This window comes from Acomys minous, assembly GCF_964271855.1.
Source record: "Acomys minous genome assembly, chromosome: 20".
Lineage (NCBI taxonomy): Eukaryota > Metazoa > Chordata > Mammalia > Rodentia > Muridae > Acomys > Acomys minous.
In genome coordinates this window covers 25,245,194-25,520,580 of record NC_140502.1, presented here as the reverse complement: position 1 = coordinate 25,520,580, position 275,387 = coordinate 25,245,194, and the positions used below count along the sequence as shown (strand labels likewise).

Genomic DNA, 275,387 nt, shown 5'->3' with positions numbered 1-275,387 from the left:
AAGTGGGACAAGGTCGCTTAAAATGCTGTGATAAAGTAAATACGTACACTGCATCACCTACAGCGGGACCCGGAGAGGTGGCTCAGGCGTTAAGAGCACGTGTGACCTCTGAAGAAGACGCGCGTGTGCAACTCCCAGGACTCAACAGGGAGAAGAAGCTCACAACCACCAGCCGCGGGGTCTGGCGCCCTCTCCTGGTCTCTCCGTGCACTGCACGCAGGCGGGGCAGACGCACAAGCAGGCCAAGGACTCACACACAAGAAATAAAAATAGGGGCTGGAGAGATGGCTCAGAGGTTAAGAGCACTGGCTGCTCTTCCAGAGGTCCTGAGTTCAATTCCCAGCAACCACATGGTGGCTCACAACCATCTATAGTGAGATCTGGCGCCCTCTTCTGGCCTGTGGGTGTACATGCAGGCAGAGCACTGTATACATAATAATAAATAAGTATTTTTTTAAAAAGAAATAAAAATAAATAACCCTTAAAATAATAATAATAATAATAATAATAATAATAATAATAATAATAATAATAATAATAATAATAATAATAATAATAATAATAATAATATAATAAAGCAGCCGGGCGTGGTGGTGCACGCCTTTAATCCCAGCACTCGGGAGGCAGAGGCAGGCGGATCGCTGTGAGTTCGAGGCAAGCCTGGTCTACAAAGTGGGTCCAGGACAGCCAGGGCTACACAGAGAAACCCTGTCTCGAAAAACCAAAAAAACAAAAAACAAAAAACAAAACCAACCAACCAAACAAACAACCCAACAACCATTGCTTTAAAGGGTATTATCAAGAAAAAGAAAAGGCAGCCTACTCCTACAAGCATGGGTGAGGCTCTAATAGAGGCTCCCCGCGTCCCCTTCCCTCCCCGCCAAGTGGCGATTGCTGAATCCCAGAGCCTTATTCATAAAAAGCAAGCGCTCTGCCACCCAAACTACACCCCCAACTCCCGCTAAGGGTTTAAGTACATGGAAAAACTCCAGCCTTGAACTCACAGAGATCCACCTGCCTGCCTCTGCGTCCCTGAGCGCTGAGATTATTGGCTTTTTTTTTTTTTTTGGTTTTTCAAGACAGGGTCTCTCTGTGTAGCCCTGGCTGTCTTGGACTCGCTTTGTAGACCAGGCTGGCCTCGAACTCACATCGATCTGCCTGCCGCTGCCTCCCGAGTGCTGGGATTAAAGGCGTGCGCCACCACGCCCGGGGAGATTATTGGCTTTTAGAGACAGGGTTTCTTTGTGTTCCTGGACTTGCTTTGTAGGCCAGGCTGGCCTCGAACTCATAGATCCTCCTGCCTCTGCGTGCGCCTTCGGAGAGATTATTATTATTATTATTATTATTATTATTATTATTATTATTATTATTATTATTATTATTATATTTTATTTGTCATATTATGTATACAATGTTTTGTCTGCAGGCCACAAGAGGGCATCTGATCACATCACAGATGGTTGTGAGCCACCATGTGGTTGCTGGGGAATTGAACTCAGGACCTATTGGAAGAGCGGGCAGCGCTCTTAACCACTGAGCCGTCTCTCCAGCCCCCGTCTTTTTTTTTTTTTTTTTTTTTTTTTGGTTTTTTGAGACAGAGTTTCTCTGTGTATCCCTGGCTGTCCTGGACTCGCTTTGTACAGGCTGGCCTCGAACTCACAGCGATCCACCTGCCTCTGCCTCCCGAGTGCTGGGATTAAAGGCGTGCGCCACCACGCCCGGCCCAGCCCCCATCTTTAAACGTCACTGAACCTCAGGGTCTCTTACCCTCCATGAGCTCCGCACCACGTGATCACGCCCGCGTGACTCCTCCCCCTCCTCCCTCCCGCTGCCGAGAGTTCGCGACCCCGGAGCACCGCGCCCACCGCACAGGCCGGAACCAAACAGACTCACCCGGCGCTTAAGGACCCGACTCCGTAACCGTGAGACTCTCGGAGCGACGGCCATTTCTCTCCCCCCTCCCGCTCCCCGCCCCATTTGGCTGTCTCGGGCCGTGAAGGCCTCTGGGAAATGTAGTCCGGAGCAAGAAAGCAGCGGACCCGTTCGGATTCTCCTCAGGGGCAAGCTGCTCTCCCAGGCTGTGAGTGCCCAGGCCGCTGCCACGCCGCCGCCCCGGCCTAAGCGGATTCCACCCCGCGCGTGGCGGGAGCGCCGCGCCCGGTCACGAGCCGTGGGCGCTTTCCCTCCCTGCTCGCTCGCGGAAGCCCTGAGCCGCCGGGCGGGCCGCCGCGGGGCCTTCTGGGAAATGCTACCCTGCAGCTAAGGCGTCCAGGTTCGTGGCTCCCCGGGCCGGGCCGCGCGGTGTGAGCGCCCGTGGGGCGGCGTGGCGGGTGTGGGGTGGCCGGGCCCCGCGGGGAGCCCCGGAAGCCGGGCTGGGTGGGAGCCGGGCCCTGGGGACCCGGCGCGGGTGTGGATGGGGGGCGCGCGAGGCCGGCTGTGTCGGCGTGATGTGGTTGTGATTTGCTTGTCACATCCTCCGTGCGCCTTTGCGGACCCCGGTGCTCGGGGCGTGACCGAGATGAATGAGAAACTGTGTGTGTGTGTGTGTGTGTGTGTGTGTGCGCGCGCGCGCGCGCGTCTATGTGTGTGTGTCGTGTGTGTCGTGTGTGTGTGTGTGTGGGGTGTGTGTGTGTGTGTATATGTGTGTGTGGTGTGTGTGTGTGTGTGCGTGTATATGTGTGTGTGTCGTGTGTGTGTGTGTATGTGTGTGGTGTGTGTGTGTGCGTGTATGTTTGTGTGTGTGTGTCGTGTGTGTGTGCGTGTATGTGTGTGTGTGTGTGTGTGCGCGTGTATGTGTGTGTGTGTCGTGTGTGTGTGTGCGCGTGTATGTGTGTGTGTCGTGTGTGTGTATGTGTATGTGTGTGTGTGGTGTGTATGTGTGTGTCTGTGTGTGTATGTGTATGTGTGTGTGTGTGGTGTGTATGTGTGTGTGTGTGTGTGTGTGTGTGTGTGTAGACCGCGTGGGAGCGAGGGCTGCACTGAGCCGTTTACAATGATGGGAAACATAAGTATCAGGAACACACAGCCCCCCCACCCCCAGTGCTCGGCTGTTCGTCTCCGTGTGTTGACAGGCTGCCCTGTGTCGCTCGCCTTGCTGCTCCTACCCCATTCCCCAAATAGCAAGATACAGAGGAGACTAAAACTGATTCAGTTCTACAAGCCCTGCAGCTCCTGTCATGTCTACCCCTGTACACGCTTTGTGACTGTGACCAGGTGTGTTTATGTGCTCACATAAAGACCGCCAAGGCTTCTAAGAACAACCATGTTACACACACAGTTCTGTAACTTATGGGTCTTAGCCGTGTGTCGTAGGGGAATTTTTAATTTGGGACATAGTTGCTCTGGCAAGAGATCACAATCCAAAAAGACCTGCTAGGTCCGTGTGACCTGGCTGGACTACAAACACGCCTTAAGTCCAGGAGACAGAGGCAAACAGATCTGAGTTCGAGGCCAGCCTGGTATACAATGAGTATCAGGGTCCAGGCGTGGTGGGGCATGTCTTTAATCCCAAACAATGGAGGTAAAACTAGTTTGTAGAGGGAAACACCCAGGTTAGAAAGTGATGTCTAATTGAGTGGCAGAAAGAGAAGGTGGCAAATCAGAGTGGATTTGACAGAATAGGATATTGCCCAGCTCTCAGGAGAAACGAAAGGGTAGCTACTTAAGGAGCAACTCGGAGAGGAGAGGGGGAGAGGAGGCAGTTTTACACAGAGAGGAGGGAGACTAAGACTGCCTGTCCCCACTCCTGTATCTGTTTGTCTATCTGCCTTGACTGAGGAAGAATAAGTGTGCCTGTGTGAGGGTATGTGCACGTGTGCGTGTGTGCGTGTGCGCGCGTGCCTAGGGGGGCCAGAAAAGGCCATTGGATCCCTTGTCTAGGAGGTGGAGTGACAGGCATTTGTCACCCCAACACACGTGCTCCTGTCCACACACCCGCTCTGTCCCGTGCCGTCTTTTTGGTGACCCCTGGGCTATTAGCTCCTCAGCAGAGTGAAGGTGTTTGTGCTTCCTGAGGGACCCGAGAGTGACCGTAAGTTGTAGATGCAGATTCTGAAGCGCGAAGGCCAGCCTGTCTTAGTGACGTCCTTTCTTTTCGCCAGCTCAGCCTGCTCAGGACGCCTCATCCTAAAAAGAAGAGGAAATGACTGACTCGGAGGTAAATATTAAATACTGTCTCGCTCTCTACTACTTCTGTGTGCATTTGAAGGGCCCTGCGGAGCCTGTGGCGTGCGTTTAGAAGGTCTGTGTACATAAAACATTTTTTTCCTTCAGAGAAAGTAGTGTTAGAAGATTAAAACTAAGGGAGAGTTCAAATGCGCCTCTGCTAAGTCCGTTCAGAGAGATTAAGCTGGGCCTCATGTTTCATTTTCATTTTAAAGATTTATTTATTATGTATACAGTGCTCTGCCTGCATGTACACCCGCAGGCCAGAAGAGGGCGCCAGATCTCACTATAGATGGCTGTGAGCCACCATGTGGTTGCTGGGAATTGAACTCAGGACCTCTGGAAGAGCAGCCAGTGCTCTTAACCTCTGAGCCACCTCTCCAGCCCTCGTTTTCTTTTCTTTTTTTTTTTTAGGTAAAGTAAACAGGGCACAAGTTGATTACACCACTTTCATTATGTATAAAGCTAAATACTAATTCCCTTGCAGAAACAAGCCTTTCCTTGGCACTTGGGTCAGTGAGAACAGTAATCCATGGCTCTACAGTTGCTAAAACTGCAATTGTGCCTGGAGACGCAACACTGTCCGAGTAGCCGAGAATCTCAAAAAACCCAGTGCACATAGTGTAGCACCGCACAGCGCTGAGGGAGCATGTCTAAATATGGTCCCCTGCTGCGTGTGGTGCAGCGCAGCGCTGAGGGAGCGTGTCTAAACAGTCTGGTACCGTGTGTGGAGGAGCGCTGCCCAGCAGTAAGGGACTGTATTCCAGCTCCTGGTGGAAGGAACCCTATCAACACAGGTGAGGAGGCTGAGGTGACAGCACACACCCACCAACTCTGTTCCTGCCACATTCAAACTCGCGAAAGTGTTAGCGTTCAGAGCAGTGACGGCAGGATATGGCTGTGGTATAAGTGCTTGCGAGGTGCAGAGATAAGCAGGTCAGTGTCATCCTTGGCTACATCGCAAGTTCAAAGCCAGCCTGGGGACCACGGGGCCCGGCTCAGCCACAGCCACGTCAGAATGGTGGCTACGCCAGGGAGGGTGGGGGTTGCCTGAGTCCCTGGGAAGAAGACGTCATTATTTGACTGTATTTGGTGGGCGAGCACGTGAAAATGTCGCTTATAAAGACTTTCAGCTACTGGCTTACTGAAAGCAGCCCCACTCTGGCGTCTTCATCACAGTGAGGTGAATATTGAAGGTCTCTTTTTCTCCGACCATGTTTTCGTATCTGCCAGCTTTTTACACCTGTAATGTTGGCCGCAGCCGCCCCGAGGTGGTTTTCAAAGCGAGCGCACTGTGTAGCCAGCACAGGGTTGGCCCGTGAGGCGGCTCAGAGGGCGAGGGCTCTGCAGCGGGTGTGAGGCCGTGAGTGCGCCGGGCCCCGTGTGGAAGGCGCAGAGGACGGGGTCAGACGGTCCTGTGACCTCCCTGCGGCGACACTGACTCAACATTGTGTTTATCAGGTTCATTCACCTCGTTCAGCTGTCGAGTGAATTAGCTTTTATCTATACACATTGTTGACCAGCACTTAATTGGTCTTATTTTAGGGGATTATAAACATGAGAAATAGGAAATTTCTTACAAAGCCAGGCTGTGCATTGTTATGCAAAAACAGTTTCCTAAAGTGATTGTCTAAGATGACACTGTGTCTAAGAGCACCCTGCATCCCATAACCTTCTTGAGTGTTTTTTGTTGTTGTTTTGTTTTGTTTTTTGAGTGTTGTTATCGGTTTGTCTTTTAATCGTGATTGAACCCAGGGCCCCATGGATGAGCACTCTACCACTTGGTTAGGAGCCCCCTTATGGTTTTTTTTTTTTTTTGACACAGGGTTTCTCTGTGTAGCCTTGGCTGTCTTGGTCTCCAGCTAGGAGATCCGCCCGCCTCTGCCTCCCCGCGTGCTGGGATGACAGGTGTGCGTCACCATCCGTGCAACTGATACACTTTTCATTTCCAGTATTTCGGTTTGGTTTTTCTTCAGTATTTCTGTCCTCTTACTGAATTCCTCTTTCGTGTCTCATCTCCGTTCTTACTGTATTCAGTTGTTTGTGTTCTCTTGGGATTTTCTCTTTTCAGGAGTTTTTTATTCTTTTTTTTTTTTTTTAAGATTTATTTATTTGCATTTGTACAGTAAGTAATCTGTCCACATGTACACCCGCAGGCCAGAAGAGGGCGCCAGATCTCACTATAGATGGCTGTGAGCCACCATGTGGTTGCTGGGAATTGAACTCAGGACCTCTGGAAGAACAGACAGTGCTCTTAACCTCTGAGCCACCTCTCCAGCCCGAGTTTTTTATTCTTTAAGTTCTTTGGACTTATTTTTCTCAGCAGTTATTTTTCAGGTGATTCCGTCCACTTCACTTTCTCTGGATTCCACTCCTAGAGGGTAATAATTTTTAGAGGATTTAGGTTGCCTTGGTTTTTCATGCCGTGTATTGTGTTGGGACTTGCACTTGTGGAACTGCATGGTTGGCTGAGTTTGTTTAAAGCTGTCCTTGTTTCAGAGTGGGTGCTTATGTGTTAGCAGCGTCTCTTCCTGGTCTTCACTGTGAGGGGATACTAGGCTGTAACCGTGTGTGTGTGTGTGTGTGTGTCTGTGTGTGTGTGTGTCTGTGTGTGTGTGTGTGTGTGTCTGTGTGTGTGTGTGTGCATGTGTGTGTGTGTGTCGTGTGTATGTGTGTGTGTGTGTGTGTGTCGTGTGTATGTGTGTGTGTGTGTGTCGTGTGTATGTGTGTGTGTGTGTGTCTGTGTGTGTATGTGTGTGTGTGTGTGTGTGTGTGTCGTGTGTATGTGTGTGTGTGTGTGTGTCGTGTGTATGTGTGTGTGTGTGTGTCGTGTGTATGTGTGTGTGTGTGTGTCGTGTGTATGTGTGTGTGTGTGTGTCTGTGTGTGTATGTGTGTGTGTGTGTGTGTGTGTTTAGAGTCTGGACAGGCAGACTCTGGATGGTTTGGGACAGCAGCATGCCCTGCACGGTGGCTACCAATGTGATTTGAAGCTCCCTGCACAAGCTGAACATAGGCTGCCCCTCCCAGCGAGCTGTGCTCCCTGGGTACCAGGCAGGCCTTGCTCATCGGGTGTAACGTAATACAAAAGTCCACTGCGTATGCGTGCCACTGGGACATAAAATGACAGTGTTGCCAATACGATGTTGGTGTTGCTTAGAAAACAGGCAGTGCTTTTTATAACCCTTCTTCCGAATTTTCTCTGAACAAGATTGGTTGCGTTTTCCCTACATGGTTAAGATGGAGAACTGCGGGTTGAGTGTCAGTGTGTCGTTCCAGGGAACAGTGACATTCAAAGACGTGGCCATCGACTTCACCCCGGAGGAATGGAGGCAGCTGGGCCCTCTTCAGCGGGACCTCTATCGGAACGTGATGCTGGAAAACTACAACAACCTCATCACCGTGGGTAAGACGGCCGCGGCGCTCTTAAACGGGGCACAGAGCTCTGAGCTCCGCCTCGAGGTGAGGGAGTTAGTGTCCGTGCTGCAGCTTCCCAAACAGACTCTGTGGTGGTGTTTGAGGGTGCGGCATTCCCCGAGGTCAGGGCCCGAGGCCCGCGCAGCTCCAGCTCAGGCTCCCGGGGCGTCTGCCCACATCAGTGCGCTCTCCCTCCGCAGGCTCCCCACTCACCAAGCCTGATGTGATTTTCAAGTTGGAGCAAGAGGAAGAGCTGTGTGTAGCGGAGAAAGACTTGTTAAAGGGACGCGGTCCAGGTCAGTGGGCGGAGACCAGCGGGGGGGGGGGGGGGGGGCGCGACCTCGAGGGAGCTGAGATGTTTCTGCAAGTTGCAGTCCTAAGGGGGGACTCATTGAAACTAAGGTGTCACTTCTTTATAAAAACATTTTTAATTGCATGTTTTATTTGTGGGGGGGTTGGGGGTGCATGTGTGCCTCAGTGCACATGTGGGGGGGGGGTGCATGTGTGCCTGGGCGCACATGTGGAAGTTAGAGGACAAATTGGCAAAAATGCTTTTACCTGCTGAGCCATTTCATTAGCCCAAGGTGTTGATCTTCATTTGTGTGTGTGTCTCTGTGTGTGTGGTTGTGTGTGTGTGTGTCTGTGTGTGTGTGTGCATGTATAGGCCAGAGGACAACCATATTCTGAGGTACTGGGAGTTAGGACTGTCATATCTTTTTGGCAGTACACAATAGAACACATAAGATTTTTATTTTTGGTTATTATTAGTGTTGTACCGAGCCAGGGTCTCATGTAGCCCTAGCAAGCCTTGAACTTGCTGTGCAGCTGAGACTGACCTGGGATTCCCAAACCTTCCGCCTCCACCCACCAAGGGATGAAATTACAGGCAGAGTCTATAGTGCTTACCCATTGCGTGTTCATTTTTACTGTTTGGATATTTCTTAACTAATTTTTCCTTATATTTTTATAAGTCTAATTTTCTTCTTTTATTACATTTCCTAAAGTTATATATGCGTGTGTGTTTATATATATGAAAGTCATTATAATTAATATTACTTTCTTTTGCATAAAACAAAGATAATTGAATTTCGTAACACCTATTCCTACTCATTATTTCCTTCCCTGGAATTTCCTTCTAAAAACTGAGGAGTTAAGAGATACATGTGGGCGGAGCACTGGCTCAGCAGTTGGGAGCACTGGCTGCTTTTGTGGAGGACCTGGGCCGGATCCCCAGCACCCACATGGCAGCTCACAACTGTCTTAACTCCAGCTCACGGGATCTGATGCCCTCTTCAGGCATCCGCAGGCACCGGGCAGGCACACGCTGCACTTAAATGCATGCGGACAAATACCCATATATGTAAAGTGAACATACTTTTGAGGTAAAATTAAAACAGGAGAGATGCATTTGAAATTTGTTTAATCATGGAACCTTTTTTTGTTTGTTTGTTTCAATTAGTATGTCAGTGTTGGAAAAGAAATCACTAGTAATATTTATTTGCTCTCTGCCTCAGGAGACGTCTGTGGAACTGAGGAGCGCCAGGATGCCCAGGACCGAGCGTTGAGGCGAGCTGTCAGGGGAGCGGTGACTGACGGGGCCAGGGACTGTCCTAAGGAATTTACAAATGCGTTTCCTCCAGACGCAGACTCCGTCCCTTCCCGGCCCGCTCTCTCTGAGCCCGGCGCTCCGGGAAAGTGTTCAGAGCGTAACTTTGATCATCAGAACACTGTGAATGCCCTCACGACACAGGAACATTCGGAATATGAGGACACTATGGAACCAGCTAACAACAGCTCGCCCCATTTTGTGGTGACCCCCTTCAAGTGCAACCACTGTGGGAAAGGCTTTAGTCAGACCCTGGACCTCATTAGACACCTGCGAGTCCACACTGGGGGGAAACTGTACGAGTGCCACCAGTGCGGGAAAGGCTTCAGCCTCAAGGAGAAGCTCATTAACCACCATAAGCTGCACAGCGGGGAGCTGTGCTACGAGTGTGCCGAGTGCGGGAAAACCTTCATTAAAATGTCCAACCTCATCCGGCATCAAAGAATCCACACCGGGGAGAAGCCGTTTGTCTGCCTGGAGTGCGGGAAGTCCTTCAGCCAGAAGTCAAACCTCACCGATCATGAGAAGACCCACACCGGGGAGAAGCCGTACGCGTGCGGCGAGTGTGCAAAGGCCTTCAGCCAGAAACAGAGCCTCGTGGCGCACCACAAAGTTCACACCGGCGAGAGGCCGTACGCGTGCAGCGAGTGTGGCAAAGCCTTCCCGCGCGTGGCGTCCCTCGCCCTGCACATGCGCAGCCACACGGGCGAGAAACCCTACAAGTGTGACGACTGCGGCAAAGCCTTCGCCCAGTTTTCCATGCTGATCATCCACGTGCGCGTGCACACGGGCGAGAAGCCGTACGTGTGCGGCGAGTGCGGCAAGGCCTTCGCCCAGAGCTCAGCCCTCACCGTGCACGTCAGGAGCCACACGGGCGAGAAGCCGTACGAGTGTAAGGAGTGTAGGAAGTCCTTCAGCCATAAGAAGAACTTCCTCACCCACCAGAAGATCCACACGCGAGAGAAACCTTTCGGGTGCAACGAGTGCGGCAAGGCCTTCATCCAGATGTCCAACCTAGTGCGGCACCAGCGCATCCACACCGGCGAGAAGCCCTACATGTGCAGGGAGTGCGGCAAGGCCTTCAGCCAGAAGTCCAACCTCCTGGCGCACGAGAAGATCCACTCCGGGGAGAAGCCGTTCGAGTGCGGCGAGTGCGGCAAGGCCTTCAGCCAGAAGCAGAACTTCATCACGCACCAGAAGGTCCACACGGGCGAGAAGCCGTACGACTGCAACGAGTGCGGCAAGGCCTTCTCGCAGATCGCCTCGCTCACGCTGCACCTGCGCAGCCACACGGGCGAGCGGCCCTACGAGTGCGACAAGTGCGGCAAGGCCTTCTCGCAGTGCTCGCTGCTCAACCTGCACATGCGCAGCCACACGGGCGAGAAGCCCTACGCGTGCACCGAGTGCGGCAAGGCCTTCTCGCAGAGGACGTCGCTCATCGTGCACATGCGGGGCCACACGGGCGAGAAGCCGTACGAGTGCAACAAGTGCGGCAAGGCCTTCTCGCAGAGCTCGTCGCTCACCATCCACATCCGCGGCCACACGGGCGAGCGGCCCTTCGACTGCAGCAAGTGCGGCAAGGCCTTCTCGCAGATCTCCTCCCTCACGCTGCACATGAGGAAGCACACGGGGGAGAAGCCCTACGGCTGCCTCGAGTGCGGCAAGGCCTTCAGCCAGAAGTCACACCTCGTCCGGCACCAGCGGATCCACACGCACTAGAAGAAGCCCGTGCGCACCGGCCGAGGGGCTGCCTTCCAGCCACGGGAGTGACGACAGCAGGGAAGCCGGGCAAGAGCCCGCGGGCTCGGTGGCCATGCCTCGCCGAGGTGCCAGTTGTAGGGGAAACTAAGAAAGCTTCCACAGCATCGGACCTATTCAGTATTCTCACTCAGCTCTGAGAGGAGGCAGCCGCTGTGTGTCAGCGCCCTTGGGCTCCTTGCTGATGTAATAATAAGAGGATTGGAAAAGCAGGAACAGTTTTATAGGCACCGTGTAAATGCAGGCCTATATGATAATGTGTCAATGAGGGCGTCTAAGATAACCAGGTAACATATCTATAAAGTTACAAACCTTGCTGATGGCTACAAAAGAACACCCAGAAAAGAAGTTTGAAAATTGGAAAATATAAGCCGGGTGTGGTGGCGCACGCCTTTAATCCCAGCACTCGGGAGGCAGAGGCAGGTGGATCGCTGTGAGTTCAAGGCCAGCCTGGTCTACAAAGCGAGTCCAGGACAGCCAAGGCTACACAGAGAGACCCTGTCTCGAAAAACAAAAAAGAAAAAAGAAAAAGAAAGAAAATTGGAAAATACAAGTACCCTTCCAGTTTCCTACCTTTGCCCACCACCACTCAAAGGCACACGTCAGTGGTAAAGAAGTTAGTTCCTGAACCCATTTCAGAGTAAAACAGGAGGCCAAGGACAACAAATAACAACAGACAAGCAGGGAGGGTGCACAGGACTCGATATCATTACGTTATTTAAGGTTTTTCTCATGTAAATTCTTTTGAGTGAATAAACAAACTATTGAAAATAAGTTGAGATTAATATAGGCATTTAAGAGTTGGCACTTTGTGTATGGGTGTCGCCGCTGAACTCGCTGGGGTGTGTCCAGCCTACTCTGTGTGTGTGAGAATCATGTGACTCAGCTATGTGGTACAAGACAAACAGAGGACCTGTCAGGCCGCCGAGACGGCCCGGTGGGTAGGGCGCTCGCTGCCAAGCCTGACACTTGTCTTTGCTCCCCAGAATCACATGGTGGAAAGAGAAAGCTGACACCCACAGTTGTCCTCCAAGGGCACACCATGCCATGCATGTCCACACACACATAAAAACAACCCACATAGGAAAAGCAAAATTCTGACACTACGATGGAATAAAGTAGGATCTGTTACTTGAGAGTCAGAGTATTAAATAAACAACAACCCACAGACATGAGGCAGTCTGTTTCCTTTGCTGTATCTGACTCCAAAGCACCCGTGTATGTGTGCAAAGAGGTTTCTCTCAATGTGTTCCCAGAACCGTCACTGGTTTTGCTTTAAATGGTATGTAACATTACCATCAACACAGAGATGGATTGATACGTTTATTTCTACGGTAGGACACTATACTGTATTTACAATGTATAAAACGCACATGTAGTTATATGAACAGATGACAGTATTTTGAGATGAAAGAAACAAAGTACACAAACATGGTATAAAATTTGTAACGTAATAAAACAATTCAAAGAACAGTATTGGAAATTGCTCCTGGTTCCATTCACGCAATGGTTGCCTTTGAGGTGTAGAAGGGTTTTATGGGAGTTGTTCCATTGACCTGTGATGCTTCTTTTTAATAAAAGAATGAAAGGAAATTACCACAGCGCCACCCAGTCTGTCGTCCACATCAGCCCTGAGACTCTAAAGGCTCTCGTCTTGAGTTGCCACTTTCACTAAAGAAAGTCATTGTCAGTGGTGGAAGCCTGGGCTTACAGAACCGATCTTAAAAATAGCACTTATGCGCCAGGCGTGGTGGCGCACGGCTTTAATTCCAGCACTTGGGAGGCAGAGGCAGGCGGATCGCTGTGAGTTCGAGGCCAGCCTGGTCTACAAAGCGAGTCCAGGACCGCCAAGGCTACACAGAGAAACCCTGTCTCAAAAAAAACTAAATTAAAAAAAAAAAAAAGTTTAGCCGGGCGTGGTGGCGCACGCCTTTAATCCCAGCACTCGGGAGGCAGAGGCAGGCGGATCGCTGTGAGTTCGAGGCCAACCTGGTCTACAAAGTGAGGCCAGGACAGTCAAGGCTACACAGAGAAACCCTGTCTCGAAAAAAAAACCAAAAAAAAAAAAAAATAGCACTTATGCTCTTTTATGTTTAATCCTCTTAAACAAGCCTAATTTAAAGATGTTTTGTTCACTCTGTTATGTTGTATCCGGGATGTTTCCTCAACGACTCATATGCTGAGAACTTGGTCCCCAAACAAGAGTGTTGAGAGGTGATTTGGCCGTGACCTCTTCAAAGGTTGGCTCATCCATGGATCCCTGGATGGTGCTGGAAGGTGCTGGAAGGCGGAGGCTGTAGGAGGTGGGTCACCCTGAGCACACGTTCAGAGGGAGAGCCACAGTTTCCTTATGCCACAGTACCTGCAATGTGAAGCAATGTGAAGGCCAGCCTCGGGGCGGGTCCTGCGGTGCTGTGGCATCAGCAATGAATCACTCAGCAGACTGCCCTGAGGGAGCAAACCTTACCTCTCTCCTGACAGAGGCCCAGGGGAGGGAGGGGAAAATAACCGGCTGTAATGTGAATAACAAAAAAATACTAACATGATTCGTAATTTGAAGACATAATTTGAAGAAATGCATCTCTCAATTTTAAAAATAAGAACATAACTAGTCCACGTAAATAGTCCACATAACCAGTCCAGCTGGTCAGTTATTGGGGGGCCGAGGGAGGTCGCAACCTGTGGTTAAAGATATGGGCAAGAGAGAGACGCAGGGCTCAAGCGAACAGTAGCTTGTCAAGAGCCGTTTATTGAGGGTGAGGGCAGGCTTTTTAAAACCTGCTTTAGGGAGGGCGGGGTAAGCGGGGAGGGTAAATGGAAAAGTACAAAATCTTCTGGGGTTGAGCCCCAGGAACATCTGCAGAGGGAGGGGTTTTCCTAGGTGGGACAAAGCAGGATGTCTCTGTGGTTATCTCAGGATCGGATCGCTCTCTTCTCAGGGCTAAGCCCGATGCCTTGCGTGCCTAATGAGTGGCCCAGCAGGATGTTTGCTGCAGATGCTGAATGGGTGGGGGTCGGCCACGGGCCGTTTGGTCCCTGGCAAGAACACAATAAATTGCTCTTAATAATTTTTTTATAAAAGCCTTAATTCTCTGGGGCCAGCAAAAATGGTGAAGGAAACACACATACACACACACACACACACACACACACACACACACACACACACGGTAGATGAAGCCAACCTCCAAGAATTGTATTCTTTCCCCCACAGCTTACATTACCCAGCAAAGTCTTTCAGGCAGTATAAAAATTACAGTGTGGTTACATCCAATTATGTGGGGGCTGGAGAGGTGGCTCAGTGGTTAAGAGCACTGACTGCTCTTCTGAAGGACCCGGGTTCCATTCCAGCACCCACATGGCAGCTCACAACTGTCTGTAGCCCCAAGGTCTGACACCCTCACACAGACATACATGCAGGCAAAACACCACTGTACCATAAAATAAAAATAATAAATAAAACAATAAAATAAAATGAGTATATGTAAAACAAAACAAAAACCCCAGCATGTTCCCCGGTACCCTTACCAGATTAAACATTTTACATATCACAAGTAAAAATACAAATTATTCCCAAGAACCCACACACATTCATGCCTAAGCAACTTGTTATATAGATCAACAAAGCCTAAGGAAGCAAGGTATTTTTCAGCCAGTTTCTCTTACCGGCAGGCTGCAATTTACAGTTATGAAGGAAGGATCAGCCATTTTATTATTTATCTTTAAAAGTTATCTTATACAAAAAAAATCTTGGCCTGGAGAGATGGCTCAGAGGTTAGGAGCGCTGACTGCTCTTCCAGAGGTCCTGAGTTCAATTCCCAGCAACCACATGGTGGCTCACAGCCATCTATAGTGAGATCTGGCGCCCTCTTCTGGCCTGCGGGTGTACATGCAGGCAGAACATTGTATACATAATAAATCTTTAAAAAAAAAAAATCTCAGAACCACAGTCCTCCATTTCTATGTTAAATCCTCCAAATACACACCTACTCACTAGCAAAGTTTTCTTACATCATATCAGGGTGCCGAGGGCAAAAAAATGGGTACAAGAAATTAACCATCACCTTGGTCGCCAGCTTTAGCCGGAGGCTCGTCAGCTAGCACTGGCCCGGCTGCCGCTGCCCCCGTTCTCTGACCTCGAAACATCCCATGCTCCACTACCAAATGTGCCTTTCTGAACTTTAAAATTGTTCAGAATTACTAACAGCAAAGCCGTGTAGGAGAGATAATCATGGTTTTGTGTTGATCCCAGGTGTGGGATGGGGACCAGACTTGTGGGAGAGCAGTTAATGTTTTTTCACTTAGGAGTCGAACCGCTTCGTGGGGGAGCTTGGATGTTGCCAGCTGAAAACATCCCAGTAGAGACTCTGAGAGGGTGTGTGTGTGTGTGTGTGTGTGTGTGTGTGTGTGTGTGTGTGTGTGTGTGTGTGTGTGTGTGTGTGTGTGTGTGTGTGTGTGTGTGTGTAAGAGACAGAGAGGCAGAGACAGAGATACCGCGTTGTCGAGAGAATATCTTGTGTAGTGTACGTATGCATCACCTGCCAATTAAAGAACCTATGACCTATGGGAAAGCGGTATACATCTGACAAGCACAGAGGATCCCGGGACAGCGCCAGGCGCAGAAGGTCGGCCCGGGGAGGTGTCAGGAGGACCGAGCCGAGGTTCCCCAGCCACGCGGCAGAGCAGATGAGCACAAAACGAGCCGGGAACACACCAAGCACCTGTGGGTGCCCACTTGCCCATTTCAGGGGCCCCTTCGGCACCCATGGCCCACGTCGCACGCAGCAAGAAAGCCAGGCAAAAAGCAGGGTGGCCGTAGCTCAGGGCAGAGTCAGCAGGTGGCACCGGTCTCCTGGGTGAGAGATGTCCCTCTCCAGCCGGTCACTCACACACCCGCCGCGGGGACACCGAAGCCGCAGGCGTCTCCAACAAAAATGACAACCCACGCCACAGACAAACCTCCGCGCACGCCAGGCCCCAGGCACAGCAGAGCTCACGGGGAGACGCTGGGGGGGGTGGGGGCGGCGTCAGCCCCCAAAGCCTGGCAAATGCGCACGGATACATAGTTAAGCCCAGGGGCCGCGCTCTCAAGGGACCTCGAACAGGTAAAAAGAAAAAAAAAAAATCACGACACAAACGGTCACACAGACTCCACTCACGCGCGCAAAGGGCGCAACCGGAACCACCAACCAAGTCACCCTTGCTGCCGTCACGGTCACCCGGACACGGGGTGGACGGTTCCACGGGGCCCTGGCGCCCTCCGCGCGCCCCGCGCAGGCTGCAGCACGCAGACGCTGCGCACCAAGGTGCCTCGCTATCCCTAAACAGGCGAACCAAGTTCTTCCCAAACCCAGAAGGACCGCCCTGCCCACTCCTCAAAAAAAGGTTCTCGCCCAGAGTGGTGGCGCACGCCTTTTAATCCCAGCACTCGGGAGGCAGAGGCAGGGGGATCGCTGTGAGTTCGAGGCCAGCCTGGTCTACAAAGCGAGTCCAGGACAGCCAAGGCTATACACAGAGTGCTTCTCCCCTTCCCCCCTCCCCAGAGTCCTCAGAATCCTCAGAATTAAACTAACTGCAGCTGGCAAAGGCAGCAAATAGACTGCTGCTGTGGACAATCCCCTATACCACACCTGGGATTACCCGCACCCCCCAAATAGGGCTGGAGAGATGGCTCAGTGGTTAAGAGCACTGCCTGCTCTTCTTCCAAAGGACCCGGGTTCAATTCCCAGCACCCACGTGGCAGCTCACAGCTGTCTGTAACTCCAAGACCTCACACTAACGCACATAAATTTAAAAATTAAATGAATAAAAAACATTTTTTAAAAAGTTTATATAACATAACGGAGAATGCAAAACTTCCTTAGCATTGGGCTTGTTGCAATATTCCTTTTTAAAAACTGGAGAGAGGGAGGGAAGGAGGGGGGGGGAGACCAGAGGAGGAGAGAGGAGAGGAGAGGAAGGCCGCCATGGGTTAGGTGGAGGAGGAGCACATGGCTCAGATGAAGAACATGAGCCAGCATATGGGGTTATGATGGGAGGGAGCTTGATTATTAGAAGCAGATGGCGTGGCATTGGGGCAGGTGTGGGAGGTAGTTTAGGGAATTAATATCTGCCCTGCACCTGGTTAACTAAGGCTATTTTAAAATATAACAAGTGTCTGTATCTTGATCGATCGCTAGCAGGTCTAGAAAATACTGTCGTAATGATCATTATAGGCCTGATAATAAGCATTATTAGACATACTGGTAATTTAACAAGTGGCTCTCGTTGTGGGGCAATTAATAGGTCCTACTGATAGTCGTTTTTTTTTTTTTTTTTTTTTTTTTTTGCCGAGACAGGGTTTCTCTGTGTAGCCTTGGCTGTCCTGGACTCGCTCTGTAGACCAGGCTGGCCTCAAACTCACAGCGATCCTCCTGCCTCTGCCTCCCGAGTGCTGGGATTAAAGGCGTGCGCCACCACCGCCTGGCCCTGCTTCTCTTTTTAAGACAGGGCCTCTCTATGTAGCCCTGGTTAGCCTAGAACTTTCTACGCAAACCCACGCTGACTTAGAACTCAAAGAGATTCATCTGCTAGTGCTTGGGATTCCAGGTGTGGGCCACCACGCCCGCCTGATATATATATGTGTGTGTGTGTGTGTGTGTGTGTGTGTGTGTGTGTGTGTGTATGTGTATGTATGTATGTATGTATGTATGTATGTATGTATGTATGTATATACACACATCATCTCCACTTTCCAAGGGCTAGGGGCGCAGGTGAGTACCGTCACCCCGTACTGGTGAGTTGGTGTCTAAATTAAAATCCAGGTCTTGTGTCTCTCAGGTCGATTAGGCCCTCACCAGACCGGATGAAGTCCAGTCGAGCGAAGAGCAAGACGGCGAAGGGAGTTCTGAGCCACGTGTCTGAACGAGAGCCTTAGGTAGCACACGCGCCCACTGAGGGGTCCCCCCGCCCCCCCAAACGCCGCCTCAGTGTCCCCCCCCCCCCCGTAAGCCGCGCTCTTAGGTTTTAAGTGAAGCGACTTCTCTTGTTCTTCTATTCAAGGCAAGAAAGCAAACAGACAAAGTCGCAACAATATACCGAATAATACCAACAGCCGCGAGCAGGTGCTTAGAACTCAGGGTTTAAGCGTAACGGAAGGGGATGGAGAGATGGCTCGGCAGGCAAGGACACCTGCTGCTCTTGCGGAGGACAGGGTTCGAATCCCAGCCCTCATGGCGGCTCACAGCTGCTTATAACCCCAGGACACCGGAGTTTGGACCGCCAGGCACCGGCTAAAACTTGACCCCTTTTCGTCTTTTCGTCCTAGAGCAGGCAGGCGCTGGCGTGATAGCAGGCGGCAGCTCAGCCAGTTTGTGGCTGGAATGTAGACCTGAGGCCGGTTTCTCGGGCTTCCCGGGCAGTGGACTACATTCCCCAGAAACCACCCCACCCGTGCATAATGACAGGTCCGAAGATGGCAAGATACAACCTTCGCTTAGCCTAGGAAGGGCAGTAATGTAGGTCTCAGCATCGGCCATCTCGGCGTGCCCTGAAATCCCTGAAGCTCGCGTCAACAGATGTTAACGTTGTGCGTGGGGCGGTCCGTGTTGACGGAAGTAATGGAGTTTAAAGCTAGGGCCTCTAAATTGATAGCTGTCTGTCTGGCCTTTTGTTAAAAAGACTACACAGAGCTCGGACTACATTTCCCAGAATGCACCGCGACCAAGCAACTTCCGGGGAAGCCGGTTTCCGGCCCCCGATTGGCTTCAGGCCTGAATCCCTAGGTCGGGTTCCGGATTCTGTGATGCATGGCGGTTGCCGGGTTTGAGTGCAGCAGTCAGGATGGCTGCGCACGCCGGGCTCAGGGCCGAAGGGCTTCCTCGCCGAGCGCGGAGTTCTGAGGAGGACGCGGTGGTGTTCCGGGCTGGCGGGGTCGGGGTTAGTGTGGGAGCCTGGGGGTGAGTGGGTGCGGCGGGGTGCACACACTTGGGGGTCCCCGCGTGGGTTGCCCTGGCCTGTGGACGCATTCTGTGGTCAGTCAGAATGCGCGCGTGTGTGTGCGTGCGTGTGTGTGCATGGTCGTGTGTGTGCGTGCGTGTGTGTGTGCATGGTCGTGTGTGTGTGTGCGTGTGCGTGTGTGTGCATGGTCGTGTGTGTGTGTGCGTGTGCGTGCGTGTGCATGGTCGTGCGTGTGCATGTGTGTGTGCGTGTGTGTGCATGATCCTGTGCGCGTGCATGATCCTGTGTGTTTGTGTGTGTGTGTGCATGATCCTGTGCATGTGTGTGCATGATCCTGTGTGTGTGCATGATCCTGTGTGTGTGTGTGCATGATCCTGTGTGTGTGTGTGCATGATCCTGTGTGTGTGAGTGTATGATCCTGTGTGTGTGTGTGCATGATCCTGTGTGTGTGCATGATCCTGTGTGTGTGTGTGTATGATCCTGTGTGTGTGTGTGCATGATCCTGTGCGTGTGCATGATCCTGTGCATGTGTGTGTATGATACTGTGTGTGTGCATGCAAGTGTGCATACATAAGATAGCAGCCGCCCTGGTACCACGAAAGAGTGAGCATCAGTGTTTAATAATAAGACGCCGATTCTTTCTGAAAGTGAGGGTGAGGCAGAGGGAAGTGGTGGGTGAAATGGCAGACAGCCGGGTGGGGTCAGCAGAGGCGCAGCTGTCCAGAGCGCACAGCACTTTTTCCTGAGGCTCTGAATATGGTTCTACAGCGGGGCGTGTGCGTCCTCCATTCACCCACCGCTTCTAACTTCCAGGCCCGGCACATGCATCATGTGCGGGATTACAAGTGTGTGGCCACTCCTGGGTGCTGTCTATATATCTTTAAAAATTGCGCCGTGCGGTGGTGGCGCACGCCTTTAATGCCAGCACTCGGGAGGCAGAGGCAGGTGGATCGCTGTGAGTTCGAGGCCAGCCTGGTCTACAAAGCAAGTCCAGGACAGCCAGGGCTACACAGAGAGACCCTGTCTTGAAAAACATAAATAAATAAATAAATAAATAAATAAATAAATAAAAATTGCTGAGCTGTGCATAGTCTTTAATTTAATTGCTGGGCCCTGCAAGTCTTTAATCCTGGCGATCTGGGGGCAAAGACAGGCGCTCTCTGCGCGCTTGAGGCTACTTAATAAGTTCCAGGCCAGCCAGGGCTATAAAACAAGACCCTGTTTCAAAAAGCCAAAGTAAGTTAATTAGCTAACTTAAAACATTGACGGATAGCTTGGCTAGATAATACAGTCATTGATTCATTGCTTTCCCCACAAATATGTTAAATCTCATAATGGAAAAATGCAGTAAAACTTGAATTTCCTTTCAATTATAGGACCTTTTTAGCACAGCCCTCCATGGTTAAAATTAAAAACAACAACAACAACAACAACAACTTTATTTTATGTGCACGTGCCTTTGCCTGTGGATATGTACGGGTACCAAGTGCCTAGTTCCCCCAAAGAGGTCAGAAGAAAACATTAGATCTCCAGGAACTGGAGTTATGGATGTTTATGTACCATCGAAACCGGGGTCTTGTCTTGCAAGTTCAACAAGTGCTCTTAAATCACCCCCACCCCTCAGTCAGCGGTCCGAGGTTAATGGGGACTGTGTGCCAGGTTCCTCAGATGCTGGGTGTGGGCGTGTCTCACTGGCTGCCTGGTGAGCTGCCTCAGGCTTGTTATAGCCTCGACACTGTCTTCAGCATCACAGCTCAGCCCTTCGCAGAGGCTCCAGAGGAAAAAGAGTCAGTCGGTGCTGTAGTTCATTAGGCGTGGGCAGTAGGCGGCCCTGCCCCCGACAGACAGGTGCTGCTCATTGCTTTCGAAGGCTTCCATTTCTAGCTCTGTAGAGTTTTTGGAGGCATTTAGAGTAAATCAGAACAACCTTGTCTCATATCCTGACCTGTGGAATGATTATCTGTCTGTCTGTTTGCTTGCTTGTCTGTTTGTTTGTTTTTAAAAGCTGGGATTTAAAAAAAAGATTTATCTATTAATTATTATGTACACAGTGCTCTGCCTGCATGTACACCTGCAGGCCAGAAGAGGGCGCCAGATCTCACTATAGATGGCTGTGAGCCACCATGTGGTTGCTGGGAATTGAACTCAGGACCTCTGGAAGAGCAGTCAGTGCTCTTAACCTCTGAGCCACCTCTCCAGCCCTTGTTTGTTCCTTTATTGAGACAGGGTTTCTCTGTGTAGACGGGACTGGGCTCAAACTCACAGAGATCCGCCTGCCTCTGCCTCCCGAGTGCCACCACGCCCGGCTCCGCGTGGCCTTTTTTTCTGTCCATTTCCGCGGTGGCCTCATGCTTCTCTTCCGTGTCCTGTTTCCTCAGGACTCGGCGTCATCAAGGTAGGAGTCAAGAACAGGACGACAACAGGGCTCTCTCGGGAGTGTTTGCACCATGGCCCACGTGAGTTTGCATCGTCTCAAAAGTAGCTAATTCCCCCCGTGGGACTTCTCTTGTTCTGCAGCCATGTACGCAGGTCACTCCCAGGCGGGCAGCGGCGTCGGGCGGTCCCTGCAGGGCTCGCTTTCCTCAGCTAACCGTCCGCAGCTCCCCCACGTGCAGTCCTGTGGTATAAACGTGAAAGCACCTAGTCGGGAGGAAAACATCTCTGTAGGAGGAGTCCCTTTTTTGTTTTTTTGAGACAGGGTCTCTCTGTGTAGCCTTGGCTGTCCTGGACTCACTTTGTAGACCAGGCTGGCCTCAAACTCACAGCGATCTGCTGCCTCTGCCTCCCGAGTGCTGGGATTAAAGGCGTGCGCCGCCACCACGTCAGGCCTAGACAGTGTCACTTTAAATAGACATGTTGAGAAGAGACCGGGCGCTTTTCACTTGCTCTCCGTACAGTCTGGAGCCTTCGGTCACTGAGGATGGGACTCAGTGCTGTTCCGGGCCTGTTTCAGTGTGCGCCTCTCTCTTGATGCATTTACAGGTTCTAGCGGGGACACTGAGCGCACAGAGCCCTGGGGTCGGCAAGCAGTCAGCCGACTGACCTCGCCTACCGGGACCAAAACGTTCTGCTCAGGGAAATTAGTGTTTATTTTGGGACTATATCTCTATAAAGAATTCCTTAAATTTAAACTGATGAAAAATTCAACTAAAAGTACCTTCCACTAAAAAAACAAACAACAAAGTGGAAGTGGTGGTGGCGCACGCCTTTAATCCCAGCACTCGGGAGGCAGAGGCAGGGGGATCACTGTGAGTTCGAGGCCAGCCTGGTCTACAAAGTGAGTCCAGGACAGCCAGAGCTACACAGAGAGACCCTGTCTTGAAAAAACCAACAAAACAGAAACCTAAAAATACTAAAAAGAACAAACAACAAAACCAACAGTCCATAAAATGACAACATTTTCTCGTGTTTTACGTATTATCAGGAGTTAGGGACTTCGGACAGGTGTCTTTTCTGGGCTGCCGTCCTCTTGTCCTGGTGTTCCTTATATGAAGCCAGTAAGGATGTTGTGACCAAGCAGCCGTTTGGTTTTATATTTTAGTTTGTAGTGTGTATGTAGGGGGGGGCAGTGGAGTGGAGGCTGGAAGGGCGTGTGGGAGGAAGGGCGTGTGGGAGGAAGGGCGTGTGGGAGGACGGGCGTGTGGGAGGACGGGCGTGTGGGAGGACGGGCGTGTGGGAGGACGGGCGTGTGGGAGGACGGGCGCTCGGGACGGGACAGGCGCTCGGGACGGGCGCTGGGAGCTGAGTTCAGGTCCCTCTAGAAGAGCAGCGAGCTCTCGACCCCTGGGCCGCCTCCCCAGTCCCCAGAGCACTCAGCTGCATTTGTCACGCGTAGTTCCGTGTCCCTTTCTCCCACACTGCAAACCGCCAGGATTTTGCTCGTCATGCATCGCGTTCGAGGCTCCGCCCTTCTTCCTTCCAGCGGAGACGTCTGTTTTCCGGGTACCGTTGACACCGGGTTTGTCCTCCGGCAGGTGATGACGTTCAGCGACGTGGCTGTGGACTTCTCTGAGGAGGAGTGGCGGTGCCTGACCCCGGAGCAGCGGAGTCTGTACCGAGACGTGATGCTGGAGAACTACAGCCACCTCGTCGCCGTCGGTGAGGCTCGATCCCCGCAAATCCATGGGTTCTCTACTGTCAATTAGTGACATTTAAACAAAACAAACAAACAAACAAAAACCGAATGTTAGCCACGTGGCGGCGCACGCCTTTAATCCCAGCACTCGGGAGGCAGAGGCAGGCAGATCGCTGTGAGTTCGAGGTCAGCTTGGTCTACAAAGTGAGTCCAGGACAGCCAGGGCTACACAGAGAAACCCTGTCTCGAAAAACCAAAAATAAAACAAACAAACAAACAAACAAACAAAAACCAGAAGCGAACATTGGGGAGATTCTTCTGGAAAATTGGCTTGTGGTTTTTGCAAAAACCATTGGGAATTCCCTCCTCCTCATCTTCACAAAATGCTGTATGTTTTTTCCCTTGCCCTCCTGTCATTGTCACTCGTCCTTTGTTACCAAGGCACCACATGAAACGTGTAGCGTTCCTCCCCGCGTGGTCACCTTCCGTAATTTGTCTTGCATGCAGGAATTTGCATTTATCAGCCAAGTACGTTCCCCGAGGCGGAGAAAGAGCAAGATGTGCCCGTGGATTGGGGCAGCGAGACAAGGTTTTGCGCAGGTAAATGAGGGCCCCCAGCTGTCAGCGGGTGGGCAGCACCCGGCATACACTGGTCAGGACAGCCGCTCCTCCTTGAATGGATGGCTTTTCACAGAGGCTCGGCTGCATCGCCTTCAGTCGGGAGTCACTCTCAGCTCTGTCAGCTTCCTTGTCCCCAGTGGGACTCAAAGCGCAGAGCCTCCCCACCCCCCAATGCCCCACCCCACCCCCACCCCTGCCCCTGTGCTCACGACATCATGAGTGGCGGGGGTCAAATGCTTCCGTCACTGGCTCTGACTTTCCCTTTTCCCTTTTAGGTTTCTATAAATGTTGCCATGATCCAAGACTTTGTAACACATTTTAGCTTGCTTTAGCTTTTCCTTCTTGCTGTGTGCTGCCACAGGCTGCCTTCGTGAATTGCCCAGCCTCTTTCTCCTTCCTGTGTGTTTCCTGAACACATTAGGGCATTCTTTAACCCACGCTCACTAGTGTTCTAATTTCACTCTGACTCACTAGTGCTGTGCGCCTTGTAGCCTTTTCTGTGATAGGAGCATAGGCAGAAGGTGTATAATGGGCCGGCTGGTGGCTAGAAGTCTGAATAAATCACTAAAAACCAGATAAACCGCCTGCAAAGGGCTTATGGCCAAATAAGGCCCTCCAGGAGCCAGCACAGCAGAGGCGAGCCCGGCAGCCGCCGCCCGGCGAGGAAGGCCTTTGCCAGTCGCTGAGCACGTCCCCGGCCAGGTGGAATATACTGTACCAGGACACACAGGACGGCTGAGCTTGCTTCTTCCTTACGGTCTTCTGAGGTAAAGGTGCTCCCGAGCGCCTTGAGAGCCATGATCAGAGACAAGAACCAGCTTCTCAAAGTTGTAGTACAACTTCCGTGTCTGCTGTGGTACGTGCATGCCCACAGACAGACAGACAGACACACACACACACACACACACACACAGACAGAGACATACAATGAGTGTCATATGTCCACTGGCATGTGTGTATTCAGTCTGCCTGTCACTCTCTTTCTCTACACATATAATTAATAAGGATGATGATGATGATAATAATAATAATGATTTAAAAAGAAATGTGTCTTTGACTGAGCCAGCGTGGGTATGATTTTTGTCTTCTATGTACAAAAAGCCACGTAGGAGCTAAAAAGATGGTTCAGTGGATAAAAGCACTGGCTGCTCTTAAAGCGGACCCAGGTTTGATTTCTAGTGTCCACATGGTGCCTCACAGCTGCCCGACTCCAGTCCTAGGGGGTCTCTGGCATTTCCGGTCTCCCTAGGTACAAGCACACACATAATATATAGACATAAGGGCAGGCAGACAGTCATATGCATAAAATAAATGCATAAATTCTTAAAAGCCACAAAGGAAGCAGCCAGTGTAGTCATTAATAGGGCAGTGGAAAGGAAGGAAGCGGAGCTTGTGAGCTTGTTACATTGTTGTTACATCCTTGTGGCTGTTACATCCTTGCGACTGTTACATCCTTGGGACTGTTACATCCTTGTGGCTGTTACATCCTTGTGGCTGTTACATCCTTGTGACGTTGTTGTTGTTGTTGTTGTTACTGGAGTATCCATTTGTGTTTCTCAGCCCCTGGGTTTGTAAAATCTTAGTCTCTTCTAAGCACCCTCCCTCTCTTTTTTTTAGCTCTCTGAAATTTCCGGGTTTTTGTTTTTGTCCTCCTCAATATTGTCCAGGTTTCAGGTTTTGTTGTTACTGTTTTATTTCATTTTTTAAAGACATTCCTTGTGCGATTTCCTTTAACATTTGCTTTTGAGGGCACTTGGTTTTCTTTGTGGATAATGGAGCAGTATATATATTTACATCCTTACCTTTCAGATATAGATTCCGTGTGGCAGCTGAAGAAAGTCCTGCCAAAAAATCGCATGTGTGCAAGTCAGCCGTCCCGGTGGGAGGCGATGGAAGCCGGCCCAGGCCACAGGCTTGACAGCTCATGTCCCGGAGCTGACTGGGAAAGCAAAAGTCAGGCTGGAACACAGAGTGCGACCCAAGAGGGACGCTGTAAGCAAACGACGCTCCCCTGTGGAAAGTCGCCCTTCCTCAGTCTGCTCACAGCTTTTAATCAGTGTCCAGGACTGACCACAGGAGAGAAAGCGAATGAACTCAAATCCGAAAAATCCCTCGGTTTTTCCCCAGACCCCACCCAACCTGAGTTCATCCACGCAGAAGATAAATTCGGGGAAGACGCGAAATGCGAGCAGACCTTTCCCCCGGGTTCGAAGCCGCCTCGGTCCCGCGCGGCTCCCGCCGGCAAGAAGACGTTTCGGTGTGACGAGTGCGGCAAGGCTTTCAGCTTCCGTTCCAGCCTGGCCGGCCACAGGAGGATCCACACCGGGGAAAAGCCCTTCCAGTGCAAGGAGTGCGGGAAAGCCTTCCGCTTCCACTCGCTCCTCAGCGTCCACCTTCGCGCGCACACCGGGGAGAAGTCGTACGCGTGTAAGGAGTGCGGCAAGTACTTTAACTACAGCTCGGACCTGACCCGGCACGTGCGCACGCACACCGGGGAGAAGCCGTACCCGTGCGCCGCGTGCGGCAAGGCCTTCAGCTGCGGCTCGGACCTGACGCGCCACGCGCGGATCCACACGGGCGAGAAGCCGTACGCGTGCGGCGAGTGCGGCAAGGCCTTCGTCCAGCAGTCGCACCTCATCAAGCACCAGCGGACGCACACGGGCGAGAAGCCCTACGCGTGCAAGGAGTGCGGCAAGGCCTTCGCGTGCGGCTCGCAGCTGAGCCAGCACAGCAAGGTGCACACGGGGGCCAGGCCGCCGCCCCGGTGCAAGGAGTGCAAGGGCTGCTTCAGCTCCGCCCTGGGCCACACGCGGCGGCAGCTGGCGCACCTCGGGGAGGCTCTCTTCGAGGACAAGGAGAACGGGGAGGCGCCCTTCCCGGACGCGGGGCTCCTCGCTCGGCACCAGGCCGCCCACGCCGCCGCCAGGAAGATGTACGCGTGCAAAGGGTGCGGCAGGGCGTTCAGCCTGCGCGCCATCGTCAGCGGCCTGCAGAAGCTGCACAGCGGGGACAAGCTGTGTAAGTGCGGGGACTGCGACAAGTCCTTCCGCTGCCCCTCGGACCTCGCCCGGCACCAGAAGATCCACACGGGCGAGAAGCCCTACGTGTGCAAGGAGTGCGGCAAGGGCTTCATCTGCAGGTCCGACCTCGGCCGGCACCAGCGCGTGCACAGCGGCGTGAAGCCCTACGTGTGCCCCGAGTGCGGCAAGGCCTTCACGCGCGGCGCCCACCTGACGCAGCATCAGAAAGTGCACGGGAAGAAGGCGCACGGCTTCAGCGAGGGGGACACGGCCCTCGGCTCTGGCTTAGAAGCCACCCCGCGATCCCCGGCGGACCCTGGTGACAAATGCTGGGCCAGCAAGGGCTACGGAGGGACCTTCCTTCCCGGCCCGGCCCTGACTGGGTTCCAGACCGCGGAGACAGCGTCGTGTGACCGTAAGGACGGCTGGCCTTCAGGCGACAGCGGGCGGAAGGCAGCGCCCACCCGGGAGAGACGCTTCCAGTGCGAGCAGTGCCCCAAGGCCTTTCGGTACAGCTCGGAGCTCACGCGCCACCAGCGCCTGCACACGGGCGAGAAGCCCTACAAGTGCCCGCAGTGCTGGAAGGCCTTCGCCTCCGCCTCCGACCTTGCTCGGCACCAGAGGATCCACACGGGCGAGAGGCCCTACGCGTGCGGCGAGTGCGGCAAGGGCTTCATCCAGCAGTCGCACCTCATCAAGCACCAGCGGATTCACAGCGCCGAGCAGCCCAGGGCCGCGGCGGGGGGCGCGGGCAAGCAGCCGCCTCCTCCTCCTTCTTCGCTCGGCAGCCAGATGCTGTTGGACATGCGAGAGTTGACGCTCGTCAACAACCTCATCAACCTGCGGAGCGTCGGGAAGATTCTGCTCATGGCGCAGCTCAGTCAGCGGCAGGGGGTTGGTTCTGACGAGAAGTCGAGTTGAGGCTGAGACCCTGGGAAAGGCTCTCTCCGCGCCTCGGCTCTTCCTCGGCGCCACCGTGTGTACATCCACGGGAAACGTAAGACTGCGATGGGGAAAGCCTTGGGCTGTAACTTGGACGCCTCTGTCCAAGTCAGTTGGTTCGTGGGGGCAAAACCTACAAGTCAGCCATATGGAGACTTTCCTGGGTTCATATCTTGCTCAAAGTGAGAAAAGTCATAAGAAACTATGAACACAGGAGCATGGGAGACCTTTCTCGATGGTTCAGAATTTAATAGGCACCTATGAAGTCACGCTCGCTGGGAAAGCTGAACTCAAGGAATGTGGGGACAGGGTGTGGTTCCATACTTAGTGGGGGGAAGTACTCAGAGGAGGCTAAGAGTGTGCAAACGCCTCTCAGATTCCCAGCTCCGCACCGTGTATTGGCGGGAACTGTGGCTCCCTCAGGGGTGTGGGAAATCTTTGCCTTACACTCGCCTCTTTTTTTTTTTTGGTTTTTCGAGACAGGGTTTCTCTGTGTAGCCCTGGCTGTCCTGGACTCGCTTTGTAGACCAGGCTGGCTTCGAACTCACAGCGATCCACCTGCCTCAGCCTCCCGAGCGCTGGGATTAAAGGCGTGCGCCACCACGCCCGGCTACACTCGCCTCTTATATGACAGGAAGTGATTTTGCTCCTGTGTAAACTTGAGTCAACAACTGGACATGTATGCTTTCGGTGAGGTGTGTAATGCACAGCCTGCGTGTGCTGCACAAGCGTTCTCGTTTCTCTGCTGCAAACCCAGCGGAAATCCATGAGGATAAATAGTTCGAGAAGCTATTTTTCCAAGAGCTTACTTTTTTTTTTTTTTTTTTTTTTTTTGGTTTTTTGAGACAGGGTCTCTCTGTGTAGCCTTGGCTGTCCTGGACTCGCTTTGTAGACCAGGCTGGCCTCGAACTCACAGCGATCCGCCTGCCTCTGCCTCCCGACTGCTGGGATTAAAGGCGTGTGCCACCACGCCCGGCTAAGAGCTTACTTTTTTCACTACTATATCCTGTAACACAAAGTCAAGAAAGGCTAATTTATTTCTAACTCATCGAGTTAATTTCCAAAACCCCTCAGATGTAATCCCAGAAGACCTTTTGGCAAAATAACGCCAATCATCCAAAGTGATGATGTGATTTATGTTCATTCAGGAAAACCGCTGCTGGTGGGTTGTTATTGATGTACTGTAAGGATGCCTCATAGGAGAGGTGGCATGCAGCTCTATTTTAGAGTATTTGCAGTGACATGTAGATGTGTAAAACATGAGACATGATTTTTATATGTGGATTACTTATTTTCTAGGCAAACCTAGAAGTGCTTGCTTTTTAAATACAACATAGAAAGTCCAAAAGAATTTTTTTTTAAAAAAAAAAAAATTCAGAATTACATTTTAAGTTCTATGAGGGCTGGAGATGTAGCTCAGTTGGTAAGAACGCTTGCCTGGCGTGCGTGCGTGCGTGCGTGCGTGCGTGCGTGCGTGCGTGCGTGCGTGCGTGCGTGCGTGCGTGCGTGCGTGCGTGCGTGCGTGCGTGCGTGCGTGCGTGCGTGCGTGCGTGCGTGCGTGCGTGCGTGCGTGCGTGCGTGCGTGCGTGCGTGCGTGCGTGCGTGCGTGCGTGCGTGCGTGCGTGCGTGCGTGCGTGCGTGCGTGCGTGCGTGCGTGCGTGCGTGCGTGCGTGCGTGCGTGCGTGCGTGCGTGCGTGCGTGCGTGCGTGCGTGCGTGCGTGCGTGCGTGCGTGCGTGCGTGCGTGCGTGCGTGCGTGCGTGCGTGCGTGCGGCCGGCCCTGAGTCTGATTCCCAGCACTGCACAGCCCGGCATCGGGGCCTAAGCTCTAATTCCAGGACTCAGAAGTTCGAGTTGAACTATGTAGCCTGAGTCTGTGTCTCAAAGGAAAAAGAAAAACATCGACTATGGTTACAGGAGATACATAATATATATTTATGTGTCTTTACCGTAGAAGGAAAGCAAGCCCCAGGAAAGGGTAAGCCTTATTTAGCATCACTCATATATTTGAAAGGTTTCCTTTATAAAGGTAAATAAAAGATCACAGAAGAGGTGAGCTAGCTACTTGCTGACGCTTTCCTGTGGGTGGATGGCAATTCTGAACGATGCAAATGTGCGTGTAGTTGAGCACTACGCGTGGCTCGGGAGCGGAGCTTGGTACCGTCAGGACCCCGTGTTAAGCAACCGTGAGTAAATGTGCATATAGGACATTTAAGTGCGTTTCATGTGCGTTTCTGAAACCGTCCTCATCTTTGGACTTTTCAACTTGGGGTAATTTTGTCGTGTATCTTGTCTGTAATAAAGCCCTTCACTGTAATAAAGCCGTGCTCAATCATACGGTCCTGATCCATTTTTTAAAGATAATTTATGCAAATGTTTGCTGTCACACTCCCTGGTGCACTGTGTAAACAAGTGCTGATTTCTGTGGGACAGAGCTGTGAACGGGGCGGGACTTTGGTATTGTAACGAGGCCTCGACTGCCTCCATCACCTTCCGTTTGGCTTTATAAAGAGCAAAGTAGAGAGGCTAGGTGGGACATCTGCCAGGAGCTCTGGGAAAGAACCAGACATGGGGGGAAGAAACAGGTGCTGGCACTGAGGGGACGTCACGCGTTGTGGTGCAGAACGTAGATTAGTATACCCGGGTTGACTTAATAGGAGCTCATTGGGAACAAGCCTAGGCTAAGGCCAAGCTTTCATACTAATTAAAAGTCTCTGTGTCGTTACCTGGGCGGCTGCTGGGTGGAGACAGTTCAGTGATAGATGTTTGTGTGTCTGTGCACGTCTCAAAAAACGACCAAGAGTGGAGTTTGTCTTCCAGTCTATATGTGCACACAAACACATACACCGTAAACACAATAAGGAAGCCCACTGAAGTAAGAGCTAAGAAACTGTACATTTAATTTAGAAAAGAACCAATTCCAGCCAGGCGGTGGCGGCGCATGACTGTAGTCCCAGCACACAGGAGGCAGAGGCAGGCGGATCACTATGAGCTTGAGGCCAGCCTGGGCTACAAAGGGAGTCCAGGGCTGCTAGGGCTACACAGAGAGACCCTGTCTTGGAGAGGGGATCCAATTCCAAGAAGGCATGGAATTAATAGTTTAAAGTATTCTTATGCATGCATGTAATATATCCTGACCATATTCAGCCCGTTCCTGTCTCTTACCCTGCTCCCAACAAGTCCAGTCTCAAAACAACAACAAAAAGGTCAGGGGTCTGAAAGAGGGCTATGTCATTGTTAGACTGTTTCCTGCAGATCCAGCAGCATTGAGTTCCCTGAGGGCAAGTTTGGTTTTTGCTGTCAGGATATCTAATTTCTTGTTTCTTCTTTGCATACGACTACTTAACAAACTTTGACCAACAACCAACCAACGACACCCGCCCTACCCCACCCCCCCAGAGCCCTAGCGTTTACATACTCTCTGAAAAGTTCCCAGGATTTCAAATATCACGCAGTCGCAGAAGCCATCCGCAGGTGGCCAAAGCACAACTGCGCCGGAGCACGAGGCAAATCACTGCTGCCAAGCACCCGTATCCCCATACCAGGGATTAAAATGAAAACATAGTATTTCTGTGTGGTTTTGTTTTTTGTGGGTTTTTTTGTTTTTGTTTTTCCGAGACAGGGTTTCTCTGTGTAGCCCTGGCTGTCCTGGACTCACTTTGTAGACCAGGCTGGCCTCGAACTCACAGCAATCCACCTGCCTCTGCCTCCCGAGCGCCACCATCACCCAGCTCTAGGTACAAGTTTTAAGAGAAAAACATGTCATCAATAATGCTGCTGTAACTCCCTCTCATACAACAGAGTTTGTCTGATTTTGTGATAATTGCTTTTATGGTTATGAAGTAATTTTTCTTCTTACAGAAGAACTTTGTTTTAGGAAATATAATAAAAAGGCTGAGAGAAAAAATAAAGTGTTGGCTGTTGGGAGTAAGAGCTTCTGCTCCATGCACCAAATATGTCCCTTGACTGTATGTATGTGTGTGTGAATCTGCTGTAGCACACTGGAGCCTGCTTTACCGCTTAGCTTCACCCCTGTGTGTGTGTGTGTGTGTGTGTGTGTGTGTGTGTGTGTGGTGTGAGTGTGTGTGCTTCTTTTATCCTTTCTCACTTCCTTCTCACCAGCCCCCACCAGGATCCATCACCCCGACCCCTAAGGAGTTAGAGGGAGTTCAGAGTTTCTTGTCAGTGACAGATAGTATTGGCCTTGAGTTCAGACGCCTGGAGCTAACAGCTTTTGGCTTCTTTTGCCAACTCTACCTCCAACCTCAGCTTAACCCTGTGTCAAAGCTGGCTTTTGAAGTGAAGTAGCTAACAACAATCTGAACGCCCAGTTACCAGGTTGATATGCACTTGTGGCTGCCGTGGGCACCAGGTACCCACATGCAGAGGCACACACGTAGTCCACATACATACACGCAGAGAAAACCATACACATTAAAGCTAACTGTGACAGAGGTAACGTTTAACCATATAAAATTTATTTAAACAAAAGCTTTAACATTCCAGGTAAATTTCAAACATATTATTACTTTCATTCCCTTAAATATCGGGCTTATCTACCCAGAACAAGGCAGTACAAAAAGTTGGAACCCGGGGCTGGAGAGGTGGCTCAGAGGTTAAGAGCACCATCTGCTCTTCCAAAGGTCCTGGGTTCAATTCCCAGCAACCACATGGTGGCTCACAACTGTCTGTAACTCCAAGATCTGACACCCTCCCACCAATGCACATAAATTTAAAAAATTAAATAAAAAAAAGTTGGAACCCAACCATTGGAGGTGCCTAGCAATGGGCCAGGGTGGGAGTTCCAGACATATTGCAGGCCTTGAACTCAGGGGTCCCCCTGCAGCTGCCTCCGGAGTGCTGGGATTAAAGGTGCCACCACTGCCCAGCCATATAAAAAATTTTTTTTCACATAAAAATTTCTATTCCTTTACAGTATAACTTAATTTACTTTGACATGATTTCCAATTATGTTTTAAAACGTTTTCCCATTTTCTTTGGACTTTTGAGGTTGTAGGGAAAAAATCCTTTTTAATTTTTTTCTAGAAAATAAGTTATCAGCAGTTAACACACATGTACTTATATTACCTTGGAGTGTACCCTCCAGACATATCTCCTATCCAGCGGGGTGGTGGCGCACGCCTTTCAGCCAAGGCTCCGGAGAAGGGACCTTGCCTCGAATGGCCCCCTCCAAGAAACCATGAGCTCCAGCTGCAGTCTTTCCCAAGTCCCTTAAACTCTGGGCTTCCTACTAATGTCAAAAGCCTAATGTTGGGTACAATCCAAGCCATAGATAAAGACTTGCTGTGTCCACCATACTGGTACCATTTCACACCAACACGGGTCTCCTGATGTGGCCATGGCTGTGATCTTCCGGGAGCCCGTCAGCACACTCACACCTTCTTAATGGCTCTCACCAGTGTGAACTCTCTTATGTTTAGTAAGGCCCGCTTTTTGACGAAAGGCTTTTCCACAGTCCTTACATGGAAAATCTTTTTCTCCAGTGTGAGTTTTCTTGTGCGAGGTAAGATGCGTCTGCTGGGTAAAGGCTTTTCCACACTCACTGCACGAATATGGCCGCTCCCCGGTGTGAACTCTGTGATGGCGAGCCAGGTTCGATCGCAGACTAAAAGATTTTCCACACTCCTTACAGGTGTAAGGTTTCTCGCCAGTGTGAAATCGTCTATGTACTCTAAGTTGTGAATAAAATGTAAAATGCTCCCCACATTCCTTGCACTTAAAAGGTTTCTCTCCAGTGTGAGCTTTCCTATGACGAATAAGGTTTGAGTGCCAAGTAAAAGCCTTGCCACAGTCTGCACATTCGTATAGCCCCTTGCCGGCTTGAAGGCGATAGTGGAGAGTCTGATGGCTAGCCAGGCTTGTGCTACGTTTGAACGCCTTTCCACAGACTCCACACACGTAAGCTTTTTCTCCAGTGTGAGTTTTCTCGTGCGAGGTAAGATGCGTGCGCTGGGTAAAGGCTTTTCCACACTCACTGCACGCATATGGCCGCTCCCCGGTGTGAACTCTGTGATGGCGAGCCAGGTTCGATCTCAGAGTAAAGGATTTTCCACACTCCTTACAGGTGTAAGGTTTCTCGCCAGTGTGAAATCGTCTATGTACACAAAGTTGTGAATAAAATGTAAAATGCTCCCCACATTCCTTGCACTTAAAGTGTTTCTCTCCAGTGTGAGCTTTCCTATGACGAATAAGGTTTGAGTGCCAACTAAAAGCCTTGCCACAGTCTGCGCATTCATACAGCTTCTTGCCGGCGTGACCGCAATGGTGCAGAGTCTGATGGCTAGCCAGGCTTGTGCTGCGTTTGAACGCCTTTCCACAGACTCCACACACGTAAGCTTTTCTTCCAACATGAGTTTTCTGATGTGAGGTAAGATGCGTGCGCTGGGTAAAGGCTTTTCCACACTCATTGCACGCATATGGCCGCTCCCCGGTGTGAACTCTGTGATGGCGAATCAAGTTCGATTTCAGAGCAAAGGCTTTTCCACACTCCTCACAGTGGTAGGATTTCCCACCGGTGTGAATTCGCCCAAGACCGGATGTTCTGGAATGCACGCCAAATGGCTCTCCAGATTTCTTCCCTAGATGGGTTTTCTTACTCAGGTGAGCTCGAGGGAAGTGAGTGGGAGCCGACTCAGGAGGAGAGGCCTCCCCGCATTCCCTGTCTCCGTGGGATGTGTTACCAGGGCGAGCGAGCTGAGGCAGGGTGAGGTCTGGTCCAGCGCTAAGGGCTTCTTCACACTTCAATACAGTCACTTTCTCTCCTGTGTTAGCTTTCTGGGGATTACAAACCACACCTTGGTTCACAGCGGGCATTTTTTCAGAGGTGAGTTTCACTTGCTTCAAGTATTGTTGGTTTTGATGTGTTTGAAACTGATTTTCGAATCCCCGATCAACTCCAAAACATAAATCTTTAAGACTGTGTTGTCTAAAGCGGTCCTTATCCGTGCTAGTTTTTCCCAATGACTTCTTGTTCTTAGAAGTGAAATCTATGTTTGAAAGCAAAATACATACTGTTTATCCAAAAACAGATAAAGCATCCAATATCAATAAGTAAATCTTAGAGTATAATGTAAAAGAGATCAATAATGGCAAAATTATAGCTGGGTGGTGGTTGCGCACACCTGTAATCCCAGCACGCGGGAGGCAGAGGTAGGCAGATCGCTGTGAGTTCGAGGCCAGCCTGGTCTACAAAGTGAGTCGAGGACTAGACAGCCAGGGCTACACAGAGAGACCCTGTCTCAGAAAAGAAAAGAAAAACAAACAAATGGGCAAAAGTAAGAATATGCGGCTCAATGATGCCGCTTTTTTTTTTTTCCAAGACTGGGTTTCTCTGTGTAGCCTTAGCTGTCCTAGACTCACTTTGTAGTCCAGGCTGGCCTGGAACTCACAGCAATCCACCTGCCTCTGCCTCCCAAGTGCTAGGATTAAAGGCGTGCACCACCACCGCCCAGCAGTGATGCTGCTTTTTAACCTGGAGCCCGTTACGCGCAAGTTCAGGCTCTGCTCCAGTCCCACGGGATGGCAAAGAGCTTCACGGTATGCAATAGGCTGAAGTTAAAAGAATTAGTCAAGGTTGGGGATTTAGCTCAGTGGTAGAGCACTTGCCTAGCAAGCACAAGGCCCTGGGTTCAGTCCTCAGCTCCGGGGGAAAAAAGACAAAAAAAATGTTTAAAAAAAAAAAAAGAATTAATCAAGTGAACAGAGAAAACAGAAGGAGAAGGAAGATCCTAAGAAATTAACAAGGGGGGCTAGGGAGTTGGCTCACTGGAGAAGAGCTCTGGCTGCTCTGACAGAGGACCTGGGTTTGAGGTCCAGCACCCACAAGGCAGCTCACGAACACTGGCAGCACTAGTTCCGAGGGAGTCTGCTGCCCTCTGTTGGCCTCCTCAGGCACTGCATCCATGTGGTACACATACATACATGTAGGCAAACATACACACAGACACGTTTTAAATAATTTTTAAAATTCATAAAGAAGTGTGTAAAATGGAGGGGGCTCACAATTTCCTAAGAGAATGAAGAAGCTTGTAAATGTCTGAGTGAAAATTATAGGGAGAAAAAAAAAGAAAATTATAGGGAGAAAGAGGAAGGGACCTGATGAAACAAGCCACAGGTAGTGACCAGCAGGCGCAGGAGGCAGCGTCACCTCTCTGTAATGTGAGGACACACAGAGCAGGTAAATGGGATGGTATCTCTGCGTGTCACAGCTCAGCTACAGGCCTCACTGACCAGGGAAGAGTTATTTCCATAGTACTATTGTCCACTAAGAAACTAGGCTATTGCGCCAGGTAATTTTATGTCCATTTGGCACAACCCAGCGTCGTCTGAGAGGAGGGAACCTCAGCTGAGAAGCAGCCTCGGGAGACAGGCCCTGGCGAACGTTTCGGCCGTGGGGGTTTGCGCAGCAGCAGCAGCAGCAGCCCTACCCAGGGCAGTGTCATCTCTGATGACTGTCCCGCTCCGCCTTAGCCGGCACTCACCTGGAGGAAGCCATCTGGTCTTATTCCTCAATGTCATCCATGGCTCTGGTCTTGTTTCCAAAAAGGAGTACAGACGTGGCTGATGAACGTAAAGTCCTGCCCAGAAGAGATTTTATATATATATAATATATATATATTTTTAATTTATTATTTTTTTTAAGGAACTGAGTTGTTTAAAGAACGTCCCATTTATCATCTGGCTGGTGCCTCCGCTACTGAGAGACCAACAGTAAGCGCGACAAGTGGAAGCCAACCCGTTCTGCTGAGGGGCGAGGAAGGTGGGGAAGGCGGGCGGCCACTGCTAACTACAAGGCACAAAAGGTCTTCAGAGAGACTCCTCTGCGCTTTAACAAAGCCCCTTCCTTTAGCACCGAGGGACACACAGTCCAGGGACAGCTGGGAGCCTCACCGACTGCCACCAGGTGGCTGTAACTCTCCAGCATCACGTCTAGGTACAGATTCCGCTGCTCCGGGGTCAGCCACTGCCACTCTTCCTCAGAGAAGTCCACAGCCACGTCTCTGAACGTCACCAGCCCCTAGAGGGACAAACACGGGAGGAGGATTTAAACAACCCGGCTCCGGCGGGAGAAAAGGGAGAGCACTGGGAAGCCGTGAGGGAGCACCGGGCGCTGCAGCCGGGACACCCGTGGGAAGGAACCTGTGCGACCCATCACAGCGGAGCGCCTGCGCACAAGCACCCAGCGCGCCAGCCCTGCAGGCTGGGGAGAGCTGAGCCCGAGGTCCAGGCCTGCTTGGTCCGCATGCTCACTTCAGGCCAGGCAAGGCTACACAGTGAGGTACCCGTCTCAGTAAAAGAAAATAAATTAGCGCGTGGCCCACATAAAATACACATAGAGCATCACGCTGACGCTGTGCAGAAGCTGAATCAGCTGGAATCAACAGTGATTTCCTTTTTTTTTTTTTTTTTTTTTTTTTTTTTTGAGTGGGCTACTGTTGGTTGGATTTTCCAGCAGTTTGTACCAGGGGCGCAGGCGGCGCTGCACATGGTCTCTCCTTCTGCTCCTTCAAATCCACCCCCAGCTCTGCAGCAGCCCCTTCTGCTCCCTGATCTCAGGGGACTAAGCAGATCTGGGTGGAACACCCCATTCTTCCCCCTCCTGTGGACCTTGCCAGCCCCCCTCCAGCCTGTCCCATCCCTAAGTGGCAGCTCGTGATACCCGAGAGACACATTTTACCCAGAATCCCAGTGGCCACACCTACCAGGACACCAGAAACAGGCAGATCTCTGTGAGTTGGAGGACAGCCTGGCCAACAGAGCAACTTCCAGGACAGTCAGGGATACATAGAGAAATGCTGTCTCAAAAAGCAAAACCAAAAAAAGAAAAGACATCTAACACAAACAGTGGAAAGAAAGAAATAAAAGGCCGGGCGTGGTAGTACACGCCTTTAATCCCAGCACTCGGTAGGCAGAGGCAGGAAGATCCCTGTGAGTTCGAGGCCAGCCTGGTCTACAAAGGGAGTCCAGGACAGCCAAGGCTACACAGAGAGACCCTGTCTTGAAAACAAACAAACAAACAAAAAGTGAGTCAAAGTATTTAAGACCTGAAGGTAGAAATAGAATCAATAAAGAAAACCCAACCAGGGAAATCTAAAAATTAACAATTTAGGAACTCAAACAGAAACCTCAGAGGCCACCTTCACCAACAGAATCTGAGAGAGGGGAGATAGGATCACAGGCACTGAAGACTGAAGAGGAGGGATGAACATTGAGCAAAGAAAATGTTAACTCTAAAATACCCTGGCACAAAATGTGAAGGAAACCTGGGCCAGCAGAAAAGTCCAACTCTAATAACAGGGACAAAGGAAGATGGTGGTGACTCAGGCCAAAGGCAAAGAAAATACTTTCAACATAGAAGAAAAGTTCCCTAATCTAAAGAAAGAGATGCTCATCAGGGCACATCAAAGGGATCATCCACCAGCCGGGCGGTGGTGGCGCACGCCTTTAATCCCAGCACTCGGGAGGCAGAGGCAGGCGGCTCTCAGTGAGCTGGAGCCCAGCCTGGTCTACAAACCCAAGTCTAGGACAGCCAAGGCTACACAGAGAGACCCTGTCTTGAAAACAAAAAGCAAAAAACCAAAATCCAAAAAACCACCTTTCTAATACTGCGTTCCAAGATTCCACCTTGTGTGCTCAGGTTTGGAAAGGAGACGCCAGGGCTCCCTTCACAGAAAGGAATTTCCCAGCCTTGGATGCTTTGTCAGAAGATTAGAGCAGAAAGGCAACAGGCCCAGCACCAGACTCTTTCCCACCCCTTTCCAGCCTTAACAGCCTCAGGTACGCGGTTTAGGAACAAGAGCACTCGGCAGGCAGGGGCAGGAGGATCGCTGTGAGTTCGAGGCCAGCCTGGTCTACAAATCGAGTCCAGAACAGCCAGGCTACACAGAGAAACCCTGTCCCCCCCCCAAAAAAAAAACAAACAAAAAACAAAACCAAAAAACCACATATTCATATGCTGTCTGGGAAGACAATTCCACCTACCTGGGCCATGACCGGTTCTCTTCTGGATTCTGTTACTGGCAACACAAGCACGGGTCTTGAGAAAGCTGAGCTACAGGAAAGGCATTGTGAGAGGTCAGGGCTTGTTTGAAGTTTGTCTTAGTAACTAATCTGGCCTTGAGGAGACACCATGATCAAGAAAGACCAAACACCTCTTAAAAGGAAGCCCTTACCTGGGCCTTGTGTGGCAGGACGCAGACGGGCCCAGGAAGGGAGAAGTAGCCGAGGCCTTTACAGTCTCTCGGTGTGACGCTGACTGTCCTAGACTCGGTTTATAAACCAGGCTGGCCTTGAACTCACCGAGACCCACCTGCCTCTGCCTCCCGAGTGCCTGGATTAAAGGTGTGCCCCACCACACCTGGCTTTTACATCCTAATCAGAAAGCAGCAGGCAGAGACAGACAGCCAGACAGACAGACATTGGGCGTGGCATGGGCTTCAGAAATCTCAAGGCCCACCCCCACTGACACACCTCTTCCAACAAGGCCACAGCTTCTAATCCTTCCCAAATTGTCCCACTAACTGGGGACAAAACATTTAAACACGTAAGGGTAAAAAACTTTGCTTCTCCTGGCTCTGTTGTTGTCTGGGAGACTCACTGCCTCCTGCTCACCTAGGCCTAGTCCTGGAAGCTTCTAGCCTCCGTACATCTCACCGAGGCCTAGAGTGTTTTCAGCCTCTGAGACTCACTGCTGAATAAGCTCGCCCTTTCTAGTTCTTTCCGAATTCTGACTCCCTGGCTCAACTCAGCTGTTCTGGCACAAGCTCCTCTCCCAGCTGACTGGCTCGCCTCTCACTGAATTGCTCTGCTTGCCCTCGAACTAACTTTGGCAATTGGTTCTCATCTGCTGGCTTCAACTGCCTCATGACCTGCACGCACTCAACTGCCACAAACCGCCGCACAAACTCAGCTCCACTGCGCTGACCCAGAGCGGCCATGTTGCTGGATCAAAATTCCTGTACGGAGGAGGAGGTGTGCTGGTCTCCAGGCCCCACCCCTTTCCCTTCCCACTCTCTCTCTCCGTGTGTTGGTGTGTCTGTCTGTGTGTCTTTCTGTGTCATGTCTGTGTCTGTCTGTCTATCTCTTTGTGGATCAGACGAAACTCACTTTCCCCCTGAAACATAAGCAAGCCCCCAGTTAAATGCTTCCTTTGATAGGTTGCATTGTCACAGTGCCTCCTCACAGCGATAGAAGAGTGATAAGGACAACTTTTTTTAAAAGATTTTTTTATTATTATGTACACAGTGCTCTGCCTGCATGTACACCTGCAGGCCAGAAGAGGGCCCCAGATCTCACTATAGATGGCTGTGAGCCACCATGTGGTTGCTGGGAATTAAACTCAGGACCTCTGGAAGAGCAGTCAGTGCTCTTAACCTCTGAGCCACCTCTCCAAGCCACATTAATGATATATATATTTTTTGTTGTTGTTGTTGTTGTTTTGTTTTTTGAGACAGGGTCTCTCTGTGTAGCCTTGGCTGTCCTGGACTTGCTTCGTAGACCAGGCTGGCCTCGAACTCACAGCAATCCTCCTGCCTCTGCCTCCCGAGTGCTGGAACTAAAGGCATGCGCCACCACGCCCGGCCATTAATGATATTTTTAATCTGTACTAACCTATATCTGCAAGTTACCTGTGAAAGCGAGTCATTACTCTAATCACTGCTTATCTTTGTTACTTTTCTAATGACTGTTTCTTAAAAAACTGCTAGAACAATTTATGAAAACTTTGTTTACATAGCAAGTGAAAAGGCTCATGTAAAATCCAGTCCTGAATCCTTAAAACTGAAACTAAAATTTAATTCAACAAAACAAAACAAAAGACAGGGATGGAAAGTTAGCTTAGGGCTAAGCGCACTGGCTGCTCTCCCAAAGCTCCCTGGTTCTCTGCCCAGCACCCACATGGCAGCTCCTCCAGGGTTCACTTCTGACTTTAGTGGGCCTTGCACTATTGTGCTACACAGACATACATTCAGGCAAAATACCCACATACCTAAGACAATCAAATAAAAATAAGATTGAAAAAATGAAAATAAACTTCAATGTGCAGTAAAGTTTGGAAAAAGTGTATATCTATAAAGAACTGAACTTGTGGCTGGAGAGATGGCTCAGAGGTTAAGAGCGTTGGCTGCTCTTCCAGAGGTCCTGAGTTCAGTTCCCAGCAACCACATGGTGGCTCACAGCCATCTATAACGAGATCCGGTGTGCTCTTTGACACACATGCAGGTCGAGTACTGTATATATAATAAATATATAATATAATTGTAAAGAAAAAATTGACTTTGTATTTAGGCTATGAAAATAGGAAAGGGCCTTTAGGACATGTGGCAACAAACAAAAACAAAACAACCAAGGTACTAGTGCTGGGTGTGGTGTCCCACACCTTTAATCCCAGCACTAAGGAGGCAGAGGCACAAGGATCTCTTTAAATTCAAGGCGAGCATGGTCTACAAAGCGAGTCCAGGACAGCCAAGGCTACACAGAGAAACCCTGTCCAGAAAACAAAAGCCAACCAACCAAACAAAAAACTAACTTACTAATAAAGAATTGCAACAAATTTTCAGATGAACGTTGGGCGTGGTGGCATAATCCCAGCACTCGGGAGGCAGAGGCAGGGGGATCGCTGTGAGTTCGGGGCCAGCCTGGTCTACAAAGTGAATCCAGGATAGCCAAGGCTAACACAGAGAGACCCTGTCTGGAAAAACCAAAAAAAAAAAAAAAAAAAAAAAAATCAGATGAACTCAAACCTAAGAGGAGTCCGGAGACACATTTGGTGGTGCGGCACTGAGCCCTGTGAGTCTCCTTCGCCCTCAGCCTGCTGGAGCTTGTCTCTGCTACTTTGTAGGTTCTTTTTCCCACCTTCCCTCCCCCCTTTGGTAAAAATAGCTTTATTCTCCTTCAAACATAAACCACCACTCTTGGGGAGAGGGAGGTGGCAGTGTGGCCCGTGGCTCACTTAAAATGGGGCCGAGATTTAAAAGGCTCACCCACTGCCTGCCTAGCTGAGGTTCCCACTTGAGTCGGCCCCTACCTGGGAAACAATGATCTTCAATTTGTGACATCACAGACCATAAAGGGTGTGCGGGCAAGGCAGAGATGGGGGAACAACCAGAGAACAGAAAAGTAACATCCCCAACACAGACCGGCTCCCTTTTCCAGAACAGCAGGGCTGTACCTGCGGGTGTGCGGCCCTGTCCCCAATCCCAGATGCTCAGAGCTGATGTGTCCTGCCAAATGTCCTCTGTGAGGTCCTCATTGTCGGGGGTCTAACCTCAAACTCAGCTCAGTAACCAAGTTTTAGGGTCCCCTCTAACAGGAGCCACCCCCATTGCTCATACTGCTAGGTCAGGATTTTGTCAAGACCCTGTCTTGAAAAACAAAACAAACAGACAGACAGACAGAGAAACCAACCCAGAGACACATAATCCTAAAAGGAATGCACCAAGCTTGCCAGCAATTATGATTGATAGTATTGTAGGCAATAATAAACCTTTTGTTTTCCATAGTTGTGGTTTTTGTTTTGTTACGACAGAGTCCGTTCTGTAGCTACCCTGGAACACACTCTGTAGGCCAGGCTGGCCTCAAACTCTCACAGAGATCCACCTAACTCTGCCTCCCAAACGCTGTGACTTGAAGGGGCCCACCACCACGCCTGACCTTCTTGTGTGTGTATGTGTTTTTTTGTTGTTTGTTTTTTGTTTTTTTAGGATTTACTTTTATGTGTGTGTGTATGCTTGCCTGGCATGCGTGTAGTTGTGAGACTGAAGGTCCTTGTGCCGCGCTCAGCGCTCACAGATCTCCTGGGAAACCAGGATGTTAGCCCAAAGGACCTCGCTGCTCTCTGCAGGAGGCTGTAGCAGATTCTTCCCTGTTAAGTTAGTACAGGCGCCTATTACCTAGAGCCCATCTTCTTGGGAGAGCTGGTGTAAAATTATTGTCTCTGTGTATAGCAGGAGAAATATTTGCCAATAATCTTGTCTCTAAATACGCTGACAAGAGAGGGCTTGGCTGGCGTCAGGCTTCCCACGGTTTTATCCACCCTTCTTGTTTTTTTTTTTTTTAAAAATATATTCTATTAATCTATTCCTATTACATCTCAATTGATAGCCCAGTTTTATCTACTTCCCAGGCTCACTTTAAGCAGCGCTGCCTGCCTCCACCTGCAGGAGGCCCCTCACAGGGGCGACTGTTTGTGCGTCTGGTGCCTGCTGAGGCCGGGGCCGGAGCTGCCCTGAGGGAGGCTGGACCCAGGTCCTCTGAAAGAGCAGCAGCAGCATCACCTCCACGACCGAAGCCAGACAGGCTTCTCGGAGGAACAGAGCCCATAGAATGAGTCTCCGTATAACGTACAGGGAGGGCAGTTCTCAGGGTGGCTCACGGGCCGTGTGGTCCAGCGAGCCCAACAATGGACGTCCACCCACGGAGAGAAAGCCCTGGACTCTGGAGAACCCCGCCCAGCCCTCCTGCCTGCCGCCTTCCCATGTTTCCATCAGGCCAGCCGCTTCAGGATGGCGAGACGCATGGCACACGGCCAGTGGACCCCACGATCGCGGGCCACGGTCACACTCCTCTGGCTGCCGAGTGGGTCCCCTTGGTCACTAGCAGGACCGTGAGGGACACCGTGACGAGGGACGAGGCGGTCCGTAGGCGCGGAGGGAATGTCTTGAGTGGATGGGGCAACTGTCAATAAAGCGCTGTGGAGCCAATCAGCTGGGCAGAACGACAGGAAGTGGAGGGCGGGACTTCGTGGCGAAGGGGGCGGGGCCAAGAGTGAAGGTTGAGAGAGAGAGAGAGAAGATGGTCTACAGTTGACAAGGATTGGGGAGGGAGATGGCCCCAAGGATCCTAGTGGCAAGTGCTTGCGATATATGTATGTTATGAGGTTTAGAGTGGTTTGTTCAGTTTACGAGTAAATTTGTGTCGGTTTAGGTTCTGCCCAGCTTTATGGTACATTTCGGTCTCTCTGTCACCGTTAATGGCTTTGCAGGCTGAACAATACAAATGACTAAGATGTAATTCTGCAGGAGGTGGTTTGGGGAGAGGCATCACACGCAGCCTTCTGGTTTGGAACATTCTGTGTTTGTTTTTCTTCTCTTAACCTACTTTCTTATCAAAACTCTTCAGACATGATTCTGTTGCTAGGAAACGCCCTAATGTGGGACTGCAGCCAGGGACCGACTGTTCAGGCCCGGAAGTTTACCACTGAGTTCCACTCCAGTTTTTTTTTTTTCCCTTTGGTTTTTTGAGACAGGGTCTCTCTGTGTAGCCTTGGCTGTTCCTGGACTCGCTTTGTAGCCCAGGTCGACTCCACTTCTTAATACAAACATGACTAAAGATTAATCATAGCTTATATTATGACTTACAAATACCGTGTTTAAGAAAGCTCCAGAAGCCGGGCGTGGTGGCCAACGCCTGTAATCCCAGCACTTGGGAGGCAGAGGCAGGAGGATTGCTGTGAGTTCGAGGCCAGCCTGGTCTACAAAGTGAGTCCAGGACAGCCAAGGCTACACAGAGAAACCCTTCTGGTGAGATTTGCATTGAACTCATCCACCTGGTCTGCAGCATCTCCAAACCCTGAGGACCGACAACAAAGCTCTTCAGATGTGCTGCTGCCCTGTTATAGGATTAGTGAAGGGCGTGTCCTTCTCAAAAAGGAGGACTGGGCTTTACATACCAGACTCACTCTAGCATTGCGGTTCCCTGAACCTTAAAATCCCTTGACCAACCCTAACTCAAGGGCTACTCAGGCGTCTCCCACTGACTTTCACAGATGCTTCAGCGAATCATTCCATTTTGGTTTGTTTTTTTGTTGGGTCCCAGCCTGTGGGAAAAATTGAATCAGGGTTCACCTGAAAGAGGGAGTGGGGAGTGAAAGTAGGATACAGAGACGCGAGAAATAACGAATCAAGTCAGGACATTTCTGATCAAGATTCACTTTATTGCTGACCAGCAGGAACATATATAGGGCAAGGTCAATAGGATCTATTCTTATCTCACTCTCCCTAGCCCCCGGGCAAGAATGCAATAGCCTAAATCACTCCCTGTAGAACTTCCTAGTTCTCTGAGTAGTTCCTTGTAAGAACTTCCTAGATCCTCTGGGTGGTTCCAAGTTGAGACTTCTCTACTTTCAAAGGTAAATAGTCCAAGGATAGCCTGGAACACAAGACCTCGTGGTGAGGTAAAGGGCAACAACTGGAAGGTCACAGCATGCAGCCTAAGCACAGGATTTCTGACATGGCAGAATTAGGCACGGGTCCCCACATTTTTTGACTGTGCAAGTTTCCATATTAAACCAAGAATCTTCGCTCCCAGGGCCCATAGCAATAAACTCAGCCTGATGATGCAGGTTTGCGTGCCTTCCACCATCATCCCGTACCCTTGCCATCCAGTCCCACACGCCCTCCAGCCCGCTGCTTGAATGAGCCAGCAAACTCACCAAATGGCTCTTAAAGCGATTCTCAAATTTTACGCTTTTTGCACTCTGGTTCATTCTTCGACTCTTCATCATCAGATTCCACTTGGGCAAACATGGTTTTGGGCTGAGTTTTTGAATACGCCGGCGAGACCCAATATGGGTCTTCTTCTGCTGCTTTAGCATGGCGCAAAATGGCTTCCCGGGGGTTACTGTCATCAGTCTTGTCCAAAGCAATGGTTTTCACAATGTAGGATGACAGGGTGCCCCCGTGGGTCCCAACTCGGCCACCACGACCAGGGCCTGCTACAGGAGGTTCTGGTTTGTGTGACTTCAGCGGGTCCAGTCTGTCCTTCTCCAGCTGCTTCCTGGTGCTTCGTTGGCGGGGCTCACGGAACATGGGCAAGGCATGAGGGGTGATGATATAGTCCCGAGTTAGCATCTCAGCTTGTTTCGCCTTCCTCTGGGTTTTAACCACGCATAATTTTGCTCCCCTCTGGCTCTTGCTGGGGTCGAAATACACTTTTGCCAATCCGTTTCCTGTTCCAACCACGATCTGGTTCAACTTGGGATGCCACAGGCACCGGACGACGCTGGCATCTGTGATTTCCATCTCACACACCCTTTGGAAAGTCCTTCGATCAAAGAAGACCAGTTTGCCATGGCCACATCCTCTTTGGACAGAGGTGCCGGTGACGACGAGTTTATCATCAGGGCTGAAACAGCAGTCGGTCATTGGGAACAAGGTGGGAAGGCCTGAGGCTGAAAATAACGGCTTATTAAATTGTCGGATGTCCCATAATTTCAATGTATCATCACCTCCACGAGAGGCAAGGACATTACCATCATAGGAAAAAGCCAGGCAAGAAGTGTCCGTGCCAGGGTCATGAGCCTGCTTAGAGTGGAACTTGGGCTGAGCTGTTTCAGTCCTGATGATAAACTCGTCGTCACGTGCACCTCTGTCCAAAGAGGATGTGGCCATGGCAAACTGGTCTTCTTTGAGCGAAGGACTTTGCAAAGGGCGTGTGAGATGGACATCACAGATGCCAGCGTCGTCCGTTGCCTGTGGCATCCCAAGTTGAACCAGATCGTGGTTGGAACTGGAAACGGATTGGCAAAAGTGTATTTCGACCCCTGCAAGACCCAGAGGGGAGCAAAATTATGTGTGGTTAAAACCCAGAGGAAGGCGAAACAAGCTGAGACGCTAACCCGGCACGACATCATCACCCCTCATGCCCTGCCCATGTTCCGTGAGCCCCGCCAACGAAGTACCAGGAAGCAGCTGGAGAAGGACAGACTGGACCCGCAGAAGTCACACAAACCAGAACCTCCTGTAGCAGGCCCAGGTCGTGGTGGCCGAGTTGGAACCCACGGGGGCACCCTGTCGTCCTACATTGTGAAAAACATTGCTTTGGACAAGACTGATGACAGTAACCCCCGGGAAGCCATTTTGCGCCATGCTAAAGCAGCAGAAGACGACCCATACTGGGTCTCGCCGGCGTATTCCAAAACTCAGCCCAAAACCATGTTTGCCCAAGTGGAATCTGATGACGAAGAGTCGAAGAATGAACCAGAGTGCAAAAAACGTAAAATTTGAGAATCTCTTGCATGGAGCAAGAGATAGAGTGCAGTGTTCAATGCTTATGAAATAAAAAACATACATTTTTACAAAGAGAAAAAACAGGTCAAGATGACATAAAACTAGCCAGCACAGTATCATTAACAGAGAATGACCATTTCAAAAACAAAGTATAGGATTAAACAAAAAGACAAACAAAAAAACAGAGAGAGGAGGGAGATTTTCATTGTCAAAATTAAAAAGATAGGTTTTTTTTTAAAAAAAGGTTTGAGTGCCAACTAAGTCTTGCCAGTCTGCAAATTCATACAGCTTCTTGCCGGCGTGAATGCGATGGTGCAGGGTCTGATGACTAGCCAGGCTTGTGCTGCGTTTGAACGCCTTTCCACAGACTCCACACACGTAAGCTTTTCTTCCAACATGAGTTTTCTGATGTGAGGTAAGATGCGTGCGCTGGGTGAAGGCTTTTCCACACTCACTGCACGCATATGGCCGCTCCCCGGTGTGAACTCTGTGATGGCGAATCATGTTCGATTTCAGAGTAAAGGCTTTTCCACACTCCTCACAGTGGTAGGATTTCCCACCGGTGTGAATTTGCCCAAGACCTGATGTTCTGGAATGCACGCCAAATGGCTCTCCAGATTTCTTCCCTAGATGGGTTTTCTTACTCAGGTGAGCTCGAGGGAAGTGAGTGGGAGCCGACTCAGGAGGAGAGGCCTCCCCGCATTCCCTGTCTCTGTGGGATGTGTTACCAGGGCGAGCGAGCTGAGGCAGGGTGAGGTCTGGTCCAGCGCTAAGGGCTTCTTCACACTTCAACACAGTCACTTTCTCTCCTGTGTTAGCTTTCTGCTGATTGCAAACCACACCTTGGTTCACAGCAGGCATTTTTTCAGAGGTGAGTTTCACTTGCTTGAAGTATTGTTGGTTTTGATGTGTTTGAAACTGATTTTCGAATCCCCGGTCAACTCCAAAACATAAATCTTCAGGACTGCTTTCTAAAGAGGTCCTTATCCGTGCTAGTTTTTCCCAATGACTTCTTGTTCTTAGAACTGAAATCTATGTTTGAAAGCAAAATACATACTGTTTATCCAAAAACAGATAAAGCATCCAATATCAATAAGTAAATCTTAGAGTATACCGTAAAAGAGATCAATAATGGCAAAATTACAGCTGGGCGGTGGTGGCGCACGCCTGTAATCCCAGTGCTCGGGAGGCAGAGGCAGGTGGATCGCTCTGAATTCGAGGCCAGCCTGGTCTACAAAGTGAGTCCAGCACAGCCAAGGCTACACAGAGAGACCCTGTCTCAGAAAAGAAAAGAAAAACAAAATGGGCAAAAGTATGAATATGTGGCTCAGTGATGCCGCATTTTTTTATTTTATTTTTTTGTTTTTTTTTTTGGTTTTCCAAGACTGGGTTTCTCTGTGTGGCCAGTCCTAGACTCACTTTGTAGTCCAGGCTGGCCTCGAACTCACAGTAATCCACCTGCCTCTGCCTCCCAAGTGCTAGGATGAAAGGTGTGCACCACCACCGCCCAGCAGTGATGCCACTTTTTAATGTGGAGCCCGTTACGGGCAAGTTCAGGCTCTGCTCCAGTCCCACGGCATGGCAAAGAGCTTCACGGTGTGCAATAGGCTGAAGTTAAAAGAATTAGTCAAGGTTGGGGATTTAGCTCAGTGGTAGAGCACTTGCCTAGCAAGCACAAGACCCTGGGTTCAGTCCTCAGCTCCGGGGGGGAAAAAAAAGACAAAAAAAATGTTAAAAAAAAAAAAAGGATTAATCAAGTGAACAGAGAAAACAGAAGGAAGATGCTAAGAAATTAACAAGGAGGGTAGGGAGTTGGCTCACTGGAGAAGAGCTCTGGCTGCTCTGACAGGGGACCTGGGTTTGGGGTCCAGCACCCACAAGGCAGCTCATGACCACTGGCAGCACCAGTTCTGAAGGAGTCTGCTGCCCTCTGTTGGCCCCCTCAGGCACTGCATCCATGTGGTACACATACACACATGTAGGCAAACATACACACATACACGTTATAAATAATTTTTAAAATTCATAAAGAAGTGTGTAAAATGGAGGGGGCTCACAATTTTTTAAGAGAATGAAGAAGCTTGTAAATGTCTGAGTAAAAATGTCTGTGTAAAATGGAGGGGGCTCACAATTTTTTAAGAGAATGAAGAAGCTTGTAAATGTCTGAGAAAAAAAAATTGTAGGGAGAAAGAGGAAGGGACCTGATGAAACCAGCCACAGGTAGTGACCAGCAGGCGCAGGAGGCAGCGTCACCTCTCTGTAATGTGAGGACACACAGAGCAGGTAAATGGGATGGTATCTCTGCGTGTCACAGCTCAGCCACAGGCCTCTGACCAGGGAAGAGTTATTTCCATAGTATTATTGTCCACTAAGAAACTAGGCTATTGCGCCGGGTAATTTTATGTCCATTTGGCACAAGCCAGCGTCTTCTGAGAGGAGGGAACCTCAGCTGAGAAGCAGCCTCGGGAGACAGGCCCTGGCGAACGTTTCGGCCGTGGGGGTTTGCACAGCAGCAGCAGCAGCAGCCCTACCCAGGGCAGTGTCATCTCTGATGACTGTCCCGCTCGGCCTTAGCAGGCACTCACCTGGAGGAAGCCGTCTGGTCTCATTCCTCAGTGTCATCCATGGATCTGGTCTTTTTTCCAAAAAGGAGTACAGACGTGGCTGATGAACGTAAAGTCCTGCCTAGAAGAGATTTTATTTTTTATTTTTTTATTTTTTTTCTCCTTTATTAATTTATTCTTGTTACATCTCAATGGTTATCCCATCCCTTGTATCCTCCCATTCTTCCCTCCCTCCCATTTTCCCCTTATTCCCCTCCCCTATGACTGTGACTGAGGGGGATTACCTCCCCCTGTATATGTTCATAGGGTATCAAGTCTCTTCTTGGTAAGAGATTATATATATATATATTTTTTTTTTTTTATTAATTTTTTTTTTTAAGGAACTGAGCCCAGAGGAAAGAACTCCCCGCTTATCATCTGGCTGGTGCCTCCGCTACTGAGAGACCAACAGTAAGCGCGACAAGTGAAAGCCAACCCGTACTGCTGAGGGGGGAGGAAGGTGGGGAAGGTGGGCGGCCACTGCTAACTACAAGGCACAAAGGGTCTTCAGAGAGACTCCTCTGCGCTTTAACAAAGCCCCTTCCTTTAGCACCGAGGGACACACAGTCCAGGGACAGCTGGGAGCCTCACCGACTGCCACCAGGTGGCTGTAACTCTCCAGCATCACGTCTAGGTACAGACTCCGCTGCTCCGGGGTCAGCCACTGCCACTCCTCCTCAGAGAAGTCCACAGCCACGTCTCTGAACGTCACCAGCCCCTAGAGGGACAAACACGGGAGGAGGATTTAAACAACCCGGCTCCGGCTGGAGAAAAGGGAGAGCACTGGGAAGCCGTGAGGGAGCACCGGGCGCTGCAGCCGGGACACCCGTGGGAAGGAACCTGTGCGACCCATCACAGCGGAGCGCCTGCGCACAAGCACCCAGCGCGCCAGCCCTGCAGGCTGGGGAGAGCTGAGCCCGAGGTCCAGGCCTGCTTGGTCCGCATGCTCAGTTCAGGCCAGGCAAGGCTACACAGTGGGGTACCCGTCTCAGTAAAAGAAAATAAATTAGTGCGTAGCCCGCGTAAAATACACACGGAGCATCACGCTGACGCTGTGCAGAAGCTGAATCAGCTGGAACCAACAGGGATTTCCTTTATTTTTTTTTTTTTGAGTGGGCTACTGCTGGTTGGATTTTCCAGCAGTTTGTACGAGGGTGGGGGTGGGGGGTGGGGGGGTTGGAAAATGTTAACTCTAAAATACCCTGGCACAAAACGTGAAGGAAACCTGGGACAGCAGAAAAGTCCAACTCTAATAACAGGGACAAAGGAAGATGGTGGTGACTCAGGCCAAAAGCAAAGAAAATAACTTCAACATAGAAGAAAAGTTCCCTAATCTAAAGAAAGAGATGCTTATCAGGGTACATCAAAGGGATCATCCACCAGCCAGGCAGTCGGGGCGCACGTGCCTTTAATCCCAGCAATCCGGAGGCGGAGGCAGGCGGCTCTCAGTGAGCTGGAGGCCAGCCTGGTCTACAAACCCAAGTCTAGGACAGCCAAGGCTACACAGAGAGACCCTGTCTTGAAAACAAAAAGCAAAAAACCTCCTTTCTTATACTGCGTTCCAAAATTACACCCTGTGAGCTCAGGTTTGGAAAGGAGACGCCAGAGCTCCCTTCACAGAAAGGAATTTCCCAGCCTTGGATGCTTTGTCAGAAGATTAGAACATAAATGCAACAGACCCAGCACCAGACTCTTTCCCACCCCTTTCCAGCCTTAACAGCCTCAGGTACGCGGCTTGGCAACAAGAGCACTCGGCAGGCAGGGGCAGGAGGATTGCTGTGAGTCTGAGGCCAGCCTGGTCTATAACAGCCAGGCTACACAGAGAAACCCTGTCCCAAAAAGCAAACAAACAAAAAACAAAACCAAAAAAACATATATTCATATGCTGTCTCGGAAGACAATTCCACCTACCTGGGCCATGACCGGTTCTCTTCTGGATTCTGTGACCGCAACACAAGCACGGGTCTTGAGAAAGCTGAGCTACAGGGAAGGCATTGTGAGAGGTCAGTGCTTGTTTGTAACTAATCTGGCCGTGAGGAGACACCATGATCAAGAAAGACCAAACACCTCTTAAAAGGAAGCACTTACCTGGGGCCTTGTGTGGCAGGACGCAGACGGGCCCAGGAAGGGAGCAGTAGCCGAGGCCTTTACAGTCTCTCGGTGTGACGCTGACTGTCCTAGACTCGGTTTATAAACCAGGCTGGCCTTGAACTCACCGAGACCCACCTGCCTCTGCCTCCCGAGTGCCTGGATTAAAGGTGTGCCCCACCACACCTGGCTTTTACATCCTAATCAGAAAGCAACAGGCAGAGACAGACTGACAGACAGACAGACACTGAGTGTGGCATGGGCTTCAGAAATCTCAAGGCCCACCCCCACTGACACACCTCTTCCAACAAGGCCACAGCTTCTAATCCTTCCCAAATTGTCCCACTAACTGGGGACAAAACATTTAAACACGTAAGGGTAAAAAACTTTGCTTCTCCTGGCTCTGTTGTTGTCTGGGAGACTCACTGCCTCCTGCTCACCTAGGCCTAGTCCTGGAAGCTTCTAGCCTCCGTACATCTCACCGAGGCCTAGAGTGTTTTCAGCCTCTGAGACTCACTGCTGAATAAGCTCGCCCTTTCTTGTTCTTTCCGAATTCTGACTCCCTGGCTCAAACTCAGCTGTTCTGGCACAAACTCCTCTCCCAGCTGACTGGCTCGCCTCTCACTGAATTGCTCTGCTTGCCCTCGAACTAACTTTGGCAATTGGTTCTCATCTGCTGGCTTCAACTGCCTCATGACCTGCACGCACTCAACTGCCACAAACCGCCGCACAAACTCAGCTCCACCGCGCTGACCCAGAGCGGCCATGTTGCTGGATCAAAATTCCTGGACAGAGGAGGAGGTGTGCTGGTCTCCAGGCCCCACCTCTTTCCCTTCCGACCCTCTGTGTTGGTGTGTCTGTCTGTGTGTCTTTCTGTGTCATGTCTGTGTCTGTCTGTCTGTCTATCACTTTGTGGATCAGACATAAACCCCCCAGTTAAATGCTTCCTTTGATAGGTTGCATTGTCACAGTGCCTCCTCACAGCGATAGAAGAGTGATGAGGACAACTTTTTTTATAGTTATTTATTATTATTTTTTAAAGATTTCTTTATTTATTATCTATATAATATCCTGCCTGCAGGCCAGAAGAGGGCACCAGATCTCACTATAGATGGTTGTGAGCCACCATGTGGTTGCTGGGAATCGAACTCAGGACCTCTGGAAGAACACACAGTGCTCTTTTTTTTTTTTTTCTTTGAGACAGGGTCTCTCTGTGTAGCCTTGGCTGTCCTGGACTCACTTTGTAGACCCGGCTGGCCTCGAACTCACAGCAATCCGCCTGGCAGGCAGCACTCCTAACCACTGAGCCATCTCTCCAGCCCTGATGAGGGCAACTTTAATTGACATACATGTTATTAGTTGTTTTTGCCAGGGCCCATCGATTCCCCATAACTCTCCTCAGCTGCTTCTCTCTTGCGTCCTCCCACCTCACTCAGTGCAGAGTCCCGCAGAAAGCAAGAATACTGTCCTTACTGCTCATCCTCCCTGTAGAACAACAGCAACAAAATTACTGAGCAAAATGATGTTTGTGTGCTTGCTGTAGACACTTATGTGTGTACGTTCTACTGAGAAATTTGCTGCACAGATGCACAGGCAAAAACCCTGACACAGATACAAAAATAAAATCTTAAACAAACAAACAAAACACAACCCAGCACTGGGGAGGCAGAGGCAGGTGGATCGCTTTGAGTTCGAGGCCAGCCTGGTCTACAAAGTGAGTCCAGGACAGCCAAGGCTACACAGAGAGACCCTGCGTCGAAAAACAAAAAAAAAAAAAAAAGAAAAGAAAAGAAAAGAAAAAAATTCATTTTATGTATACAGTGCTCTATCCACATACACCTGCAGACCACATTATAGATGGCTGTGGTTGCTGGTACCTGAACTCAGGACCTCTGGAAGAACAGCCAATGCTCTTAACCTCTGAGCCATCTCTCCAAGCCCCATTAATGATATTTTTAATCTGTATTAATCTATATCTGCAAGTTACCTGTGAAAGCGAGTCATTACTCTAATCACTGCTTATCTTAGTTACTTTTCTAATGACTGTTTCTTAAAAAACTGCTAGAACAATTCATGAAAACTTCGTTTACATAGCAAGTGAAAAGGCTCATGTAAAATCCAATCCTGAATCCTTTAAACTGAAACTAAAATTTAATTCAACAAAACACAGGGATGGAAAGTTAGCTTAGGGCTAAGCGCACCGGCTGCTCTCCCAAAGCTCCCTGGTTCTCTGCCCAGCACCCACATGGCAGCTCCTCCAGTGTTCACTTCTGACTTTAGTGGGCCTTGCACTATTGTGCTACACAGACATACATTCAGGCAAAATACCCACATACCTAAGACAATCAAATAAAAATAAGATTGAAAAAATGAAAATAAACTTCAATGTGCAGTAAAGTTTGGAAAAAGTGTATATCTATAAAGAACTGAACTTGAGGCTGGAGAGATGGCTCAGAGGTTAAGAGCGTTGGCTGCTCTTCCAGAGGTCCTGAGTTCAATTCCCAGCAACCACGTGGTGGCTCACAACCATCTATAACGAGATCCGGTGTGCTCTTTGACACACATGCAGGTCGAGTACTGTATATATAATAAATATATAATATAATTGTAAAGAAAAAATTGACTTTGTATTTAGGCTATGAAAATAGGAAAGGGCCTTTAGGACATGTGGCAACAAACAAAAACAAAACAACCAAGGTACTAGTGCTGGGTGTGGTGTCCCACACCTTTAATCCCAGCACTAAGGAGGCAGAGGCACAAGGATCTCTTTAAATTCAAGGCGAGCATGGTCTACAAAGCGAGTCCAGGACGGCCAAGGCTACACAGAGAAACCCTGTCCAGAAAACAAAAGCCAACCAACCAAACAAAAAACTAACTTACTAATAAAGAATTGCAACAAAATTTCAGATGAACGTTGGGCGTGGTGGCATAATCCCAGCACTCGGGAGGCAGAGGCAGGGGGATCGCTGTGAGTTCGGGGCCAGCCTGGTCTACAAAGTGAATCCAGGATAGCCAAGGCTAACACAGAGAGACCCTGTCTGGAAAAACCAAAAAAAAAAAAAAAAAAAAAAAAATCAGATGAACTCAAACCTAAGAGGAGTCCGGAGACACATTTGGTGGTGCGGCACTGAGCCCTGTGAGTCTCCTTCGCCCTCAGCCTGCTGGAGCTTGTCTCTGCTACTTTGTAGGTTCTTTTTCCCACCTTCCCTCCCCCCTTTGGTAAAAATAGCTTTATTCTCCTTCAAACATAAACCACCACTCTTGGGGAGAGGGAGGTGGCAGTGTGGCCCGTGGCTCACTTAAAATGGGGCCGAGATTTAAAAGGCTCACCCACTGCCTGCCTAGCTGAGGTTCCCACTTGAGTCGGCCCCTACCTGGGAAACAATGATCTTCAATTTGTGACATCACAGACCATAAAGGGTGTGCGGGCAAGGCAGAGATGGGGGAACAACCAGAGAACAGAAAAGTAACATCCCCAACACAGACCGGCTCCCTTTTCCAGAACAGCAGGGCTGTACCTGCGGGTGTGCGGCCCTGTCCCCAATCCCAGATGCTCAGAGCTGATGTGTCCTGCCAAATGTCCTCTGTGAGGTCCTCATTGTCGGGGGTCTAACCTCAAACTCAGCTCAGTAACCAAGTTTTAGGGTCCCCTCTAACAGGAGCCACCCCCATTGCTCATACTGCTAGGTCAGGATTTTGTCAAGACCCTGTCTTGAAAAACAAAACAAACAGACAGACAGACAGAGAAACCAACCCAGAGACACATAATCCTAAAAGGAATGCACCAAGCTTGCCAGCAATTATGATTGATAGTATTGTAGGCAATAATAAACCTTTTGTTTTCCATAGTTGTGGTTTTTGTTTTGTTACGACAGAGTCCGTTCTGTAGCTACCCTGGAACACACTCTGTAGGCCAGGCTGGCCTCAAACTCTCACAGAGATCCACCTAACTCTGCCTCCCAAACGCTGTGACTTGAAGGGGCCCACCACCACGCCTGACCTTCTTGTGTGTGTATGTGTTTTTTTGTTTTTTGTTTTTTGTTTTTTTAGGATTTACTTTTATGTGTGTGTGTATGTTTGCCTGGCATGGGTGTAGTTGTGAGACTGAAGGTCCTTGTGCCGCGCTCAGCGCTCACAGATCTCCTGGGAAACCAGGATGTTAGCCCAAAGGACCTCGCTGCTCTCTGCAGGAGGCTGTAGCAGATTCTTCCCTGTTAAGTTAGTACAGGCGCCTATTACCTAGAGCCCATCTTCTTGGGGGAGCTGGTGTAAAATTATTGTCTCTGTGTATAGCAGGAGAAATATTTGCCAATAATCTTGTCTCTAAATACGCTGACAAGAGAGGGCTTGGCTGGCGTCAGGCTTCCCACGGTTTTATCCACCTTTCTTGTTTGTTTTTTTTAAAAAATATATTCTATTAATCTATTCCTATTACATCTCAATTGATAGGCCAGTTTTATCTACTTCCCAGGCTCACTTTAAGCAGCGCTGCCTGCCTCCACCTGCAGGAGGCCCCTCACAGGGGCGACTCTTTGTGCGTCTGGTGCCTGCTGAGGCCGGGGCCGGAGCTGCCCTGAGGGAGGCTGGACCCAGGTCCTCTGAAAGCAGCAGCATCACCTCCACGACCGAAGCCATCTTTCCTGCCCTCTGTGCCAGACAGGCTTCTCGGAGGAACAGAGCCCATAGAATGAGTCTCCGTATAACGTACAGAGAGGGCAGTTCTCAGGGTGGCTCACGGGCCGTGTGGTCCAGCGAGCCCAACGATGGCCGTCCACCCACGGAAAGAAAGCCCTGGACTCCAGGACCGTCTGCTGTGTTCTGGAGAACCCCGCCCAGCCCTCCTGCTCCATCAGGCCAGCTGCTTCAGGATGGCGGGACACATGGCACACGGCCAGTGGACCCCACGATCACAGGCCACGGTCACACTCCTCTGGCTGCCGAGTGGGTCCCCTTGGTCACTAGCAGGACCGTGAGGGACACCGTGACGAGGGACAAGGCGGTCCGTAGGCGCGGAGGAATGTCTTGAGTGGATGGGGCAACTGTCAATAAAGCGCTGTGGAGCCAATCAGCTGGGCAGAACGACAGGAAGTGGAGGGCGGGACTTCGTGGCGAAGGGGGCGGGGCCAAGATTGAAGGTTGAGAGAGAGAGAGAAGATGGTCTACAGTTGACAAGGATTGGGGAGGGAGATGGCCCCAAGGATCCTAGTGGCAAGTGCTTGCGATATATGTATGTTATGAGGTTTAGAGTAGTTTGTTCAGTTTACGAGTAAATTTGTGTCGGTTTAGGTTCTGCCCAGCTTTATGGTACATTTCGGTCTCTCTGTCACCGTTAATGGCTTTGCAGGCTGAACAATACAAATGACTAAGATGTAATTCTGCAGGAGGTGGTTTGGGGAGAGGCATCACACGCAGCCTTTTTTTTAAAAAAAGATTTATTTATTATTATGTATACAATGCTCTTCCTACACGTACATCTGCAGGCCAGGGGTGGGCATAGATCACATTAGAGATGGTTGTGAGCACCATGTGGTTGCTGGGAATTGAACTCATGACCTCTGGAAGAGCAGTCAGTGCTCTTAACCGCTGAGCCATCTCTCCAGCCCACACGCAGCCTTCTTGTTTGGAACATTCTGTGTTTGTTTTTCTTCTCTTAACCTACTTTCTTATCAAAACTCTTCAGACATGACTCTGTTGCTAGGAAACGCCCTAATGTGGGACTGCAGCCAGGGACCCACGGTTCAGGCCCTGGACTTTACCACTGAGTTCCACTCCACTCCACTCCACTTTTTTTTTTTTTTTTTTTTTTTGGTTTTTTGAGACAGGGTCTCTCTGTGTAGCCTTGGCTGTTCCTGGACTCGCTTTGTAGCCCAGGTCGACTCCACTTCTTAATACAAACATGACTAAAGATTAATCATAGCTTATATTATGACTTACAAATAAAGTGTTTAAGAAAGCTCCAGAAGCCGGGCGAGGTGGCGCAGGCCTGTAATCCCAGCATTCAGGAGGCAGAGGCAGGTGAATCGCTGTGAGTTCGAGGCCAGCCTGGTCTACAAAGTGAGTCCAGGACAGCCAAGGCTACACAGAGAGACCCTGTCTCAAAAAACCAAAAAAAAAAAAAAAAAAAAAAAAAAGAAAAGAAAAAGAAAAAAGAAAGCTCCAGATAGTGACGAGACGAGCTAAGAAAAAAAAAAACTGTCTTGACACACAGATGTTTGACATAATGAGAGAACACTGGCCATTGAAAAAGAGGGCACATGCATACTGAAACCAAGCTAATGACTTAAGAATGATGACTCAAGATTGATGATAACAACTCTGCATCCTGTATTTTGAATTGTATGAAAAAAAAATGTAACCAAGCTCTCCATGGTCAATAGTGGTCGCCCTCAGGCTGAGCGGTATCATTTGTCACACAATGATGTGAGTCCAGGACAGCCAAGGCTACACATAGAAACCCTGTCTCAAAAAAACAAAAAACAAACGAACAAAAAAAAGGTAATTGAGCCTACAGAAGTCACCTTCTGGTGAGATTTGCATTGAATTCATCCACCTGGTCCAGAGCATCTCCAAACCCTGAGGACCAACAACAAAGCTCTTCAGATGTGCTGCTGCCCTGTTATAGGATTAGTGAAGGGCGTGTCCTTCTCAACAGGGAGGACTGGGCTTTACACAGCCGACTCACTCTAGCATTGCGGTTCCCTGAACCTTAAAATCCCTTGACCAACCCTAACTCAAGGGCTACTCAGGCGTCTCCCACTGACTTTCACAGATGCTTCAGCGAATCATTCCATTTTGGTTTGTTTTTTTGTCGGGTCCCAGCCTGTGGGAAAAATTGAATCAGGGTTCACCTGAAAAGAGGGAGTGGGGATTGAAAGTAGGATACCCAGACGCGAGAAATAACGAGTCAAGTCAGGACATTTCTGATCAAGATTCACTTTATTGCCGATCAGCATGAACACATATAGGGCAAGGTCAATAGGATCTGTTCTTATCTCACTCACCCTAGCCCCCGGGGCAAGAATGCAATAGGCTAAATTGCTCCCTGTAGAACTTCCTAGTTCTCTGAGTAGTTTCCTGAAAGAACTTCCTAGATCCTCTGGGTGGGTCCAAGTTGAGACTTCTCTACTTTCAAAGGTAAATAGTCCAAGGATAGCCTGGAACACAAGACCTCGTGGTGAGGTAAAGGTCAGCAACTCGAAGGTCACAGCATGCAGCCTAAGCACAGGATTTCTGACATGGCAGAATTAGGCACGGGTCCCCACATTTTTTGACTGTGCAAGTTTCCATATTAAACCAAGAATCTTCGCTGCCAGGGCCCATAGCAATAAACTCAGCCTGATGATGCAGGTTTGCGTGCCTTCCACCATCATCCCGTACCCTTGCCATCCAGTCCCACACGCCCTCCAGCCCTGCTTGAATGAGCCAGCAAACTCACCAAATGGCTCTTAAAGCGATTCTCAAATTTTACGCTTTTTGCACTCTGGTTCGTTCTTTGACTCTTCATCATCAGATTCCACTTGGGCAAACATGGTTTTGGGCTGAGTTTTTGAATACGCCGGCGAGACCCAATATGGGTCTTCTTCTGCTGCTTTAGCATGGCGCAAAATGGCTTCCCGGGGGTTACTGTCATCAGTCTTGTCCAAAGCAATGGTTTTCACAATGTAGGATGACAGGGTGCCCCCGTGGGTCCCAACTCGGCCACCACGACCAGGGCCTGCTACAGGAGGTTCTGGTTTGTGTGACTTCAGCGGGTCCAGTCTGTCCTTCTCCAGCTGCTTCCTGGTGCTTCGTTGGCGGGGCTCCCGGAACATGGGCAAGGCATGAGGGGTGATGATATAGTCCCGAGTTAGCATCTCAGCTTGTTTCGCCTTCCTCTGGGTTTTAACCACGCATAATTTTGCTCCCCTCTGGCTCTTGCTGGGGTCGAAATACACTTTTGCCAATCCGTTTCCTGTTCCAACCACGATCTGGTTCAACTTGGGATGCCACAGGCACCGGACGACGCTGGCATCTGTGATTTCCATCTCACACGCCCTTTGGAAAGTCCTTCGATCAAAGAAGACCAGTTTGCCATGGCCACATCCTCTTTGGACAGAGGTGCCGGTGACGACGAGTTTATCATCAGGGCTGAAACAGCAGTCGGTCATTGGGAACAAGGTGGGAAGGCCTGAGGCTGAAAATAACGGCTTATTAAATTGTCGGATGTCCCATAATTTCAATGTATCATCACCTCCACGAGAGGCAAGGACATTACCATCATAGGAAAAAGCCAGGCAAGAAGTGTCCGTGCCAGGGTCATGAGCCTGCTTAGAGTGGAACTTGGGCTGAGCTGTCCAGTTTCGGTCCCAGATCTGGATGCTTCCGTTCTGGCAGGCAGCTGCCACAAGGTTCCCGTCCCTACTGTAGGTGCAGGTGCTGGGAATGACCTTTTTACCCTGCATTGTCCGTGGTTTAAAAACACTTTTTTGCTGCTTTGGATTTTCAACGTCCCAGAGCCTCACAGTTGCATCATTCGAGCAAGTCATAAATTCGCCTTTTATTTTGGGGTGCCATGAGCCGGTATGAAGCGTCGCTGAGTGGCCCTTGGTCTTGGCCGCGTCCACAATGTACGGGTCGCCCTTAACACACTCCAGGACTTCGAAGCCATCTCTGTCCATCACCTTGGCCTGCGAGCTTCCAGAAACAACAAGGATCATGTCTCCCGTGTTACTGTACTGCAACGACTTAATCGCATGGCACTCACAAGGCTGAAGAGATCGAAATGCCTTGAAAGAAGCATCCATTCCAGCAAAATCCCAAAATTTAACACGGTAGTCATAGCCTCCCGTGGCCAAACGGGCTCCTGAGGGATCCAAGCCCAGAGCAGAGACCGCCTTGGTGCCGTGCTTCAGCGTCACCTCATGCGAACCGGGAATCCTTTGGACAGAGCTGTCTTCTTCTTCTTCATCCTCTACATCATCGTCATCATCATCTTCTTCGTCACACAGAGGCGCAGGGAAAAGGCCAAGGATATCTTCATCCACAGTATTAACTGGTCCTCCGGCCATTTTAGGGGGGAAAGGGGGGCCAATCAGCTCCTCACCATAGCTGTCTTCACCGTCCCTGCACTGCGGCCTCGGGAGATCTCTGACCGGACCCGAGCTTGGTGGCGTCGCTGTGGCGTCACTATCTTCAAGCTGTTTTCTTAACTCTTTCTCTCTGTCCATTTCTCCCTCTTTCTCTCTTGCTTCGAGTGTTTTCCGGCTCCTCTCCACGGCTGTCCTTCGAGTTTGCTCAAACGTGGCCTCCAAGTCAAAGGTGCGAGCTTTCTTCCCGAACCCGGTGAAGCCCATGGTGAGCGCCAGCTGCGGGTCGGGTCCCGCCGCGTCTGCGCCTGTCACTCCGCGGGGCCCCGAGAGCTCCATGGTGGCCCGAGCCTCCGCAGCCTCCGCAGGACAAGCAGGGAGACAGCGCGCGCCTCCCCGGCGAGCCCAGCGGCAAGTGTTGGCGTTCAGCTCTGAGGTGATACTTGAATTAAAATTTAGGGCGGGAACTGTTTTCTCACAGATAGCTTGCCACGTCCCTAATCTTCTAGTGTAAACAAGAAGAAATGATCTGGGCGTGGTGGCGCACGCCTTTAATCCCAGCACTCGGGAGGCAGAGGCAGGCGGATCGCTGTGAGTTCGAGGCCAGCCTGGTCCACAAAGCGAGTCCAGGACAGCCAAGGCCAACACAGACAAACCCAGTCTAAAAAACAAACAAATAACAAGTTGTGGTGAGAATTCTGGAATTTTAGTTTCTTTAAGCTGGGTGTGCGTGTGTGTGTGTTGAGAAACCTTGACTCAAAAAACAAAGAAACAAACAAACACCCAAACAAACATTACATGTTTTGGTTTTAATCCCGGTGTGGGCATCCGGGGCTGCTTAGCAGCAGCAGCTGACTAGGATTTGCCTTGTGCTCTAGCAGAGCTGTGTTTCTCCAGCTGTGGACAGTTTCTGGGATTGGATGATTTGGAATTTTTCAGAGGGTATTTGAACGCCAGAGCCCCCGTGTGTGGGTGGTGGCTGGTCATTCAGAGGGGTGGGTTGCAGTTTGTTAGTTGTGCTCAAAGAAGTAACAAAATGAAAAGTTAGATTTGGATGTCTCTGTCTCTCTTTCCCTTTCCCCTCTACTTTCTTTCTCTCCTATCTAGTGATGGAGGTTGAAGCCAGGAAGGTAAAAGGTGAGAAAAAAAAAAATCGAACCCACAAAGTAGAAAAGACTAGCTACAAGCAAAGAAGAAAGAAATTAGATTCAAAGCCGGTCGTGGTGGCGCACGCCTTTAATCCCAGCACTCGGGAGGCAGAGGCTGGTGGATCGCTGTGAGTTCCAGGCCAGCCTGGTCTACAAAGTGAGTCCAGGACAGCCAGGGCTACACAGAGAAACCCTGTCTCAAAAAACCAAAAAAAAAAAAAAAAAGAAAAAAAAAAAAGGAATTAGCTTCAGAGATCTCTCCCCTCCCTCCTCCTCCTCCTAGCTAGTGATAAGGGGTAAACTGAGGCAGAGAGAAGGAATAAAGAGTGGTAAAAATGGTGCCCCATTTTTCCCTCAGAACACCCCATTCCCAGGGAGGACCCTTTACAGGCCATGATAAAAAACAAAACAAAACCCTGACCTAGCAGCATGAGCAATGGGGGTGGCTCCTGTTAGAGGGGACCCTAAAACTTGGTTACTGAGCTGAGTTTGAGGTTAGATCCCCGACAACGAGGACCTCACAGAGGACATTTGGCAGGACACATCAGCTCTGAGCATCTGGGATTGGGGACAGGGCCGCACACCCGCAGGTACAGCCCTGCTGTTCTGGAAAAGGGAGCTGGTCTGTGTTGGGGATGTTACTTTTCTGTTTTCTGGTTGTGCCCCCATCTCTGCCTTGCCCCCACACCCTTTGTGGTCTGTGATGTCACAAATTGAAGATCATGGAAGCTTCCAGGACTAGGCCTAGGTGAGCAGGAGGCAGTGAGTCTCCCAGACAACAACAGAGCCAGGAGAAGCAAAGTTTTTTACCCTTACGTGTTTAAATGTTTTGTCCCCAGTTAGTGGGACAATTTGGGAAGGATTAGAAGCTGTGGCCTTGTTGGAAGAGGTGTGTCAGTGGGGGGTGAGCCTTGAGATTTCTGAAGCCCATGCCACGCCCAGTGTCTGTCTGTCTGTCTGTCTGTCTGTCTCTGCCTGCTGCTTTCTGATTAGGATGCAAAAGCCAGGTGTGGTGGGGCACACCTTTAATCCCGGCACTCGGGAGGCAGAGGCAGGTGGGTCTCGGTGAGTTCTAGGCCAGCCTGGTTTATAAACCGAGTCTAGGACCGTCAGCGCCACACCGAGAGACTGTAAAGGCCTCGGCTACTGCTCCCTTCCTGGGCCCGTCTGCGTCCTGCCACACAAGGCCCAGGTAAGTGCTTCCTTTTAAGAGGTGTTTGGTCTTTCTTGATCATGGTGTCTCCTCATGGCCAGATTAGTTACTAAGACAAACTTCAAACAAGCCCTGACCTCTCACAATGCCTTCCCTGTAGCTCAGCTTTCTCAAGACCCGTGCTTGTGTTGCCAGTAACAGAATCCAGAAGAGAACCGGTCATGGCCCAGGTAGGTGGAATTGTCTTCCGAGACAGCATATGAATATGTGGTTTTTTGGTTTTGTTTTTTGTTTGTTTTTTTTTGGGGGGGGGGGACAGGGTTTCTCTGTGTAGCCTGGCTGTTATAGACCAGGCTGGCCTCGAACTCACAGCGATCCTCCTGCCCCTGCCTGCCGAGTGCTCTTGTTCCTAAGCCAGGTACCTGAGGCTGTTAAGGCTGGAAAGGGGTGGGAAAGAGTCTGGTGCTGGGCCTGTTGCCTTTCTGCTCTAATCTTCTGACAAAGCATCCAGGCTGGGAAATTCCTTTCTGTGAAGGGAGCCCTGGCGTCTCCTTTCCAAACCTGAGCACACAAGGTGGAATCTTGGAACGCAGTATTAGAAAGGTGGTTTTTTGGGTTTTGGTTTTTTGCTTTTTGTTTTCAAGACAGGGTTTCTCTGTGTAGCCTTGGCTGTCCTGGACTCCCTTTGTAGACCAGGCTGGCCTCGAACTCACAGGGATCTTCCTGCCTCTGCCTACCGAGTGCTGGGATTAAAGGCGTGGGCCACCACGCCCGGCCTTTTATTTATTTCTTTCCACTGTTTGTGTTAGATGTCTTTTCTTTTTTTTTGGTTTTGCTTTTTGAGACAGCATTTCTCTATGTATCCCTGACTGTCCTGGAAGTTGCTCTGTTGGCCAGGCTGTCCTCCAACTCACAGAGATCTGCCTGTTTCTGGTGTCCTGGTAGGTGTGGCCACTGGGATTCTGGGTAAAATGTGTCTCTCAGGTACCAAGAGCTGCCACTTAGGGATGGGACAGGCTGGAGGGGGGCTGGCAAGGTCCACAGGAGGGGGAAGAATGGGGTGTTCCACCCAGATCTGCTTAGTCCCCTGATATCGGGGAGCAAAAGGGGCTGCTGCAGAGCTGGGGGTGGATTTGAAGGAGCAGAAGGAGAGACCATGTGCAGCGCCGCCTGCGCCCCTGGTACAAACTGCTGGAAAATCCAACCAACAGTAGCCCACTCAAAAAAAAAAAAAAAAAAAAAAAGGAAATCACTGTTGATTCCAGCTGATTCAGCTTCTGCACAGCGTCAGCGTGATGCTCTATGTGTATTTTACGTGGGCAACGCACTAATTTATTTTCTTTTACTGAGACGGGTACCCCACTGTGTAGCTTTGCCTGGCCTGAACTGAGCATGCGGACCAAGCAGGCCTGGACCTCGGGCTCAGCTCTCCCCAGCCTGCAGGGCTGGCGCGCTGGGTGCTTGTGCGCAGGCGCTCAGCTGTGATGGGTCGCACAGGTTCCTTCCCACGGGTGTCCGGGCTGCAGCGCCCGGTGCTCCCTCACGGCTTCCCAGTGCTCTCCCTTTTCTCCCGCCGGAGCCGGGTTGTTTAAATCCTCCTCCCGTGTTTGTCCCTCTAGGGGCTGGTGACGTTCAAAGACGTGGCTGTGGACTTCTCTGAGGAGGAGTGGCAGTGGCTGACCCCGGAGCAGCGGAATCTGTACCTAGACGTGATGCTGGAGAGTTACAGCCACCTGGTGGCAGTCGGTGAGGCTCCCAGCTGTCCCTGGACTGTGTGTCCCTCGGTGCTTAAAGGAAGGGGCTTTGTTAAAGCGCAGAGGAGTCTCTCTGAAGACCTTTTGTGCCTTGTAGTTAGCAGTGGCCGCCCACCTTCCCCACCTTCCTCCCCCCTCAGCAGAACGGGTTGGCTTCCACTTGTCGCGCTTACTGTTGGTCTCTCAGTAGCGGAGGCACCAGCCAGATGATAAATGGGACGTTCTTTAAACAACTCAGTTCCTTAAAAAATAAATAAATAAATAAATAAAAAATATATAAAATCTCCTACCAAGAAGAGACTTGATACCCTATGATCATATACAGGGGGAGGAAGTCCTCCTCAGGAACAGTCATAGGGGAGGGGAATAAGGGGAAAATGGGAGGGAGGGAAGAATGGGAGGATACAAAGGATGGGATAACCATTGAGATGTAACAAGAATAAATTAATAAAGGAGAAAAAAATATAAAAAAATAAAAAACAAAATCTCTTCTGGGCAGGACTTTACGTTCATCAGCCACGTCTGTACTCCTTTTTGGAAAAAAGACCAGAGCCATGGATGACACTGAGGAATAAGACCAGATGGCTTCCTCCAGGTGAGTGCCGGCTAAGGCGGAGCGGGACAGTCATCAGAGATGACACTGCCCTGGGTAGGGCTGCTGCTGCTGCTGCGCAAACCGCCATGGCCGAAATGTTTGCCAGGGCCTGTCTCCCGAGGCTGCTTCTCAGCTGAGGTTCCCTCCTCTCAGACGACGCTGGCTTGTGCCAAATGGACATAAAATTACCCGGCGCAATAGCCTAGTTTCTTTTTTTTTTTTTTTAAGATTTATTTATTTATTATGTGTACAGAGCTCTGCCTGTGTGTACATCTGCTGGGCAGAAGAGGGCGCCAAGTCACATTATAGATGTGGTTGCTGGGAATTGAACTCAGGACCTCCGGAAGAGCAATCAGTGCTCTTAACCTCTGAGCCGTCTCTCCAGCCCATAGCCTAGTTTCTTAGTGGACAATAGTACTATGGAAATAACTCTTCCCTGGTCAGTGAGGCCTGTGGCTGAGCTGTGACACGCAGAGATACCATCCCATATACCTGCTCTGTGTGTCCTCACATTACAGAGAGGTGACGCTGCCTCCTGTGCCTGCTGGTCACTACCTGTGGCTTGTTTCATCAGGTCCCTTCCTCTTTCTCCCTATAATTTTCTTTTTTTTTTTCTCCCTATAATTTTCACTCAGACATTTACAAGCTTCTTCATTCTCTTAGGAAATTGTGAGCCCCCTCCATTTTACACACTTCTTTATGAATTTTAAAAATTATTTAAAACGTGTCTGTGTGTATGTTTGCCTACATGTATGTATGTGTACCACATGGATGCAGTGCCTGAGGAGGCCAACAGAGGGCAGCAGACTCCCTCGGAACTGGTGCTGCCAGTGGTCCTGAGCTGCCTTGTGGGTGCTGGACCACAAACCCAGGTCCTCTGTCAGAGCACCCAGTGCTCCTCTCCAGTGAGCCAACTCCCTAGCCCCCCTTGTTAATTTCTTAGGATCTTCCTTCTTCTGTTTTCTCTGTTCACTTAATTAATTCTTTTTTGAACATTTTTTTGTCTTTTTTTTTCCCCCCAGAACTGAGGACTGAACCCAGGGCCTTGTGCTTGCTAGGCAAGTGCTCTACCACTGAGCTAAATCCCCAACCTTGACTAATTCTTTTAACTTCAGCCTATTGCACACCGTGAAGCTCTTTGCCATCCCGTGGGACTGGAGCAGAGCCTGAACTTGCGCGTAACGGGCTCCACGTTAAAAAGCGGCATCACTGCTGGGCGGTGGTGGTGCACGCCTTTAATCCTAGCACTTGGGAGGCAGAGGCAGGTGGATTGCTGTGAGTTCCAGGCCAGCCTGGACTACAAAGTGAGTCTAGGACAGCCAGGGCTACACAGAGAAACCCAGTCTTGAAAAACCAAAAAAAAAAAAAAAAAAAAAGGCGGCATCACTGAGCCACATATTCTTACTTTTGCCCATTTGTTTGTTTGTCTTTTCTTTTCTGAGACAGGGTCTCTCTGTGTAGCCCTGGCTGTCCAGGCCTGGACTCACTTTGTAGACCAGGCTGGCCTCGAACTCACAGCGATCTGCCTACCTCTGCCTCCCTTGCACTGGGATTACAGCTATAATTTTGCCATTATTGATCTCTTTTACATTATACTCTAAGATTTACTTATTGATATTGGATGCTTTATCTGTTTTTGGATAAACAGTATGTATTTTGCTTTCAAACATAGATTTCAGTTCTAAGAACAAGAAGTCATTGGGAAAAACTAGCACGTATAAGGACCGCTTTAGACAACACAGTCTTGAAGATTTATGTTTTGGAGTTGATCGGGGATTCGAAAATCAGTTTCAAACACATCAAAACCAACAATACTTAAAGCAAGTGAAACTCACCTCTGAAAAAATGCCCGCTGTGAACCAAGGTGTGGTTTGCAATCAGCAGAAAGCTAACACAGGAGAGAAAGTGACTGTATTGAAGTGTGAAGAAGCCCTTAGCGCTGGACCAGACCGCACCCTGCCTCAGCTCGCTCGCCCTGGTAACACATCCCACAGAGACAGGGAATGCGGGGAGGCCTCTCCTCCTGAGTCGGCTCCCACTCACTTCCCTCGAGCTCACCCGAGTAAGAAAACCCATCTAGGGAAGAAATCTGGAGAGCCATTTGGCGTGCATTCCAGAACATCCGGTCTTGGGCGAATTCACACTGGTGGGAAATCCTACCACTGTGAGGAGTGTGGAAAAGCCTTTGCTCTGAAATCGAACTTGATTCGCCATCACAGAGTTCACACCGGGGAGCGGCCATATGCGTGCAGTGAGTGTGGAAAAGCCTTTACCCAGCGCACGCATCTTACCTCACATCAGAAAACTCATGTTGGAAAAAAAGCTTACGTGTGTGGAGTGTGTGGAAAGGCGTTCAAACGCAGCACAAGCCTGGCTAGCCATCAGACTCTGCACCATCGCGGTCACGCCGGCAAGAAGCTGTAAGAATTTGCAGACTGGCAAGACTTAGTTGGCACTCAAACCTTTTTTTAAAAAAAAAAACCTATCTTTTTATTTTTGACAATGAAAATCTCTCTCCTCTCTGTTTTTTTGTTTGTCTTTTTGTTTAATCCTATACTTTGTTTTTGAAATGGTCATTCTCTGTTAATGATACTGTACTGGCTAGTTTTATGTCATCTTGACCTGTTTTTTTCTCTTTGTAAAAATGTGTATTTTTTATTTCATAAGCATTGAACACCGCACTCTATCTCCTGCTCCATGCAAGAGATTCTCAAATTTTACGTTTTTTGCACTCTGGTTCATTCTTCGACTCTTCAGCATCAGATTCCACTTGGGCAAACATGTTTTTGGGCTGAGTTTTGGAATACGCCGGCTCTCCGGGCCCCACTGACCCCCATTGTGGACACAGCCAACGCCAAGGGCCACTCAGCCACGCTTCATACCGGCTCATGGCACCCCAAAATAAAAGGCGAATTTATGACTTGCTCGAATGATGCGACTGTGAGGCTCTGGGAAGTTGAAAATCCAAAGCAGCAAAAAAGTGTTTTTAAACCACGGACAATGCAGGGTAAAAAGGTCATTCCCAGCACCTGCACCTACAGTAGGGACGGGAACCTTGTGGCAGCTGCCTGCCAGAACGGAAGCATCCAGATCTGGGACCGAAACTGGACAGCTCAGCCCAAGTTCCACTCTAAGCAGGCTCATGACCCTGGCACGGACACTTCTTGCCTGGCTTTTTCCTATGATGGTAATGTCCTTGCCTCTCGTGGAGGTGATGATACATTGAAATTATGGGACATCCGACAATTTAATAAGCCGTTATTTTCAGCCTCAGGCCTTCCCACCTTGTTCCCAATGACCGACTGCTGTTTCAGCCCTGATGATAAACTCGTCGTCACCGGCACCTCTGTCCAAAGGGGATGTGGCCATGGCAAACTGGTCTTCTTTGAGCAAAGGACTTTCCAAAGGGTGTGTGAGATGGAAATCACAGATGCCAGTGTCGTCTGGTGCCTGTGGCATCCCAAGTTGAACCAGATCGTGGTTGGAACTGGAAAGGGATTGGCAAAAGTGTATTTCGACCCCAGCAAGAGCCAGAGGGGAGCAAAATTATGTGTGGTTAAAACCCAGAGGAAGGCGAAACAAGCTGAGATGCTAACCTGGGACTACATCATCACCCCTCATGCCTTGCCCATGTTCGTGAGCCCCGCCAACGAAGTACCAGGAAGCAGCTGGAGAAGGACAGACTGGACCCGCTGAAGTCACACAAACCAGAGCCTCCTGTAGCAGGCCCAGGTCGTGGTGGCCGAGTTGGAACCCACGGGGGCACCCTGTCGTCCTACATTGTGAAAAACATTGCTTTGGACAAGACTGATGACAGTAACCCCCGGGAAGCCATTTTGCGCCATGCTAAAGCAGCAGAAGACGACCCATACTGGGTCTCGCCGGCGTATTCCAAAACTCAGCCCAAAACCATGTTTGCCCAAGTGGAATCTGATGACGAAGAGTCGAAGAATGAACCAGAGTGCAAAAAACGTAAAATTTGAGAATCGCTTTAAGAGCCATTTGCATGGAGCAAGAAAGTAATAAAGAATGTAAATAAAATCCTTAAATATTTGTTTTGGCTGTTGATTTTTTTTTTCTCTATCTGTATGAAATTTCCTTAGGCCGACAAACCAGTGACCTTAGACTGGTTGAAGCAGTGAAGGCATTGTTCCTTAGTTAGATTTGTAGAGATTTCACAGGTTTGAATTTTCTCATATCATATGTTTACAGTCCTTTGTCACATCTCAATTCGTAGAATTTATTTTTGGGGGGAGAAGCGATCCCAGAATATCCTGAAGACAAGCTGAGACGCTCAACGTTGTGGGCTGAGCAACTTCTAGATTCTTGGACTTTCCATCCTCAGCCACCCACTGTGGGATTTGCTGGGGGGGGGGGCATCCTGTAAGTCGTTCTAATAAGTCCCCTGATAAATAGATTCATTCCACAGCTGGGCGTGGTGGTGCAGGCCTGTAGTCCCAGCACTCGGAGACAACGGCAGTGCGATCTCTGAGTTCAAGGCCAGCCTGGTCTACAAAGTGAGTCCAGAACAGCCAAGACTACACAGAGAGACCCTGTCTGAAAATAAGTAAATAAATAAATAATAGAGGTGGTTTCATTCTAAAAGTTGTTAGTCTAGAGACCCCTGACTAATATGGATTTTTTTTCTTTTTAAGTATTTATAACAGGCTTGCCAGTATGCCAACACCTGCTACAGCGTGATCTGCTGCTTTGTGTTTGATTATTATTTTTCTCCCCAAGGGTCTGCTTGCTTGCTATCTTTTATAATGTCACTTACCCAAAAATTACATTCGTGTAACCTTGCCTCCAAATGATCCCCGATTGGCTGGATAAACGCCTACACCTGGGCAGGGCAAAGGTGAGGTAGGCGGAGCTACGGTTTGGAGGGTGGTCTGAGGTGAGGGACACAGGTCAGGGCAGGAGAGATCCTGTAACCTGGGTTGGCGATGCGTGGCAGGGCTCTATTGAAACAGAACTTTAAAGCCTCAGATTCTCAAAGCTGTATCTCACCTGAGGAAGTATCCTCTCCACCCTCGGCAGAAGATGTACTCTATCCCCCTGGCCCCCTCCCCCCACCCCTCAATCCCCACCCCAACATCACTTTTCCCACCTTTGACTGAGGAAATTAACCCTTCATTAACCTGCTAAACTTTCAAGGTCTTTCCCTAAACAGAAGTCAGGCAAGATAATACTGATGTCCCTCCGGCCCCACCAACTGTCGCCTCTAGACCAATAACCAGACATGAGGCAAAGCAGGCCGGAGGAAGGGGAGGTCGAAAGCCTAGTCCCCGAGGTCGTGTGCTGCACCGGGAAGGAGCCTGGTGAGTTTGCTGGCTCATTCAAGCAGGGGGCTGGAGGGCGTGTGGGACTGGATGGCAAGGGTACGGGATGATGGTGGAAGGCACGCAAACCTGCATCATCAGGCTGAGTTTATTGCTATGGGCCCTGGCAGCGAAGATTCTTGGTTTAATATGGAAACTTGCACAGTCAAAAAATGTGGGGACCCGTGCCTAATTCTGCCATGTCAGAAATCCTGTGCTTAGGCTGCATGCTGTGACCTTCGAGTCGCTGACCTTTACCTCACCACGAGGTCTTGTGTTCTAGGCCATCCTTAGAAGTAGAGATGTCTCCACTTGGACCCACCCAGAGGATCTAGGAAGTTCTTACAGGGAACTACTCAGAGAACTAGGAAGTTCTACAGGGAGCGATTTAGGCTATTGCATTCTTGCCCGGGGCTAGGGTGAGTGAGATAAGAACAGATCCTATTGACCTTGCCCTATATGTGTTCATGCTGATCGGCAATAAAGTGAATCTTGATCAGAAATGTCCTGACTTGATTCTTTATTTCTCGCGTCTGGGTATCCTACTTTCAATCCCCACTCCCTCTTTCAGGTGAACCCTGATTCAATTTTTCCCACAGGCTGGGACCCGACAAAAAAAACAAACCAAAATGGAATGATTCGCTGAAGCATCTGTGAAAGTCAGTGGGAGACGCCTGAGTAGCCCTTGAGTTAGGGTTGGTCAAGGGATTTTAAGTTTCAGGGAACCGCAATGCTAGAGTGAGTCGGCTGTGTAAAGCCCAGTCCTCCGTGTTGAGAAGGACACGCCCTTCACTAATCCTATAACAGGGCAGCAGCACATCTGAAGAGCTTTGTTGTTGGTCCTCAGGGTTTGGAGATGGTGCCGACCAGGTGGATGAGTTCAATGCAAATCTCACCAGAAGGTGACTTCTGTAGGCTCAATTACCTTAACAATCTTACTTTATTATGAACTTATTGAAGGAGCGTACCTCCCTTATAGCCCGCCTAGCCTAAATAAGAGGGAAAGTGTAAGACCCCCTCCCCTGTGCACCCGGCATAGCAAGCATAGCAGCAGTAACGTTATCTTGCAAGGCAAGACTAAAATAATGGGTTCCCGAGGTAAGATAAGGCCTGGAGCTCAGAGGAAAAAGATAAAAGCGTGCTTGTCCTTGTCAAACAAAATATTTATGGTCGGCCATCTGGCCCAGGGAGTGGACAAACTCCCCTGTTCCCATCCGATGGCCGGGCCATAACCTCGCTCCATGTCAAACAAGATATTTATGGATGGCCACCTGGCCCAGAGAACGGGTAAACTCCCCTGCTCCCAGAGCCCACCTAATGACCGGACTATAACCTCGCCTCATTTAAATTTACCAATCAGAGCCCTGTAACTATGCTTTTTCGCTTCTGTAACCGAGCTTCCCGCCAAACTCCCTATAAAGGACCCCCTAAAGACTCGCCCGGCGCGCCAGCCTCTTGGGAGACTGAAACGCCCGGGTACCCGTCCCCTTAATAATAAAGCCTCTTGCTTGTTGCAGCCGAAGCCTTGGTCTCGTTGGTTCTTGGTGGGGGTCTCCGCGTTAAGACCGCCGTGTCGGGGGTCTTACAAAAGGAGATTCAGGAAAACAGGAATGAAACCTGGGTGTCAGTTCCTAGGAACGATTCTCCTGGTGTAGCCAGCAGGATTTCAGCAGATGAGCAATCCCACCCTGTTGCTGCTGGAACCGGGAGCAACCAGAACCCGGAGACTCAGCCAAAGCCTTGAAGCCTTCCCTGGAGCAGTTCTCTCTAGCAGCATCTTGAAGTGGAGTGATGAACAGCCAAACAATACCAAGTCCCCACAAAAAGCCCAGCCTCGCCATGACGCCCCTAGTGGAGTCTGTGTGACAAAGATACCGCACAGCTGGAGGTGACTACCCCTGCCCAGGGAGAGCCTGGTTACATTTTTTTTTTCATACAATTCAAAATACAGGATGCAGAGTTTGTCATCAATCTTGAGTCATCATTCTTAAGTCATTAGCTTGGTATCAGTATGCATGTGCCCTCTTTTTCAAAGGCCAGTCTTCTCTCATTATGTCAAACATCTGTGTGCCAAGACAGTTTTTTTTTTTCCTTAGCTCTTCTCATCACTATCTGGAGCTTTCTTTTTTTCTTTTTTCTTTTTCTTTTTCTTGAGACAAGGTCTCTCTGTGTTAGCCTTGGCTGTCCTGGACTCACTTTGTAGACCAGGCTGGCCTCAAACTCACAGGGATCCACCTGCCTCTGCCTCCCGAGTGCTGGGATTACAGGACAGCCAAGGCTAACATAGAGAGACCCTGTCTCAAAATAAATAAATAAATAAATAAATAAATAAATAAATAAATAAAAAGGCCGAGAGTGGTGGCTCACGCCTTTAATCCCAGCACTCGGGAGGCAGAGGCAGACGGATTGCTGTGAGTTCAAGGCCAGCCTGGTCTACAAAACCCAAAAACCAAAAACAACAACAACAACAACAACAACAACAAGTGGAGTGGAACTCAGTGGTAAACTTCCGGGCCTGAACCGTAGGTCCCTGGCTGCAGTCCCACGTTAGGGTGTTTCCTAGCAACAGAGTCATGTCTGAAGAGTTTTGATAAGAAAGTAGGTTAAGAGAAGAAAAACAAACACAGAATGTTCCAAACAAGAAGGCTGCGTGTGATGCCTCTCCCCAAACCACCTCCTGCATAATTACATCTTACAGTCATTTGTATTGTTCAGCCTGCAAAGCCATTAACGGTGACAGAGAGACCGAAATGTACTATAAAGCTAGGCAGAACCTATACCGACACAAATTTACTTGTAAACTGAACAAACTACTCTAAACCTCATAACATACATATATCGCAAGCACTTGCCACTAGGATCCTTGGGGCCATTTCTCTTCCCCAATCCTTGTCAACCATGACCAAGGCAACATCGAAAAATTACAGGGTCTCTCTGTGTAGCCCTGGCTGTCCTGGAACTTACTCTATAGACCAGGCTGGCCTCAAACTAAGAGTTCCACCTGCCCCTGCCTCCTGTAAAAAACAAAAATCACTTTTAACTGGAGGGTGCTTTGTTTTTGTTTTTGTTTGTTTGGTTGTTTTATTTTTTTTTTCGAGACAGGGTCTCTCTGTGTAGCCCTGGCTGTCCTAGACTTGTTTTGTAGACCAGGCTGGCTCCAAACTCACAGAGATCCGCCTGCCTCTACCTCCCGAGTGCTGGGATCAAAGGCGTGTGAGCCACCACTGCTCGGCCGGAGGGAGGTGCTTTTGATTGGAGAGGGTGAGTCTGTGGTCATCATCTGCAGGGCATCCGGCAGGTAGGCACGGTGCTAGAACAGTACCAGGAAGCTCACATTTGACTCTGACAGTGGGCTTGGCTTGGGCTTTGGAAACCTAAAAGCCCGCTCACAAATGACACACCTCTTCCAATAAGGCCACACTTCCTAAACAGTCCACCAATTGGGACCCGACATCCAAACCTGCGCATCTGTGGTGGCCATGCTCTTTCAAACCACCTCATTGTTCTTCTAGATTTTTTTATGAATATATGTCTAGATAACGTATGTATATTTATGGCATATACATGGTTATATGGGATATAATTAGAGTACTTAAAGTATTTGCAATATGTATTTTAAAACTTTGCCTGGCACCATAAATGGTTCATTGACATTAGAAATCATAATTATCTTCTGAAGCTTCATTGTTATTACAAAAAAGGTTCAAAATAATTTTCCAGAAAAAAAAAAGAAACGAAGACTGTAATTTTTTCATTCTTTCCCATAGAAAAGTCGCCTTAAATAGAAAATGCCACATCTAAATTACTTTTCAGATAAATGGCTTACATTTTCCGGATCATCCAATTACAATTCAAGGAAGAAATAGCCTGACCATCATTATTATTATTTTTCCCCCCCACAGTGAACGTGATCGTGTAGTCATTTGCTGACGGAGCTCCAGGAGTCACTATGAAACACAGGCGGCAAGAAAGGCGTATTTACATGACAACAAATCCTCATGAGCAGCTAGTCCCTTATCCCTACGGCTGGAGCCTCTGTCGGGCAACCTCACAGAGGTATGAAACTGCGTTACCACGAGTATAAACCACTTCACAAGTATTTAAAGAGACCGGGAGTGGCGGAGCGCGGGGAGAAGCTTCTTTCGGTCCCAGCCTTCTTCTGGACGCTGGACTACATTTCCCAGAGTCGCTGGGTCCAGAACGCCCGCTTTGGTTCCGTTTTCTCGCGAGAGTTCCAGGTATTTCTGTTGCGAGAGGGCGGCTTAGGCAGAAAGAGCTCCTTAGGGCAGGCTGTCAGGTGTGTGGATCGCTGTGCGCCGCGTTGCGCTCCTGTGGAGGTGGGAGCGTTGGGAGCGCCCGTGGCCGTGGCCGTGGCTTTAGGTGGCCACGTCGTGTGTGTGTGTGTGATGGCTTCGCTTCTGCCACTGGAGACGTGTCCGTGGCTGCGATGGTGCACAGTGGGGGAAGGGTGCTGTGTAACAAGGGGTTTGGATGGTTGTGCCCCCCGGAGCCTGTTGGGGGGGCCTGGTGTCCTGTGCGTAACCGTGCAGGCATGGATGACAGTGTCGCCGGGACCCCCGTTGCCTGTGTCCGTGGCCCGTGGCTCTGTTGTGTTTTCCATCTGGGTGACTGTGTGTGTGTGTGTGTGTGTGTGTGTGTGGCTGTGTGTGTGAGAGACTGTGTGTTTGTGTGTGTGTTGCTGTGTGTGTGAGACACTGTGTGTGTATGTGTGTGGCTGTGTGTGTGTGTGGCTGTGTGTGAGAGAGAGCCTGTGTGTGTGTGTAAGTGTGGCTATGTGTGTGAGACACTGTGTGTGTGTGTGTGTGTGTGTGTGGCTGTGTGTGAGAGAGAGCCTGTGTGTGTGTGTGAGAGAGAGAGAGAGACTGTGTGTGTGTGTGTGTGTGTGTGTGAAAGAGAGAGAGACTGTGTGTGTGTGTGGCTGTGTGTGTGTGTGTGGCTGTGTGTGAGAGAGAGCCTGTGTGTGTGTGTGAGAGAGAGAGAGAGACTGTGTGTGTGTGTGTGTGTGTGTGTGTGTGTGAAAGAGAGAGAGACTGTGTGTGTGTGTGGCTGTGTGTGTGTGTGTGGCTGTGTGTGAGAGAGACTGTGTGTGTGTGTAGCTGTCTGTGCGTGTGTGTGTGTGCGGCTGCGTGTGTGTGTGTGGCTGTGTGTGTGTTGTGTGTGTGTGTGTGGCTGTGTGTGAGAGAGCCTGTGTGTGTATGTGTGTGTGTGTGTGTGTGGCTGTGTGTGAGAGAGAGCCTGTGTGTGTGTGTAAGTGTGGCTATGTGTGTGAGACACTGTGTGTGTGTGTGTGTGTGTGGCTGTGTGTGAGAGAGAGCCTGTGTGTGTGTGTGTGTGAGAGAGAGAGAGAGAGACTGTGTGTGTGTGTGTGTGTGTGTGTGAGAGAGAGAGAGAGACTGTGTGTGTGTGTGGCTGTGTGTGTGGCTGTGTGTGAGAGAGACTATGTGTGTGTGTGTAGCTGTCTGTGTGTGTGTGTGTGTGTGCGGCTGCGTGTGTGTGTGTGTGGCTGTGTGTGTGTTGTGTGTGTGTGTGTGTGTGAGTGACTGTGGGGTTATGTATGTTCAGTTCTCACAGCTGAAAGGAAAGTAGCAGTGCACCCTTGTAACACAGTGTCACTGACAGTACCTGTCCTAGACAAGATGTTCGCTTCTTGTACATGCTTGGATCTTGTTTAAGAGAAAAGTGCTCAGCCGGGCGGTAGTGGCGCATGCCTTTAACCCCAGCACTCGGGAGGCAGAGGCAGGAGGATCGCTGTGAGTTCGAGGCCAGCCTGGTCTACAAAGCGAGTCCAGGACAGCCAAGGCTACACAGAGAGACCCTGTCTCGAAAAACGAGAGAGAGAGAGAGAGAGAGAGAGAGAGAGAGAGAGAGAGAGAGAGAGAGAGAGGAGAGAGAGCGCTCAAACATTGTAGCTGTAACAGTGTAAACTGTGGCTCCACCTTTGTGGCTGTGGAAGTTTAATTGCTTGTGGCTTCATATGGCCATTAGCATATTTTGTACCTGTGACCTCACCCTAGTTTAGCCGGGTACGGTGGTAAAATCTTGTTTGGAATTCATTTTGGGGGGGCCGAATCTGCCCAAGGATCACGAATATCTTGTGGCTTTGCGTCTCTCCCCACGTCCTGCCCGGAACTGAAGGATTTAACCTCTGTTTTCACCACAGTGGCTGCTCGTCTGTTTGCCGGTGGCCAGGATAGATTCAGTTCCTCTGTTCCGTCCCCCACATTTCACCTGGGAAATACAGATTTGTTGTTGGTTTCCTGTGCGCCCTAATCTTACAGCCCCGGAAACTGGCGGGAGGGAAGGCAGATGGGACGGAGCCCCGTGAAGAAGCTATGGATCTGATTTAGATGAGACGCTAGCACGTCGAAGAGTGGGAAATAATTGGAGAGGAAATGCCGCAGAGCCGGGACGTACGGCGTGGCCTGCAGGGCCCTGACTCTAGTTGGCAGCTTCAAGTTGAGAAATAAATTGAAGTCTAAGGCAGCTTGGCTTTCTCCGTTTCCAATGCCAGTCTCCTGCCTCGGGTTGTTAGACGGATCGTAGGTTGGAGAAAGAGCGTGTTTGTAACTTAGACTGTATGGCAAGGACGACATAGCATCTCGTTTCACTTTCTTTATTCTCAGGGCACAGAAGAGGGAAAAAGAAAATGGCCGTTGTACACTCTGAAGGGAAGTTTGGCCTAAGTCGATATTTGTCTCCTCGACTGTTTTTATTGTGTCAGGACATAATCTTTGGAATTAGTCCTGGACTTAACTTTGTAGACCAGGCTGGCCTTGAACTCACATCAATCCGCCTGCCTCTGCCTCCTGAGTGCTGGGATTAAAGGCGTGCGCCACCACGCCCAGCTTGATTGGAATTTTAAAGTGAGAAAAGGTGTAACAAACCATTATATGCCTAGCTCAAAAGCTAGTAAACACCAATAATTTCATTTTTTTTCTGCCTTCACTTTATAACCCTTATTTACTTGCCTTTTGCTTTTATTTATTTATTTTTATTTTTATTTATTTATTTATTTTTGCCTTTTGCTTTTAATTCCTGAGATGTGGGTGGGTTTTTTGTTTGTTTGTTTTGTTTTCATTTTCAAGTATTTTAATAGATGGATGTTTCTTAATTCCTTGGTGACTTGAATTCTTTTAAATCTACTAAGACTTGTTTCCTGAGCTACAATTTGTTCCCTGTGCGATCGAAAAGACTGTGCTGCTGGGTGTGAGGTGAAACAAATGGCGAGTGGTCAGGTACAGTGGTCGTGTTGCTTAAATCTTCCAGACCTTTGCTGATTGTATTCGTTTATTTGTCTCTTTTTTATTCAAAGGTGATTCTGGTAAGCCACTTAGGGAAAGCGGCCCTCAGCACAGCAGGTTTAGGACACATGGAATGCTTTGCAGTCTTCACCCCACCAGCCATGCCTCAGGCACATCGGCATCCCCAGCCCAGGCTCCTCTCTCAGGAGGGCGCCTTTTTTTTTTAGGTGCTGGGATTAAAGGCGTGTGCCACCACGCCTGGCCCAGGAGGGCTCTTACTGCACGCTGTGCCCAGATGTCTCCACCAAAGGGTAAAAGCCTTGCAGCCATCCCATCCCTACTGTAAAGGGGAGTTCAGTGCGTTTGTGCCCCTGGCTGGCCCTGCATCCTCCTGTCCTCTGTGCTCAGTGCAGGAAACAGCAGGAAACTTTCCTTCACTGTGCCCTCTGAAGTGACATGGTTTCTCCATCAAAGCTCAGTTAGTCTCCCAGTGCTGTTCAGGGAGGATGTCCCCAGTGGGGAGCTGTCCACAGTGGGGAGCCGTCCACAGTGGGAGATTGTCCACAGTGGGAAGCTGTCCACAGTGGGGAGCTGTCCACAGTGGGGAGCCGTCCACAGTGGGGAGCTGTCCACAGTAGGAGATTGTCCATAGTGGGGAGTTGTCCCCAGTGGGGAGCTGTCCACAGTGGGGAGCCGTCCACAGTGGGGAGCTGTCCACAGTAGGAGATTGTCCATAGTGGGGAGTTGTCCCCAGTGGGGAGCTGTCCACAGTGGGGAGCTGTCCACAGTGGGGAGCTGTCCACAGTAGGAGATTGTCCATAGTGGGGAGTTGTGCCCAGTGGGGAGCTGTCCACAGTGGGGAGCTGTCCACAGTGGGGAGCTGTCCACAGTGGGGAGCTGTCCACAGTGGGGAGCCTTCCACAGTGGGAGATTGTCCACAGTGGGGAGTTGTCCCCAGTGGGGAGCTGTCCACAGTGGGGAGCTGTCCACAGTGGGGAGCCGTCCACAGTGGGGAGCTGTCCACAGTGGGGGGGTTGTCCCCAGTGGGAAGTTGTCCACAGTGGGTGGGGTATCCCCAATGGGGAGCTGTCCACAGTGGGAGGTTGTCCCCAGTGGGGGAGCTGTCCACAGTGGGGGGTTGGCACTTTTATCTGAATTTGCCCTTTGCTAATACTAAATCGTTAGATGGTTAAAAGTTTAGCTGTGGCTTCCTTGTTGGCTTTACTGCCTTAAACCTGGTGGCTCTGCCCCCTTCAGGTCCATCCAGCTGCTGACAATTAGGTGTAGGTTTTCTGTGTAGGTATTGGGCGTGTATCAGATATGTCAAATATTTGACATAATGTTATATAAATCCTTTATATCACTACTCTAGGGGTTTTTTGTTTTGTTTTGGTTGGTTGGTTGGCTTTTTATTATTTATTTTATTTTATTTTTGTCAACTGATGCTTTTAGTTACTGAATGAAAGATGTTACAATTCCCTTTTTTAAGATATTTAGGTGTGTGTGTGTGTGTGTGTGTGTGTGTGTGTGTGTGTGTGTGTACCATGGAGTGCTTGTGGACATCAGAGGACAGCTCTCAGGGCTCCGTTATTGCCTGCTCCTAGTTGGCTTCTGAGGATCCAAATCATGTTGGCTTGCGAGTCCCGTTAGCTGATGAGCCATCTGGCCTGGCCCCTTCCTCGGGTTTATTAGGCTCAGATTCAGTTAGTCTGCTTTACATTTGGACATCTTTTAATTTTGACAGCTATTTAACATGTTATTGTTTCCACCAAGGTTTGACAACCATTGATTTAAAAACAAAACAAAACAAAACAAAACAAACAGGCTGGGCGTGGTGGCACACGCCTTTAATCCCAGCACTCGGGAGGCAGAGGCAGGTGGATCGCTGTGAGTTCGAGGCCAGCCTGGGATACAAAGTGAGTCCAGGACAGCCAGGGCTACACAGAGAGACCCTGTCTTGGGGGAAAAAAATCAGAGGTAGAAATCACTTGGAAGAGATCCGCAGCAGATCGCATGCTCAGAAAGTGGCTCATTCACACCCAAGGGTTGGTGTCCATTTCTCTGGAGAACATCACCAAGAAGCACTAATTTTGAAAATTCTCTTAATCTCGCCCTTTTTCAGTCCCAGGCTAGTTGTCTTTATTCTCTGAGCTCAGGCAGCCATTTTATGTTCTAATTAGAGAAATCATGTAAGTAAGTTGTGAATACACACACACACACACACACACACACACACATATATATATATTCCTGCAAGAATCAACGTGTCTGATGACTAAGCTATTTTTTTTTTTAAATTTTGGATAGCAGTTTCAAAATCTTTAGTTGGTTTTTGACTGTGGAGGAGTATAGAGTAACAGAATGGGAAACGTATTATTTTCATAAAACCATATGGTAAATCTTGCTGTGAAAGGTAAGTATTGATATGGTGGGACATAGTAAGCAGTATTGGGAAAATGCTAATATGTACCTATTTCTTATATATATATATGTTAACTTCTTGGGGTTTTTCCTGGTATGCTCTATTTCTCTGAAATGATTTGCTGTTGTCTTTCAGGCTTGCCTTGTCTGAGTAATTATCTTCAAAATAGCACGCTACGGGATCAGAGTTGCCTCAGTGGGAGCGAGTGAGCGGACCGAAGGTGTGCACCCACGGCTGATTCGGGAAGTCAGGGACAGGTTAGCGGAGGGACACAAGGGGGTCAGCAGGATCCTGCGGGCGTGAGATGGTAGCGTGGGACGGGATGTCGGTCCGCAGCGCGCACCCCCACGGAGCTCGGCCCCGAGGCGCTGTTCTCCCGAGAAGCCGCACAGCTGTGCGCGGTGACGGGCGTCCCACCTGCCCCAGCCCGGAGCGTGCACACCGGGGAGCGGCCCCACGCGTGCACGGAGTGCGGGAAGGCTTTTGCCCAGAGCTCGCAGCTCGTTTTGCACCACAGGGTTCACAGCGGGAGAAGCCGTACGAGTGTGAGGCGTGCGGGAAGGCCTTCCTCCGCAGCTCGCAGCTCAGCCGGCACCACAGGGCGCACACGGGCGAGAGGCCCCGCGCGTGCAGGGAGTGCGGGAGGGGCTTCGCCCAGAGCGCCCAGCTCACGCTGCACCGCAGGCTGCACACCGGGCAGGACCTGTGCGCGTGCCCGCAGTGCGGGAGGGGCTTCGCTCAGCGCTCGCAGCTCCCGTAGCACCAGCGCATTCGCACCGGCGAGCGAGCGGCCGTACCGCTGTGACGAGTGTGGCAGGGCCCTCACCCGCGGGTCCCTCCTCACCCGGCACCAGCGGGTTCACACCGGCGAGAAGCTCTACGTGTGTAAAGAGTGCGGGAAGAGCTTTAGCCGCGGCTCAGAACTGACCCAGCACGAGAGAGTCCACACGGGCGAGAAGCCGTACGTGTGTAAGGAGTGCAGAACGGCTTTCGCTCAGAGCTCACACCTGTCTCAACACCGGAGACTTCACACCGGGGAGAAGCCCTATGCGTGCGGGCAGTGCGGAAGGCCTTTGCCCGCGGCTTGTACACCACCAGCGGACCCACACCGGCGAGAAGCCGTCCCAGTGCGGGGAGTGTGGCGAGGCCTTCACCCGGCCTCCCAGCGCACCCACCAGCGGACCCACACTGGAGAGAAGCCGTACGCGTGCACGGAGTGCGGGAAGGGCCTTTGGTCACGGCTCCCAACTCACTCTGCATCAGAGAGTCCACACGGGCGAGAAGCCGTGCGTGTGTAAGGAGTGCAGGAAGGCCTTCGCTCAGAGCTCACACCTCTCTCGGCACCAGCGAGTTCACTCTGGTGAGAAGCCACAGCAGTGTGAAGACTGTGCGGAGGCCTTTCCTCGCGGGTCGCAGCTGCTGCAGCACCGGGGAACCCAGCTCAGTGACAAGTCTTTTGACTGCAAGGAACGTGGAATAGGCTTTAGTCATCATTCGCAGATTTTCGTGTGAATTAATTTATTCTTTGCAATTAACATAGCTGTCCCCGGTCATACATTATAAGTAAAGAATTCTCACAGATGTGAATATGGGACTCATGAAGTTCAACATTTGGGAATTTATATGGGAGAACAGAAATGCTGAAAGAATCCACATAGCAAAACCTTTTGTTTACAACCATGTTACATTTTAGCAAATTAAAACATACAGTGATTCTGTTGTGATACAGAAAGCTCTTTAGTATAGGAAATGGCTCTGTCAGCATTGTCATGGTCCTATCAATTGGTTTTCTTTGTGATATTTGTATGAATAACCTTGCCTCAGATTAGTCGTTTATAAGAACTTTTTTTGCCATACAGTTCTTCAAATACCATGTTTCAACATGTACACGCACTTAGAACAATGCCTGGAACATAGCTTGTCGGCTCAGACTCCTTAACAATTCTACTTTGTTATGAATTTATTAAAGGCATGTGCCCCCCTTGCAACCTGACTACACTGAGGAGGAGGGAGAGGAGATTAAGGAGAACAAGAATGGCACCTTCTGGTGTCAGTTCCGAGGGGCGAACCCTCTGGCGTGACTCTTGGGGGTCTAGCAGATCCTCCATCTGACAGAAGAGGCCGCAAGTCCCTGGACCAAACCTGGAGGAATGTGCGGAGCTCGCTGCCGGCCACCAAATCCCCCCTCCCCCACGCCGTGGGCAGGAAGCTCTGCTTCTCAGCCCCGCCTCCCAGCTTCCTCCGCCCCCTAATCAGCTCCCCCATGCGCAGCCTGTGTTTTGTCTTGGGCTGACAGTTCCTCTCCCTGAGTCTAAGATCTTTCTCAGTTCGTAGAGACAAAGTCTCAGGGGGGTCAAGCCATCCAAGACTGCTTTCACCTTGGGCCCTGCCCAAGGCAAGGTTACATTCTCTTCACAGTAAAACAGAAAAGATCAGAGGTATGTGACATGACAAGGTAGGGCCAATACCCCACAATGCACATCGCCAGGCATGAGAGTTGACTCATAATGGGAAATGGGGAAAACTTTCTAGACAGAGCAACAGACAAAAACGTGAAATACACAAGGCAGGAGAGCTATGGAAGACAGAGCAAGGGAGGGGGTAGGGTTTGTTTTTTTCTAGACAGGGTCTCTCTCTGTAGCCTTGGCTGTCCTGGAACTCACTCTGTAGACCAGGCTGGCCTCGAACTCACAGTGACCGGCCTGCCTCTGCCTCCCGAGTGCTGGGATTACAGCTGTGCCCCGCCACCGCCCAGCTCAGTGGCTAGGAATTTAAGCATAGCAGGCTGGGAGCGACCATGTGACACCTGTGAGGCGTTCTTTGCAGAGACACCACAAAGAGAGCTGAAAACCAACTGATGTGTTCAGCACCACGGGAGGGACGGTCACATTGGACATGAAGGTGGACAAGGGACACAGTGAGCCGCGGAGTCTCAAGCTGTGGTCACACCCTCCGACAGCCCTCTAGCTGCCAAACTACTTCCGTTACAACGAATAACGGTAGCAAAGAGGCGGTTATGAAGCAGCAGCGTGGGGTCACCACGTGAGGGACTGTAGGAAAGGGCGTGAGGAGGGTCGAGAGCCGCTGCCAGGCTCACTGGTGCTTCTCCCCGCCACAAGCCGGGGACTCAGCCCAGTTCAGCATCTTGTTACTCAAGCGATGAGTGTACAGCAGAGTGATTTCAGAAGAGCTGTTCTGTGAGGCGCCGCCCCAGCTGAGGCAGCTGAGGGTCCCGCGTGCCGGCTGCTGACAGCATGGCTGCCCTCGCTGCCTGTGCACACACGGGCATCTCCCTAACGCCACCCTGAGAGATGTCCTTATGACTTAGGAAATCATTAAGGAAGGCAAGCGAGTGTAGAGCTATGGGACAGAAGCCTTAATTTGACCCAGAGGCTCTGAAATGTTTTACTTCAGGCCTTCCTGAGGGCAAAGGAAACGCGAAAGAAACGACTCTTGAGGTAACGTGTTGATCATCTGTGACACGCAGCAGCCACAGGTGTGTTGGGTTGAAGACGGCCACTGTCGTGTGCTGTATATTCCATCACCATCAGTCAGCTGGCAGTGGACGCACGCCACCAACAGGATTCCATCCACACCAGGTGGTAACATGGAGACTTAGTAATTTTACTAAAAGCTTCAGGCTGCGCAGGTGGGCAGGTACAGAACTATTCTAAGCTGACGGTGACGGTCTGTGTCCTCATGGGGCCTCCTCTCTCCCCTCCTCCCTTCCTCCCTGGTCCCCCACCTGAAACCTTCTCCCTGGTGTCGGAAGTCCCACCTTCACTTTCCTGCCCAGCTACTGCCTGTTCTGCTCTTTATGAACCAGTCACGGGTGACGGAGGGCACTTCCCACACAACACTGAGATTGGAGATGCTTCATAGAAATCACAACGCCAAAGTCCAAACGCAACCAGACTTCTGAGTACAGAACCCAGCGTTTGACTACACAGCGCACACAGCGAATCCTGCAACAAAGAGCTAACGATCCTCCTTGTGAAGAACTTGGTCACTATTCCACTGTAGTTTTTTCACGAGAAAGCCTCCATTGTGCCAGATGCTGCTGCTTCTCTGCGGCCCGTAGTCCCCGTCAGCGCCTTCTCTGAGGTCCTTTCCTGAGCTGTGATGCGTGACTCTCTCACTTGGCACTTTCATTTACAATAATATACAGGTCATTGTTTGGAAGAGACGGCGGTTACAATAAGACATGGCATCAGTAAGGTTGTTTTCCCTCACAGTGCTCAAGCATGAACACCCTGATGCACACAGAGCACTGACTTCTGCACGAAGCCTTTCCCACAGACGACGCACTTGTGAGGCTTCTCCCCGGTGTGAGTTGTTTGGTGTTTATTCAGATTGGAGCGGTCGGTGAAGGCCTTCCCGCACTCCGCACACGCGTACGGCTTCTCCCCGGTGTGGACTCGCTGGTGCACCTGGAGCTGGGACTTCTTGCTGAAGGCCTTCCCGCAGTGCCCGCACGCGAACGGCTTCTCCCCGGTGTGGACCCTGTGATGCGTTAGCAGCTCCGACTTCTGCCTGAAGGGCTTCCCGCACTCGGGACAGACGTAGGGCTTCTCGCCGCCGTGGGTCTTCCGGTGCTTACTGAGGTTGGACCTGCCGCTGAACGCCTTCCCACACTCAGCACACGCGTAGGGCTTCTCGCCGGTGTGGACCGGCTGGTGCACCAGGAGCTGCGACTTGGAGGTGAAGGCCTTCCCGCAGTGCCCGCACGCGTACGGCTTCTCCCCAGTGTGGATTCTTTGGTGGGTGATGAAGTTGGACTTCCGGATGAAGGCTCTCCCACACTCGGGGCACACGTAGGGCTTCTCGCCTGTGTGGATTTTCTGGTGCACGGCGAGGATGGACTTCTGGTTGAAGGCTTTCCCGCAGTCGTGGCACTTGTGCGGTCTCTCTCCCGTATGGATTTTCTGATGTATGTTGAGGTGGGATTTCTGGGTAAAGGCTTTCCCACAGGTGCTGCACGCGAACGGGCGCTCTCCGGTGTGAATCCTCTGGTGTGTGACCAGGTCCGACCTCTGAGTGAAGGCCTTTCCACACTTTGAACACACGTAGGACTTCTCTCCGGTGTGAGTTTTCTGATGCGTGCCGAGGTTAGACCTGCTGGCGAACGCCTTCCCACACTCGCTGCACGCGTAAGGCTTCTCGCCTGTGTGGACTCGCCTGTGTACGTGGAGCTGTGACTTGGACGTGAAGAGCTTTCCACAGTGAGCGCACTTATAAGGCTTTTCTCCAGTGTGAATTACCTGGTGTGCAACCAAGTGTGCCTTCTGGATGAACGCCAGCCCGCAGCTCACGCACACGTAGGACTTTTCTCCCGTGTGGATTCTTTGGTGCACGGTGAGGGCTGACTTCTGGCTGAAGGCTTTGCCGCAGCGACCGCACTGGTAGGGCTTCTCCCCGGTGTGGGTTCTCTGGTGGATGACTAGCTCTGAGCGGTAGGCAAAGGCCTTCCCGCACTCGGTGCAGACGGAGGACTTCTCTCTGATTTTAGCTGACTTCTGCGCAGTGAGGCTGGAACCGCAGCCGTGGCCGCCATCGGGGGGTGCGTGGGCCCGCGCTCTCGCGTGCGCGCGCTCGTGGGCCTGCAGCTGGGACTTGGAACTGAAGGCTTTCCCACAGGCGCCGCACGCGAACGGCTTCTCCCCGGTGTGGATTCTGCGGTGCGCCACCAGGTGCGTCTTCTGGATAAAAGCCTGGCCGCAGTCGATGCACACGTAGGCCCGCTCCCCCGTGTGGATTTTCTGGTGCATCCTGAGTGTGGACTTCTGCGTGAAGGCCTTGCCACAGTCACGACACGCGTGCTGCCGCTCCCCCGTGTGGATCTTCCGATGGATGCTGAGGTCTGAGTTGTAGGAGAAGCCTTTGCCACACTCGCTGCACTCATAGAGCTTCTCCCCGGTGTGGATCCGCTGGTGCCTGAACAGGGAAGACACCTGCAGAAAGGACTTGCCACAGTCGCTACATTTATAGGGCTTCTCTCGACTGTGGGCTCTGTGATGTGTGAGGAATTCCGGCTCCTGGGAAAATGCCCTCCCGCATTCAACACACACGTAGAGCTGTTCTCCTGTGTGAGAGCGCACATGTACTCTGAGCTGTGCCTTGTGGGTGAAAATCCTTCCTAATTCAGCACGCTCATATGGTTTCTGCCCAAGGTGGATTTTCTGATACTGACAAGGTACTTGTTCATAACTGAGGGCTTTTCCACATGGATTACGGTCCCATAGTCTCTCTCCTGTTAGGATATGCTCAGCGGCGGCATAGGATGCAATCTTACCGTAGACAGCAATCTTTTTCATTCTCTTCGGCACATTCTTTTCATCACGACTCTGCAAATCCAAATTATGTTTCAGACTATTCCCAAGTGAGCCACACGGACGGAGTCTCCTGGGAGAAAGAACACTGTATGTGTTCACACGAATTATTTTTTTAATGCCCTTATATCCATAATGGCTCTTTGTGTCCACGGTGCTCTTGATGAACACCACATCGCTCGCTGACCGAGTTTCTGCTTGCTGACAGGCCTTGTTCCCGTCGCCAGTCGGCTGCAATTCTTCTAGAATGAAATATGAGAAAGTATCATTTGTAAAACCACCCTCTTGCTCAGTGTGCAAGGATGCTTTTCCCAGACCTCCCTGCTGTAAAGCCAAGTTCCTTTCTGAAGGAGGAACAAGTGGTTTTAGTCCGCAGTACAGCTCGCAGGAGCTGGGCGGGCGGCACGGTACAAACGGCTCCCCCAGGAAGGACACGGGGAGGAGGTCAGGGCGGTGGCCTGATGAGGTTGGGATGGACGACACCCGGGCACACAGTACAGAGCTACAGGAACAGCCAGGAAGAGACACTACATACAGGCGGACGCGAACAGAGCAGGGAGCGAGGCACACGGCGAGCCCTGCCCCTCCTGTGACTACACAGCTCTGATTTATTTTAAACTTACAACATGTATGGTTCTCCATCATATACACCGGTGGCCGAGGGCGGGGAGGGAGAAGGCTGTGACCCAGGTGGAAGGCACTCAGTTACTTGAAAAGTCAAATGTCCCCAAGCAACACAAAACATGTGGAACCTGTCCCCAGAAGTCGTCGCAATGGCGTTTCTAAGGTGCCGAGCTCCTCAAGACACTGAGACTTTCTCTCTTGCTTTGCTCAGGACCCCTCGCCTGTCATGACAGAGGCCACCCTCCCTCACCTGTCATGACAGAGGCCACCCTCCCTCACCTGCACAGCGCTGACGCGGGCTCTGACCCTGCAGTGCCTAGGTTTCCTTCCCTTCCTCCAGCAGGAAACCCCTGTCTTGGGAATTCGATACCCTGTTCATGGATACTGATCAAGGGCGTTTCAGAGCCCACATGGTAAAGCCCTGTACCTCAAGCCCTATGAACAGAATAAATGTTCAGAGTGCACACAGGAGCTGAGGAGCCCTGCTACAGGGCTGGCGAGGCGCCAGGCAATTACAAGCACATCCACACTGGGTGCTCACAAGTGCCTGTCAATACAGACCCAGGCAATCTGATGCCCTCTTCTGGTGTCCACAAGTACTGCACCTTCATGGAGTGTGTGTGCACGCGTGTGCACAAACAAAAAATAAAGAAACAAATCTCGGGCTGGAGAGACAGCTGAGAGGTTAAGAGCACTGGCTGCTCCTCCAGAGGTCCTGAGTTCAATTCCCAGCAACCACATGGTGGCTCACAACCATCTATAGTGAGATCTGGCGCCCTCTTCTGGCCTGCAGGTGTACACGCAGGCAGAGCACTGTATACATAATAAATAAAATAAATTTTAAAAAAAGAAAGAAAGAAACAAACAAATCTCAAAAGAATACCCAGATCAGAACATGACCTATTTGGATGCCTCGCGGTAGGCAGTAAGTAAGAATAGGGTAATTGATAATAATTTTCAGACACCAAGGGGACTCTGCTCACCGACTGGGCGCAGGTGGCTAAAGGTCTCCTGCATCACAGCCTGGTAGAGAGTTCTCTGAGCAGGGTCTAGATGCTGCCACTCCTCTCTGTTGAAATCTACAGTCACATCCATGGAGGACACTGACCCCTGTAAGAGCAAACGCCTGGTCAGTGTGAACAAGTCCGAGGGATGGAAAACCACAGTTAGAAACAAAAAAGGCGGGGGGGGGGGGGGGCTTCTGTCTTTATGTCATTTAGAAAAGTCCCTGGAGAGTGATGTCAGCAAGATGGCCAAGTGACCAAAAATAGCAAACACGGGACTACATTTGGACGGGAAGGACCGAGGGAGAGCGCTGGAGGGCATGAGAGGAGTCACAGAAGCCCCGGAGCGCCATGTGAGCGAGAGCAGAAGGCCGTGCCTTCCCAGCAGCCTCTACGGCCCTAGCTGCGGTCGGCCCCGAACCAGGAGGGTGGGAAAACCCCAGCGACCAGCACCACCCGGGACGCTGGGATGGTTCAGTTTGTCAACGTGACACAGCTTTGCATCACAGGAAGAGCGGATCAGTGAGGGATGGTCCAGGCCAGGCTGGCCGGCGGGAGACTATCTGGCCTATGGTAATGGATGTGGACCGCGCACCGTGGTCTGCACAGTGCCCTAGGTCAAAGGTCACGGGCTGCATAAGGGGCGGGGGGTGTTGGGCACCAGCATTTCCGTGTCTCCCTGCTGTTTCGAGATCCTGACACTTTGAAGACTGGGACCTTCCACTGCGAGCCAAATCAACCCTTTCTCGGCTGTGCTGCCCTTGTGAGGGGATATTACCACAGAAACAGGACTCGGAAACTCGGACAGAGGTCTACATCCGCAATGCTAGGGTTCCCGGGAGGCCTCGCAGGCGCTGGGCACAGCTGCGGAAGTTACCCGGGGTCTACAAAGCTTTGCTCTCTCCAGGAGCTGACGCTGCCTTGTCCCCTGTGCTTCATGTGGGTGCTAGAAATCAACATGGAACCTCTGGAAGAGCAGCCAGTGCTTGTATTCACGGAGTCATTTGCCCTGGTGTTTCTTGGTTTGTTATAAAAAAGAGCAAGATCGGGTCAACGGGGAATAGATTCTACAGTCCAGTTGATTCCGTGGCCTGTCTGCTTTTCCTCCTAGACTCCAGTGACAATCAAACGCATCTGCTTCTTGAAGGAACTCCAGCGCCCCCATCCCCCGACTTTCCCCCATCTCCCGACTTTCCCCATCCCCCGACTTTCCCCCATCCCCCACCCCCCACACCCGGATCCCTTTCCCTGACCTCACAGGAGCTCCCAGGATCCTCTGGGGCCAACGGTGTAACCTCCTGGGTTGAAGTCCAGGGAGTTGGCATGGTCATCCTGGGTCTCGAGCCTGTTCTCTCGGCAACCAGAAGCCGTCTATGACTTCAGTCAGAGCCGGGGGAAAGGGGCGATCTGGGGTGCGGTGGGAGATCTTGGAAGGAGCCCCCCCAGAGGCAGCAAGAGACCTGGAAAGATCGAGTCTTAGTCACAAGACACTCACCATCGCAACACACACCAGGGTACCTGAAGGTGCTAGAACCACAGAGCAGCGGTTCGCGGCTGAGCGAGCGTGCATCCTGTTCATCCTGCAAACACACACTAGGAACTCAGCCTCGCTCCCGCTACATCTGCGCCAGCAGGTCTACGGACCCAGGAACTTATGCTTCTAACTGGGACCCGGAACCACACTCACAGAACAGTGCTGGGAGACATCTCAGAGGGTAAAGGCAGCTACTGCCAACCCGCGCTCCATGCCCAAGCCCAACGTGGCGAAAGGAGAACATTAGCCCATGAAAGCTGTCCTCCTCTCTCCTCATGCACAGCACGGCATGTGCTCATGTCCACACACACACACACACACACACACACACACATACATATACACACACACAAACACACACACATACACACACACAAACACACAGACACACACATACACAAAAACACACACACATACAAACACACAGAAACACACATACACACATACACAAACACACACACAAACACATACACACACACAGAGTGCAATACAGTGTACCAAATGTGTCAGAGCATACCCAAGACACTCACTTTGTAATTGGTGTGGCTATAACTGGCTACCACGTGAGGAAAAAAATAAAAGATAGATCGACATCTCACATTGTTTAGTAGACAAACTCAGGCAGGACTGAAAATTCTAACGTGCGAACTGTAGACACCCCCAAAATATTTAAATATATTCTTGGAGTCTGTATTTGTGTAACGTTGCATGGGGGACCAGGCATGATGCTACTGCACTGGGGAGACACAAGCTAAACTCTAATCACCCCCTATTAGACCCATGGCAGAAAAACCAGAATTTTCACCTAAGTCCAAACTGGTGAGATCAATGAGCCTATGGGGCTTGCTTACAGAGCACGGGTGAGGGGTTTCTGACAGGGGCATGGACGGCCCCCCAAAACAGCCACAGTGTATTAAAAGCCTCACCTCTTCATGAAGGCCACCCTCAAGGATGCTACAGCATGAAACCCTGCCTTTAATTAATCTTCCAATTCTTTTTATTTTTTATTTTTCTGAGACAGGGTCAGGGTTACGGTTAGGTCTCTCTGTGTAGCCTTGGCTGTCCTGGACTCACTTTGTAGACCAGGCTGGCCTCGAACTCACAGCGATCCTCCTGCCTCTGCTTCCTGAGTGCTGGGATTAAAGGCGTGCGCCACCACTGCCCTGCTGATCTTCCAATTCTTATGTACTGTAGCATCTCCTGAGTCCACCACGACGTCACCACAGGCCTGCCACTAATCCACGACGTCACCACAGGCCTGCCACTAATCCACGATGTCACCACAGGCCTGCCACTAATCAATGATGTCACCACAGGCCTGCCACTAATCCTCGACGTCACCACAGGCCTGCCACTTGGAGTTCCATTCTATTTGTTGTAACTTGGAGCAAAGTCCAAAATGGCATCTAGTTATGCCCAGAGGAAAAAACAAGCTGTGAACAGCACACGTCAGAGGGAGCCTAGAAGCTGTAAAAGACAGAACACACGCTTCTGAGCAGACCATATTACACGGCAGGACATGTCATAATGTAACGGGGGCAGCAAGACCCCTCGGGAGCTGACTGCGCTTGCCCCCAAGCCTGATGACCCAAGTTTCATCTCAGGGACCCATGGGCTGTTCTCTGACTTCCACACTCGTGCTGTGGCCTGTGCTGGCCCCCACACACAGATAGCTTTAACACATGTGTATGTACTGTGCGTGCATGAGGGAGGGAGGGGGAGGCGCTAGGAGGCTATTGCTCAGAGTTAGAATATTTGCCTGGCATGCTTGAGGTCCTGTGTCTGATACCAAGTACAAAAAAGGAAAAGAAAAGAGCAAGAGAAAAAAAGAAAAAGAAAAAACTGCCACAAATTGAAATAAAGATATGTAATTTTTTTCATCATGAGACCAATAGGTTTTTTTCTAATGTTTAAAAAAAAAATCTAGCAATTTCAAAAAAAGAAAAAAAAAAAGCCAAGGGGGGTGGGGGGAGAAACTGGACAAAAAATAGAAAATGTACAAGGAAAGGTTTTTTGTGAAAATGAGCTGTTTTAGAAATTGATGACGGATGCTCGGATTGCTATAATATCGTCTGAGCTACTCAGTCATACCTATTATGAAAAAATAACTGGAGCAAGGTAGGAAGGGTGTGTAAGATCAAAATAACTTTTATACATATATAGAGTATTTACAGAATATATTACGTAAAAATACACATAAAGTGTTGACAACAATTTAGCTTTAAACATATGAACCAAAAATGGACAGAGGGAGGCATGAACTAATCACCTGCCCCTACAACCAAGCGACAAAAGAACCTGTACAGTCTCCTGGGCGGTGGTGGCGCACGCCTTTCATCCCAGCACTGGGAGGCAGAGGCAGGAGGATCGCTGTGAGCTCGAGGCCAGCCTGGTCTACAGAGCGAGTCCAGGACGGCCAGGGTTGTTACACAGAGAAACCCTGTCTGGAAAAACTAACCAAGCTACCAACCAAACAAACAAAAACCTCAAGGTCATATGATATATATATTTAAATATATGCTTCATATATCACAATATAATAAATTAGAGAATGCACTGTTTTTTATGCAATTAGAAGTGACATTTATGAAAAGTGATTATGGTATAAACCAAAAAGCATTTTCGACTTGACCACTACCCAGAGACGTGATCTGAAACAGAAAACACATTTCAATATGACTCCTGGATCAAAGATAGCAATAAATAAATAAATAAATAAATAAATAAATAAAAATTTGATTTGAACAATAATTTAAAAAAACCACACACACACAAAGGCTGTAAATATTTACAGTAACGAAAGCTAAAAATTAAAGAGCTAAATGCCAAGCTAGCCACAGACCCCAGCGGCCCACGGAGAGCGGAGACTCAGCCACAGTCGCCCATCACCCGCCCAAGGGTCCCCCAAACTCAGAGTCCCCTTAGGGAGGGGAGAAGGGGTCCCCGCCGCTGCCCAGCACCCCGCCGCCACCTCCCGACACAGAACTTCAGTGGAAACCAACCGGAAGCATCCCCGAAGACTTCTCGCTATAAAGACTCAACGGACACGGGGCGCTGGGGGAAGAGGAGGAAGAAAAAAAAGAAAAAAAATAAAAGAAAAAAAAAGAAACCTTCCAGGACCACAGCCACTTCCGGCCCTCTCGGCCTCACCTACTGCGCATGCTCAGCGTCACCTGGCAAGCCAGAGGAAGTCCGCCGCCAGGAACCGGAAGAACGTCTCTAAAGTTCATCCATTCCGTACAGTGGAGGGGGGGGTAGGTAATCAGGGCAGGTTTCACAGGACGAGGTAAATAACTGCCACGTGCGGCGGCGGCGGCGCGCGCGCCTTTCATCCCAGCCCTCGGGGAGGCAGAGGCAGGGGGATCGCTGTGAGTTCGGGGCCAGCCTGGTCTACAAAGCGAGTCCAGGGCAGCCAAGGCTACACAGAGAGACCCTGACTCGGAAAACAAAACAGAAAAGATATAAAAAAGGCTTACAGCGCAGGCACAAGTTCCAGGGTTCGATTCCACGTCTGAGCTTTTATTTGTATACAGTTTAGTTGTTCTTATTGTGCTCATAGAGTTGAGCACGCACCACCCTGATGAAGTTTAACAATGTTTTCACCTCCGGGTGTGGCGAAGCTCGCCTTTTAGTCCAAGCATTTGCGAGACGGGGGACAGACTGATCTCTGTGATTTCACTGCAAAGCCACTCGCGTTATAGAACCCGTTGCCCGTTAGCCTAGAGTGACGCCCAGACTTAATACATACATAAATAAATAAGTAAATACTTGAGTTTTTTCCCCTCCCCACTACGCTTTAACAGAACCCTATACCTACTCGGGAGCAACCACTCGTTCACAATTCTTCCTAAATCTGTTAATGTTTAATAAGTAATATTCATTTTTTTAAATGCCACTTAAATTGATCGGATGAATCCTATACTGTGGCTCACCAAAAAGGAAGGCAAAAACCGGGCACCCTGAACAATTCCTGCAGTGCGTCCCAACGCCCAGAAACGTCCAGACACAGGGTGTGGTCCTCCTGAAGTCATTTAAGCAACTTTGTCCCAGGAGACCAGTGCCACGCAGTTTCCGTTTCTAGACTACATTTCCCAGAAACACTTGCGACCTCACCCCACACAACTTCCGGCGCGAACCTACTCTGAGGACGGTGATTCCCTACCATGGAGCGCGGGGCTTGTGCCCAGGATGTGAGCCCTGCAAGTCGTGGTAGTTTCGGTCGGGTTCTGTATCTGCGTCTAGGGAACTCTCTCACGCAATCCCAAATGGGAAGCCAGCTCCTCGGCCGGCCCGAGGCGGTGCCCTGGCGGGAATCCCGGGAGGGGCGCCATCTTCCCCGCCAGCTCCCGTCGCGGACTACATTTCCCAGAAACGTCCGCGAACTCGAGGCAGCCCCTTCTTTTGCTCGCGGGACCCCTCTTCGTCCTGGGACGGGAAAGTGCATGGTGAGCGGCCTAGGCCCTTGTTTAGGCTCCGCCAGTTGCGGCCCTAGGGTCTGAAGGGAAATAACCAGTCAGCATCTAAGGTATCGGGTCAGTGGGAGTTGGTCTGAGCAGTGGCGAGGTCTGGGCAGTGAGTTAAGTGTGACCTTAAGTGACCCCAGGGCTCGTGTGTGTGTGTGTGTGTGTGTGTGTGCGCGCGCGCGCGCGCGCGCGGGTGTGATTTTTTTTTTTTTAGGTTTCTCTGGTGGGTGTGTCACTGGCCTGTGAACACACGCAGAGCTGTGTGTGTGTGTATAAGTTTGCACATTTTCATTATTAGTGTGTGTGTGTGACTGGGGACTGTGCAGCGGTGTGTGTAGGTGTGATCGCATCCCCGTGTGTGTTTGGACTGATTGTGTGTAACGGTATCGCTCTTGCGTAAAAGTCAGCAATTATGCTTCTGTGGCTCTTAACTTTGGAGGGGGTGGTCTGTCTGTCTGTCTGCGTAGTATGTGTGTTGGGTGCCTGTGACACTGGGAGGTTGAGTGTGGTTGTGTAACGTTATGTGATGCAGTGAGTCATGGTTGGAAGTCGGCGTGCTACTGTCAGGCTGATGGTGAGTGTGTCTTAGTAGCTGTTGCTGGCTGGTGACTTTCCGCGTGGCTCTGCAGTGAGTGTGCTACTGTGACCAGTTTGGTGTGTTATTGTACTTAAGGGTTCCATTAACATGTGGATGTGAGCCGGGCGTGGTTGCGCGTGCCTTTAATCCCAGCACTTGGGAGGCAGAGGCAGGCGGATCACTGTGAGTTCAAAGCCAGCCTGGTCTACAAAGTGAGTCCAGGACAGCCAAGGCTACACAGAGAGACCCTGTCTCGAAAAACCAAAAAAAAAAAAAAAAAAAAAAAAAATGTGGATGTGCCTCTGCCTCCTCAGGGTGGCTATGTGATTGTGACCATGTGACTGTTTGCTGTTGTTTGGGGAGGGTGTGCCTGTGAGGGGGTCTGTGGTCCCTCCGGTGGGCGAGTGGCTGCAGCTGCCCGGGGGGACTCTGGGTCTCTTCCCTTAGAGCCCCTAGTGAGACGGAGCGGGTTCCAGTCTTAGACAGCACAGGCCTCACTCCTCCTCCGCCTCTCTACACACGGTCGTGACAACCTAGATTTCTCCTCCCTGGGTCCGGTGTGGCCCCAGGGTTGACCTTTTCTTTAAGGGCTCAGCGCTAAATAGCTCCTTTCTCCTTCCCCAGCTCTGCTCCGCCAGAGGTACCCAGTGGAGAAAAGAGGAATGGCTGTGGACCGAGGCAAATTTAAGGTGCGGTGGAGTTTCCTTTTCCTTCTCACTGGTCTTTCTTAACACAGGTGACCCCGTTCTTCAAAGTTTCCATTCCGGAAAATGGTGGGGAACTCAGATGTGGATCTAAAACTTGGTCATTTCAGAGATTTGGGGAAACAGGGCCTAGTTCCATCTCCGACGCACAAACATAACCTGTGTTGTTTGATCCGTTTCTTTCTCATGATATTTTGAAGGACGGGGGCCTTAACAGCGTTAACCATTTCATATAATTGGACTAAAAATTGTGCGTGGCAGCGGTTTGCTTGTAGTGCTTTGAGGCAGGTTGGTGGCAAACTCGCCACGTAGTGGAGGATGACTTCCTGCCTCTTCTGCCTTCTCTTCCCTGAGCGCAGCAGTTACGTGTGTGGATCACCATACTTTTATTTATTTTATTTTTATTTTTTTGAGACAGGGTTTCTCTGTGTATCCTTGACCATACTGGACTCACTTTGTAGACCAGTCTGGCCTTGAACTCACAAAGCGAGTCTAGTACAGCCATGACTACAATCCTGTCTCACCAAAACAAACCGGCAGACTGATTTCTGTGAGCTCGAGGCTAGCCTCTGGTCTGCGTAGGGAGGACTGTGCAGTGAGACTATTTGTCTAATTTTTAAAAAAAAAGAAAAAAGCTAGAGTCTTATTACAGATAACTGTAGTTTGACGTCGTTTTTCCCATTTTTAAATTTTTATCGAGGGGTTGCTTTTTATATTTTTACAGGTGCCCTGGCATGCTTCCCCGAGGACCCAGCATGGGGGGGGGATGGCTGGGTCGCAGGCTACCGATGTCCCAACTTACAATGTGGCTTTTACTAGTTAGAGCCGCATCAGCCATTGATAAGCATGCCCCCCCTCCCCCGCCCTTTGGTGTTGGGTGGACGCTAAGGATAGAGTGATGGGTAATGACGTAGGAATAAAGTGACGCGCAGGGGCGGGGCGTGCAGGTCACATGGTCGAGCGCTTGCATAGTATCTGAAGCCCCGGGGGTTCAATTCTCCAGCCCCGTACAGAGCAGCCGCAGCGGTGCACTCCTGGGGCGTTTCCCTGCGCTTGGGAGTTAGAGGCAGAAAAGACTGGAAGTCCCAGGTCACCCTTGGCTACACAGTGAGCTGAAAGTGTGGCTCAGCACATAGTGTGCCTGTAAGCAAGGGTTTCCGCCTGGATAGGCAGAGGGACGTCCCCGGCACCCGGAAGTCCCCGGCACCCGGAAGTCCTCTTCTCTACCTTGCTGTCCGCCTCCCCCGCCCCCCAAAGATGATCCTCTGCCTTCTGTAGCTGTAGGTTGACTTTGCTCGTGCCACGTTTCACGTGAGCAGGATCACAGAATGCCTGCGCGCTTCTTGGTCCCTTGAAGGGATTATTTAACAGTGCATGGTGTAAATAATGCGGGATTCACCCACGTGGCTGTGTGTCGTCGGGAGCGCTCCATCACTACTGGCCTTTACAGTTTCATTGTAAGAAGTCAGATGAGATGGCACCTGTAATCCCAGTACACGAGAGGCCGAGGCAACGTGCGTGTGAATTCCGAAGCCAGCCTGTGGTGCGGAGAAGACCCATCCTCAAAAAATACCCTCTCCCCCACTGTGGACTCTAGCAGAGCTCGGTCCATCATTGTCATTTGTTATTGTGAACGGGGCACTGCAGGGTGGCCTGTTCGTTCTCACGGTATCCCCGCAGTGAAGTTGCTGGCCCGTAACTCACGCATGCATTCCACTTGAGTGGATGTGGGCGTCCGTCCCACGGTGGTTGGACCAGCCTTAGTGTGTGAGCGTCCACATCGGGACAGGCAGCCTCTCTAGAGATAGAGGAAATCGTTCATGAGCAAACAGCTGGGCAAAATGGTGCACGCCTTTAATCCTAGTAGTCAGGAGGCAGAGGCAGACCGGTCTCTGTGAGTTCAAGGCCAGCCTGGTCTACATAACAGGTTTCAGGCCAACCAAGGCTACCTTGTGAGACCCTGTCTCAGGCAAAAATAAATAAATGCAGTGTCATATAAAGTATAGGAAAGTGAAGACAGTTTTTATCCGACCATTATAAGCATTCATTATAAGACTGCATAGTGTCTATGATATTTCTTTCCTTCCCCGGTCTCGCTTTCTGAGAACCCCTCCCAAAACCCACCTTCCCCCCCTCAACCCCCCAACCCCCCAACCCCCCCCCCCCCCCCCCCCCCCGCCACTAGGGGAACAGCCTCAAGTAAGCCCGGCCGTATTAACAGCACAGCTGAGGTTGTTGATGCGTCCTACCTCCCTGGCTTTTCCCATGTGAGATAGGTACAGTGTTGTGAGTGCTTGTAGCCCCAGCCACTCGGGGCTGCAGTGCCTTTCCCTGTGCTGACATTGGTGGCTGATAGGAGTTCCTGCCACGATCCAGGTCCTTGATGGCTCTCCTGCTAGGCAGCTGCGTCATTTAAAATTAAAAAATAAAATGTTTATTTATTACATATACATACCAGAAGAGGGCGTCAGATCTCATTACAGATGGTTGTGAGCCACCACGTGGTTGCTGGGAATTGAACTCAGGACCTCTGGAAGAGCAGACAGTGCTCTTAACCTCTGAGCCATCTCTCCAGCCCTAGTGCCCGTCATTTTAAAGCAGCATTAATATTTTCACTCAGCAAGGAACCGATCACCGTCTGGTGGCCTTTTCCCGGGCTCTGTGGTGGGGAAGTGATGGGCCCCGGGAAATAAGAGTAGAATTATAGAGCAGCTCTGCCCTGCCTGGACTGCGATCTGATATGGTGGCTGTGTGAGTCACTTAGCTGGCAAGACAAATGACAAAGCCAATGTCATGTCTACAGACCCGAGCGTTCCACTGAGAGAGAGGACGGGCCACGGGGTTGGTAGTTCCAAGTGCTGAACGGTTTCCTAGCTTCCTGGCACTGGGCACTGTTGCCACTGGCTATGCTGGGCCTCTGAGACTCTTGTGGCCTTCATGAAACACGTTGAAGTCCAACAGGCCATGCCGACTTCTATACGAAACATCAGTCTTATTTATCACAGAACTAGGGGCAAGGGGGATGATGAGTGTTTCTGGTCAGTTTGGTCAGTGAGTGTGAGCTGTTGAGGTTGTACAGTCAGAATCAGAGCACTTGGCCCCCAGGAAAATAATTTGTATTAATAAGAAATTGTTCTGGCGTTGGGTTGAGCAGGGCCGTAGGCACACGCTCCACCAGTGAGCTGACGCCCCGGCCCTGCTCTTTTGGGACTTGATCACATGACATAGCTAAGGCTGGTCTTGAACTCACAGTGCAGCCTGGGCCCTCGTGCCTCACTCTCCAGGGTGCTGGGATCACAGTCGTGCGCCACCGTGCCTGGACGCCTGTCATCTGTTTCTGAATGAACAGAGACCTCAGAGGCGCTGGTTCTTAGTGGCATCCCTGTAAATGACTCCTTTGCCCAATCCCACAACACAAGCAAGCCCCAGAGGCTCGGGAGTCCTCTGTGTGTTCCACATCTCGGGTGTGTGTGTGTTGTTCCAGACATCGTTGGTGTTCAGCGACGTGTCTCTGGACTTCTCTCAGGAAGAGTGGGAGTGCCTGGGCCCTGCGCAGAGGGACTTGTACAGAGACGTCATGTTGGAGAACTACCGCCACCTGCTGTCAGTGGGTAAGCGCGCCTGTGCCGGCGGCGGGCAGCGTCCTCCACTCCTCAGCCGCTCCTCTGGCTGCCCTCCTGCCCTCCTGCCCTCCTGCCCTCCTGCCCTCCTGCCCTCCTGCTCCTTGTTTGCAAACAGATGCTTTCAGCTGGGCTCAAAGAGAAGCCTGGGAAGCAGGCAGCTCCAGAGGGCCAGGGCCGAAGCATCGTCCTCATCTTCGGCCACTTCTGTCCAGGCACCTCTTGCGTGGTGACGGACGGAGGCATGGGATCTGCTTCCTGCAGCAGCGTAATCATATTCTGTATCTTTTCTCGCAAGCAGGTCCTCCCATCCCCAAGCCTCAGGTGATCTCTCTGTTGGAGCAAGGCAAAGAGCCCTGGATGATCGGCAAAGAGCTTACAAGAGGCCTGTGTTCCGGTACGTGAGACGCACTGAGTGGGGCAGGGGTGACTACAGGGGTGTCTGCAGGGGTAACTGGCTGGGGTGACTGCAGGGGTGACTGCAGGGGTAACAACAGGGGTGACTGCAGGGGTAACTACAGGGGTGACTGGCTGATATAACTGCAGGGGTAACTGGCTGATATAACTGCAGGGGTAACTGCAGGGGTGACTGCAGGGGTAACAACAGGGGTGACAGCAGGGGTAACTACAGGGGTGACTGGCTGATATAACTGCAGGGGTAACTGCAGGGGTAACTGGCTGATATAACTGCAGGGGTAACTGCAGGGGTGACTGCAGGGGTAACTGCTGGGGTAACTGCAGGGGTAACTGCAGGGGTGACTGCAGGGGTAACTGCTGGGGTAACTGCAGGGGTAACTGCAGGGGTGACTGCAGGGGTAACTGGCTGATATAACTGCAGGGGTAACTGCAGGGGTAACTGCTGGGGTAACTGCAGGGGTAACTGCAGGGGTAACTGCTGGGGTAACTGCAGGGGTGACTGCAGGGGTGACTGCAGGGGTAACTGCAGGGGTAACTGCTGGGGTAACTGCAGGGGTAACTGCTGGGGTAACTGCAGGGGTGACTGCAGGGGTAACTGCAGGGGTGACTGCAGGGGTAACTGCAGGGGTGACTGGCTGGGGTAACTGCAGGGGTAACTGCAGGGGTAACTGGCTGGGGTAACTACAGGGGTAACTGGCTGGGGTAACTGCAGGGGTAACTGGCTGGGGTAACTACAGGGGTAACTGGCTGGGGTAACTGCAGGGGTGACTGGCTGGGGTAACTGCAGGGGTGACTGGCTGGGGTAACTACAGGGGTAACTGCAGGGGTGACTGGCAGGGGTGACTGCAGGGGTGACTGCAGGGGTGACTGCAGGGGTAACTGGCTGGGGTAACTGCAGGGGTAACTGGCTGGGGTAACTGCAGGGGTGACTGCAGGGGTGACTGGCTGGGGTAACTGTAAGGGATACACGGTAAAGCCTCGTCTCCGGGGACATGTCTTTAATCCCAGTGCTTGGGAGGCGGAGGATCTCAGAGTTAAAGTCAAGCAGGCTAGAGTGAGACCCTGTCTCAAAGCAAACAAAAAAAGCAAAAGACCAAATTTATTATTTTTTATGCCACAAACTATCCACGAATTTGCCATATATTTTTTTCATGTTTTGTGCTGGGTGCTTTTTTTTTTTTAATTACACTAAATTCCCCAGACCCGTCTGACTTACATGCATATTTAAGAACCATTGTTGGGTTAGCCAGGTGGTGGTGGCGCACGCCTTTACTCCCAGCACTCGGGAGGCAGAGGCAGGGGGATCACTGTGAGTTCAAGGCCAGCCTGGTCTACAAAGCGAGTCCAGGACAGCCAAGGCTACACAGAGAGACCCTTTCTCAAAACAGAGAGTCACTGTTGGTAACTTGTGTCCACTGTGGTCTCTCTGCTTTCGCATTTTATCTTGTTAACTTCAGTGCTTTGCGCGTTTCTCGTGTTAGGGGGTCAGAGCTGTGCGGCTCCCCTCCGAGACGGCCTGGTCCCTTTAGTGTTTCCGTTTCCCCGGCTGAGCGCTGAGGTTTTTCCAAGTGAGAGAGGAAAAGGGCGTTTGCTGTTTGTTTCCCCTTCAGCTCTGGAGTCGATGTGTGAGAGCAAGTTGTTGTCGCTGAAGAAGGAAGTGTACGAGATGGAGTCGTGCCAGCGGGCCCTGCTGGGGCTCAGCCAGCCCGGCCTCGAGTACGCCGGCTTCAGGAATGTTCTGGAAGGTGGGAGCCAGTTTCAGAGCGGACAGTTAAGCCAGGAATCGCTCACGGGCGAACCCGCGCCCGCCTCCGCTCCACAGACTTTCCTTTCCCTCCGCCAAGTTCTTAGCACGGCTGAGAGGCCCTACGAGTGTAGAAAGTGCGGGAAGGTGTTCACCCAGAGCGCCCAGTTCCTCCAGCACCAGAGGGCTCACGCCGGCGAGAAGGCCCACGAGTGCAAGCAGTGCGGGAAGTTCTTCAGCTGCGGCTCGCACGTCACCCGGCACCTGAAAATCCACACCGGGGAGAAGCCCTTCGCGTGCCAGGAGTGCGGGAAGACCTTCAGCTGCGCCTCCTACCTCTCGCAGCACCAGCGCATCCACACGGGCAAGAAGCCGTACGCGTGCAAGGCCTGCGGCAAGGCCTTCAGCTACTGCTCCAACCTCATCGACCACCAGCGCATCCACACCGGGGAGAAGCCGTACGCGTGCAAAGTGTGCGGCAAGGCCTTCACCAAGAGCTCCCAGCTCTTCCAGCACGTGCGCGTGCACACGGGGGAGAAGCCGTACGAGTGCAAGGAGTGCGGCAAGGCCTTCACCCAGAGCTCGAAGCTCGTCCAGCATCAGAGGACGCACACGGGGGAGAAGCCGTACGGCTGCGGGGAGTGCGGCAAGGCCTTCAGCAGCGGCTCGGCGCTCACCAACCACCAGCGCATCCACAGCGGGGAGAAGCCGTACAGCTGCGGGGAGTGCGGCAAGGCCTTCACCCAGAGCTCCCAGCTCCGGCAGCACCAGCGGATCCACGCCGGCGAGAAGCCCTTCGAGTGCCTGGAGTGTGGGAAAGCCTTCACGCAGAACTCACAGCTCTTTCAACACCAGAGAGTCCACTCCGACGAAAGGCCGTATGAGTGCAGGAAGTGCGGCAAGGCCTTCAACAAATGCTCCAACCTGACCCGCCACCTGCGGATCCACGGCGAGGACAAGCCGTGCAGCTAACAGTGTAGGACGACGGCCAGCGACGGCCTCGGGCGCCGGCAGGCAAGTCGGACGGATGAGTAAGAAAACGTCAGGTCGGAGAGTTGCTTTCTCTGACACTGTTCGATGCCTGTGTTTTCCTCTGACTGCAGTTAGCTAGGTTCTGAGCCCCAGGCCCGCAAGTGCTCTCTCCTCACACAGCAGTGTTAGTGGATTATTAATCCCCCCCATTGCTTGTGAATTTGTCATCCTTTTATATTTGTTGATATTTTTAGGGCCATCTTTTGTTCCCTACCCCGTGTTTTTTTGATGCTTGTACTAGTATCAGTGTTTTGATTGTGTAATCTTTAATGACTTTAAATTCCTTGTGGAATTTCAATGTTGTATTTGAGGCTGAGTCAGTATTATTAGCATGTTTCATGACCTTATTTTTGTATTTTACTGTAAGTGGGGAAAAAAATGAGAAAACTAGAAAATCTAATCGGAGATACTGTGATTGAGAGCATGACTGCTCAGGCGAGAGATCGCATTCAGCTACCTCCAAGGGCGGTGTGATCTGGTGGGATGCAGCCACACCTTAAATCCCAGGAGGCAGGGGCCAGCCTGGGACAGCGCAAGTGTCAGGTAAAGTCAGCTTAGGTCCAGGCGTGGTGGTGCACGACGCCTTTAACCCAGCCCTTGGGGGGCCAGAGGCATCAGGTCTCTGAGTCCAGTTTGGTTGAGAGTGAGTGAGAGGCCGTGCAGTGGGGCTGAGTGTGTGGCGGTTCAGTTTGTAGGGATTCAGGGGCAGTTTTATCAGGAGAGGCTCACGGGGACAGGCTGAGGAGAGGACAAAGCCAGACACACGTGACGACAGAACAAGCCACAGGGTGTGCTGCAGCGGGAAGCTCAGGACAGATTCCAAGAGTGAGGCCAAGGAGAAGCCAGGTGGAGTCAGTGAGCTGGGGGGGGGAGGGGGGGAGTGTGAACAGAACAGCTGAGCTGAGCCAGGCAGAGCTCATGCAGCAGCGAGTCTCAGAGGCTGAACGCATTCTAGGCCTGGGTTAGACTGTATCGGGGCTGGAAGCTTCCAGGACTACATTAGCAGACGGGGGCAGTGAGCCTTAGACATGACAATTGAATCAGGTGAATAAAAATTAACAATTTGAAGCTCAGCTGGGCGGTGGTGGCGCACGCCTTTAATCCCAGCACTCGGGAGGCAGAGGTGGGTGGATTACTGTGAGTTCGAGGCCAGCCTGGTCTACAAAGTGAGTCCAGGACAGCCAGGGCTACACAGAGAGACCCTGTCTCAAAAAAAGCCAAAATGAACTGTGATTATATTGATTACAGACGAGGCCTATCACACGGACAGAGCCCGTCCTGCTGGGCTGCGCTGTCCACAGATGTGTGGTCATGGTATTTGTGTTCCTCATCTGTGTTATCATGCTTAAAAAAAATCATCATCATTGTTTTTCCAGCAAATACAGATTCTAATTTTAATGACTTACTTAATATCTTTTAAATGCCTATTATTCAAAAAAACTTTTTTTAATGCTGAATTTATTCATGTTTTATTTTTCTCCTTGTATATGCTCTTTTCTTCTTTTTACTAACTCTAATCTTCCTGTCATGCCAGAAAGGAAATTTAGGAAAGTGTTATTTTTCCATTTAAAAAAAATATATATGTTATCAGTAGTTGTGCGTTTATTTTACATACACAGTCGTATATGCATTGGTTTACTGTGAGAGCCCGATGAATTCATAAATATGAAGAACGTGGATCTATTCCTAGCGTACAGCATGGGCTTAATAAAAAGGTCTCTGTGTTGTCATCACCATACTAAGTTTCGTAATTTATCATTTGTGGAAAGCGTGTGTGCTGGGCGGGGGTGGGGTGGGGTGCTGGGGTGCGGAGGGGGGGATAGAACCCAGGGCTCTGTGTGCCTCGGCAAGCACTGTCACTGAGCTGTGGGCCAGCCCCTTACGGGGGAGCTGTAGGCTAACGTGTTACTGCTAGCCCACTTCTCCTGACCTCAGGAAATTACTTTTAACTGCCATTTATCTACAGCTTTTTGAATCACAAGTGTGCAGAGCATTCGTGGATTGTCCTTATCTTTCTTAAGCATTTTGATAACAGTCTGAATTAACGGCCAAGTGACCCAAAATTGAATGTGTTTTGTTTTTCAAGGCAGGGTTTCTCTTGCATAGTCCTGGCTGTCCCCGACTCACCATGTAACTCAGGCTGGTTTTGAACTTAGAGATCCAATGGCTTCTGCCTCCCAAGTGCTGGGATTAAAGATGCACACCACCACCGCCACCAGCTCAGAAAAGAATATTTAAGAACAAGCTTGCTTTTTTTTCTTTTGTTTTGTTGTTCCCCGCCCCACCCCCACCCCCACCCCAAAACAGAGTTTCTCTGTGTAGCCCTGGCTGTCCTGGACTTGGCTTTGTAGACCAGGCTGGCCTCTAGCAGCGATCCCCCTGCCTCTGCCTCCCGAGTGCTGGGATTAAAGGCGTGTGCCGCCACCGCCCGGCACAAGCTTGGTTTTGAGAAACACAGCAGGATCCACCTTGGATCAACACGAGGAGTTTCATTCTGAACGGAGTCGTGACTGTTGTGAGTGTGGAAGGACCTGCAGTCGTGTCTGTCAGTGTGCTCTGCATCAGGAAACTCGGACGGGTGAGGTGTCCTGGGATGCGGAGACTGTGGGACGTTGTCATTCGTGAGCGTCCGTTCACTGGGCAGCACAGGGTCCATTCTGGCGAAAAGCCGTATGAATTATACAAATGTGGGAGGAGCTTAGTCTTCATACCCAGCTCGGTCAACAGCCGAGAATTCACACGTGGTGGCACACGCCTTTAATCCCAGCACTCGGGAGGCAGAGGCAAGGGGATCACTGTGAGTTCGAGGCCAGCCTGGTCTACAAAGTGAGTCCGGGACAGCCAGGGCTACACAGAGAGACCCTGTCTCAAATAAATAAATAAAACGCTTTTTAAAAGTTTTACTATTTCCAAAGGACAAAACTTAAAAAGTTGGTGTTGATGGCCCATATCTGGAACCTCAGCACTTTGGATGAAACGGGGAAGAGCGTTTAGTTCAAGGCCAGCCTGGGCTACACGGGGGTCTTCTTCCCACCTTACTTTGAGACAGGATCTCTCCTGACATATGGCGGTAATTCAGCTGGACTGGCTGGCTGCTGAGGCCCCAGGCTCCCCACGCCCCTTCCTCCCTCCCCCACGGTGGCGTCACGGAAGCATTGCTGTTTATTCTCCTTGTATTTCATGTGAGTGCTGGGAATCAGACTCCAGGTCTGCAGGCTAGTATGCCAAACAGTTTTACTGACAGGTGCCACAAGACCCCCCCCCCCAAAAGGACAATTTAAACCATAATGGTTGTCAAGTATTTATTGTGTTCAGTAACACACTTCAGGCCGCCTGACCACCGGGCATGACAGCACATGCCTATCACTGAGCTAGGGGACAAGTTCAAGACCACCCTTGGCTATACAAGAGTCTACCAAGAATCAAGACATTTTACTGAGCAATGGTTTTATTTATGGAGACAGGGTCTTACTGTGTAGACCAGGCTGGCCCCGAACTCAGAAAATTCCACCTGCCTCTGCTTCCCGAGTGCTGGGATTAAAGGCTCACACTACCATACCTGGTAGAAGCAATAAGTTTTTTTAAACGACTGATTATGATTCAAGAAGAGACAGGGAGGTCACCAGGCCATAAAAGCCAAGAAATAGATTCAAGATGGGTGAGGTGGTGTCCACCAGAAACCATAACCGTCGGGAGGAAGGAGAGATGTCACAGTGACAGGCTGGACAGGACTACAAAGCAAGGCCCTACTTCAAGTGAAAAAAAGGGGGCTTAAGAGATGGCTCGGTGCTTAGGAGCATGCTTTTGCGAAGGACCCAAGTCCAGTTCCGTGTTCATAACCCCCCTGTGCCTTCCAACCACACTTTAACCCCAACTACAGGCAAGCTGATGCCTCTGGCTCCACGTCTGTCTCTGAAAGCACCTGTACTCACACACACACACACTCTCTCTCTCTCTCTCTCTCTCTCTCTCTCTCTCATTCTCTCTCACTCACTACAGAGTCTCACTCCGTAGCCCTGGAACTCTCTGTAGACCAAGATGTCCTCGGCCTCACAGAGATCCACCTGCCTCTGCAGCCGGAGTTCTGGGATTAAAGGTGTGCGCCACCATGTCCAGCTAAAGTGACGTCTTAAAAAGAGAGAGTGGGGAGGGAGAAGAGGAGGGAGAGAGGGAGAAGAAAGGAACAACAGGTGAGCTGGACAGACGCGCAGCCGGCCACAGCCACGTGGCCCCGTAACCCCAGCGCATTGGGCGCTGACACAGGAGGATGAGGAGGCGAGGGCCAAACAGCACGACTTCTCTCAAAAATAAAACCCAAATTTAAAGGGGGGAGGGAATAAGTTTCAAAATACAGGAGCTGGGCTTGCGAGTTTGTGCTTAAAACTGACAGGACCAAGTGTTGAGACAAGTCACCATCCGCGGAAAGTAACACACGGCCCCTGCCTAACTCGGCCGAACTAACGCTGCACAGTCTAGCATTTACACCCGAAATTGTAAGCCGTGAGAGCAGAGCGTGGGATTTTAGAAAACACACGGGAATCGGGGGGGGGGGGGGTGAGGGGGGAAGATTTACGAACATTTAACACCAAAACTGCTTAACTTCCGATCACGACCTGGTTAAGTTTACCAGTTACCGAAACCAGACATAAGGTTGTTAAGTCTTACACAGCCACCAGGAAAACAGTCATTCGACAGAAAACGGAATCGAGGACTTTCCACAGAAGAAAATGTTAATATTTGAAAATGGGAACACACGGCGATAAGATGCAAAATTGCATACAGCAAAAGACGCCAATTAAAACCGTCACAACACTTTGCACTTAACAGACCAGCAAAATCAAAGTCTTAACAAACAAAAAGGTGTCAGCAAAGGTTTCAGAAAGGGACAGTCGCTATACAACACTGGAAAACCAAAAGCCAGCAACATTTGGCCTGCTGGAAATGTACATATGCCTGAAAGTAACAGATCCAACCCAGGGATGGAAGTTTAATACATAGCTGCACACAGAGGCTAATAGGTACAAAGACCGTCACCTCGTTCTATATTTCGTGGGAGAAAAGGGGCCCCTGTCTACCCCAGTGAGGAACAGACCAAATTAACTGTGGCGAAGGCCAAAAGAATTAGCCGGGCGGTGGTGGCGCACGCCTTTAATCCCAGCACTTGGGAGGCAGAGGCAGGCGGATCGTTGTGAGTTTGAGGCCAGCCTGGTCTACAAAGCGAGTCCAGGACAGCCAAGGCTACATAGAGAAACCCTGTCTTGTAAAACAAAACAACAACAACAAAAAACTGTGAAAGGGGCCGCTAGTTTAATTTCTAGTATATTCCACCTTCTACACTTAAACGCACTGACGGACTTGTTGGTTGGTCATGTGTAAGGTTTAGTTTGAGTGTTGAGGGGAGGCTGCCCAGGGCCTACACTCCTGAGTGCTGGCATGCAGGCCTTAGGAACTATACTTTGTGATCCCCCCATAGCAACCCCCCCCCTTTTTTCCCACCCTCAGACAGCGTCTCAGTCCATAGATCAGGCTGGCTTGGAACTCGGCGATATCTAGCCTCTGCCTCCCTAAGGCTGGGGATTGAGGATGTGAGACGCCATGCTCGGCTTCAATAATTCCTTCTTAACAGCTAAAGGGGCGACCCCAGAATACATCGATTGTTTAAAAAGTTCTACCACTTTTGCTTCCCCACCCACCCCCCAACTGCTGTTCCTAACTTGTTACTTCCTCTTTCACCTTTTAAAATTCTTTATTACCTGGAGACAGTGACCGCCTCAGTGACGCGTTTCCTGGCAGCGCTGTCTGCCACACACCGCGCCATAATCCATAAATCATTTTCCCCTTCAGTCCCATTATGTTTTAACTGAATTTGCTTCAATTCATTTAATTTTCAAATGAGGTTTGAGACACAGAAAGTGTCTTCTTACATGAAAGACTATTTCATAAATTTGGGAGAGTCCATGTGTATTCCTGTTAAGACTTTTCAATGGTATTCCTTCAAGCGTTCTGGCCTGACTTTGCTAGCAGGCATGTTAAAACCTCAGGCTGGCCTTTCTCTTTGTAGTTTAATTAACTTTTGCTTTTTATTTATGGAGGGCATACTACTAGTTACATACAAATAAAAAGATTTTTTTCCCCTAATATCTTAGTAAATAATTTTTGTTATTTCTTCTTGACCTCTTCCTTGGGTGATTCCTTTGGTTAATACTCAACAGCATTCGGTTTTCTCCGCATCCAATTTCAATCCTTTTGTAGCATTTTTTTCTTTCTTTTCTTTCTTTTTTCCTCGCCTCCCAAGGGATCCGATCCCAGATGTTCCACACCAACTAAAAAGAAAACCCTTCAACTTACAGCAATCAGCCTACTCAATAGCTTTTGGTGTCACTTACAGTCTATGACTAGTTTCCCACTGGCGACTTCTATGTCCACTGCCTTCGCCTGCCGCCTGATTTTGAAATCTGGTTGCTTTTTTTTTTTTTTGGTTTTTCAAGACAGGGTTTCTCTGTGTAGTCTTGGCTGTCCTAGACTCGCTTTGTAGTCCAGGCTGGTCTCGAACTCACAGCGATCCGCCTGCCTCTGCCTCCCGAGTGCTGGGATTAAAGGCGTGCGCCACCACGCCTGGCTGAAATCTGGTTGCTTTTTATAGAACCTTCTCTAGAGATTTGAGCGTAGGACAGGGCCTCATGTGGCCCAGGATTTGCTTGAAAGGTCCTAATTTTCCTCCATCTGCCTTCCGGCTGCTGGGATTACATTAACGCACCAGTACACTCTAAGATTTGTAACTTTTTTCTCAGTAAGGCTAATTTAACCTCATAAAGAGGACAGATTGGTAAATGTGCTATGTTGATAACGTTTCAGATTTCCTTGGTCTCTGACTCCCAGCAGCTGGAAGCTAACAGGATTATGATTATGAGGCTACACCGTGCCACACGAAGCCGAACCTCAAACAAAAGCCGATTTCCCTTGTTGGACACCACTGCGTGCTTCACTTAAGGTAACAACACATTCTTCTATTTTTTTAAAAAAAGACATTACTGGCTTTATTCAAACTTTCTATAAGCTTGTGAATCAATCAGAAAAATGTATGTACATCCACACAAAATTTCAAATTTAACTGATATAACACTGAGCAAATGATCTGATAGCCATAAAACTCTTCTAGCTGTCCGTGATGGCAGAGGTCTGCGGTGCCCGCTATTTGGGAGGCGGCTAACGGGAGGGGCACACCTCCGACGCCGGTACTCATGGGGAGGAGGAGGAGGGTTGGCACAAATTTGAGAGAGACCCCGTCTTGAAATAAAGCCAAGCAAAGCTGACCGCCTGGGGACGCTGTGCGTGCCGCGAGCGCGTGGCTGATGCCCTGTGTCTTCCAAATGTCTCCTTAGGATCGGAACATCTCGTCTCTGTATCAGATGGTTCGGAAAAAGCTTTTAAAGTCTAGTTATCTCATTCTACTGATTTAAAAAAAAAAAAAGGAACTCCTTTAAATTCATTGATCGATTGTTGTACATAGTATATTTTTCTGCTGTCTACTCTAAGATTTATTGCCTTTTTTTTCCGTTTTGTTTTTTTGGCGGAACGTTTTTATAGCATTTATTCAAATGAGCCACGTCAGGTTTTAGGAGGCAGAGCTGTTGTTCTCCTTCACGACCAGGCAAGCTGTATTTTCAGGCTGCATTTCCCGCCTCCTGATGGTTCTAGATGACCAGCCCGTCCCACTTCCCGGCCTGCGCGGGCAAACACACTGCTCTCGGCTCCCACCTCGCTCTGCGGCGCAGATGCGGTGAGCCATGCGGGCTTGCTGGAGGCAACGCTCTCATGCGACCGTGAAAACCAGCTCAGTCCCGTTCCAGTCGCTTCACTCCAGAGCTTGTCATGAGAGCTGTGGCAGGGGACAAGCTCTGACAGGAGACGTCATTAATAAGCCACAGGTGAACATTCCAGAACTAGCTCTGAAGACTACAGAGGAGGAGCTGGGCTGACCTTTCCTCCGTGCCCGTGACTGCGCCAAAGGTCTCCTTGACCGAACCCAGTCGATCCCCACAGTAACCGCAGCCAGCGAGCCGAAGCGGGGCTGAAGTCACCGCCGCAGCAGACAGGGGACCAGGTGAGCGCGCGACACGTCTACGCTAACAGTGTCCACGCCGCTGCTCTCAGTGTGGTGTTTTCCATAGCTGTAATTAAATATAACCCTTTAACTGGTAATAGAATTAGTATTTCTATTCATAATTTAGATTTTATTTTTCCTATGTGAATTAATACTCAGTAAGCTGTGGGTTATAAAGAAAAGGGGGGTGGGGTGGGGAAACACAGTCACCAGAGGGTCCTCTGTCACCAACTCTTATTCCAGTACGAGGAGCTGGAAGCGCGGGCCCCGCAGCGGTCACACACACACCCTCCCGCAGGCTTTCCCCGCAGCCTGGGCGGCCGCCGAGGGACGCACACCGGGGCGCTCCTGACCTTGTCACCCGCGGTCCCCGGAGCGCACGCGCAGGTGCGCGGGAAGACGCCTGGCGGGGGCCGTGTTACCCCACGCACAGGATGCCCCCCGCGGCGTGCACGCGCTGGTGCTTCTTGGCCTGCAGCAGGCGCGTGAAGGCCTGCCCGCACTGCTTGCACTCGTAGGGCTTCTCGCCGGTGTGGATGCGCTGGTGCTGCGTCAGGTGCGAGCGCTGCCGGAAGGCCTTGCTGCACTGCGGGCACTGGAAGGGCTTCTCCCCGGTGTGGATGCGCTGGTGCAGGATCAGCGTCTTGCAGTCGATGAAGGCCTTGCCGCACTCCTTGCACTCGTAGGGCCGCTCGCCGGTGTGGATGCGCTGGTGCCGGTTGAAGTAGGACGGGCAGGCGAAGGCCTTGCCGCACTCCTTGCACTCGTAGGGCTTCTCGCCCGTGTGCACGCGCTGGTGCTGGATGAGGTGCGCCTTCTGGCGGAAGGCCTTCGGGCACTCGCGGCACCCGTACGGCTTCTCGTTGGTGTGCGTCCGGTAGTGCTTCATGAAGGCCGAGTGGCAGAGGAAGGCCTTCTCGCAGTAGTTGCACTCGTAGGGCTTCTCGCCCGTGTGGATCTTCTGGTGGTCGTTGAGGTTGGACGCCCAGGTGAAGGTCTTGCCGCACAGGGCGCACGCGTACGGCTTCTCGCCGCTGTGGATGCGCTGGTGGCGCGTGAGGTTGGCGCTCTTGTTGAAGGCCTTCTGGCACTTGTGGCACTCGTACGGCTTCTCGTCCGTGTGCGTGCGCTGGTGCTGGAAGAAGGTGGAGAAGTAGAGGAAGGCCTTGCCGCAGTGGCGGCACTCGTACGGCTTCTCGTCCGTGTGCACGCGCTGGTGCTGCACCAGCAGCGAGCAGTTGGTGAAGGCCTTGCCGCACTCCTTGCACTCGCACGGCTTCTCCCCGGTGTGGAAGCGGTTGTGCTGCACCAGGTACGCGTGCTTCTCGAAGATCTTGCCGCAGATCTCGCACTGGTAGGGCTTCCTGTTGATCTGGTAAGGGGCGGGCTGGAAGTCGTACGGGAAGCCGCGGCCGCACTCCTTCTCCCCGGCCATCTCCGGCGGCTTCGCCCGCTCCGTGTAGTACACCAGGGCGTTCTCGTACATGTCGTTAAGTTTGTCGCCGGCGGGGACCCGAACCTGCGGGGTGGCTACCGGCTCCGCCTGCGCCGCTTCCCTCGGGGCAGGGGGCGGAGGCCGAGCGCAGTCGGAGGTGGCGGGCGTGGTTCCCGGTGCGGCTGTCACGCCGGCCACGCCCACGCCCGCCTCGTGCCCTGCCACGCCCACGCCGGCCACGCCCACGCCGGCCACGCCCGCCGCGCGTCCTTCCGTGGCCTCCCGCTGTGGCTCAGCGAGGCCCTCGCATGTCCAGTCGTTTCCAAAGCAAGATTCCCCAAGGCAGGCGTCGCCGACTCTCCCGATGATTTTCCACTTTAACGATCCCTTCCCGAAGACGTCGCTCTCTAGAGAGAAAGTCTTAGTTTCACTCACAGACAGCAAATCTGGAAGAAAACATGTACGTGTTCAGTGCTGGAGGACAAGAAACATTAGAAACAAAAAGATGTGCGTTTTGGGGTTTTGTTGTTGTTGTTTGCTTTGTTTTTTCGAGACAGGGCTTCTCTGTGTAGCCCTGGCTGTCCTGGACTCGCTATGTAGACCAGGCTGGCCTTTAACTCATGTCGATCCACCTGCCTCTGCCTCCCCAGTGGTGGGTTGTGTTTTGTTTGTTTGTTTAAGATTTTATTTTTGTGTCTGTGTCAGGGTTTTTGCCTGTGCATCTGTGCAGCATGTGTGATCAGCCTCCCCACAAGGCCAGAAAGCAGCCTCGGCCCCCTGTACTAGAGTTAGAGAGGCTATGAGCTGCCGTATGGGTGCTGGGAATTGAACCTGGGTCCTCTGGAAGAGACGCCAGTGCTCTTAACTGCTAAGTCGTCTCTCCAGGCTCAAAATGATGGTCTTAGAGCACCTGCTGTAACGCAGGAAAACTAGACTTCAATCCCTAGAATTTGGGGAACTTCCAGAAGGCCTGGAGGCCCACCTCACTTCCCAGGAGGCAGAGAGACGGGGAAGTTATCTCCCAGGGAAACCTGGCTAACTATGCGAGCGTTTGATTGAAAGACTTAAAGAGAAAGAATAAGGGGCTGGAGAGATGGCTCAGGGGTTAAGAGCACTGTCTGCTCTTCCTGAGGTCCTGAGTTCAGTTCCCAGCAACCACATGGTGGCTCACAGCCATCTATAGTGAGATCTGGCGCCCTCTTCTGGCCTGCAGGGGTACATGCAGACAGATGATGATAAAAACAATAATAATAATATTATTATATTACTATTATTTATTATTATTATTGTTGTTGTTGTTATTATTATTATTATTATTGTTGTTGTTGTTATTGTTATTATTATAAAGGAAGAATAAAGCAGAGAGAAAGAGAGAGAGAAAGAGGTGTTAACAAAGAGCTCCAACATTAACCTCTGGCCCACTCATGCACTCACACACACGTGAATAGAACACACAGAAACATACTATGCACACACAAAGAGGAAGAAAATTAAGAAGTAAAAGGGGCAGATAAGATGGCTCAGTGAGTCAAAGTGCATGCAAAACCTGACAATCTGAATTCAGTCCCCAGATCCCACAGCTGGAGAGTGGAACTAACTCTTCAAAGTTGGCCTCTGGACCAGCATGGTGGTGCACGCCTTTAATCCCAGCACTCGGGAGGCAGAGGCAGGAGGATCGCTGTGAGTTCGAGGCCAGCCTGGTCTACAAAGTGATTCCAGGATAGCCAAGGCTACATAGAGAGACTCTGTCTCGAAAAACCAAACAAACAAAGGTGGCACAGCAGATTAAGGGGATAACTGTCAAGCCTAAAGACCTGAGTCTAATCCTGGAGCCCCACCATGGTTCAAGAAGAGAACCTACTCCCACTGTGTGTGTGTGCGTGTAGGCACGTGTGTATGCATTATTAGAATACACAAAAAAGAAAAAAATCAAGCTGCCGATCCCTTTTCAAACTATTTCTTCCAGCACACTGGCCTCATGCAGATCTTCCCACACTGTAACAGAAGACGGCCACCACCGCTCCATGGCTCCTTCGGGCCCCCCAAAACCGCTGCACGGTCTTCCACACCCTTACCTGGGCCCCCCCAGAAGCGCTGCACGGGCGCCCACACCCTTACCTGGGCCCCCCCAGAAGCGCTGCATGGGCGCCCACACCCTTACCTGGGCCCCCCCAGAAGCGCTGCACGGGCGCCCACACCCGTACCTGGGCCCCCCCAGAAGCGCTGCACGGGCGCCCACACCCGTACCTGGGCCCCCCCAGAAGCGCTGCACGGGCGCCCACACCCGTACCTGGGCCCCCCCAGAAGCGCTGCACGGGCACCCACACCCTTGCCTGGGCCCCCCCAGAAGCGCTGCACGGGTGCCCACACCCTTACCTGGGTACCATCCTGCTTGTTCTGCTGTCCAGGGTTCTTTGCCTTGCTCCAGCAGTGAAATCACTGATGGCTTAGAAATGGCAAGTCCTGCTCAAAGAAAGAGACGATTAAAAACAGACACAGAAGCAAGCAACAGCGAGACACATTTGCTATGGAACTAACAACATAAAGCAAACAGCTGATCCTCAGCATGAATGTGATTTTAAATAGGTTAGGTAGGTAAGGAAGCCAAAGATGGATGGATAGATGGATGGATAGATGGATGCATGGACAGACAGACAGACAGATAAGCAAGCCAGCCACCATTTAACAAGCACCTTAGTAAAGAGCAGTTGCTTGCTGCAGTCACTGATAAACAGTAAAATGAGAAGGAAAGTGTCTTGAGAAAGCACACATGTGCTGTAGGGAGGATGAAATGAAGCTGTTTACCAGCTGTGCGGTGGGGGCTGTGGGGAAGAAGCACGGGCTCAGCAGTCACGGGCTGCTCTGCCCATGGCGCACTCCATCTCACACAGATCTTTATCCCTCACAAAACCCTGTCCTGAGGGTGACGCGCGGAGGGCCTCACCCAGGGACGCGAGGCTCCTGTAGTTCTCCAGCGTCACGTCGCGGTACAGGGACCGCTGCTCGGGACCCAGGCACTGCCACTCTTCCCTACTGAACTCCACAGCCACGTCCCCAAACACCACCAGCTCCTGAAACGAGAGCGCAAGGCAACATAGACAATAAAGAAGATAATTTCAGGATGACGTTAAGATTCCTTTTCCAAGGTTTGCTAAGGCGCGTCCCCTCCCAGCACCAGGGAAGCTGAACGTTGTAAAGAACTGGACTTTGGCTCCTAAGAAATCATTGCTGAGCCCTGAATACGCTGCCGGGGCGTTTCTTTACTGCACGCCCAAGACCTCGGGCACCCCCAGCCTGACCTCGAGGCGGCTGAAGAGCCAGTAACAAAGATGACGACATCACGGAGAACTAAACATGTGTACACACTTCCACCAACACGCTCACACCATGGAGAACTAAGCGTGTCTACAGATGTCCACCAAGATGACACAAATGTACAATCCTGACTTTGCTCTTGGCGAGTGTCTTTCTTAATCTGGATTCTTTCAGAGTCGGTTCACAAGTGTGAGGACAACCGCGTCTCTCTATCATGCAAAGTCAACCAAATAATGACTGCAGTCTTGACAGACGCGGCTCACTCCCGTAAGCCCAGCACTGAGGAGGAGAGCTAGAAACACAGGGCTAGCCTGGACTCTTAGCGAGGGTTAATACCACCGAGATGTGATTTATCGTGTGTGCCTGGCCCTTTAAAGGATCCCCATAGGGCCGGGCGTGGTGGCGCACGCCTTTAATCCCAGCACTCGGGAGGCAGAGGCAGGTGGATCGCTGTGAATTCGAGGCCAGCCTGGTCTACAAAGTGAGTCCAGGACAGCCAGGGCTACACAGAGAAACCCTGTCTCAAAAAACAAACAAACAAAAAAGGATCCCTAGTTGCTAGTCAACTGGCTCTTTTAAGAATTCTTTAGCTGTTAGCTTGACCCTATGACCTTCAGTGTTGGGAACAGGATAAGATATAAAAAAGCCAACCGCGGCTGAGAGAGCGGGTTAGCCGAGTGAGAAGAGACGGCAGTTGGGGCAGAAGATACTGTTGGGAGACAGCTGCACCAGGAGAAGCCCGCTGAGCACACAGGCTAGGACAGCTGCTACAGTTTGGAGCTGCTAGTATTGGGGAAACTGAGAAGGGGCTGTGTTAAGCCGGATGTTGGAGGGAGGAACAGGTAAGGGAAAATGTGGGAAGGGGCTGGGCTGGGAACTGGGAGGTTGGCTGACAGGAAGTTAAGGAACGGGTTAGTGTTCTAAAATCGCTAGCGGTTCTAAAAGTGGCGCCCAACGTGGGGCAAGACAGACTGGGAGGTCTGATTTCAAGCACGAGAGCAGAAGGCGGAAGGAAGGACGCTTTGCTTCAGAAGGCTGCCGGGTGTTTGATGAGGCTGTAGCTCAGACATGCCCCACACTGTGGGCTATTCTGGGGAGAGAAGTGTGCACTGCCCTTGCGCTTCCACATGACTGTCCATCTGAGGGAAGTCAGGGCGGGAGCGTAAGCAGGGCCAGAACCCAGGGGCAGGAACTGGTGCTCACTGGCTTTCTCAGCCTGCTTTCTTACAGAACTCAGAATCACCAGCCCACAGTGCGCTGGGGCCCTCACTCACTGATCGCTACTTTTAAAAAATGCCCTACTAGCTTGTGTGTGGGTGATTCTTTGTGCACCGTGTAAAGATTGTCTGTGTATTATTCAAATGCTGGTTTCTGTACCAGAGGACAGTCCAGGCTGCATCGTATTTTGTAAACACTCTGTCCAACACCTTCTGATTGGTTCAATAAAAAGTTGAATGGCCAATAGCAAAGGCAGAAAAGGGAGGCAGGACTTCCGGCAGAGAGAGGGCGCAGGAAGAGTCATCAGCTGCTGGGCACAGTGGCACCAACCCCAGCATTTGGGGAGTCAGAGAAAGGCAGATCTCTGTGAGTTCGAGGCCAGCCTGTTCTACAAAGTGAGTCCAGGACAGCCAAGGCTATACAGAGAGACCGTCTTAAAAAACAAAACAAAACAACAACAACAAAAAAAAACCCAAATCAAACAAACAAAACAAAACTATGAAGACCTGCAAATCTAAGAGTGAAAGCTACTTTTCTTTTTCTACCAACATTTTCCTTTGTGGTTAGACAGGGTCTCATGTAGTGAGTTTGGGATTTACTTCGTGGGCTGAGATGGCCCTGAGCCTGTAGCAATCCTCAGTCACTTTATACTTCCCCTTTTCCTGAAGACTAAAGTCCACAGCGCAGTCATAATCTCGTTTGCTCTATGTTATGTGTCAGCAGTTGTTAGCAACCCTGCACCTATCAATTTAGACAAAACCAAAGGAAGAGCTGCTTTTACTTCTTCCACTTTCGGATAAGGAAATTGAGGAACAGATAAAGGAAGTAAACTCAGAAACACACAGATACCAGGGTTCTGTACATGGCCTGGAAGATGCTTAAATGAAAAAACAAAAAAACCCCACATAGTTTCTTGTAGTTCACACATATATTGAAGAAAAAGTAGAACCTCACCCCCGACCCTTACCTCACCTTGAACACAGTGTTGACATCCACCACGGCCATGTTTCTCTGCTCTTCTGGGAGAACTGCTGAACTGGAGGAGAAAGATGAGATTAGGAAGAAACTAGGTCAAGCCTTGTAAGACCTGTTCTGGCGCCCTCAGTCTGTGGACATGGATGAATGCTGCCTTGCACTTTCTGTTCATGATGGGGTTAAAAAAAAGGGGGGGGGACTGGAGAGATGGCTCAGAGGTTAAGAGCACCATCTGCTCTTCCAGAGGTCCTGAGTTCAATTCCCAGCAACCACATGGTGGCTCACAACCATCTATAGTGAGATCTTGTGGACAGTCACACATGCAGGCAGAACATTGTATACATAAATAAATAAATAAATAAATAAATAAATAAATAAAATAAATCTGTGGCCTTTAATCCCTGGTATTTGGGAGTTCTCCGTGAGTTCAAGGCCAGCCTGATACACACCTACACAGCCCAGGCTAGCCAGGGCTACATAGCAGGCCAGCCTGATATACACCTCCAGAGCCCAGGCTAGCCAGGGCTACACAGCGGGCCAGCCTGATACACACCTACACAGCCAGGGATACACAGCCGGAGTCTATCTCAAAAGAGAAACAAACCATACAACTGCGCCTGGAATGATACCTAGAGACATTCCCTCACACGGATGGTGGCGGATTCACATTCCTCCAGCTTGTAGGGCCTGTTACCCACTCAGGACGTGCCCTTCCCACCTCACTAATAGGGTAAGGACTGTGTCTTCTCATGTCCCCTCATGGCAAGGGCAGAGCCCACCAGCTGCAGGACAGCCTCTGCCACTCATCTGCAAGCATGCATAGAAAACCCTCTTCTAAACATTGGGTGGTTTCTTCTCCTCCTCCTCCTGCTCCTCCTCCTGCTCCTCTTCCTCCTCCTGCTGCTCCTCCTCTTCTTCCTCCTTCTCCTCCTCCTTTTTAAAGATGGGGTCTCACTGAGTAGAGCCCGGCTGGTCTCCAACTCAAAGATTCCCTTGCTTCTTCTGCCTCCCAGCAGTAGAAGGAAGCGTGTGTGCGCCACCAGGCCCGGCTCCTTTAATTTTCATCCTTTTGAGTCTCACTATATAGACCAGGCTAGCTTTAAACTCAAAGAGATCTGTCTACGCCTGCCTCCTGAGTACTGGGATTAAAGGTATGCACCACCATGACCAAGCCTTTAATTAAAAATTTTTTTAAAAAATGCCATGTCCATAATTAATGCCCCAGGCCTCTTCAAGAACCCAATAAAATGTCTGCTCTTTTTTTTTTCCTGCAGGTCAGTTGAGATCCCCCAAAACAATCGGTTTATTCCCTTTTCTTCAACCCTTTTTCCACCCCCCAATAAAACTTCTGCCTGAGAGTTTATGGTTAGAATTTATTTTAAAACTGGTTTTACATTGATGGGTGCTCTGCCTGCACGTGTGTCTCTCCAGCATGTCTGGTCCCCTGAGAGGTCAAAAGGGGGAACCGGATCCACTGTAAATGGAGTTACTGGTGGCTGTGAGCAGCCCTGTGGGTGCTGGGAGCTGGACAGGCTCTGTGGGGGCGCAGCCAGTGCTCCTGGCCACTGAGAGCCACCTGTCCAGCCCCTACAGGTTTCTATTCCCACAGTTGCTAGGAGCCGTTCAGGAGACCTGAACAGTTGAAACCTAGACAGGCCTCTCAGAACACAGTTTTCTCCCCAGAGGAACCAGCTGCTGGGGACTCTCCCTAACGTGCGATCCCCCTCCACATCTGACCCTGACCAGGGGCTTTGCCTGGAGCTCAGTAACAGAAACCTTGCCTAACCCTCAAAGGCTCAGGGACCGTCCAGCAGGACAAAAAGAAAACAACGTATGAAATAAAAGTGAAAATCTGTCCAAAGATCAAAGCTATGGCTCCAGGCTCGCCGCTGGTCCATATTACCATCCTTGGTGGACTCAACAGTGTTCCAAACGTCCCATGCCACACTTGCACCCCTACATCTCACCCCACACTCGGTTTCACGGGGATAGTAGAAAGAGCTTGTCATGCCCTGAGGCAGAGGCTTTTTTGTGGGCTCCTCCACCTCATCAAAAATAAAATAAAAAAATAAATTTAAAAAAGGGGGTTGGGGGGGGACTTGAGGTCTCTGGAAACCATAAACAAAAAGCAAGGTGCATTTCAGGAACTTCAAGCAATTTCTGCAGGAACTGGTCAGGTGCAGTATTAACGTCCATTTTAGTCCATTTAAGCTGCTGTTAACAATATCAGAGACTGGGTGCTTACAAACAACACACTGATTTCTCAGTTGTGGAGGCGGAGATGTCACCATCTCAACACTGACAGGTTCGGCGTCCAGTGGAAACCTGTGGCGGACGTAAGCCTACCAAAATTCCCGAATCCACAGACGGAGACTCTGTGCTGTGCTCTCACCCAGAGAGGAGAGGAGAGGGGCTCCACCGAGCCAGGGCTCTGATCCCACGTCCTGACCACCACATTGTAAACCCACCACCGTGACAACAAAGTTTGTAGCTATAAACTGCAGAGGGCAGAGATGGGGGAACAACAGACCCAGTGTGCTCACTACCTGTGTCTCCTCGTCACCAAGGCCTGGGAGCTGAGAATGTTTCGTTTTGTTTTGTTTTAGAGCCTCTGGGAGGTCACCCTGAACCATGAGCTCCAAACTCTGACTTGGCTAACGGTTCTGCTCAACAGAGACGGACAGATGCGCTAAGAATTCTCAGATCTACTTGTTCGTTCCCTAAACAAAACCAACCGCCCACTCGGAGGGTGTGACCCCTAAAGCAGGAGGCTTTTCAAATAGCACTTCCACACACGCATACATTTCTGAGACAGGATTTCGCTATGGAACCCACGATGGCCTGAAACTCAACTAGGGACAGAACTGCGGCTGTGCTAAAAAGCCGCTGTCTTCCCGTTTCCGCAGCTAGGGCGCTGAAATTATAGATGGGGGGGGGGTGCGCCTCGTCTGACTCCTGACTGTATTTAAAATCCGCGCTGATTGGTAAACTGATCTATCTTGTACACAGAAATCCTTACCGTCTCTACTATTTAGCTTTCCTTCCTCCCCACCCCTCCCCACACGCCCAATTTTTCAAGTAAACTTGTCATAAAGGAGGGGAGGAGGCGTATTAACACCCACCCCGCTCTCTCTACGTTCTGATGACCTCGCGCACGCTCTCCCACCCCCTCCAGTACAATCCACATCCTACAAAATGCCTTTCTCCCCCATGCAGTCGCACTTGCCCCGCAGGGACGACGGGGGGGGGGGGGGGAGCTCTGAAGCCTCCAGCGCCATCCCGGAAGCCGGGTGGGTCCTCTCGAGGCAGCAGGCAGCCTTAAGGCCCCACCCGCACAGTGCTTACTTAGGACGAGGCGCGGACTCACCTCAAAAGTCTATGCTGTGATCCAAAGGCAGCCAGACTCCGAGAGCCAGTGAGTACCAACAGGGGCAGCACCCGGTTAGGTCGGGCAGGGCACTGAGATGATCCGGAACCACCTCTCTGCAGCCACTTCCGCCATGTGTCCAGGGGGTATTTTTTATATATCGGACTACATTTCCCAGAAGGCGTTGCTGCGGCCGGGTGGCAGCAGAGAATGTTGGGGACGAGAGAAACCTGCGCTTAGCCTTCGAAAGGGGTAAGCTTCTCAGGGATCCAGGGCCGGAATCCTCTGGAACTTTTAAGGTGTTCCGGCTCTGCGGTGGCGTGGAGGGATCTTTACTCCTCCGGTAATGAGAGTGCGGCCAGGACCCTAGCAAGTCACCCAGCTCAGGACTACATTTCCCAGAGGCCATCACAGGCGGCGTTCTCAGCCCAGCTCCTGAGTCGTCAGAGCTTCCCCAGGCCTCTGGAGCAAAGATCACCCCGTCTTCACCGGAGCACTTAATCCACTTACACTTGTTAGCCACACTAATTTACATGTTCTGCACTAGCCGGGCCCGGGCGTGCTTGCCTGTAATCCCGGCACTCAGGAGGAAAGAGGCAGGAGGAACCAGGAGTTTTAGGGCCAGCCTCGGTTGCATGCTGAGTTTGGAGCCAAGGTTATCAAAGAACCTGTGTTGGAAAAAGGGAAAATCGCGACTAGAGACATTTTACCTATTTTTAATTTTTTCTTCCTTTTCTTTTTTGTTTGTTTGTTTTTCGAGACAGGGTCTCTGTGTAGTCATGGCTGTCCTGGACTCGCTTTGTAGACCAGGCTGGCCTCGAACTCACAGCGATCCACCTGCCTCTGCCTCCCGAGTGCTGGGATTAAAGGGTGTGCGCCACCACGCCTGGATCTATTTTATTTATTTATTTATTTTTCTATTCAGGATCTGTATGTAGCCCGGAAGCCTTGATGCTGCCATCTTTCTACCTCAGTCTTCATATTGTGGCAATTACAGGATGCCTGGCATCCACCTTAAATATTGGAATGGAGGCTGTTCTGTGTATATAACGCGATCTAATCCAAATCATATCTAAAAATAATGACCTTTAAATGCCTTCCTCACTGTACCTCTTACTAACGGCCCTACGCGTGTATCAGGGCATCTAGTGTAATAGTTAATACTGAAATTATAATGGTAGGTCTCCTATCTCGGGGAAAAGAGCAATGCTTTTAGCTAGGGATGTGTTCTTCAGTAGAACACTCGGCCTCCATGGGTAAGGTTGAAGCTACCTCTGGGGACGCTAGAGCAGCTATAGCCATTAGGAAATAAGGTCTAGCCCGCAGTTGGTGGTGCACGCTTGGTCCAGGTCTACAGGGTGAGTTCTAGGATGGCAAAACTACACAGAGGAACCCTGTCTCGGAAAAGAGAGGTTGTGTGTGTGTGTGTGTGTGTGTGTGTGTGTGTGAGAGAGAGAGAGAGAGAGAGAGAGACAGAGAGAGAGAGAGAGAGAGAGAGAGAGAGAGACTGTAGCATGATCTTAGGTTTCTTAGTGGGGAGCAGCCTCTGATGGACAGAGCCTTGAATAGCATTTTATTATTACAAAAAGGTTGATTTATGGGGCGGGGTGAGGGGCGGGGGAGGTAAAACAGGTTTCTCAGTCCAAAGACTCTGGTGGAATCCATATGCTTCCTGAAGGAAAACATGGCGCCCCTGCAAATTTAGCCCTGGTTGCGCACCGTTTGCAGTACCCAGTGATGCAAGGCATTCCGTGTGTACCAGGGCCGCCTGTGACCAGCGTCACAAAAACCCTGTAACGCTCCATCAGAAGGAAAACTCTGTAGATGACAGGGAACAATCGCTGTTTTCCTACCATTTTCTCCAAGGTCAGTGTATGGAGTGTAAGTTTTGGTTTCTTTATAAACTCAGTTGTGTTATGTACACTTTTTTTTTTTCCTGTAATGCCAAGTGTGGGATTTCAATTTGAGCTTTGGTTTGTCCATTACTGTTGGTCTCGTGAGGGGCGTGGCTTTTGCAGCTGGTAAGGCCTTCCTCCTGCAGCGAGGAGAGGGGCGTGTCCTAGGGCACTGAGGCTATAAAGGAGAGAGAAGGCTTGCACGGTGGCGAGTGCCTTTAATCCCAGCACTTGGGAGGCAGAGGCAGGAGGATCTCTGTGAGTTCGAGGCCAGCCTGGTCTACAAAGTGAGTCCAGGACAGCCAGGGCTACACAGAGAAATTCTGTCTCGAAAAACAAAACACATTTTTTCCTTTCTTTCCTTTTTTTTTTTTTTTTCTCCTTTTGGTTTTTCGAAACAGGGTTTCTCTTGTAGTCCTGCTTTGTAGACCAGGCTGGCCTCGAACTCACAGCGATCCGCCTGCCTCTGCCTCCCGAGTGCTGGGATTAAAGGCGTGCGCCACCAAACCCAGCTCAAAACACACTTTTCCCAATGGGCGAGGTAGTGCACGCCTGTAGTCCCAGCACTCTGGGAGGCAGAGGCAGGCGGATCGCAGTGAGTTTCAAGCCAGCCTCCAGGACAGCAAAGGCTACACAGAGCAACCCTGGCCTGAAAACCAAAAACCGAAACCCAAAAAAGACAGAAAAATATATTTAGCATAAAAATGCAACAGAAGGGGGAAAACGTACGAGACACCCCAAATAAACTGAGAATGGAAACTGTCAATTACACAATAGGAATAATTAGTAGCTTCCAGCTTCCAAGTTTTGCATACGGAATAGTGAATGGCTGTGGGACAGGGGCCAGAAAACCAGGAAAGGGGCCCGTGAAATGGAGGCAAAAAGGCTTTTAAAGGTGGTGGGCGGGAAGGGCAATAGGACATACGCCATAGGAAAATGGGAGCTGAAGGGTACAATAGGGTGGTGGGGAAATGGGGTACATTAACCCAAACAACTGAGTATATATAAGAATGCCATAAGGAGCCGGGTGTGGTGGCGCACGCCTGTAATCCCAGCACTCGGAAGGCAGAGGCAGGAGGATCGCTGTGAGTTTGAGGCCAGCCTGGTCTACAGAGTGAGTCCAGGACAGCCAAGGCTACACAGAGAGACCCTGTCTTCCAAAACAAAACAAACACAACGCCATACGGAAACATACTGCTTGGCATGGTAATTTTAAGATAAAATGAGGCCGGGCACGGTGGTGCTCGGCTGCCCGAGGCAGGTGAATTGCTGTTCCCAGGGCTGCACAGCGGAGTCTCTGTCTCAAAACAAACAGACAAAAAACAAAACAAAACAAAACCCACCGCCAACCGAAACTACCCCCAGCCCCGGCGCCACGGCGGCCCGCGCGTTTCCAGTTCTGAGAACTCAGGGACATCGTCCCACCCGGCACCTGCGAGGCCGGCTGCGCGTGCGCAATCCAGCTGCCCCATCCCAGAAGGCCCCGGGCGGTGGGCGGAGCCGACGCTCTTCCGGGTTTGCTGCCGATTTCCGGTGGCCTCTTCTCTAGAGCCGAGACCGTCGTCCCTGGACCCGGACTACATTTCCCACCGCTTACCGCGACGGACCGGGCTTTGTGACGTCCTCCGTTCGTGCGTGCGGCGCGCTTTTACGTAAGAAAACGGCGACTCTCCGCGGTCAGGTCGGCCGGGGAGCCCAGGGCGAGCCGCTGGGTTGTGGGTGACCGGGGACCCTCGGTGAGCGGCTGCCCTTGTGTGTTGCTGGGCTCCTGGTTCGGGTCCCGGGAGCGTGGGAATCTGCGGCGTGGGCGTGGCCAGTGTGTGTGCCTGCGTGAGTGTGTGTGTGCGCGCGTTTGTGCGTGCGTGTGTGTGTGCCTGTGGGGTGTGTGTGTGCGTGCCTGTGGGGTGTGTGTGTGTGTGCCTGTGGGGGGTGTGTGTGCGTGCCTGTGGGGTGTGTGTGTGTGTGCCTGTGGGGGTGTGTGTGCGTGCCTGTGGGGTGTGTGTGTGTGTGCCTGTGGGGTGTGTGTGTGTGCGTGCCTGTGGGGTGTGTGTGTGTGTGCCTGTGGGGTGTGTGTGTGTGCGTGCCTGTGGGGTGTGTGTGTGCGTGCCTGTGGGGTGTGTGTGTGTGTGCCTGTGGGGTGTGTGTGTGTGCGTGCCTGTGGGGTGTGTGTGTGCGTGCCTGTGGGGTGTGTGTGTGCGTGCGTGCGTGCATGTGTGTGTGTGCAAGTTGTCTTTTGAAACCGGAAGAAGACGCGATGGGGATTAAGGGTTCCCTGGACCGGGCCGTGGTGGCACCAGGTCAAACGGAAGCGGGAGGACAATTTTTAAAAAAATAAATACAAGCCCAGGACTGGTGTGGTGTAAATCTCGGCCGCTGCAGTGAGGAGTGTGGAGGAGAAGGAGCGGGAATGTCTTGTCCCTTGAGTTAAGCAGAGGTCACCTTCCTGGCAGGAAGTGGAGCTTTACAGGAAAGAGCAAGGAAGCCCGAAGTAAAGACAGACAAACAAAAAACGTAGTTAGGTTTTGGCCAGCATCTATGTCTTTCTGATATGGCAGACCCAGCCAGCGTCACTCCGCCTCACTGGACAGCACACGGCATTCATGGGATAGAGTATTTTGCACATCATAAAAATTCTGTTTAGAAGAGTGAATGAGCCGGGTGTGGTGGTGGCGCACGCCTGTAATCTCAGCACTGGGGACGCAGAGGCAGGGGGATTGCTGTGAGTTCGAGGCCAGCCTGGTCTACAGAGTGAGTCCAGGACAGCCAAGGCTACACAGAAAGACCCTGTCTCGAAAAACCAAAAAGAAGAAGGAAGAAGAAGAAGGAAGAAGAAGAAGAAGAAGAAGAAGAAGAAGAAGAAGAAGAAGAAGAAATAATGACTGACTTTGTCCTGGGATCCTTCCCCAATCACCAACCAAATGAATAGAAACAGACCTGCCCAACAGAGGCAGTTAGGGGCCAGAAAGGTCAGAGAAGATTCCCAAAAAGTCTCCACAGAGGTCCCCAGGGACTGCAAAGCTTCAGAAGAGGACAACAGGCAGGGGCATAAAACAGCGATTTAAGGCTGTTCAAATGGTCTAAGCTCTTCGGGGAAAGGAGAGAAGTTAGGAGGTGGTCACAGAGCCTAGTAAAATTAAAGAGTCATTCTGTCCTTTCTCAGCTTGGATTAAGGCTCTGCCTCTGTCTTATCTGAAAACTTAATGATTTGGTCCTTGGATTTTCGTGCTTCGTAAATAAGCCTTTTCCGGAAACAGGCAGGCACAGCGAGAGGCCCTCTCAGGAAAGTTCCAGGAACTCAAATCCAGTCCATTTAACATGGAGAGTATTTGGCCTGCGACTGAGATGCGAGGGTCCCGTGGGGGAGCCAGAGAGGAGGCAGCAGCACCCGGGAAACACAAACGCCCCAGACAAGTACCCGTATTCACTCTTCCGTCTGTGTGTGTCACTGGCCACATTCACCAGTCACCGCGCAAGGAACGGGCCAGATTACTAAAGAGTAGCTGCACAGCGGTGGCGGGATGAGAGCTTGGTCTGATCTCAGGTAGGACCATGTTTGTTCAAGGTCAGGGCCGCTTTTGTCACCCACCTGTGCAGACGTAGTCCCTTATTCTTGTACTGCTTGGCTTGGCTGCAGGGAAAGCTGGGAAGTGGTGTTTCAGCAGGAAACTATCAGAAAGGCCATTTGCAATTTCTTTTCCTTTTGGTTACCAATGAAATGCTGGTTTCGTGCAGGATTTCTGCTGTTCTGCCAAATGCAGAATCTGTATGCAAAGCACAAGCTGCCCTTTAGGTCAGAGTGCAAACGTCTTCAGTGCTCCCGATTATGCACAGTGCACACGTGAGCAGCAACCTGTATGCTAATTATCTAAAATGTTAACTTTATTTAACCTTACGGTAGGTAATATTAAAGGAGCAAATAAAATGTATCATGACATGCTCACAAGAGACAGCAGGTGGCGCACGCCTTTAATCCCAGAGCTCGGGAGGCAGAGGCGGGCGGATCAGTGTGAGTTCGAGGCCAGCCTGGTCTACAAAGTGAGTCCAGGACAGCCAAGGCTACACAGAGAAACCCTGTCTCGAAAAACCTTTAAAAAAGAAAAAAGACAGCAGGAAAGTTTAGAACTTTTATAGTTAGTAATCTTATGAGTACTTCTTTCTTCTTTGTTATTGTTGTTTGCTGTTTTGGTTTGAGTCAGGGTCTCACTGTAGCCCAGGCTGGCCTGGAACTTGCATCACTATGGCTTCAAACTCACGGGAGTTATCCTGACTCGGCCTTGCACGTGCTGCGCTTACAGGTGTGACTTTGCTCCTGTTTTTCTGACACAGTACCTATCTGCCTCTGCAACAGTAGGCTGGGTGTCTCTTGCAGAAAATACATAGGCCACTAATATTTTTTTTATTTTTATTTTTTTTATTTTTATTTTTTTTTAGAGCTGAGGACTGAACCAAGGGCCTTGTGCTTGCTAGGCAAGCACTCTACCGCTGAGCTAAATCCCCAAGCCCCGTTTAATTTTTATTATTAAAAGTCTGTAGTTATTATTGGCGGTTATTATTAAACCACTACAATATCAAATAGGAGATACAGATGCCTGTTGCATTTAGATAAGCCTTATTTCCCCCTGGGACTGGGCAGATAGTACCATAACCTACCGTGTTATCTCTCAGCCCCACATCCCAGGCCATCTGCTTCGGTCGTTCCTGTCTGGGCTACCTTCCTATCCGTGATGCCATATGCTCGCACATGCTTTCCGCAGGGGCCGCCCCTCTCCATGCCGTTCTCCCGGGCCACGTGACTCTTTACCTATCCCATGGCAACTCAGCTTCCTTCCTTCTCTGCTTCTCTCCTTCCCATGATCCCTCGCTCCTTAAAGCCCCTCCCCCAACCTTAGCTCCACCTCTCACTTCCCCCCTGCCCCAGGTTCAGCATTTTTTTTATTAGCCAGTCAACTTTAAATTAGGTAGAGCGTGGGGTTTTTTGTTGTTGTTGTTTGTGGTTTTGTTTTTGTTTTTTGGAGACACGGTCTCTCTGTGTAGCTTGGCTGTCCTGGACTCACTCTGTAGACCAGGCTGGCCTCGAACTCACAGAGATCCACCTGCCTCTGCCTCCCGAGTGCTGGGACTAAAGGCGTGCGCCACCACACCCACTGTAGAGCGTGATTTACTCAACAAGGACAGGTGTACGTGAGAATGGGCTCCTAAGAGCAAGCAGACCTCACTGAGCAAAGTAATTAACCACCAAACACACAGTGGCAGCAGACCAGGCTGTCACACTGTGTCTTCCGGGGAGAAGGTTCCTCTTCCAGGACACTCTGAGAAGCCTTACACTGTCTGGAGCTGGTCAGGGGCATCACTGATTTTATTGTTGCTCTCCAATGTATTCTAAGATGCTGGAAGTTGGCTCATTTTCCACAGAGCTTATATTCTTTTCCTTTGTCGGTTTATCCAGAGATGCTAGGAGCAAACCAACCAACATCGTACTTTTTTCTTCTTTTTCCACAAATTGCCAAAAGTTTTGTATAGAATCACCAAGTCAGTCGCCTTTCACAGTTGGTCAATCAGGATGAGCAAATGCATTTGGCTGGATGGAGTCTGTAAAATAGCTCACACATGGGGTTCAGTACTCTTCTGGCTTGATAGAGTCTGTAAATAGCTCACACATGGGGTTCAGTACTCTTCTGGCTTGATAGAGTCTGTAAATAGCTCACACATGGGGTTCAGTACTCTTCTGGCTTGGTAGAGTCTGTAAATAGCTCACACATGGGGTTCAGTACTCTTCTGCTTGGTAGAGGCTGTAAATAGCTCACACATGGGGTTCAGTACTCTTCTGCTTGGTAGAGGCTGTAAATAGCTCACACATGGGGTTCAGTACTCTTCTGCTTGGTAGAGGCTGTAAATAGCTCACACATGGGGTTCAGTACTCTTCTGGCTTGGTAGAGTCTGTAAATAGCTCACACATGGGGTTCAGTACTCTTCTGCTTGATAGAGTCTGTAAATAGCTCACACATGGGGTTCAGTACTCTTCTGCTTGGTAGAGGCTGTAAATAGCTCACACATGGGGTTCAGTACTCTTCTGGATTGGTAGAGGCTGTAAATAGCTCACACATGGGGTTCAGTACTCTTCTGGCTTGGTAGAGGCTGTAAATAGCTCACACATGGGGTTCAGTACTCTTCTGGCTTGGTAGAGGCTGTAAATAGCTCACACCATGGGATTCAGTACTCTCCTGGCTTGGTAGAGGCTGTAAATAGCTCACACCATAAGGCCAGATGTCTCAGCGGATCACTCGTTTGTTTCCAGAATGCACGTCCAGCACGCATGCACACCCATGCACATTCACAAAGACACACACACACACATGCACACTCACACACACATGCACACGAGTTAAAATAAACCATTAAATTACTATTTAATTCTATAACCCCATTACATAGACAAGAACAGCAAGGCTTAGAGCGCTTTGGGAAGTTGGTCCAGATGGAAGCTTACGAAGATACAAAATTATTGGACTATGACTGGTTTTTTCTATTAATGCTTTGTAGACACATTTTCCACAGCCCTCTGAGGACAATTAAAATAGGAAAGGGGAAAGCAGGCTAGGGAAAGCGTAAAGGAAGCGGATATGTGCTTCTGTGAAGGTGTGTGCTCCGATAACTAAAAAGCAGCTGCTCTTCTTCACGTGAAGGGCGACCATTCCCTCCGGCCTCTTTTCCTGGAGAGTCCAGGCTGGAGGAAAAAGAAACTGGAGTATTTGTTACAAATGAGGAATGTCATTTTATTTAGTACACAGTAGCTGAAGGGAGGTGGGTCCTTGTATACCTCCCCATCCTTGATGAGGGGAACAAGTCAGGGGGCTTAAAAAAAAAAACCAAAAAAAACCCTGTGGCCACGTCTCCTTTCTTTCCGCAGTGTTTTCAGAGTCCCCGCGCGAGGTCCTGTCAGTGAGGATGGGGGGAAATGCTGGGCAAGTTCCCGAGCAAGCGCGGGTGGACTTGCGGTAAGCTTTTCCACGCGAGCTCTAGGAACCCGTACTGGGCGATGCCCACAGGCTGCACAGTAGCCACCCTGTTCTGCCCAGAGAGGGGAATCACATCCCAGAACTGACGGGGACCTGCAGGGCCGCGGGGGCCAGCGAGAAACAGACGGTAGAGCAGCCGCTCCCCGGGCAGCAGCTCCGTGGCCTCCAGGGCCTCGCGGGACACGAACTCGCGGCGTGGAGGCTCTTCTCTCGGCAGCAGGTCCTGCAGCAGCCTCTGGATCCGGGGGGACGTGATCTGGTACAGGTCCATGAGCTGGTGAAACTGCTCCGTCCACGTAGCCGCGTCTTCGGCGTACCGCTGCCGCAGCATCAGCAGCACGTGGTAGAGCGCCACGAACGTCTCCCACGGAGGCAGCGCTTCTCTCGTTTCCGGGGTGGCCTTCGTGGTCTTGGCCACTTCGGGGCGCCTGCTTTTTGTCTGAAAAGCCTTCAGTTCCTTGTGAAACATCAGGGCCAACGTCTGCCTGTCCACGGACGCGTGGGCCCCCGTGAGGAGGTCTCTCCGGGGAGCCGGTCGCGTCCCCATCTCGCTGAGAGCGTCGGATAACTGCTGCATGCGGGCGCGTCTGTGCGCCTCGTCGAGGAGCTGCCACTTCACAGCCTTTGCGCCTGTGGTCCCGCCGGGGGTGGGTGGTGACAGTGGTGCAGGGGCACGCGCTGCCTCCCTGGCCTTGGGTAATGTGGGGGTCTGCCCCTTCCCCCGTGAGTCCTTGAGCACCGAGACCAGGGGCTTTCTATCCGCAGGGGCATGGGCACCTCTGAGGACGTCCCTCCTGGTTGGATGAAGGTGCTGTGCGTCCTCCATGGCCGTGGGAGGCAGCCGGGCCGGCTTTTCCCTGTCAGCCACGGCCAAGCCAGCCCAGCTGGAGGCTCCCGGCCTTGGCGTTCGGGCGGCTGAAAGCACCTTCGGTTCGGGGACAGAGGACGCTGTCCGCCGCCCCTCTTCTTTTCTTCTCACTGGACGGGGCGTTTCTAAGTCGAGCGGACTAAAGGCGACTTGGCCCGGTTGGGGCAGATCGGTTTGACTTAGGTCGAGGCTGGGCTCTCGCAGATGCCGGACAATGGCCTTCAGGTTGGAGAGCTGGATCGTTTCCCAGTAGTTGCGGGGATCGAAATCCCTGAGGAGCTGGTGCAGCTGGTGGAGACTCCACCTGGAAAGCGGTTCTTCCGCTTCCAGCCTTCCGGGCCCATCTTTTCTCCAGCCCTCCTCTGCGATGTGTGCTTCCGCATAGGGTGGGCTTCTGGGCCTTTCAGTTAACCTTTCAGGGGAAGAGGCAGGGACTGGGGGTTCATCCTGACCCCCAGTTTCCTTCAGCGGACCGTCTTGATGCCCTAAGAGCCAACTCGGCACGGATTCACCTTTAGGCGTCTGTTGTTGGAGGATGACGGGTAATTCCAGCTGTGGCCTGGGGAGCCGCTTTGGCATTTCCGTCTCTAAGGCGGTTCCTGTAGCGTCCTTCCTGTCCTCAGGCAAGATGCCAGCCTCTTGTCTTCCCTGGGAACTTGCCCTGGGGACGACTTCAAGAAATCGATGGTCCCATTTTTCTTTCAACCCTTCTAGGAATGCTTCTTCCTTTCCCTCCATGCCCATGAATCTAGAATCTTCCTCTCCGTCAAGCAGGCCCCGCTTCCTAAGCAGCATTTCCCATCCAACTGTACCATCCCTTTCCTCAGCAAGATCCTCGGCTTCCGTCTGCGGTTTGGACCAAGCTGCTTCTGGTTTGGACACTCCTTCCTTTTCTAAAGGTGTCACCTCTTCGCGTCTCCTCTTTTTCATCTTCTTCTTCTTCCTCTCCTTCTTCCTTTCCTCCTCCTTTGTCCTCTCCTCTTCCTCTCCTTCCTCTGCCTCAGTCAGACTCTCTTCCTCTTCTCTGAGGCTCTCATCTTCACTGAGATGCAACAACTTGCTGGGGCTCTGTCCTTCACCAGGACGCAATTCCTGCTCTCCCGGTCTTTCCTCTCGCTGGCTTTCCTCTCTTGGTCTCTTCTCTCTCCGGCTTTTCTCTCTCGGTCTTTCCTCTCTCAGGCTTTTCTCTCTCGGTTTTTCCCCTCTCAGGCTTTTCTCTCTCAGGCTTTTCTCTCTCGGTTTTTCCCCTCTCAGGCTTTCCTCGCTCAGGCTTTCTTCTCTTGGTCTTTCCTCTCTCAGGCTTTTCTCTCTCCGTCTTTTCTCTTTCAGGCTTTCCTCTCTCGGTTTTTCTTCTCTCTGTCTTTCCTCTTCCGGTCTGTCATCTCTTGGTCTTTCCTCTCCTGGTCTTTCCTCTCTCAGGCTTTCTTCTCCCGGTCTTTCCTCTCCTGGTCTTTCCTCTCTCAGGCTTTCCTCTTCCGGTCTTTCCTCTCTCAGGCTTTCCTCTCCCGGTCTTTCCTCTCCTGGTTTTTCTTCTCTTGGTCTTTCCTCTCCTGGTTTTTCCTCTCTCGGTCTTTCCTCTCCTGGTCTTTCCTCTCTCAGGCTTTCCTCTTCCGGTCTTTCCTCTCTCAGGCTTTCCTCTCCCGGTCTTTCCTCTCCTGGTTTTTCTTCTCTTGGTCTTTCCTCTCCTGGTTTTTCCTCTCTCGGTCTTTCCTCTCCTGGTCTTTCCTCTCTCAGGCTTTCCTCTCCCGGTCTTTCCTCTCCTGGTTTTTCTTCTCCTGGTCTTTCCTCTCCTGGTCTTTCCTCTCTCAGGCTTTCCTCTCCTGGTCTTTCCTCTCTCAGGCTTTCCTCTTCCGGTCTTTCCTCTCCTGGTTTTTCTTCTCTTGGTCTTTCCTCACGCAGGGTTTCCTCACTTGGACTTTCCTTGCCCAGGCTCTCTTGGTCCACACCGAGAATCCCCGTGTCCTCTCCCCTGGCCTTGTCCTCCTCCCCAAGGCGCCCCAGCGCCTCTTGGAAGAGATGTCCCGCCTCTGCTTCGCCTGCGCCTTCCTGTGCACCCGGCTTCTCTTTCTGCTTTTTCTTTTTCCTTTTTTGGACGAGGCTCCCTTTTCTTTGTTCCTCAGCCAAGTTCTGTACGTCCTCTTCGCTCAGACTGGCCTTTCTTATCCTTTTCTTTTTCTTGGGCACAACCGCCTTCTCTTCCTCCTTGCCTTCCTCTGGGCTCTCCTCTCCTGTCACCACAGGCACCCCTGCTCTTTCCTCATAAGTTAAGTGTTCCTTCATTTTCTCCTCAGCCCATTCCTCAAAGAGTTGCTCTCTGAAATTCTCTAGCAGCTGCTTCAGCTGGATCTTTTCTGGCTCACCTTCTTCCAGGTTCTTGCCCAGCTCGAACACCTGCCTCTCCTGTAAGAGCTGTTTGTCCTGCAGCTTGTTCAGCAGCGTCTCTACCTGGCCTCTCTCCAGGAAAATCGTCTCCTGGTTCCTCATCAGCTGCCTGCAGATGTCTTCCTCAGCCTGCTCCCTCTCAGCCTCAGTTTTCACGCCTGGCTCCTCAAGCACTTCCCACCTGTGGCCATAAATCCTCATATCGGGCAGCCCCTCGTCTTCGGACTCCACGCCCACTTCCGAAAGCATCCCAGCCAGGGCCTGCAACAGCTGGTTCTCTTTGAACTGCAGCTTTGCCCTGGCGTCAGCATCCATCTCTTCCAGGCGAAGCCTGCTTTTCCCGGCCGGCTTCTTGTCTGCCAGCTTCCTTGGCACCCTCACTTTCCTCCTGTCCCTAGCAACATGGCCCCGCTTGGTCCCGGTGGGCAGTTTCCTCTTCTCCTGGTACAGTTTATCCTGTGGTTTTATAATTTGTTCCCCTATTGCAGCTAGTCCTGCTTTTCCTTTTCTTATGCTCCCTCTTTGCCCAGCTGCAGCCCTCTCGTCCTCAGCGCTGTGCCTCTTGGCCTGATCTTCTGGCGTCAGTCTCGCTCCATTTGTTTCCGGGAACAGGCTCTTGGCCTGAGGACCCACTTTTGTTAACATCTCTCTCTCCTCTTCCTGAACCAATTGCTTTTTCCTTTTGGTCCCTTTCTCCTCCTCCCGGAGCCGGCTCTGTTCTTTCTCCCTCCGTAACCTCTCTTTCTGGTCTTGTAGAGCTGGTTCCTGTCTTTTCTTGGTTCTCTCTTTTCTTACCCCAGGTGCTTTCTCGCCTTTTACACTCCGCTGCCCCCTTTTCTTTGCATGGGACGTTTCCTCCACAGCCTGGGTCTCCCACACATCCTCCTCCTCTTCTGGAACTGGCAGGAGTTTCTCTCTTGGCCGCAGTTTTATTTTCTCAGGCTCCTCTTCGGTTTCCAGAGCCAGTTTTCTTCTCAGAGCAGGCAGTCTTTCTTCCTCAAGTCTCTGTTTCCTTTCTTGCTCAGATGCTTCCTTCTCTTTCCTCACTTCCTTCATTTTCCCCTCTTCTTCCTCTTCCTCTTCTGCTTCCTCTTCCTCCTCTTCTTCCTTTTCCTCCTCTTCTTCCTCTTCCTCCTTCCCCTCCTCTTCTTCCTCTTCCTCCTTCCCCTCCTCTTCTTCCTCTTCCTCCTTCCCCTCCTCTTCTTCCTCTTCCTCCTTCCCCTCCTCTTCTTCCTCTTCTCCTTCCTTTTCCTTCTCCTCCTCTTCTTCCTCTTCCTCCTCCCCCTCCTCTTCTTCCTCTTCCTCCTCCCCCTCCTCTTCCCTTTCGTCTTCCCTCTTCTCCTCTGATAGCCCCACTGTCTCTTTTTCCCAGGATGCCCTCCTTTCTTCCCCAGTTCTTCCTGCCTCTTTCTGAGCTCTTCTCCTTTCTGGATGAGCTTCTCTTTCCTGTTCCCTGGTGGGTCTAACTGTTTCTTCCAGGTCCAGTTTCTCTCTTTCCTGAGCTAAATGTTTTTCCTTCCTGGCTTTACTTTCCTCTTCCTCTTCCTCCTCCTCCTTCTCTTGCCCAACTGATTGCTCAACTTCTCTTTCTTTTTCCGCAGACCAGTCTTCCTTTCGAGCCAACACATCACCTTGCTCTGTGGAGCGCACCCTTCCCGGTGCTTCCTTGCTTTCTTCCTCAGATGAGCCTTCCTCTTCCTCCAGAGAAGAATAGTCAGACACCCGCAGCCCTGAGATGACCCCCTCCTTCTCAGCACTCTCTGCTACCCGGCGCTCTTTCTTCTCTTCCCGGGGCTGTTTCCTCCCTTCCCCAGCGCTCAGCTCCTTTCCTGCCTCTTTCTCTCCAGGCTTCTTCTGTTCCTTTTTCCTGGCTGGGGACAGCACCTGCTGCTGCTTGGCCCTCGCGCTCTCCCTATGGCCTACCATCATCTTTTCCCAGTCCCATTTTTTCTTTTCCAGGGCCATCATCTCTTCTTCCGAGGTGGTTCTCCTTCTTTCTCTGTGTGGTTTCTTCACCTGTTCCAGCAGCTCCTTTCCTTCTAGAGCTAAGGTCATGTCTCCTGGAGTTAATACCTTTTGGGGGGCAGCAGGTTCTGCCTTGCCCTCTGCCGCCGTCTTCTCCAGATGGGTTGGTTTCTTTTTGCCCATGAACAGTGTTCTAATCTTCTCTTTTCTAAGTTCTTCCTTCTCTTTTCTAATCAGTCCCACTTGTTCTTGAAGTGGGGCAGCAGCTGTCTCTTTGTCGTGTGTCACTGTCTCATCTGGTTCCTTTTCATCGGTGATTAATTTTCTCTTCTTTGTTTCCTCAGGCTTTGTCGGTTTCTTTTCCTCCTTGGACGTCATCAAGGTTTCTTTCACGTCACGTTTAATCAACTCCTTTTGTTCTTCAATTATTTTCTCTTTCCCTATGCCTAGTTTCCTTTTTGCAAAGATCTGGGGACTGTCTAAAAAACCCATCATCATTTCCTTCCGTTTCGGAGAAAATACTCTGTGTTTCTTCAGCATGCTTGTGCCCTCTCCAGCTGCATCCGTCACTGTCACTTCCTCCTTCATAGCTCCTTTAGCCCTCTGTTTTTTAAGGACAGATACCTGAACAGGTTCTGGCGTGACTATCACTTCCTCCTTCATAGCTCCTTTAGCCCTCTGTTTTTTAAGGACAGATACCTGTACAGGTTCCGGCGTGGCTACCTCAAATTCTGATAGAATTGTTTGTGAGAGACATAGTTCTTGGAAGAGAGCCCAGCTGGGTCTGTCAGTGAGCACTACCTCAGCCAAATTCCCCAGTTCTTCCCCCAGATCCCGCTCCATCCCTGGATGACAACCCGCTATTCTTGAAGTGAGAAGGCTGCAAATGTCCTCTCGCCAAGAGGTGTTTTCTGATCGGCCACGCCCAGGGGGGCCCCCTAAACCACGACTCGATTTTTCCAATCTCTTCGCTGCATCATTTTCTAGCTGTGCAGCCAGCGAGGAGTCCTTGCCGAGTTCTTTCTCGGATGCTCTGGCAGCCTTCCCTGAAATACCTTCTTTTGGCTTCCGCCGCTTTGTTTTTTCTTTCTTCTTCATTGCTTGTTTCACACGTCTTTTCTGTTTAATAACTGTCCCTTCCTTGTCTGTGGCTCTTGGGACTACCAAGGCCTCTCTGACTTCCTGGGGTCCTTTCTGGAGTTCTTTCTGGAGTTCTTTCTGGAGTTCTTTCTGCGGTTCTCTCTGGGGTCCTTTCTGGAGTTCTTTCTGGGGTTCTTTCTGGAGTCCTTTGTGGGGTTCTTTCTGGGGTCCTATCTGGGGTCCTTCCCAGGGTTTGTCAGAGCTGGGAGCCGGTGTCTCTGACACTAGGGAAACATCCTGGGTGTCGGCGTGCGCAGGTTTCCTAGGTTTCCTCTGTTCGTCTGCAGTCGTTGAAGGCACCTTCTGCAGTTCTTCTTTTTTGCTTGCTCTGGACACCTTCAGGGCTTTTTTAACTGCTGGACATTGGGAGGAAAAACAGACAGTGTAGAGGTTGTGAGACTTTGTGTGACAGCTAGTTTAATGACCTGCAGTTAGCGCTGTAAAGGCGAAGGGGACGGAGGCCTTGGCCTTCACAAACGCTCCTGCTATTTTACGTCACACTTGGAGATCCTGAAGAAGGCAGGCCGTGTCACGTGTCCCTGGGTAGGACCTTTCTCAGGAAGCTGGCTTTGGATGAGTCAGACCCCCCCCACTTCACTGTTCCCACATGGCAGGTCCCATTCTTGGCCCCGTCATATAGATTGATCCCCAAAAGCACCCGCATATCAACCCGTAAATACCAATCTTTCTGGCCTTGTCCTGAATGCGTTTCTGCCTCCTCTTCAGGCTGTCCAACTTTTCAGATTCTGACAAAAGCATAAAGGTCTTTCTGTCAATCATCACTAGGTTTTCAGGCTTCTCTGTGTCGAGAGACAAGGGAAGCGAATCGCTTCTCTTCGGTACGGTCAGGTCTTCCTGTAGCTGGTCGTTTACGCAGCTAAGCAGACAATCCATGTCTCTAGCTGGCAACCACAGCAGGTGGCTCAGAGGAAGATCCTCCAGCATGTCCTGGCTGCAAAAGGAATGAAGAAAGGAAGACAATACTCAGCAAGGGATAAGATAAAATTTAAAAATGGGGGTGGGGGGGGACAAGGCGGGGCCAGTGGTGCTGGTGCACGCCTTTAATCCCAGCACTCAGGTGGATCTCCGTGAGTTCCAGGTCAGCCTGGGCTACATAGTGAGTTCCAGAACAGCCAGGGCTACACAGTGATATCCTGTATTGAAAAGAAAGGAAGTGCCAGGTGGTGGTGGCGCAGGCCTTTAATCCCAGCACTTGGGAGGCAGAGGCAGGGGGATCGCTGTGAGTTCGATGCCAGCCTGGTCTACAAAGCGTGTCCAAGACAGCCAAGGCTACACAGAGAGACCCTGTCTCGAAAAAGCAAAGGAAAAAAAATAATAATAAAGAAAGAAAAGAGAAGAAAAGGAAGGGAGGAAGAAGAGGGAGGGACGGGTGAGGAAGGGAGAGATGGTTTGCTGTTTTAGTGCTAAGGGCACTGGTTGCTCTTCCAGAAGTCCTGAGTTTGGTTCCCAGCACCCCACATGGTGGCTCCCAATGCTCTGTGACTCCAGTTCGAGGCGATCTGGTGCTCTCTTCCGGTCTCTGCAGGCGCTGTACACACGTGGTACACACAGTCAGGCAAAACACACACAGAAAAGAAAAGTTAATTAAAAAAAAAAACCACTTTAACAGAAAAGGGACAAGAGAGAAGAAAACAGGAAATGAAAGGAAGTAGAAGAAGAAATAAGAGGGGAGGGAAAATGTACAAAGTGCAATGGACGAGGCCGAGCAAAGTCATTCAGAGCAGAGCGGGCTGACGTAGAACATGGAGAAAGAGGAATAAGTGGAAAGGAGAAAAATTCCTTTTGGCCCCAGAAAAATCTGAGAAAGAGATCTGTTTGGTTGGCTGGTTTTCTTTGGTTTTTCAATACAAGGTTTCTCTGTGTAGCCTTGGCTGTCCTGGACTCACTCTGTAGACCAGGCTGGCCTCGAACTCACAGCGATCCGCCTGCCTCTGCCTCCCGAGTGCTGGGATTAAAGGAGCGTGTGCCACCACTGCCCGGCTTGGAAGGAGATCTTTTTTAAGTCTTCAAAACGCAGACAAATCAGTCCCTTTTGGCAATAAAGAAACAGAGCAAAGGGAAAGAGGGAGAATCCAGGGCTAACTGGTTTGTTGTTGCTGGTTCTTTTTGTTTTGTTTTTAGAAGGCCTTACTATGTATGGACTGGGCTAGAAGTAGCCCAGGTTGGCCTCATGTGACCCTTCTCCTGAGCTCCTGTTTGCCGGGACCTCAGGACGCCTGGCTAAGAGGTCCAGTACTTTATGATTTATTGTTGTTGTTGCATTTCTTTGGTTGGTTGTAGGGTTTGGGGGGGGTGTGTCCAGACCCTCCTGCCCATGCCTCCCAGGTGCTGGGGTTACATGGTGTAGAAGTTCAGGGTTAAAGGCCAAGGACCTGCCTCTGTGTGATTTCTGGCAGCAGGAATAGGATAAAGGTCATAAAGGTTATCTCAGGCAGCTGCAGTGCAACCCAGTGCTTGGGGTGTATTCCACTGTGTGCATAATGATAAATAAAAAAATCTTTTTTTTTTTTTTTTTTTTTGGTTTTTTGAGACAGGGTTTCTCTGTGTAGCCCTGGATATCCTGGACTCCAGGCTGGCCTGAGACTCCCAGCCATCTGCCTGTTGCTTCTGCCTCCCAGGTGCTGGGATTAAAGGTGTGCACCACCACCTCCGATCTAAATAATTAAATCTAAAACAAAACAAAAAAACCAAAAACAAAACAAAACAAAAAAACACCCTGCTTTCCCGGATGCTGGTGGTTGACAGACACTGTGGTAAAGAGATCCCTAGCACCTACATGGTGACTCACAGCTCTCTGTAACTCAAGTTACAAGGGATCCAACACCCCCACACCGGCACACATGCAGGCAAAACGCCAATGCATGCAAAAAAAAATTTTTTTTTTTAGAAATAAAGATTAAGCTGGGCGGTGGTGGCGCACGCCTTTAATCCCAGCACTCGGGAGGCAGAGACAGGAGGATCGCTGTGAGTTCGAGGCCAGCCTGGTCTACAAAGTGAGTCCAGGACGGCCAAGGCTACACAGAGAAACCCTGTCTCGAAAAACCAAAACGAAAAAAAAAAGAAATAAAAAATAAAAAAAATTAAAAGGCAGAATAGCCACAATGACATGAGTTACTTCTTTGACTGGAAGTTATCTTTTTCTGAGAAGTAGTCTGGAACTCACTGGATCCTCCTGCCTCATCTTCCTGGGTGCTGGGACTACAGGTGTGCATCGCTCGCTGTACCTGGGGCTGTTTTGAAGAATCTTAAAGAGGGGAGTAAATGATGGGGAGAAAATAGTCACGAGAAAAGCAGTTAGGAACAGCACTGAGGCAAAACAGAATCGTGGAACAAGTAAAGGAGTGACAGAAAATAAAAGGAGGTTGTGAGGCGGGGTAAAAGGCAGAGCCTAGGGGCAATCAGGAAAAGGACGGTCTCTGCCTAACTCACTGCGTTTCCCGGAAGGAGTCCCGTCGCCTCAGCTGGTGCAGCAGCCTGGCCTTGGTCTGGATGCCCGTGTATTTGGACATGAGGTATAAGACCTTGGTCCGCACGCTGTTCTCACTGTCCATCAGCCCCAGGGCCAGAGGAACGGTAAAAAACTTGTTGATGAAGCCTAGCTTCTCCAGCATTTCCCAGGCCATCTCCCGGATGCTGGGGTTGTAATGGCTTATGTCTTTGAGCAGGCGAGTGGCTGTCTCGACGCGCATCTTTGGAGAGATTTGGTGATGGGCGAAAATCTCTGCCAGGGCAGTGAAGTACTTCTTGTACTTTTCCGTAGAGCAGAAAACTGTGAGGTTGAGGATGGTCTCCACCAGGTTCTCCAGGAGGCCTTCACTGAACTGTCTTGCCTTCCAGTGTGGCCTGGACATGCTTTGGAGGATACCGTATGGTTCTTTCTGCCCCCAATGTGCGTCTTGCTGCCTCTTCATTGACTCTTCCATCTCTCCTAAGCTCTCAGGTGACAGTGACCGGGATCTTAATGGTTCAGTTGCCTTCTCGTCCGTTTCTTTGTAGGATGTGCTTTGATCGTATCTCAGGAAAACTGGGGTCCCGTCAGGCCAGAGGCGGCCACGGACCGCTGAGTTAGGGATGTAGCCATCAGGAGCAAGAAACCACTTCTTCCCTTTGCCAAAGAAGCAACGCAGCATGCGGTAGGCATCCAGCCCGTCCCAGCCGCGCAGGTCCAGCTGAGCAGGGACCGCACATGGGTGTTTTTGCTTGGAGTCAGAAGCAGCGAAATCAGCATCTTTTCCCTCCGCAAAGGACAACCTACGTCTCTTAGGAGACAGGAAGAGCGGATGTATGCCCTCTTCCACAACGTGGGGCACGGTGTCATCGAAAGCAATGGCCCGTTTGTTGGCCAGGGTCTCCAGCCCCTGGAGTTCCCGAACGCTTTGCTCCAGGTACTTAAACTTGGGTACAAATATCAAGTCAAACAAACAGAAGAAACTGGGAAGGAAGGGCTTTGGGGCTTCTTGCATCTCATCGTCATCGTTTAGTGTCCTTAGGAGTGACAGCCGGGCGGGAGGGAGCAAGCTGACACAGGACACTAGGTAGATGGTTTGGTTGAACGTCAAAAGCAGGTCACCTCGGTTATTGGCAAAGCAGGGTGTAGCAAAACGCAGTTCGGAGTCGAACTGGGTCACAAGATTCCCTCGGAAATCCCAGATCCGGACCGACCCGTCCGTGGCTGCCGTGACAAAGAGCTTTAGGGAGAGGCAGACGTCAAAGGAAGTGATGGTGCATTGGTGCAGGCTGTTTGTCTGTCTCGATAACTTGACTTTCTGCTCTGACCCTGACGTCGGGAAATCTTGGAGGCTCCAGAGACACCAGCGGGAGTGCACCGAGACGGCCCCCACAGAGCCTGGGAGGAGCACCACGTGTTTTAAAGGATAAACGCTGAGGATTCCGCCCATGGGCTCCAGGGTCATGTCCTTCCCTGAGCACACCACTTTCGTAAGGCGGAGGTAGTTGTCCTTGCCATAGGTACATAGTAGGGAGCAGTCTTCACCACCCTCCGGCGTGCACAGCGCCAGCACTGGCCCAGAGTGAACGGTCTTCTCTGTCCGGATGGAGCAGTACTGAGACAGGATTCTGACGGTGCCGCTCTCGTGCCCACAGAACAGCACTCCTTTCTTAATGCTGCCCGAGTGGACCCTCCCGTAAGCCAGGCACTTGACTCTGTCTCTGTGGTTGTCTGAAGTGCACAGGAGATACTTGGCTGGACACGGGGACCGTGAGGCATCGAACACCAGCAGCTCTGAGCTGCCTGTTGCCACGAAGAGCTCCTCTCTGTCGGGGTGGTAGGCCCAGGCCACAGCCTTGTCCATGATGAGGAGAGGCCAGGTAACGATCAGGAGGTCCCCAGTGACCGGAGACAAGAAGCGAAGTAAGCCGTCTTCCGTGGCACACAGGATCCGAGCCCGGTTATCGCCGCAGGGGACCCGCTCCATCTTCTGGGGGACAGAGCCGCAGATATTGAAGACCCTGTAAAAGTGGGGCAGGTGGTGCAGTGAGAAAGAGGAGGTGCTCTGGCAGAAGAACGTGCTGCTGTCAATAAACCGCAGCTGCCGCAGGTGCTCGCCAACCTCCAGCTGCCTCAGCAAGCTGCCGGAAGCCAGGTTCCACTCCTTCACCACCCCCTCCCTGCCTGCCGTGAACAACGTGTAGGTCTCGGGACGGCTGCAGACGCTTATGACGGGGGAGGAATGGGCCCTGAAGCTGTGCAGGAAGTTGCCGGTGTGGAAATGCCACGCGAGGATCTCGCCGTTCTCGTTTCCGGCGTAGAAGGCGTTCTGCAGGTCACAGCTGTAGGAGCAGGTGAGGGAGGAGCCGCTGGTGGGAAGAGTGAACTTCCTCACTTCCGTAAGATGGCCTTGGCCGTTGTGGGTAAAGACCCTCGCCGTGTTCTCACACAGAGCCATCAGGAACCCCGGGGACGTGTGGAGGGACAAGTCCTGTACGAGCTCCCGGCCGCTCAGAGCCACTTTGTGAGCCAGCTGGAGGCCTTTGCCGTTTGCGATGACGAACCAGGTAACCACAGCTCCCGTAGTGCCGGAGAAGAGCACCCCAGTTTCTGAGTCGTAGCAGAGACAGCTGATGGAGAAACGACAGGGCACCGTGCTCAGAGCTCTGAACCCCTGGTGGTGGTCTGCAAAGAGCCGCAGGCGCAGGTCATCACAGCAGACGATCAGCAGGTGGGAGGAGCCCGAGTGGACCATGGACTTGATGGGCGGCACTTCATCCGTCATGGGAAACTTCATCTTCTTGATGGTCCTTCTCTTCTCTGTATCTTTTTCCTGTATCCATAGTACTGCCTGGAAGAGACCGGGGGAGACAGAGGCTGGACGCGGGGCAGAGCATCTCCAGGGAGTGTGCTGTCAGGGAAAGTCTGCCTGTCTCCCGTTGTAGACGAAGGGAGGACTCAGCTTTGGGGTTGTCCTAGGACTAGGTACTGGATTTATGACAGAAGCCCCAGGGTTCAGGGCCCTTTAGTTGGCCTTCGGCCTACTCTGATAATAAACACGCATTCTTTGGGCCCCAGTGACTGTCAGTCTGAAAGGGCCACCAACCCGGGTCAAGGTGGAACATGGAGACAGGTCTTAAAACGAACTAGTTTTCTTTCTGTATGTGGTGGCCCATGTCTGTGATCCCAGCACCCGGGTGCTGAGGTGGGACAGCTCGGGCTACACAGTAGGTCTGCAGCCAGCCCGAGAAACACAGGAAGAAGCTGTGGCAGATGCGGATGTGGCACGGATTTGTTCAGAGCTGGCCCCGCCCATTCTGAACGGAGGACAGTCCAGACACGGGACCCGTGGGCTGCGTTAGGAAGGAAGGAGCAGAAACCAAGCAGCTCTACCTGGATCTGTTTCTCGTGCTGTTCCAACCAGTTTAAGGCGACGAAATAGTTAGCGTCCAGAGAGTAGAAGCCCACAGAAGGATTCTTCTGTAAACGATACGACTCGTGGTACAGAGTCTGGGGCCTGTCGCTCAGGACAGTCTTGTTTCTCCTGAATTCCTTGACCTGAAGGAGAAAAAAAAAGACAGGCGCTAAGAAGCAAATATGAGCTGGCACTGCCTCACCCAGTCAGCACGGAGGGGCTAGTGGGCACTGCTCCACGGGCGTGTGCCTAACCCGTGTCCGTTTGTCCTACTGCCGGACGCTGCCCTCCCATGGCAGGGCAGGTCATTCAGCCCCCCCACGTGCACAGCCGCCCCCCCCAAGTCACCTCTTTGTCCTTCAGGGTCTCCTGTATGATGAGTCTCAAATTCTTCCACTCGGGGATGAGTCTAGGTGAGGGCACAGGCGTAGGAACCTTCCACGTCTTCCTAGTCATCTTGGAGTGCCGAGCCTGGGGGAGGGAGAACACTGAACCCCAGCAGCTGACGTCAGACTGAAGATGAGGGGAGCAGGAGAGCCAGACCGACCGAGGGGCAGACAGGTTGCAGAGGGAGGAGCAGCGAGGAAAACCTCCTTTGTTCAGACGTGTGTGTGTGTGAGTGTGTGTGTGTGTGTGTGTGTGTGTGTGTGTGTGTGTGTGCATTTAGTGTACATGTTTGTATATTCACCACGTGGGCCTAGGGCCTGTGAGAGGTCAGAAGAGGGGCTCAGATCGCCGTGTGGGTGCTGGGAATCCAACCCGGGCTCTCGTGGAAAGTTACGAGTGAGGGCTGGAGAGATGGCTCAGCAGTTAAGAGCATGAACTGCTCTTCCGGAGGACACGGGTTCAAGCCCCAGCACCCACATGGCACCTTACAACTGTAAGTTCGAGATCTAACACTTTCACACAGACATACATGCTGGCAAAACACCAATGCACATGATTTTTTTAAAACACTTAATAATAATTAAAAGAGTTACAAGTGAGCCTGGGAGTTGTGACATATGATTTTAATCACCTTAAAGATTAATCTCCCCTACCAAGGGACCGAGATAGGCAGATCTTTGTGAGTTCCAGGCAAGCCTAGTCTACACAGTGAGTTCTAGGACGGCCAGAGGTCCATAGTGAGACCGTCTATTGAACCAACTAAGAATCAAGGATTTGAATTCTCCTCACACTTCTCCCTAAGACGTGGTTTCACTATGTAACCCTGGCTGGTCTGGAACTCACGATGTTGACTGGGCTGGCCTTAAATTCATGGAGCTGTACCTGCCTCTACTTCCTGAGAGCTGAAATTAAATGCACGAGCCACCACATCTGGCAGGAATGTCTCTCTTAATTCTGGGTGGTGGTGGCGCATGCCTTTGATACCAGCTCTCGGGAGGCAGAGGCAGGTGGATCGCTGTGAGTTCGGGGCCAGCCTGGTCTACAAAGTGAGTCCAGGACAGCCAGGGCTACACAGAGAAACCCTGTCATGAAAACAAAACAAAACAAATCAAAAGGCTTTATATTTAATTTTAAAAATGCGTTGTAAAACCAGGGTTCAAGGGCTGGAGAGATGGCTCAGAGGTTAAGAGCACTGGCTGCTCTTCCAGAGGTCCTGAGTTCAATTCCCAGCAACCACATGGTGGCTCACAATCATCTATAATGTAATCTGATACCCTCTTCTGCAGATAAAGTGCTCATAATGTAATAAATAAAATAAATAAATCTTAAAAGAAAAAGGCATGTACCACCATGCCTGGATGTTAAAAAAAAAAAAAGGGTGTGGTGGCACACGCCTTTAATCCCAGCACTCGGGAGGCAGAGGCAGGCGGATCGCTGTGAGTTCGAGGCCAGCCTGGTCTACAAAGCAAGTCCAGGACAGCCAGGGCTACACAGAGAGACCCTGTCTCAGAAAAACAAAAACAAAAAAACAAACAAACAAACAAACAAAACCAAGGTTCAGTTTCTGTGAAAGGGTCATATTGAGATGGAGAGAGTGAGACGAAACAGGAGCCCGGGTGCCACAAACGTACATTTATATCCTCAGATTCTGTTGCTTCCCCGTCCTTCCTTTGGGGTTCTCAGACCCAACAGTCCTATTTTTTATTTTATTTTATTTTATTTTATTTTTGTTTTTTTCGAGACAGGGTCTCTCTGTGTAGCCTCGGCTGTCCTGGACTCGCGTTGTAGACCAGGCTGGCTTCGAACTCACAGCCATCCTCCTGCCTCTGCCTCCCCGAGTACTGGGATAAAGGGCGTGCGCCACCACAGCCAGACTCCTGACAGTCCTATCTTTACAGATAGCCGGTGCCTTTAGTGACCTCTGCTGGACGGAGGCCATTGATTTATTCCTCTTCCCGCCCTAGCCGGGAGCGCCTGTTTCTAATATCACGCCCACAGCCTTCCCACTTCCTTTTCACACCCCTCCACACCTCCACGGTGCAGAGGACTACGTACCCTCGGCTCAAGAGCCGACAAGCTCCGCTGACAGGTTTGCGCAGAAGGCAGGTCGCCGGCTCCAACATCACAATGCCTTGGACTCTCGGGTGGGGGGCCCCCTCCCCCTCCCCCAACCCACACACCAGCGCTCACTGACAGCCCAACCTCTCCCCTGAGGGAGGCCCGGGCTGGGAGGCGGGGAGATAGGGCAAGTGTGGAATGCAGGGGGATTCACAGTGACTTTTCATGACAGCGGGTTTCCGAGCGCTGGTCCTGAGAGCCGCACACAGCCTCAGGACAGACGCGAGGAGGTTGGGGGCAAGAACTGGGCGGGACCAGCCACTGTGGTGCTCACAGGCTCGGGCGCGGGTCCTGAAGGCTTGTCTGCGCAGGGCTAATAAAATAACCCTGAACAAGCAAGGGGATAACAGTTGAGGTGTAATCTGAACAAATAAATTAAAAACAAAAACAAAAACAACTTCGGGAAGGGCTTGGTGGCCCACGACTTTAATCCCGGGAGGCAGAGGCAGGGGGATCGCTGTGAGTTCGAGGCCAGCCTGGTCTACAAAGCGAGTCCGGGACAGCCAGGGCTACACAGAGAAACCCTGTCTCGAAAAAAACCATAATATTCGAATTTTGGATACTAAGACACAGCTAACTGAAATAATGGCGGGACTGGGGCTGCGGGCATAGCTTCGTTGGTAGAATGCTTGCTTGCCTAGCAGGGTCGAGGCTCTGGGTTGGTCCTAGAATCGCATTAAAACGGGGCGTGGCGGTGCAGTCCACCCAGCACAGCCCGGGAAGTGAGGAGGTTCTAGGCCAACCCGGGGGGATCTGTGAGACTCTGACTCAACAACACACACACAAAAAAAACCAAGACCCAAAGAGAAAACGCGAGCTCTCTGAAATTTAACCGGCTGCCCTGTATTTATTTATTTGTTTATTTATTTATTTTATTTTTACTTGCTAGCACCGTTTCAGTCTCTATCGTCCTCCCTTCCCCGGGAAGTGGGGGGGAAACACGCAGCCACACTAGGGGGAGAGACGGGCTCCCGGCGGCAGGGTCGCCCCGGCCTGCGCAGCGCCGCCCTTTGTGACAGCGGCGCCCGCATCAGCCGCGCACGCGGGAGGGGACGCGCGTCCCTGCCGCCGCCGGTGTCAGCTCGGGAGCCGGGCTCGGGGGGAGCCGCAGGCGAGCCCAGCGCAGAGACGGGGGGGGGCGCTGCCGTGGGCCCCCCGACTTCAGGAGCCCCAGGGGGTGGGCAGGAGAGGGAGGAGCCCGGTTTGCCCCCCGCCCTCCCCGTCCCATCCTGCGGCCTTGGGATGCGGGACCGCAGCGAACCGTGTGCGCCGGGATCCGGCCGCCGCGATGGTGTGGGCGGGAGGCTCGCCTAGGCCAGCCCTGTCCGTGCGTTTCCGTTTGTGCTCGTTCTACAAAAACCTAATCCTGGCCTTTAATCCCAGCACTCGGGAGGCAGAGGCAGGGGGATCGCTGTGAGTTCGAGGCCAGCCTGGTCTACACAGCGAATCCGGGACAGCCAGGGCTACACAGAGAGACCCTGTCTTGGAAAAATAAGCAGCCTAATTCCGTCCTGCGTGGGCGGACAGACCACAGGACAGGGTTACGTCGCCACGGGATAGCCAGAAAGTTGGCGAGGCCCCATCTCCCACGCATGCGCGCAGCACGAGGGCGGGTTAGGCCGAGAGAGGCCCAAAGGGGAGACGCTCAGCTGCGCGTGCGCACGACGCCGGGAGCCCGAGCTGTTTGGAGGCCCCAGTGCTGCTCCCTTTGGAGGCTTCTCTGACCCACAGCGGAGCTGCGAGCGCCTGGCGCCTACACGTTACCTCAGGATGGTCTTCCAGACTGTCCCTGCCTGGGAGCCGCGCCCTGAGACCATGGCGCTGTGGAGGTACTCAGTGGTGGTGGCTGTAGGAATAGATCTCGTTCCAGGCCAGCCTGGGCTACAAAGCAAGTCCAGGATAGCCTGGGCTACACAGAGAAACCCTGTCTCGAAAAACAAAACAAAACAACAACCTCACTATCTTGAGGCAACTTCTTTACTAGTTTAACCCTTAGTCACACAGTTCCTGTTCTCCCAGGGCAAGCGGCGCACGCTTTAATCCCAGCACTCAGCAGGCAGAGGCGGGCCGATCTTTGTTTTTTCGAGGCCAGCCTGGTCTACACGATAGCTCTAGTCCAGCCAGCGCTACGCAGTGAGACCCTATCTTAAAAAAAAGGAAATTCCTATCTTGCCTTGAGGACTACACGGAACTCGCACCTGCAGCTGGGTCATAGACTGAGCATTCCCCCCCCCCCCCCGCCCCAGGCTGGCAGCTTTTTAATCCCTCTTTCATATTGTCAACTATCATTTCCGGCACAACTAAAAATAGTTGTATTCTGCCTGAAATTTCCTTTGTCTGGATCTCAGTTGTACTAAGACTCAAACTTTAGAACCTCTTAGTGTACTAAACATCAGTATAGGGTTTAGTTTGTTTGGTTTGGCTTTTGATTTTCAAGACATGGGTCTCTCTGTGTAGCCCTGGCTGTCCTGGACTCACTTTGTAGACCAAGCTGGCCTCGAACTCACAGCGATCCACCTGCCTCTGCCACCCGAGTGCTGGGATTAAAGGCGTAAGTTTTTAAAACTAAGCTTAAATATTACCTGTAGTTCCATTGTTGTAATATATGACTATGCCATGGAACATGTCAGGGTTAGGAAGCTTATTTGGGGGAGGGAAAGGAGAGAGGGGTGAGCCGCCATGGGGAGAGGTGGAGGTGACTGGACGTGTAGACAGACAGACAGTTGCGGACAGAGCCATGAAATCCTCAGAGGACAGAGAGAAAACATGGACACAGAGGGAAGCTAGAAAACACACACACACACACACACATACACACACACATACACACACACACACACATACACACATACACACACATACACACATACACACACACATACACACACACATACACACATACACACATACACACACACATACACACACACATACACACACACATACACACACACATACACACATACACACACATACACACATACACACACATACACACACACATACACACATACACACACATACACACATACACACATACACACACACATACACACACATACACACATACACACACATACACACACATACACACACACACATACACACACACATACACACACATACACACACACACATACACACATACACACACATACACACACACATACACACACACATACACACACACATACACACATACACACACACATACACACACACACACACACACACACACACACACACACACACGGAAGGAGGGGGAGACAGAGGGCACATCAGAGTGTCAGACCCCTGGTGGCAACACCTGGTGTTGGCAGCGGGTGATGACATATGATGTTGCTAGGACCCCGACATTCCTCCCTTTTCATTTAATTTAAAAAAATGAGGGGCTAGGAAAGGGGGGGGGTGAGGCGGGAACGGGGACCTTGTGCTACTTGGGTGCACATACAGGACAAGCTGAAGTGTACAGATGCGGGTTTATCGGAAGTGCATGGGGGGTGGGGCACGCGTGGAAGGAGAGAGAGGGAGGAGAAGAGGAAAGGTGGAGAGAGAGAGAAAGGAGAGAGAGAGAGAGAGAAGAGAAGAGAAAGCAAGAACACCAAAATGTCCAGATTATGTAGTGGAGGGGGAGGGGAGGGGAAACCGCTGCCCCTGGGCCAGCCACACCCTGCGGCAGGTAGGGACCAAGGGATGCCGGGAGGACCTGGACCAGCTTGTCCTGCATGAAGAGGGGGGTGGCACAATTGTCTGACTGCTTCCTGCTGACATTGGGCCTCTTTGTTGGGTGGTGGAGGTGGCCAAGTCCGGGAAGGGCAGGCTGTTTTACTTGTTGTCCGGGATCTGTGAGACCATCTGTGGCTAGGACACTGCAGGCCCAGTGGGGGCAATCTGGGAGGCTTGGAGGCAATCTGTGAGGTTTAGGCTGGAGCACCTGCGTGCTGGATGCAGCTCTTGCGGGAACACCTGGACCAGGCAGGATGCTGGGACAGATACTATGTTAGGGCCAGAAGATACAGCTCTTGAGGGAACACCTGGACCAGGCAGGATGCTGGGACAGATATTATGTTAGGGTCAGAAGATACAGCTCTTGAGGGAACACCTGGACCAGGCAGGGTGCTGGGACAGATACTATGTTAGGGCCATAAGATAAGGTTAAGGAGTTTAGGGAGAGAAAAAAATTTTTTTTCATGGGTGTGCATTTGAAACTTCTTATCCCTATGATCTTGGCAGTTGGGGTGGGGAAGGTCTCCAGACCAGGGGAGAGATGGATCTCCCACCCTCAGGAATAAGTGGGTGGGGAAACAGGCTATTGGTTGACAAGTGGGCGCCCTGAAACTTAGAAGAGTTTCAGTTTACAGAAAGATACATTTTAGATACATTAGCCTCAGCAGGATTTGTAATCTGTACTAAAATCCACAGTGGAGAAAAAGCCAGTAGGCAAACATCTCTGTGTCATAGCATAGTGGAGGCTTGGGAAATGAAGTTGGGTTAAAAGCACGAACATCGTTTATGGCATGTTGACACTTATTATTATTATTATTATTTATTATTATTATTTTGAGACAGGGTTTCTCTGTGTAGCCCTGGCTGTCCTGGACTCACTTTGTAGACCAGGCTGGCCTCGAACTCACAGCAATCCACCTGCCTCTGTCTCCTGAGTGCTGGGATTAAAGGCGTGTGCCACCACACCCGGCCCACTTGTTTTTATCATAAATATATATAAAACTCTATTTTATTTTGGGGTATTGAGGGATCTACCTCCCTTCCACCAATCCCTTAACCCTGGGTATGAGAAAGAACATTAGTGGGGAAAGAGGGCGCACACCTCTTTACTTCTCCCAGCTGTTTAGGGTCAAGTAGGTTCTTTGGGGAGGGGGGTGGGTGGGAGGGCAGTAGCAATCCCAGGAAGCAGGCTCCTTCGAGCCACTACATTGAGAAGTTTCTCTCTGTCCGCCACACTTGTTTCTGGTCCCCCAAACTGCTACACACTTTACTCCACCGCCACCACATGCTATACTTTCTCCCTCCAGGCTCTCCTGTTTATCTTCCTCAGAGTCCCTGGCCACACCCTATCCATGCTGCAGGAGGCTGGCCGTTACCAGCCGGCCAAGACCATGCCCCACACTCAGCAGATATCGGCCGTGGACAAACTAAAGCCCAAACTAAAATCGCACACTTGGGATTAAAACAAAAACATATTCGCATAACAGAGCTGAGTTTACAAAGAAACCAAAACCTCTGTTACATATCCCCTTTCGTTAAAAAAAAAAAAAAAGGGCTTTTTCTCTAACATTAATAAATCATATATAATAAGATCAACTGATAGAATTACCAGGTAAGAATTAACATTTACAATGTCCAGTTCGTTCGTATTCAGCCTCCTTGGAAAAAGTACTCCACTATCTGTCGTATCCTGGAGAGTCCTGAGTTCTGAACCTAAATCACTTTCTTGTATCTATCACCCTAAAGACATCCGTCTAGGCCTTAAAAGTTCTTTTTGGACCTAAAACATGCTTTCAGTTCCCGAACCAACTAAGCCCTATTGCAGTAGATTATGACGTTCAGAAACTTCAGAAGGAAGTAGTGCCTACCTAGGCGTCCCGGGAGCCTAGAGCAGAGAGCTTACGGAGCTATAGAAGCGGCAGAGACACTTGACGGCCTGGACAGTCACCAGAGGTTTCTCTGTATCTCTGAGGCATCCAGTCTCTGGCCTCCTGGCACAGAGTGTCCGACGACCTTTTCCGTGAAGCAGGAATTTTGAAGGACTGACCACTTAGTCTCCGTCGCGTTGGACAGTCATTTTCCCGGTGTCCTGCTTGCTCACGGTTTGGACAAACAGCCTGCCGTCAGCTGTTGAAGAGCGGGTTTTTTTTGTTTTTTGTTTTCCTTCTCCAGTGGGTATTTTGCCACGTTTGTTTCTTTGATGCCCATCAACTTCTCTGAAGTAGATACAAGGGGGGGGGAAAGGGGGTGGTACCAGGAGCAAATATGTGTCTCTGTCAGAAAAGCCTTTTATTATTATTATTATTATTATTATTATTATTATTATTATTATTATTATTATTATTATTATTAAAACCTCTTTTAAATGCCATGTTCTGTAAATCTCTGAAGTGCTTGAAGACCACCTGTTTACCCGCCACTACATAGTGCATAATCATATTTTTCTATCTATCTGTTATCAGGAGCTTAGGGACGAGCTCGTGGTCCCCCCTGACACCTGTCAAGCAGTGATGTGGACACCCTAAGGAAAGCTCAGAGAGGACAGAGGGCTCCTGTGAAGCAGAGGGGCAAACGCTCACTCGATTTTGAGTTTTCAGTAGGACTTCACACTGTAACAGAGGGGCTTTCCCTCTTTATCCGGAAGGCCAGATGGATATAAATTTAGCACAATGAGAAACAACTATTAAGTCTGTACTTAAAAGACAACCCAAAGGAATTTTTAAATTTTTTCTTTTTGCTTTTGGGTTTTGTTTTTTTGTTTTTTGTTTTTGTTTTTGTTTTTGTTTTGAGACAGGGTCTCTCTGTGTAGCCTTGGCTGTCCTGGACTCGCTTTGTAAACCAGGCTGGCCTCGAACTCAGAGCTCTGCCTGCCTCTGCCTCCCGAGTGCTGGGATTAAAGGTGTGGGCCACCAGGTCTGAGCAGGTTATCTTGTTTCTTTTTGTTACATGTTTAGATTCAGCATTCATTTCATGTGGTGCCTCTGTCTACCTGTCTGCTTGTCTGCCTGTCTGCCTGTCTGCTTGTCTGCCTGTCTGCCTGTCTGCTTGTCTGCCTGTCTGCCTGTCTGCTTGTCTGCCTGTCTGCTTGTCTGCCTGCCTGCCTGTCTGTCTGTCTACCTGCCTGCCTGCCTGTCTGCCTGTCTGCCTGCCTGCCTGCTTGTCTGCCTGCCTGTCTGTCTGCCTGCCTGCCTGCTGCCTGTCTGTCTGCCTGTCTGCCTGTCTGCCTGCCTGCCTGCCTGCCTGTCTGCCTGCCTGCCTGTCTGCCTGCCTGTCTGCCTGTCTGCCTGTCTGCCTGTCTGCTTGTCTGCCTGCCTGCCTGTCTGCCTGCCTGCCTGCCTGCCTGCTGCCTGTCTGTCTGCCTGTCTGCCTGCCTGCCTGCCTGCCTGTCTGCCTGCCTGCCTGCTGCCTGTCTGTCTGCCTGCCTGTCTGCCTGCCTGCCTGCTGCCTGTCTGTCTGCCTGTCTGCCTGTCTGCCTGCCTGTCTGCCTGCCTGCTTGCCTACCTGCCTGCCTACCTGCCTGTCTGCCTGCCTGTCTGCCTGTCTGCCTGTCTGCCTGTCTGCTTGTCTGCCTGACTGCCTGTCTGCCAGCCTGCCTGTCTGCCTGCCTGCCTGCCTGCTGCCTGTCTGTCTGCCTGTCTGCCTGCCTGCCTGCCTGCCTGTCTGCCTGCCTGTCTGCCTGCCTGCCTGCCTGCCTGTCTGCCTGCCTGCCTGCCTGTCTGCCTGTCTGCCTGCCTGCCTGCCTGTCTGCCTGCCTGCCTGCTGCCTGTCTGTCTGCCTGTCTGCCTGTCTGTCTGCCTGCCTGCCTGCCTGCCTGCCTGCCTGTCTGCCTGTCTGCCTGTCTGCCTGCCTGCCTGCCTGTCTGCCTGCCTGCCTGCTGCCTGTCTGTCTGCCTGTCTGCCTGCCTGCCTGCCTGCCTGCCTGTCTGCCTGCCTGCTGCCTGTCTGTCTGCCTGTCTGCCTGTCTGCCTGTCTGCCTGCCTGTCTGCCTGCCTGCTTGCCTACCTGCCTGCCTACCTGCCTGTCTGCCTGTCTGCCTGCCTACCTGCCTGTCTGCCTGTCTGCCTGCCTGCCTGCCGGCCTGTCTGTCTGCCTGCGTGCCTGCCTATCTGCCTACCTGTCTGCCTGCCTGTCTGCCTGTCTGCCTGCCTGCCTGTCTGTCTGTCGGCCTGCTGCCTGCCTGTCTGCCTGTCTGCCTGCCTGCCTGTCTTTCTGTCGGCCTGCCTGCCTGTCTGCCTGCCTGCCTATCTGCCTACCTGTCTGCCTGCCTGTCTGCCTGTCTGCCTGTCTGCCTGCCTGCCTGTCTGTCTGTGTGTAGGTCCAGAAGTCAAGTTCAACTGTCTTTCTTTGTCACTGTCACCTTATTTTTTTTGATACAGGCTCTCTCGTTGAACCCAGGGCTTGTGGTGTTGGCTAGATCGTCTGGCCGGCAAACAAGGAGGCTCCATGTGTCTCCAACCTCCTGCTTCTGGTTCTGGGGTTACAGGCAGGGGCTGCTTTATTCGGCTTTTGCATGTGTTTGTTGGTTAGTAACTGAACTTAGTTGTCCGTGGCTGCGTAGCATGCATTTTACCACTGAACACTTGGGATTCTCTTTGAGACAGTATCTCTGTATAGCTCTGGAACTTGCTCAGTAGACCAGGCTTGCCCCAAACTCACAGAGATCTGCCTTCCTCTTTTTCCCCAGTGCTGGGATTAAACGTGTGTGCCAGGCAACTTTTAAGTTTAAAATTTCTTTTGTCTGTATTGAATGGGAGACAAAGACAATATGAATGTGATCAAGTTAGTGTAATCAAAGATTATTAAATTCCTCAGGTCAGAATTAAGTGCATTGACATAAAACGGAACCAAGGTTCCTGGGTTTTCCAGGCCAATGCTTCCAGAGGAGCTGAAAAGTAGTCAGACAGTGCGTGTGACTAGGAAGATGTCCAGGACATCAACAGCCTCTTCTCTGTGGGACTCCACTGGGTAAGGTTGAAGTCTTGACGGCTCCGGACAGCCATTTGCACTCGGTCTATGATGGTAAATTCCCTTTCCTTAGATCTTGTAAGGAGCATCATATAGTTCTCAGGGAAGATCACAGACCCAACCTGTTCCTGACAAGGAAATGGGTTTAGTAAACCCCGCCATATGCTAAGGAGATCCTAGCCTCCAGCAAATGACCTTTAATCGTACCTAGTTCTTCCCCTCCCAAAGGATAATTAAGTGCTGTGTTTTCCTCCCTGTGATAGGGCCCCATGCTACTGACTGTAAATGAGACACTGTACTGCCACACGTAGATTAAGTATCCTTGGGGCTGGAGAGATGGCTCAGCGGTGAGGAGCACTGGCTGCTCTTCCAGAGGTCCTGAGTTCAATTCCCAGCAACCATATGGTGGCTCACAGCCATCTATAGTGAGATCTGGCGCCCTCTTCTGGCCTGCAGGTGTTCATGCAGATACAACACTGTATACATAATAATAATAATAATAATAATAATAATAATAATAATAATAATAATAATAATTTAAAAAAATTATCCTTGCACCCTTAGCCCCAGCGATTCAGACACATTCGCCCTCAACCCCCTCCCCACTGCCCGAGGTTTATAAATAAAGGCCTGTTGGCAGATCAATTTTATTAGGTGTGATTGAACCTTATATAGAACTTTGGGGAGAGGGTAGGAATGTCCAGGGTGTGGGAGGGGCTACGGTGGGAGGGGCCACGGTGGGAGGGGCTACGGTGGGAGGGGCTACGGTGGGAGGGGCTACGGTGCCCAGATACCTGGTAACTACACTCTAAACTCAGCAGACTACTAGCTTCCACAAGCCAAAAGCTAAGAAAGCCATCATGTCCAGGCATGGTAGCACACGCCTTTAATCCCAGCACTCGGGAGGCATAGGCAGGCGGATCGCTGTGAGTTCGAGGCCAGCCTGGTCTACAAAGTGAGTCCAGGACAGCCAAGGCTACACAGAGAAACCCTGTCTCAAAAAAACAATACAAAACAAAAAATGCCATCACATAGCAATGACACCTGTGGTAGTTTTCTCTACTTTGCAGTTACTCACACCCCTGCCTCTCCCTATAGTGTATTGAGTAATTGCATTGATTTATAACTGTCTTGCTCTGTGGCTACAAAGGGTTATGTAACTTCTTCCACAATGGTGCACACAATTCAGGGCAACCTGAATCCTGGGCCATTGGCATTTGCTTGGCTCAAAATTATCTCTTATTCCCTTCGGAATGAGAGTCGTGTTTTTATTTCAACAGTCAAAATATTTTTTTCTCTCCCACTGCCTGGCTGTGCTTTGCTTTCCTTGGCCACCCCATTACCAAGACACAGGAAACAGTAGCATTTGGATTTCTCTTTTCTTTTTCCTTTTTTGGTTTTTTTGAGGCAGGGTTTCTCTGTGTAGCCCTGGCTGTCCTGGACTCACTTTGTAGACCAGGCTGGCCTCAAACTCACAGTGATCTGCCTGCCTCTGCCTCCCGAGTGCTGGGATTAAAGGCGTGTGCCACCATCGCCCGGCAGCATTTGGATTTCTACTCCTAGTTGTTGACATGGTCTTTGTCGTCCTCTAGCATTGGCCTCAACACTACAGTATAAGTAAACTTGGAAAACTTATGCTACATGAAAGAAGAAAGTTTTAAAGGGTCACTTATATGAGACCCTGGATGTGCAATTTTGAGAACACACACATATGTGGATGCAGAGGGTAGTTTAGTAGTTTCCTATTGTAACAGCCCCCCAGACCTTAGCATAACTGACTCCATGATGGAAGTGCCTATCCAGGCTGTAAAACTCGGCACACAGACAGCACCACCTGCCAAAAGGGAAACAGACCTAATCCATCAAAGCCCATCGTTCTGAGAAAGTCTCTAAACATACTAACCTTGTTTCGGCTTCTGTAGATCTGCTTCTGGCTAACTTTTCTTGTTAACTAAAGTACGTCAACCCTTGATATGGTTTTACTTAAAATCTCACCCCAAGAAAGGCTCGCTGCTGTGATCTCAGACACCCAGTGTAGTCGCAAACTGGCTAGTTAAGACTTTCTGTTGGCTTGAACCCGTGTCCAGGCGGTCTTCTCAGGTGAATACCACACAACATTATGACTGGGAATGATGGGGTGGCTAGTGGCCAGGCTGAGCTTGAACTCAAAATATCCATCTTGCCTCAGTCTCCTGGGTGCTGGGAGTACAGGTGTAAGGTGATGCTGGGAGTACAGGTGTAAGGTGATGCTTGGAGTACAGGTGTAAGGTGATGCTGGGAGTACAGGTGTAAGATGCTGGGAGTACAGGTGTAAGATGGTGCTGGGAGTACAGGTGTAAGATGATGCTGGGAGTACAGGTGTAAGATGGTGCTGGGAGTACAGGTGTAAGATGCTGGGAGTACAGGTGTAAGATGATGCTGGGAGTACAGGTGTAAGATGATGCTGGGAGTACAGGTGTAAGATGATGCTGGGAGTACAGGTGTAAGATGGTGCTGGGAGTACAGGTGTAAGATGATGCTGGGAGTACAGGTGTAAGATGGTGCTGGGAGTACAGGTGTAAGGTGATGCTGGGAGTACAGGTGTAAGATGCTGGGAGTACAGGTGTAAGATGGTGCTGGGAGTACAGGTGTAAGATGCTGGGAGTACAGGTGTAAGATGGTGCTGGGAGTACAGGTGTAAGATGCTGGGAGTACAGGTGTAAGATGGTGCTGGGAGTACAGGTGTAAGATGGTGCTGGGAGTACAGGTGTAAGATGATGCTGGGAGTACAGGTGTAAGGTGATGCTGGGAGTACAGGTGTAAGATGGTGCTGGGAGTACAGGTGTAAGGTGATGCTGGGAGTACAGGTGTAAGGTGATGCTGGGAGTACAGGTGTAAGATGGTGCTGGGAGTACAGGTGTAAGATGCTGGGAGTACAGGTGTAAGGTGATGCTGGGAGTACAGGTGTAAGATGGTGCTGGGAATACAGGTGTAAGATGATGCTGGGAGTACAGGTGTAAGATGGTGCTGGGAGTACAGGTGTAAGATGGTGCTGGGAGTACAGGTGTAAGATGATGCTGGGAGTACAGGTGTAAGGTGATGCTGGGAGTACAGGTGTAAGATGATGCTGGGAGTACAGGTGTAAGATGATGCTGGGAGTACAGGTGTAAGGTGATGCTGGGAGTACAGGTGTAAGGTGATGCTCGGAGTACAGGTGTAAGGTGATGCTGGGAGTACAGGTGTAAGATGGTGCTGGGAGTACAGGTGTAAGATGCTGGGAGTACAGGTGTAAGATGATGCTGGGAGTACAGGTGTAAGATGGTGCTGGGAATACAGGTGTAAGGTGATGCTGGGAGTACAGGTGTAAGATGCTGGGAGTACAGGTGTAAGATGGTGCTGGGAGTACAGGTGTAAGATGCTGGGAGTACAGGTGTAAGATGGTGCTGGGAGTACAGGTGTAAGATGCTGGGAGTACAGGTGTAAGATGGTGCTGGGAGTACAGGTGTAAGATGGTGCTGGGAGTACAGGTGTAAGATGATGCTGGGAGTACAGGTGTAAGGTGATGCTGGGAGTACAGGTGTAAGATGGTGCTGGGAGTACAGGTGTAAGGTGATGCTGGGAGTACAGGTGTAAGGTGATGCTGGGAGTACAGGTGTAAGATGGTGCTGGGAGTACAGGTGTAAGATGCTGGGAGTACAGGTGTAAGGTGATGCTGGGAGTACAGGTGTAAGATGGTGCTGGGAATACAGGTGTAAGATGATGCTGGGAGTACAGGTGTAAGATGGTGCTGGGAGTACAGGTGTAAGATGGTGCTGGGAGTACAGGTGTAAGATGATGCTGGGAGTACAGGTGTAAGGTGATGCTGGGAGTACAGGTGTAAGATGATGCTGGGAGTACAGGTGTAAGATGATGCTGGGAGTACAGGTGTAAGGTGATGCTGGGAGTACAGGTGTAAGGTGATGCTCGGAGTACAGGTGTAAGGTGATGCTGGGAGTACAGGTGTAAGATGGTGCTGGGAGTACAGGTGTAAGATGCTGGGAGTACAGGTGTAAGATGATGCTGGGAGTACAGGTGTAAGATGGTGCTGGGAATACAGGTGTAAGGTGATGCTGGGAGTACAGGTGTAAGATGGTGCTGGGAGTACAGGTGTAAGGTGATGCTGGGAGTACAGGTGTAAGATGCTGGGAGTACAGGTGTAAGGTGATGCTGGGAGTACAGGTGTAAGATGGTGCTGGGAATACAGGTGTAAGATGATGCTGGGAGTACAGGTGTAAGATGGTGCTGGGAGTACAGGTGTAAGATGGTGCTGGGAGTACAGGTGTAAGATGCTGGGAGTACAGGTGTAAGATGGTGCTGGGAGTACAGGTGTAAGATGATGCTGGGAGTACAGGTGTAAGATGATGCTGGGAGTACAGGTGTAAGGTGATGCTGGGAGTACAGGTGTAAGATGATGCTGCGAGTACAGGTGTAAGATGGTGCTGGGAGAACAGGTGTAAGGTGATGCTGGGAGTACAGGTGTAAGATGCTGGGAGTACAGGTGTAAGATGGTGCTGGGAATACAGGTGTAAGATGATGCTGGGAGTACAGGTGTAAGATGGTGCTGGGAGTACAGGTGTAAGATGGTGCTGGGAGTACAGGTGTAAGATGGTGCTGGGAGTACAGGTGTAAGATGGTGCTGGGAGTACAGGTGTAAGATGGTGCTGGGAATACAGGTGTAAGATGATGCTGGGAGTACAGGTGTAAGATGGTGCTGGGAGTACAGGTGTAAGATGGTGCTGGGAATACAGGTGTAAGATGATGCTGGGAGTACAGGTGTAAGATGGTGCTGGGAGTACAGGTGTAAGATGGTGCTGGGAGTACAGGTGTAAGATGATGCTGGGAGTACAGGTGTAAGATGGTGCTGGGAGTACAGGTGTAAGATGGTGCTGGGAGTACAGGTGTAAGATGATGCTGGGAGTACAGGTGTAAGATGGTGCTGGGAGTACAGGTGTAAGATGGTGCTGGGAGTACAGGTGTAAGATGGTGCTGGGAGTACAGGTGTAAGATGGTGCTGGGAGTACAGGTGTAAGGTGATGCTGGGAGTACAGGTGTAAGATGGTGCTGGGAGTACAGGTGTAAGATGCTGGGAGTACAGGTGTAAGGTGATGCTGGGAGTACAGGTGTGAGATGCTGGGAGTACAGGTGTAAGATGGTGCTGGGAGTACAGGTGTAAGGTGATGCTGGGAGTTCAGGTGTAACATGATGCTGGGAGTACAGGTGTAAGATGGTGCTGGGAGTACAGGTGTAAGGTGATGCTGGGAGTACAGGTGTAAGATGGTGCTGGGAGTACAGGTGTAAGGTGATTCTGGGAGTACAGGTGTAAGGTGATGCTGGGAGTACAGGTGTAAGATGGTGCTGGGAGTACAGGTGTAACATGATGCTGGGAGTACAGGTGTAAGATGGTGCTGGGAGTACAGGTGTAAGATGATGCTGGGAGTACAGGTGTAAGATGGTGCTGGGAGTACAGGTGTAAGATGATGCTGGGAGTACAGGTGTAAGATGGTGCTGGGAGTACAGGTGTAAGATGATGCTGGGAGTACAGGTGTAAGATGATGCTGGGAGTTCAGGTGTAACATGATGCTGGGAGTACAGGTGTAAGATGGTGCTGGGAGTACAGGTGTAAGGTGATGCTGGGAGTACAGGTGTAAGATGGTGCTGGGAGTACAGGTGTAAGGTGATTCTGGGAGTACAGGTGTAAGGTGATGCTGGGAGTACAGGTGTAAGATGATGCTGGGAGTACAGGTGTAAGATGGTGCTGGGAGTACAGGTGTAAGATGATGCTGGGAGTACAGGTGTAAGATGATGCTGGGAGTACAGGTGTAAGATGCTGGGAGTACAGGTGTAAGATGGTGCTGGGAGTACAGGTGTAAGATGGTGCTGGGAGTACAGGTGTAAGATGATGCTGGGAGTACAGGTGTAAGGTGATGCTGGGAGTACAGGTGTAAGATGATGCTGCGAGTACAGGTGTAAGGTGATTCTGGGAGTACAGTTGTAAGGTGATGCTGGGAGTACAGGTGTAAGGTGATTCTGGGAGTACAGTTGTAAGCTGCAGCACTCAGCTGTTTTGTTCATCACCTAGGTGGTTTGTAGATAATAAACTGTTGTCTTCGGCCACAATTCTAGGCATAGTTCGCCAGCCCCATTCGCTGAACCATATTTACTAAAAGTTCATTGTCAGAGACATAAGGACAAGTCGTTGAGGCTTTGCTAGGTCAAGTTCCGAAGATCTCCGGCTGATCACTACTGTCCTTAAATATGATGAATGGCCCAGGTGTAATTTTACCTAAAAAGTACCTTGAAATCTGTCTTTTCTCCTAAAACTGCCTTTCTCTCTCTTTCTCACTTTGATTATGAGCCCTAGTGAAATCCACATGGGAAAACTTTTTCCCACAGAGAATGTTGAAGGAAGGTACCTGGCCAAAGGCTTAAGGCAGTGACAGAGTTTTTTTGCTCTGACTATGAGCACCCAAGGAGAAACCACTTGAAAGAAAGTTAGGAGCTTGACATAACAGCACCTGACTAGATACTGTTGGGTGGATCGCTGTGAGTTCAAGGCCAGCCTGGTCTACAAAGAGAGTCCAGGGCAGCCAAGGCTACACAGAGAGACCCTGTCTAGAAAAAAAAGAAGAAAAGAAAAAGAAGGTCTTTTGGGCTATAAGACCTTTCAATTTGTAATACATCCTGTGCCTGAGCTAGTATTTCTTTTTCCCTCCATCCTCAATCTCTCAACAGCTCGTTCTTACAGCTAGTTTTTCACCAAAGGTTCGTTTCCCTTTTTTTAAAAAAAATATTTTATTTATTTATTATTTATACAGTATTTTGCCCCCATGTGTGCCTGCATGCCAGAAGAAGGCACCAGATCTCACTATAGATGGCTGTGAGCCACCATGTGGTTGCTGGGAATTGAACTCAGGACCTTTGGAAGAGCAGGCAGTGCTCTTAACCTCTGAGCCATCTCTCCAGCCCAGGTTGGTTTCCCTTGACCAGGTGCTCACCGCCTGGTCAGTTCTCCCTAGCTTGGATCCACCCAGCCTTTTCTCTTCTCTTTTCTTCTCTTCACTAGTTCCTGGAGCTGCTTTGTGGGAGTTCATCTTGTTTTTGTTTTTTTTTAAAAGCATTTCCTGTTGATTATTTTTAAAAGATTTTATTTTTATGTATGTGAGTGTTTTGCCTCCACATATGTCTGTCCGTACAACACATGTATGCAGTGTCCATGGAGGCCGGAACAGGGTGTCAGGTCGCTTGAAATTTCAGTTACAGATTTGTGAGCTGTCATGTGGGTGCTGGGAACTAAACCCAAGTCCCCAAGGAAAAGCAGCAGGTTTTCTTAACTGCTGAGCCAGCTCTCCAGCTCTCTAGTCAGTCATAAAATAAAAGGTATCTAGTGTGACCCAAAACCTTTCCTTGTTTGGGCCGTTCTCCCTTTCTCTAGAAGTTGATGGAGTAAAAGAATATTAAAATACTATTTGATCATTTAATGTTTCTCAGACTCCCAACTGACTGTCTTTTCTTCATTGCTTTGTGTTGCTGGGAGAGGGAAGCCTATGAACTGTTGCCCGCAATCCCCTGACTGCTAGCTTCCTGTTAGGATCCGCCCGTGGGAGAGTCTCCGGTGAGAAACTATAAAAACAGGAGGAAGAAAGACGCGTTATGCCCGGTTCTAACCATGGAGGCCATTGCTGCGGCTCCATCAGCATCAGGAACGGCTGTGCCTGGGTTTCAGGAGCCCTGGCGGGCCCAGTAGCCTGTGTGAAGTCCTGCATCTGGCAGTTCTAACCAGCAACGGCAAAAGCACAGCAGCAGCAGCAGCAGCAGCAGAGCCGCGGCTCCATCACGCTGGCCGCCTGATGTCCACACAGCACACAGCTCCAGTTTTGTTTCTTCTAGCCTTCTCTTAGGGTTTGTAACCATTTCCCTATTTTTAAATCCCAACTGGGGGCTGGGGAGTAAAAGCACTTGCCACGGCAGCCTGGTGACCTAAGTTGGATTCCTGAAACTCGTGTTTAAAAAAAAAGAAAGAAAGGGGATGCAGTGGTAGACATCTGTAATCCCACTGCGCCTGCAATGAGATGGGAATTGGAGACCCGCTCGGGCCAGCTCGGACGTCTGCAGTGGCAGAAACGACACTCTGGCTCAACCAGGTAGAAGGCAAGAAACAGCTCCTCGAAGTTTCTCTCTGATCTCCACACACAGGCATGCACACACACAGACACACACTAACCCACAGACACACTCTGACACACACACACACACACACACGCACACGCACACACACACACACACACACACACACCAGGACGTACACATGCCCTCCACCACCACCACACAGTTCACCGTCTGACTTAACTAAAGTATCCTTGTCTTTTAAGATGCTTATTGTATGTGTGTGTGTTGCCTTCGTGCAATTAGGACGTAGGTGTGCACTGCTGAAGAAAACCCAGAAGAAAGTGTCAGATCCCTTGGAACTGGAGTTACAGTTTGAGCCTCCATGTGGGCGCTGGGAACCACCCTAGGGTCCTCTGCAAGACACCGAAGGCTCTTGACTACTGAACCGTCTTAGCAGCCATGAGCACTTGATTTCTTGCACTAACTCAGACCCTGGCAAGATTCTTGGTCAAGTTTCCTTTTATTGGCTCAGAACCCGTAAGTTAGTGAGTTTTCCCTTCTTTCTGGGGAAACATGATTGTCAGGATTTTTTTGTTTTCTGTTTGTTTGTTTGTTTGTTTGTTTCCAGAGCAGGTTTCTCTGTGTAGTCCTGGCTGTCATGTAACTTGCTCTGTAGACCAGGCTGGCCTCGAACTCAGAGATCCGCCTGCCTCTGTCTCCGGGGTGCTGGGATTAAAGGCGCGCTGTCGGGAGCAGCTTGTCAAGGCTCTCTGTCCCTAGGCGTTGCTCTCGAGCTCTCCACTGCAGCATAAGAATCACATGGATTGCTGAGACCATGACTAAACAAGACGGTCTGCCAAGTAAACACTCAGGGTCTTCAGACTTTCAGAACAAGCGCGTTGTGGGCTCGAGGCAGAGAGCTGATCGTTCCAGCACCCAAGGAAGCAGAACAGGGGATAGAGAGATGGGGAAAGCACTCGCCTAGCGTGCTTGAGGTCATGAGTTCAGTCCCCAGGCTGCTGCGGTGTTGACTGCTAGCCCTCCTGGATCTACCCTTTGTTTTCTGTTTCTTGCCTCGGGTTCCTATTTCTGTCCTTTTATTACTTCTGAATCCTCGCTCCCTGATCTAGGGTCCATTTGACATTGTCAGAGTGGACTCTGGCAGTGTGCACCACCACTTCCTGGCTTGTCAAGTTTTTTGTTTTTGTTTTTGGTTTTTTTGGTTTTCTGAGACAGGGTTTCTCTGTGTAGCCTTGGCTGTCCTGGACTCGCTTTGTAGACCAGGCTGGCCTCGAACTCACAGCGATCCACCTGCCTCTGCCTCCCCAGTGCTGGGATTAAAGGCGTGCGCCACCACGCCCGGCAGCTTGTCAAGGTTTAAGTGATGATTGTTGCAGTGGTCTCAATTTTTTTTTTAATTGCACATAGACCATTAAGGCCTTTTGATCACCTACACCAATATATGCATGATTATTTGCAAAGTATATACTTGCTTTGCTTTTACAATGCATCTATTAAGTGTTGCTAATGGGAGCTGGAGGGACAGCACAACAGTTAAGAGCACATGCTCTTCTTTTTCTCCCCTCCCTTTGGGCTTTTTTCTTTCTTTTTCTTACAGATTTATTTATTTATTGTTTATACAGTATGCTGCCCACATGTGTACACCTGCACACCAGAAGAGGGCGCCAGATCTCATCACAGATGACTGTGAGCCACCATGTGGTTGCTGGGAATTGAACTCAGGACCTTTGGAAGAGCAGCCAGTGCTCTTAACCTCTGAGCCATCTCTCCAGGCCCTCCCTTTGGTTTTTTTTTTTTGAGACAGGGTCTCTCTGTGTAGCCTTGGCTGTCCTGGACTCGCTTTGTAGACCAGGCTGGCCTCGAACTCACAGCGACCCGCCTGCCTCTGCCTCCCGAGTGCTGGGATTAAAGGTGAGCGCCACCACCACTTCCTGGTAGCACACGCCATTCTTGAAGAGGACCTGGGTTCTGTTACCAGCAAATCACAACTCTCCGTAACTCCAGTTCCAGGGAATCTGAGGCTCTCCTCACCCCCTCTGGCACCTGAAGAAGAGATAAACCTGTGTTTTATGATCCCAAGTGCGGGATTGGAACGGTCTTGTGAGAGAACAGGTGATGTTAATCCACTAGAAGACCAACCGCCTCATGCGGGAGCTTGGTTGTTGCCAGCTGAAAAGATCCGGTGAACAGACTCTGGGAGGAGATATGTAAATGAGCCCACAACTGGGGGCGGGGCCTTGGGAGACTTGGGATGGTTTTGGCTGCTCATTGCTGCACTTTGAGATGCTCCTAGAGAGAACCACTCGAGGGAAGGCTTCGGGGTTCTGGCTCCTGCTGAGGTTCCGGGTTCTGGTTTCTCGAGGTTCCAGCAGAAGAAATCCTGCTGATTACGCCAGGAGAATCGTTCCTCGGAACTGATATCCTTACGGTTTTGTTATTCTGTTCTTTAATCCTCTTTTCCTATTGTTTTGGTTAGCTGGGTTATAAGTGACGCACACTCGGTTAATAAGTTCATAATAAAATATATTTGTTAAGAAAACAGTGCCCTAGACCGGGTGTGGCGGCGCACGCCTTCAATCCCAGCACTTGGGAGGCAGAGGCAGGTGGATCTCTGAGTTCGAGGCCAGCCTGGTCTACACAGAGAAACCCTGTCTCAAAAAAAAAAATCAAAGTCCTTTGTCAGCTGCTTTGCAACAGTGAGTGGCTGACATTGCTAGTGGCTTTAATGAGTGGGTCCTGCTGGCCTTCGGTGACGCCTTGAGCGGACCTCTCAGCCGAACGCTGAGATCTCCGGACAGTCTCCAGGGGGATGGAGTATGTTCTACCAAGACAGAATTAAACGTTCACTGTGCAAGGTTGCCCACGCCTGACATCCTATCTCTTGGGAGACAAAGTCAGTAGTATCTCCACAAATTCAAAACCAACCAGGGTTAAATACCGAGTTCAAGGCCAGACAGGCCCTGTCTCTAAACTAGTACCGAGGTGTGAGAGTGCTGCAGCCCCATTACTTGGGGATAAGGAACTCGGTTATTCTGACTACATAAGGGTTAAACTCTGTAAGACACTGTCTCAGAAAACACACACGTTGTGCGCACACACAGAGATGTTAAAAATAATTTTTAAAACCGTATAATTAGTAAAACTGTAACAGACATAAACACACTTAAGTCATAAGTATACATACTTGTTCTGGGGATTGAGCCAAGGCTGCTAACATGCAAAGCACGCATCATACGACTGTGCTGTGCAAGGACCTTTTAAAAAAAAGATTTTATGTATACAGTGCTCTGCCTGCGTGTACACCTGCAGGCCAGAAGAGGGCACCAGATCTCATTATAGATGGTTGTGAGCCACCATGTGGTTGCTGGGAACTGAACTCAGGACCTCTGGAAGAGCAGACAGTGTTCTTAACTTATGAGCCGACTCTCCAGCCCCACACAAACTTTTAAAAGGTTTTATATGAGTAAGCGTTTTTTCTTCATGTATTTGTGCACACCGCGTGTGAGTCTGGTGCCTATAGGCACCATTTTTTGTTTTTTGTTTGTTTTTTTGTTTTTTTGAGACAGGGTTTCTCTGTGTGGCCCTGGCTGTCCTGGACTCACTTTGTAGACCAGGCTGGCCTCGAACTCACAGCAATTGCGCCTGCCTCTGCCTCCCGAGTGATGGGATTAAAGGCGTGCACCACCACCAGGCCGACAAAGTGTAAGGCACGGCCACACTCGATAATGCCGGCGACAGTTACCACTTGGCAGCAACCGTTAACGCTCCCGCACAAGCGCAGACCTAAGCCCTCTCAATGCACCCCTCCCGAACAGGGGTATGCAAATGAAGCACTCCAACACAGCCCTCTCGACTGCGGACATGCTAATGGGGCATGCTAATGAGGCATGCTAATGGAGCATGCTAATGAGGCATGCTAATGAGGCATCCAAATGTAACCAACGAGACTTTGACACGCCACGTGCAGACAGTATTTAAGCGGCGTGCTCGCAGGCATTCGGGGTCTTTCACTTCAGCTTCAAGGATGCGCCCAATAAAGCGCAATTGAGAAGGATCCTGGTGTCTGCGTCATTCCTGCCGGCGGGAGGGCGCGACAACAAAGTACTTTGAAACACACACATACCAAACTTGAGGGCATTTCACTGTGCACTAAACTGATGAAGAAGCCAAGATGTGTCTATAGACCTTATTCGTGGGGGCAAGGCTATTAGATTAAAAGTCAGAGTTACAGAAACATGGGCCAGGAGGTGGTGGTGGTGGTGATGGCGCACACCTTTAATCCCAGCACTTGGGAGGCAGAGGCAGGCGAATCTCTGAATTCGAGGCCAGCCTGGTCTACACAGCGAGTCTAGAACAGCCAAGGCTAACACAGGGAAACCCTGTCTCAAAAACAAAAACACAAAAAGAGAGATATGGGCAGATAGCTGCTGCGTGCACACTCTACCCCACCCTATTGCAGGTGCTGGAGCCATGGGACAGGGGTCCCCACATTCACCGGAACAGGCATATCTAGTTACAGCTCTTAAGGTGACTTGGGGACACGGTTTATTGCCGTGGTGGAGTTAAAACACTACATATTCAGGGAGAGCCAGTAAGATGGCTCTGCAGCGTGTAAAACGCTTGCTGTCAAGCCGAATGATCCAGCTATGCAGTGCGATCCGGTCTCAGAAACAACAAAACAAAACCCTAATACATCTGCTGTCCAGGTTTCAAGTCCTTAGCAAGTGGCGCCATCACCAGGTGATAGAGCCCTGTCCTCCTCCATGCCACCGAACACGAAGTGGGAAAGTGCTGAGTCTTCCCTAAGTTTGTTTGTCTGTTTTGAGACAAGGGCTCCGTATGTGGCCCTGGCCGCCCTAGGTAGACCAGGCTGGGCTCAGAGTCACATAAATAAACCCGCCTGCCTCTGTCTCCGCCTCCCGGGTGCTGGGATTACAGGCGTGCGCCACCACGCCTGGCAGTCTTCTGGTTTTAAAATCTCACCTTTTCCCACACTTTGTGGAGAGCTGTGAGGTGCCACGCCTTTAACATGGCACAGGCTTCCGCCTTCCGCCATCCCAAAGGCGAGCGCTCTCTAAGATAAACAAGTCCTTATATGGCAAAAGGCTGTGCAAGGGTAACTGGTGATCTGATGACGCGCAGTCCTGCTCTGACGCGGACCTATGAGGAGGTGACACCTGGCATGAGCTGATTGGCCCTTGAGTTGTACTGAAGCTTGGCCCTTCCCTTCTTCGGGGCCATTCCCACTGAGCTTAATCCTGAGTAAAGATCTCGAGAAGAAGTCTGGTTGTTGGTGTCTTATTTGCGCTGGACGGTGCGGCGCCGACAACACTTAACCAGACTTGTCATGTTAACACAAGCACCTTTTACTTCTGTGCCAGGGATTTACTTTCCTCTGTTGTTTAGGATAAACTGTGGAAGGTGAGGGCGGAAGCGGGCAACGGAGACTCTTAGGCCTCCTCATAGGACACGCGCACCGGGGAAGTTCCTCCCAGCGCCCCCCCCACCCCCAACCCCCCAACCCCCCCTTTCAGACACGTGACTGGTTTCCATGGTGACATCTGAGCAACAACATTTGGGCAAAAGGGACACTTCAAAGTTTGTTGCAAAGGAGAACCGTCTGTTTATTCCACCTACAGAATCCGGCTTCTAACGCTGGATGGGGGTGGGGGGGAAACAAAAACAAAAACAAAACAAAAACAAAAACCAAGCAACACTGACGGTGCTCCGCCTCTGCGTGGGTCCTGGAAGTGAAGGTCTGGTTTCTGAAGGCCAGGCCTTTCTCCAGCCGAGAATGAAAACCCCTGGCCGTTAAGGCGGCCCCGAGGCGGGGCGCGGGAGCCGAAACGTGGGTACGCCATTCCCAAGTTAAAGAGTGGGAGCCATGAGGAGAGGCGCTTTCTTGAGGAGGTGAATGTCAGCCTGGGGCAGCCTCTTCCAGGCTAGCTCAAGGATTCCGTACTTGGCGATGCCTTTGGGACGGAAGGTGTGCACGTTGTTCCGTTCGGGGAGCGGGACGATGCCCTGGAACTTCAGAGGGGTAGGTCGCCCGTGGGAGCCACCGCAAACCAAGCAGTACAGCAGCCGCTCCCCGGGCAGCAGCTCCGTGGCCTCCAGGGCCTCGCGGGACACGAACTCGCGGCGTGGAGGCTCTTCTCTCAGCAGCAGGTCCTGCAGCAGCCTCTGGATCCGGGGGGACGTGATCTGGTACAGGTCCATGAGCTGGCGAAACTGCTCCATCCACGTAGCCGCGTCTTTGGCGTACCGCTGCCGCAGCATCAGCAGCACGTGGTAGAGCGCCACGAACGTCTCCCACGGAGGTGCCTCTTCCTTCGTTTTGGAGCTGGGCTTTTCCCCCAGCTTGGGCAGTTTGGGATACCTGCTTTTGCCTTTAAGGTCCCCGAAGTCCTTTTGAAACATTAGTGCCAGGGTCTGTCTGTCTACAGAGGAACGGGGGGCACCGGTTAAAATATCTCTGGTGGTAGGATGGGGAGACTGCGTCTCCACTTCCTCAACAACCCTGGACAGCTGCTGCAGGCGCGCGCTCCTGTACGGCTCGCCCAGAAGATGCCAGTGTAGGGCCTCCGGGTCTGTGACCCTTTTGGTAGCCAGTGGGGACCCTGGGGTGGTGGGGGCGGCTGAAGGTTTCAGCCAGCTCTCCTTTCCCCTTATGGGAGGGATCACTTTCAGATGTTTGGGGCTCATGGGTTCCCTTCTGGGTCTGGGCGCGCCCCGGGAGTCCGTGGCCTGTTTGTGACGGTGCACGATGGTTTTAAGTATCGCCAGGTGCAGCCACTCCAGGTCTCCCGCCGAGGTGAGGTCTTTGAGGAGCTGGCACAGTCTGTGGAAACTGTCCCGAGGGAGCTCTTCGCCGGCCGCCATCTGCTCTAGGACGCGGTGCAGCCATTCCACGTCCGAGATGCCGGCCTCCGCGTACCGGTCCTTTGCCAAGGTCTCCGAGGGCCGCAGCTGTCGGGCCGTTGTTGGTCTTAGCAGAGAAGGGTGACGGTGCACAATCCACCTCAGCCTGGGTGGCGGCGTGGCAAGCTGGAGCTTGTGAGCTTGCATGGCCCTTCGAAGCATTTGAGACGCGACTGGTGTTAACATGTCTGTCGGTTCGTGTGCTGAGGTCACATCCACTCCCCTTTCTTTTTCCATCAACTTTGTCTTCGGGTATATCTTGCCTATCTCAAACGTGGCGGCCTTTTCTTCCACCAACCCGGGCTTTGCTTCTGGCGGAAACGGCGCCCTCTTTCCCACCTCCTCAGATACGAGGCCCACCCTCTCAGATACGAGGCCCACCCTCTCAGATACGAGGCCCACCCCCTCAGATACTTGGCCCACCCCCTCAGATACGAGGCCCACCCCCTCAGATACGAGGCCCACCCCCTCAGATACTTGGGCCACCCCCTCAGATACTTGGCCCACCCCCTCAGATACTTGGCCCACCCCCTCAGATACGAGGCCTAGTTTCATGAGAGGGCTTTTCGGAGTTTCCAGCCTTATACTGCTCCCCTTGAGCTCGGGGATTCCTTGTCCGATGGGAGGGAACACTTCCTGTCGTGCTAGGGCCTTCCTTCTTTCTTCCTGTAGGATCTTCCTTCTTTCTTCCTGTGGGATTTTCCTCCTTTTTCCCTCTGTTTTAGGCTTTTCTGTTTTTAACGCTGCCTCTTCCTTCCTTGCTTCTTCCACTGCCTGTCTCTCCTTTTCTATGTCTCTCGCCCTTTCCATGCCTTCCTCAGCCATGCGTTCTTCAGTCTCTTCCTCCTCCTCCTCCTCCTCCTCTTCCTCTTCCTCCTCTTCCTCTTCCTCCTCCTGAGGCACCTTCTTTTTCCTCTTTTTCTCTTCCTTTTCTATTTCCTCCTTTTCTTCCCATTTCTCTATTTCCTTGTCTTTCTCCTCCCTTGCCTCGACCGTTTCCTCTTCTTCCTCCTCTTCCCTCTCCTCCTCTTCCTCTTCCTCCTCCCTCTCTTCTTCCTCCTCCTCCCTCTCTTCTTCCTCCTCCTCCCTCTCCTCTTCCTCCTCCTCCCCCGTCTCCTTCTCTCCCTCAGACAAACTCTCTTCCTCCACTTCCTCCAGCAGGCTCTCCAGCGCCTGAGAAAAGCTCTCTCTCCTTTCTGCCTCTTCCAGCAGGCCGTAAAACCTTTCCATTCCAGGGAGAGGTTCGGTCAGGGCTTCCCTCCTCTGCCACGACCTCTTGGAGACCAGAGCTCCCTTGTCTGCCCCGAGAGTCCCCTCCTCCTCGGCCTCGAGGTCTTCATCGATCTCGGGGAGCTGGAGCTCCCAGTGGAAGCCATGTTCTTCCTCGGCCAGTTTTTGCTCTTGGCTCCTTAGTTTTCTCATCTCCTTGGCCAGGCTCCTCTCTGCCTCAGCCAGCTTCCTCTCGTCCTCGGCGACTCCCCACTGCTCCTCAGAAGCGTCACTCAACTTCTTGGCGTCCAGTCTGGCCTCCTCCAGACTCAGCCTGGCCTCCTTAGCAAACAGCATCTGCTTTATCCTGGCCATCTTGGTCTCTTTCTGTGTCACTTTCCTTGCTTTCTTGACTAGTCTTTGAAGCTCCTTTAAGGAGCTCCTCATTTGTGCCGGCTCCTTGGAGACCTCTGCCTCTTTGTACAGCTTCCTGGAGGCACTGGCTAGTTTCCTTTTTTCTTGGGCATGTATCCGCTGCCCTCTGGTAAGCTCCAGACTCCCCCTGGCCTCGTCCTTTTCCTCCATAGCCAGCAGTCTGTCTCGGTAGGCCGTGAGTTCCTCCTTCAGCGCAGGCACGCTCTTCTTCATCAGATCGGCTTCGTGCTTAGACAGCCGTCTCTGCCTTGGCCTCTTGTCTTCTGCCTCACTTCCGGGGATCAGCTCTGCCTCGCCTGCCAGCAGCTGCCTCTCCTTGGCCACCCCTTTCATTTTGTCGGTCAAGGCCATCCACTCCTCAGTGAGCTCCGTCTCCTCTCTGGAGAGGACGCTTCGCTCGATGGTTGTCTTGAGTGCATCGGCGAACTGCATCTTCTCCTGGGCTAATTTCTCTTGCCGTTCCGCCAGGAACATGTCTGCCTCCGTCACCTTCCTCTGCTCTTCGACCAGCTTCTCCCTCTTCCCCATGAGGAGCCTCTTCTCCTTCTTCAGCTTCTTCGACAGGCTGCTCAGTTTCTCCCGGGCCATCTCCAGATTGCGTTTTGCCTCCTGCGTTTGCTCTCTCTCCTTGACGAGCTTTCTTTGGTTGTCCTGGAGGGCCGCTTCCCTTTCGGTCAGTTTCTGTTTTTCCAGAGCCAGCAGATGCTTTTCCCGGGCCAGAGCGGCTTCCTCCTGGGCCAGTCTTTTCTTCTTCGCTTCCAGTTCCTTCTTCCTCTGAGCCAGCCTCCTCTTCTCCTGGTCCAGTTTTTCTTTCTTCTCTCTGAGTGTCTCCTTCCTCTCCTCCAGTTCCCTCTCTTCTTCGGGCGTCCGCTCTTCCTTCTGGGCCAGCCTCTTCTCGTCCTCCGCCAGCTGCTCCTCCTCCTGGGCCAGGCTCCTCTCCTCCGAGGCCAGCTTCTCCTCGAGCCAGGCCAGCTCTTCCTCCTCCTCAGCGAAGTCCGCCCACTTTTCCTCCAGTCGTTCCATTTCCTCGTGGAGCTCGTCCTCCCTCCAAGCGAGCTCCCTCAGCTCCTCCTCCAGGGTCTTCGCCTCCTCTCTCAGCTCCTTCTCCTTCAGGTCCAGACTCTTCTCCTTCAGGATCATGGCTTCTATCTTACGGGCCAGCACCCCTTGCACGTCCGCCACTTTCTCCATTTTCTTGGCGATGGCCTCCTCCTCGAGAGCCAGTTTCTCGAGCTTCCTGGCCAGTTTCTTCTTTTTCTGGGCCAGGATCTTGGCTTCCTGGCTTAGGAGCTCCTCTTCGCTGGCCAGGTGAGCCTGCCTCTCAGCAAGGCTCATCTCTTGGCTGGCCTGCTCCCCTTCTGCGGAAGAAGCCTTCCTCATGTATTCCTGGGCCAGTTTTGCCTCTTCCTGGGCTAGCCTTTCCTCTTCCTGGGCCAGTTTCTGCTCCTCTTTTGCCAGCAAGGCCTGCTCCTTGGCGCGCTCCCTTTCACCTTTGGCTCGCTGCCACTCTTCCCTGGCCTCCCTCTGCGCCTTTTCGATCTCTCTCCTCCGCTCTTCCAGAAGCTCTTCCTCCTCAGATTCCACCTCCTCCAACAGTGGGATTATCAAATCCAGCTCCGCCTGGGTTTTAGTCTGTGAAAGGTCTTCCCAGATCGCTTTCCAGTCGTCCCAAATGAGCTTCCTCTTCCTTTCTTTCTCCTCGCTGGCCGGCAGTGGCCCTTCAGCCTGCAGTCTCTCCTGCTCCTCAAAATATTTCCGGTCCCATTGTTTCTTCCAGTCTTCCCAAGGCACCGCCCTCTGACTTTGGGCCTGCTGCCATTCATCCCAGGCTGTCTTCCACTCCACCCAAGACAGCTTCCTCTCAGGCACCGCTGGCTGGCGTTCGGGTTCAACCACTACCTCCTCTCTGGCCTTTACTTCCGACACTGGCATCGCAGCGGGCTCTTCTCCTGCTTCTCCTCCCCCTCGTCTCTCTCCGTCTTCGGAGACCGCCATCTCCTTCTTGGCTTCCTTCCTTTTCTCCTTCTTAGCTTTCTTCTTCCTCTCGGGCCTTTCCTTCCTCACTGCCTCATCCAGGTCTAAGAAAACAACCTCCTTCTTCTTGGCCTTCTCGGGAGCCACGGGCTCCGCCTCCACCTCTTTTTCCAGCATTTCTTCTGCAGCCGCTGGCATCTCCTCCTCGCTTGTGGCTGCTGCCGCCTCTCTGATTTCTTCTTCTTCCCCGGTAACGCCTGGCTTTTCCTCCTGCCAGGGTACTCCCCTCTTAGTGTCCGGAGGACCGCCTACCCTTTCTCCCTCCAACAAGGGGCAGATTTCCTCAAAGACTTCCCAGCTCGGAAGATTATCCATCAGCATCTCTGTGGCTGTGGCCAGCAGTTCAGTGTTCAGATCCTTCTGCATCTTTGGCTGGGTACCAGCTATCCTTAGGTTCATGAGCCGACAGAGGTCATCCCGCCACTCACTGTCTATAGAGAGAACGCGGCCGGGTCTCCCTGACACGCCCCTCCCAGAGGCTTTCTGCTTTCTCCTCAGCGGTGGAGGAGGTTCCGCGACCACGGGAGGCAGGATTTCCTCAGCCACGGCCTCAGCTTCTGCTTCCTCTTCTCCTTCTCCTTCTCCTTCTTTCTTCTTCTTCTTCTTTTTCTTCTTCTTCCTCTGCTCGCTGGGTTTGGGTGCTTTCTTTTCTCTTTTGTCTGCGGCTTTCCGCTTTTTCCTCAGCTTCATGGCCACGGAAAGGTATTCCTTAATGATGTTGTCTTCTGAGATCTCAGCGTCCTTTGGGCTCATCAGGGGGCTACCAGCTGAAGACCTGGCAGGGGTGATGCCTGCCTCGGCCGCTTCGGCTTCGCCCCCCTCACTTATCTCCTCTACAGGAGCGGCCTCTTGTTTCTGCTCTTTCGCTGCCTCCTTCAGCTTCCTGAGACCTCGCAACAATTTCCGGACTGTTGGGGAGAAAAAAAAAAAAACCAAGAGATGGAGCTGAGGAAGGCATGGGTGGGTAAATGGAACCAGTATTAAAGAGCACAGAGAAGGCTGTTCTTGTTTGCCTGTTGAGTTTTGCCTGTCGTTTTTGTTTGCCTGTTGTTCTTGTTGCCTGTTTGGTTTGGTTTGTCTGTTATTCTTTTTTGCCTGTTATTCTTGTTTGACTGTTTAATTTTACCTGTTGTTTCTGTTTACCTGTTGTTCTTGTTTGCCTGTTTGTTTTGTCTTGTCCTTTTGTTTTTAAAAAGGCATTGTCCTTGGTAAGCATGTCTCTGGGTTGTACCTCCTTAACCAAGGGTGTGCGGGGGGGTGGGGGGGGTTGGGGGGGTGGGGGGGTGGGGGGGTGGGGGGGTGGGGGGGTGAGAAGGGAGGGGTCTGGACCTTGAGGTTCTCCAGACGGTGTGTCGATGCCTCCTGGGAGACATCTTCTCCGGCTCAAGCTCTCCCCTTGTCTTCCTACCTTAGGACCGGCTCCAGTCCTAACTAGCCTTTCTCTGAAGGAAACAGGGGCCTGGTTGCCTCACACATACCCCGTTTTTTGCCTGCTGACCGGACTCGTCTTTGCCTCTTGATGGACTTGACTTCAGGTTCCTCAGGGGCCGAGTCAGGCAGCAAGGAGAAGACCGTACGAGGTGCAGTACTCGCCGGGAGTTCAAAAGAAAAATCAAGCCTCTCTTCTTTGGCCATTGACAGATTGTCGTTTAACCGCTGCTCTATTTGATTCCTGAGGATCTGGATGTCTGTGGGCCGCATCCCCAGAAGATGGTCCAGGGACTCCTCCCCGATCATCTCCTGCCTACGAAAAAGTCAAGGAGAGGAAGAGCTGTGCTAAGTCAGGGCCCAAGTGGGGAACGGGAAGGAGAGGACTGTGGGCAGCGGAAGACCTGACACAGAAGCCAAAATGAAGACAGAAAAATCCTAGAGAGCCAGGGGGCGAGGCTGTGCTGCGCAGGGGAGGCTGCAGGGGGAGAGAGCAAGACGGAAGCCGGAACTCCAAGAAGTTAGGAGACAGAAGGGATGAGGTAGCAACACGGAGAAGCAAGTGTGGAGCCATGAAAGAGAAGAAAGGACTGACCGGGGGTGATAGGGATCAGGAGCACAGATATAGCAAGAGGGGGGAGGAGGAGGGGGAGGAGGAAGAGGAAGAGAGGGGGAGGGGAGGGGGAGGAGGAGGAGGAGGGAGAGGGGGGAGGGGGAGGGGGAGGAGGAGGAGGAGGGAGAGGGGGGAGGGGGAGGGGGAGGAGGAGGAGGAGGAAGAAGAGAGGGGGAGGGGATGGAGAAGAGGAGGAGGAGGGAGAGGAGGGGGAGGAGGAAGGGGAGGAGGAGGGAGAGGAGGAGGGGGAGGGGGAGGAGGAGGGAGAGGGGGGAGGGGGAGGGGGAGAGGGAGGAGGAGGAAGAAGAGAGGAGGAGGGGAAGGAGGAAGAGGAGGAGGAAAAGGGGGGAGGGGGAGGGGGAAGAGGAAGGGGAGGGGGAGGGGGAGGAAGAAGAGGAGGAGGAGGAGACCAGCTGGTGGTAAAGACTTGAGGTAGGTACAAGCAACTCACTGCAAATCCTGGAAAAGGTCCGGTTTCTGGATCAGGTTTAAGAGTGAGGTCTTTGAGTGGATTCCGGTCTCGGGCATTAAGGCCATGACTTTAGTCCTCACCCTCAGGTCCTTGTCCAACAGTCCCTGGGCCAGAGGCAAGGCAAAGTAGTGGGTAATCATCCCGAGGCGCTTCAGCCCTTCCCAGGCTAGCTCCCGGATCTGCGGGTTGGAGTTGGTCGTGTCATCCAGCAGACGGTGCGCGGTCTCGGAGCGCAGAGCCGGAGTCACCTGGTACAAGGCGAAGATTTGTCCCAGCGCGCCGATGCAGCACTGGTACTTCAGCGGGTTACAGCGGCTCATGACGCTGAGGATCGTCTCGGTCAGGCTGCTGATGGCGACTTCGCTCATCTTCCTGCCCAGCCAGCTGCGGCTCACCGTGTCGGTAAGGACGCTGTAAGTGATGTCCCTGCTCAGTCTTGCTTTTAGGAAGCTTTCGTCCTCTTTGTCCGGAGCGGGCCTCGAGTCGCTCATGGCTCGTATCTTGCTGTGCCAGAACAGCTCCTCGTCCTTTTCCCAGCTCAGGTCCCGCTTGGGCGAGTGCAGGCCGCACTGCAGGAAGATGGGGCTGCCCTCTGGCCAGAGCCGGGCCCGGATCACCGAGTTGGGGATGTGGCAATCAGGGGCGAGAAGCCACTTCCTCTCCTGCCCAAGGTAACACCGCAGTATCTGGTACGGGTTGAGGCCATCCCAGGCAGTCAGCTGTAACTGGGGAGGGGCCACGTGGCGGGTTTGGACCGGCCTGTCAGATTCGTCCACCTCAGCCCCCTCCAAAGAGTCGTACCAGGGAGCGATCAGCAGCACAGCTTTGCCATCCTGCTCCTCTTCGACGACATGGGGCACGTTATTGTCAAAGGCAATGGCCCGCTTATTGACGAGCCTGGCCAGGCCTTCGAGGTTCTGTCTGTGTTTGTCTTGGTAGCTGTACTTTGGCACATATATGGTCTCGAAAGAGAAAAAGAAGCCCGGCATGAAGGGCTTGGGGACTTCTACCACGTCATCCATTATGCTCATGAGGGTGAGGTTAGAGAGCACGGACGGGGGGAGCAGCTCCAGACAGGACACCAGGTAAATACTCTGGTTGAAAGCCACGAGCAAGTCAGCCCGGTCATTGGCGAAGCAGAGCGGGCCAAAGTGCAGGGACGAGTCCAGCATGGCTACCAGTCTGCCGTGGAAATCCCAGATGCGGACGGAGCCGTCGGAACCACCCGTGACGAAGAGACTCAGGGCCAGGCAGACGTCAAAGCTGGTGATGGCACACTGGTGGAGAGGCAGCGTCTCGATGAACCGGGTGCCCTTTTGTGACCCAAAGGACATAAAGTCATGGAACTTCCAGAGCCGGAGGCAGCTGGTGTCGGTGATGGCGCCCACGGCCCTCGGTAAGAGGACAAGGTGCTTCACCTGACAGCTGCTGAGGATGCTAGCCAGGGCCCGGACTTGTAACCTGGCCGCAGCGAACACGACTTCTGACAGGTGTATGTAGTCATCCACCCCATAGGAGCAAAGCAGAGTGTTTTCTCGGCTGCTGAAGAGCCCTCCTCCGTAGAGCACCGACAGAGCCAGGATGGCCCCAAAGTGCAGGAGTTTCTTAACCCTGGCGCAGCTGTGCTGGGAAAGCACTCTCAACGTTCCGCTCTGATGCCCGCAGAAGATGACCCCCTCCAGCCCACGCCCCAGGTAAAAGTTGCCGTAAGCCAGGCAGTGGACGAGGTCCTGAGCATCGGGGGAAGTGCACAGCAGATACTTGACCGGGCAAGGGTTGCGGGTCGTGTCAAACACCAGCACCTCCGAGCTGCCTGTGGCTACGACAAGCTCCTCTTTGCTCGGATTGTAGGCCCAGGCCACGGCGTGGTCGAGGATTGGGAAAGGCCAGGTGACGACCAGAAGGTCCCCGGTCACAGGGGACACAAAGTGCAGCAGGCCGTCCTCGGTGGCGCACAGGATCCGGAAGCAGTTGTCTCTACAGTAGATGCGGCTTAAGAGCTGCGGGGCGGAACCGCAGACGCAGAAGAGGCTGTAGAAGGAAGGCAGGTGGCGCAGGACGAAACTGTGAGCCGTCTGGCAGAAGAAGGTAGCGTCGTCGATAAACTGGAGGTCCAGCAGCTCCTCGCCGAGCTCCAGTTGCCGGAGCAGGTTCCCCGAGGTGAGGTTCCACTCTTTCATCATCCCTTCCTTGCCAGCCGTCAGCAGGGTGTGGGCCTCTGACCGGCTCTGTATGCACACCACGGAGGCAGGGTGGGCCCTGAAGCCGTGGACGGACTGGGTCCGGCTGAGGTTCCAGACGTGGACCTCCCCGGCCTTGTTCCCAGCGTAGAGGAGGTCCCTCTCGTGGCATGTGAAGCAGCACGTGATGGGAGACCCGCTGTTGGTGACCGTGAACTTCTGTACCTCGCCCAGCTGGCCCTGGCCCTGGCGGTAAAGGACTCGCAGCGCCGTCTCGCACAGGGCGACGAGGCAGCCGTTGGGCCCGTTGAGAACAATGTTGTGGACCAGCTCGTCGCCGGGGATGGGGAACATCTGCACCATCTGGAGGCCCTTGCCGCTCTGCTCGATGGTCCAGGTGGCCACCGCCCCCAGGATGCCCGACAGAAGCGTCTTGGTTTCCGGATCAAAGCAGAGGCAGCTGATATCAAAGCGGCAGGGCACGGTACACAGGGATTTGAAGGACCTAAAATGATCCCCAAAGAGCCTCAGGATCATGTCTCCGCAGTAGGCCACGAGGAGGTGGAAGGGACCTGTGTGGACCATGCACTGGATGGGCGGCAGCCGCTCCGTCATTGAGAAGGTTCTCTTTTCAACCATGTCATCGGTTTGGTTCCTCATCCACACCACAGCCTGCAAGATTAAAAAAAAAATTGTCCTCTCTTCCCTCTTCTCCTTTTTATTTTTTATTTTTTTTGACAGGGTCTTCCTATGTAGCCCTGGCTGGCTTAAAATTTACTATATGGACCTGGTTGACCTCTTCTTCTACTAATTTGTTTGTTTGTTTTGGTTTTTATTTTTTAAACGATTTTATTTATTATTTATACAGTATTTTATTTATTTATTATTTCATTTATTACTTATATAGTATTTGTATTTATTTATATTTATATTATTTATATTATTTATATTTACACAGTATTTATTATTTATACAGTATTCTGCCTGCATGTACACCTGCAGGCCAGAAGAGGGCGCCAGATCTCACCATAGATGGCTGTGAGCCACCATGTGGTTGCTGGGAATTGAACTCAGGACCTCTGGAAGAGCAGTGTTCTTAACCTCTGAACCATCTCTCCAGCCCCTATTTTGGTTTTCCTATTACAGGCTTTCTTTTCTTTCTTTCTCCTTTTCTTTCTTTTCCTTTTTTCTTTTTTCTTTTTTTTTCCGAGGCAGGGTTTCTCTGTGTGGCCTTGGCTGTCCTGGACTCGCTTTGTAGAACAGGTTGGCTTTGAACTCACAGCGATCTGCCCGCCTCTGCCTCCAGAGTGCTGGGATTACAGAGCCAGCTTAGACATGCTTTCTCTGTGTAGTCATGGCTTTCCTGGAACTCACTCTATAGACCAGGCTGGACTCGAACTCAAAGAGCCAACTGCCTCTGCCTCCTGAGTGCTGGGATCAAAGGTGTGCGTCATCACTGCCTGGCTGTTTGTTTGACTAGGGTGGTTGCTTTCTAACTCAAGCTGGCTTTGAACTCCTGGTCCTCCTGCTATGAAAGGAACATCCCAGGCTCCCGGGCACTGGGGTGTCGAGTGTGTGGCATCACGTTATTCGTGTTTCCTTGTTTGTTTTGCTAAGGAGGTATCAGAAGACTTTTACCTTCTAAGGTGTTTGGAAGAGGGAACAGGGGGCCTTGAATCCTTTCCTTGACTTAACATACTTAAAGGAGGGGGCTGGAGAGATGGCTCAGTGATTAACAGCACCAGCTGATCTTCCAGAGGACACAGGTTCAAGTCCCAGCAACCACATGGTGGCTCACAGCCATCTATAGTGAGATCTGGTGCCCTCTTCTGGCCTGCAGGTGTACATGCAGGCAGAGCACTGTATACACAATAATAAATAAATAAATATTTAAATAAATAAATAAATAGAGCTGGGCGTGATGGCGCACGCCTTTAATCCCAGCACTCGGAGGGCAGAGGCAGGTGGATCGCTGTGAGTTCGAGGCCAACCTGGTCTACAGAGTGAGTCCAGGACAGCCAAGGCTACACAGAGAGACCTTGCCTCAAAAAACAACAAAACAACAACAACAACAACAAAAAAAAACCAAAAAACAAAAATAAATAAATAATAAATATTTTAAAAAAAATACTTTAAGGAGATCATGAAGTCTACACAAAGGGAAGAATGTGAGCGGACAAGGCACGAAGGAGAAATCCCAAGTGGATGCTCTTCACTCGCTCTTCCTTAAGACAGTCTGGGTCGAGAGCCACAAGGGCCTCGGAGGAGTTGAGGAGGGGAAGGGAGGTGGGCTCACCAGGGTTTCTTTTGTGTAGGATGATATCCAGGAGAGGGAGGCAAAGAAGTGAGCTTCGATGCAGTAGTGGCATATGACTGGCATGGGCTGAGGGTAGCGGGACTCTTTGAACAGCACCTGGGGCCGGTCGCTCAGCACAATGGCCTCGCTCTTTTCATCCCCTGAGGGTTTCTGGGGGAGAGAGACATGCAACACAAACTGAGGCTTAGGCACCAATGTTTTCTTTTTTTGTTTTTTTGTTTTTGTTTTTGTTTTTCGAGACAGGGTCTCTCTGTGTAGCCTTGGCTGTCCTGGACTCGCTTTGTAGACCAGGCTGGCCTCGAACTCACAGCGATCCGCCTGCCTCTGCCTCCCCCGAGTGCTGGGATTACAGGCGTGCGCCACCACCGCCCGGCTCACAAATGTTTTCTTGTTGTTGTTATTGTTGTTTGATTTCTTTTGTTTTAAGTAAGACTGTGAGCTGGGTGTGGTGGCGCACGCCTTGAATCCCAGCACAGGCAGGTGGGTCTCTTGTGAGTTCGAGGCCAGCCGGGTCTACAGAGCGAGTCCAGGACAAGCCAAGGCTACACAGAGAGAGACCCTGTCTCGGAAAAACCAACCAAACAACCAAACAGAAAGTGAGACTGCAGCGTTTTCCCACACCAGACCGTGATGGAGAATCTTGGTTGTCAGTTTTACACATCTGGAAAAGAGACAGAGTCACTCACAGGATGGCCTCAGTCAGATTTGCCTGTGCCTCTGATTGATGTACTGGGGGGAGGGTCTGGGGGGGGGGTCGCATGCCCAGCGCATCCGGTGTGGGACAGTCCTAGGTGGGTGGGCCGTGTGACACAGCTAACTGAGCAAATCCGAGTGGGCAAGCCCGTGTTGGCGGCAGGTACGGTGAAATAACCTTTTCTTCCCCCTTTCCCCTCCTAACTCCCGCTACGCTGCTCACATGTGCACAGCATAGGACACGCTGTACACGCGTGTGAGGGAGCCACAGCACACAACGGGAGCCCACCTGGATGGCCAGGCTGTATAGGTGTGAGCGCGGGAGAAAAACTGCAATCTTCTGAAAGTGGGAGTTTAATGCCTCAGGGTCTAAAAGGACACATTTGTCCTGCTGCTCAGCCAAGCGTCTAACCTTAGGGCCACACACCTGGCGCACTGCTCCAGAGACGAGCGTGAACATGAGCCACGTGCTTGGGGGGGGGGCTCATTTGCACAGGGCCAGCCACAGGGGAGCTGAGGTTAGCAAATAGTCTCTCAGTGGTGGGTTTTGAGGATTGAAGGGGATTCGGGTCTTAAAAAAGCCCAAGGCATTCGCAGGCTTGGTCACCAGCGGGACTGTTTGGGAAGGACTGGGGGGCGTGGCCTTATTGAAGGAGGGTTGTCCTCTTAGCAGAACAGAGATTAAGGCACTCCTGACTTCCGGGGGATTTCCCTCCCCACGAGGTGGTTCCTCTGGCAACGCGCCCAAGTGTCTACGTCCCGCTATCACTATGTCCCACGATTATTATGTCTGTAGAATTATTTGGAAATTGGTGCCCCCATTTTCTGTGGAGGTGACAACTGTCTTTTTTTTTTTTTTAAAAGACATTTATTTATTAAGTGTACAGTGCTCTGCCTGCACATACACCTACTCGCCAGAAGATGGCGCCAGATCTCACTATAGATGGCTGTGAGCCACCATGTGGTTGCTGGGAATTGGACTCAGGACCTCTGGAAGAGCAGACAGCGCCCTTAACCTCCGAGCCGTCTCTCCAGGCCTGTTTCTTGATTTCGGGGGACCATATGTGGTTCCTGTGAAGTGCCCATTACCATAAGATGGCTAGAGGCCAACGAATATTATGTTAATGCCCTGAAATCTCATGCCTGCCTTACCTTGCTTTTCTGAATGACTCCATACAGGAGGCGCAAAAACTCATTCCACTTGAGAATCAGCCTGGAGGAAGACATCTGGTTTCTCCGTGGTCCTCCTTAGGACCTGCAAACCTGTGGGGATCCGAGAGAGAGAGAGACGATATTAGTTTGGGCTCTCCCCTCCCCCCCCCCCCCCCCAAGCCAGGAGCTACGGAGTCACGGGTTGGGGCTCTGTTTTACTTGGTCTCCCCGTGTCCTCGCGTATCCTAGACTGGCTTCGAGCTTTCTGTCTAGCAGAGGATGACTTCACCTTCTGGTCCCCCTGCTCACAGCTCCGGAAGTGCTGGGATCTCCCAGGCATGCGCAGTCATGCCTGCTTTACTGTCATGCTAGGGATGAACCCGCGGGGGCCTTCGTGCACCCTTGCGCCATGGAGCCCTGTCCCTAACCTGCCTTTTCTCTCATTTGTAAGAAGAAAATGCCAATCTGGCCTGCAAAGATCAGACGGTCCCTGAGACAGTTCTTTGTGATTATATACCCAGGGCTGCTTGGAGGCGGCCTAGGGTTTGCACTTTCTTTCCTCTTTAACCCCCTCTTTTGTTTTTTGTTTTTTTTAATATTTTATTTATTATATGTACAGTATTCTGCCTGCATGTATACCCGCAGGCCAGATGAGGGCGTCAGATCTCACTATAGTTGATTGTGAGCCACCATGTGGTTGCTGGGAATTGAACTCAGGACCTCTGGAGGAGCAGCCGATGTTCCTAACCTCTGAGCCATCTCTCCAGCAACCCCCTTTTTAAAAATACTTTATTAAGCCGGGCGTGGTGGCGCACGCCTTTAATCCCAGCACTCGGGATGCAGAGGCAGGTGGATCGCTCTGAGTTCGAGGCCAGCCTGGTCTACAAAGTGAGTCCAGGACAGCCAAGGCTACACAGACCCTGTCTCGAAAAACGAAAACAACAACAACAACAACAAAAAACCCTTTATTTAATGTTGAATTTATGTGCTTTGGTGTAGGGGTGTCAGATCTTGGAGTTACAGACAGTCGTGAGCTGCCATGTGGGTGCTGGGAATTGAACCCGGGTCCTTTGGAAGAGCAGGCAGTGTGCTTAACCACTGAGCCGTCTCTCCAGCCCCTAACCCCCTCTTTCCGGTGTCCCTTTCCTGCCGGTCCCCTCTTTCTCTCCTCCTACTCCTTCCCCTTCTACTTTCTTCTTTTCGCCCCCCCTCCCCTCCCCCCTCCTTTACACTTTCAGTTGTGCTATGCACATGACTGCTGAGTTCAGAGTCTGGCCGCAGAGAAAGCAATGAAGGCCCAACCATGATCCCCACCCACCCACTACACCCCGCCCCCACCCCACCCCCCACCCCCACCCCCACCCCCCAACTACACCCCGCCCCCACCCCACCCCCCACCCCCACCCACCAACTACACCCCGCCCCATCCTCCCCCACCCACCACACCCTCCCACCCCGCCCCCCCACCTCCCCACCCCCCCACTCACTACACTCCCCCACCCCCCACCCACTACACCCCGCCCCCACCCACCACACCCCGCCTCCCACCCCCACCCCCACCCCCCCACCCCCCACCCCGCCCCACCCCCCACCCACCCCCGTCCCAAGGTGGCTGCCCAGGCCTGCAGGTCGCCCCTGGTTTGGGAACTTGTTAGATTGTTTAGTCCTGGTCCTTTTAGCCCGAGGCGGGGGAGGCGGCGGCGCCCACTTCTCACCCCAGCACCCTGGAGACAGAGGCAGGCACAGCACTCCCTGCTCGAGGCCAGCCTCGTCTATATAGTGAGTTCCGTTGCCAGCTAGGGCTGTGTAGAGGGTCCCCTACTCAGTGCCCTGCCGGCGCCGCACCCCAAAGCCCGAGCAGGCGATGAGGGATGGCCAACCTTGGCCCTACCGCACTGTACACGCCTATGTAAGACCCAAGGGTAAGCTGGCTCCCACAGGCTGTCCAGCTGATCTCTCTTGCACACGGAAGCGCAGGGCCGCTGGTTTCGAAGGCTGTTGGAATCCCAGGTCAAAATGGCTTGGGACTATGGAAGTAAAGCCAGCAAAAGCCACCACCGGCTCCCCTCCCGTGCCAATCCCCCCCCCCTCCAGTATGACTAAGCTTAGGCCTTATGTTTGCAGGCAAATCCAGGCAACTCACAGGGATGCTTCAGAGGTGGCTCAGAGGTTAAGAGCACTGGCTGCTCTTCCAGAGGTCCTGAGTTCAATTCCCAGCAACCACATGGTGGCTCACAGCCATCTGTAGTGAGATCTGGCGCCCTCTTCTGGCCTGCAAAAATTAAGCACATTAAAAAAAAAAAAAAAAAAAGGCCGACCCACAGTTCTGAACCGGTCTCCGTCAGAGAGAAGGAGGTTCTGCTAGCTCACAGCGAAGAAGTTCTTGGCCTCCAAATCCACTCAGGAGTCGTCCCCGGTTGCGGGCCTCGGCATCCTGTTTACACTCGTCCCACGCCCATCACGCACCCGTTTCGTTCCCTTCTGGCCACGGTAGGGGAGCCAGTGTGATGGGCTCCCGATCCTGCGCACACCAGCGCACTACGTGGTCCCCTCACCCCACAGTAGTTTACCTCACTGTGGGGTCCTCAGTCCCCGGAACCACTGAGATGTCGTGTGTGGCAAGTCCGCAGTCACAGCCAGCAGCTCCCACTGTTCTAAGTATACCAGACTGTAAAAAAGCGGACAGTTGGGACCGTGTGTGTGTGTGTGTGTGTGTGTGTGTGTGTCTTCACCAAGGTTTGTGTCACTCCTACCTGGAACTTGTCCATCATGTGACCCAAAGGAACCCTCTCTGCTGAGCCCTCCGCACCTCCACCCTTAATCCGGGGCTAACAGGTGTGGAATGAGTCCCGGAGGGCTTGCTTCCACAGTCGGTGGACAACTTTTTTTTTCCCCCGAGACAGGGTTTCTCTGTGTAGCCTTGGCTGTCCTGGACTCGCTTTGTAGACCAGGCTGGCCTCGAACTCCCTTGCCTCTGCCTCCCCGAGTGCTGGGATTTCAAGGCGTGCGCCACCACCGCCCCGGCTCTTGATGGACAACTTGGTGAAGTGACTCATTGGTAGCCCTCAGCCTGTAGCCAGAGCGCGCATGAGACGAAGGCGTATTCGGGACTAAGGTAGGCTGTTTCCTGCTGCCTGCAGGAAAAACCAAAGTCTCCCCCCCACCCCACGCCCCATATCCATCCCCCCACCCCACGCCCCATATCCATCCCCCACCTCCAGCCCCCCACATCCATCCCCCACCCCACGCCCCCCACATCCATCCCCCACCTCCAGCCCCCCACATCCAGCCCCCCACATCCATCCCCCACCCCACGCCCCCACATCCATCCCCCCACCCCCACCCCCCATATCCAGCCCCCACCTCCAGCCCCCCACCTCCAGCCCCCACCCCACCCCCCCACATCCATCCCGCCCATCCCCACCCCCACCCCCGTCCGCTTACGGTATCCGCGGGAAGCAGGCGGCACGGGAGCCTGCATTACAGGAGACGTGGCTGCAGGGGGCGCTGTACTCCACCACACTGCTCGCCCCTGCGCGCACACCGGCCTCCTGCCTCCTAGACTTGACAGTTTAGCAGGGACAGGGGACGTCGACAAAGTCGCAGAATTGATTAGTGGGGCAATTAGAGTGGTGCGTCGTTGAAATTATAGTACTACTCAGTGTCCTTGGCGGTGCTTATGCATATGCCTTTGAGTATGTGTGTTCGGGCTGGTCCTGAACTTCCGGATCCGAATGGTGGTTCTGCCTCCACCTCGAGGAGCTAGCTCTCCTATCTGGTTTCTGTTTTGTTTTTGTTTTTTTTTGTGTGTGTGTGTGTTTTGGCGGGGGGAGTGTTTGTTTTGTTGTTTTTTGTTTTTGTTTTTCGAGACAGGGTTCCTCTGTGTAGCCCTGGCTGTCCTGGACTCACTTTGTAGACCAGGCTGGCCTCTAACTCACAGCGATCCCCCTGCCTCTGCCTCCGAGTACTGCGATTAAAGGCGTGTGCCACCACCGCCCGGCTTCTACCTGGTTTTTGTGATTCAGCTTTAGGCCGAGCGCAAGGTACTATATTTAACTAGAAGTGAGCACCCAAAAGGAGGGTGACCTGTGTCCCATCCTGTGAGATAGGACCCTGGATGAGTTAAACGGCTCTGCCGTCCCGGCAGGTCCCCCATTTGGGGACAGGCGTGCAGGAAGTCCAGCTGGGACAGGAAGGGCCTCCTTAGTTGACTGCAAAACTAGAGAGGCCGCCTGTCCTTTGGATGGCATTTCTGCAGGGAGTTGACGTTCGTCTGCAGGTCTGGGAGGGCTGCTCTCGGACCTTAGGCAGATTCAATGGGCTGAAATGCACTTAGCTTTCTTTATGGCTGACAAACATATGTTAATACGGTGGGCTAATATGGTGGGCTAGTTAGCAGTAAACAGAATTTAGTTCAGGTACTAGGAACTAATAGCACCTAACACTTACAAGGCCACAAAGCACTAAGCAGGCACTTTACATGATCTTGGTTTTTTTTTCTTTCTTATGTGTATCTGTGTGTGTACGTGTATGTGTGTATGTGCATGTTTGTGTGTATGTATATGTGTGTGTGTGTGTGGTGGTAGTGGTGAGGTATGTGCATGTGTGTGTATGTGTGCATGTATGTATATGTGTTTGTGTATATGTGTGTGTGTGTATGTGTGTGTATGTACATGTGTGTGTGTGTGGTGGTAGTGGTGAGGTATGTGCATGTGTGTGTATGTGTGCATGTATGTATATGTGTGTGTGTATATGTGTGTGTGTGTGTATGTGTGTGTGTGTGGTGGGGGGAGGTATGTGCACAGGGTGCAGGTGTCCTGGAAGGAGTCCAGAGGAAGGTGTCAGATCCCCAGGAATGTGTTACAGGCAGCTGTGAACTGTTCGACATGGGTGCTGGAGACGTGTCCTCCAAAGGAGTATGTGCTCCTAACCTCGGAGCCGCCTCCCCGTCCCCCACTTAATTCTTATGATGGCACCATGACACCGCTATTATTCCCCCTTAATTAGCTTTTTAAAGAGGGACATGGGGAAAGCGGTGGATTACTAAGGGCCACGTGAACAAAAGAAAGTGACCGTTTCACACTGGGCCACCTGTCCTGTTGCTTCTTCCCAGAGGGGACTTGGTTATGTCTCTTCTGAGTCGTTGTCAAGGCGTTCTGCTCACACAGAGGTATACTACGTCTTTTTCTGCACACACCTGTTCACAGTATGCGTACATCCTCGCTCTGTAGGGATCAGCTCACGTTAATACAGAGCCAGCCTCTAGTTTTGTGACAGCTGCTAGGTGCAGGGCGTATGACTGATCATTTACCCAAACTCTTACTAAAGGTCATTGGTCCTGTGTGTGTGTTGGGGGGCGGTGTTCATGTAGCACAGGCTAGCCGAAACCTTGCAGTGTAGCCAAGGAACTCCCAATCCTCCTGCCTCCAAGTGCTGAAATCACAGGCCCCCTACCACTGTCTTTGGCTTATTAACAGACACACTGGGCAGTTTCCAATCCATGCCACAAATGACTATCTTTGTTAGTGTCTCATATTTTTAATTAAATTATAAAACCAAAACAGCAAACATATTTACAAGCAAATGACATTTTAAGGTATCAGAACTATTAAAATTTATCTTGCTTGTTGCGTGCAAAATTTGTTTATCTATTTATGTGACCCAGCTGTTTAGTTAACAAGAACACGGTTGAGGGTTTACTCACAAGGGCGCAAGCAATTTAGCACTGGCCATGCCACAGAAGAAAACACCTTTTCCCCCAGCAACCACTAACTGTCCATAGAGTCTCAGGGAGAGGTAGGCTTCACGAGTTTTTATATAAAATTATGCCCCCAGGGGGCTGGAGAGTTGGCTCAGTGGTTAAGAGCACCGTCTGCTCTTCCAGAGGACCTGGGTTCGATTCCTAGCACCCACATGGCAGCTCACAACTGTCTGTAACTCCAAGATCTGACACCCCCCACACCAATGCACATAAATTAAAAATTAAATTAAAATAAAAAAAATTATGCCCCCAAAAGTTCTAACTCTGTAGCGCAAGATGGCCCAGAACTCACTATGCAGTGACTCTCCAGCCCTGAGCCTTGTGGGTGCTGGGATTACAGGGCTGAGTTTATGCAAAAATGAAAGTTGGCCAGGCATAGTAGTTCATACCTTTACCCCCAACATCCGGAGGCGTAAGTGTGCAATCTATGTGAGTTCAAGACCAGCGTAGTTTTACATCAAAAGTTCCAGGCCAGCTAATCACATGGGGAGACGCAGTCTTAAAAATTAAGCAAAACCGTTTAGGTAGCTACTGTCGCTAGGCATTACTGCTTGAGATCAGGTAACTTGGATCAGGCGTAGGAGGCACTTTCTCTCAATGTAGGGACAAGTGAATGACCCCTCTGCTCTGTCCCATTAAGAAAATAAGTGCTTCCCGTAAGGACGTAAGGGACACCCTCCCAGGGAGCAGGCTGAAGGGGAAAGTGTATGCATTGAGGTTTAGAGGGCTGTGCAAAATTCTATCTAGTCAGTTGCCCAAGAAACCTTTACGGACTGAGATTGGCCATACTGGTGTGTGTGTGTGTGTGTGTGTGTGTGTGTGTGTGTGTGTGTGTGTTTTAAAGGGTCGTATCTTCGCTTATTTCAGCAAGTGGATTAAATCTGGACATTTCTCCGGGCTGCAGGCACCCAACACACGCTACAGTTACCCTCAGACTGTGTCATTACCCAATCAATGGAAGAGGGGACGACCTGCCACGCAGCCCCTACCGGGTCGTGATTCTGCAGCTCACACCCCCCCACCCCCACCCCTTCTCTGGGGGATGGGGGGGACCGGTCTGGGGCCTCCTAGGAGGGAGACAGGAACCCCGGGAGCCGTGTCCTGACGTTCTGGCTCCGCGGAATCCGCATGGGGCGGGGAGGGAGGGGGGTAGGTGTGTCCGGGCCCCCCCATTCAAGGCAGGAGCCGCGCCTGTGTTACCTGCGACAGGACTCCCCGACGAGGGACAGCGAGCGAGCTTGGCGCACCCACGGGGGAGCTCCCGTGTAAGACACGAACAGACCCTAGAGGAAGGATGGGACGGGGGTGGGGGGGAGAGGACGACTTGGGAAGCTTAGCGTTGAAAGCGATGAGGGAGGGACCGACTCTCCCCGCCCCACCCTCACCCCAACCAACAGAACGGTTAGTCCCGCAGGGCGGCACCTGGAGGACTGACCCCCGGGGGCGACCAGGGCGAGCGAGCGCGTGTGCACACTCGGCACGCGCACGCGTTCCAGAAAAAGGGGTGTGGACCCGGCGCTCAGTGTGTGTGTGTGTGTGCACGCGCGCGCGTGTGGTGGTGGTGGGTCTAGTGCACAGCTCCCGCCCCCTCTCCCCCCCCACGACCCCCCCCCCCAGGCTCGCAGGCTCCGGGTCATAGATTCCCGCCCCGTGGAGAAGGACGGTGAAGGTTTCCCCCTCCCAGCAGAGGGTGAAGGCGGACGCGGCTAGGAGAATGGAGAAACCGGTCGAGCAGGGTTGGTGAGCGTAGGTGCCGGGCACAGGACACGCCTCCCCTGCCTCACTCTCCCCCCCCCCCCCCCCGCCCCTCCGCCTCCACCACCCTCCTCCTCCTCCTCCGGGCTGCGGAAGTCTTCCGGAGACTGGAGCTGCGCCCGGAGCGACTACTAAGTAAGACTACGATTCCCATAAGGCGGCGTGGTGGTGGTGGCGGCGGCGGCGCGCCTACGACTCCCGGCAGGCCCCGCGCGCCAGGCTCCCCTCCTCTCTTTGCCCTCTCGCTCCAGCGCGCCGCTTCTCAGGGAGAGAAACTACAGTTCCCACGAGGCCCCGCGCGAAGCCGCTTGGAAGTGGGCAGCCTGGAAGTCACTCGGGCCACCGGAGCTGGCGGCGTCTCTAAGCTAGCCGCGGCCGTGCCGGACGCCGCAATCGAGGAGCCCGCGGCGGCGGCGGCGGAGGCGGAGGCGGCGGGGGAGCGCGTACAGCCGTCGGACGCCTAGGTACGTGGCTCCCGGTGCAGGAGCGGCCTCGCGCGACGGCGCCGGCGGGGGAATCGGTGTCTTGCTCGGACCCCGGGGGTCAGCGCAGGCGGGGCTGGGTGTGGGCATCGGCTGTGTGTGTGTGTGCGTGTGTGTGCGCGCGCGCGTGTGTGTGTGTGTTTGTGTGGGGTGGGTGTGGGGACGGCGGCAGCGCCGGGACTCACGCCCTCCGTTTACCCGGCGGGACTCGAGCCCGCATGGCTCAACTTTCCAGGGCGAGCAAGCGAGAGCCGGCACTGTGGGGAAGAAGAGCTCCGGGTCCGGGAGACGTGGGTTGCACATTTCCAGCTCTGCCACTCTAGAGCTGCGGTCTGGGGAAAACCCGCGCCGAACCTCTTCCCTCCCCCCCCCCCCATTCCTTCCCTTCCTTGCCTTCGGTTAAAACGGGGAAGGAGATATGGCTTGTCTTTCTACTGGTTTTTTTTTTTTTTTGAGATGTTGAGATCTGGCGAAAAGGGCATCTTCACGGCTGAAGATACTTATTGTGTTAGCTCCTGCGGAGCGATGAGGTGGGGATACCACAGATTGCCTACGTTGCCAGTTAAGTTGACCATGTGCACGTAGAGACCCGAGTCCCGTACTGAACGCTCAATGCAGGGTAGCTGCTGTTAACTGCGATTATTCTGATGGGAGCTTTTGGCTTGTGAAGCAGACACACACACACACACACACACACACACACACGCGTGCGCGGGTTCAAATTTGGGTCTTGCCACCCGCCGGCTAGCTGCGTGACCTTGGGCGGCTAACTTCACCCCGTCTGTGCCTTAGTTTCCCTTTCTGTGCCTAAACATAAAGTAGAGATCCTCAGGGAAGCCTCCTTGTAGTGTGAGAGAACGCCGTGGGTAAAGTGCTCAGCCCAGCTGCTGCGTGTAGCAATCTGTGGACGCTGTCATTTATTCAGCGTTTCTGGGTGGCTTAGAGACCCTCTCCGAGTAGGGCTTTTGACTCTTAGCCTTGGTCTCTGCACCCCCCCACCCCCTCCCCAGGACCAGGCTCAACCCTGGCCCAATTGGCTTTTCCTCTCTGTAGATTTGGGTTTCCCATTTGTAAAAATGGGACAATAGCGATGTTACCTTGGTACGGTTGTGGGGATCTGCCGAGCCCCAGGGCTGAGCCATCACTGATTAGCAGTTCTTCTGTATTAGGAATGTTCCACCATGTTCTCCATCTGGCCCAGAGACTGCCTCGCTGTGGGCTGTTGACATGACAGCCCTCAGCTCCCCCACACGTTTGCTCCCAGCCTCAGTGTCCCATCTGTGAAATGGTAGTCATAGGACTCTGTATGCCAGCATCGCTCTGGTTCCGGGAGACATAGTTTGTGCTTAGCACAGGGCTCAGGCACCTGACGAATGTACTTCTCTCTTCTGCCGTGAGCCCTTCCTAGCTGTTTGTACCTAGAGGTCGTGGGAGTGCAAGGTTGGCCACCCCGCCCCCATCCTTAAAGTCTACTCGGCAAAGGTTAAATTGTTTCAGTATGAGGAGGTGAGTGGCAACAGTTGCACACTTCCCCCTCCTCCAAGTCAGTATATTTCCCTCCAATTCTGTATTTTTTTATTTTTATTATTATTGTTGTTGTTATTAATTATTACTAATTCGGTCCTGGGGACGGAATCCAGGGCTTTGTGCACACTAAACACTTAACTCCACAGCTGAGCTGAGCCCTGGGCCCCAGTATGGCTCCGGACTCTTATGGACTCTTATCTCAAAGACACTAGCCTCGTCGCCTCCAGCTCCAGATGTGGAGTTTCTGTTTCTTCGCTGTGCCCTGATGGGTGTCCCTGGACATGGTAACCTCAGCATGTCCCATCCGAACACTTTCCCCTCCCTGATTCAGTAGTCACCATTGTGGGACATGGGCCAACACTGGCCCAGCTGCCCAAGCCGGTAACTTGGAGCTTGCTGGTCTCAGCATATCCAGCTGGCTGGGAGGACGGAGCTGCCCTGTCCCCTAAGGTGGCCTTTTTTCTTTGTATCGAGACAGCTTCTCAAGGAACCCAGGCTGCCCTTAAGTTCACTGTAAAGCTAAGGATAACTTTTGGACTCTGTCTGCGAGTGCTTGGATTACAGGTTTGCACCACCGCGCCTGTGGGGGTAGGCTCTCCTGCCAGGGTCTAGCTGTTGTCCTTTAAGTCAGCAGGAGTGAACGCAGGCACACATATGGAGCACGTGCAGTCATGTGCTCCAGAGAGGACAATGGGGATTTGGCCACACTGCTGTGGCTACAGATGTGTCAGCAAGGTCTGGCTCCCAGGCAACTCACTTCTGGGGGTTTTAACCTGCCGGAGACGAGCCGAGTTGATAATTTCGTCCTGAAAAAAACCTGCGCTCTGTTGGTGCATGAGACTAGCCGGTGTGGAAGCCAGCACACACAGCACGCACCAGGGCAGACAGGGGCTGTGAAGGCTCTCGCTGGGCCTCTGCGCGGTTTGCTCTGTGGCGGAAACCTGTGCTTGCAGTTTCATCTGAGGGTAGGAAGCCGGTCTTAATTGAGTTTAGGATGCCTATCGAATGTAAGGATGTTTGTCTGTTTGTTTGTTTTTTAATCTGCAGAGAAAAGGCAGTGACTTAAAAAGACCCTGGGCTATCTCCCTTGTAGTGACAAGAGCAAATGGTTTTAAACCTTGTGGGTAGCACGGCCTACGAGCTGAGCGTGAGCCTGGTGTTCAGACGCTGCAGTTGTTGGGCGGTAAATCAAAAATGAAGTGTAGAGTCTGCAGAGACCGATGTCTTTCTCAGCCGTAGGATATAGTTTGCCAGGTTTTGACACTTAGCCTCAATAACTTGCAAAGGCCAAATTAAATGTACTAAATATTTTAGTAAAAGAGTGATGTCATTTTCTTTAGTTTTTGTTTTCAGCTATCAAAATGAGATTCCACACCAGTGTGTACATTCATTGCTTTATGATTGCTCTGATCATGGCTATAGTGTGTACACGCGTGCGTGTGTGTGTGTGTGTGTGTGTGTGCGCGTGCGCTCGCGCGCTCACTCGAGTGTGTGTGTGTGCACACGCACATGTGTGTTTGAATGTGTGTTTGAATGTATGCACACCGAGCATGGTGACGCATACCTGTAATCCTAGAATTGGAAGTAAAGATGACCCAGGCTAGCCTGAGCTGTGTGAGACACCCTGTCTCACACACCAGCGTAGCGGGGACAGGTAAGCCCACTGCAGCCTGCCGGCCAATATGGAGGTAGAGAAGGGAACCAGCGAGCACCCCCGTCCGCCCGTCCGCAGTGGGCTCACTTCCCCTGAGACAAGCGCCATTTAGACTGTGAATAATAAAGATCTGGCGTCAGGTTTTGGAGCTACCAGAGTGGACAAAATTGAGATGCCCTTGCCCTTGGTGATTTGGCTGTATGCTTCCTTGCGTGTGTGTGTGTGTGTGTGTGTGCGTGTGTGTATATGTGCATGCATGTCTGTGTGTGCATGTTTGTGTGTGAGTGTGTGTGCATGCCTGTGGAGACCGAGTCTCACATGCCTTAGCTGCCTTGCGCTCGCTGTGCAACAGGCTGCCCTTGACTTCCTGATCCTCCTGCCGCTGCCATCTAAGTCCTGGGATGGCAGTGTGTGCCACCCTGCCTGGTGCAAGCTGCCCATATTTGTAACGAGTTTTTTCAGTGGTGCTTGGACATATTCCTTCAAATTCTCACATACAGATCTGACTCATTTAATCACTGTGCCCGTGTCCTCGGAGACGGAGAGGCCTGCACCGTTCCACCTCTCTCACCTTGGTGGACTCCACCATTACTGCTGGGAGGTCTTCACCTTAGCATCCACCCCACCTCAGACGCAGGAGGCACAGCATCCGGAGCCTCGTGGCCTGGGTTCCAGTTATGACACTGCTCCGCGCTCCCTGGACCCTCTCCCCTAAGGCAGTTATTCCCCAGGGCTTCAGTTCCCAGCTCCCAACACCAGACCGTCCTTATGGGGTGGTTGTTGAGAGAAACTGTGTCAGACTTACAGGGCAGGCGCCACTGTTGCTGTTGCCCCAAGGCCTCTGCTGCAGGGCTCGGAGGAGGAGCTACCCCAGTCGTTGGAAATGCCAGGGGAAAAAAAGACAGAGGAGTTAGGAAGCAGGAACCAGCTTGGCGGCAGCGTTGGCCCTTAGGGTGAGAGAGGCTTAGCCTCTTGGAAGGAAGAGAAAATGTGTTCAGAAAAGGAAGATTCGGGCCATTGCACCGGTCACACCACAGCTGGCGTGGGGGTGGGGCCCCACGGGGGGAGCACCAGTCGGGAGTACCTGTCCTCACAATTGTTAGGACACACTGCACAGGTGGGCGGCACAGGTGGCAGCTCTGGATCCAGACCCCCTACAGCCACTAATAGGTAAGGTGTTCACGGAGCATGTTTTTCATTGATGAGGTGTCTACTACGACATCTGTCTCTTCCTCAGGGATTGGTGGAGAGTGAGCGGACTGTCTATAAGACCCTGGCCTGCTGGCCTGCGGTCAGCTCTGGGCCAGGCCCAAGTTTCTGTTCTTGGTTCACGACGTGGACCAGTTTGCCAGGCATGATTGCTTCTAGGCCCCGAGAATTTGACAGTAAACGAGACAGGCAAGGTCTGGCCTCTGTTTTTCTGTTTGTGTTTTGAAACCAAGTCTTGCAACCAAAGCAGCCCAGGCTGGCCTTGAACTCTCAATCTTCCTGCTCCTCCTCCCAAGCGTTGCCTTTAGCGAGTGAGTCATCCTCCGCCACACCTGGCTCAGGTAAGAGCTTCCTCTTCCTGGGCCTTGCAGAGCACCCGCGGGTAAAGCAGTAAAGCAGGTGGCTTCAGGGTTTTTGTTTGGTTAGAAGTTAGAAAACAAAGCTGTTCCTGCTACTTTCAAGGCTGGGTGGGGGTGTGAGTGGCATGGGTGGGGGGTAACAGGGTACCCCGCTAGAGTGGTGCGGTGGCGGGCGCTGTTGCCCAGATGAGCAGGGAAGGTCTCTGGAGCCTAGGAGGGAAAGGCGTGTGAGGCAAGACCTGCCTGAGCAAGAGGCAGCAGCTATGCTAGGAGGTGGAGGCTGCAGGGGGGGGGGCGGGGGGCTCCCAGGTAGGAACAGCAAGTCTGGAGCCAGGAGGTACGCAGTGTCGTCGCCGTTGGCATAGGACGGATCTCTGTTCTCCAAGCTCGCGCTGCTTTCAAGTTCGTCAAGTTAGAATGACGGCAGGTGCATGGGCTTGCCACCAGGAGTGTGCCACCAGGAGCGTGCCACCAGGAGTGTGCCACCAGGAGCGTGCCACCAGGAGCGTGCCACCAGGAGCGTGCCACCAGGAGCGTGCCGGGCCAGGTGCCAACCGCGTCCTCAGTCCTTCCAGTCACCCAGTGACCGTCACTTAACTCAACTGAGCATTTGTCAAACGGGCCACGCGCCTTTTAATCCCAGCGCTCGGGAGGCAGAGGCAGGCGGGTCGCTGTGAGTTCGAGGCCAGCCTGGTCTACAAAGCGAGTCCAGGACAGCCAGGGCTACACAGAGAGACCCTGTCTCCAAACAAACAAAACCAAAACAAACGAGATCACTGTAGACCGCTGCTCTTCCTTGCGGGCCCTCTCTGTGAGGCAAAGGGTCACAGAGGAAGTGGAAACAGCTCTTTTTCCCTTCCCCACGTTGTTTGACAGGCAAAGCACTGCGGACTCTATTTAGCACCTTGTTCACGCAGCAATGCGAGGGTGTGGGGTGCTGTGGAATCGCACTGTCCACTGTCAAAGATGCTCTAGGTTGGACATCAGGGGCCACAGCTTTCGGGAAGGGTCCAGAGCAGAGAGCAAAGGAAGGAGAGGACCACGGCCAGGGCCAGGGAAACGGGAGAGCAGGAAAGACGGAGGAGAGAGCAAGAGACAGAGACTAGAGTGGCAGGAGAGCCGGAGTGGGCGGAAGAGGGCGTGAGTGTGGGGGGGGCCAGTGTGGAGGGGGCCAGTGTGGAGGGGACCACTGTGGAGGGGGCCAGTGTGGAGGGGGCCAGTGTGGAGGGGGCCAGTGTGGAGGGGACCACTGTGGAGGGGACCACTGTGGAGGGGGCCAGTGTGGAGGGGACCACTGTGGAGGGGACCAGTGTGGAGGGGACCACTGTGGAGGGGGCCAGTGTGGAGGGGACCACTGTGGAGGGGGCCAGTGTGGAGGGGGCCAGTGTGGAGGGGACCACTGTGGAGGGGACCAGTGTGGAGGCGACCACTGTGGAGGGGACCAGTGTGGAGGGGACCACTGTGGAGGGGGCCAGTGTGGAGGGGGCCAGTGTGGAGGGGACCACTGTGGAGGGGACCACTGTGGAGGGGGCCAGTGTGGAGGGGGCCAGTGTGGAGGGGACCACTGTGGAGGGGACCACTGTGGAGGGGACCACTGTGGAGGGGACCAGTGTGGAGGGGACCAGTGTGGAGGGGACCACTGTGGAGGGGACCAGTGTGGAGGGGGCCAGTGTGGAGGGGGCCACTGTGGAGGGGACCAGTGTGGAGGGGACCAGTGTGGAGGGGACCACTGTGGAGGGGACCAGTGTGGAGGGGACCACTGTGGAGGGGACCAGTGTGGAGGGGGCCAGTGTGGAGGGGACCAGTGTGGAGGGGGCCAGTGTGGAGGGGGCCAGTGTGGAGGGGACCACTGTGGAGGGGACCAGTGTGGAGGGGGCCAGTGTGGAGGGGACCAGTGTGGAGGGGGCCAGTGTGGAGGGGACCAGTGTGGAGGGGACCACTGTGGAGGGGACCAGTGTGGAGGGGGCCAGTGTGGAGGGGGCCAGTGTGGAGGGGACCACTGTGGAGGGGGCCAGTGTGGAGGGGGGCCAGTGTGGAGGGGACGAGTCCCGTGGATTGTAAGGAGGGGGAGCAGCTGAGGGGAGGGAAGAGCTGGAGCACTAGCATGTATTTGAAGTGCATAACAGGTTTTTGTAATGCTGAGGGAGCCTGGAAGCCAGGAGGGCCACAGGTAGCCATGTGTCCCTTTTGCCAGCAGTGAAGGGAAGTGACGTCCTTTGGCGGATGGGCCCGGTTTCACCAGTTCTTAAGGGAGGCTGGGCCGGCTTGAGCTCACCTCTACATTATCAGGACTACATGAGGCCTTAGAAGGGCAAGACAGATCTGCACCTGTTAGCCAGGAGGGGCAGGGGGTTCTGGGTTCGTTATATCGCTGAGGTGATGGTTTGCACTCACCTCCTACTCCTGGCTGCACCTGGTGTGCGCAGGAAGACTCCATTGGCCGGACTGACGGCCGTAAGAGGAAGCACAGTGCTGAGGGCTGTGCGGATTCTTCGGTCTGTCCATGGGGTAGAGCCATTGCTACTTCCGCTCCTCACATGGGGAAACTGAGGTTCAGAGACGCTCGGGGTCTCAGAGTTAGTGACCCTTCCTGAGCCGTGTCATCTGAGGCTCTGGTCCATGAGCCGACAGATGGGCAGATGGGGTGCACCCCCCCCATCTCCTGCGGCAGCTCCCAACCCCTTCTGGCCCATGAGGTTGACTGGCACTCTGGGCCTGGGGTGACTCTGCCCCCAGGACCCGTTCTTCCGTCTCCTTTACAATGACAAGCGGTCTGGGTATCTGCGGGCACCCGGGAGAAGCTGTTGGTTCTTCAGATGCGTTTCTGATCCCGCGGCCCAGTCCTTCTCTTCAGCACGTGCGCCCTGAGATTCCTGTGAATGGGACCGTTGGGATGCCCAGCATGCGCCTCACAGCGCCCGCCTGGGGGCGGGAGGGAGGGGTGGACAGGCGCGTGGGGGCGAGTTACAGATGAGACAAGATTGGCCGTGCGCTGGGAACGGTGGCAGCTGGGTGGCGAGGGCTTATTATAGCCTCCTTTTCTCTCTGTGTGTTTGAAGTGCCTCGTCAAGAAAAGTTAAAACCAAGCACAAGAGATTTCACTCAGCATGTGTGTGGTTCAGGCGTACATGTGTGCAACTGTGTGCGCGTGTTTGCTTGTGTGTGTGCATTCCCTACCCTTTGCTCAGTCCACTTATATAATAAATTTATTTGCTTTTTCCCCTGCTTCTTCTTCTTCTTCCTGCAAGTAGTACTTGGCTGGGGGTCTGGCAGCCCCCCTTTGGCACAGCAGGGAGCACCCCGGCTGGGCTCCAGCAGCCATGTGCTTTCCTGTTTCTATTGAGCCTGTGGTGGCAGGGTCCTCCTGAGGCCCCTCTTCCTTCTAACTCCTGACTGGGAGGCTCCACCCACATTTTCCCCCTAAAGACCTGTATCAGCAAGAGGCCCCAGATCCTCAATCCTCCCCTGTGGCCAGACCCTGTGACGCACAGCCTCTGCAGGGCTTTGAGAAGGCCCCACCAGGAACCTGCAGCCTTTGGTTCCCAGGCAGTGACAGGCCGTGGACATGTCCTCTTGGACTCCGGGTTTTGACCAAAGAAGGACGGGGGCTGTTGCTTGGGGCCCGAAGCCTGGGCAGCAGTGAGAATGCCTTCCCAACCAACTTGCGGTCCCCGGCACAGCCTGTAGAAGCACCTTAGCGGTGGGTGGTGCGACTTCCCAGCCCTCGATGCGATCCTTTCACAGGAGCATCAGGTGGAGAAGCACAAGCCTTCGTGGGGCGAGCACATCTCTGCTGCCCTTTGCTTCCCGGGAGGTGGCAGGTGTGACGCTGCCTGAGAGCTGGCACCCTTTCTTGTAGCTGGGGATTCTTTTCTCCTGTCTCAAGCCAGGCTCCTCACTTGTGTGGGAGATGGGGGGCAAGGGGGCGTAAGAGCCCTGCGGCCCCTCAGCCCCCAACTCTGTCCCCAGCTCCCTCTTTTATCCTTGTGTTTCTTTCAAAGGCACTTGCTGGGAGCCCCATCTCCAGGGGTGCTCAGCTTGGGACAAGCGTGCATGTGTGTGTGTGTGTGTGTGTGTGCGCGCGCACGCACGTGCTTCTCTTGGATCTGAGGGTTGGCAAAACCCAATGCTTGTGTGTATATTTATGTGTGCAGGTGTGTCTGTGTGTGTGTGTGTGTGCACGAACATGTGCGTGTGCTTCTCTTGGATCTGAGGGTAGACTAAACCCAAATGCTAGCCCCATGCGTTTGGTATTGATCATTGTGTGTACATTGATGTGTGCAGGTGTGTGTGTGTGTGTGTGTGTGTGTGCTTGCACTTGCACGTGGAGACACGTGACTGTTGTTCCTCAGGCACAGCCTACTCCCCAGCCCCTGCAGGGTCTCACTGACCATCTGTGGCTCACTGACCCACAAGTAGGCAAGGTAGGATGGCCACCAGCCTGCCCACAGCTAGGATTACATGAGTTCACTCTTTAAAACATGGGCTCTGGTGGTGGGACTGATGTCCTCACGTGGGCACAGCAAGCGCTTGGCCTATTTCTGGTTGAGTGCAGGGTTCCGTGTAGCCCAGGCTGGCCTCCAATGCCTTCTAGTCCTGCCCCTGCTGCCTCCCAAGTGTTGTGTCCACAGCGTGTTTTCTAATCCTTTCCGTTCATGTGGGGCGGGGGTGGCGAATGCGCTGTGCATGCGGAGGGCAGGCTGCTGAGAGTCCTTCTTGCCTCTTACCACGAGAGGCCCAGGAATTGAACTCCAGACTTGGCAGCAAGTAATATCAACTGAGTCACCGCCCCAGCCCCCAGATGTGGTTTTTGATCTGTTTTTATTTTGTGTTATGGAGACAGGGTCTCTCTGTGTAGCCCTGGCTGTCAATGGAATCCACTGTGTAGACCAGGCCGGTGTCTGACTCATAGAGATCTGCCTGCGTCTGCCTCCCAAGTGCTGGGATTGAAGGCAGCCCGGCTCCCCAGCTTCATCGTTGGTTTTGTTTTCTTGAAGCAGGGTTTCTCTGTGTAGCCGTGGATGTCCTGCAGCTTGCTCCGTAGGCCAGGACTACTGAGCTCAGACGTCGCCACCACTCCCCAGCCCAGCCTACTTGGCGAGCGCGCTCTCATGAGAACCGTGCTGGCCATGAAGGGTGCCTAGCCATGGAGACTCCCTTCCTCACCCTCCTCTCCCTCCTGGGCCACTCAAGTGTGAGCAGGAAAACACGAGACATGAAGCTAAAGCAGTGACACACGCCTGGAACCTTCCTTGGGAAGCAGAGGCGGGATCGCCAGGGATTCAAAGCCGTCTTCAGCTTTGTAGTGAGTCCGAGGCCAACCTGGGCTGCATAAACCCTATCTCAAAGAAACACAAAAACAATACAACAACTGGGCAATAAGATGGCTCAGGGGATAAAGGCGTTGAAAATTATCCTCTTGACTTCCACCATGTGTGGAAAAATAGCATTTTTAAAAAATGAAAAAACAGCCAGGCGGTGGTGGCGCACGCCTATAATCCCAGCACTCGGGAGGCAGAGGCAGGAGGATCGCTGTGAGTTCGAGGCCAGCCTGGTCTACAAAGCAAGCCCAGGACAGCCAAGGGCTACACAGAGAGACCCTGTCTCGAAAAAAAAAAACCAAACAAACAAAAAATAGAAAACAAGGTAAATAAATAGGCTGTGTACCTATTAGCCGGTCCTAAGTACCAAGAGGAGGAAAACATGCAGTATTAGGGAGGAGGGTGTTGACGGTTTCGGCAGAGTCAGCAGAGCAGGGCCCTGGAGGAGGCGAGGAGTGTGCAGTGGGAGGTGCCCAGGAGAGATAAGGCTGAGGGGGAGGTGGGGAAGACAAAGGTGGCAGCGGTTCGTCAGGTTTGTTTGCCCCTTTGTCTTTTCTGTGACCTGGAGCCTGCTCTTCCTTTTTTTTTCCCCCTCTAAAATAACAGGCAATCTGAATGTTCAGTAACACTGAGGACGTTGCAGGGTTGATGGGTAAATTACACTGAATTTTTTTTCCTCAGTTTTTCGAGACAGGGTTTCTCTGTGTAATCTTGGCTGAGCTGGACTCACTTTGTAGACCAGGCTGACCTCGAACTCACAGCAATCCGCCTGCCTCTGCCTCCGATCCTCAGTCCCTCCGTCAGCGGCGCCGTTGGCCCAATTCCCTGCTGATCCTCAGCCCCACATTACACTCACCCTTCCTGACCATAAGAGACTGCCTGCCTGTGGGTTATGAAGTTCTGAAGTTCGGTCCCTTTCTGGAGCAGGACGCATCTGGCCACTCCTACTCACCCTAAGGGCTGCTGGCCAGAGAGCACACCTCCCGCATCTCCCTGTCTCTCAGGCTCTCCCTGTCAACAACTGGCCCCGCGGTGCCTACACCACCCCAGAGTGAGAACCCCTGCCCAGCTATGGCTCCAAAGCTAGGCTCCGAGCTTAGAGTGCCCGTGGTGGCATGTGCTGGGGGGGGGGGGGGTGCAGCGGCCCAGGCTTTGGGAAGAGACCTGAGAGCCATGGCACAGGAAGACAGGCTTTGGCCTCCCTTGTTCGCCACACCCTTATGCTGACCAGAAGGATAATTGTCTTTGTGGAGAGACAAAGCAAAGGACTGTAACCCTTGGGGAAAGATAAATATAAAAAAAGGTAGGGCCCAGCGCTGCCCTCGGCCGCCAACCGTAATGGCGACGACAGCATTGGCTGCAGCAAACAGCAGGTGCTGCTGTCCAGCGTGTGCCACGCACGGTGCCAGGTATCCCCACGCAGTGGCTGACTTCAGCCCGGGCCTCCGCCCGCCCCTTCAGCTAACCTGGTAATTCCCTCTGTAGAATTTAAATAACTCGCTTAGTGGGGGAAAGGCTGGGCCATGGTGGTCAGTCTTCTCAGCCTTGCTGCTCCTGCAGGGGTCCCCGGCCTGCAGAACACGGACAAGCGGGGCCCGTCCCACGAGCTCTGTGCTCCAGTGTGAGCGTTTGCGCGTCTGGCAGTTCCCCGGGAGCTACCAGGCTCCGTGTCCAGGACCCACGCCTTGAGACTTACTGACCTCCTGTCTTAGGAAGCCCCAACGGAACTGGCTGGAAATGCGATTTATATAACAAAGGAGCCCACAGGCCTCAGTACAAGGGCTGACAGTAGCTCTTCAGCGAGGATGAGGACCCAGTCCCACTCCTGCGCGTCACTCTGCCACCCGCTGTGTACCTCTCGTGACCTCTGGCTCCCTGAGTGGCCCCAGCTGACACCCCCTGTAGGGCTCTACCCCGCAGCGATTAAGGACAGACACCTCTTACTGCGTGTGGCTTTAAGAGAGAAGAAATCTTTCGCTGTGGCCTTGCCTCCTGGTTCCTCTTAGGTCCCTCAGGGTAGCACTGTGACAACCTGACACACGACCCTGTCCGGACAAATCATAGGCCAGGGCCAGAGGCTGTTGGCGTGCAGACCACAGCACTGTCCAGGTACAGACAACAGTGCGAGCAGGTCGGCTGTGTGGGTGGGCGGAAGGGCGGGGCCGCAGTATCTGCGCTTTTCTGTCTGTGTTGCACTTACAGGATTTGTAATTACCTTGGTTACTTAGCTGTGTGTGCTCTTTCATCACGTCCACCCCTGAAAACCGGTGCCCAGCCCCAGTGCCCTGGGAGCCCTACGCTGTATCAGCTACCACATGTTTTGTCTGAAAGTTTAGGGACACCCAAGTTGGGTGGCGACCCTGGGGGTGTGTGTGCATGGTTTTTGAGAGCTTACTCAGCTTACCACCACCGGGGGCCCCCTCTGCTCCCCCCACCCCACCCCCACTCCTGAGCAAGGTGCTTCTCACAGAGGCTCATCTCTAAGGACCCTGGAAGGCCGGTGGGTGGACGGAGGAGAGGACACAGGCCAAGTGCAGATTGCCAGCTCAAAATCGTGGACCTTGGTGGCTCTGTCATCGTCCCCAACCATCTATGAAAGCGACATTCCTCTTATAGGTGGTGTTTTCCCGTGACTACCACCTGTGTACAGTGGTTGCCTTGGGAGACTACAGAGGAGCTAAGAAATGTGAGTTAACCAGGCGTGGTGGCGCACGCCTTTAATCCCAGCACTCGGGAGGCAGAGGCAGGTGGATCGCTGTGAGTTCGAGGCCAGCCTGGTCTACAAAGCGAGTCCAGGACAGCCAAGGCTACACAGAGAGACCCTGTCTTGAAAAAACGGAAAAAAAAAAAAACCTAAAAAAAAAAAAAAAAAGAAATGTAACAGCATGTGTGCAAGTCCTGGGTCCTACTTGCTCCCCTTGGGAAAGTCACATGACTCGTAGTGTCTGGCCGCAAGGAGGAGCTGGGGACGGTCCGTCCTCCTAGGCTGAAGGGATTGAGCACTTAAATGCCTGACCCACGGTTCGTGCCCGGTGCATGGGGTCTGCTTGCTGCAGGGTTTTTGGTTTTTCTGCAAGTTAATTTATTGTCAGGTGACTGAGGGCTCCCTGCGGTAAGAGCAGCTTGGTTCCTGTTCATGGCAGCATCTAATCCAGAACGCGTGTTCTGAGCTGTTTGATGAAGAAAGTGGTGAGAGTTTACATCTTGCTTTTCTGAGACAGAGTCTCTCACCTGCAGCCCAGACTGGCCTTGAACTTGCAGCCGTTCCTCTTGCCTCAGCCTCCCAAATGCCGGTCTCATCCATTTCTATCAGACACCCAGAGGTTAAGCTCCGCAACTGGGAACCAGTTTTTTTTTTTTTTTTTTCATTTTGAAGGCTCAGGTGACTGACTGAACTGTTTTGCTTGTTGTCTTTGTTTGTTGTTTGTTTTAGACAGACTGGTGTAGCTCAGGTTGGTCTTGAACTCTTGCCTCCCTCTTCCACTGCCGAGATTATAGTCAGAAGCTGTTGCGCCCCATTTGCAATGGGCCAGAGCTGTGACCTCACTGACTCTGTCCCCATCCCAAGGTGGACACTAGTCTCCTCGCAAGGGCCGGTTAGCACAGTAGTCAAAAGCCGCGGGACCTCTGAGCTGCACTGCCTGGCTTGAGCCCCCTCCTGTTGTGTGACCCCCGTCCCGTGACTTCTTTTCAACCCTATCTGCAAAACAGCCATGAGTGACGGTGGTTCTGACACAGAGGCTACCCATGAGGCTCCGGAGAGACGGCAGTGCGTAACAGCAGCACTCTCCCAGAGTTGTGTTTGCAAAACTAGCTGGAAGGCTCCGCAAGGCTTAATCATTAAGCCTCCAGCCTGGGCAGCCAGCACTGCCCGCAGCGGCCAGGGCCCACCTGTGTGCGGGAAGGCTGCGGGTGAGGCTGCTGCACGCAGGGCAGGGATGCTGTGTGTGGCGCGGTTCCAGCCCTGGCCCGGCGTGCACTGAGCAGGTGGCCTGTCGCTGAATGGGAGGTAACAGGCAAGCTTTGTTACCTCCGAGCTTTTCTCCCAAACTCATTCAGACCCGAGACCACGTGTCGTAATGCGTAAGGAATCCTGTTGTTTCCCTTCCCCAAAGGGAATATTGTCGAAATAGCCTCTCTGGGTATGTGCCTGTGTGCCGAGAGCGGCCATCTCGGGGGAACTCCGGTAGCTGGCGTGGCCTGGAGGCCGCTGAATAAGTCGTCTGAAGCTGGCACTGCTGGTTCCCGTTTCCGCATTCCAGGCACCCACAGCACTGGAGGAGGTCCCACACCAGGCTGGCCTAGGGAGCCCGGGCAGGTGGCCCTTGCCTAGGGAGAACCTGGGCTAGAAGCCACACCTGGGGACAGCCTCCTAGTGACCTGCCTGCCTTGTGATCAGGGCCTTGTTCCGGGACGCCTGAGAGGTGAGCAGTGTCTCCTAACTCCTTAGCACCTTCCAGAGAAAGTTAGTAACGCCTTTCTTCCTTGCTGGAGCCAGACTAGCCGGGTGGCTTTTCCTCTCTCCCCTTCCCCTCGCCGATTCTCCCGCGAAGTGTTTCCCTGTCTGTCCCTAACCCCGGGGAAGTGGTGGGCCCAGTGTAGAGGAAGTGAGAAGAAGGTGGACGCCAAGGCTCCCCAGGGAAAGAGCTCGTGACTCCAGCAGGGCCCCCATTGTGTGCAGACTTTGTTCCCGGGGCCCTGGGCACCCCAGCCTGATACACGCTCACTGGGCAGCCCCCTGAGACTCCCCCAGCCTGATACACGCTCACTGGGCAGCCCCCTGAAACTCCCCCAGCCTGATACACGCTCACTGGGCAGCCTCCTGAGACTCCCCCAGCCTGATACACGCTCACTGGGCAGCCCCCTGAGACTCCCCCAGCCTGATACGCGCTCACTGGGCAGCCTCCTGAGACTCCCCCAGCCTGATACGCGCTGCTGTGGAGCTGTGCGGTCTCCTGTGACTCCTCCCTCCCTGGGCCTCAGCTTCTTCTTTTTGGGAAATAGGAAATTAGCCGCAGTACCCACTGAGTTGTCACGTAAAAGTGCCCCAACTCCTCTGGCCCCTGTGCTTGTGTCACCTGGAATACTCCGCAGGTGTGTATGTGAGGGGGCGGGACACGCTGGCTTGCCCTTCCCTGCACTAGCCGCCCCCTGACTGTGCCCTCTGCCTAGGAACCCGTGGGACATTTGGGGCAGCACGTCTCCTGCCTTCCCGTAGTCATGAAGCCATTTTCAGGACTTACAGTCCAAAGCCACCTCCCTCCACCAGGCTCGGCTCAGATCTTCCCTGCCCTGGGTGACTTCCTCTTTCTTAAGTGACACCACCTCTCAGGCACCCGGGAGCCACCTACCCCCCTGGATTTCTTCCACTCGCTTCCCAGCTGTTGACCATGGGAGCACAGGCCTCGGTGGCTGTGGAGCAGCAGTGCCTGGTGTGCGCTGTGTGCTCAGGCCTCGGTGGCTGTGGAGCAGCAGTGCCTGGTGTGCGCTGTGTGCTCAGGCCTCGATGGCTGTGGAGCAGCGGTGCCCGGTGTGCGCTGTGTGCTCAGGCCTCGGTGGCTGTGGAGCAGCAGTGCCTGGTGTGCGCTGTGTGCTCAGGCCTCGGTGGCTGTGGAGCAGCGGTGCCTGGTGTGCGCTGTGTGCACAGGCCTCGGTGGCTGTGGAGCAGCGGTGCCTGGTGTGCGCTGTGTGCTCAGGCCTCGGTGGCTGTGGAGCAGCAGTGCCTGGTGTGCGCTGTGTGCTCAGGCCTCGGTGGCTGTGGAGCAGCAGTGCCTGGTGTGCGCTGTGTGCTCAGGCCTCGGTGGCTGTGGAGCAGCGGTGCCTGGTGTGCGCTGTGTGCTCAGGCCTCGGTGGCTGTGGAGCAGCGGTGCCTGGTGTGCGCTGTGTGCACAGGCCTCGGTGGCTGTGGAGCAGCGGTGCCTGGTGTGCGCTGTGTGCTCAGGCCTCGATGGCTGTGGAGCAGCAGTGCCTGGTGTGCGCTGTGTGCTCAGGCCTCGGTGGCTGTGGAGCAGCAGTGCCTGGTGTGCGCTGTGTGCACAGGCCTCGGTGGCTGTGGAGCAGCGGTGCCTGGTGTGCGCTGTGTGCTCAGGCCTCGGTGGCTGTGGAGCAGCAGTGCCTGGTGTGCGCTGTGTGCACAGGCCTCGGTGGCTGTAGAGCAGCAGTGCCTGGTGTGCGCTGTGTGCACAGGCCTCGGTGGCTGTGGAGCAGCGGTGCCTGGTGTGCGCTGTGTGCTCAGGCCTCGGTGGCTGTGGAGCAGCAGTGCCTGGTGTGCGCTGTGTGCTCAGGCCTCGGTGGCTGTGGAGCAGCAGTGCCTGGTGTGCGCTGTGTGCTCAGGCCTCGGTGGCTGTGGAGCAGCGGTGCCTGGTGTGCGCTGTGTGCTCAGGCCTCGGTGGCTGTGGAGCAGCGGTGCCTGGTGTGCGCTGTGTGCTCAGGCCTCGGTGGCTGTGGAGCAGCGGTGCCTGGTGTGCGCTGTGTGCTCAGGCCTCGGTGGCTGTGGAGCAGCGGTGCCTGGTGTGCGCTGTGTGCACAGGCCTCGGTGGCTGTGGAGCAGCAGTGCCTGGTGTGTGCTGTGTGCAGCCTGAGTTATGTGGATGGATTTAAGCTAATGGAGGGCGGGTGGCTAGCTGCACTCACCTTGGGTTTGCTAGCGCGCCACCAGCGTTTCTGAGAAGCCACAGCGGTGGTTGTGGCTGCTTGTGGTCATGCAGCCAATCTTGGGGTCTGTCAGTGGCTCTTTTGGGCATTTGGTGCACATGGCAGAAGATGCGGCACAAGTGAGTCAGGATTTGTGGACGGCCCCTCCACCTACGCATATTTGGTGTGTGTGTGGAAAGGCCATATTTCTCCAGGGTCTGTGGCAGAAAGGCAGAAGGAGCAAGCGGTCCAGCCAGCCACGGTTTACCCTTCTCTGAGCTTTAAAGGCAATAACTCTTGCTTTGCGTTGAGCAGGTTTTAATTAACCAGTGAGTTGGAGGAATCTGATGTGTCGTAACCGATGCGTCCTCTGCTTCTGGCTCCGGGTACCACCACCTGATGCTGTAAGAGCATCTCACACAGGCTTCCCCCAGGGCTCCCCAGGGAGCCGGGCCAGTGGCCCCGTGGGGCTTCTCCGAGGTTCCTCACAGACCCAGCGTTGCCCTGTGGCAGTCACGTGCCCTGAGCCCCCCATGTTGCAGTGTGCAGGGCCGCCGTAGCCACGGCACTGTCCCTTTAGCGCCAAGGAGCACCGTTTTGGGGAAAGCCACTTCTCGTACTCCTTGAGTCCTGGCATGGCCTGGCCTCTGAGTCTTCGTTGGTGTTTCTGGAAGATGGTGCTAACCGATAGTCCCTGTAAGCGAGAAGTTATAGAGAGCTCAGGTGACACCGAATGTCTCAGAGGACCAGCGAATCAAATAGAGTGGGGCTGGGGAGCACTCCTGAGCTGCCCTCAGATTCTTAGCATTTTCAGTCTGTCCCCAACCCCACTCTTCTTTGAAGGTGCTCCTCCTTCCTCCCTCCTCCTTCCTCCTCTTCCTCCCTCTTCCTCCCTCCTCCCTCCTCCTCCCTCCTCCTTCCTCCCTCCTCCTTCCGCCCTCCTCCTTCCTCCTCTTCCTCCCTCCTCCTTCCTCCTCCCTCCTCTTCCCCCTCCCTCCTCCCTCCTCCTCCCTCCTCCTCCCTCTTCCTCCCTCCTCCCTCCTCCTCCCTCCTCCTCCCTCCTCCTTCCTCCTCCCTGGCCTCAGTCAGCACCCTCTGACAGCAATGTCTTTGCACAGCCCTACTGTGAGTGCTTCCTCCCTGCTTGTACAGCACTATAGGGAACAGGGTTGTTCTTCTAAGGATTGAACAGTCTTTATTTCCCTGCATTTTGCTCTCATGCACAGCAGGACTATATGGAAATGTTCCTCCAGTCTGCTTTTCTGAAAAAAAAGAAAAAGAAAACAACAACAACAACAACAACAACAAAAAATGGCCGCCGGGCTGTGGTGGCGCACGCCTTTAATCCCAGCACTCAGGAGGCAGAGGCAGGCGGATCGCTGTGAGTTTGAGGCCAGTCTGGTCTACAGAGTGAGTTTCAGGACAGCCAAGGCTACACAGAGAAACCCTGTCTCAAAAAACTATGAAAGAGAGGGGCAGCGGGGGCAGGGAGAGGAGACAGAAGAAAGAAAAGAGAGAAGGGGAAAGAAAAGAAAAAGGGCTGAGAGATGGCTACACCATCCTTAGCCTCTGGAGACCTGATGCCCTGTCCCAGCCTCTGTGGGCACCAGGCACAGCACTCATACACATTAAATAAAAATCTAAAAAGAAAAAAAAGTCTCATTTTCATCCTAGCATGTCTTCTACCACTGAGCCACACCCCAGCCCCTCACTGGGGGATTCTAGGCAGGGGCTCTACCACTGAGCCACACCCCAGCCCCTCACTGGGGGATTCTAGGCAGGGGCTCTACCACTGAGCCACACCCCAGCCCCTCACTGGGGGATTCTAGGCAGGGGCTCTACCACTGAGCCACACCCCAGCCCTCCCTGGGGGATTCTAGGCAGGGCCTCTACCACTGAGCCATGCCCCCAGCCCCTCACTGGGGGATTCTAGGCAGGGGCTCTACCACTGAGCCACACCCCAGCCCCTCACTGGGGGACTCTAGGCAGGGGCTCTACCACTGAGCCACACCCCAGCCCCTCACTGGGGGATTCTAGGCAGGGGCTCTACCACTGAGCCACACCCCAGCCCCTCACTGGGGGATTCTAGGCAGGGGCTCTACCACTGAGCCACACCCCAGCCCTCCCTGGGGGATTCTAGGCAGGGGCTCTACCACTGAGCCATGCCCCCAGCCCCTCACTGGGGGATTCTAGGCAGGGGCTCTACCACTGAGCCACACCCCAGCCCCTCACTGGGGGATTCTAGGCAGGGGCTCTACCACTGAGCCACACCCCAGCCCCTCACTGGGGGATTCTAGGCAGGGGCTCTACCACTGAGCCACGCCCCCAGCCCCTCACTGGGGGATTCTAGGCAGGGGCTCTACCACTGAGCCACGCCCCCATCCCCTCACTGGGGGATTCTAGGCAGGGGCTCTACCACTGAGCCACACCCCCAGCCCCTCACTGGGGGATTCTAGGCAGGGGCTCTACCACTGAGCCACACCCCAGCCCCTCACTGGGGGATTCTAGGCAGGGGCTCTACCACTGAGCCACACCCCAGCCCCTCACTGGGGGATTCTAGGCAGGGGCTCTACCACTGAGCCACACCCCAGCCCCTCACTGGGGGATTCCAGGCAGGGGCTCTACCACTGAGCCACACTCCCACTCCAGATGTACTCTGTTAATATCTTCAGGACACGTAGTAGGCGTGTCGTAATTTAATTGGCTAGATGTTTCCGGTGTGCTTTCTTTTTGTTTCTAGTTTTTTTCCCAAAATTCTCTTTGTAATCAATGACCTTCATTAATTAGCTCACAGGTGTCAGACCGCTTAGCTACTTTAACTTTGCCTCTGTGGGCATTTGAGGAGGGCAGGGAGCACTGGTAGCACAACGCTGCCCCTGTCCAGACAGAGGCGTGTCTTCCGGGGCTTCTCACCAGGCCCAGCGCTGTGAGAACCACCTATTCCAAATGCTCTTTAATTATAGAAATTATTCACAGATGCATCACCCTATGCAGATTAGTTGTGCCTAATAGGTACTTTGGTCACACAGAGAAAGGGGAGGGGCCGTTCCTTCCTATTAGCAGTCGTTGGAAACCAAAACACTTAGGAGATTTCTGTCAGGTCGCATCATCTTGGGAACATCCCTGTCACCGTGAAACGTGGCACATTCTGATGCGATCTTGCTGCCCAACGAGACCCCAGACGGCCACTGCCTTACGCTGTCAACTGTGAATGACCATGGCTCTCCAGCTGGGCTTGCCGTGGCTGCAGGTAGGGTGTGCACAGGGCTGGAGTGGTCCAGAGGGTGTTTCTTCAAACGGATCTCTGGCCTTTCCTCCCACGTAGCCTCCGTAGTCAGCCAGGCTTGTATGACAGCGGCCTCTTCCTCTCGCTTTGTCATTTTCTGGTCTGCATTTGTTGGCAGCCGGGGTCTTTCGATCTAACTTTGGCTGACCTCGAACTCGGTGTGTAGCCCAGGTTACAGGCGTGCACCACCGGGTCTGCCTCTTGGCCTTCTTAGGTCTTCTTATGGCCTGGGGCGAAGACTCGATCCCATCACTTCTCGGTTGGTTAAGATCAGTCCTTGTATCTGTACAGACTCGTGAAAGCAGGGGAGGGATGGTGCAAGCATTGAACCCAGCACGGCTGCCCTGTTGGGGTTCACCTGTGAGCACCGGTGAGAGGGCAGGGTTCTGTCAGCTTCGGCAGCCTCGGCCTCGCAGCCAGAAGACCCCGGCTTTGCTTGCAGTTGCGTGTCCTTGTCACAGGAGGAAGCCAAGCCAGGATGGAGACGTTGCTATGGGAAAGCAGAGCCTGTCCTGAAGTCCTTAGCTGGTCTCTACCTGTGTCTCTTCGGTCACAGCTTTGTGGCATGACCACCCTCTGCTGCAAGGAAGTCTGGGAAATGCCTGAGCAGAGGGGTCAGGAAGGGAAGAAGCAGACGCCCGTGCTGCGTTGCCTAGGGTCCTGCACTGCTGGTTCACGTTCAGTCAGTCACAGAAGTGGTTACATGAACCGAGGCAGCACGTACTCAGGGGGTCCTTGGGGTCAGCCAGACTCCAGGCATCACGGGATGCCTGTAGGGAGCAGGGAAGGGAGCCACCTGGCTCATCTGTAGGTCTCGCGCTGTTGCTCAGGTTTTCCCTCATTAGGTGCTGAAGTCAGACAAATGGCCACGAGGCAGCCAGCCTCGGTCTTCACCCGTTCAGTAAAGCCGGTTCGTGGGGGTCTCCTCCCTGCAGCAGACACTGTCTCAGATGGGGGTGGGGGGGGTGGGGGGGAGCAGACATGGACTGGCTCAGCAGCTTGCTGTGCGTCCTTCAGGGATGGTGCCATGGAGTTGACTCAGCCTCCTCCTGTGTGGCCCTGGAGTCCAGGAACTGAATTCTGTACCATATTGCTTTAGTTAGTTAGCTTAGAAACGTTTCTTACTGAAATGGGCTTGCGACACCAGAACAAACAAGAACCAGAAACCACCCACTGCTCCGTCCCTGCCTCACTGGTGTATCTGACAGAAGCTTGTTACTTAGACCTAGATGTTGCTTGTTTAAAAAAAAAAAAGAAAGAAAGAAATCAGTGTGGAACCCGTGGCCTCCATATGCTAGGCCGGCTCTTTACCACTAACCTACGTCCTCAGGCCTAAAGAGTAGCAAATGTATGTATTTGGCCTGTAGAGTGGACAACACTCTCTATATAAAACAAAAAAGATGTGTCATGCACTAACAGGCAGCCGTTAGTCTACTGTGGGCCCAAGAGCCGGCATCACTCGTCCATAGACCTCACTTTCCGGCCTTCTAGAGGCAGCTGTTGTCTTGAATTTCTCCTACTTTGGCAGAATTAACTGTTGAGGCTGGGCATGGCGGTACATGCCTGTAATCCTAGTAATTGGGGGCCCGAGGCAACAATCTGAGACCCTGTCTCAAAAATCAGAGCAAAACGAAACATGTGTAGGTATTTTTTTTTTGAAGCCATGTTTTTCACTTAATACAATTCCAAGATTGATCGGGACTGATGTAGCCGTAGGTCATCTTTTGTTTTAACTGCTAGGCCGCATTTCTGTCCTGGTCGATTTCTCTTTTATTTCAGTCATTACATTTGTGTTAGGTGTTGTATCTGTGTGTGGGCACAGACGGTGCTGGGGTGCACATCTGGAGGTCAGAGGTCAGAGGACAACCACTGAGAGTCCCCTCTTTCCCCCCACCGTGTTCTGGGGATTGAACTCAGTTTACGACTTGGAGTCAGGTGCCCTAACCTGCTGAGCCATCCAGCCCACCAGCGCTTCTGTTGTCCCCATTTCCGTGGCAGTGGGCATTTTTGTTTGTTTTGTTTTTCGAGACAGGGTCTCTCTGTGTAGCCCTGGCTGTCCTGGACTCACTTTGTAGACCAGGCTGGCCTCGAACTCACAGCGATCCACCTGCCTCTGCCTCCCGAGTGCTGGGATTAAAGGCGTGCGCCACCACCACTTGGCAAGTCTCACACCTTTTATGATTCCTCTCCTCTCCCTTTTCTGTCTTGCAGTGTGCATGTATGTGTGTGTGCGCGCATGTCTGTATCTATGTGTGTGCACATGTGTGTCTGTGTGTATCTGTGTTTGTGTGTCTGTGTCTATCTGTGTGCGTCTGTGTGTGTGTGCAGGTGTACGTGTCTGTGCGTGTGCGTGTGCAAGCGAGGGGAGGCCATCTGCTGTCTCAATTGTTCTGTCTTGTTTCCTTGACATAGGGTCTCTCTTTGAAGTAGAAGCCTGAGTCTTGGGCTGGCCGAGTCTCGGGGCTCCAGGCACACACAGCCCATTAGCCATGGGTAGTAGAGAGTTGCTCTCAGGTCCCCATACTGGGACAGGAAGTGCCCCTACCCTCTGACCCCTCCACCCACCCCGCGCCTTGGCTTTTTGCTTGCTTCCTTCCTTAGGCTGGCCTGGAATTCCGACCTTCCTGCCTCAGCCTCCCGAGTTGTCGGCTCACAGGCTCTGCCACCGCATCTGGCTTTTCTGGCAGTTTCTTTGCCGAAGAGAGCTGTGTGGTTTGTCCTGTCCACAGTGATCTCTAGCGTGGGCTGGGTCTTTCCTATCTTTGCTGTAATGAGCAGTTGGATTTAGACACTGAGTGAGCTTCAGCTTTGATGCACAGCAGGTGCACACATGCACACACGGTCCCATATGGACACACGCTCACATGTGCACACGCACACACTGATTTGGCTGGAAGGGCAGGGCCACCTCCCGGTGTTTCTGTGCCTGTATCCAATAGGCACCGTGGGAAAAGTCCGTTGTCATCTGTGCTCTGTGGTGTTAGTGGCCGTGGGTGACTGTTGCCTCCGTCTGTTTTGTTATTGGCGGTCTGCCATCATTGTGACATTGTAATATGCCCTCTCCATGTTGCCGGACTCACGCTGCAAGGAGAAACCGCATGTATTATTTATCCCCACCCCCCACCCCCGGGTCCTGGCTCCTTTGAACCTTCGCTTACGTTAGAAATGAGGCCTGAACCGTCAGCCTGGCTTCTAATCTGCACAATCTGGACCAGTGATCCCAACATTCCCGTGGGTTTGTGTCCATCCCTCCGATCTCCTCTGGACCTTGATACTGCACACACCCTGATACTGGTCCCAGCTGTCCCCTGGGCAGGTGTGGTTGCCCCGGGCCTCACCTTTGGCCAGGTGGGGCCTTGGTGTTTGCCAACAGTACCCCCACCCCCACCGCCAATGTGATCTTTGACTTTGTGGTGTCTGCTGAGGGTCTGCCCAAGAGGCTTCTGGGTACTGACAAGAGAACAATGAAGGGACGGCTGGGTGGGGACAGGCTGCTGCTTCCTTCTAGTAGCCTGGTCACCGGGAGCTCTGACCCTGGGCTCGGTATCTGGGTCACGAATTCTTTAGAGCGATAGCGCGCTCGCTCCCAATCGCTCGGATGCTTGGCGATCACTAATGCATTCTCTTGCCCGGGAGCCTGTGGGCTTCTAAGAGGGACTCCCTGTGGGCGGGGAGCGTCTGACGCGCTGCGAGGGGCCATGCATATTCAGTAATAGCCACTGAGCTTTACGTATGTTTCAAGGCCTGGGGACAGAGCCCCAGAAAGTCTGTCCCCAGAATGTAAACTCCAACTAATCCCTCTGTGTGCAGAATAGAGACACAGCTGGGGGTGGGCCCTGCAGTGGGGGGTGGGCCCTGCAGTGGGGGTGGGCCCTGCAGTGGGGGTGGGCCCTGCAGTGGGGGTGGGCCCTGCAGTGGGGGTGGGCCCTGCAGTGGGGGTGGGCCCTGCAGCGGGGGTGGGGTGGGGGTGGGCAGGCCCTGCAGCTGGGGTTATAGGGAGCTTCCTGGGGTCCATGGTTGGGACGATGGCTCACAGGTGCCAGCCCCAGGACAGACCTGGCAAGAGCAAGTGCAAGGCGCTGATACAGGAATGCGCTTGCTGTGTTGAGGAGCTCTGTGGCTGGAGCCATGAGGATGCAGCGGAAGAGTGAGGGCGAAGGCCTGGTGGAGCATCTGACAGTCACCACTCCCCATCTTCTGGCTTTCAGAGGAATGGGGATTGAAGAGCTTCAGGGTGATGGTGGAGCCTCAGGGTGATGGTGGAGCCTCAGGGTGATGGTGGAGCCTCAGGGTGATGGTGGAGCCTCAGGGTGATGGTGGAGCCTCAGGGTGATGGTGGGGCCTCAGGGTGATGGTGGAGCCTCAGGGTGATGGTGGAGCCTCAGGGTGATGGTGGGGCCTCGGGGTGATGGTGGAGCCTCGGGGTGATGGTGGGGCCTCAGGGTGATGGTGGGGCCTCAGGGTGATGGTGGAGCCTCAGGGTGATGGTGGGGCCTCGGGGTGATGGTGGAGCCTCAGGGTGATGGTGGGGCCTCAGGGTGATGGTGGAGCCTCAGGGTGATGGTGGGGCCTCGGGGTGATGGTGGAGCCTCAGGGTGATGGTGGGGCCTCAGGGTGATGGTGGGGCCTCAGGGTGATGGTGGGGCCTCGGGGTGATGGTGGAGCCTCGGGGTGATGGTGGAGCCTCGGGGTGATGGTGGGGCCTCGGGGTGATGGTGGAGCCTCGGGGTGATGGTGGAGCCTCAGGGTGACGGTGGGGCCTCGGGGTGATGGTGGAGCCTCAGGGTGATGGTGGGGCCTCGGGGTGATGGTGGGGCCTCGGGGTGATGGTGGAGCCTCGGGGTGATGGTGGGGCCTCGGGGTGATGGTGGGGCCTCGGGGTGACGGTGGGGCCTCAGGGTGATGGTGGGGCCTCAGGGTGATGGTGGTGGGGCCTCAGGGTGATGGTGGTGGGGCCTCAGGGTGATGGTGGGGCCTCCAGGCAGCCTGGCCAGCTAAAGAGAAAGGCGCAGTGCAGGGTCCAAGTGATGCTCAATCAAAATCTCCCTCTGTCCCTCTGGTTTTTCAAGACAGAAGGTTTGTGTGTTTTTGTTTTTGTTCTGTTTTGTTTTATTGTCTGTCTGTCTTAGAACTCTGTAGACCAGGCTGGCCTCACACTCCTGAGTGCTGGGGTTAAAGGTGTGCACTACCCCTGCCAGACATCCCCAGTCCCTTTTAACAGGAGTTGATGTGGTTACGCATGCACCCATGCATCCATGCAGGCATGCACACACGCGTGCGCGCGCGCGCATACACACACACACACACACACACACACACACACACACACACAGTAGATAGCCTTGAGGTAGCACAGGCTGGCTTCAAACTTGGTATCAAGCCAAGATGGCTTTGACCCTCTTACCCTCCTGCCTCTACCTCCCTGGTCCTGGGGTTACAGGGGTGTGTCACCTTCATGGATTCCTCGGGGCTGGAGTGGAAGCTGCTGGCCACGGGGTAACCCTTCTGTCTTTCCCTTCAGCCACGGCCTCCAGTGCACCACGTTGACACAGCCCTCGCAGGCCGTCCACGTCTTGCCTTTATGAGTTCAGGATGGGACGAAGCTGGCCAATGGCGTTTCCTGATAACGCCCCTGATAACCCAGCTCCCCGCACACCTTTTATCACAGCGTTTACCACAGGGCAGAGAGCAGGGACTCTGACTGCCAACCGAGGTGCGCCCTGCGTGTGGCTCTGAAAAGGTGTGGTGGGGCTCAACTTGTGACCATATTCCCCAGTATGCACAGGCAAGGGCAGTCCCCGTCACAGGGTGTGCGTCCCGTGACTTGACTTGGTGTCACCCAACCCCAAGTCAGCTTTTGCCTCTGGGGTCACTGATCACTGTCAGGGCCACTAACTGAATCCTGACACTGCACACTTTGAATTCAGGCCTTACTACAAGGAGATTTTTGTTGTTGTTGTTTTGTTTTGTTTTGAGACAGAATCTCTCTGTGTAGCTTTGGCTGTCCTGGACTCGCTTTGTGGACCAGGCTGGCCTCGAACTCAAAGTGATCCCCCTGCCTCTGCCTCCCGAGTGTGTGCCACCACGCCCAGCCTACTTACAAGGAATTTTACATTGATTGACTTAAATCTTGAGAAGCCACACGTGGGCTGGAAACAGCATCTTCCCTCAGTACCATCTTGCCGTGTGTGGACTGGCCTGCCGCCTAATCACCGCCCGGGGGGTGCTAGTCCACCTTCCCTCGTTTGTGACCCTCCCACCCCACCCCCCTCTCAAGTCTTTTGAGACAGGGTCTCTCTAACTGCCTTTGACTTGTAGAGATCCACCTGCCTCTGCCTCCCGAGTGCTGGGACTACGGACGTGTGCTACGGAGCTCGGCTCCCCAGCCCGTTGCTTCTCTTGGTCTGTTCTGACATAAGGCCTCCCGTAGACCAGGCCCCCTTTGAATGCCTGAGCCCCCTGTCTCCACCCCCGAGTGCCGAGTGCCGGCATCACAGGCTTTCACTCCCACACGTGTGTCCGTTCGCACGCCTGCCAGGTGAGAGGCATTAGGATGCTCCTGGCGTGCCATGCTTGTTCTTCGTGCCTTGTCCCTTCCTTGCAGGGCTGTCGTGGGGCTCCTCCCACGGTGGTGGCTCAAGGCCTGCCGCCTGCTGTCCCCCCTATCAGGGCCTCGCCCGGTTGTGCTGATTGTACCGTTTTGTCACTCACGTGGGAAGCAGCCTTTGTCTCCGATTTTTATTCACAGAAGTCCTGGGAGTTGTTGCAGTTACTGAAACAAAGTATATGGCTGACTGTGAGGCCCAGAGATCCTTACTGCTGGCCGGTGTTCAGAGAACGTTCTATCAATGTGGACTGTGATTAGTCTGAGTGGGGGAGCCCAGACTTTCCCAGACCTGCACCCACACTTCTTCTGAGGACTCCTCAGGCCTTTGCTGCCTACTGAATCATTTTTGTATGTTTATTAATCGAACGTATTCCCTTAATTGCCTTTAATTGCCTGTCTTTCTACTGGGTTAAAAAAAACCCACACTTACTTATATGAGTGTGTTGTGTCTTTGCCGTTAGGGTGCTTGTTTCTAGCCTGTGTTTGATTTTAATTACAATGACATAAGTATCCTTTTTTTGTGTACGTTAGGCAAGTTCTGACCCACTGAGTCACATGTCCAGCTGGGTGGCTTCATTCCCCCCCCACACACACACACATACCCACTCAGCATCTGAAATTTGTTTTGGCCTAGTTGAGATAAATATCGACTATTTATGAACTCAATAGTGAGTGGTTCCCATGCTGTTGACCCAAAGATCTGTCCTCTTTTACCAGTTTGAAAAGCTTAGTATAATTAAGGCCCGAGGCGGTTCTGTTTTGTTCTGGTTGTCTGGTTTTCTTCAGAGCAGGTCTCAGTCTGTAGTTCAGGCTGGCCTCAGATTCAGTCCCCTGGCCTCAGGCTCCATGTTCTGGGATCACCGGCATCCCTCACCCGTCCCGGCTTGGCCTGCACGCTGTCCCGTCCAGCGCCCACTCCGGGCCCTCCGCCCGGCCTCACTGAAGCACACTGACAGTGTTGCTGTTCACAGCGAGGAAATGAATGGCAAAGCGAGCCTGCTCCGGACCTCATGCCCGGGAGAGAGCAGAGCCTGCTGGGCACAGCTCAGATTCATTCAATAACCGGCGTCCTGGTCGCAATGTTTGCCACAGCAGCCCTCCCTTTGTCTGCCGTAGTGGTCTCTCCTGCCCTGCGCTGTGCTCCTGCGCAGGCACACTCCCCGCCTCAGTGCTCTGGCCGTGTTAAATACCACTGCAGGGTGCTGGCAGGTGTGGATGTCCCAGATATTTTGTCCATCGGGCTCCCTGTGTGGGAACCTGGTAAGGCAGGGAGGGACCAGGATATTCTTGAGTCCTCTTAAGAGGTCCATGGCGGCCGCCCAGGCACAGGCTCAGTGGGATTTAGAGACAGGCTTCTCTGTGTAACCCAGGCTGGCCTCGAACTCACAGTGGTCCACCTGCCTCTGCCTCCCGAGTGCTGGGTTAAAGGCGTGCGCCACCACCGCCCAGCTCTCTCACTGACTCTTTTAAAGGTTTCTTCATCTTTCAAATGGAGCCACCCAGGGATCTTCAGAACATTCTTTGGCAAGCGTTCTCCATTATCAGGTTTGTGTTCACTTAGGCTTCTGCGTGTACAAGACACTTAGAACCTACTGTACGTGTGTACATGTGGGGCCGCGGCACACAGAAGGCGCCAGTGTTGGGATGCGCCTGGCTGGTCTGGCCCCGCCTGTCGGCCGTTTGCTAATTTTAATAACTGTGACTGAGAGCATGTCACTCTTCTTAGGGAAGACCCGACGCCTGGCTCGGTGCTTCAAACAAGAGCCAGTTCACGGGGCAGAGGAAGCGCCCAGGCACTGGCTGAGCAAGCCTGGGAGTGACTAGCATACTTGTCTTCTGTTGTTTGTTGTTTGGGAGGGATGGCTGTCATGAGACACTTTGCCATGGAGAGCAGAGCTCTCCTTAAGTCAGAACACGTGTGCTCGGCTTAGAGTGGAAATGTCCTAAAGGGTCTGTCTGTCTGTCTGTCTGTCTGTTTTCCAAGTGTATAGCCCTGGCTGAGTTACAACTCACTCACTCACTGTGTAGACCAGGCTGGCCTCAAACTCACAGACACCCACCTGCCTCAGCGCCAGAGCAAAGGTGTGTGTGCCTGCCACCCCTCCCAGCCTAAAATGTTTAAGTTAAAAAACAAACAAAATTGTTTATTTGAGATAAGGTCTCCTGAGTTAGCTGAACTGACCTAGAACTCCGGGACCGAAGCATTTCTGACTCTGCCTCCCAAGGACCTGGGACTCCAGGCACGTGACTCCTCCATGCTGGCTACTAGGATTATAAAGCCTTTAATCAGATTTGTTTTGGAACTGTAGGTGCAGCTGCTTGTGAGCTAACAGGTGGGCACTGGGAACTGAACCCAGGTCCTCTGAAAGAGCTTTGAGTGATCTTAACCTGAGATATTGCTCCACCTTTTGCCTGCCTTTCTTTCTTTCTTTCTTTCTTTCTTTCTTTCTTTCTTTCTTTTTTTCTTTCTTTCTTTCTTCCCCCTTTGGAACTCTTATAAACAAAGTGGGAATAAAACAAATTTAAAAAGCCCTACTGAGGTGGACTGTTCTGGGCTCGCATAGTGGGCTGTGTATCTATGTGTGGAGCGGGCCTCTGTCCATCACAGTGACTGCTCTGCGGGAGGGCTCCTGAGCCTGCCTGCCCAATCAGACCTGCCAGGGAAAGGGTGCCAAGTTCCCAGGCATAACCTTAAGCTTGCTGGGTGCCACCTTGGCCCAAAGGGCAGGGGAGAAGGATAACTGAAAGTCATAATATCCCCTGGACTTCTCAGTCATGCGCCACGGGCTGTGCCCTCTCAGGTGGGTCTCTGCCCCCCAGAACCCAGACCCCTGCGGGCTCTAGTTATTTTTGCAGGCCCCAGAATCTGCACTCTAAAATTTCCCCGGGGATGATCTCCGCGAGTCAGATGTTGGGGGAAATGTTGGGTAGACTCTGTGAGCGCTTCTTAGACTCAAGTGAGCAGCAGACTTGCGAGGGAACGCGTTAGACACAGAGGCTCTGTTCCAGTCGCAGAAGCCTCCCGACTACAGGCCTGAGCAGCTAAGTTCTGAGCAGTGTTCCGAGTGAGTGGGGGGCGGGCGGCTCACGAGAGAACCCCCTGGTAAGCGTGAACACCACGCGTGGGTCCTCCCCAGAGCAGAACCCCCTGGTAAGCGTGAACACCACGCGTGGGTCCTCCCCAGAGCAGAACCCCCTGGTAGGCGTGGACGCCACGCGTGGGTCCTCCGTAGGGCAGAACCCCCTGGTAAGCATGGACACCAGGCATGGATCCTCCCTGGGACATCCTCAGACCTCAAGTGGACTTGAGTAGAGCAGTGGTTCTCAGCCTCCCTAACGCCGCGGCCGTCTGGTACAGTTCCTCATGGTGCGGTGACCCCCAGCCATTCGGTGACCCCAGCCATACAATCATTGCTACGCCATAACCGTAATTTTGCTACGGTTACAAATTGTAATGTAATTCTCTGATATGCGACCCCTGTGAGAGGGTCGGGTGGCTCCCAGAGGGACCATGACCCCCAGGTTGAGAAGCAGCAGGGTAGCGCCCTCCTGCCGATTAGTCAGCCTCGAGCACGGACACGGAGACCTCGCACCCAGCCTGCAGGCGCTCCGGGCCAGTGTGCTCACATGAGCTCATTACAACCCTTCAGACACTGTGCATCTGCCCTCAGCGTATTTGGAAAGAGCTGGGTGTGCTCTGTGCAGAAACGTGGCTGCAGATTCAGAGCCGAAGGGGAGTGTCTCCTCAGCGTGCGGGTGTGCGCGGGTGTGCGTGCCGGCTCTTACTTGGAGGTGAACGAGAGGCAGCAGGCCTCTTTCTCATGTATGAAAGGGAATCTTTTCAGTTGATCCACTGGGCCAGAAAATCCCTTTCCAAACACTCTCATGTAGCAGCTTTGCTTTTGAGGCCCCCAAGGGGTGGGCTCCCAAGCCTGGCTGACCCCCCCCCCCCCCCGTGGGTCCTGCCCGCCCCCCTCCCCCTGGCGCGTGTGGTTTTTGCCATTGTCCTAAGGATTTGTGCCCTTGTGGAGTTCCTGCTGGTCAGCACTAGGAATTGGAGCACGGGTTAGCCAGGGTTATTTATATGTAAATCGGGTCTCTTCTGTTTTGTTTGTCACCGCCCCCCCCAATTTGTTAAATCCACCTTCTCTCTCTCTCATCAGTTTCAAAGGCTTTCAAAGACTGTCATCTATGGCAATGTTGGGGTGACTTTAGATTTATTCTTGTGGGGAAAATAGAGTACATATTCTGTGTCAGGCATAACTGCATACTGCAGGTGTGGTTGGTTGTACAAAGGAGGTCCGCACAGCCCACCTTGGTATATGCACTGGTCTGCTGTCCCAGCTTCTGCAGAGACTGACCGGAAACCGGAACCTGTGGCTTGAGACCGGACTGAGCGACAGAGGGAAAACCTGCCCAAACAGAGTTGCAAACGGTTTTACTGCCTGATCAGTAAGTCAGAATCGAAAAGAAATGGCGTGCAGTGTGAGTGTGTGAGTGTGTATGCAAGTGTGTACGTGTGCATGTGAGTGTGTGTGAGTGTGTATGTTTGTGTGTGTGTTTTCTCTTTCTTTTTTGATGGTAAACTTGTCCGAAAACCATTCCCTTAAAGTCAGGTCACCAAGTATGCTGTTTGGTGGTTGATAATCCCATGTGGGTCTAAATATGCTGTTTCTTTGTAGGGTTTTTTTTTTCTTTCTCGAGACAGGGTCTCTCTGTGCAGCCTTGGCTGTCCTGGACTCGCTTTGTAGACCAGGCTGGCCTCGAACTCACAGCGATCCACCTGCCTCTGCCTCCCGAGTGCTGGGATTAAAGGCGTGCGCCATCGTGCCCAGCTGAATATGCTGTTTCTAAATTCAAATTTCTTCTTTGGCAGATTACGGTAGGAGAATCTGGGGGTGGAGGTGCTTCAGCGTCTATTAAAGGTGACTCCTCTGAACTGACGCGGGCGCCACCGTTTTGGAGCCCTGGAGGTTCACACAGCCCCTGGGTCCCTTGGCAAGATGTGGCTCCTTGCCAAGGAGGCAGGTGACTCCCACTGGGCCAGGGTCAGGAAGGAGGACGTGCGAAAGTGTCTGTGCTGTCGACTGCATTGCAAGTTTCCATGCCCTCCTAAAGGCCAGCACATCCAGGCCCGGAGAGCGCTGGCCTGAAAACTCCAGTAGTTGTTAGAGTAGAAGATTCCAGCAGCGCTGTGTGCTCGGGGCTCGGGTGTGTGACCTCCCACACTTACAGAAGCTCATTTTGTATATCCAGTTCCCACTTAGGGTAACTTGTAAAGCTGTGTAGCTGTCATCCTAGACCAGAGTTACGGTGTTACCCTCATCTCCGAAGCCGTCCTGTGCCTGCTCCCCCAAACCGCTACTGGTCTGCTGTTCATCCCTGTAGATTTAGATTTGTTTTCCCCGAAGAGCTCAAATAGCGCAGTCGTAGGGTGCCCAGCGGTCTCTGTCCCCGGGCTTCTGCCGTTCCGAATACTTTTTTGAGGTTCATTGTTGTTACGGCATCTCTCAGTAGTTGGCGTCTTTTCATTGGTAAATAATATTCTGTTGTGTGGGTGTACCACAGTGTGTGTATGTGTGTTTGCTGGTGGTTAGGTCTGTTGTATGGTGTCCCACTGTGTGTGTGTGTGGGTGTGTGTGTGTGTGTGTTTGTGTTTGCTGGTTGGTTAGGTCTGTTGTATGGTGTCCCACAGTGTGTGTATGATTTGCTGGTTGGTAGGTCTGTCTTGCTGCCAGGCAGGCACCTGCACGAGCGAGGCTGCTGTGAACATTTCTGGGAAGCTTTATGTGAACAGATGCTTTCATTTCTACCCAAGAACGCAGCTGTTGGGTCATCTAGTGACTCTGTTTAACCTTTCAAGCAAGAACCCAAGTCAGTGTTTTCCCCAAGTGCCAGGAGCATTGTGCAGCCTTGCAGCAGTGAGTGCAGGAGTCCACCTCACCTCCCTGGCATTGCTGTTACGGCAGCACTGTGGGCGGGCATGTGCAGCACAGTGGGTGTGGGTGTGCAGCACTGTGGGCATGGGTGTGCAGCACAGTGGGTGTGGGTGTGCAGCACAGTGGGTGTGGGTGTGCAGCACTGTGGGTGTGGGTGTGCAGCACGGTGGGCGTGGGTGTGTACCACGATAGATGTGGGTGTGCAACACCGTTGTGCAGCCCTTTCAGCTGTGGCTAGAGGGGAAGGGTCCAGGGTCCTGTGCAGCCCTGATCTGAAACGTGTGCTGCAGTGCTGAGGATCACACCCGAGGCCTTATGTGTGCTGCAGTGCTGGGGATCACACCCGAGGCCTTATGTGTGCTGCGGTGCTGGGGATCACAGCCGGGGCCTTATGTGTGCTGCGGTGCTGGGGATCACACCTGGGGCCTTATGTGTGCTGCGGTGCTGGGGATCACACCTGGGGCCGTGTGTGTGCTGAGCAGGTGTTCTGTGGACTTGAGACTGTGCTTGCATCTTTCTTACTCCTTTAATCCTGTTCTCTAATTTAATTTACTTACTTATTTATTCATTTTAAGACATGCTCTTTTCTTTTTCTTATTTTCTTTTTTTCTCAAGACAGAGTTTCTCTGTGTAGCCTTGGCTGTCCTGGACTCCATTGTAGACCAGGCTGGCCTTGAACTCACAACGATCCGCCTGCCTCTGTCTCCCCGAGTGCTGGGATTAAAGGCGTGCGCCACCACGCCAGGCTGTAATTAAATTCTTTATTCAGGCCTCTGCTTAAAGGGTTAAGACTTTGCTTTAAAGAGAGAGGGCCTTTCTGAACACTGCCTTGATGGCTCCCCTGCACTTTGGTCTCTCCCTGGGGCACACATCTCTCTTGCCTTCAGAGAAGAGCTCCTGCCCCTTTGGGAGAGGAGGTCGGCACCCAGGAAGGAGTTGAATGCTGTGTGGACGTGGTAGCAGCAGCACAATGTGTGTTTCTTAAGACATTCATTCCTATACACAGGGTCATATCATCTGCAGAGAACCTTTTTACTCATTTTACTTTCCAAGTTGATTTCTATCAATTTAAAAAAACACATTTAAGTTAGCTCTTCTTCCCTCCTTGAACGCTGACAACTCACGTGCAGTGTGTGGAGAAGGGTGAGAGCGAGTGTCCTTGCCTTCCTCTGTTAGAAGAAGCATTTATCCATCCCTCACCGAAGACCATGGCAACCATGGGTAAATGTGTCTTTTATCGGGTGGGAGAAATGTCCTCATTTCTAATTTAAAGAATTTTGGGGGCATTTTTAAAAAATTTAAATATTTTTGCTTGTTAAAATTTTTTTGATTAATTAATTAATCATTATTATTATGTACACTGTGCTCTGCTTACATGTACACCTGCAGGCCAGAAGAGGGCGCCAGATCTCACTATAGATGGCTGTGAGCCACCATGTGGGTGCTGGGAATTGAACTCAGGACCTCTGGAAGAGCAGACAGTGCTCTTAACCTCTAAGCCATCTCTCAGGCCCCCATGTTTTTGTTTTTTAATGATTAGGTATAGGGGTTTTTTTTCCCACCAAATACCTTTTCTGTATACAGTGAGTTGTGCATTTTGTTTTTATTATAGTTGTATATTGTCAATTTATAGATACACCAAGCTGAAATCATCCACCTGAAATCTTGTTTAGTACTGTCACCTAAAGCCATAACTACTATTAGCCCTTTTAAAATTGTGCCCTACAAATGATGATATCGAGTGTTTTGTTTTGTCCCATTTAAAACACTGTTATTTACTTATCTGTCTATCGGGGGGATAGGGTCTCACTATGGAGACCAGGCTGGCCCAGAACTCACAGACACCCCTTCTTCTACCTCCCAAGTACCGGGATTAAAGCCGTGAGCCACCATGCCCGCAAACGTGTTTTCCCTCCTGGTTCTCCCTTGGCTTGTGAGTTGAGAAGGGCACTATTTGCTGCGTCGGGTCGCACATGCCTGGAGGCCGAGGGAGGATGGTCACTGAGGTGGTGGCCATGAGGCCAAGACCAGCCTGAGTAACCCAGAAGCCCTGGCTTGGGGCTTGGGTGGAAGAAAGAAAGAAAGAAAAAAGAAAAGAAGAAAAGAAAAGAAAAAACAGTTATCTTCATTTGGTCTTTGCCCGAAGTCCCAATCTATTAAGTTAAGCTTGTTTAGTTCAAATATTTTGGAGGTTTACCACCTTTCTCTCTGTTGATTTTAAGTTGGAATTCATAATGATGAAGACTTTGTATGATTTCAAGGCTTTAAAACAATCCTTTTGCACCTAATTTATTTGGTTTGGTTTGGTCTCAATATATAGCCCTCAGCCACCCTAGAGGTCACGCTGCAGAGCAGGCTGGCCCCAGACTCCCCAGGATCGCACTGCCCCTGACGCTCTTCCCCTCATGTAATTTGAAGTAATTTCACAGGAAGCTGCAAAGTGGTTACAGAGAGGAGAGATGGGAACTGAATGGCTCTGACCGCTCATAGGACACCATATACAAAATTAGTTCAAAACGGATCAAATCTAAATGTAGGAATTAAGACTCGATCCTGCTAAGAAGACAGCACAGTGGCACATCTCTGTGGCTCTGAGCCAGGTTCCTCACATAGGACACCAAAGGCTCAGACAAGAAAGGAGAGGAAGTCACATTAGACCTCATCAAAACCAAGAGTTTCGTGATTGGGGGCATCTTCAAGAACATAAAAAGAAGCCGGGCATGGTGGTAGCACACGCCTTTAATCCCAGCACGAGGGAGGCAGAGGCAGGTGGATCGCTGTGAGTTCGAATCCAGCCTGGTCTATAATGGGAGTCCAGGACAGCCAGGGCTACACAGAGAGACCCTGTCTCGGGAAATGAGAGAGAGAGAGAACATGAAAAGACAGCCCATAGTTTTGTTTTTTTCAGAGGTGTGTATACAGGATATACAAATAACTTACAGTTTAAAAGCCCCAATTTTTCAAAATTATTCATTTAAATTTGTGTATGTGTGTGAGCCATTGTATGTGTGTGAGCCAGCCATTGTGTGTGTGTGAGCCATTGTGTGTGTGTGTCATTGTGTGTGTGAGCCATTGTGTGTGTGTGTCATTGTGTGTGTGTGTGCCATTGTGTGCGTGTGTGTCATTGTGTATGTGTGAGCCCCATGAAGCCAGGGTTTGGAGGTGACCAGTCTCCAGGAGCTATAGTTGTAGGTGGTTTTCTGCCTCCCAGTATGGGTACTTTGTGTGCGCTCTGGCATGTGTGTGTGCACGTGTGTGCTTGTGAACCTTTTAATCTTTTAAATGAATTGGAGAGTCAGAGTGGTATAGTAAGAAAATTTCTCTTTGGGGGAAGCTGAGAATTTTTTCTAATGTAGTAACAGGTTTTATGAATATTCATGAGTCTTTGATAACGAATTCCATCTGTTTCTAGGAAGGAGGTTTATAGAAAAGTTGACTCCAAGTTGTTCTGTGTGGTGTTGTTTTGCGTCACTTGTTGTGTGCGGCTTTTATGAGGAGAATACATGTGATCCCGAGTGATGACTCGGCTGCTTCTCTTGCTGTTTCTCTCTGTCGTTCTGAGACGGGATCTCACGTGGCTGAGATTGACCTGCACCTCCAATCCTGTCAAATGCTAGGATGACAGAGGTGCACCACCACACCCCGCCTCTCCGCAGCTTTCTGGTGACTTTTGTTTTAAACATTTAGAGTTGTGCTTTTTCTTTTTTTACCCCCCATAGCTTTCGGGATGAAAAGTGGTACGTTTGTGAATTGTTTCTGAGTTGTATTCAGTGTTTGCTGATGACCGACCGCGGCAGCGTCCGCCACGTTAGGCGATTTCAATTGCCGTCTTCTCCCGAAAAGTTCACATCACACCTGGGCACTGCCACCCTCTGCCCGCCTCAGGATTGTGGTAGGCGTGTGGGAAATGTGTACATCAGAAGCAGCAGGCTGTGTTTGGACCTCTCGTTTCACACGGCCCAGGTGTATGCCCCACCTGCGCTGCCAGCCACGGCTGGTGCAGACACAACCCAGCCCCCGCTGCCCTGTGACCCGCCGCTTGCTGATTTTCCTGAAGTAACTGCTAATTACTTTCAGTCCCCCTTGGTATTCTAGTGCTGCCTGCCGTAGTCCAAAACCACCATGTATGGAGAAGCCGTCCTGAGAAGAGGAAGGGCTTTGTTCCCAGCTTGCCACAGTGGCCTCAGGCCTCTGCCAGGCACACGTGTCTGTGCCTTGCGCCCTGGGACAGCTGCTGCCCTGCGCTGGCCCAGGTGCTACGGACGGGCTTGCACAGAGCCTCCCTTCCGGGTCTGGATTCCCCGAGGCTGCCGGAAAGCCAGCCGCTGTGTCCGCAGTGGCGAGCCTCAGACTCTCTGGGATCCGTGGGTAGTCACAGTTCTCCTGGGCGACTTCTTCCGTGGCCTCCTTCCTTGTCCTCGTTGGTCGCCCCGGGGCCAGGCTGTGCTCTGCGGTGCGCTGTGGGCGAGGCTGGATTGCACAGTGCCAGCCAGCTGGGTAGGGAGGCGGGTTTGATCCACCTCCATCCTCCTCCTCAGCTGCTTCTTGTGCTCAGAACACTGTTCAAGATCACCCCCACTCCGAGGCAGCCTCCAGGGCCCCCTTAATAGGTCGCATTCATCTTTCTCTTTTGCCTAGGCCCTGGGGACAGGTGGGGGGGCGGAGGCGAGGCAGGTGTCAGATGGAGACGGGGGTCACAAAGGGCGGGGGCGGGAGAGCGCCTCCCACAGGCAGGAGTCACCAGACAGGGGTTGGCAACACGGGCCCCCAAAGGCAGGCGCGGTACCCCCACTTGCTAGCTAAGGAATTTGGCACAGATGGCTTAGGTACAGTATCGGTTGGCGAGGGCTGCCAGAACAGAATGCCACAAGCTGTTTGTCTCAAGCGGCAGACGTTGAGTATGTCAGTCAGAGAGCTGGAGGCTGCAAGTCTGAGCTCAGGTGTGGCCCGGTTGCTTACTTCCAGGCTCTGGGAAAAAGGGTGTCTCAGGGCTCTATCCGTCTTCTGAGAGTCGGCTGGCCTTGGCGTCTCCTGGATTGGTTTTGATTTTACCATGTTTTTTTTCCTTTTGCATGGTGTGTGCATGTCTGCGCCTAGCCTTTTTTTTTTTTTTTAATTTAATCCTTTTGTTTTGTTTGTTTGTTTGAGACAGGGTTTCTCTCTGTGGCCCTGCCTGTCCTGGAACTCACTCTGTAGTCCAGGCTGGCCTCGAACTCGGAGATCTGCCTGCCTCTGCCACCCAAGCGCTGGGATTAAAGATGCACACCGTCACCACTGGGTGATGGGTTGGGGGCTTGCCCTGCCTCAGTGTGAGCTCATCTCATGCTTTTATTTATTTTTGTTTTATGTGCATGGCTGTTTCACCTGTGGAGGTCAAAAGAAGGTGTTTGATAGTCTGGAGCTAGAGTTGTCAGTGACTGTGAGCTGCCCCCCCGCCCCGCCCCCCCCCCCCGCCCCCGGGTGCTGGGAAGCAGACCCCCAGTGCTCTGGAACAGTAGCCAGCACTCTTAAACGCTGAGCCCTCTGCCCAGTCCCTCATACTTTCATTTCATTTTATTATTTTTTATTTTTCAGTTTTTTGACACAAGGTCTCACTGTGTAGCCCTGGCTGTCCTGGAACTCAATATTTGAACAGACAGGGCTGAGACACAAGGAGACCCTCTCCTGCCTCCATCTCCCAAGATCTCATAACTTTTAAAGAATTATCTCTGCAGCTACATTGTCTCCAAGTGAGGTCACATTCTAAGGAACTGCAGGGTGTAAGGCTTTTAACATGAGGCCTTGGGGGTGTGGCTCAGTGGTAGAGCCCCTGCCTAGAATCCCCCAGTGAGGGGCTGGGGGTGTGGCTCAGTGGTAGAGCCCCTGCCTAGAATCCCCCAGGGAGGGGCTGGGGTGTGGCTCAGTGGTAGAGCCCCTGCCTAGAATCCCTCAGTGAGGGGCTGGGGGTGTGGCTCAGTGGTAGAGTCCCTGCCTAGAATCCCACAGTGAGGGGCTGGGGCGTGGCTCAGTGGTAGAGCCCCTGCCTAGAATCCCCCAGGGAGGGGCTGGGGTGTGGCTCAGTGGTAGAGCCCCTGCCTAGAATCCCCCAGGGAGGGGCTGGGGTGTGGCTCAGTGGTAGAGCCCCTGCCTAGAATCCCCCCAGGGAGGGGCTGGGGTGTGGCTCAGTGGTAGAGCCCCTGCCTAGAATCCCTCAGTGAGGGGCTGGGGGCGTGGCTCAGTGGTAGAGCCCCTGCCTAGAATCCCCCAGTGAGGGGCTGGGGTGTGGCTCAGTGGTAGCTGGCCTGCACCCCCCACCCAGTTCAATTCCTACTACCACTCACATAAAATTAAATAAATAAATAAAGCATTTAACATGAATGGTGAGTGTTAGAAAGAAAATAGCGGCACTAGCCAGTTGCTGTCCTGCATGAAGCCCTGAGCAAAGTCTCCCTCCGGGTCTGACACCTTCTTCTTCAGGGGGACCCACAGTCCCCATTAGCTTGCTGCTTCTATTTTTGGCCCTTCCATTCTGTTCCCCAGAGACAAATGGGGCCAGGTGTGGTGGCACGCCCCGTCACCATCCTGGCATTTTGGCAGGCAGAAGGAACACAAATCCGAGGCCAGCCTGGTTATATAGCAAGATACCGGAAAACAACCAAAAGCCTCAAGTGAAGGCATGTTTTCCACGTGCCCCCCACGTGCGCCCTTCAGTGTCGCCCCGTGTCTAGGTCACAACCAAACAGACGGCCCAGGGAAGCTGGGAGACGCCTGGCTGAACACAGGGTAAGCCCGGCTCATCGCCGTAGGTGCAGCCTCAGCCGGGGCTCACTTGGCTGCTGACGGCAGATGGGTTGTTCCTTGGTGGCTATAAGCTGGCCGCAGCACTTGTCCTCAGATTGCGTTTGGGTCTAAGGGAGAAGGAGAGCGACGCTCTTCTCGCTCTTCTCGCGTGGGAGCTTGTGTGAAGTCCCCTCCCCTCTCTGATTCGCTTAGGCTGTGAGCAGGAGAGGGTGGGAGTGTCCTTGACATTTAATTTAGACCTGCAATAGGCTTAGGGCACCACCGACCTGTCATGCCCCCGAAAGTGGGGACATCCGGGTTCCCAACTAAACTTGTCATGGTTTTATGGAAATAAAAGAATGTCAGAAAACAAAACAGAAGACAGAAATCATCTGCTAACACAGATTCAAAACAGGCACAGTGGCTCGGTCTGTAAGACCAGCACTTGAGAGGCTGAGCCCGCAGGCTTGCTCTGAATTCAAGAGCAGACTGGCCTGTAGCTTGAGACCTCCTTAGTGCTACCTGCGGAGCCCAGCTCCCACTCTTCCCCAGCACGTCTTCTCCCCTGTGCTCCCAGTTCCTGTCCTGACTGCTCTCCCCTGACCTCGTTCCTTAGGTTCCAGCTCGCGTAGCCAGTTTTCCCGGGAGCCTCTCCTGAGCGGCCCTGAAGCTCAGCTGGGCCCCTTGTCACTCTCGCCTGGCAAGGCTTCATAGCGCTTACCATAATATTTAATTACACGTTATGTTGGTCTTTGCATGTTTAACGCCTGCCCTCCCTACCGAGCTGGAAGTCCCAGGAGGTCAGGCCCGGGCTTGTTTTTTTCCATCACAGTATATCCCCAGTACACACTAGATGATTAAAAAAAAATTTTTTTTTTAATTGAGTGTGGTTGAGGTGGAGCGGTTTACTCACGTAAACCTGTGGTTAGGGTTGCCACGGCACGGGAGCAGGGAACCGAGTCTGACCGGAAGGTTTTAAAACTTGGCAGTGAATTTTCAAAACGAGAGTTTTACGAGTGGATTAAATGAATACGTGCCCCAGCCATAGGTTTATAGGCTGCTGGGCTGAGTGGAACCCCAAGTGACCTACCTTTTAGAGCCTTTGGGGTGGGTCATTTGAGATGGTGTGCCTCCCAACACATTCTTGGCCGCATTAACGGGAGCCTGATGATGAATACATTTTTAATTAGATTCCTGGTCACCTTGTGTGTGGGGCCAGGGCGAGCCACACCGCGGGTCATACAGTTCTGGGTCTCTGGAGCCTTCCAAGGACTCTGCTGTTGCCTTAAGCCTTTCCCCAGCTCGCTCTCTTCTCCCTAATGCCATCTGCCTGTCCTCTCGGATGATAGCAGAGAGGTCACCAAACTGACCTCACCGTGGCATGGGGACCGTGTGGGGTGAGCTGTGTCTGGAGGAGCCAGCCTCAGCAGCTCTTGGGGCTCAGGCAGACCACTGTCGCCAACTCACCTCGGACTCTGGAAGCTGTTCATGAGTTCAAGGCCACCCTGAGCTACCTGGAAAAAACCCTGTCGAGTTGACGGGGGCAGGAGAGATGGCACAGCGGGTAAAGTGCCTGCCATGGGAAGCTGAGCCGAGGGCCCTATCACCCGTGTAGTGTTTACTTGGTGGCCTGCTTCAATCCCAGTGCTCGGGGACAGGGAGTCCGTGGAGGAAGCTGGCTGATTAGACTAATCAAATCGGCAAGCTCTGGCTCGATACATAAGGCAGAGAGCAACTGAGGGAGGCGCCAGGTACCATCAGCCTCTGGTCTGCACACGTGTGCACACAGACATGCCTAGTCCCCCACCCCACCCCACCCCACCACCCGGAAAAGATGAAGACCTGGGATCTTATCATTGGGCAGTGGAAATCCTAGCACCTGAGAGGCAGAGAGAGGCAAGTGCATCTCTGAATTAAGCTGGGCCTACATAGTATCTTTTTTTCCCTCTGTGTAGCCCTGGCTGTCCTGAAACCTGTTCTGTGGACCAGCCTGGCCCCAGACTCACAGATCTGCCTGCATCAGCACCGCCCACTTGTAAGTGCCTAGCTTTAAAACAAATAAATTAAGGTATGGATTTGGCGTCAGAAACATAATAGCAGTGACCTAGACAAGAGGACAGCTTATTTTTTCTCTTATGAAACAGCAGCTGTGATAGCGCCACAGCTCTGAGGACCCAGGCCCCTGCTCTCTTGCTCTTGCTACCCCATGGCTGCTGCTCTCTTCGCGTGGTCCAACCGGACACACGTGGCCACCACCTGTGCCCTCTGGCTGGTGAGAGGGAAGAGAGGAGGGGCACGTGTGTTTTTAAGGCAGGGTTCTGTTCGGTTCTGTATAGTTCAGATGTAAGTCACGTGCCCTACGAGTCCGCGGTGCAGGTGTCAGCAGTCTTCCTGTATTCACAGGGTTGGTGAATTGTTGTCGCTCCCCCAAAAGAAACCCTGAATTCACATTTCATTTTCCCCACCCATCACACCCTGGCAGCCTCTGTGGACTTGTGTCCACATCCCGGATGTTTCATTGAGGCGGTTTAGTGTAACGTGTGTCCGTTATGCCCGGCTCCTTTCGTCAGTCTGGTGTTTGTTGTTTGCTGTGTGGGACCAGGGCCTGTTGAGTGCTGGGCTCCTCCTGAGCCGCGCCCCCTGCCCCTCACTGCTGGCTGAGCGGCGCCCCCAGCCCCTCACTGCTGGCTGAGCCGCGCCCCCTGCCCCTCACTGCTGGCTGAGCCGCGCCCCCTGCCCCTCACTGCTGGCTGAGCCGCGCCCCCTGCCCCTCACTGCTGGCTGAGCCACGCCCCCTGCCCCTCACTGCTGGGGTCTGCCTGCTTGCTGGCTGAGCCGCGCATCCAGCCCTGGCAGAACTTTAAAAATAACTCTTTATTCGTTGAGACTTTGATTCCTGCACACAATATGTTTTGCTCCTCCCCTAGCTTCTCCCAGATCTGCCCTTCACCGCCCACCCACTTGTAACTTCATGCCCCCTCCCTCTCCCTCCCTCTCCCTCCCTCTCCCTCCCTCTCCCTCCCTCATCCGTTTCCCCCTCCCTGCCCCCCCTTCTTTTCTTTTTCTTTTTTTGTTTTTGTTTTTTGGTTTGGTTTTTCCAAGACAGGGTCTCTCTGTGTAGCCCTGGCTGTCCTGGACTCACCTTGTAGACCAGGCTGGCCTCGAACTCACAGCGATCCTCCTGCCTCTGCCTGGCAGGTGCTGGGATTAAAGGTGTGTGCCACCACACCTGGCCTCTTTCTTTCTTTCTTTCTTTCTTTCTTTCTTTCTTTCTTTCTCTCTCTCTCTCTCTCTCTCTCTCTCTCTCTCTCTTTCTTTCTGTAACCCACTGAGTGAGCCATCGGCTGTCGGGAGCCCCTCAGCCTGAGGGGAGCCTCACGACACCCCCCCCCCCCCCCGCCTCCACAGCATCCTGCTCTAGAGGCCCAGCCGTCTTGTACATGAATCGATGCTCAGAGCCTCTGGTCCTGAACCCCCTGATCCCCCTTCCCCCGCCGTCTAAGTGCTGGGATTACAGATAGGATCCGCGGTGCCCAGCAGGACTTCCTTCTGTTGTATGAATGAACAGCGCTCCATTGTGTGCGTAAGCTGAGCTTTGAGCATCCACTGGTACGAGGTAGCCTTTGGGTGTTTATTATAAAGAGAGCTGCTATGGCCATTCCTGGGCAGGAGGTGTGTGTGTGTGTGTGTGTGTGTGTGTGTGTGTGTGTGCATATATATATGCACACCTAAGTGTGAACTTACTGGGTCATATGGTAACTAAGTTTAACTTTTTTGAGAGGTGTAAGATAGAAACTTTAATTTTTTTCACGTATATGGATATTTTGCCCGCATGCACGCCTGTGCACCGATCAGGGTGCACCCCCACACTGGCCTCCTCCCCTCCCCTCTTGAAAGTCAGGGTCTCACTGTGTACCCCAGGCTGGCTTGGGATTTTGCATCCTCCTGCCTCAGGCCCTCCCAGGGCTGGGGTCACAGATATTCACTGCTATCTGTCGGACTGCTGTGGACTCGCTGACACTTTCAAACATCTTAAATTCGTTAAAACACTCCTTATTACAAAGAAGCCAGTTGTGTGTTGAGGTTTAGGTTTTTTAATGTGAAGATGAATTTGAGGTATGGTATGGCCAAATCCATCCAGTAAGTGCCGTAATTTCCATGCAGCAAAAGGCATAAATGTCATCTTGGGATGTGTTGTAACATATGGTGTTAATACTTGTACTTTGTGTGGGTGACACATTTACAGATGTTGGAAAACTGTGTGGTTCTCCGGTGCCGTAATTAAAGGAAATGCTGGATTTCATTTAGAGGCTGGTGAAAAATAGCAGGGCAGCCTCACCGCCCGCAAATGCATATATTTGAATCTTGAATTTTACTGTGTTTTATTGGTCTGAACTTAGTCACATGGCCGCTGTAAGGAAGGCGTTGGGGGGGGAGGTGTCGGGGGTGTGGGTGAGTGTGGGGGGTGTGTGGGGGTGTGTATGGGGGTATATGGGGTGTGTGGAAGGGGGGCTGTTCTCCTGACTACAGTATAGGGGTTCAGTTGTTAAACAGGGGAGCCAGACAAGACCAAGCCTTGCAGCCGTGTCCCCTCCCAGGTTCAGAACATTTGTAGTTGGTGATAAGCACCTTCCAAAGGACTTGCCTTGGCTTTTGAGGCCATCCATGTTGTGTGCAGGAAGTGTCTGGGGTCAATAGAGCGCCCGGTGTGGGAGCTGCTCCCGTGGTGGAGAACCGGCCACCTAAGGGAACAGCATACGCTGGCCGCCGTCTGGTGCTCACAGCAGAGCGAGCGCTCGTGGAATGGCTGGACATCTGGTCTGTTTCCTCTGTTCATCCTTTAACGAGGGATCAGGGGTCAGGTGCTCACTCTTCCGGTGCAGTCAGACCTGCGGTTGGCCTCTCAGGTGGCCGGGGGCCGAGACGTTCTGGAATTCTTGATTCCAAGTGTTGATGCCCACCGGGAGCTGCCTGCGGCAGAGGCGGGCTTGATTTGTGGGCTTGGGGCCGTGAGCCACAGGCATGTGCAGTCTGAGCCTGTGGGTGGCTCACTGCCAGGGAAACTGAGGCGGAAAGGCCAAGGGTTCTAAGTGTAATCATGACACGTAGCTGGGGTTTTTTGTGTTGTTGTTGTTTTGAGACAGGGTCTCTCTGTGTAGCCCTGGCTGTCCTGGACTCACTTTGTAGACCAGGCTGGCCTCGAACTCACAGCGATCCTCTGCCTCTGCCTCCTGAGTGCTGGGATTAAAGATGAGTACCACCACGCTTGGCATGTAGCTGGTTTTTATTGTGCCTGGCTTGGTTTTTTTTTGTTTTTTTTTCAGCAGCCTGGTGAGGTGGGTCTACACTCCCCTCCATTTCCCAGGTCACAGGACCAATCGAGCTCCTGGGACAGGTGGCCTTCCACGGGGACAGGTGGCCTTCCACGGGGACCTAGTGAGCTGTACCATCCTGGGGGCAAAGGCGAAACGCCTCAGTAAATGACCTGAAAGCCAATGCAGAGAAGGAAAAAGGTCGTGTCTGTCCCTTTTACTTCCCTGGTGTTGACTTGTGTATTTTTTAAGTTGGTCTTACGATTTCTGTAGGGTGTGTGTGCACACACGTGTGCATGCGTGTGCTGTGGAGGTCACAGGACAGCTTTCAGGAGGCAATTCTCCTTCCCACCATGTGGCCCCGGGGGACTGAACTCCGGCTGTCAGCCTCGGCAGCAGGCCCCTCCCCCCATAAGCAGTCTCACCAGCCCCGTGGTCTGTATTTTTAATGGCGGCTTTTGCCTTTCTGTGCCCGTGCCAGCCTAGACTACCTGCCTCTATCCCAGCACCTATGAGGGCATCTCTCCTCTCCAGTGCCACCCCGCCTGAGGATCCAGTGACTGGCTGATGCCCCAGATTCTAGTCTGTCACCCCAGTTTCAAGTTTTAGGAATCAGTATTTTGCTGTCCTGGTTTTTAACATGAATTTTTAAAAAGGGATTTTTGACTGGGCTTGCAAGTCTCTGGATTCAGTCACCAGCACCACAGCAAAGAGGGGAGGGCGGAAGAGACGTTAGATCAGGGATCGGCGCACGCGCGCACGCACGCACGCACACACACACACACACACACACACACACACACACACACAAGGTGTACCTCAGGTGCCACACTTGGCCTTCCAGACATTGAAGAAAGCATTTAACTGGGGCTTGCTGACTCTCAGAAGTTTACTCCATTCAGTACACGGTAGGGAGTGTGAGGCGCCCTGTGCAGACATGGTGGATCCGAAGGCAGCAGCCGGAAGAGCTGAGCCGCTGGCCTCTAGGCCTGGCTTGAGCATTTGAAGCCTCAAAGGCCACCTCCAGTAGGGCCACACCTCCCTTCAGTGCCACTCCCTGGCGGCCGAGCATTCAAATCTGTGAGCTGAGGGCCCGTTCCTGTTCAAACAACCACACGAGCCGCGAGCCGTGAGCCGTGCCCTGAAAGGAACAAACACTCAGAGAGCTGGGAGGGAGGACGCGGTGGTGCGGAGGGCGGGTGGGACGCAGACCCCAGGGGCAGACAGCGTGAGGCGCGAGCCAGGCCACAGTCAGAGTTTAGGACCTGGGGGCTGCTAAGTGAGCTGTCACGCATGGCATGGGGCCTCCTGTAACAAAGGGGTGTTCACCCTCAGTGCCCACGGGCCGTGTGAGGACTCTCCCTGCCCCCTCCTGCCTCGCCTCCCGAGGGACTCCTTCCCCTGGGGTAGAAGGTGACCATAGGCTCTCAGCGTGTCTCTAAGATCTTCAGGGACCACAGTGCCAGCCAGTCCTGGCAGGAAGTGTGAAACCAAGTAAGTGCTCGTGGTCAGCTGCCGAGCAGGGCTCTCGAGTTGCAAGTGACAGAAACCAACCTGGGCCGCAAAGGAACCGCGGGCGAAGGAGAGCTGGCTGGGGACGCTCAGGTGTGTCATGGTGGTGGGGAGCCCTGAAACACCCCGACTCTGCAGCTGGCCCCCCCTACATTCCCCGCCCCCTTTTTTCACTTGGTTCGAGAGCTGTACGGTGGAGCCGGGAACAGGAAGGTTGCCATGAGGAGGCAGTAGGTTGGTTCTTGAGTTTAGAGCAGTACCAAGCACAGAACATGCGGCTAAATACACATTAGCTGTTATTATCTTCATTTTGTTTCTGATGCGGTTTACCGGCACCATTATTTTATTTTATTTGACAACTTAAAATTGTAATTCTTGAGGAGGACGAAGAACTAATGGGTCCAGTTTAGAAATGTGTGTCAGTGAACCCTGCGACTGGCAGTCCCCAGCCTGTTCTAGTCTTTTGGTTGCTGTGGTAAAACACCTTGGCCAGAAGCAATTTGGGGAAGAGTAAGGCTTATATGATGTGCACTTCTCTTACTGTTTGGTTATATTTTTATTTTATGCCTGTTGGTATCTAGCCTGCATGTACATGAGTGTGAGGGGGTCAGATCCCTGGAACAGGAGTTACAGACGGGTGTGAGCCACCATGTGGTTGTGGGAATTGAACTCGGGTCCTCTGGAAGATCAGTCAGTGCTCTTAACCGCTGAGCCATCTCTCTGCCCCAGGCGTACACTTCTTGACCACCATTCATTACTAAGCGAGGTCAGGAACTCCAGGTAAGCGCTTGAAACAGAAACCATGGAGGATCACTGCTTCCTGGCTTGATATGGCTGCCTCCTGGGCTCATGCTCAGCTCTCGCCTATGGCCCAGGACTGCGCTGCGCACCTACCCAACTGACAGTTCCTGGGTGGAGGCAGCTCTAGGCTGTGTTAGCACTGAGTAGGACAGCACATCACCTCTGAGCCGTGATGAACAGGGGAACTGCAGTTTCTCCAGGAAAAGCGGACAGCTGGGGCTGAGTTGAGGCGAGTGTCCTCCACGGTCAGTAGTTCAACTCAGCATGCGATGGTTAGTTCTCTGCCTCACGCCATGGCTTGTGCTCAGAGGGACAGTGGTTTGCCAGGGCTCACAGTTGTGCAGAAACAGCTGGGAAGTGAGGGGCTGGAAGAGGCCGGGTGCTGAGAACAGTTCCTGGTCTTGACTGCAGGGGTGGGGGTGGGGCATCGGTAAATACGTGTGGAAGGGACAAACAAGTGAAGGGCCACTCGGGAAATGGAGACGCTGGCGGGAATACATAGTACGAGCTCGTGCCTTAAACCCAGATTTTTGTCAGAGGGTGCTGGTGCGCGCCTTTAATCCCAGCACAGGGGGTGGGGGTGGGGGGGCGGGGGCGGGGGCAGAGGCAGGCGGGTCTCTGAGTTCGAGGCCAGCCTGGTCTACAGAGAGAGTTACAGGCCAGCCAGGGCTACACAGAGAAACCATGTCTTGAAAAACAAAAAGAAAAGAAGAAAAAAAGGGGGAGGGGGATGGGCGTGGTGGTGGTGCAAGAAGTCCAGTTTTATAGCTCCAGCTTCCAGGCGAGGCGACGTCCTGGCGCACCATGGTGCTTGATAAATGTGGACTGCATGGCCTCTCAGGCGCACAGTCCTGCCGTCCATCCCGCGCGACAGCTAAGGGACCCCATGCTGGAGAGCCGTGCTCTGTCGACCAGGGTGGAGAGGTTGTGAGGCGCTATGAGGTGCATCTCTGGGCAGTGCAGATGCTGATAAACGTGGGCTTCCTCAGTCGCAAGCAGTCAGTGGGGCAGGCGGGTGCGGGGGGGGGGGGGGAGATGTCTCAGAGCCTTGGGAACATTTAGAAGAGCTTCCTTAACCCCACTGTCTGATACCTGAAGCCAGGAAGTCTCCCAGGAGTCCGGGAGGCTCCTGCACAGGCACTCTGGAGCTGGGAGACAGTGCTTGCTCAGTGCGCAGCAAATGCGGAGTCCCATCAGGAGCATGTCTCTGATCTCCTGTGCCAACGTTTGGGCTCTTCTCTCTCCGCTATGCCTGGCGTATTTTTCTCTCTCGCCTTTTCTTTATAACAGTTTTATTTTGCCCTGGGTTATGCTTAGTGGAAGAGGAGGTGCTTAGGATCTGTGGGGCCCCGGCTTCAGTGCCTAGCAACAACAACAAAAAAGGAAATTAAAACCATCATTTTAGTTAATTTGTTCAGAACCTTAAAGCGCAGTGTTCGTTTCCCCTCCATACATAACAGACGCTGCCCAGCAGCGGCCTCTGCGAGCCGTTTGTGTTTTACTTTGGGCGCTGGGGTTTAACCCAGCCCCCACGGGCACTAGGCGAAGCTCTGCCTCTGGGCTGCACCTTCTGTCCCTTTCTGCCTTCAGATTCTGAGACAGGAGCTGAGTTATGCAGTCTGGCTTTGAGCCTGAGATCCTCCTGCCTCAGTGTCCTGGATAGCTCAGATGACAGGCCGCACCCCTAGGCCCAGCTCATGCTCTGCTCCTCAGGTGTGCGAGCAAACATCTAAACACGGTAGCTGTACCACCGCCCCTAGAGTAGAGAGCCGTGGGCTGCATTTGGCCTGCTGCCTGTTATTGTGCGGTCTGGACAGGATCTATGTTTTTTTAAGGTTTATAGAGGGGGGGAAAAATCAGGAGGTTTCATGACATGTCAGATTATGGTTTCAATGTCATAAAGTTTATGGGACCCAGGCATGTTGTCTGTATGCATTGTCTGTGGCTACTTTCATGGTCACTGTGAGAGGCAGCATGCCCCCGAGCTCTCAGTCCGCTCTCCCAGGCCCTCCTTGCTTTCCTCCGGCACCCTCTGCCCCCAGCCCCCCCTACCTCCTCACCCCGTGTCCTAGAGAGGTTGGCTCCCAGCTCTTTGCTTGTCTACTGTGCTCCTCGCCCACTGCTGCCTTCTGCCCTCGGGTGGAGGCCAGCTGCAAGCCGTGGGCAAGCCCGGGGTGTGGCCGCAGGTGGGTCTGCTGCTGTCTCCCTGCACCCACCCTGCGCCCTACTGCTGGGGCACCAGCTGCTGGGCAGGCCCCTGGCTGTCAGCCAGCACAGGTTCCAGCCTGCCCGCAGGCATCCAGAGGCCCCTGTGTGTTCAGCTCTGCGCTCAGCCTTCACTGACCTGCCCCGTCACCCGTGCTTTGTTTTCATTTGTGGCACTCAAGAGAAAAGATGGCTCAGACATTTACACACACCCAGACCAATTCTGTGAATGAGTGTGTACACACACTCCAGAAAGAAGGCTCTGCCCCCCTTCCCCCCACCCCTCCGCCACCCCCATCCCCCGCTGCCCCCCACCCCACCCCCCTGCCTGCCTGGCCCGGGCGCTTACAAACAAGCAGACGGAAGACTTGTTTCGGTCCGTCCTTCCTTCCATGACAAAAGCCAGCCTGTTCAACATCCTGGTGGCACTTGGCTTTTGCACTCAAAAGTGTGTCCATTTTAGATCCCTCTGCGGCTTCTGCCTGGCTGTTCCTGGAGGCCGGGTAGGTTGGAGGAAGGACATTTTTGCAAGAACACCACACGCAGGTAGTCAAGGAACGGCCGGACGTGGCCTTGACTCTGAGAGCACCTGGGTGTGGCGTTCCCCTCTGTTTCTTTCTGTGCCCTGTTTTTCTCGGTGGCCTTCGCTGCAGGTGACCAAGGAGAGGCCTGGACTGTCCTCAGGAGCCTGCGTGTAGTTAACAAGGGTAAGAATTTCTCCCACAAACTGCTCTCACCAGGTGTGACCTGGCGTCTGGATTGCAGCCTTATGCTCCCCGCCCTCCCCGCCCTTTCCCATCATGCACCACGGGCCAGGTCCATCACCTCTCACCTTTCTGTGGCCACCGTCTCAGCTGCAGCCACAGGGTGGGGTGCCCTCAGTTGGCCACATAATCAATTCCCACTATGTGATTAGCAGTAGATTGGATTTTCACAGGCCTGGGTTGGCCACCTCTTTCCCTCCCCCCCCCCCCTTACTCAAAGCTCATGACAGTTTTGATTAGGGAGCTGGCAGGGTGGCACTTTTCACCCCATCACTGGAGAGCGGAGCTGAGTTTGAGGCCAGCTCATACTCAGACCACGTCTCAAATAAAACAAAACTCAAGAAGCCCATATAAGCGAACAGCCTTGATTCGGGAGCCTGACTACCTGGGTCCTAACACCCGTCCTGTGCTGGGCGGGTCATTTGCTCTGTACTTGGCTCCTGCCTCTCGCCCCTGTGCTGAGGCTGGAGTGAGCTGACACGTGTGACGCCCTGAAAGTGGGCACAGCATGTTGCGACATCAACGGACGCCAGCCGTCGTAATAATTACTGTTATTTCACACACTCTGCCTTCGGTCTGGAGCTCAGCAGTACAGAAGGCTCAGGGGACCTGGTGGCGGCGGCAGCAGCTTCAGGAAGTGGTACCCTTCATTAGCAGTAGCGCCTTCCCCGGAGGATAGGTCCTGAGGGTGCTTCTCTGTCAAGGCAACTGGAGCAGAGGACTCTGGTCAAACCTGCCAGGCTCGACCATGAGTCATTGGCTAGATAAAGCCACATGACCACCCTCAGCTCCACGGAAGGCTGGGAGTGGAGCGTTTCCCCAGCCATCTGTAGATAACGTAATCTCAGCGGTGCCCGGCAGACCCTTAGCAAGCGCGGGGTCTGCTGCCCAGCGCACGCGGCCGTCAGCCGGAGCCTGGCGCTTTGCCCCTGTGACCCATCTGCAGAAGCTGCCCATGGCTTGTGCTGAAGCGCCTGTCCTCCAGTCAGGAGAGCTGGAAGGAAGCCTGTGAGGGATCCACTTGTTCTGGAGTCTTCCTGAGCTGCCTATCTATCTAATCAGGCAAACGGTCTAATCTCCTAGATCAAAGACTGGCCCTGGGAACTGGGCCCGGAGCAGTGCAGGACTGGTTTCTCTCCTTGGGGGCAAGTCCTGTTTACTTTCTGTCTGATCATCCACAATGGACAGTCCCACTGGCCCTCAGAGGTCTGTTTCTCAACCCTTCTCTCTGGCTAGACTCTGCTCTTTGGAGGTGATCAGTCGCCTTCGGCCCTGGGGGGGGGGACTCGGGGCGGGGAGGGGGGCTGTCCACGGTACTAGGGAGACACAAGGATACACGGGGCACTCACTACGTACGTGCCCGGCTGCCGGGAGGGGAGAGTGTGTTAGACCCATCACAGCTAAGGTGTCCTCAGGACCGCTGAGTCACTTGCCTAAGGTCACACAGCGGGTTAGCAGCTATGCCTTCAGTCTCTGCTGACACTTTTGCTCTTCGCTTTGGGGCCCTTTGTCCACAGTGTTCTCCTTTGGAAACCCTGGCTTCTGTTGCAGCCTGTGGCACGCCTAGGTAGTGTTGCTCTAATTGAGACAGCGGAGGAGATACATAGGGTGTGAAGCCTCAGGCCAGGAAGTCTGTGCACTGCCACTGCGACCAAAGTGTCCAGAAGAGGGGACAGGTGTCAGGCAGGCCAGGGCATCATCCTGGGTGTCTTCTGGCTGGCTCTTCTGGAGGTGACCTTCTGGGCTTCCGTAGCCTCTCAGTAACCCCTTCCTGGGACCAAGGCGCATCTGTAGCACACGCCATAGTGGCCATGGTGAACGGAGACTGCCTTTGCATTTGGTAGTCCCGCATCCTCGGCGAGGAGTGCTCCCAGATCCGTCCCCTTAGCTCAGCTCAGCAGATTTGAAAGCCACGGCAAAAACGCGGGCGTCCAGAAGTGACTCACAAAGCGCAGCTCACAGCTAAGTAGCACTTGCTCGCAGCGCCTTCTTGGCAGGTGCCAAGTGGGGATTGTTGAGATGCACCGAGGGGTAGTCATTAAAGGCTTACACCCCGGAGCCATCGCCCGGGCCTCAAGTCTAGCTCTGACTCCTGACCCCGGGCGAAGGACTGAAACTCTCAGGACCGCACTTTTCTCAGCTGAGGTGGGTGGGGAGCATAGCAGGACCCGTCCCGCAGGCAGCTGGAACCGTGTGGGAATCTGCTTCAGGGATCAGGTGCCGCCCTGCAGCTTCAGCTTTGTGGAGAGTCAAGCTCAGTCTCGGGAGCGATGCTTCTCGGCCCGTGAGCCTGAACGCTGTGATTGCACACAAAGTGGGGTGCCTGGTGCTGCCGTCACCCCAGGACTCTAACCCCATCAGAGCTTGTTTAACACACACGGTTCAAGCTGGCACTTTGGGAGTAGCGAGAGACCCTGAGTTCTCCGTAGGAGTTAGGAGAAAGACGGCATGGTGAGTCTCCTGAGAACCCTGAGTCGCCGTGCCTGAGCCCCGTGCAGGCGGGCAGAGCTGTGTGGTCAGGGCAGGGTTTGGCCCTAAATAAATAGTGACCGTGCCTGAGTAAGGCTTCTGTAAGCTCAAGTGCACCACAGCACCCACAGCGCGTCAGTGGGCTTCGCGCTGGCCTTGGGGTGTAGCCCCCCACCTCTGCCGCTCTTGAGAGTGCTGTGGGCTGTGGCAGGTGTGGTCCCCGGCCTCTCTGGAGCAGGCACCTCCAGCAAACTAGAACACCTCCTCACGGGAGCCTATAGTAGGTGCCGGAAGCCGGGGTGCACGTGTTCTTTCAGCAAATTGTTTGCAGGCCTTTTCTATTTATGTGTTTATTTGTCTCGAGATGCTTTCTCACCATACTACCCAGGCTAGCCCTCCTGCGTGCTGCAATTACAGGTACGCGCTGCCACACCCAGTTCATTTATAGTCTCGAGTCTGTGCCAAGCACTGCGGTGCCAGCGCCTAATTACATAGACTACCAGACCTGCTGCAAACGGGCTAGAAATAACTGGTTGTGGAGTTGTTGTTGTTGTGTGTTTGTTTTGTTTTCTAAATCAGGCTTTTTTTCTCTGTCTTAGTCCTGGCTGTCCTGGAACTCCGTCTTTAGACCAGGCTAGCCTTGAACCCAGAGATCCTCCTGTCTCTGCCTCAGGGATTAAAGTCACGTGCCACCACACCTGGAGAAATAAAAAGTGTTTATCAGTGCTGCTAAGTTGTAAAACCTGGTCTGGCCGCAGCATCACAGGCTAGGAATCCCCAGCCCTTGAGGGGTACCGGGAACGTGACCTCCAGGCCAGCTTGAGCTACATCATGAGTTTTAGGCTAGCCTAGGCAACCTAACAAGACCCTGTCTCCAGATAGGTAGGTAGATAGATACATAGATACATAGATGGATGGATGGACGGATGGACGGACGGATGGATAGATAGATACATGGATGGATGGATAAATAGACAGAGCGAGCAGATAGATCAATAGATATGTAACTGGGTGTTAAACTGCTCCCTGAGTCTTGTGTCTCCAATACTCCACAGGAGAAGAGGAAAGGGCGGGGGGGGGGGGGAGAAAGGAGGAGGAGGAAGGAGAGGTGACAGTGACAAGACGTGACCAGACCATGACCAGGAGGCTGTGTTGTGTGTGGTGCTGATGGTTTTACAGTAAACCAGGGGGTAGGAGCACATCTGAGAAGGTGGCATCCCAGCTGAGAGTGGCGGGGCCAGCCACGCAGAGCGCAGAAGGAACTGGCTGCCAGTGAGGTCAGGGTCAGAGATTAGAGTGCGCCTGAGCTGCATCACTGTGGTGAAAACATGGTGGCCCTTGGACTGTGGAGACAGGCTAATCTCTGAATTTGAGGCCAGCCTGGGCTACACTGTCTTAAAGACCCTGTCTTTAAAAAAAGAAAAAAAGGGGGGGGGGCTGGAGAGATGGCTCAGTGGTTAAGAGCGCCACCTGCTCTTCCAGAGGTCCTGAGTTCAATTCCCAGCAACCACATGGTGGCTCACAACCATCTATAATGTGATCTGATACCCTCTTCTGCAGATAAAGCACTCATATGCAATAAATAAAATAAATAAATCTTTAAAAAAAAGAAAAGAAGTGAGAGATTTGTGGAACCCAACTTTGTTCCCAAAGCCTGTACTGTCTTGAAACCTAGAGGTGTCTGAAGGCAAAGGCTGGCGGTCGGGAGGGGGTTGTGGGGGGACCCGACTGTGGCTTTTGGCTGTGTGGGGGCACAGGCTCAGCTTCTGTCACTAGCCTTCTGGGGGCCCTTTCCCAGGGTCCGTACCACATTTCCTTCTGGTGGGCGCCTACTTCCCACCCAAGAATGTGGTTGTTTCACCCTAAGGGTCTAGTCACGTTGTCCCAGCAGCAGCGTAGCCTACTTTCTCCTTAAAAGTGGATCAGCTGGTGGCTAGAGTGAGGCTCTGAGCCAGGAAACATAGGTCAAGACGGCAGAGCCTAGAGCAACGGAGCCAAGAAGGGCCAGACTGCAGGTCCAGCTCCGGCTGTCGCATGCCCGGATGTCCTCGGCACCGAGCCTCGGCCTCTACTTTTCAGACCCGGACGGCCATGCCATACTTAGAACCAGGCACACCGGCTTGCTGTAGACGGGTGCCATGTCCCAGCGTTAGGTCACCACGAGACGGGTTTCTTCTCCTCCTCCTCCTCCTCCTCCTCCTCCTCCTCCTCCTCCTCCTCCTCCTCCTCTTCTTCTTCTTCTTCTTCGTTTCCTGTCTGCAGCTAAGTCGCTTGGAATTGATCCCCAGCGCCCCCCACATCAGCCCGGTTCCAGCCTGGGAACCTGGCATCTGCCTGGGAGCTTGCTTCAGTTGCGGGAAGGCTGCCCCGCTTCTGCAGGCAGGCTCACTCGATGCCAGGAAGGCAAGTGTCGTAGGAAAGAGATGGGGACGAGGTGGAGCCTCTGCCGTGGCGGCTGTCCCCTCCTCCTTCCCCACTCTGGCAGTTGGCTGCTTGCCGGGAGTGACTGAGGTGGGGACAGCTGAAACCTGGGGTCTAGCCTGCTTCCACTTGGGTCCCCCGCCCCCCCACGTGATTCTTCTCAAAGCTTCTCAGCACAGCCTTAGGCCTCTCAGCTGCCCGAGAGCTGCCCGCGGCCCTTGTTGCAGTCCGGGTTCTGGGGAATGAGGTTGAGGAGGGGCAGCCGGACCCCAAACAGCACTGGGGGGGCGGGGCCTAGAGGTCTGACACGTCGTGTCTTTGGCAGGCAAAACTGCATTTTCTCTCATCTGCCCCTCTAATGCCCCCTGCTCTGTGGACCAAGACTCACCGTGACTGCACAGCCAGGGAGTGTCCCTGAGCCCCTTTCCTGGTCAGAGACCTGTGCTTGGCGCACTGTCAATCACTGCCGGCGTGCACGCGTGCACACACATATACACACACATACACACTCACACATGCACACATACACTCACATACACACATGCTCACACACATACACATGCACGCACACACACACACATGCACACACATACTCTCACATGCACACATACACACACATACACACATTCACACATGCACACGCACACATACACACACATACACACATTCACACATGCACACGCACACATACACACACATACACACATTCACACATGCACACGCACATGCTCATGTGAGCCATTTTCCCTTACCTGTGTCCCCATCGGTGGACTTCTCTTCCTTCCTAGCAAGCATGGGTAGCTTGGCCCTTTGGGGCCCTGTGTGCTGCCTTGGCCCCCCACCCCCAGCCCTGCCCTGGGCCCTGTGTGCTGCCTTGCCCCCCACCCCTGCCCTGCCCTGGGCCCTGTGTGCTGCCTTGCCCTCACCCCCAGCCCTGCCCTGGGCCCTGTGCTGCCTTGCCCCCCCCCCCCCCAGCCCTGCCCTGGGCCCTGTGCTGCCTTGCCCCCCCCCCCCCAGCCCTGCCCTGGGCCCTGTGCTGCCTTGCCCTCACCCCCAGCCCTGCCCTGGGCCCTGTGCTGCCTTGCCCTCACCCCCAGCCCTGCCCTGGGCCCTGTGCTGCCTTGCCCCCCCCCCCAGCCCTGCCCTGGGCCCTGTGCTGCCTTGCCCTCACCCCTGCCCTGGGCCCTGTGCTGCCTTGCCCTCACCCCTGCCCTGGGCCCTGTGTGCTGCTTTGCCCTCACCCCTGCCCTGGGCCCTGTGTGCTGCCTTGCCCCCCCCCCCCAGCCCTGCCCTGGGCCCTGTGTGCTGCCTTGGCCCCCCTCCTACCCTCACCCCTGCCCTGGGCCCTGTGTGCTGCCTTGCCCCCCACCCCCAGCCCTGGGCCCTGTGTGCTGCTTTGCCCTCACCCCTGCCCTGGGCCCTGTGCTGCCTTGCCCCCCCTCCTACCCTCACCCCTGCCCTGGGCCCTGTGTGCTGCCTTGCCTTCACCCCTGCCCTGGGCCCTGTGTGCTGCCTTGCCCTCACCCCTGCCCTGGGCCCTGTGTGCTGCTTTGCCCTCACCCCTGCCCTGGGCCCTGTGCTGCCTTGCCCCCCCTCCTACCCTCACCCCTGCCCTGGGCCCTGTGTGCTGCCTTGCCCCCCCTCCTACCCTCACCCCTGCCCTGCTCTCAGGTGTTTCCTGGTCCCGTTCCTCCTTCCTCCTCAGTCTGTGTGAAGAGAGGCCTCGTTTCTCTCCATCCCAAATACAAGCTGCACTGCTGGCCCCTCCCAGAGATCTTCCCTCTCGACAGGCAGACCGAGTCTTTGCCTGTAGCTGCTACTTGTGTTCGCTGGGTAAGTGGAGCAGGCTGGGCCTTGCTGTGGGGGTCCTTTGTGTCTGCCCTCTGGAGTCCTCCCTGCCCCAGCCCGGCCCCCCAGCAGACCCTGCCGGGGCTCAGTGTTACAGATGGAAGCTGGGGTTCTGGTGGAGCATGTCTCAGCCTGAGGTCCCCCGTGGAACCGGGGCAGCCCCAGGCCTCCTACTTCAGATAGGTCATTAACTTGATACTTTGCGCTGCTGGTTGGGGGCCGACATGTCCACCACTGTCAAGCGGTGGGCTGGAGCTTTCCTGAGCCAGCAGCCCCCTCGGGAGGGAGGGAGGGAGGGAGGGGTGGGATGGGATTCAACCCCATGTTTGTTGGTATAGCCGGGAAAGGCCACTGTGTGCGCCCCTCCCCCACCCCTGGCCTTCCCGTGGCCTGGTGGTGTCTGCTGGCGTGAGAACAGCCTCGTGTTGGCCAAGGGCTCTCAAAGGCAGACCTGAGGAGCCAGCTTCTCTCAGGCATGCCTTCGTCAGCATCCTGAGCAGTGTCAGCTCGTGTTTCCGAGCCACCTTAGTTGGATTCCCAGGTCATTTCAGACCCATGTCTTACTCTGTGAACGGGGGACAGTTGCCTGGGGTGCAGATGGAAGTGCCAGTAGACCCAGCCGTGGTGAACGGAGTGTTCTTGTTAAACGTCCAGAATCTTCCTCCGTCCATCCGCTTGTGCGGGGTGGGGGCCTTCACTTGGGCATCAGAGGGAAGAGCAGCAATTGAGATGGGATCACTGGAGTCCCTGGGTGCACATTACGCTAGTCGGCCTGCTGCGGGACCTGAGGGATTGGGGGGACACCAGCTTTGCCTTGGTGGGGTTCTTCTCTCGGAAAGAATGGTGGCAAATAAACTGCCAACCAGCTGGCTAGTCGCCAGTGAATGCCACTGTCATTGCTGGTCAGCAGAGACCAAGAGCCCCACCCTCGCTCGGGCGGGCGTCCCTGAGGCTGCATGCCAGGGTGCTGCTGGGAGAGTTCAGCATTTTAGAGGCCCAGGAGACCCCTGTCATCCGGACTGTGACTGTGACAGTAGCCAACACTTGAAGTACCCAGCCTGTTCTGACCGAATCCCCACAGCAGCTCTACTGACGACGCTATGATTAACCCCCCTTTGCAGATGAGGAAACTGAGGCAGAGAGGGAGGAGAGAGTACTTGTCCATCGGCCCCCAGTTAGTAAGTGAAAACACCTGAGATTTGAACGTGGGCCATCTGGGTTAAAAGTCCGTATGTAAGCAAGCGTGCGTGCGTGCGTGCGTGCATTGGGGTGTCTCATGTAGCCCCACTGATGTGAAACTGGCTGTCTATCTAAAGATGACCCTAATGAGGGCCTGGTCTCCCTGCCTCACTTACTGAGACACTGAGACGTGTACCTGCGAGGAATAAAACCCAGGGCTTCATGAGGCCTAGGCAAGGGCTCCTCCCACTGAGCTACACCCCAGTGGGACGGAGCCATGCCAGTCAGCCTGTGTGGGGACGGAGGAAGGCCCAGACAAACACACACACACGGGCAAGGAGAAAGACTGGACAGTTGCTGCCACCTGGGAAACTCTGTCCTGGAGGGCCCGTGCAGAGTGACGGTCCCTGCGACAGGCCACGCACTGCCTGCTGTTTGCTCTGTACAGTCGCCACAGAGGCCTCTGGGGCTCCAGAGCAGAGGTGATGGCTTTTTCACTCTTCAGCTTTGGAGACTGGTTTCTCTCAGGATCTTGCTAGGAACAAGGACTGTTGGGGAACCTGGCTTTGGGGTGGTGGCGCCTGCAAGTTAACAGCTTTGGAGTTCCGTGCCAGACAGCAGTATTCAGCCCCACCTGCGCTGGCTGTGTGTGGCTGTGTGTGAGTGAGTGACCTCACTTCCCTGGGCCTCAGGCTCCTCGTTTTAAATACTTCATTGAGTTGTTGAGGTGGGAATGGGGAATTGGTTGTAATTCTGAGGTCAGCCCAGAGCCTGGTACCCAGTGAACGCTCAGTGCCTGCAAACTATAGCATCACCAAGTGTGTGGGGGGGGAGTGCGGGCAGGGCCTCTGCAGGCACCACTCCCCCTCAGGTGCCTTGCTTGAGCGAGTGGCTTCCTCTTGTAGGGCTACATTTCCCCACCCCCAAACCAGGAGAGTAATGTCCCTGCCTTATGAAGATGCTGTGAGCACCCTGTGAGTCAGTGCCTGTGCTGTGTGAGCCACCCGCTTGTAAGAGGCAGGGCTGGGCACGGGCCAGCTTTGGAAAACGCCATCTTAGCTGTGAGAGGTAGCCATGTGCGGCCTCTCCTGAAACTTCCTTCCCTCCAGAAATCTGGCCTTCGAGGAGTAAATACTGTGAACTGAAAGGCGGAAGCTGGACGGAAAAGGGCAGTGTTCCCGTGCCCCCTGCTTCCACAGGGCAAGTGGAGGTGGGGTGTGAATAAACACTCAATGCCTTAATAGCCATACTTTTATTTTCATGAGTAACCGGAAAAGAATTTAAAACAGTGCAGCCAGCCTAGCACTCCATGCCATTTCTACTCTGGGTGGGGCTGTTGTTGGTTTTGAAGCCAAAAATAAAGTGAGGTCAGTTAGAACAAAGTGCAAACAAAGTAAGTGATGCCACCGGGGTCTGAGGCAGGGGGGAGCCAGGCCACAGGAGTGGGTCCAGGCATGGAGGAGGGGAGAAGTGGGGGGCGCGCTGGGTGGGCCTCCTGTTGAGCTGGGTGGGGCTCCAGCCTCTCAGTTCTGCGAGCGCTGCAGCTTGCTCTGGAGGCTGCCGGCCTCACCTCCTCCTCGGTTCTCAAGTGCCACTGAGGAGCCGTTGACAGCCACTCAGAGTGGAGCCACAGCCCGGCGGCTGCAGTCCCTTCAGGAGAGGTGGTACGAGGGTGATGAAGTGAGCAGAGTTTCCTGCTAGCACCTTCAGCCCCTGCAGAAGGGACTGTGGGATTGGAAGCCAGGCCCCCCGGGCAGCTGCTGTGAGAGCACTAAGAATGTGAGCTGGTGTGGGGTGAGTGTCAGCGGCCAGGCGAGGTGGAGTCCACGCGCTGTGGGGCTGTCTGCTGGGGACACCCCGGGCTGCAGGGAACAGGATGCATGGGGCCAGGTGGCGGAGATGACTTAATGTCGCTTCCAACAGCCTGGAGGAGACGGACCGAACGGTCAGTGCAGAGGCCCCAGGTCACCCTTGCGCACCTTCAAGCCCACCCCTGTTTATCTCAGTCCCGTGTTCGGTCCATCCATCCACAGTCACGCGGCTCTTGAAAAGGCCACTTCAGCCTGATGGTCACACTGTACGCACAGCGTCCTAAGCAGGGAGAAGTGAGACTCACAGACACCTGGGCCCCCAGCTGAGCTCCTCAAGGACTCAGCGGCTGCCCCCAGCTGCAGGAGAGGCCACGGGAAATGCACGCGCGTCCAGTGCTGGACATTCAGAGAAGGGCTGGACACGGCCCTCAGCTGCACAGGCAGGTGCCCTCCGTGGCTGGGGACTGTTCCTGTTTCCTCCGTAGACAAGAAGAGCCAAGGATTGCAAGTGTCACGGTTACTTTTCTATTGCTGTGAAGAGAGACCGTGGCCAAGGCAACTTCTAGAAGGAGACGCTGAAATATGGACTTACTCCTAGTTTCAGCGGGTGGGTTCATGACCGTCCTGGTGGGGAGCGTGGCGGCAGGCAGGCAGGCATGGTGCTGGAGCAGGAGCTGAGAGCTCACACGTTGAGACAACCTCTCTGAGGCACAGAGAGACAGAAATGGCAGTTCTCCCGGGAGGGAGCCGAATGTGGGGTCAGTCTCACTTAAATCCCTCAGGAGGGAAGAGGACACGGCTTCCTAGGATCAAGAGAGCGTGCAGTGCCCAGTAGAAGGCGGAAGCCATAGCTTTCTGCCTGCAAACCTGTGGTCCTGCCTCCTGTAGGCACCACCTCCCCAGCAGGTGGCCCGGCCACCCAGACGGCCACAGTACAGGCTGCTGCGGCTGAGGGTCTGGCGGAGCAGCAGTCAGCGACAGGTGGATCTGCCAGGGCCCAGCCGGGAGAGCCGTGCAGGAGTCATGGCTGTGCAGGGACTGAAGGCTGGGGTTGCGAAGTTTCTGAGCGCCTGAGTGGGCCTGTCCGTGCGGTGGTGTTGTCTCCTCCCCTTTTCACAGGCTCTGCCCCTGCCACGGTGTCCTCAGTGTGCCAACAAGCGGGGTCCTGGTACAAAGCCCCTTCCTCGGTTGCCACCCTAGTGGAAAGAGGGTAGTTTTGGTTTTCATTTCTTTTGATACATGGAAGTTTCTAGACACTGAGTTTGAGGTGATTGACGGCATGTTGGGAATGGGACCCAGGACTCTCCCGCTGAGGCCCACCCCGGCCCTGCTTGCAGTGGCCAGCATGGAGCGTTGTGTAGGTGTGCACTGTGGGACTCTCGACCTATTTAACATGGAGATTACTTCACACTTGTTTTTTAAAAAAAATTATGTGTACAGTGTTCTGCCTGCATGGACACCTGCTGACCAGAAGAGGGCGCCAGATCTTATTGTAGATGACTGTGAGCCACCATGTGGTTGCTGGGAATTGAACTCAGGACCTCTGGTAGAATAGACAGTGCTCTTAACCTCTGAGCCATCTCTCCAGCCCCACTTTCAACACTTTTCAAGCCTATAGTACTTCGTTTTTGTTTTTGTTTTTTTTTTAGCTGTGGTCCCCATGATACACAGGTACATCCTCTGTGTGACTGAGATTTGGTGTTCTCTGCCCAGCATTCCGCAGTCTACATCTCCTTTTTTGAAACAGTCTTATCCCATAGCCCCCGGCCACCCTGGGGTTCACCATGTAGGCTAGGCTGGCCCCAATCTCAAAGAGTTTGGTCTCTTCTAATAAAGACACTTTCCCCCCCATGCTCAGTGCCCACCCCACAGTGATGCCTAGCCACGGACGAGGTGCTGGGGGAGGCCGGAAGCTGGGCACACTCCATACGTCCTCCAGTGCGCATGCCGCACGTGGTGTGCTGCACTATTTTCCACGCTCAAGTGGAACTCAGATGGAGCTGCCTCACACCTCGGTTTGGGAGGGTCTCCCTGAGCAGACATGCACCAGCAGACTCAGGAGTGCCCAGGAACTTGTGGCGATGACCTGACACCATGCCAGCACCTGCTTAGGGTCAAAGCCCTGGCTCTGGCCTTCAAAAGTTGGGTGACCCTGGGCACTGCCAGGCACGGGGTCAACATCAGAAGACTTTCTCTCCTGAGTACAGGAGTGGAGGGTGAGCCAGGAGAGCCGCGGGCCTGCTAAGCTCTTCTGGGTTTACGTTGCAAAGGAACATTCCAGAAAGACGTGGGTGGCTCTATCTCAAGAACCAAGGTGCCCGTTGCCCCACTCCGGAGTCTGTCAGTCCCGGGACGAAGCGCCTGTTCATACTCACTTTGACCAGGAGCGGAACCAGCCTCACCCCACGGGCTCGCTGGCGATGCCCACAGCGTGTCCTCCCACCAGCCCTCCCCACTTCTCTCTCCCTAGCCTGCCCTGCATTTTGTTCTGTTTTTGAGGGAGTTGCTGTGTAGCTTAGACTGGCCTCGGACTTGCAGCAATTCTCCTGCCTCAACCATTCCAGTGCTGGGATTCCACGCATAATGGCACCACACCCAACTCAAAAATGCCCATATTCCTCAGAGTCCGCAAGCTGAAATGCATGATGGGGGAGCGGCGTGGTGTCTGTCCAGGATTTGTAGCACACTCCTTGAATCCCAGCACTCAGGAGGCAGAGCTTGAGGCCAGCCTGGTCTACACAGTGGGGCCTCCAGGGCAGTCAGAGCTGCCTAGTGCGAGCCTGTCTCAAAACCGGAAGTCTCTCAGTGTGAGGAGGGAAGGGAGGGAGCTGAAGCGAGTGTCCTGCGTAGTCATGACAACGGTTAAGTCAGGGTTTGAGTGCATGGGTGTTTATTACACCTTTTCCTCTTTTTAAAAATTTATTTAGTTATTTATTTTGGAGTGTTAACAAAACAGGAAGGGGCGGGACACGGATGAAGACAGAGAGAGACTACGAATGAGACCGGTTGGTGGTTGGAAATGCCACAGAAGTAGGTAGGGCTGTCCCCACCAGCTGCTCCCCTCGCCGAGTCCCCATGGTTCCTCTTAGTTAGAACTTCTTGGCTCAGCGTTTGGTATGATCTAAGTTTTCCCTCCAGCGTTGTGACTTCTCATCTCTTCCTGCTCGGGAGGTGAGGCAGGAAGTCCCCAGCAGTTAAGTTCCGGGATCCCTCTCCTGGGTGGGTCGGCTCTCCCTGAGCTGGGGGAAAGCCAGGGTCTGCTTCCCCGCGAGGATCTGTGTGGTGTGGCAGCGACCCAGCCTCCACGGGGGCTCCGTCGTCCTCCGAGCACACGCGAGCGGTCCTCGCAGCCATCCGGCGCCTGGTGCAGTCCTCCTGTCCCATGTGTTCTCCTCCCCAGCACTCTGCAAGGTGGAAGGGAGGGGGCCCAGTCCCATCTGGTCCCGGGCGTGTCCCAGGCCGCAGAGGGCGACCCACCCAGGATCCGGCCTCTGGTCTGTGCAGTCAGGTCATCGCTCAGGAATGTTTCCTGGGCAGCCCCTGCAGAAGGCCCACGTGTGCCTGCTGCGGTCGGCTGCAGCTTCCGGCTGCCTCACTTCTGCTGAATCCCAGCCATTTCTCATTTCCTTTAGGAAGCAGAGTGAATAATCACGGTGACAGCTTTTGGCAGCAGGGACACAGGGGACCTGGCCCCGGAGCTTGTAGTTGATGTCCTTATTGCAGGGTCATTTCATGGCCCGGGTTCAAATCCCTACACCGCCACTTAGTCATCATGTGACAGTGGGAAAGTCACCACGCCTCTCTGTGCCTTGGATCTTAGCGTGATAGTCATGCTTACCTCTTAAGATAATAAGGGTTAATTAAATAATAATTGTAAAGTTTTAGACTTCGCCTCTTTTAAGCCTGGCGTGATGGCTCTCACACAGTTCAGTTACCACAGGTTTGGGGGCCATCCTGAGCTATTACTTACTCTGCATTTGTGGGACAACCTGTGCTACAAAGACTGTCTCAGAAGCAAAGCACGTCCCTCACCCTCACCCCCAAAATAAAGAAGCAACCTTGCGTCTTCTCCGCCAGTCCCCACCACCACCACCAAAACAGTTGCACAATTAACATTGTCTGTAGCAAGTTTTGGGTCTAACTTGTATTTGTGCGTCCAGCTTAGATGGGTGCGGAGACTGTAGGAAAAGAGGCCTCACCCCACCCTTCACCCCACCTCTACCCCTCACCCCCACCCCCACCCCTCTCCACCCCCCACCCCCGCCAGGGGCTCGGCTGGAGAAATAGGCTTAACATTTCTCATCATTTAAAGACAGAAACACGTCGTTTTGATTTATTTCTAGCATGTTTTCATCATGTATTCGAGGCTGGCCTTGGATTCACAGTCCACCCCAACTAAGTGGAAACAAACGCTCTTTTCCACCTGCTTAAAATCTCCTGGGAGGGCCTGGGTGAGAGACTTTTAAAGAGAGACCTTGTCGCCTGTCCCCTGCAGGGAGAGCTGAGGGACGTGAGCTGTCGTCCTCCTCCGGGGCTGTCCTTTGGGAGGAGGTTAGGAGTTACCCGTACAGTCTTCTGTATCCCTTTCTTTCCCAAGACTTCCTGAGACACACGGCAGGGCTGCGGTGTGGGCGCTTGCTGTGTGGGCTGACCGACCTCAGAGCTGCTGTGGCCGAGGGCGGCCTTGGACTTCTGACCTTCCTGCCTCGGCCTTTTAACTAAGTTCTCGCTAGACCTCTTTTTTGAGGTCCCACTGCGTTGCCCAGGCTGGCCCGGGACCCTGCCTGGTCCTCTTGCCTCAGCCTCCTGAGTGAGCGCTGGGATTAGAGGCAGGAGCCGCTGTGCCCTGCAGGAAACCTGTTTGAAAAGGCAAGGGGTAGGGAGGGAGGACGGTCGGCCGGGCTGGCCAGGCTCTCGTCACACGTGGAGATCTAAGTTCAGACCCGCAGCGCCTGTGTAGATCGCACGGTGACACGCCTGGACTCCATGCTGGGGCTCACTGGCCAAGCAGAGCGGCGGCCATCATGGCTGGCTCCAGGCTAAGCAAGAAGTAAGGTGGAGAGTGACCGAGGGTGACACATTTGCACGCCTCCCCCCACCCCCCAGTGTGCGCTCATGTACACACAGGTGAAAGAGCAGGTGTGCAGTGTCGTCTGTGGTGCCTGACTGAAAGCCTCTCCAGGCTCTCTTCCTCCACCGTCTCTCGGCGGACACACAGACCCGGCACTCAGAAGTTCCTAGATAAAAGGCCACCGTGGCCGCCATCCTCCTCCTCGACATTCACGACCTGTGCGTGCGTGCGTGCGTGCGTGCGATACCTAACATGAAATTTGCTGTTTTAAACACCCAGTGTTTGCTGTGATAACGTACCGTCAGTTTTGCTATTTTAGACTGTGGTGACTGTTGCACAACACACATTTGTGTATATTTGTATACGTGTATATTTATCTAGTCCAAGCTGTTTCCCTTAAATATGTACACGTTGTATAGTAACCCAGCGCTCAAGAATATAATTTCTGATATCATATCTAGCTACATTACTTGATGAATAAATGTAATTGCTCCAAGTGATCCTCTTGGCTCTTTGAACCGTGCGGTTCATTGCGAAGAGCGTGTTCCTTGTCACCCAGTCGGCACCATGTCCACCTAAAGAGCAGCTTCCGTCTTGCCAGGCTGCACTTGGAGCCCAGGAAACAGTCGCTCCTGCGGCCCCAGCAGTGCTGCTCCTTTCTCTTGGCAGAGTGACCCTGAGCGAGCGCCACACACACACACACACACACACACACACACACACATACACACATACACACATACACACATACACACACACACATACACACACACATATACACACACACACACACATACACACACACATACACATACACACACACACACACACACACATACACACATACACACATACACACATACACACACACACATACACACACATATACACACACACACACACATACACACACACATACACATACACACACACACACACACACACACACACACACACACACACACACACCGGGGAGCCGGGCGGCACCTGACCCTTTGTGCCCAGCGTACTCCGCGTAGTCGTGTCATCAGGGTCACTGTGACCCGGCATGTGTCATCGGCGTCTGTGGACAGGCGCTAGCCTCTCGGTGTCCTCTGGTGTCCACCTCAGTGCTTTGTGTTTTGCGTTGGGTTTTTGAGGTGGGATGACCCCCAGAGTCTCTGCGTAGCAAACATGCCCTTGATCCCCTGCCTCCGCTTCTCAAGCGCTAGATTGCGGGCTCGTGTGCCCGTGTCCAGGTCTCCACCTCTTCAGGGCCGTGTGCACAGAAGCAGGACTTCTGGATCGGGTTTAATTCCCTAGTCAGCTTTGCGGGGCACCGCGCTGGTTCCACAGCCGCTGCCCCGTTGCCGTCCACGTCAGCAGGATACAGTGTGTTAGCATCTCCAGTTCTGTTTTTCAGACTTATTTCCCCTTTTGCGATTGTAGCCTTGCTTTGTGTTTGTTTGTTTGTTTGTTTGTCGAGCCAGTCTCCCCCTATGTAGACCAGGCTGGACTTGAACTCACGCCGGATCTGCTCCTCCTGAGTGCTACTATTAAAGTGTGCACCATGCGACCACAGCCCTCTTACCAATTGTGAGGGGAGAGCCCGCTTGATCTGCCCTCTCTAAGCGAGAAACCGAGAGCTCTTCAGAACCATGGTCTTGAGTTCCTTCTCTGGGGGAAATGGCTACTCTAGCCCTTCATCCTTATTTGCTCTTTTTGTTGTTGAATTTTTCAAAAGTATTTTATATATTCTGAGCATTCACCTCATTTTTAAGGGTTTTATTCTGTTTTATTTTTATTATTTACGTGGTATGGTGGAAGTCAGGACAGCTTTGTGGGGTTGTTTCTCCCCTCCACCTCCTTGAGTTCGGGGATTGAACCCAGGTTGCCAGGTTTACACGACAAGCGCCTTCTCCCACTGAGCCCTCTCGTTGGCCCTAACCTCATACCGGACAGATGACTGCAAACATTTTCTCTCAGCCCGCGGCCGCTTTTCTATGCTGTTGAGCAGTGTCAGCTAACACACAGAAGTTTCTCTTTCAAAGATGTTGGGTCTGCTTTCGTTATCATGGCTGTCTGTGCTTTCAGCATTATAACTGAGAAATCCCTGCCTGGCACAGAGAGCCGCGAAGCCTCTCCCCGTGTCTCCTCTGTGTCCTGTGTCCTTAGCCCCCCTCCACCCCCCCCCCAGGCATCCTGGTAGCCAGCACTCAGTTTCCTGCCGAGCACCTACATATTTAGTGGACGCTGTAACAGTAAATTGAGAACGAGACAGTTCCTTCTCAGCCGGACACTTCTTCCAGGCCAGGCACTGATGAGCAAGGCAGACAGTCCCTCCAGGAACACTCGGTCATCTGGATAACTGTTCAGACGATGATGTGAGATCTCTGAGCTGTAGACCAAGAGGGTCACAGAGGCTCCCCAGGGAAGTGCAGCTTAAGTACCAAAGCCTGGGCGCAAACAGGAAAAATGAAGGCTGTGTCCATCTCCCGATAAGCCCGCGCCCCCCCACCCCACCCCATACTCCCAGCTGTGGCCAGGGAGCTCCAGATGGGCGTTGCCATGGGAGCATCTTCACCTCTCACTTCCTGGCTGAGTTTATTTGTGAATTTCCCATGCTGGTGGCAGTTCCCAGCTGTATATACAGACGTGGCGGGGTGGCGGGGTCCCTTTTTCCTTCTCGGAGGGCGGATGTGGCCAGAATCCAGCCTGCAGCCGTCCTCCCCAGGGTCAGTGGTAGAACCTGCCATGTCACAGCCTCTCTCATCCCCGCGTGCGCTCGCTTTCGTCTCCTGTCTGGACGGTGCCAGCCGAGCCTCAGCCCGTGCTTGGAACACATTAGAGCCCGGCTTGTGTCTGCTGGAGACATGAGCTCATGAGAGCTTCCTCTACCACCCAGCTCCTTTCTCTCAGACCCCCCACCAGGGCTGGTTTGTCACCCTCCTGGCGGAAACTGGGCTAGCTGTTCTTGGCCACAGAGAAGAAAGGGCTCTGTGACCCGAACAAAGGAACTGCCACCAAGATGAGGGAAGACCGTGTCTCCTTGGCTCCCCGGGACTGAAACTGTTCAGCTCCCTCTCAGTGGGGCAGGGTCATTCTGTCCTATCGTCCAGTGTCCTCACACAAGATGGGCCGCAGCGCTCCAGGCAGCACACCCTCTTGGGCCCACTGTCGTCTGTGTTGAAATGTGTGGCGCACACACGACCAAGCTGCAGGGTGCTCAGGTGCCTTTAAGATATTTTTAATCCTTTTAACAATTTGATCAAGTGCTTATAAATTTCCCTAATTTACAGCTGGGAAAGCTGCAGCAGGGGGCAAGCTAAGTTGTTGGCCAGATTTTCTCCACGGCAGCCGTTTAGGCAGAAGGAGGAGCTATAACCAGAGGGTGCTGATGTGGCCCAGAAGCTAACGGTCTGTGGACCAGGCCGTTCCTTGGTTGCAAGTAACGAATAGCAACTGGGCCTGGCACAAACCGGGGTGGGGGTGGGGGTGGGGGTGGGCTTACCCTCCCAGAAACCCCAGAGGCAGAGGCAGCTCTGGAGGACAGGGCTTGTTCCCAGTGGCCTGCTTTGTTTCTGTCCCCTCATTGGTTCCTCTGACTTGAGCATCACCTTCCCTCTTGGTCTCCCGGGAGGCTAGAGGTCAGGCTAGAGGTCAGGTGGCCAGCAGTAATTGGGGTTGTATGACCCTGTCCCTGTCCTGAGGGGGCGGGCGTGGGGAGGGGGGTTCTCTCTCAGCTGTGTTGCAGAGCATCAGAGCGCCTCCTCGCTGGTTGGATAAGATAGGTCACGTGGCTTTTCTAGAAACAATTACAGTAACAGGAGGGGTGGGACTATAGTAACAGAGTGACCACTTCCATCCTGAACCCCGTGCTGGGGCCTTCAACCAAGTGCGTTAGGACCAGAACAGTCCTCACTGCTCCCTCCAGGGAGTAGGCTGTCGTGGTGGTGGTGGTGGTGGTGGCGCGCCCAGCCGAGATGAACGACTTCCATTGGATCACTGCCCCTGAGCCGTGTAGGCTGGCCTGCTGTGTCCTCTCCCGTGGGCCCGTGAGCTGGGATCCTGCAGGCAGTACTCCTCAGGACAGAGGCGGGGTCACACTGCTTGGCTGCAGTTACCCTACAGCTTTGTTGACAGCTCGCCTGATCCCAGAAGCTGTCTGCCCTGTGTTTTGCTGCCCATCAAGCCTAGTTTCCTGTGACCTCTGCTCCCTGCCTTCCGGCCTCCTGACCCTCTGCTGTCCTACGTGTGACTTTTGCTTTCTGCTCTTGGGCCATTGCTCTGTGCCGCCTTACTCCTCCTGACTAGGCCAACGCCAGGTCCTCCCGCAGACCCCCCCCTTCCCACGCATGCACGTCATCTCCAAAGGGCCCGCCCCCCCCCCCTGCAGCCTACCGTCTCCTCCGAGCTATGAAACCCGTGTAGTCAGGGCCCCACCTGCAACGTCAGCTCCACAGAGGCAGGACCAAGTCTCCCTGGTGAGCAGCGTAACGCTTCCCCAAAATGTGCCTCACTTTAGCTTGGCTATGGGGAAAACTGGAGCGATCACAAGGGTTAAATTTAAATACCCTTTTGAAAAACTGTTCATTTATCTCTGGATGGTTCTGGTTTGACTACAGGGCCCTGAGTGTGCTGACCACCGAGCCGCCTCACAACCCCTGAGGTCAAGGACCTTTTACCCAAAGTGCTTGAGGCCAGAAGCGTTGCAGATTTTGGAGTGTTTGCAGGGATGTGAGCTAGCTTGTCAGTGCGTCCCAAGTGGAAACACGGAATCCACTTGTGTTTGAAACCTCTCATGATCCACAGGTCGGGCGGTAGATTTGACACACGGGTCTTCTCAGCACTTTTTTTTGGGTTGGGAGCATTTTTTGGATTAGGGTTGATCAACTCGTCACTTGTAGTCATGTAATTAAACAAACAAACATTTACTTTTATGAGTTTCTTTCTTGTTTTTCTTTTATGTTCTTTTTCAGCAGTGGTTCTCAGCCTGTGGGTCGTGACACTTTCATGGGGGGGGTCACCTAAGGCCATGGGAAAACACAGATGCTCACACTGAGATTCATAACAGTAGCAAAATTATGAAGCAGCAACTAAAATAATTGTATGCTTGGGGTCACCACAACCTGAGGAGCTGTATTAAAGGGCGGCAGCCTTAGGAAGGCTGAGAACCACTGTTTTGAAATTGGCGTGCGCACAACACGAGTGTGGTGTCCAGGAAGGTCAGGAGAGGCCATCAGGAGGTCCCTTGAAGCCAGGATCACGGTGGTTGTGAGTGGCTCTGTGTGGGTGCAGCAAGTGCTTAGCCCCTGAGCCGTTCCTCCAGCCCCTATTTCTGTCTTCTGAGCAAGCGCCTCGCTCTGTCTCAGGTACAGGCTCCCCACTAAGCGCTGGGATTTCAGGTGTGGACCACCATACCTGGCTACCTTCCGGATATGCTTTATTATTCCTGCGCCCCGCCCCCCGCCCGCGTGTATGTCATGTGAACGGACATCTGTGTGACATAGGACACTTGTGGCAACCAGAAGACAGCTCTGTGGAGTCGGTCCAGTCCTTCTACCTTTATGTGGGTTCTGGAGACAAGACTCAGGTCACCAGGCTTAGGTGGCAAGCACCCCTACCTGCTGTGCCACCTTGCCAGCCTGTATGCAGCTCCCTTTGGAATGGCCCGCTCACAGGAAACGGGGCTTTTCTGCACAACACCATCACGTGAGTCCCACTCAGCAGTGTGCAGTGATGAGGACTGCAGCACACTGAGAGATGAGTGCGAGCCGCTGGTTTAAATCTCTTCCTTGTATCATCCTGTCAGAGACACACAGCCCTCCTCAGAGGCCAACAGTGACTCTGTCCCGCCACCGGACAGGTGAGGGAAGAAGGGGAGAGCAGTGTCCTCACCAGCCAGTCTCAGCGCTGTCTTTTCTTGCTACAGTGGTGGTGACACAGCCTCAGAGAGTGTCTATCATTTGGCCAAGGCACACAGCTAGTTAGTAGTAGAGCCCCCAGCAGCAAGATCCAGCCGTCACGCATGTTTGCTAGGCTCCAAGGTGCATCCCGGCCTGCTGTCTAGACATGCATTTCTGTATGTGCCAGAGCCATGACTCTAACCATTTGCTGAGGAGCTAATATTTCCAAACATTGACAAATAAAATCTATACACAAGTTTTTTTTTTGTTTGTTTTTGTTTTTGCCATGCTGGGGAACAACCGCATGGCCTAGTGTTGGCAGGCGCTTTACTACCAAGGCATATATGCCCAGCCCCTCACTGGCACGACGCTCGGTAAGCTCTGTGCAGCTGACGCTGGAAACAGAACTGGGGCTGACAGGCACTGTGGGGGAGAGAACCAGTGGCTGCCTCTGGTGGGCGCCATAGCCACGCCCCGGCCCCATATCGTCCTACATCGCTTCTCGCTTTTAGAAGAACCTGGGGAAAAGTGTTCTTAGGTGATTTTTATCACCGTGTGAGCACAGACACAGCATCAATCAGCAAAAATGACTAGGTGACATGATTACAGGTCTGGCGTATATGCAGTGTTTCACCGGGCATCGGTACCCAGCATCTGACTGAACCGCTGAGCGTCTCCTTCCTGTCCCTGTCTGCTAGCTGCACAAGCCCGTCTCCCCCGAGGCAACCACATCCACCAGTTCCAGATAGCTTCCGCCATCTGACAGCGGTTGCTGGCTGTCTCCTCCGTGACACACTCTGCTCCCCACAGTCCCCATCAGCCATGGTTCTGCCGCTAGTGTCCCTGCCATCCTGGGTCCCGGAGTTTCCGTCCTTAAAACTGCCTCTTCCTAGTGCCCGGCAGTGGTGGCGCACGCCTTTGATCCCAGCACTCGGGAGGCAGAGGCAGGTGGATCGCTGTGAGTTCGAGGCCAGCCTGGTCTACAGAGCAAGTCCAGGACAGTCAAGGCTACACAGAGAAACCTTGTCTCGAAAAACCAGCCAACCAACCAAACAAACAAACAAACAAACCGGCCTCTTCCTGATACCTGCACCCACCTCTCACGTCTCCCCAGAACCCAGCACAGCTCTGCATCTCAGCAGCTGCTCAGAGCGTACGTGAGCCACATCATTGCCACGTTTGCGGGCGCATTAGTCAGAGTTCCCTAGAAGAACAGAGCTGATAGAACGAATAGAGAACCCGGTGGCTGTTCAGTCCACGGGGCTCGGTGTCTCCGCTGGTCTCCGGTCTGTGCTGGGATCCCAAAGAAGTCATGTGAGTGAGAGCAGGAGGCAGAGAGAGCATCCTTCTTCTGTGTCCTTTACGGAGGCTGCCAGCCGAAGGCGACGCCCAGACTAAAGTGCGATCTTCCCGTCTCAGGATCAGCAATGGGTCTTCCCGCTTCAGATGATTAAGAAAAAAACAAAACAAAACAAAAAAACCCTCCCTCACAGGTGTGTCCAACCATCTAGATTTTAGTTAATTCCAGAAGTTCAAGTTGACAACCAAGAAGAGCCGTTACAGGGGAGCGGGGAAAAGCTCAGCAGAGTTCTGTGGACTCAGTGTGAGGGCTCCGAGAGGGAACCGAGATTGACGTCCCTGCCCTGGGAGCCACTTTAGGCCTTGAACACACCGCTGCGCCCTCAGCCGACACGTGGATGGTGAAATAAAGGAGAGAGTGTGGCCCAGATTCTGGACTGAGGACACGGGTCACTCTGGATGGAATGTGGTCACACTTCATTTCCGAGTGCGCGCCTTCAGTCGAAGCTGGCCTGTGCCACAAGACCCACGCCATCATCAGCGATGGTACCAGCAGCTCGGTTTAAGGGGCCTGCCCTGCCCTGCCCTGCCCTGCCCTGCCCCTGCCCCTGCCCCTGCCCCTGCCCCTGCCCCTGCCCCTGCCCTGCCCCTGCCCCTGCCGCTGCCCCTGCCGCTGCCCCGCCCCTGCCCCTGCCGCTGTCTGCAAAGGTCCTCTTTCCCTTCCCCTCCAGCGATGCTCGGCTCCCTCAGGCCGCAGACCACTTCATCTCACCATACACCGCGTCTTGTGCGTGGAGGGTGTGGGTGGCCACGGGCTTCACAGAGAAGTTGTTCACTGGATTTTCCTCTTCTAGAAAAGTCTCTGTTATTATTATTTCTTTCTGGAAACTTATTGACCACCGCTCCGGGTCCAGCCTAGGCTGTGTGATGCTAGGGACAAGGCAGTGGACAGGGCGGCCCTAGCGTCCTCTCAGAATTTGTCGTCCACATACAGGGGACAGTATATACCTGTCAATAGACAGTGGCAAACCAGGGAGCTGCGGGCCAGGATAGGGGAGGCGAGGGGCAGCGTGGGTGCTGTGGACATCCAAAGGAGGCTCCCCCGAGTCTCAGGGACAGTTGCAGGAGGAGTAGGACACATGTGGGCTGAAGAGAACAGAGCCAGCTAAGAGGGGGCAGAGCCTGGCATCCATGCTGTGTCCTCAGGCCCGCCTGCCTCTTCCTTAGCGCTTGTCTGTCACTCTGCAAGCTGCCCGGCCACCTGTCCCTGTGCCAGGCGAGGCACTGGTTGTGGAGGCCGCAGCTCTCAGTGGAATATATGGTCGTAGAGTACCAAGGAAACACTGACTAGTCCGGGAGGTGGTACTGAGGCTGAGGTGCAGTCCAGAGGATGCATTTCAGGGTGGACGGCTGCACTAGTAAAGGCGCTGGGATGGTACAGGGTCAGTTGGGAGGAGCTAGAAGGGTCAACCCTGCCTGGGCGGGGCATGCACAGCAGCCGGTATGGCATGGGCAGGGCCATGTCTAGACCTGCTGTGCAGGCGAGGGCAGGAAAGCCAGCCTCAGGTAGACAGCAAGAGAGGGGGAAGGGAGAAGGGGACCCTGAGGAGAGAGGTAGAGGGGAGAGCGTGCGGCAGCGAGAGCTGACAGGAGCCCAGCATCCAGGGAGAGGCTGTGCCTGTTGCCCGGTGTCTGTGAAAATGGGAAAGCCCCTTGCACACTCACAGAGATCTTCCTCGCTGTGCACGAGAGAAGCCCTGCTTAAAACCATGAGGCAACAATATTTCCCTCCCAGGCGGCAAGGGCTAGTGAGAGGACCAGAGGCCGTTTTTCTGCCTGATGTGGCGTGTCACCTCTTTTTACTCAGCAGTTTTACTCTTGGGGACTTTTACATAGAGAGAGATGTCCTCAAGTGTGGGGAGTAATTATGGCCAAGGTTATTTATTTCCTCATTTGAGATAGGCTCTCACTAAGTAACCCTGGCTGACCTGGAAATCTCTATGTAGATTAGGCTGGTCTTGAACTCACAGAGATGCCTGCCTCTGCCTCCCACATGTCAAAATTAAAGGTGTGCGCCACTACCCCTGGCTCAAGGTTTTCTGGTTTTTGTTTTTAATAACATGCTTGCTAGAAGCTGGGAAGTGGGACTAAACAGACGGCCCCACAGGTAAGAGCACTCGCTGCTCTCGCAGAGGACCAGAGATGAGGCCCCAGCACTCATGGGAGGCGGCTTACAACACGTGTAACTCCAACTCCAGGGGAGCTGGGGCCCTCTTCTGGCCTCCACGTTCACTGGCACACATGTAAGACACACACACAAACACACATGAGCTCTTGACTAAAATAATCTTTTTTGTAAAAGCATGGAAAACGTGCATGTGTACGCATGTTCGTGTGTGCACGTCTGTGTGTGTGCGCGTGTGTGCACATGTCTATGTGCATGTGTGCACATGTCTGTGTGTATATGTATGTACATGTGTATGTGTGTTTGTGTGTGTGCATGTGTGTATATGTGCGTGTGTGTATATGTGCGTGCGTGTGTATATGTGCGTGTGTGTGTGTGTGCGTGTGCGCGCGCCGCGCGCCGCGCGCGTGGCAGCGTGCGGAATGAGTGACTTAGGCAGACCTGTGCACTGGCACATGATGCAGCTCTGACGGTGGCATGAGGGCCTGATGGGCTGGCCTTCCGTGTTGCGATGTGCCGCCGGGTATGAAGATGCTCAGAAAGGACACGCCGAGCAATGAGGCCCGCGCACGTGCCAGCCTGCCTGTGGCTGGGGACTGCACTCCGCATCAGAAGCCAGCGGAGGACTGTCCTTCCGGAGGGCGGCCTCACCTTCCCCTGACAAGGCCTCCCACACCAGTGGCTGACGCTGCTGGGCGTGGAAGGGCGGAGACTGAAGCCACAGACTCTGGGTTTTCAGTGTGAACAGAGAGAACAGTTGTAGGTGTGGTTAGCCCCGAATTCACCCTTGAAAACTTGGCCCGCGCGCACGCCTCCATAGCCATAGACGTGGGTTCCTTTGTTTTGTTTGCTTGGCTGGGCGGCGGCTGTTTGTTTTAGACAGGGTCTGTCTTTGTAGCTCTGCTCTAGAACCTGCTGTATACCCCGGGTGGCCGCGAACCCGGTATGATCTGTATTCCTTTGCTTGACAAGTGCTGGGATGACAAGCATGCTCCACCCTCTGTTTCCTCATCAATAATAATGTAACACCCCTTACCCAAGAAAAGGGGGGGAAATAGAGAGTAGAGGTTTTGTAAAAATTGTAGTCCCATTCCATCTTGGAACATTCTGGATGTATGAACGAATGGGGTGTGGCTCAGTGGTAGAGCCCCTGCCTAGAATCCCCCAGTGAGGGGCTGGAGGTGTGGCTCAGTGGTAGAGCCCCTGCCTAGAATCCCCCAGTGAGGGGCTGGGGGCGTGGCTCAGTGGTAGAGCCCCTGCCTAGAATCCCCCAGTGAGGGGCTGGGGTGTGGCTCAGTGGTAGAGCCCCTGCCTAGAATCCCCCAGTGAGGGGCTGGGGGCGTGGCTCAGTGGTAGAGCCCCTGCCTAGAATCCCCCAGTGAGGGGCTGGGGGTGTGGCTCAGTGGTAGAGCCCCTGCCTAGAATCCCCCAGTGAGGGGCTGGGGTGTGGCTCAGTGGTAGAGCCCCTCCCTAGAATCCCCCAGTGAGGGGCTGAGGGCATGGCTCAGTGGTAGAGCCCCTGCCTAGAATCCCCCAGTGAGGGGCTGGGGTGTGGCTCAGTGGTAGAGCCCCTGCCTAGAATCCCCCAGTGAGGGGCTGGGGTGTGGCTCAGTGGTAGAGCCCCTGCCTAGAACCCCCTAGTGAGGGGCTGAGGTGTGGCTCAGTGGTAGAGCCCCTGCCTAGAATCCGCCAGTGAGGGGCTGGGGCGAGGCTCAGTGGTAGCTAGCATGCACATGACCCATCTGTCCAGGCCACGAGATGTATGTGGGTGCTAGCCTTGTGAACAGTCTTTCATGCTCCCACATGCCTTGCCTTCTCTGGGATGACTTTTCCCTTGAGGCTAAGCCCATCTCTGTTCCCCACTGTTATGATTAATAAGAAGAAAATAAGATGTTAAGATAATAAGATGCCAGGCAACAGATAGTGTGTTGTAGAGGAGTTTATTAAATGAGCGTGGGAGGAAGGGTACGGGGGGGGGGGGGGAGACAGGGAGAGAGAGAGACAGGGAGACAGGGGGGGGCACGTGGATAGTTTGTCCTTTTATATGGCCTTGGTCAGTGCCACGCCTCCATGGCAGGTAAGCAGTGACATCACAAGTAGGCGGACTGACACAGAGTCCTGACACCCACCCCCCTCAGCTAAGTTTCAGCCGCCATGGTAGAGTTCAGATCTGCTCTGCTTTCCCAGGGACTCAGCAGGCTGGCCAGGGTTTAGTTCTCGGCCAAGACCGCGTGAGCCAGGGCTGTAGGCAGCGTGTGAGACGACATCTTATTTGTATGAGGCGACTCTACCCCAGGCTCTGTCCCTTTCCCTCTGCGTCCCTCTGGCTTTGTTCCTGAGAGTGCAGATCCCAGGAGCGATGGCTGCAGCTGCATCCGCAGGCATCCCTTGCCCTCTCAGAAGGGCATCAGGCTTCTGGGGAACTCTGTGTCACCCACTTATTGAGGACAAGTCAGCCAGGGCAAGCTGGAAATTGCCCGTGAAGAGAGAATGTCTTGTCTCCCTCAGCCATCAGAGCCCCCACAGGCCCTGGAGAGCTGGCCGCAGGCCTGGCCAGGAGGCTTGGCAAAGTGCATCGTGCACCGTGCACCTCCCTACGGCTAGAGACTGGAAGGGACCACAGACCTAAAGATGATGAAATGTGACCTGTCTCGGCTTATTCCAGGTTCAAAAGGAAAAGGAGAGGAGGAAGGGGGGAGAAAGTGTGTGTGTGCACAGCCTTGAAGGAGAAGTAGAGCATGAGGAGCTGAGCTCGTCTTCCCGGCTGCTGGGGGAATGTGTGAGTCACCGTCACTTAGAAGGCAGTGGGGGAAGCCTCCTTACTTAAGTCTTTGAATGAGCCGCGTTTGCATGTGAGAAAACATTCAGAAAACACCAGGGAGGTGTACACTGAGCACTCGGCTTGCCTTGGAAGTCAGTTCATCGCGCAGCAGTCTCTGACAGCACTGCCAGACCGACAGCGACACCGTACAGAAAGAAGTAGCCCCACTGCAAAGGGACAGTTAGTGCAGTATTGTCACAGTGGCAGAACAGATCCCAGAGATAAAACACATGCTCACCCCTCAAAAAGCGATGACTAAACAGAGGGCTCACCCGTGCCACTCGCTGCTCGGGAAGGGGTGAGCATGTGTGACATGTGACTCGCTCATCTCTTTCACATCCCGTAGCCTGCTTAGCTCAGCTTCTGTCTAGGGGGCTTGATAGTGTCATCAGTTGCCAGAGAACAAATGTTCCCCACTAGTCAGTGTCAGGAGCCCACACGTGGGAGCAGTGGGCAGGTGGGAGCAGTGGGCAGGTGGGAGCAGTGGGCAGGTGGGAGCAGTGGCACAGGTGGGAGCAGTGGCACACGTGGGAGCAGTGGGCAGGTGGGAGCAGTGGCACAGGTGGGAGCAGTGGCACAGGTGGGAGCAGTGCACAGGTGGGAGCAGTGGGCAGGTGGGAGCAGTGGCACAGGTGGGAGCAGTGGGCAGGTGGGAGCAGTGGGCAGGTGGGAGCAGTGGCACAGGTGGGAGCAGTGGGCAGGTGGGAGCAGTGGCACAGGTGGGAGCAGTGGGCAGGTGGGAGCAGTGGGCAGGTGGGAGCAGTGGGCAGGTGGGAGCAGTGGCACAGATGGGAGCAGTGGGCAGGTGGGAGCAGTGGCACAGGTGGGAGCAGTGGGCAGGTGGGAGCAGGGGCACTGGCATTGATGCTCACCTGGGCCTCTCCCTGTTGATGAAAAGAGGATGTAAGTGGATTGAGAATGGCCCTGCCACCTTTTTTTTTCTTTCTTTTTTTGTTTCTTCTTCTTCTTCTTTTTCTTCTTCTTCTTCTTCTTCTCTTCTTCCTCCTCCTCCTCTTTTTTTTCTTTTCTTTTTTCTTTCTTTTTTATTTTTGTTTTTCGTTTTGTTTTGTTTTTTTGAGACAGGGTTTCTCTGTATGGCCTTGGCTGTCCTGGACTCACTTTGTAGACCAGGCTGGCCTCGAACTCACAGTGATCCACCTGCCTCTGCCTCCCAAGTGCTGGGATTAAAGGCATGCACCACCACGCCCGGCTCTTTTTTCTTTTTACACAGTGTATTTCTCTGTCTCCCTGGCTGTCCTGGAATTCACTATGTAGACCAGGCTGGCTTCGAACTCACAGAGATCCACTTGCCTCAGCCTCCTAAGCGCTGGTATTAAATACATGCACTATCACGCCTGGCTCCCTACCCTGTCTTTAATATACGGTCAGTGGCCACATCCCCACAGGCCTGTCTCCCTGGGGTACCCTGGGCTACCCTCAGCACTCTGGTCTCCACCTATAGCGCCCAGTCTGGGGCTCTGCATTCCCTGACTTCCCACTCTCTGCTCCCAGCGTCACACCGTGCCACCTTCCTCCCACTCTTGTCCTGTTTGTCCTTAGTGCTAGTTAGCTGACTCTGCCCATGCCAGCCTAGAAAGGGGAAGGTGACAGGTTCCTGAGTAGCAGCTGGTGCGGTGACTGAGGGGGACACAGTGTGTGGCCGTCTGTGCTGGGTTTCCTTCCCTCAGCACCTTGCCTTCAAGGCTCATCTACTGTGCCCGAAGTCAGACTTTTGTTTCTGTTCTAGCTGTAGGTTTAAGCTCAGCTGGTTCCCTGCGAGGCACCACTCAGCGCCCGTGCACGTGCAGTCACGGCTGTCTGCGTGGCACCTCTCAGCGCCCATGCATGTGCAGTCACGGCTGTCTGCGTGGCACCTCTCAGCACCCGTGCATGTGCAGTCACGGCTTCCTGCTCTGGGGTATGAGCTTCGTAAGGGCCCGTCTCTGCGTGCGCTGTCCTTCGCCGTGCCTGGCACTTTTTCCTTGCTGTGTCCACGGAGCGATAGTGCTCCATCGGCGTCTGATGAATGAGCGGTGATTCAACACAGCTCTGGTTGTTGACTTATCGCCTCGCCTCCCAAAGCACAATACCGGTCACCACATTCTCAGCAGTGTCGTGTGTGGCTCTCTCTCTCTCCTTAGTGTTTTGGGGAGAGCGTAGGTCCTGACGCACCGGCACGGGGGGGGGTGGGGGGTGGGGGGGTGGGGGGGTGTGCTTTAAATGGCAGCAGGTGCTCTGTAGAAGACTGCAGCGTCGCCTGAACGGCACGTTTCAGACAGTTGTCAGAGCCAGGTGCAGTAATCCTGTAATTACTGTAATCCCAGCACTGGGGAGGCAGAGGCAGGAGGACCACCACAAGTCGGAGGCCAGCCTGGGCTACTCAGCGAACCCCCTGAGCCCGCTTCAAACCAAAGAAAGCACAAGGCTGTCAGTAGCAGAGAGCAAAAAGCCAGCAGTGTAAGCCAGACAGAGGGTGACTTCTCCACTGAGTGAGGCGCCCATCGCGCGGCACCTGGGCCAGCATGGCTGCCTCATGGTCACCAGGGAAGCAGGAGCATTTTTAGTCAGGGTCCCTGGACAAAGCTGTCAGTCACCCTCAGTCGCCGCTGCTGCTACTGCTGCGGTCAGACCAGTGGGTCTGCCATGTGGCGAGGGAGTGGGCACAGAGCACCATCCAGCTTTATGTTTGGGGGGGGGGGTGATTTCCTCAGAGCTAGCTGCAAGAGAGGCTGGGAAATGTAGTCTTGGAAGGAGGGGAAGCACAGCCTGGCAGGTGGGCAGTGGGCCACCGCAGTACATCTGTTCCCTTCCCACGGAGCCTGGGCCCTCCAGTGCTCCCCTTAACACCCACCCCCACCCCCGCGCAAGTGGCCGGAGTCAGGGCCACGGGGTTCTCCGTGTGTCTGATTGATCCGGGTAAGTCCCACTCTGCCGCCAGCATTATGAATAAAGCGTCCCATATGTTGAGCACTTTCTGATGACAGATCATGCTGTAGACAGTTGTCACAGAGTCATTTCTACAAACATATCCCTCCCAGAGCCCTCACCATTCCCACTCAGCAGATGAGGGAACTCAAAGGTCAAAGGTTAAGTAACTGTGGGTGTTTACACTGATAAATTCTCCCCTTGCCCTGTATTCTGAATAAGAGGATTAGAAACCAAAGCCTGGCCTGTTTGCATGGCCGGACCACTGTCCTAACTTTCACCTGATTAGCTGGGGCTGGGCGGAAGATTTGTGGAAATGCACCCGGTGGAGGAAGCCACACTGACAGGCTGTTTTCACTGCAGCGCACGAAGGCTTAATTCTTGGCACGTCCAGCAAATGGCGGGTGACAGGGGAGAGAGGGGATCTGGGCGCCCTGCGGGATTTCCCAGGCAGCAGAGCGTGTGCAGATGCGCGGGCAGGCCCGGCTAGGCCTGGCCTCAGCCTCCGTGTGACCTTTTACGCCGCCGCCGCCGCCGCCGCCGCCCTTGAAGGCAGCTAGACTCAGTTGAGGTCTTCTGAGAGTGGCTGCCTAGGTGCGTCTGACCAACCCTGCTTGGTGGAGAGCTTTGATTTCTACAGAAGCTGTCTCTTTAAGACACTTTTCCCAGGCTGTGTTCTCTATCTGGTGGCCTTGTTGCTGTGAGATAAGACGCTGTGACCGAAAGCAGCTTGGGGAGGAAGGGGTTAACTTTGTCTTACAGTTTGTAGTCCAAGGAAGTCGGCCAGGATCTCAGGCTGGCCAGGGACCCGGACACAGGGACCCAGGCATGGGCCGTGGAGGGGCGGGGCTTACAGGCTGGCTCACAGGCTGGCTCAGCTTGCCGGCTGTCCCATCCAGGGCCACCCGCTTTGCCCACAGCCCGATCTAGGAGCCGGTTTCTCAGCTGACACTCCCGCCTCTTGGCCTAGCCCGTGTCAGGCTGACATAAAAACTAGCCAGGACATCTGATCTGCTAAGCGTGTAGCCGCAGCGCTACGGGGCGCTACTTCTCAAGCTAACCGACCCGAGTCCGATCCCTGGGGCCACATGGTAGAAGGAGAAAGCCAGTTCCCCGCAAGCTGTCCCCTGACCTCCATACGTGCTGTCACTGGCTCGCCTGCACCGTCGCGTGTGTGCACACACATAAACACACATACAATCGACCAACCAGTCAGGAGATGGAGACAGGAAGGTGAAGAGTTAAAGGCTGCCTTAGCCACATAGTGAGTTCAAGGCTCTCCTGGGCTATAAGAGGTCAGCTTCACAAAGTGGACCACAAGCCGGAGTAGGAGCCCTGGAAGAGCTGCCACAGGGTGTGTGGAGGCTTGGCAACTCAGCAGTCAACATTGAAAAGAGTAGTTCACACACCCAGAATAAAACATAAAACCCGTGCCTGAACCCCCCCCCCGTGGGAATTTGTAGGGAACCCTGGGCACAGTCCGTGGGAGAACGGACATGGCACTGAGGCCCACACCTGTAAAGCCCTGCGCTGGGCTGCACAGGGACGGCCTGTTGCAAAAGGGGGGAAAAAAGGAAAGAAATCTGCCAACTTTCTTTTCAAGCGCGTTTGTTCCAGCTCCGTTACCACCCACAGTGACTGAGAGTTCCCCCGCCCCAGCTCTAGCACAGTTGGTGTATCAGACTCTGACATTTCGGCCGAGCTGGTGCACGTGGAAATGGTCACACAGTGCCTTGTCCCTAAGCGGCTTCCCTGCCGCTGTCTGCCTGGCAGCCGCGCAGCCTCCCTGGGCTAGCTGCAGGCAGGAGAGCAGCCTGGGCCCCCACCTTACCTTCAGAGGCAGGTCAGCCAGGGGCGTGGAGGGTGAGGAGGTAAGGTCCCCGAAGCCAGCAACCCAGTCAGAGTCACGGAGGCTGGCGCCCATCACCGAGAGCACGTGCCAAATCACTAGTGTGGGTTATTAATAGAATGTGGGTCGTGAGAAAGGCGTGATTAATTGCGTGAGCGCAGCAGCTGTCGAGGGCCTCGGTTTTCCCGCGGCGGAGTCCTTTCTTCCTGCATCGGCTCTTCCTTGTTGGACTGTGGGGGGAGGCAGGTGAACAAACAGCTCTTTCCCCGATGTGATATTTCAAAGGTGGGGTGAGGCTGGGCATACTGGGAATCTCCTCTAAAGGAGGCTCCATTGAGTGGGTTTCTCAGACAGTCTGGAAAGGGCGGTGCAGCCCTCGGTGGGAGGCCGCTGGGGTGGGGGGCTGCTGCGGTGGGGGGCCCTGCTGTGGGGGGGCCCTGCCTTGGGGGGCCCTGCGGTGGGGGGCTGCTGTGGTGTGCTTCTTCTGCACTCAGCTTGGAATGCCCGAAGCCACTGCCACAGCTGCTGGCACCGGGGAGGGAGAATCAGCTCTCCTGCATGACACTTGGCTGAGAGTGGGTGTCTGGCCAGGCGAGGTACACACCAGTCATTCCAGCGCTCAGGAGACTGAGGCAGGAGGTTCTCAGACTTGAGGCCAACCCGGGCTTCATGGAGAGACCTAGTCTCCAAAAACAACAGAAGTAAAGGGGGGATGTTTTAATTAGCTTTGCATTGCTGTGATAAAATACCTGAGACAAGAAACTTTAAAAGAAGAAAGGTTGGTTTGGGCTCACAGTTCCAGAAGTTTCCCTGCGGTCTGGAGCAGGTATGCTGCCTCACCGCGGGGCTGCCAGGAGCATGCTGGCCGGCCACGACACCAATGCCTGCTTTAAGAGGGTTTCAGTGAGGGCCAAATCCAAGGTCATGACCCTGCAAATAGCCCCCAAAGGCTGTTTCTTGACACAGTGAATCTGGTGTTGTGGGACCTTAGTCACACACTGCCCTGAAAGGCCATTTCATGTCACAGGAAGCAAACGGTGCTGCGGTGAGCGGGAGCAGCTGGGGTCACCTGTGTCACGGTCTTTCCTCCGCTGTCTCACTGGGGACTGTTGTCCCTCGGGAGCTGTAGTAGACCTACATTCAGTGTCCCCAGGCTGACCCTGTCACCCAGACAGGTCACTACACATCGGAAGCTTTGTCCTTGTCCATCAAGTGGACAGGTCAGACTCGATAAGAGTGCACTTTCCCTTCACCCTGAGGACACAGCCTAGGAGGCCTGTGACACCCCTGCAGTGTGGCCCCTGAGCACACAGCCTTGGAGGCCTGTGACGTCCCTGCAGTGTGGCTCCCTGAGGACACAGCCTAGGAGGCCTGTGACACCCCTGCAGTGTGGCTCCCTGAGGACACAGCCTTGGAGGCCTGTGACACCCCTGCAGTGTGGCCCCTGAGGACACAGCCTTGGAGACCTGTGACATCCCTGCAGTGTGGCCCCTGAGGACATAGCCTAGGAGACCTGTGACACCCCTGCAGTGTGGCTTCCTGAGGACACAGCCTTGGAGACCTGTGACACCCCTGCAGTGTGGCCCCTGAGGACACAGCCTTGGAGACCTGTGACATCCCTGCAGTGTGGCCCCTGAGGACGTAGCCTTGGAGACCTGTGACACCCCTGCAGTGTGGCCCCTGAGGACACAGCCTTGGAGACCTGTGACACCCCTGCAGTGTGGCCCCTGAGGACACAGCCTTGGAGACCTGTGACACCCCTGCAGTGTGGCCCCTGAGCACACAGCCTAGGAGACCTGTGACATCCCTGGAGTGTGGCCCCTGAGGACGTAGCCTTGGAGGCCCGTGACACCTCCGCAGTGTGGCCCCTGATCACACAGCCTAGAAGGCCTGTGACACCCCTGCAGTGTTGCCCCTGAGCACACAGCCTAGGAGGCCTGTGACACCCCTGCAGTGTGGCCCCTGAGCACACAGCCTAGGAGGCCTGTGACACCCCTGCAGTGTGGCCCCTGAGCACACAGCCTAGGAGGCCTGTGACACCCCTGCAGTGTGGCCCCTGAGCACACAGCCTCGAGGCCTGTGATGACCCTGCAGTGTGGCTCCTCCCACAGGGAGAGGCAGCAGAGTGTCCCTAAAAGGCCATGTTCCCTTAAACCCAAATGACCGTTACACTCCTGTCCCTTCAGGTCCCTCCTGTTCTTTTCTTTCTGTTAGGACAGTGCTGGCCTGACAGGGTCACCACACAGGGACTCCTATCAAGACTTTGCGGGGTTAGCGACTCAGCCCTGGCCGTCCTTGTCTGGTCCGCCAGCTTGGACCACGGCTCTCCAAGCCCATGCCCGTGGCCAAGGGGAGGATTCCAACCTGGGAGTCCCTGCTGGACATGGCCACCTGTCCTTCTTTTTCTGGGACTCTGTTCTTGGTCTGTAAACCTGTAGAAGGTGAGGTGCTTGGCCTGTGCCTGATGGGTCAGAGCCCATCCTGCAGGGATTGCTGAGGTACCTGCAAGGTTCAGGTGTGTGAGCTCTGGCTGAACGCCGCCCTCCCCTCTGCCCTCCTTCACTGCTGCCCCATTTACCCCTCCCCTGTGCTGCATGTGGTGAGCCTAGCAGATACGCCTCCAGGTTCTTAACCCCAAAGGGTTTTTAATCCCAGCATTCAGAAGGCTCTGTGAGTTCAAGGCCAACCTGGTCTATATATTGACTTCCAGAACAGCCAGGACCACATAGTGAGACCCTGTCTCCAAAAAAAACCAACAAAAATGTATATTACTTCAGCAGGAGGGGAAAAAAATAAGGAAAGCAATTTTCTTTGTAATTTAAAGGGGCCCGGTAAAATTTTACAAGCACTGTATTCATGGGCTTCCTGACTGTCCCCAGAAATGTGCTCATGGCAAGCCTGACAGTGACAAAGGAGGCATCCTGGTGTCCTGCGGAACATCTTAAAAGTCAAAGTTGTTAGGCCAGCTGAGTAACAAGCAAGGGCCCAAGGGGCTGCATCTGGGTTCTTCTGAAGCGTGTGCTTCCTGTAGTGGCTGGGTCCACATACACTGACTGTTGCTAATTTTATCTTTTTTTTTTTTTTTTTTGGTTTTTCGAGACAGGTTCTCTCTGTGTAGCCTTGGCTGTCCTGGACTCACTTTGTAGACCAGGCTGGCCTCGAACTCAAAGTGATCCCACCTGCCTCAGCCTCCCGAGTGCTGGGACTAAAGGCGCCCGCCACCACGCCCGGCTTTTTTTTTTTAATGGCCTGGTAGTGAGCTCTGAGAATCAGCGCACGCGTGTGTGTGTGTGTGTGTGTGTGTGTGTGTGTGTGTGTGTGTGTGTGTGTAAACAGAAATCCAGGTCATCCTGCTTATGTAAAAGAGGAAATATACAGATTCAGCCTAGGAAAGCTTGCTAACAATGGCGTCAGGAATCACAGAATCCAGGGCCCACAGCGAGGTTGCCAGGTTCATCTCTTCCGCCCTCTCGGCTCAGTGGGGGCAGTGGATGGTTGGTCTTCTGTGTTGTTTTCTCAGAGGGGCAGGAGAAGATCCCTGGCAGATGTAAGGACACGTGACTCACAAGCGGGAGTCAGTAAGTTGTCCCTTCCTTCACATGTCCTCCGCCTGCCCTGGGGCTCACTGGGCTTGCAGGCCAGGGACGGGGAAGCCGTGGAGAGACAGGAGGACACTGTGCACGTCAGGCCTGCAGCGCCTTGCCCCACAGAGGTCCTCAAGCTTGTGGCTGTCCCCGTTGCTAAACCTCCCGAATGTGCCACGACACCCAGCTCACTCAGTCACTGAACCCAACCACTGTGTGGGTGTGGCCAAGCATGCCCCAGGATGGCGGGTATGAGGCCAGCCTCGCCCCACGCACACTCCCCTCCGTCTCTCTGTCTGCTCTTTCTATCTGTCCTTCTCTCTTCTCTTGTGCTTATACACACAAGACATGAAAGAGAAGCAAGCAGGCACATCCTCGGTTCGGTTTTACAGATATTTTGATTTCTGGATATTACTGGGTCCCTTGCGGTCTTCCGTGTTGATCTCCTGTGGGCCTGTATGGGTGGCCCGTCTACATCGCCTCCTGACTCAGGCCCGGCCTGTGCTGGTACCTGTGACATGCACAGAGTCAGTTTATCCACACAAGCCGGACAAGCTGAGTTCAGTCCCAGGACCCTCCGAAAAGGAAGAAGGAGAGGACGGATTCCCAAAAGTTGTCCTCTGAGTGAGCTGCTTCTCACTTTATGTGCTCAGAGTTTTACATTTTTTTTTTCACTCAAATAAATTCAACGCTATCAAATATTCATGCACCTAAACTGACGTCAGAGGCGTGCTGTTTGTCTCTCCTTCCCCGTGCATAGGTCTCTGAAAGAAAT

At 52.7% G+C, this 275,387-nt stretch overlaps 13 protein-coding genes and 3 long non-coding RNA genes across 36 annotated transcripts in view; 7 read left to right on the top strand and 9 right to left on the bottom strand.

Annotated features, from left to right (window-relative positions):
* The first annotated feature begins 1,780 nt into the window (after positions 1-1,780).
* Positions 1,781-11,447, top strand: ZNF569 (zinc finger protein 569). 5 transcript variants are annotated; one of them, XM_084771190.1, is made up of 5 exons: positions 1,781-2,272; positions 4,106-4,156; positions 7,442-7,568; positions 7,780-7,875; positions 9,094-11,447. In XM_084771190.1, exons 2-5 carry the CDS (start codon positions 4,142-4,144, stop codon positions 10,902-10,904), a joined length of 2,049 nt encoding a protein of 682 aa, XP_084627316.1. In that variant the 5' UTR covers positions 1,781-2,272; positions 4,106-4,141; the 3' UTR covers positions 10,905-11,447. The 5 variants fall into 5 exon arrangements, with proteins under 5 accessions (XP_084627316.1, XP_084627314.1, XP_084627317.1 ...); XM_084771188.1 differs by having other exon boundaries at positions 4,101-4,156; XM_084771189.1 differs by lacking the exon at positions 1,781-2,272 and adding an exon at positions 2,982-3,213 and having other exon boundaries at positions 4,101-4,156.
* A 7,249-nt stretch (positions 11,448-18,696) lies between these two features.
* Positions 18,697-28,170, top strand: LOC311591506 (uncharacterized protein). The gene is made up of 5 exons (XM_084771180.1): positions 18,697-18,860; positions 21,260-21,337; positions 22,856-22,979; positions 23,464-23,556; positions 25,387-28,170. Exons 2-5 carry the CDS (start codon positions 21,329-21,331, stop codon positions 27,516-27,518), a joined length of 2,358 nt encoding a protein of 785 aa, XP_084627306.1. The 5' UTR covers positions 18,697-18,860; positions 21,260-21,328; the 3' UTR covers positions 27,519-28,170.
* A 3,823-nt stretch (positions 28,171-31,993) lies between these two features.
* Positions 31,994-39,527, bottom strand: LOC311591507 (uncharacterized protein). Of its 3 annotated transcripts, XM_084771181.1 has the most exons (6): positions 39,382-39,527; positions 38,730-38,928; positions 38,539-38,608; positions 36,448-36,574; positions 36,039-36,134; positions 31,994-34,544 (listed from the first exon to the last, which is right to left on the bottom strand). In XM_084771181.1, exons 1-6 carry the CDS (start codon positions 39,398-39,400, stop codon positions 32,941-32,943), a joined length of 2,115 nt encoding a protein of 704 aa, XP_084627307.1. In that variant the 5' UTR covers positions 39,401-39,527; the 3' UTR covers positions 31,994-32,940. The 3 variants fall into 3 exon arrangements, with proteins under 3 accessions (XP_084627307.1, XP_084627308.1, XP_084627309.1); XM_084771182.1 differs by lacking the exons at positions 38,730-38,928; positions 39,382-39,527 and having other exon boundaries at positions 38,539-38,562; XM_084771183.1 differs by lacking the exons at positions 38,539-38,608; positions 38,730-38,928; positions 39,382-39,527 and having other exon boundaries at positions 36,039-36,139; positions 36,449-36,924.
* A 4,940-nt stretch (positions 39,528-44,467) lies between these two features.
* On the bottom strand, positions 44,468-56,223 carry LOC311591528 (WD repeat-containing protein 70-like). Of its 5 annotated transcripts, none has more exons than XM_084771258.1 (6): positions 56,081-56,223; positions 51,254-52,738; positions 51,077-51,145; positions 49,757-49,883; positions 49,148-49,247; positions 44,468-47,594 (listed from the first exon to the last, which is right to left on the bottom strand). In XM_084771258.1, the coding sequence occupies exon 6, from the start codon at positions 46,032-46,034 to the stop codon at positions 45,009-45,011; it is 1,026 nt and encodes a 341-aa protein (XP_084627384.1). In that variant the 5' UTR covers positions 46,035-47,594; positions 49,148-49,247; positions 49,757-49,883; positions 51,077-51,145; positions 51,254-52,738; positions 56,081-56,223; the 3' UTR covers positions 44,468-45,008. The 5 variants fall into 5 exon arrangements, with proteins under 5 accessions (XP_084627384.1, XP_084627380.1, XP_084627381.1 ...); XM_084771254.1 differs by lacking the exon at positions 56,081-56,223 and adding an exon at positions 54,344-55,858; XM_084771255.1 differs by lacking the exon at positions 56,081-56,223 and adding an exon at positions 54,584-55,857.
* A 1,330-nt stretch (positions 56,224-57,553) lies between these two features.
* Positions 57,554-58,101, bottom strand: LOC311591560. The gene is made up of 2 exons (XR_014777137.1): positions 57,772-58,101; positions 57,554-57,709 (listed from the first exon to the last, which is right to left on the bottom strand). It is a non-coding gene; the product is annotated as an uncharacterized lncRNA (long non-coding RNA).
* Positions 58,102-58,260: 159 nt separating this feature from the next.
* LOC311591513 (WD repeat-containing protein 70-like) lies at positions 58,261-61,265 on the bottom strand. The gene has a single exon (XM_084771200.1). The coding sequence runs from the start codon at positions 60,655-60,657 to the stop codon at positions 58,711-58,713; it is 1,947 nt and encodes a 648-aa protein (XP_084627326.1). The 5' UTR covers positions 60,658-61,265; the 3' UTR covers positions 58,261-58,710.
* A 1,163-nt stretch (positions 61,266-62,428) lies between these two features.
* LOC311591532 (zinc finger protein 790-like) lies at positions 62,429-67,490 on the top strand. The gene is made up of 5 exons (XM_084771268.1): positions 62,429-62,658; positions 62,780-62,849; positions 64,239-64,365; positions 64,873-64,968; positions 66,641-67,490. Exons 2-5 carry the CDS (start codon positions 62,841-62,843, stop codon positions 67,390-67,392), a joined length of 984 nt encoding a protein of 327 aa, XP_084627394.1. The 5' UTR covers positions 62,429-62,658; positions 62,780-62,840; the 3' UTR covers positions 67,393-67,490.
* Positions 64,282-73,172, bottom strand: LOC311591552. Its single transcript, XR_014777128.1, has 3 exons — positions 73,123-73,172; positions 64,547-64,614; positions 64,282-64,406 (listed from the first exon to the last, which is right to left on the bottom strand). It is a non-coding gene; the product is annotated as an uncharacterized lncRNA (long non-coding RNA).
* Positions 67,666-69,021, top strand: LOC311590820 (WD repeat-containing protein 70-like; the record flags this gene model as incomplete). The annotated part of the gene is given in 2 exon segments (XM_084770087.1): positions 67,666-68,602; positions 68,605-69,021. Coding segments are annotated over 2 exon segments (1,284 nt in total). The 3' UTR covers positions 68,952-69,021.
* A 4,587-nt stretch (positions 73,173-77,759) lies between the features above and the next one.
* On the top strand, positions 77,760-81,961 carry LOC311591555. Its single transcript, XR_014777132.1, has 3 exons — positions 77,760-77,862; positions 80,109-80,452; positions 81,285-81,961. It is a non-coding gene; the product is annotated as an uncharacterized lncRNA (long non-coding RNA).
* A 1,526-nt stretch (positions 81,962-83,487) lies between these two features.
* LOC311591504 (uncharacterized protein) lies at positions 83,488-93,515 on the bottom strand. Of its 5 annotated transcripts, none has more exons than XM_084771175.1 (4): positions 93,397-93,515; positions 89,184-89,390; positions 87,910-88,036; positions 83,488-86,544 (listed from the first exon to the last, which is right to left on the bottom strand). In XM_084771175.1, the coding sequence occupies exons 2-4, from the start codon at positions 89,259-89,261 to the stop codon at positions 84,212-84,214; spliced, it is 2,538 nt and encodes an 845-aa protein (XP_084627301.1). In that variant the 5' UTR covers positions 89,262-89,390; positions 93,397-93,515; the 3' UTR covers positions 83,488-84,211. The 5 variants fall into 5 exon arrangements, with proteins under 5 accessions (XP_084627301.1, XP_084627300.1, XP_084627303.1 ...); XM_084771174.1 differs by lacking the exon at positions 93,397-93,515 and adding an exon at positions 92,467-92,622; XM_084771177.1 differs by lacking the exon at positions 93,397-93,515 and adding an exon at positions 92,467-92,622 and having other exon boundaries at positions 89,189-89,390.
* A 269-nt stretch (positions 93,516-93,784) lies between these two features.
* On the top strand, positions 93,785-103,757 carry LOC311591524 (uncharacterized protein). 3 transcript variants are annotated; one of them, XM_084771245.1, is made up of 5 exons: positions 93,785-93,909; positions 95,129-95,193; positions 98,693-98,819; positions 99,127-99,225; positions 100,856-103,757. In XM_084771245.1, exons 2-5 carry the CDS (start codon positions 95,167-95,169, stop codon positions 101,959-101,961), a joined length of 1,359 nt encoding a protein of 452 aa, XP_084627371.1. In that variant the 5' UTR covers positions 93,785-93,909; positions 95,129-95,166; the 3' UTR covers positions 101,962-103,757. The 3 variants fall into 3 exon arrangements, with proteins under 3 accessions (XP_084627371.1, XP_084627373.1, XP_084627372.1); XM_084771247.1 differs by having other exon boundaries at positions 99,130-99,225; positions 100,856-102,421; XM_084771246.1 differs by having other exon boundaries at positions 93,898-93,989; positions 100,856-102,421.
* A 5,729-nt stretch (positions 103,758-109,486) lies between these two features.
* On the bottom strand, positions 109,487-120,596 carry LOC311591469 (uncharacterized protein). Its single transcript, XM_084771078.1, has 5 exons — positions 120,436-120,596; positions 117,066-117,129; positions 114,505-114,631; positions 113,937-114,023; positions 109,487-112,006 (listed from the first exon to the last, which is right to left on the bottom strand). The coding sequence occupies exons 2-5, from the start codon at positions 117,096-117,098 to the stop codon at positions 110,544-110,546; spliced, it is 1,710 nt and encodes a 569-aa protein (XP_084627204.1). The 5' UTR covers positions 117,099-117,129; positions 120,436-120,596; the 3' UTR covers positions 109,487-110,543.
* A 7,981-nt stretch (positions 120,597-128,577) lies between these two features.
* LOC311590819 (WD repeat-containing protein 87-like) lies at positions 128,578-151,017 on the bottom strand. Its single transcript, XM_084770086.1, has 8 exons — positions 150,685-151,017; positions 142,934-143,056; positions 142,564-142,728; positions 139,152-142,021; positions 136,382-136,653; positions 133,845-136,057; positions 132,575-133,052; positions 128,578-130,813 (listed from the first exon to the last, which is right to left on the bottom strand). Exons 2-8 carry the CDS (start codon positions 143,039-143,041, stop codon positions 129,267-129,269), a joined length of 7,653 nt encoding a protein of 2,550 aa, XP_084626212.1. The 5' UTR covers positions 143,042-143,056; positions 150,685-151,017; the 3' UTR covers positions 128,578-129,266.
* A 16,763-nt stretch (positions 151,018-167,780) lies between these two features.
* WDR87 (WD repeat domain 87) lies at positions 167,781-192,693 on the bottom strand. Of its 2 annotated transcripts, none has more exons than XM_084771142.1 (9): positions 190,475-192,693; positions 183,950-184,047; positions 183,523-183,651; positions 181,380-181,490; positions 179,514-179,684; positions 175,017-177,889; positions 174,003-174,268; positions 169,354-173,432; positions 167,781-169,185 (listed from the first exon to the last, which is right to left on the bottom strand). In XM_084771142.1, exons 4-9 carry the CDS (start codon positions 181,452-181,454, stop codon positions 167,794-167,796), a joined length of 8,856 nt encoding a protein of 2,951 aa, XP_084627268.1. In that variant the 5' UTR covers positions 181,455-181,490; positions 183,523-183,651; positions 183,950-184,047; positions 190,475-192,693; the 3' UTR covers positions 167,781-167,793. The 2 variants fall into 2 exon arrangements, with proteins under 2 accessions (XP_084627268.1, XP_084627267.1); XM_084771141.1 differs by lacking the exon at positions 190,475-192,693 and adding an exon at positions 188,341-188,483.
* SIPA1L3 (signal induced proliferation associated 1 like 3) overlaps positions 189,133-275,387 on the top strand; it is a 216,770-nt gene continuing 130,515 nt past the window's right edge. For 2 of the 4 annotated variants that reach the window (XM_084771148.1, XM_084771145.1), the window contains exon 1: positions 189,133-189,359. The gene's annotated coding sequence lies outside the window, so the exon portion shown is untranslated. Of the gene's footprint in view, positions 189,360-203,282; positions 203,872-230,649; positions 230,707-275,387 lie in introns of those variants that run through there. The other 2 variants (XM_084771146.1, XM_084771147.1) reach the window with 2 other exon arrangements.

What these genes read in the sequence shown, in the direction of transcription:
- ZNF569 (XM_084771190.1), top strand. An exon ending in CAACAACCTCATCACCGTGG is followed by an intron (nt 7,569 to 7,779) that starts GTAAGACGGCCG and finishes CTCCCTCCGCAG; the next exon opens with GCTCCCCACTCACCAAGCCT. An exon ending in GTTAAAGGGACGCGGTCCAG is followed by an intron (nt 7,876 to 9,093) that starts GTCAGTGGGCGG and finishes TCTCTGCCTCAG; the next exon opens with GAGACGTCTGTGGAACTGAG.
- LOC311591506 (XM_084771180.1), top strand. An exon ending in CAGCCACCTCGTCGCCGTCG is followed by an intron (nt 22,980 to 23,463) that starts GTGAGGCTCGAT and finishes TCTTGCATGCAG; the next exon opens with GAATTTGCATTTATCAGCCA. An exon ending in CGAGACAAGGTTTTGCGCAG is followed by an intron (nt 23,557 to 25,386) that starts GTAAATGAGGGC and finishes CTTACCTTTCAG; the next exon opens with ATATAGATTCCGTGTGGCAG.
- LOC311591507 (XM_084771181.1), bottom strand. An exon ending in TCCTGCCACACAAGGCCCAG is followed by an intron (nt 38,609 to 38,729) that starts GTAAGGGCTTCC and finishes CCTTTCCTGTAG; the next exon opens with CTCAGCTTTCTCAAGACCCG. An exon ending in CAGCCACCTGGTGGCAGTCG is followed by an intron (nt 36,135 to 36,447) that starts GTGAGGCTCCCA and finishes TCTTCTGGGCAG; the next exon opens with GACTTTACGTTCATCAGCCA.
- LOC311591528 (XM_084771258.1), bottom strand. Translation starts at nt 46,034, where the DNA reads ATGCCACAGGCAACGGACGACGCTGGCATCTGTGATGTCCATCTCACA.
- LOC311591513 (XM_084771200.1), bottom strand. Translation starts at nt 60,657, where the DNA reads ATGGAGCTCTCGGGGCCCCGCGGAGTGACAGGCGCAGACGCGGCGGGA.
- LOC311591532 (XM_084771268.1), top strand. An exon ending in CAGCCACCTGGTGGCAGTCG is followed by an intron (nt 64,366 to 64,872) that starts GTGAGGCTCCCA and finishes TCTTCTGGGCAG; the next exon opens with GACTTTACGTTCATCAGCCA. An exon ending in GACCAGATGGCTTCCTCCAG is followed by an intron (nt 64,969 to 66,640) that starts GTGAGTGCCGGC and finishes TTTCAAACATAG; the next exon opens with ATTTCAGTTCTAAGAACAAG.
- LOC311591504 (XM_084771175.1), bottom strand. Translation starts at nt 89,261, where the DNA reads ATGACCATGCCAACTCCCTGGACTTCAACCCAGGAGGTTACACCGTTG. An exon ending in ATCCTGGGAGCTCCTGTGAG is followed by an intron (nt 88,037 to 89,183) that starts GTCAGGGAAAGG and finishes TTGCTCTTACAG; the next exon opens with GGGTCAGTGTCCTCCATGGA. An exon ending in TAGCCACCTGCGCCCAGTCG is followed by an intron (nt 86,545 to 87,909) that starts GTGAGCAGAGTC and finishes ATTTCATTCTAG; the next exon opens with AAGAATTGCAGCCGACTGGC.
- LOC311591524 (XM_084771245.1), top strand. Translation starts at nt 95,167, where the DNA reads ATGGCTGTGGACCGAGGCAAATTTAAG. An exon ending in TGGACCGAGGCAAATTTAAG is followed by an intron (nt 95,194 to 98,692) that starts GTGCGGTGGAGT and finishes GTGTTGTTCCAG; the next exon opens with ACATCGTTGGTGTTCAGCGA. An exon ending in TACAAGAGGCCTGTGTTCCG is followed by an intron (nt 99,226 to 100,855) that starts GTACGTGAGACG and finishes TTTCCCCTTCAG; the next exon opens with CTCTGGAGTCGATGTGTGAG.
- LOC311591469 (XM_084771078.1), bottom strand. Translation starts at nt 117,098, where the DNA reads ATGGCCGTGGTGGATGTCAACACTGTGTTCAAG. An exon ending in CAGGAGCCTCGCGTCCCTGG is followed by an intron (nt 114,024 to 114,504) that starts GTGAGGCCCTCC and finishes TTCTTTGAGCAG; the next exon opens with GACTTGCCATTTCTAAGCCA. An exon ending in ACAAGCAGGATGGTACCCAG is followed by an intron (nt 112,007 to 113,936) that starts GTAAGGGTGTGG and finishes GTTTTCTTCCAG; the next exon opens with ATTTGCTGTCTGTGAGTGAA.
- LOC311590819 (XM_084770086.1), bottom strand. Translation starts at nt 143,041, where the DNA reads ATGACTAGGAAGACGTGGAAGGTTCCTACGCCTGTGCCCTCACCTAGA. An exon ending in GACTCCTTCCGGGAAACGCA is followed by an intron (nt 136,654 to 139,151) that starts GTGAGTTAGGCA and finishes TTCCTTTTGCAG; the next exon opens with CCAGGACATGCTGGAGGATC. An exon ending in GGGCAAGAACCTGGAAGAAG is followed by an intron (nt 130,814 to 132,574) that starts GTGAGCCAGAAA and finishes AGGACGCTACAG; the next exon opens with GAACCGCCTTAGAGACGGAA.
- WDR87 (XM_084771142.1), bottom strand. Translation starts at nt 181,454, where the DNA reads ATGTCTTCCTCCAGGCTGATTCTCAAGTGGAATGAGTTTTTGCGCCTC. An exon ending in GAGTCATTCAGAAAAGCAAG is followed by an intron (nt 179,685 to 181,379) that starts GTAAGGCAGGCA and finishes TCTCTCCCCCAG; the next exon opens with AAACCCTCAGGGGATGAAAA. An exon ending in GACCTTTTCCAGGATTTGCA is followed by an intron (nt 174,269 to 175,016) that starts GTGAGTTGCTTG and finishes ACTTTTTCGTAG; the next exon opens with GCAGGAGATGATCGGGGAGG.